The 254,406-nt window shown below is 42.5% G+C and overlaps 5 protein-coding genes and 1 long non-coding RNA gene across 8 annotated transcripts; 2 read left to right on the plus strand and 4 right to left on the minus strand.

Moving 5' to 3' along the window:
* Window positions 1-32,008: 32,008 nt before the first annotated feature.
* SPP1 (secreted phosphoprotein 1) lies at window positions 32,009-39,471 on the plus strand. The gene is made up of 7 exons (XM_074949971.1): window positions 32,009-32,159; window positions 33,521-33,587; window positions 33,693-33,743; window positions 36,309-36,413; window positions 36,822-36,866; window positions 37,564-37,833; window positions 38,738-39,471. Exons 2-7 carry the CDS (start codon window positions 33,534-33,536, stop codon window positions 39,155-39,157), a joined length of 945 nt encoding a protein of 314 aa, XP_074806072.1. The 5' UTR covers window positions 32,009-32,159; window positions 33,521-33,533; the 3' UTR covers window positions 39,158-39,471.
* A 4,416-nt stretch (window positions 39,472-43,887) lies between these two features.
* Window positions 43,888-86,453, plus strand: PKD2 (polycystin 2, transient receptor potential cation channel). Of its 2 annotated transcripts, XM_074950569.1 has the most exons (15): window positions 43,888-44,350; window positions 53,138-53,248; window positions 60,644-60,777; window positions 62,800-63,050; window positions 63,791-64,015; window positions 65,301-65,529; window positions 67,420-67,590; window positions 70,169-70,350; window positions 71,167-71,287; window positions 74,627-74,725; window positions 78,181-78,302; window positions 79,677-79,794; window positions 80,035-80,198; window positions 82,307-82,454; window positions 82,956-86,453. In XM_074950569.1, exons 1-15 carry the CDS (start codon window positions 43,888-43,890, stop codon window positions 83,193-83,195), a joined length of 2,778 nt encoding a protein of 925 aa, XP_074806670.1. In that variant the 3' UTR covers window positions 83,196-86,453. The 2 variants fall into 2 exon arrangements, with proteins under 2 accessions (XP_074806670.1, XP_074806671.1); XM_074950570.1 differs by lacking the exons at window positions 43,888-44,350; window positions 60,644-60,777 and having other exon boundaries at window positions 53,153-53,248.
* A 720-nt stretch (window positions 86,454-87,173) lies between these two features.
* LOC141985777 (broad substrate specificity ATP-binding cassette transporter ABCG2-like) lies at window positions 87,174-121,357 on the minus strand. Its single transcript, XM_074949972.1, has 15 exons — window positions 121,149-121,357; window positions 120,008-120,067; window positions 119,304-119,418; window positions 114,318-114,470; window positions 113,093-113,250; window positions 109,146-109,297; window positions 106,581-106,697; window positions 105,091-105,335; window positions 96,977-97,059; window positions 96,318-96,407; window positions 92,764-92,888; window positions 91,440-91,594; window positions 89,905-89,994; window positions 88,206-88,303; window positions 87,174-87,321 (listed from the first exon to the last, which is right to left on the minus strand). Exons 1-15 carry the CDS (start codon window positions 121,355-121,357, stop codon window positions 87,174-87,176), a joined length of 1,998 nt encoding a protein of 665 aa, XP_074806073.1.
* Window positions 121,358-133,455: 12,098 nt separating this feature from the next.
* On the minus strand, window positions 133,456-169,646 carry LOC141986258 (broad substrate specificity ATP-binding cassette transporter ABCG2-like). The gene is made up of 16 exons (XM_074950571.1): window positions 169,453-169,646; window positions 161,742-161,959; window positions 157,337-157,396; window positions 156,637-156,751; window positions 152,718-152,870; window positions 152,063-152,220; window positions 151,643-151,794; window positions 150,722-150,826; window positions 148,249-148,496; window positions 145,487-145,569; window positions 143,725-143,814; window positions 142,912-143,036; window positions 141,053-141,207; window positions 139,904-139,993; window positions 137,221-137,315; window positions 133,456-135,822 (listed from the first exon to the last, which is right to left on the minus strand). Exons 2-16 carry the CDS (start codon window positions 161,939-161,941, stop codon window positions 135,672-135,674), a joined length of 1,980 nt encoding a protein of 659 aa, XP_074806672.1. The 5' UTR covers window positions 161,942-161,959; window positions 169,453-169,646; the 3' UTR covers window positions 133,456-135,671.
* A 1,242-nt stretch (window positions 169,647-170,888) lies between these two features.
* On the minus strand, window positions 170,889-175,280 carry LOC141985778 (uncharacterized). The gene is made up of 3 exons (XR_012639013.1): window positions 175,145-175,280; window positions 174,911-174,998; window positions 170,889-171,206 (listed from the first exon to the last, which is right to left on the minus strand). It is a non-coding gene; the product is annotated as an uncharacterized LOC141985778 (long non-coding RNA).
* A 17,779-nt stretch (window positions 175,281-193,059) lies between these two features.
* Window positions 193,060-221,010, minus strand: PPM1K (protein phosphatase, Mg2+/Mn2+ dependent 1K). Of its 2 annotated transcripts, none has more exons than XM_074950573.1 (7): window positions 220,858-221,010; window positions 211,987-212,505; window positions 210,904-211,004; window positions 202,338-202,503; window positions 201,653-201,797; window positions 200,376-200,510; window positions 193,060-199,755 (listed from the first exon to the last, which is right to left on the minus strand). In XM_074950573.1, the coding sequence occupies exons 2-7, from the start codon at window positions 212,424-212,426 to the stop codon at window positions 199,624-199,626; spliced, it is 1,119 nt and encodes a 372-aa protein (XP_074806674.1). In that variant the 5' UTR covers window positions 212,427-212,505; window positions 220,858-221,010; the 3' UTR covers window positions 193,060-199,623. The 2 variants fall into 2 exon arrangements, with proteins under 2 accessions (XP_074806674.1, XP_074806675.1); XM_074950574.1 differs by lacking the exon at window positions 220,858-221,010 and adding an exon at window positions 219,523-219,540.
* Between the last annotated feature and the right edge of the window lie 33,396 nt (window positions 221,011-254,406).

A 254,406-nucleotide genomic window follows, 5' to 3' on the forward strand; every position in this document is an offset into this window, starting at 1 on the left:
CTTAGTGCACTAAGTAAGAGACTTTGTGCTATCACTTTTAATTAGCCATACATCACCCTACAGTATTTTTAATTCAAAGGGCAAATCCTGTTAATCAGCATAGTTCCACTAAAATCAATGGTAGAATATAATCTACACCAGACAAGGAGCAAGGTCAAAGTGCCCCAGAGTGAGTTTCCCAGGGGACTGGCCAGAGTTAAACTGTAAACAATTGCAGCAAAATATTTTTAAAAGATCAACCTAACAAAAAGATCTGAACAATGACTCTGTTCTTTCAGTATACAAAGAATGAAATTCCACAGCTAAGGAGCAGAGAAATGTATTCCCTTCAGCCACTCGATCACCTTCTCCAGGGATATGGGTGGCAAACTCAGCTCCCACCCACTCACGAGATGGGCCCAACCTACAAAAGTCAGACCTGGATCTGGAATTTGAGAGCAGTTTGATTCAGAGTTTAACTTTGGTCCATTACAGAAATACAGGCCATTTGTGAAATTCAGAATCCAAACTGGATCTGAACTTTCACCCAGAACAGTTGGGAATGTTCCAATATGGAATTTTTGTTCAGACCCATCCCTAGGAAATGATACGATGGGCCACGACTATTGACATATGAAAGGTCTTAACATGAACGTTTTGGGGAAAGGAGGAATATGGCTATGCCTGAAGCCTTCACTGAAGTGTACTAAGGATGATGGACCATTTGGTATATACATGGAGTGTATGGAGAGGTGAGCTGGAGAGGTGATCCATATTTAGATTAGATTTAGACTTATTCCAGGCTTTCACTTTGAATTAAGTCTGGCGCTGGGATTCAAGGTTCACTGTACCTGAAGGTGCTGAAATCTCACGAAGTTGCTCTGCTGTGTCTGTTGCCAAAGAAGGGACTCAGCTCTCCATCGTACTAAGGCTTCACAGAATATGGTTTTCATTTTTTATAATTTTGATGGATTCTACCAATGTTTATTTGTAATCATTGTTTTAGATTTTTATCTATTTAAATTTTCACCGTTGCAGGAAATTATGGGAGGTGTCACACAATAATTAATATCAGTAGCCCAGAGATTCAAAAAGTTAACGCTTTTGTTAAAACACAAATTGTCAACATCACATGTAAAATATACAAAGCAAATATCCTTAAATCAAACTCTCATAAGTTCTCAAGCAGCATTTTTCTTACTTTGCCTACCTGTAAATTTCTACGGTTATCAATTGGAAAGATTTTTTTCTGTTTGTGTTTGGACAGTGAAATCAACGTTTACTTTCATTTAATCAATAAAAACGGAATCCTTCCAAGCCTAACTGCAGCAAAGGCAACCTCATTTAAGCATCCCTAAACTGAAAGTCTGGCGAGAGCAGCTGTTTTTGCAAGATTTTGGCCACATTTGTACAGGAACTGGGAAAAAGCCCCAGTTCATCTTTACATCTGACCTAGAACCAAAACCAGTGTCAGATCCAGGGATTCAAATCCAAAAAAAAGGCTCCCCTAAACTGGAATTCTAAGCATTCAGGTGTGAGATATTGGTTCTTGTCCATGCTGAGTTTCTGTACATAGGGGATGCCACTTGTGCATTGTCTAGCAGCGCAAGAGGGACAGAAGGCTGCCAAATCTGTCCAGCTAAGAACTTGCCTGACCTGGAGGTGTGGCACTGACATCCCCTGCTCTGGCCACCTCCATCACCACCCTAGGTATGGGGAGTGCCAAGGAAGTTGGTGCTAGGGACACGGCTGGACCGTGCCATGCTCCAGCTGAGGTACACCCCCTTGGGCACTATTGCCAGCAGAAGTAGGTTACAGCAGTCTGGAAGCTGCTCTGACTTACGTTGGGGCCAGTGCAGATGTACCCTGAAAATCATGGAGCTGTAAACAGCATTCTGACAGCTCCCCCCAGCCCAACTTACACTCTGCCCAGCAGAAACTCAGTGGCAACGCTGCTGGGAATCTGGGCTACAGTTCTTAGAACAAGCAAAAGCCATCTAACTAGTATGTGAAGAGAGATAATGAACAAAGAATAAAATGATCTCACAAATCCAATAGAGCCAAATCATACAGTGACTTCCTAGGCCTTCATAGCTCCCTAATTGTTTACTAGAAGTTGATAAAACTTGTTTCAGGTAGAATTAGGGATTAATCACACCCTGTAGACGTCTAGCTGGAGAATGTGGTACCAGCTGCAATAGCTGGAGGGTAATGTCTGGAACGCTCTCAAACAAACAAAGAACTGCAGTGTGCAGAGAGTGGTATTGCGACAGGCTGAAAGAGAATGAGGCTCCCAAATTCAGTCTTTGAGGTCTTTAAGCTTAAGGCAGTTTATTTACAAAGTATGCAGAAGTGTAAGATGCAAACACCGGTGAGCAATATTTTATGGTGACACACACACAGCAGTAATATACAGACTATTTTATCGCTATTTATATGTGGTTAGTCTGGACCTTGCAGGACTGGAGATACTCTAGCAGGCCACCCAGGGATCTGACCAATTCAGGGCTTCTGTTACCCTGCTGGCTGCTTTCCCATTCCCTCCTGTCCAGCTAATTTCTTACCTCACTCAGTCTCAAGGACTAGCATGGGTTTAATAGCCCACAGCACCATTCATAAACAGTTTTCTCTCTCTAACGTAGACTTCTGGCCTGCTTTCAGAAGTCATTATACATTTACAGTGGACGGTTTAAAAACACAGACAGCATCAGGTACCGTTCTGGCAGCAAGTAATTTAATAAAATTCAGGCAACCAATAGCTACTTATAAACCACCCTAGGCCAGTCCTAGACTCTGGTTACATTCATAAAACAAAATTGTGTGTGTGTGTATACGTGCACTCACAAACACACACAAAGTTCTCTTAAATTTTACGTCAGCAAGATGCACCATTAATATGACTCAACAGCAATTACATCTGACAACAGGACAACTCAACAATATATTCTGATGGGGCTAGACTCTATCAAACTGCTAATGACAGAGAAAAGAAAGTTCCCAGGGCCCAATTCTCCCCTCTCAGGATAGGAGCAATAACATACCAGATCCCAAGGACCTTATTCTGGGCCATATTCTGTTTGGCCTTTTAGTGGGCGTGCAATGAGGAAAAGTGCAAGAAGATCCCTCTCCCTTGAGCGGCTTATGTAGGGACCAGGCAGAATTGCCACTCTGGCACTTCACACCAGCCAATTGAACTGGCCATCTGTGCAACAGGGAATATGCTGAATCTCTGAATGGTGTGCAGTAGTAAATATACACCTTCTGTGTGCCTAGGAGCTCCAGTAGCTATTTTGCCTCCCCGTAGGGCAATGTGGCTCTGCCCCAGCCCTTACTGGGGGCTATGCCTAAATGGGGCAATTCTAGCTCTCATGTTACCACGGCAACCTTCCCCTGATCTGCCTCAGTCAATGACAAACAGAGCAAGCCCTCCAGGATGCTGTCTAGAACTCAGCCTCTAAGGTCCATGGTTTTAGGAAGGAAGTGACTTATGTGCTTGTGATTTGATTTTCCTTCTATGTTTCCTGTTAGGAAGACAGCAGGCAAGCATGGTAACAGTCATGAAATCTGCCTGCCACACCAGGCTCAGCCCAGCACTGCCTAGGATTTGTTTTACAGTGGGATGATCAAGTTTTTCACAGGCAGAAGGCCAGTTCTGAGGGCATTTAGTGCTCACACAGTGACTGTGTTCAGAAATGCAAGTGTATATCTGTTCATAAAAGGAGCAGTCTTATCCCTTACTACCCATCACGGCAGAAGAAGACTAGACACATATTCTAGTTCCTTCAAACTGTGTTACAGAGACTAATACTGCCCTAAATTTTACACATAATGATCAGATCTCCATGAAAACACATATCTTATCAAGCTGCACCTTGTAAAAGCACTGTATTCATCCTGATATCAGTTCACTAATATAATAAGGATCACCTAATTAGGGGACAAACACTTAGAAGTCATGGGGAGGAGAAAGATTTTTAGAAATGATTATGAGATTCAGGAGCATATTGACTTTCAGTGTTTGACTTTCAATGGAACTTGTGCTCCTAAATCCCTCAGACTTTTGAAAATCTCCCCCTTAAGCCAGTCCAACTTGCATAATGCATTATAAGCCAAAGTATTCTTGTTCATCTTTGTTCTTTTCTCTTTTCTGCAATAATCTTGCTTTTGTATTTTGTAGGTACCTGTGGATTTGCTATTTGATGAAGGCCACTGATGAGCTATCTGAGTAAGTCTTTTCTCCACAAAAAAGGGGAAAGATTACTACTGGGTTTTTATTTTAACATTACTAGAGTGTATAGTATCATTATGCTTACTAGTGGGGTATTGTCCTTTTCATTGTTTTCATCTGTACAGAGGTTTTTCTGTGATGGTATGAGCTCACCACACTAGCCCTGGAAGAGCTGAATTAGGCCTGCTGAATTAGGGCCTAATCAGCTAATTAGGCTACAAACTGGGAGCTTTAGGCTGGAGGTAGTTAATTACAGAGAAGCTCACCTGTGAGGGACAGGCAGGGCTTCTACAAAAGCCAGGAGGCTGGGAACAGGAGGAGTAGTAGGGAGAAGTATGCAGATACTTCCTGGGAGAAGGGAGGTGTGTCTGAGGGGCTGCAGAGACAAGCTGCCAAAAGTTTCCTCTTTTGGGAGGAGGGAGTGAAGAGACTGGAAAACCCAGAGGAGTGGGGAAGGCCAGGAGGTATGGAAGTGGCTTAGGAAATAGACCTTGACTACTGTGTAGAGGGTCCCTGAGCTGGAAACCGGAGTAGAGCGTGGGCCTGGCTTCCCCTGCTAGCCACTGTGGGAGTGGCACCTGAGGCAGTGAGTGGAAAGACTGCCTAGGACTGTTGAAGGAAAAGGGGGAAGGATCACTGAGTGACCTGGAGAGCTGAGTCATGAAGAGGCTGCTGTGGTTTCTGGAGTGAGAGAGAGGCTGCAGATCAGAGAGAGAGATGGAGTGATGGCATGCAACTGCAGAAATGGGTGTTGACCTGATGAGTTAATTTATTCTGGAGTGGCCAGGAGGAGGTGCTAGACTGGTGGTGAGTGAATTCCCCCATCACATTTCCCCACATGCTATAATGTGCATTGTATTGCTGAAAGAAGTTGTTTGCTAATGGTAGCGCTCATGATGCATGAGGCACTTTCCAGACCTTCAGGTAAGGGTGGCCAATGCATCAAGGGTATCAGTGTCTGTCCAGGGATGGACAGAGAGGCAGGTTAGTACACAGAGGTCATGGAAGAGAAAACTCAAAGGGATTTTTTTTAATGGAACTCAAGAATCTTGATAGGTAGCACTACAAAAGTAGGTTTTAAGAGGGGCTTAAAAGATCGAGAGGGTAGGACCCTTTCAGATGAGTTCAGGGAGATTGAAACATGCATGAAAGAAGGCACCAAGTGCTGGTTTGAGGGATTGAAAAAATGGGCATCCAAAGGTGAGATTGTTGGCTTAAAAAGGGGAAAGAGGTTTACAGCCTTGCATTCCATGTTGAAGATATAGAAGCTAATACATAAAAAGAAATGTGAATCTCTGGAAATGGTATCTCTGAAGATCAGAGGTCTAAGATCTATATACATGGCTCTGAATGGTAAAAGCTTTCCATTTCCCAATGACCACACAGATCTCTTTGCATAACCCTCAAACAGAATTGGCTGACAGGTGCCCCCAGTATTCTGGGTAGCCCAGTGGGAAGTTATTATTGCCATATTCCTTTTTCTTCCTTGTTTCTGTGCGTTTCACTTGAGTACTCATGAAAGGTGAAACATTCTAGCATTGTTTCATGCCCTCATAAAAGAGGGGACATCCTCCTGTTAAGCCAATATCATCACATAGACTGTAAGCTCTTTGGAGCAGAAACGGTCTGTTTGTGTGTACAGTGCCTAGCACAACAAAGCTTCTAGGTGCTACCACAATATAAACAATGTACGAATTTCAACTATGCCTGTCCCTGGAAAGTGAATTCCTAGATATGGTCTGATCTTGGGGGGGCTAACCTTCACTCTCTCTGGGGTATTTACATATCGCCAGTCACTGTAGGAGCCCAGCTTACGTGATTTTAAAGGTGTTAAACTATATCCCGCACAAGGGGCCAAGCGTTATGTGAGCTAACTTGCTTTGAAAAGGCTTCTTTTTACCTAACAGACTCTTCTTCACCACTTCTGGGGGGAACAACCCCTTGATGAACTTCAGGCCTGACAACCCTCTCCCTGCAACCTCTAACATGCCTGTGACCTCTTGCTGTCTCTTACCCTTTCTCTCCACAGTCTCATGAATCTGCCTCCCTGCCCTCTGCATTTATTACTACTATTCTTACTATTTATTACTATTTGTATTGCTGTAGCACCTAGGAACTCTGTCATAGGTCATGCCCCCATTGTGTCAGGCACTGTACAAATATAGAAAAAGACAGTCCCTGCTCCAAAGAGCTTATCCTGCATACACACACCCTGCTGTTGATGCATTATGATGATAAGAGGAGTTCTATTCGGTGTTCATGTTTTCTGGGGTTTCCGTGTCAGAGACCAGCCAGTGTGTTCTACACACCTCTGAGAAGAGAGCTAATGAGCAAGAAAGATCTGAAAGGATAAGCCAGCCCCAGAGCGCAACACAGATGATAGAAATTTGCAAGACCCTGGGAGGGGATTTTTTTTTTTTTTAAATAGAGGGGAAGACAGGTGGGGAAGACTAAATTCATGGAGAAGGAAGGGATATTCCAACATTTGTGGGGAGCTCTCGAGGTGGGCAGAAGGTGTAGAGAAAGGAGGGCTCTGGGGGAGAAACCAAGAAAAGGATGCTTAGCCAAACAACACTTGAGGGGGGAAAAAGTGGAGCTCAGTTTGAGGACGAGTCTGAGGTTCGGGCCTGTTGTTCCAAACTGTTTCACTCACCCGCAGTCTAGCACAATTGAAAAGAGCGATTATATATCTTCCTGCTGTTACTTAAAGAATGCTTTGTAGGTAGACAGGCAGGGAGAGGTTGGCTGACAGGAAGTCATGTACATCTCCTGTCCCTACTGGAGCCTACACAGGTTTAAAAGATGTCTTGCTATCTGTCTGCTGCTACTGGCCTGCATTCAACACACTTCCTGCTCAAGTTTGAAAGGTTGCCCAGCCACACTTGGGTCTGACATAAAAACATACGACACAAACACAGGAAGAGTTGGGCAGGCTTCCATGGTGAGAGGAGAGAGTGCATAACAACAACAGAAAATGTCTTCCCATGGTGCTACAAATTCCCTGGGAAAACTAGGCTCCCAGCTGAGGAGTGTCTCAGAGGGACTCTCTGTGAATCCACCTATCACAGAGTCCCCACGTGATGCTCTGGAACTGTTCCCTATGAAGCCAGTCAGGACTCTGGTGAAGTCTCCTCTCTGTGAGCAGACTGTCTTCAGGACAAGAAGCTCACACAGCTTCCTGGAACTGACCTTGGAGCGTTCAGCATCCTCTGCCCCCTCCGTGTGCTTCCCACAGCGAGTCCGCCCGGGGGGGTCCTGGGGAGTCAGAGGGTCCTGCACTCCAACTTTGCAGTCAGATGTGACTCTTAACCAGCCAGTAAAAAAGGGGTTTATTAGATGACAGGAACACGGTCTAAAACAGAGCTTGTAGGTACAGAGAACATGACCCCTCAGCTGGGTCCCTTTTGGGCGGCAGTGAGCCAGACAACCACATCTGCACTTCACTCCACATCCCCAGCCAGCTCCCAACTGGCTTTGTCCCTTTCCTGGGCCAGGAGGTCACCTGATTCCTTTGTTCTCCAACACCTTTAGCTACCCCCTTGCAGGGGGGAAGGGCCCAGGCCATCAGTTGCCAGGAGACCGTGTTGGCCATTTATGTACACAGGCCCTTTGCTCTGCAACAATTACACCCCCTTATCCCACCACCTAGAGTCCTAAGAAATGCATAGGGGAAACTGAGACACCCCTACAGTATTCAGTGGAAACATTAAGAACAGTCCCACTTCTTCACACCAACATGTATAGATTGAGTAGAACAAAACCAAACATGGGGACTCCCATAAGCAAATTCCTCTCAGCTTTATGACAGGGCTACTTATGCAGCCACCCGGTGTATGTGATGTTAGGGACGTACTGCCGTCTCTGCTGAATGAAAGCCAAAGAAAGTGAAATAAAACCCAGCTATCCTGACCTAAAGAAATAAACAATATCAGTAGTGTCCTTCCTTAAAACTGCAGCTGCTTAGAAAGATTTGTAACCAAAATGAGATTGGACATATGATTTGTTGGCACACTGAAGTCAATGGAGCCATGAATATTAACTCTAGCTGAGTATCTGCCCTATAGTATCATTCTTGTCCCATTATTGGCATATTTGAAGAACGCTGAGAAATAATTCAGATATTAAAATAACCAGATAAGCCATTTTCTATCTGCCTTGATTAGCTCTGGCTCCATTATATGCAAGACTATAATGGAACTACACCTCTCACTAAAATGACTCGTGCAGTAATTTGTTTTTGTTTTTTTCAGGATCAGATTCTTAGGTCCCAATCTTGCAAACACACATTTACTTCCATGTGAATAGCCCATTGGCTTTAATGGGAAAATGCAGTGGCTTAAGTTATGCATCTGCTTACACGCTTTGTTCGTGTGGGGGCTAAGTGTGAAAACTTCTTGGGAAAATAGGATCAATTTCAAATATGTAAGGGAATGGGAAAATGTTCCCATTTTGAGTCCTTCAAATTTCATTGCAAATATCTTGGCCACCTACCTTTTAGTTTTCGCAAACTCTTACTGTGATGATTTTTCCTAAAATCTGATTCATTTCTATGTTTGCCCAACACTAATACTTTGGGGATTTGTCTATCTCTGCATAAGAAACCTCATATTTCTCAGTGGGTAATGTTTTTGTCCAACTTTTTGCAATTACTCAAGATCAAAGTTTGGGTTACCCAGTTCATGTCGACTCAAGGATCACAGCACAATATGTGCCTGTGGTGGTGTCTGTTTAATCTTCCTGAAACTACGTTTATAGACGGAGGGGAAACAAGTTTCTTCCAGTGAGCAAACTGTCATTATAGGTTACGGCGGCCCTTCCCAGACTGTTGACTTAAACAGGAAGTAAAAGAGACGTTTACTTTTTTTCTTAACAAATCTAACTTTACAACTTATGTTGAAATGCATAAACCATAACCCAAAATAACTTCATTCTTATGCTTCAATTTACTTTCACAATTATACCTCATAACAGGAAGAAAACTGTTAATTACATTTTACTAAAGAAACACGCGTCTTATTGTGCTTTCCTAAACATTGTGTAAAGGGAAAAAAAATAAAGATTCCTACCGCTGTTTAAAAGATCATAGGATATCCATTTTCATCGGGGAGCCCAATCTTGCCATCTGTACTCCAAGGAAGAGTCCTTGCACGCTTGGGTAGACCCAATATTTAGTAGCAATCTAAATGCATGAGTAAAGGCTCAAAGGTTTGGGGTGTCAGGTACCACCCCTGTATACAGTTACTCACATGAGCAACGTTAGGCCCAGGTATAAAAAGTGTTTCCAGGACTGATGCCTCAGATACCAATGCTGTGAGTTACTCCCTGAAAGCAGGTTTCAGAGTAGCAGCCGTGTTAGTCTGTATTCGCAAAAGAAAAGGAGTACTTGTGGCACCTTAGAGACTAACCAATTTATTTGAGCATAAGCTTTTGTGAGCTACAGCTCACTTCATCGGATGCATACTGTGGAAAGTGTAGAAGATCTTTTATACACACAAAACATGAAAAAATACGTCCCCCCCCCCCCACTCTCCTGCTGGTAATAGCCCATCTAAAGTGACCACTCTCCTTACAATGTGTATGATAATCAAGGTGGGCCATTTCCAGCACAAATCCAGGGTTTAACAAGAACGTTGGGGGGGGGGGGGGGTAAGGAAAAAACAAGGGGAAATAGGTTACCTTGCATAATGACTTAGCCACTCCCAGTCTCTATTCAAGCCTAAGTTAATTGTATCCAATTTGCAAATGAATTCCAATTCAACAGTTTCTCGCTGGAGTCTGGATTTGAAGTTTTTTTTGTTGAAGAATTGCAACTTTCATGTCTGTAATCGCGTGACCAGAGAGATTGAAGTGTTCTCCGACTGGTTTATGAATGTTATAATTCTTGACGTCTGATTTGTGTCCATTTATTCTTTATTCTCCTGAAAGCAGACTCCTATAATTGTGCAAAGCCCCATTGACTTCAGCAGGGCTCTGCATGATGATGGGGTCCACCCATGTGGAGTTACTTTTGCAACTGGACTCTTAATTTGTGTGTATATATGGTGCTATGTGAATTACATTCATGGCTGACCAACACACAGAGGGTCTTTTCTTTTAATTCTAATTCTTTTTTTACTAGAGGGATTCTAGACATTTATCCTCTCGATTCATGGAAAGAAAGAAAAATCTGAAGAGAATAACACTGCATTCAAATTTCTAGCGTATAATCCTGTTGCATCAGCACAGATACAGACTTGATGATTTAACAGGTCTTTTCCAGCTCTAATTTTTATTCTGGTTTTTAAAAAAGAGGCAAAGAAAAAAGTTCTTCGTGGATCTCAGAATTCAGCCAGGGCAGTGGGGGATGGAGGAGAGAGCCATTGGCGGCAGCAGCAATAAGCCAAATATTGCTAAAGATCTATGGCTCAAGTGTGCTGATAGCATGTAAGAAGGGGCAGAGCACAGCTGCACCACACTAGAGGGAATGCTAGAGGCATTGTGCTTCTGAATCCAGATGTTTCCTGCAACATCTCAGTAGAGCTGATTGGAATTGAAATAGCCCTTGGGAATGTGTTTCCAGTCAGACCAGGCACCTCTGGCTCCCCAAACATATATCCCTGGGCTGCCTGCTCCCTGGAGAGCTGGGCTGCATGCGGGGGAGGCAGCTCCTTGAGAAGCCAGTTCCTCAGTGCCCTGGGTTGCTGGATTTCCCCAAGCAGACTGGTCTCTGGGGAATGAGGTAGCATGGAGAGACAGCTGCTAGTTCCCTGAGACCCTCAGGGTCTCATGGCTTGGAACAAGCCACAAATTCCACTTTAGGAGATCCAAAATGGAATATTTCAGAACCTTTCCTCTCCCAAAAAAACCACCAAGATTTTTCATAATACTTGAAATTGCATTTTTCAGCCTGTTCTACTCCTCAGTGAGTGAGGCAATGGACAAACTGCTATACTCCTTTAAGGGGTGAAGCCAGTTTCCTGGAGGAATGACCTGTTAGCTCCACAGGCCAGAAGAAGGGAGGGAGTCATAGAGTGGCGTACTGTCTGACACGCACCCCACCCTTTGTGAGCAGGAGTCAGAGTAAAAGGAGACCATGGAAGCAGGGGAACTGTTCTCCTTCCTTTCCCTCTCCTGGCTTCTGGGAGCTCGCCTCCTCCTGCCTCTTTCACTGCCTAGAGAATTGAGGACTTAAATTCTCCAGCCTGCTGAAGTGGGAGCGACAGGAAAAGCTGGTACCTGGCTGGGGAATTTATTGGGGGTCCTAGCCTTCCTAGCTGCAGGTGAAGTAGCACTGGGACTGATGGGAAAAGAATTGTCCAAGCTGGAAGTCCTCTATCTGTCCCCTTTGCCTTCCTGTGGAAGAATGTTGCACCCTCTGATAGCAGTTGTGAATTTTGTCCTGTGTGCCACATGGTGGGGGTTTTTTTTTTGTTTTGTTTTTGATCACCCTGGGAGGTAAGGAATATCTCCCTCCTGGAATAGTGAAGGTCCAGAGGGAGAAACAAACACCATAATCTGCTACCTCTTACTCACTTTGAATAGGACATTTCTCCATGGGTTGTCCCCATTAGGCCAGATTCTGAATTCAATGGACTTATTCCAGCTTTACACCACTGAGATAACTGAGATCAAAATCTGACCAATTGATTTCAATGAGCCAGAATATGCCACCCTTACTCATGCTGAATAGGAACTTACTCCATAATTGTCTCCGCTATTGGCAAAATAATGGAAAAGCTTATACAGAATTTGATTATTAAAGGATGGGAATATAATTAATGTGAATCAACATGGTTTTATTGAAAATAGCTCTTGTCAAACTCAGCTGATTTCATTTTTGATGAGATTGTGTGATAGTTGTAATATGCTTATACTTTTGTAAGGAGTTTGACTTAGTACCAAACAACATTAAAAAAAATTAACACCATATTGTATCAATAAAGCGTATCTTAAATTAAGAACTAGCTAAGTGACGGATCTCAAGAAGCAGTTATCAATGGGGAATCCTCAGCAAATGGCTGTGTGTGTTGTGGCACTCCACAGAGGCAGTATTACAGCCCAGGCTAGTCAATATTTTTATCAATAATGTGAACAAAGAATGCAGGCCACACCTGCTGAATGGGGCACGGTATCTGGAAGGAAGCCACCCTGAAAAAGATTTAGAGGTCACAGTGGACAAACAACTTCACTTGAACTGCTAGTGTTGCTGTCGGCAGGGAGGGTAATAACGTGATCTTTGGACGTATAAACAGGGGAGTAGTGAGTAAGAAGAGGGAGGTGATCTTACCTCTGTGTGTGGCATTGGTGAGATCCATACTGGAGTACTGCATTTGATTCTGGTGTCAACATTTTAAAAAGGATGTTGAGAGGATGCGGAAGAGTCACCAAAATATTTGATGGGTTGGAAAATATCTTCTAGTAAAAGATTTAAGAAGCTGATTTAGCTCCTCAAAAAGATCAAGAGGTGATTTGATTACAGTGTATAATTTACCTTCACAGGAAGAAAATACCAGGTATTATAGGTCACCTTTAAGTAATGGAGAAAGGCATAACAAGAACCAATGGCTGGAAGCCAGACCACTTCCAGTTAGAGATAAAGCACTCCTTTTTTAGAAAGGAGACTGATTAGCCATGGACACGGACTACCAAGGGAAGTGGTAGATTCTGTCTCTTTAAATCTTCAAATCAATACTCGGTGCCTTTGTGGAAGATGTGTTTTGGCCAAATACAAGTAATTGGGCTTAATATAAGGAGTAATGGCATGAAATTCTATGCCCTGTGATAGACAGCATGTCAGATTAGATGATCTCTTATGGCCTTTAAAATTGACGACTATATGAAAGCACTATTTAAAAAGCAGCATATATTTTATATGTGTGTGTGTGTGTGATTTACTAGTTCAGTCCTCCAGCACTGCTAATTCAGCCCGAGAACAACGCTCTTGAAAAGATTGTCACATGTGTAGCCCTCTGCCTTTTGTATAGCAGCTAGTCCAGTGTGCAGCAACTCAGTGCACAGTCATTCTCTTCCTTTTTTCCTGTTGTTACTGTGGGTGGATGAGTTAGGGATGGGAGGCAAACCAGCACAAAGCAAAGTGGACAGACAATTGTCAGGAAGGTGATGTATTGGTGAAACCAACATAACCCTAGGACAATTGCTATCCTAAGCCTCAATTAGTAATGTCTGCATAGTCACATTATAAACAGCTCTTGGTTCCCATATCTCCAGTGTGCAATCTGCATGGATGTGTGCATCTCATTTTCCCACTTACGTCGACAGGACTTCCAGTAGAAGGGAAGATAACTAAATAAAAAAATTTGGGGTGGGATTCATTTACACAGCCAGGTTACTTGTATTTATCTTGTCCCTGTGTGTGTGCTTTACTTTCACTATCCATGAGGATGGTAAGTTAGTGTAACAGGAGGGGGGGATGTTAAAATATAATGCTATGCTGCATTTGAGGTTGGCTTGTCCCAAGTAGATATTTATGCCTTGTCTGTTTTGCAGACTATCCTTAGTCAGAATCTGGTTAGCCTTTGTATCAAGGAATGGTCAAATGGTTATTCCATGGACATTCACGATGAGCTCTTAGTGGACTTTCTTATATTAAGTCACCACCTAGGGCCAAACGTTTGACTGCTTACATAGGCAAAACTCTCACTGACTCAGGGACACTCCCTGAGTAATAATTGTAATACAGAACTATGATAAATGTCAGTTTGGCTTTAGCTGATTTGAATGACCTGCTGGTACGCAACGGGTCTTGTTACCCCATGTAACAGGACTGGTTGGGAGGGAAAACTTCCCACAATTTTCATAATTTTTTATTTTTCAGAACAATTAGGTGGGGTCTTAATTTTGGTTTGATAGTGCGGAGGGGGGTGTCTTTTGTCTACAGACAAAATGACCAGCTCAAGGACATTGTGGGGGGGGGGGAATGCACCTACCATAGAACACAGGGTAACCCACTAATCCCATTGCTTAAATACCATGGTGATTGAGGCTTTAGGATTATCTAAAATAGATCAGCTTGATCAGCCCATAGGGAACATTATTTATTATTTATTTCTATTAATATAGAAGCCTGTCATGATCAGAACCTCATTGCACTAGGCCCTGCACAAATACGTCCCAGCCCCGAGCAGTCAAGAAGTTTAGATTTCGGAGGGAGCTGTCTTTGTTGGGAGAGAGAGGAATTACAATCATAGTCTTTGTTATTACCTGGAGTAATTGCACAAGCAGCTGCAAAATGTGCACGTCGCAAGTATACCATCACTTTTAGAATGCAGTGGTGGGTATGTGTCAAGGTTCCTTCCCCACTCTGAACTCTAGGGTACAGATGTGGGGACCTGCATGAAAACCCCGTAAGCTTATTTTTACCAGCTTAAGTTAAAACTTCCCCAAGGTACAAACTATTTTACCGTTTGCCCTTGGACTTTATTGCTGCCGCCACCAAGCATCAACAAATATATATAATAGGGAAAGAGAACGCTTGGAAACGTCTTTCCCGACCAAAATCCTCTCCAAGCCCTACACCCCCTTTCCTGGGGAAGGCTTGATAAAAAATCCTCACCAATTTGCATAGGTGAACACTGACCCAAACCCTTGGATCTTAAGAACAATGAAAAAGCAATCAGCTTCTTAGAAGAAGAATTTTAATAGAATTAAAAGTAAAAGAATCACCTCTGTAAAATTAGGATGGTAAATACCTTACAGGGTAACTGGATTCAAAACATAGAGAATCCCTCTAGGCAAAACCTTAAGTTACAAAAAGACACAAAAACAGGAATATCCATTCCTTTCAGCACAACTTATTTTCTCAGCCATTTAAACAAAACAGAATCTAATGCATATCTAGCTAGATTACTTACTATCATTGGTCATTGTGGTCAGATGTCAGCGAGGTTATCCTAGCTTCTTAACCCTTTACAGGTGAAAGAGTTTTTCCTCTGGCCAGGAGGGATTTTAAAGGTGTTTACCCTTCCCTTTATATTTATGACAGTATGTCTACCTTGCAGCTGGGAGCATGCCTCTCAGTTCAGGTAGACTCATGCTAGCTCAGCATGAGCTAATGCACTAAAAATAGCAGTGTGGACATTGGCAGAACAGACTACCCGCCCGTGCTCAGGCCCAGGAGTCAGGTGGGCTTGTACTTGGAAGGCTAGCCTGAGCTGCTGCCTGTGCCACACTATCCCCATTGCTATTTTTAGTGAGCTAGCTTGAGCAGAATTAGCGTGTGTCTGTCCAGGCTGGGAGGCACCATTCCCACCTGCAGTTTAGACAAACCCTGTGCTTCAGCATCTACAGACAGTACTACCAGTTTCTCTCTGACCCAAAATATCGCTCTTTGTGTTGTTTCCAAGATACTTGGCCTAATTTTCCTCCTACTTGCATCAGTGTAAATTGGGAATAACTCCACTGAGGTCAATAGTTAGTGTGATATAAAACTAGTGTTCCTGGGAGCAGGGGCACAACCAGAATTTTTATAAGGGGGAAAGGGCCCAAGTTACCTGCCAAGTAGCAGGGGTTTCCATTTGATGGGAGCCTGCTTTATGCATGCATTGTGTTCCAAAGGCGCACACCTGCATGGGGTTCCCTACCTATTGCATTGTCATGCAGCACAAGTATGTCCTCACTAGACAGCCTGGAATGGACCCAGAAGGAGGAGGAGGAGGCAGCTTGAGAAGTTGCTGGCCCAGGGTTCTGCAAAGTATGGAGTTTGGGTGCAGTGTATGGCCAAAGGATGGGCCTGTCCCCCCTTGGCCACCACCTTGCTATGCCCCTGCAGCAGAGGAGAATCCGAAACTGCTGTCTCTCAGCCCCACTGCAAACAAATTAAAAGTACTGGCCTTCATGCCAAAAAAATCCCTGCATGCTAATCACAGGGTCTGAGAAAGTAACAAAATCAATTCGGGGGAGGTGAATCCACTGAGGCTTGTTAGATGACAAATACTGAGTGACTTCAATTGCTCTGTATAGCTGTGAACATACATGCCTAAGCATTGCTTTTACATCTAAGGACATCTCAAGTAGGCTGTAAGTATTTTATCTATTAAGTTAACTTCTAAATAGAATACACACAAACACACACACACATACATATATATATAAATTCAGACATATCTATCACTGTTTGTACTGAGATCGATTTGACCTCCATTTTATAAAACCAACACTGCTTTGTTTTATATCTAATTTATATTTATGATCAAGCAATAAATTTATTCTACCCAAAAAAAAAAAATGCTTGCAGTTTAAGTTTGACTTGCAGCTGTTTTACATGAAAAATATTGGCCCCCCCAAAATGACTCAGCTGCACAGAGTTAGAGCATGTGAAGAACAAAAGTCCCGACCCACCAGCGGCTTACCCTGATGGGCCAGGAGCCAAAGTTTGCCAACCCCTGAAATATATCATCAGCTTATGAAAGCGTCATACAGTTTTTACTATTTTTACCTATCCATCTTGGAGTCGGCTTATAAACAAACAGGCTAGTAAACGAGTATATATGGTAATTCATTTGGAATAATTCATCCAACCCTTTCCGCTTATGACATGAGTACTATTGCCACTAATGCACTCTTCTGTCTCATTCCTGTATCCGCCTAGGAATAGGTAAGGTGACCAGATGTCCCGATTTTATAGGGACAATCCCAATTTTGGGGTGGTCTTCTTATATAGGCTCCTATTATCCCCCCTCCCCATCTGGATTTTTCACATTTGCTGCCTGGTCACCCTAGGAACAGGCCATTGGTAAGGCACTGCAATAATATCTCCACCTCAAAAGGTTTTGGACAACATGGATAAAATATGCAATCAGAAAACTTCAATCAACTTGTGACGTAAAAAAAAGAAGAGTGTGAATTATGAGACCGCTGGGTCATGAGTGATCCCTCAAACTGTTATCCTCTGTGTAATTTTACAGTATCGTCTCACTGTTTCCAACACCTCTGTAATTTTTGCAGTAGGTTCTACATAGCTGGTTACATTATATTATGTTCCAACCTTTCATGTACAGTAGGGCACACACGTATTGTCACTAGGGCTGAGTGAATCAGTTTGGATGAAAGAAGAAACAGCCTGAAACTTCACCAAAAACTCTCTAGGAGGCTATATGCTCAGCTGCTATAAGTCAGCATAGCTTCATTTTCTTCAATGGAGCTAAACCAATGTATGCTAAGACCCTCTTCTGAAGTTTGGAAAAAGTATGGTGAACTTTAGACTGGATGCTGCTCCTATTAGAGTCAGTGGGACCTGTCATTTCCACAGGGCTCTGCACTCCCACTTCTGGTCCCAGTTGGAGCTGGAAGTGCTAAAATACTACAAGAAAGGACTATTTGACTTGGCCAAAACCTGGGGGTGCTTGTAAGAAAGGCCCTTCTAAGGAGATTCCCAGTCCATGACGCAGTCCGGGCCCCCAACTTTTTGACCAAGGAATTTCCAGCAGTCTTTGCGTATGTGAGCAAATGGCAGGGTGCTTTGTTTCACTTGCAGGTACTACACAAGCAACTGGTCTCTCTGCAGGTGAACAAACTACCCCACAACAGAGCTGCAATGCAGACACTCCCCCAGCCCACCATCAGTGCCCCTTCCATACCTGCCTATAGGAGGCCAGGGCCGAGACCATCACCCCCACGGTGTGAAAGGGGAGGACAGACCCTACCTGCAAAGCTAGTGTGGCCAGAGAGCAAATACACGGTGTAGGGTTCGCACTTGGGAGCATGTCAGAGTTTGAATGCTGCCCTTCTTCAGCTCCGTCATATAGGAGGAACAGTCTTCTGACCTGAAGAAGAGCGCTGTGAGGCTCAAAAGCTTGTCTCACCAATAGAAGTTGGTCCAATAAAAGATACGACTGGGCCTTATGCCTCTACTATTCAGCAAGGTATCGGGGGTGGGATGCTGAGTTGATGATCCATCTTTTTCCCTTTTATAACCTGTTTATTACGGTGGTATTTTAAGACTAGCTCCCCCCTCTCTGGATTCTCATTGTTCTGCTGGCTGACATAGGACCAACACAGCTCTAACAACAAAAACACTTACTGCTCTGCATTGTCTAACCAATTGTTTAGATGCCAATTAGGTCATCTTTGTTTTTGGTTCAACAGAACAAGTTTCTCCCTTTTTGGGAAGTGACCTCTTTCCTAAACTGCCTGTCACCATCCCTAGTCACATTTTTCCAGGGGTGAAGAGAAGTCAGTTGACTTCAGTGTGCTAAATAAGATTCTATGAACAGCCAGCAGCACTGACTTCATGCCTCCCAGTGATCTGTTCCCAGATACTGAATGCTTCCCAATACATGGCTGCCTCTCTCATGGTTTGCTTCAGAGCCTGGTGACTCGAGATGTTCCTTTCCTCTCCTTAATGTCTGTCGTCTAATCGTTTTCCTTCTGTGTACATGTGCCAACCACAGTTTGCCATTTGCTCTGCCAAATTTATATTTACATGCTCAACCGATAATCTTTCTGTAGAGCTAGCATGAAATTACATGCAAAATGTTCTCCTTAAATCTGGATGCTATTATCTTAGAATTTTACATCCCAAAACAAACTCTCCTCTAAGATTTCCCCTGTGAAGAGTAGTTGCGAGGAAGGTGGGGCCTCCATAGCAATGTATTGTACACAGGTAGAGCTGGCTGAAATATTTCCAGCTGAATAGTTTTGTGGGGGAAGTGCTGATTTGATGGAATTAATGCATTTTTGTGGAAATGCATTGATTGTCTAAACTTTCAGCAGAAACTAAGCAGGCTGTGGGAGACAGGTTTCCTACCAGTCCACCCAGCTCCCCAAGAACCCAGGCTCCCTGCTTGGTGGGTTGCCCAGCTCCCTGAAGGACCCTAAGAACGGCCATACTGGGTCACACCAATGGTCCACCTAGCCCAGTATCCTGCCTGCTGATGGGGGCCAGTGTGGTGCCAGATGCTTCGGGGAAATGAACTGAACAGGGCAATGATTGATTGACAGGCTGTCTGGTTCCAACCCCTGCTCCCCAGCTGCCTGCCTGGTAGACTGGGCTCCTGGCTACCTGGGCTTCCCATCTTACCTGCTGCCTAGTTCCCAATGCCTTTTTCAGTGCTTCCAAAATGAAATATTTCAGCATTCTAGTCCTGTGAAAAATTTTCACTCTTCATCCCAGTTTGAGGCACTTTTTTTAACTTCAGGATTTGTCATGGAACAAAAAATCCATTTCCTGGCCAGCTCTGCTGCAAATCTCATTTTGGCTTAACGTACATTGGTTTCAGTTAACACCTAGTTCCTGGGACGTGTGTACTGGGCAAAATATTACCAATAAAATACCTTCAGGCCATGTCTGTATTTCTACTTCCAGCTCTGTCCTAAAAAAAGACATGCATGCAAATTTTAAAAAATGTAAAAAGTTAACTAAAATCTTTCCCTAAATCTCAGTACAAAACATAGTCAGATATGAGTTTGGGACAGTTCTCACTGTATCTAATCTGGTTACCCTACCTGACTTAAAATCTACAGAACCAAAATATGGTCATGCACACTTCCACCAATACATCAACTTAAGCTTAATCCTGCAGTACCTCTCACTGGGTCTTTTTCAATCCAAAATAATCCCTTTACCGTTAAGCTTTAAAAAAAAAAAATTAGAGAATCTGCTTGTGAGTCAGGGGGATGGGATGGGGTGAAATCAAGGACTCATTCAATGAGTTCTGGTTCCACCACAAAATCAGACCAGTTCCCTGGCCAAGATACTCCCTCCCAATTCTGGCCTAGCTCTTGAATCTTCCTCCCCCAATCCTACAATTGGCTTTTTTTTTTTCCTCTCTGCCCCCTCACCATGAACCTCCTTCCCCCACACATGCACGCACACATCCCGTAATGGATTATTGGTGTTTTTCTGACTCACTGCTACATCAGTTCACCTCAGACAACACTAGGCTGGGATCTGGAGCTGGGCAAAACCTGAAACCACACAACAGTCACTTGGTTACTGGGTTTGTAACCAGACTTGGAACTTAGACTGGGCTAATTGGAAAGACCACAAACCATGCAAGCAAGCCTGAACCTATCACAATGCCCCTACCTTAATCCACCCCAGGAGCTTGTAGAGATAGTGGAAAGGTCAGAAAGGATGGCAGACAAAGGGTCTCCTGTACAGATAACCACAGATATGTGGCCTAGGGTTCAAGGGATTAATTACATAACACTGGGCAATTTTCCAGATTCCCAGCTCCAACTGTTACCAGGGAAGTGGACATTTAAAAAGATTTGAAAAAGTCTGCCTCGGGGGATTTGTGGCACCATCTTGCAGACTAGGTCTTCCCCACACTCAGTGTGTGCTCACTCCCCAATCCAGGGGACTAACTGCAGCACGTGTAGATGTGTCCGAGCTACTTTATCATAGCTAGTTTGGGTACTGATGAAGTGAAGCTGCACCACGGCGGACTTCAGTGTGGACTAGCTAGATTGAACAATCTCGAGTTTGTCACTGAGCTCTGAAGTTGCCATATAGCACAAGGGTATCAACATAGGGTATGTCTACACTTACAGTGGTGTGGAGAGTACAGATGTTGCCTGTCCAGCTAACCTGGGTATAAATAGCAGTGAAGCACAGCTCCCAAGGGTGTATAGCCTACGTGGGCTCCCTACATGCCCAAGCAGCACTTCCGACTGCAGTGTCCTGGTGCCTCCCCCTGCTGGAACCGTTCCCGGCAGCAAGCAGCTACACATGTAGTACCTGTACTCTACACCCTGCCTAAGTGTAGGCCTGCAGGTTAGACTAGATGACCCTTGTGGTCTATGCTTCTACAGCCTTATGCAATGTGCTAAAGGAGGGTGGATACAAATGTATCTCACCCTCTGCCTTGAAAAGGGTCAAATGCACACGTGTACCTAGCACACTGTGTAGACTTGCTCACCCTTGACTTCTTGTATCATAGCTCTGGAATTTAAAAATAAACACAGAGCAGCACCCTGCTTTCAGCTACTCTAGTTGTAGTTGATTGAAAAGGATCATTTCATTAATCAACAGCTTCAGAACGTGGGCCATCATCTATGTGCTCTCAGTGGCTTTACATCAGTGTAACCGAGAACAGAAGTTGGCCCCTAGTCCTTTGCTTACACCTGCTCTTTGCCATGCTCTCCTGTTTGTTTTCCTGGCTGTGTGAGGGCTGGAGGTTTCCTTCATGCTGTGGCAGCAGTGATGAGTACAGATGAGGTGGGCACACTGTAGCCCCAGATAGTCATTTCCATCGTGCTCTGCTAACAAGTTTCCCGCAGTCAGTGAAACAGACATCTTGTGACTTTCCAGTTTCACAAGACCAAGAAAAAACCCCTTTCCTCCCTTCCACTTCTGCGGCTGCAAAAAATTCCATCATTCCCCATTTTGTGCTTGGTGGAAAGAGAAAATGTCATTATAAGGACCGAAAAGAGGAAAATAAATGAATTCAAGAAACTGTGGGGGGGGAAACCATTTTTATGTCACCAGCATTTTCTCCCCACCCCGAAAAAAACAACTCAAAGTAAAGTCCCAGCACTTTCAACCAGCTTCAGTTTTCTTTGGAATTGGGGCCACTTCTGGCAAGATGCTAAGTGTCCTCAAATCCCACTGACTTCATTTAACGGGAGATTCTCCAAAGCACCTAAAGGATTGAGGAGCACAGGTCCCATTGCCTTTCCTTAATTCTGGAGAATTAGATCTGCAGTGGTGCTGAGGCTTTGGGATTAATCAGAAGGGTAGTTTTGAAGCTCACTTCAGTGGGCGCTGGTGGCACTCAGCACCTTGCTGGAACTGCTCAGTATGCTGCAGGATTACACCCTTTATTTGGCTCTCAAACACTTGACCCGAATGATATCCAATACCGAGAGAGTCCCTAACAGCATACTCAATTGCCCCACTGGGAACGTGGAATTTCCTGTAGGTAACAGGGACATGTTTTCTATTCTAGTTCATATATAATACTAGTGCAAACTAGAACCAGATTCCAAATTCATGTATAAAGTCAACATGTTTAAACTTGGCACCCAAGCTGGACGCCTAAATGAAAACTGCCTGATTTTCAGACTAACTTCAGTCATCCAGGTTTGAACATTTTTGCCTATTTTTGTTTTTGATGGGAACAAAAAACTGCACCCAGGGCAAACAAATATATGTAGATGTTTTTCAGTTATTTTAAAGCTTATATTAGATACTGAAATATATGGTGACTCACTTTTCACACCAGTGATTGAAGTGACTTGAAAATAACCTGACATTTCTGAGTCAAATTCATCTCTGAGCTGTTACTCCATAGATGGCAGTATTAAATATGTCAACGGGGAATAAGAATTGGAGAAATCTCTTGCATGGACTTTTGTAGCTGGCATTAAATGTCAAAGGACAATAGTTTAGCAGGATTAAATTTCAGTAAACCACAGACATCTTGATTCTATATCTGCCAGTGTCAGAGCCAGACTTTGGGCCCTACAAAACCCAGGACCTACTTTTAGTTCACAGCACCTCCGGTTTGTGGAGCTAGAAATGTACAAGAGAAAATCTCAGCTCTCAAATTCTGAAAAGTTTCCAAACCTTTTCTCTTAAAAAGAAGTTTGAAAATGTAAACTGATCTTCAGGCTTGGAAGGAGCAAGCAGCTTGGCTCAGTTTCTGTAGTCGGGGCAGGGATGTGCAGACACTTCTAATGCAAAACAACTCAGTTAAATTTGGAAAAAGAAAAGGGGAACTTGTGGCACCTTAGAGACTAACCAATTTATTTGAGCATAAGCTTTCGTGAGCTACAGCTCAGTTCATCGGATGCATTCAGTGGAAAATACAGTGGGGAGACTTGTATACACAGAGAACATGAAACAATGGGTGTTACCATACATACTGTAATGAGAGTGATCAGGTAAGGTGAGCTATTACCAGCAAGGGGGGCGGGGAACCTTTTGTAGTGATAATTAAGCTGGGCCATTTCCAGTACTTGACAAGAACGTCTGAGGAACAGAGGAGGGGGGAGAATAAACATGGAGAAATAGTTTTACTTTGTGTAATGACCCATCCACTCCCAGTCTCTATTCAAGCCTAAGTTAATTGTATCCAGTTTGCAAATTAATTCCAATTCAGCAGTCTCTCGTTGGAGTCTGTTTTTGAAGTTTTTTTTGTTGAAGAATTGCCACTTTTAGGTCTGTAATCGAATGACCAAAGAGATTGAAGTGTTCTCCAACTGGTTTTTGAATGTTATAATTCTTGACGTCTGATTTGTTTCCATTTATTCTTTTACGTAGAGACTGTCCGGTTTGGCCAATGTACATGGCAGAGGGGCATTGCTAGCACATCATGGCACATATCACATTGGTAGATGTGCAGGTGAATGAGCCTCTGGTAGTGTGGCTGATGTGATTAGGCCCTATGATGGTGTCCCCTGAATAGATATGTGGACACACTTGGCAACGGGTTTTGTCTCTGTCTGAGGGGTTGGAGCAAATGCGGTTGTATCGTAGAGCTTGGCTGTAGACAATGGATCGTGTGGTGTGGTCTGGAGGCATGTAGGTAGGCATAGCGGTCAGTAGGTTTCCGGTATAGGGTGGTGTTTATGTGACAACAAACACCTAAAAGATCTCTATCAAGCGTTCTTACAACTACAATACCCACCTGCTGAAGTGAAGAAACAGATTGACAGAGCCAGAAGAGTACCCAGAAGTCACCTACTACAGGACAGGCCCAACAAAGAAGTAACAGGATGCCACTAGCCATCACCTTCAGCCCCCAACTAAAACCTCTCCAACGCATCATCAAGGATCTACAACCTATCCTGAAGGATGACCCATCACTCTCACAGATCTTGGGAGACAGGCCAGTCCTTGCTTACAGACAGCCCCCCAACCTAAAGCACATACTCACCTGCAACCACACAACAGAACCACTGACCCAGGAACCTATCCTTGCAACAAAGCCTGTTGCCAACTGCCCCCGCACTGTTCCTCATACATTCTTGTCAACTGCTGGAAATGGCCCACCTTGATTATCACTACAAAAGGCTTTTTCGCCCCGCTTTCCTGCTGGTAATAGCTCACCTTACCTGGTCACTCTCATTACAGTGTGTATGGTAACACCCATTGTTTCATGATCTCTGTGTGTGTATAAGTCTCCCCACTGTATTTTCCACTGCATGCATCCAATGAACTGAGCTGTAGCTCACGAAAGCTTACGCTCAAATAAATTTGTTAGTCTCTAAGGTGCCACAAGTCCTCCTTTTTCTTTTTGCGGATACAGACTAACACGGCTGCTACTCTGAAACCAGTTAAATTTGGGTTGTCTCCCAAATAATCATCTCCTAAGATCTTTGGGCAGCGTCTGTGCATAGTGCTGTAACCAGCAGACCTTCCCAAAAATGCAAAGGCAGGCTCTGGAAAATGTATTGCAATCAGTCTCATTCACTGAATAAGTGTGAAACAAAACCTGCCGTGTGCACAGGTTGTTTAGCCTGACGCACAGTCATGCTTGGAATGGTGGAGGGAGTGACTGGGAAACTAACAGACACCCATATTGTTATGGAACTGCCTCTAAATCCACACAATATTTTCCTTTTGAGGAAATCAGCTTCTTCCTGATCTTTTTTTTTTTTTTCTCTCTTTATTTAATGCTTTTAAGGTTACTCAGGAAACAAATATTTAGAGTTTGTGCAAAGCATTTGCATGGAACCTTGAACACCCCTTTGATCTTAGCCTGAGTTAGGGATTCAGGAAGTACAGTGAATGGGGATGGAGGATGTTCACACAGCTACAAAATTTGAGAACCCTTTCCCTTAATTTTTGGCTGCTTCTCTGAACTGAACCCTTGGAACCTTTTGAGGATTGCTTCTTACTAGTAAGAATAGAGCTGCATGATGGATCATGCACGTGAGAGAGTCCATGATCCTAGGTCGCTTGTAAATAAAAACAGGATATTAACAACACCACAAATGACTCCAAAGACAGTATAAAGTCCACTTGAATTGAACATTTAGGATTAGCCATAACTTGGTGGTGGTTATTTTGCATTAATAAAGGTCATTCTGATGCCTGAGAGTGAGACAGCCTTGTAACCAGGGCCAGCCCTAGATCAAACGGCACCCCAGGAGAGGAGCATCTTCGGTGCCCTCCCTCTATTTGTTAAACTTTTGAATACCTTAATTTTTATTGCATGTGTAGCCAATTTCATGACTTTGATGCATGGTTTGCAGGTGTGATTTATCCCTGTTATATAAGATGATAAATTTTCACGATAGGATCTGTAGTTATTCATGCTAACAACAAAAACACCCCCTTTCCCCCAAGCTCAGCACCCCAGATGCTTGCCTGGCTTGCTGGCCCCTAAATCTGGCCCTGCTTGTAACATCATTATGAGCTCTTGAGACATTTGGGAGACCATTGTATTAATTCAGCCTGCAGGTAACCAGGTACATACAGAGCAAGTACCAAGCAGTCTGAAGGAAAAGAAAGAAGAATGATCTAGGTATAAATTAGGTGAAATAATCATTTTCTTGTCCATAGTATCCCTTCATCTATTTGTTTCTATGCTAGAAGGGGTAGCTTTGATTGAGCTAGTGCCAGGGCAGCGGGAGGGGCTAGCTGCCCCGAGTGTGTACCTAGGGCCCTGCCACCACCTGTGCAGCTGCAGCTATGCTTCTATTCTTAGTGTATGAGCTCGATCAAAACCAGCATGGGTATGAGTACCCTAGCTGGAGAGTACACCTCCAGCTCCAGTGCAGGCATGCCCATAGGCTACAAACGCTTTCGGACAAGGATTGGTTTTTGCTTTATGTTTGTGCAGCACCCAGCATTATAGGGCCCAATCCTGACGGAGGCCTTTGGGTGCTATCCAGGGTTGCCAACCCTCCAGTATTGTCCTGGAGTCTCCAGGAATTAAACACTAGTCTTGAATTGAAGATTAATGTCATAAAAGGAAACCTCCAGGAATACATCCAACCAAAACTGGCAACCCTGGTGCTACCATCATATAAATATTGACTTCTAATAGTCTATTGCACAGATAGTAAAGGGTCTTTGTAATGCTAGCAATATGGGCCTTAGTTCTCATTTACACTAAGGCCCCTACTGCTCTGGCAGTATAGAAGGACCTTAAAGAAGATGTAAATTATATGGTGTAAAGGGACTTTAGTGTAAATGTGCATCAGGTTCATGCTTCTACCATGGCAGTCACCATGAGAGTCAAAATAACACCCAAATTCTGGATCATGAGACTTATTGACATGTTGCATATAAAGAAAGAAGAACTTCTGGGGCCAACATTAGGTACCTAAAGTTAGGCACCCTATTTAGGTGCCCGCATATGAGGTTGTGCGTTTAACTTTGTGTTTTCAGACACAAGGCTCACTGGTGCAGTTTCTTTTCCAAAGTGTTCTGCAGACAATTTTTCCCTCTCCACCATGGATGTAATTAAACTAAGTAGAAAGAGTGCCCTTCAGGAAATGGAAGCAGATGTTACAGTATAGCGAGACATATGTTGTCGGTGCAAAGGTAAAAATGTGAACTGTAACTATGAACATGTCTCCTGCTCTGGGGCTTTTGTTAGCTAGGAAATTCGGGGGTATTTGGGCTAAATTAAATTAAGGCTAAAAAGTCCATTTTATGAGGCACTTTTCAGCAACATTTCGTGCCAAGAAGCAGTGCAAAAATGTTTTGGCTTTTGGTTGTTTTTCATATAAACCGCTATTTACTACTAAGCCTGCTTTTATTTGGGAAGTTCTGACCGCAAAGATGTTATTTACAGGAGCACTGCCAAGTGGTTTGGTTTTTTTTTAATAGTTTTTCATTTGTGTTCTTAGAAACTTGGAGATAACATGTCTGCCCTTCCCAGTTTTGTCCTTTTTCCACCTGGAAGACATTGATCCCTATCCCTCCCACCTCCTCTTTATTATGGGGCACAAGCCAACAGGGCTTCACATTGTTTTTGTTCTGTTGTTATCTTGTCTACCAGCAAGTGAAGATGTCACCAATGAAGTCAGTGCGGTGTCTGGCACGTGGCTTTGCTAGTTAAATTTAGCACCCTCTGGTGGCTGGGTGATTTCCCCCAGGCAGTAGCACAACCAGGATCATGAAGTAACAATGGCTGTAGTTTTACTTTTTGGTTAACAGAGCTTTAATTTTAAAATTATTAGATGGCATCGTAGAAATTAAAGGGTATGCCATATACAATCAGACTGCTGGTCCATCTGATGTGGTGTCTTGTCTCTTTCAGTTGCCAGTAGCTGATGCTTCAGAGGAAAACAAACCACATGGCACTTACAAACGAATGCGATACTTTACAAAGGACAGAAGAATCACTCCTGAGTCTCCTGGGGGATGAACTTGCACCTGGAAGCAAGAAGAACTGATTTCTATTATCTTTATCTCAGATGGCTAGTTTATAATAGTTTATAGTGTGGAAAATTTGGAGCTGTCCCCCTAAACTAACAACCAGAAACTTTCACTACAAGTGATACCTTTTACTGACATCATAAGAACATTAGGGGTGTGATCTTATAGTCCTCATACAAGCAAACTCCCACTGAGTTAATGGGAGTTGGCCCGTGTGGGGACTATCGGATAGTAAAGGTGTCCAGACTGAGTCTGGAGATGTGCTGCGTGTTTATGTGATGGAAGTACAGTGAAACCTACACCAAAAAATCATCATGAGGCAACCTCCTACCTTCAGAGACCACTGCAAAGTGACCCCAAACCTAGTGAATAAGTTCTGCTCCAGCTTTATTAGGAGATGACTTCCACTAAACAACCACATGTGGTCGCTTCTAGGAATAGTCATTTCAGAGAGGCTTCAATGTACATAAAAACCACCCCAAGGAGAGATGGGCTCAAGATGAAATGTTCAGCTCAAGATCTAGATCTAAACCTACCCAGAGTCTGGGTGTATTTGGCTCTCAGGTTTTGGTTCAGGCTCATGTCTAGTTTAATGGTATATAAAAAAGAATGACATTGATGCTAACACCGCTTACTACTCCAAGCCATAGTCAGAGCATCTGCACAATACAGTATCAGACAAGCCACCTACAACAGCTAAGACAAAGTTCTGATGGGAAATACTCCATCGAAAGAAGGAAGTCATGCTACAGCAGGAGAGAGGAAGATGCGGGGGGGGGGGGGAAGAGGGGAGGTGGAAGGGAAGACGGATAATGGCCACATGTATAGGCAGATTGGAATTTCCTACAGAGGTCAGAGGAACTATTGTCAGCTCCTGTCGCTATACTGAAGACCTAGCCCATGATTTTAGAAAAAGATAGCAGGTTGCATTTTGAAGCATTGGTAGTGGATTTCTACAATGAAAAATAACCATGTTTTAACAGTCTAACACCACATTCCTGATGTTATCCAAAATGGAACTAAGTGTTGTTAAAAGATCATGTGTCAAGACAAGTGAATAGCAGATCTTGCCTGCATGCAATGAATTACATCCCTACACAACTGCATTTTGCATAGTCCCTGTTTCTTTGTGGAAAGTCCACCCTATGCAGATTCCAGAGAGCTATTTATGTTGCCCCGTGTATACCCTCTCATGCTCTCCAGATTTAAGCATTTTAAAATGGTAAATAAAAATAGCACACTGATCCTTCCGTTCCATTCTATCAGCCAGTTTGCTTCGGCTTTCGGTAAGCACCCACCTACTACACAGCACCATCCGTAGGAGGGAGACCTTTACTATTACTGTACGATGTTTCTTGCTGGTGGGTAACCACAGCTGACAGACATGAGACAAGTGCTAAATTTACATCAGCTGATGTTGCATGAAAATATATAGCAGTTTACTGACAGTCACTTTACGTCCTGTCCCTGAATTATAGCAAAACATCACTGTCAATCCTTAGCTCTTCTATAACCCCGAGCACTGCATAAACAACAGAAACAGGCAGCCTGGTCAGCCGTCACAGCCGTGTTCAGAAGCACTGCCCTCTGGTGGTAGTTTGGAAATATAACCTGCTTACTATGAGTACCCTACCAGGGGGTCATAGGGTTAACCCTTGGGAGATAGGGTTCTAACAAATACCCCAGAAATCATTACCTATAAGTAACCAAATCATCATTTATGCAAACGGGTGGTTACTGAATAAACTGTAGTGTGAATAAAGTTGTAAAGTGTCTGAGCTTCACCAAACAATTTATGCTGTTGTGCTTGTGAAATTCAAAGGTTCCAAGGCCAGAAGGGACACTGTGATGATCTGTTCTGACCTCCCATATAGCACAGGCCAGAGAACTTCCCCAGAATCATTCCTAGAGCAGATCTTTCAGAGAAATAAATAAAATCATTCATAATCACCGAAATAACAATGCGTTTAGCAGGTTTAAAAGTTAGTTCGTGCACTTAGAGATATTGAAGCAATTTGCATAATAAGGTGGTACCCCTTAGGTCAAAGATTGGCTCTCACAAAGGGGAAAATGTATGTTTTGAAGGACAAAACATCATGATTTATTTTTTCTATGCAATGTAGTATTCATTTCTCCAGTGCTTGATTAATGGATGAGCTAGAAAATGTGGGTTTGACTGAGCTCAGTATGGAAGGCAGCGTACTAGTGGTTAAAACAGGATTACACGTTGATTTGCTCTGCATTATGTGTAAGTCACTTAATCTCTCTGTGCCTCAGTTTCTCGCTCTGTTCAAATAGAGGTAATACTTGCCTAGAGAGTTTTGATATTCTTGGACTAAAGGTGCTATGCTATTTAAGGGCCTGACACACTAAAGGTCCAATGAAGTCAATGGGAGTATTTCTATTGACCACAGTGGTCTTTGGATCAGTCCCTAAGTGCAAAGAAATATTAATTATTATTTATAAATACTTAGTTTTTCCAGCATCACTATAATTAATATTCAGGCCAAAACTTTCAAAAATTAGTATCTAAAGTTCGACTCCTAAATCCACATTTAAGTACCTAAATAACTGGGCTGGTTTTCAAAAGTCCTAAATCACCGGGAGACACAAAGTGATCAGCATTTTTGAAAACCAGGCCCCTCAGAGCCTAACTTTAGGCTCCTATTTTTGAAAATCTCGGACTAAACAATATAGTTCCCTTTACTTCTTTTTTACGTGTAATCCATCATTTATATTTTTAGGTACTTATACTAAAGACTTCATGAATGCACAGAATTGAAAACATTAGTAATAAACTACAGCAACTTGACTTCAAAAGTGGAGATTCTTACAAAGCGTTTAAATGATTCATTCTAGACATATAGGTTCAGAGTTTGATTATACACTTTTAGAACTATTACTCAGGTAACACTTAGGTCATATGCTTATAATGCATCTTTCCTCCATGGATATCAAAGCACTTTACAAACAAGAATTAATTTTCACAACATCCTTGTGAATTAGGAATCTACAGCAATATTTCAAAGGTCCATATATTGCTATCAGCAGCAGCCATATGCATAAATTCGGTGTGGGATTTTCAAAAGCTCTCTGCATTGATCTAACGTTTTTCCTACTAAGGTTAGTGATTAGAGTTAGGCTAGTGCTGAGTATTTTTGAAAATCCCTCCCTGATGTTCAAACTGTGCTTTGCACAGTATTTCTAATCATCCGACAGAAGAGTTCATTATCTCCAGTCTACTGTACATGGGCTAACTAGATTAGAATAATGGGTGCCTGTTAAATTCCTATTAACTAGAAGTGCTGGGTAACAGACAAAAGATGATACCTTGTCACAACTGATGTTCTAGTATGCACCTATGTTTAATTAAGCAATCTGGCTTTGTCTGAGATCAGAGAGAAAGAGAAAGATGCCCTTTTCCCAACAGGTTAGAAGTTAGAATGCTGTTTTGCTTTCTAAAATACTACTTGGACTTTTCTTTCTGTGTCAAATTAAAGTTAGTTATTGTGTTGAGGAAATCAAGGTGGGTGCTTAGCGATTCTTCAACACCCAACAAACTAAGCCTGGTCTGTCTAGGGCAATACATTTAAGGAAGGCTTTGCTGGAATAGTATTGAGACCATCAACTGGCTTGTACCACTTCACTCTTTTACAACTATGGAGTTTCAATCCACGCTGTCCCTCACTTCCAAAGGCCACCACTACTATAGTTCACTCTTGAGCAGTGGGTGCCTTTAGTCCTAAACATGTCCAAGAATCTGACTGCACCTGCTTTAAAACTTAACTACATCAAAGTACTCTGGGGTGTATTTGGCACCAAAGGTACCGAATGTAAATGATTGAATTGACATCAGGAAACATCCCTGAAGGCAGAAATGAAACTGGGAAGGAGCCAGAGGAGTGGCTAGAAGAGAACAGGGAGAAATATGGGAGATAGGGCAAAATCTTGTTTTTACCTAGGGCTCCAGTGACTCTATGGCCAACCCTGCTTTCTGGAAGCAGAACACCGACTGGGAGATTTGCATAAAAATCAACATCCTAATCATTTATATGCAAAAGCTAGTGGGCCTGTTCTGCTCCCAGTGCCCAATGTGCAATCCCATTGAAACCAACAGGGTAACACACACACATCACTGAGAGCAGAAGTTGACCCATTCTTTTTTAAGGGCAGTTTTTTATCCTCCGTGACACATTAACTAAGAGCTTTTCTCTCCCAAGCTTGGAAGGAGGAATGAAAGACTTCTGGACAGCTGTTGATTCTACCTTAAACAAAAGTAGAACACGTATGTGCTCTGAAGTCCTCCTACGTGATACTGAATGCTGTGTATTCTAACTGTACTGAACTAAATGATATTGAACATAAGTAACATTTTAATCATGGAGTAGCTTTTGTTTGCTTTGAAAGCCACAAAACCAAAGAGGAAGTGTAGGAGAATGTGGGCAGGACAGTGGCAAGAAACCTCATGACCTCATCCTTTCCACCTCCAGGGGATTGGCTGGCTGATGTCTGGAACAGCATTTAAATTCCAGAAGGCTGCAGATGTCAAGCAGTAGAAGAGGAGAGAAAGGGAAGTCTGAATCCTTTCAGAGCAAATTGGCTTGAGCTGCTGCACACTGAAAGCTAACAACAACCCTGTTAGATTCTACCCTTCTGATCCAGACACCACGAAAGGTAAATGCACATTTCATTACCTACCATTTGGTGCTGCATTACGTTTTTATTCACATGAACCTCAGGCAGTAGAGTTTTGAATAGTCTAGTTTTTAGTTCAACTTTAAAAACATTCTAGTTCCTCTGCTGAAGGGTGAACCGTCAGAGCCGTAAAGTTGTCTTAAAGAGGGCTGCAGCACACTTCGTTAAATTACGATTTTAGATCTGTTCGTACATTTAGGGATGGAGGAAAGAGGTGGTTTAAATTCCTGCCACTGAGTCAAGTGCTGGAAATTTGAAGCTGCCATTTGAAAACAAAAGAGTGTACTGCCAAAATGTAATCATTGTCGTGTCACATGCCACTCTCTTCTGGCAGACTTGCAGGGCTTTGAATGAGCATCCTGGATGGGATATTTTACTTTTCTTTTATAACAATTGAAATTTCATTACTTCTATACAGTATCTGTTTAATGCATTGTTTAGAACATAAGAACAGTCATAAGTGGTTCAGACCAATGGTCCATCTAGCTCAGTATAGTGGCAGGTACCAGATGCTTCAGAGGGATGAACAAAACAGGACATTTATTGAGTGATCCACCCGCCGTTGTCCAGTCCCACCTTCTCGCAGTGAGAGATTTAGGGACACCTAATGTATTCTTTACTTAAAAGCAAATATCTCTGCCTCAAACTTCCGATTCTCATAGACTCTGCATGGGCTTTTTTGTTTTTTGTTTTGGTTTCGTGTTCTGTTTTGTTTTTTTAATTTGTCCTTCAATACCTAATCAGATACATGGCCTCTTGGCTTCAAGTTTCTGGAAAGACTTGATCCACCAAAAAGCAGCTTTTGTTCATATGAATTGATTTTTGTATTCATTTTATTGCAACTTTAATTCAAATTCTGTTCTGAAAACTAGATCTATACTAACTGTAAGGGGAACAAAAAATAATTTGTCTTGCTTTCTCTGTTTGTATGAAACTAAATCTGTCCTTTATCAGCATTTTTCTTTTATTCCTAATGCTTTTCCCTCATTAGCTCAAATCACCAGATTGCAGGACTACATTTTGTGAGGAACTGAACATCATCAGCTCCTAGCTTAGCACTTTGAAGTGTCAGGTTTTAAATTCTTTACACCTCTTCTGGTGTGGGATTATTGAGATTCTGCTCCCCTCCTCTGATTAGCTGCAGAACGGGGCAGAGGGTGTAGAGACTGAGAGTGAGAGAGAGAGAGAGAGAGAGAGAGAGAGAGGTTGGCATGGAGAGTTTAAATCCTCAGTGGAAATTTCAGCTGAGCACAGTGAAACACAAAGAGAGAATCAAAAAGCCTATAGAATGTTTGCAATTTTTTCATATTGTCAGCTCACAGTGACAATATCTTTTCCAGGTATAATATCACAATGAAGATTGCAGTGCTTTGTTTGTGCCTCATCAGCATTGCCTTTGCATTACCAGTAAGTATATCAGACATGTAACAACAAGAAAAAAGTTGTATATTTCCTTCAAATATTAATAGTGAATGTATACTGAAAATTTCTTTCCTCTCTTCTCCCCGCAAGGTGAGTAAATCAAGGCGTCATGTCATCTCAGAGAGCTCTGAAGAAAACCATGTAAGCTTTTTTTTACAATTCATCTTCTCTATCATTCACTTACTACTTATTTAATCATCACCACGTCAGCTATGTTAAATTGCACTTTCTGATTCATTGTAACTATAGCTGTTCACAAAACTTTACCTAACTTGAATTTTATGGCCAGATTCTCATCTAGTGTAAATCAGTGTAGCTTCATTGACTTCTGTGGAACTGTGCCAATTTACACCATCTGGGTATCTGGCCTAATACCTTTAAAAGACGTGCCCTTGCGTATCTTTATAGATCCATTTGTTTAATCACAAACTTTTAAACTCAAGCTTTTTTTTTTTTGCTTTTTTTTTTTTTAAAGGAGTTACAGTATGGCATAGTCTTGATGATTCACACCAATCACTGTGAGCCAGATTCTGATACTTTTATTCATCTTGAGTAGCACATTACTCCATGAATGGACCCATTAATTTCAATGGGACTGTTCTCCGGGTATGGTACTACTCAAGGTCAATAAGGGTATCAGAATCCGGTGCTGTAAGCTCACCCCCAAATCTCACAAGTTACCATAGAAGTGGAACTAATGAGATTTAAAAATCAAGGACACCTCATTATAACACAAACTTGTTTTGATACGTTTCACTTGTATATTTATATGCACTGCTCCACAGGATGCTATTAAATGTATTGCAGAATATTTTGCAAAAGTCACAATATATTTAAGGAGGAGTTTCATATTCAAAAATAGATAGATCCGCATTAAATGCATGGACAGAACACTCTGATAAATGTATAGAACAGCCCACTATCCGAAGGCCTGATCCTGTGAAGTACTCCACCTCCTCAGCTTGAATGGATTTGAAGGTGCTCAGCACCTGACAGGAGGTGCTCTGCACAACGTAGGATAGTGTCAAAGGAAAGGTTAATTTATGGTGTATTTGGATGTGTGTGCCTGCATGTATTTGTCAAATAGTTCTAAATCACATACTGCTGATTTAACGAGCACACACCACACTTTGCCCTTATACTCTGTGCCGCCCCAGTGAAGTCACTGAGACGCTACCAGATATGTTAGTCAAGAGAGAGTTGGGCTCCGACAGGCCAGAAAATGACTAGCCACAGCAGAGGTGTTCAAAGAGGGGAAGAAGCCAGGGCAATCACGGTCCTTGCATAGTAAGGGCTCCCTCCTACTGCATCTGAAGCATTGGCCACCCCAAATGAGCACAGAGTGGTAATGAGGAAGTGGGGACATAATTTCTCTCCCTCCATGCAGCTCCGCAGGTGCCCAATGGGGAGTATGTGGCACCCCTTATGAGCAGAAAGCATGCTCACCCTGGATCCCTGCGCTCCAGCCTGAGCCCAAACGCAGTGAAACAGCCCTTCAGCTCATTCCCTGTGAGCCCTGGCACAGGCCAGCTGTAGGTTTTTCTTTGCTGTGTAGACATACCCTGAAGGAGATTGTGCCTCCTAATGATCACACTGGGACATTGCCACTCCACACAGCTCCTTTCTTAGAGCTATATCAGTCAGTGACATTCTCGTTTCTTACCTTGAGAGAGAAACCCTGTTTGGGCAAGGGACTCTTCTGTTTTTTTCTTTAGAAAATAAATGACATAATTGGTCCAGGTGCCAGTTAATGCTTAACCCTTGTGCCTCACATACAATGATTGCATAGTAACCACAGGTAATCAGGTCACACACCAATACAGGCTCAGACCAATGACTGCAATAGTGATAGCATGCCTGCAGGGTTGCAATGAGTAAGCTAATAAAGGCACTGGATCTGATTCTCCTCTCATTTACATTGGTTTTACACTGCTGTAACTACATTGACTTCAATGGAGTTACTTTGATTTATAAAAAGAAAAGAAGTACTTGTGGGTACCTTAGAGACTAACCAATTTATTTGAGCATAAGCTTTCGTGAGCTACAGCTCACTTCATCAGATGCATAAAGTGGAAAGTATGCATCCGATGAAGTGAACTGTAGCTCACGAAAGCTTATGCTCAAATAAATTGGTTAGTCTCTAAGGTGCCACAAGTACTCCTTTTTGCGAATACAGACTAACACGGCTGCTACTCTGAAACTTTGATTTATGTCAGTGTAAATGAGAGGAGAATTAAGCCCCTTATTTGATTATATGTATTTTATGTAGAGAGTGGTGCAACCCACAACATTTGGATCCAAATCCAAACTTCCCCAAAACTAGGAGGTGTTTGGTTCTGCAGGTGGAGGAGGAGAGAGTGTTCTGACTATTACTGACACAGGAACCAGCTGCAAAATTCTGATCTGAACCTTCACAAGGTTCAGGAATGTTTACCTCCAGGAGTTTGGTACAGGCACACCTCTAATATTATGTCCTTTCACATCTAAATGTATATTTGGATTGTTGACTTCTTCTGCACTTTATTCCCATCTTAGTAAATGATTAAAAACAAATGAGCTCCAAAGGGAGCAGGTATTTCACATGCCATATCTGTGTGAAAATGAGTTCCTCTGATTAAAGCAGATTCACCATTTGCGTTCTCCTCAAGTCATATGCTCCTATATGTTTCATCTTGAATTGTGACCTTGGTTCTTATTATTTTCCAGGATTCCAGGAGCCATCATTCTCACAGACATCACCACCAGCAGGTGCATACAAAATCACATGTGAGACCAGCACAAACACAAGAACTTCTGGTGCCACCTCAGCAGGTATCTAAAGCCACACTATACAGCTACCTGCAGAAATGGTTAAAAGAGAAATTTATAGAAACCCTGCTTTGGTAGGAAAATTTTGTACAGTAAGAAAGGTAGCATATAAGACCCTTACTGATAGCCACAATGGTAACTAATGCAAGCATGGAGCTTCTATCATCTCCCAGAATAACAGACCTAGAAGAAGGTTAAAATTAGAGCAGGTGGAATTTTTCTAATTTCCTACAAAAATGCGTCACAATTCTTGTTGTTGCCATTTTTAGACCAGCTGGTCAAAATTTCTCAAAGTCGAAAAAATTTGAATTGTTTCCACAATTTTTGTGGGAAACTTGTCATAATTTTTTTTACCAGCTGTATTAGGTATGTTTCTCCACATTTACATGTACTTTTCATATTCTTTTTCAGAGCCATTTTTCTTCAGAAGAAAGTGTTGAGGACAGAGAGCAGCGGGTAAGTTTTCATTGACACATCAAGCCTTATTGTGTACAGCACAGCAGCAACCCTATCACAATATCTATTTTTTCTAACAACAGTCTCCTCCAAACTAGTTCCTCAGACATCTGTTTCTAAGTAAAACAGAACTCCTGGCAGGATCAATGAAACGTAAAGCAACCAGGTTTCTAAAATTTGCAAAGCAGCTTACAGAACCTGTGGCTCTATTCTCCTGCTGCAAAATGTAATTAGCTCCCACTGAAGGGTTGGGAGAATGAGATCTGAATAACAATTATATTGAAGAAATCAGCATAGTAGATCCCCAAACAATCTACATAGTGTTAAACTAGAGGGATCCACAAGTGCGTATTTGATGGACGTCAGCCTCTAAACAAATTCTGCATCTGTAGTGAAACCATTTATGACAAAACCTCAATTAATGAACAAACCTACTCAAACATACATAAACCTGAAGGACAAACCTTAGGATAAATCATAGTCTCTTTGCTCAAGGAATGTGTCTCATCATGGGAGTAGCATGGAGCTGCTACCACATTTACCATGCCATGGTAGGATCTTATCTGCCTGCCTCAGCTTTAGAATGTACAACAGTGTCATACACTTTGAGGGAGCCACAAAGAGACACTGTAATAACCTCACATCTATAACAACACAATTGCATGCTGCACTATTAAATTGTTTCTATGCTTTTCAGAGCCTTCCCAAACCAGCAAGTGTAAGTAACGAAGATGATGGTGATCATGATGATAATGATTCCAATGACACGGATGAATCAGATGAGGATATTGTCACCTACTTTCCCACTGAAGCCCCAGTAACTACGCCTTTAACTCCTGCCATCCCCACAAGAGGAGATAATTCAGGCAGAGGAGACAGTGTGGCTTATAGAATGAGGGCAAAAGCAAAGTTGGTAGACATATACCATAAGGAGAAGTCTAGCAAGCTCTACAAAGCTTTGGGAAAGGTAAATACCATTTGGCAATGGTTCCTGGGTTACCATAAATGGAGGATGATGTTCAAAACGGAAATTTCTTTGTGGGCATTAGCTGTGGAGGGGATTGACAAGTCACAGGCAAAATTAGAGGGGTGTATTTCCACTTGTTATGGATACATAACTCATTAAAGTTAATAAGTATTATATTCCTATATGCACTGCGACAGGAAAATAGTCCCACTGTTCCAGGTGGCCAGCAGCCACATCGTATAATCATGTGTGAGACCTGAGGCCAGTACTGAACTGATGTTTCGTATAGTACTATAAAACATTTGTTATAGCTCTGTAAATGTACACGGTGCTTTGAAGAGCATGTATAACCTCGGGGGCGGTGGAACCAGGAGGGCAAGTGCCCTCGCAATGGAAATATTGTGGGAGCTTGACCACTGCCTAAACTTATGCACATCTTGTGAGTGGGTGTGTGTGTGTGGGGGTGCAGTGGTGAAAGCAAGAGGAAGAGGGGCTGGAATCAGGATGGGGAGCAGGAAATGGGAGGGGTGGAATGTGCCCAAGAGCAGGTAGGAACCCCCAGGACCCTCCTTCCCAGCCTGGAGCAGGCTGCCCTCAGCCAAGTCTCAGTACCTCCCCTTGCTCCCTCAGGAAAGCTTATGCTCAAATAAATTGGTTAGTCTCTAAGGTGCCACAAGTACTCCTTTTCTTTTTGCGAATACAGACTAACACGGCTGTTACTCTGAAACCTATAGGTTTTGAAGATCAGCTGTTAGTCTCTAAGGTGCCACAAGTACTCCTTTTCCTTTTTTTAATTCAAAAGGCATGCCCTGTTTCAGTGAAGTATTGCAGTGTTCAGTGATTCATTGGCTCCTCATAATCTAGGATGCCTGTTAATTATGCTTTACCTTTATGTTTGGCACAGTTCATCGTACATGATGTCACAGAAGAGGATGACAGCACACCAGAAAGCCAGCAGGTGGATTCCTCCAAAGCCCCGTGTGCTGCATGCCCCTTTCCAGGGAAATTTGACATGAGCATGGAACTGGATGACAGAAGTAACATTCAGGACAGCAGTGAAGTCAACAGGAGGTCACATGATAAGAGCATGGAAAATGGCAGCCAACAGCAGCTTGACAGCGTGGAGGCAGACAGCGACAACAGCAAACCTGATGTCACAGAAGACAGTCACATGAGCAATGAAAGCACAGAACAGCAGCAGGCCCAAACTGAGGACCTGCAGCAGGTTGATGTCCCTGAAGTCAATGACAGCAGTCAAACTGCTGAGAGCACTGAAGACACTCAAGACCATAGCAGCATTGAAGACAATGAAGTCATTCTTTAAAACAGAAAAAAAAAAATCTTTTTTTTTTAGTTAAGGGGAAACATTCATTTCAAGAATTGTTTGCAAATGTAAACACATTGTGATTTTGATCTCTAGCTGTAGCAGTGGTTAGTGGCAACTTTATTAACCAGGCAAACTCAAGTATGTTGTATTAGCTCTCCTTTCCATTACAGAAATGTAAGCCCTTCTACTGCGTATTTTACTGTGCTTCTCTTATGTGATTCTGTTATGTGTTTGTGATTCTGTTACGAAGAGAAATATAGAGAAGCAAGACAAATATAGTTTTACACACAGAGCAAATGTTACCTGTTATGATACTGTACTTTAATGGTTTTAGAATTCCAGTGTATATTTTGTTGTATTTTGTGAGTTCAATAAAACTACAAAACCCTGTACTTAGTGTCAATGTAATCAATGGAGACTACACATCATACTGATCTCACCAATTCTTGCTCAGAAAAAATGAGCTATTTGTTTTGATGAACATTACCACTTTAATTTCCTAAAATATGAACGATATTTAGTCACAAAAGTTTTAGGAGTATACAAATGCATTCAAAATTAACAGGGACTTCTTCCATTATCACAAAGAGTTATCCTTACTTTAACAACAAATTGTTCTTTTAAAAAAATGGAATCTTATCATCACTATTTATTTACACTCACATTGGCTGCTATTGTCACGACTTCAGATTTATCCCGTCCCCACAATACACACACAAATTGACTGCAAAATAATTGAACTGTACCCTCAAAATATTATTTAACATATCGTTAAAATTAAATACCATGCTGCCCACTATGGGCCCAGTTCTGCTCCCAAAGAATGCACTATCAAAAACTTTCATCTGCTTCAGTGGGAGCACAATCAAGCTCTTTCCTTCTGTCTATCCCTTCTATATTTAAACTACCATTTCTACTTTTTTGGTCTTGCATGCTAAACTGCGGCATTTCAGTTGCCAAAGTAGTGAGTTACTCTGGTTTTAATCCCACCCAAGACAGTGATTGGTGATTTATGTGGCAGTCTCCACCTCCCGATAGAAATCCAAAAAGGAGTTTGTCATGTGTAATGTTACCTAGTAACGCAAACAAACAAACGTGTTCCCCCAAAGATTTTCTCAAACTGTCCCTATTTATACAAGGACTTTGTAAAATTCACATTTTGGATCCACATACTAGTATTCTCCTTTTGTATTCAGCAGCCATTAAACAACAATCCGACATATTTTTGCTTTGTAACAATGGCTAAACCAGGACAGAATATGAAAAACAGAAGAGATTTTTGGATCTAAAAACTCTCCATGAAGCTGCAATAAATTTTCACTTTAGTGATTTCAAAAGGGGCCTTGTTTTTGTTTTGTATTTCACATTTTAAACTTAAAAGTCTGACAAGTATTTGAATTTTTTAACTAAATCAGTAGCTTGCAAGTATTACCTCTAGTGGCATGATTCTAAAGCTAAAAAATGTTAATTTCTCTTATGTGCATGTCTTGCCAATAGCAATACAGTGAAAATTACTTCAGTGTTGAATCTCAGTTTTGAAAAAAGTACAGAATGAGTAAATTTAATCCAATTATGGAGTACATTTAATCAACTGCTAAAAGAATTTGTGTCCATATGGAATATTTACTCTGTGACAAGAAAATGACATTCTCTACATGTTCTAAAACCTTTAAATCATAGTCTAGAGCAGAGGTCATCAACTGGTTGATCACGATTGACTGGTCGATCCTGGAGCCTCTGCCAGTTGATCGTGATCTCCGGCTGCTAAAAGTCCAGCGGTGCAATGGGGCTAAGGCAGGCTCCCTGCCTGCCCTGGCCACATGCTGCTCCCAGAAGCCCTTCTGCCCCAGCCCGGAGCTCCCTCCTGCACCCAAACTCCCTCCCAGAGCCCACACCCTACACCCCAACACTCTGCCCCAGCCCGGAGCCCCCACCTGCCCTCAAACTCCCTCTCACAGCTTGACCCCCTCCTGCACCTCTGCCCCAGACTCAGCCTCAAGCCCCCTCCCACACTCTGAACGCTTAGGCCCCAGCCCAGAGCCCTCATCCCCACCCCCCGCCCCCAGCCTGGTGAAAGTGAGTGAGGGTAGGGGACAGTGAGTGATGGAGGGAGGAGGGGAATGGAATGAGCAGGGCAGGGCCTTGGAGAAGGGGTGGGGCCTCAGGGAAGGGACAGGGTAGATCCTGGCTTCCACTTAAATTCAAAAAGTGATCCTGTGCGTAAAAAGGTTGGAGACCACTGGTCTAGAGAAACAAAGTCTAAAATGAAAACAACAAATGAAGAATGGGGGAAAAGGGAAAAAAACCTTATAATAAAAGGCAAAAGCATAGGAACTATGCTCACAAAAATGTTTGTTTTTACTATAAAGACCTGTAATTAAATAAACGTGCTGGCTCATTCCTATATTTCCCCACCCCCTTGCTCTCTGCTGAGCTGGGGGGAAAGCAGTGGAGACTGTAGAACACTGTGTTGCCCTGTCCAGTCGCCAGTCTGCAGAAAAAAGGAAATAATATTCTCAGATCAAAGGGGATTATTATGCTTGGGACAAAGCCACAGGCTTCCTGAGAGCCAGAACAGCAGCCTGACTGGGCTGCGGGAGAGACAGCTGGGCAACAAGTGGCAAAGAGGCAGGTAGAGCTCTTGCTCTTGGCAGGTAGCTAATAGCAGCCAGCAGTAGGCAGGAGCACAGCAGTATTGCTACCCCCACAGGTCAGACCCAAAAATATCATGAGATTTTTTTTTTCTAAGAAAATAGTAGGCTGTGTTTTTAGTCAGTCTTTTGATTTTTTAATGCCCCCTCCCCAGCCGCAGTGTGTGTAACAGTTAACGTTGCCCAATATAATTGAATAAGGTGACTTTGGCATTTGCTGCAGGAGGCCAAGGCAATACTGGGAAGTTGCACAGGGTTTACAACGACACTCTGCTATCTTCATGATCTTGACCTGGATGGCCTTCGTAACCCTAAGGGCTGGGTGGGTTCGGGAGTCGTTTACTAGTGTGGCCTAGGATATTTGCACCTTTTGACTCCAGCAGCCCAACTAAAAGAGTCCTCAGTTACACAAAGTATGATAGTGTTTATGGGAACTCATTGAGAGGAAGATCCCATAGAATTTAGGGCTCAGCATGCTTACAGCACTTGCCTCCACACAGGTGGTACACGTAGCATGAGGCCGCTATGTAACACCACTCACAGCAACAATGGTGTCAGTTACAGATTAACTATTCCCTAACTTGGCTCATTTCTTGTAGGCATCACCATAGAAATTAGTTGTGAAGAGAGATTTGTTTAGCAAGGGTGTTCCATGCAGAGGGCCTTGCCAAATTCCCGGTCCATTTTGGTCAATTTCATGGTCATAGGATTTTAAAAATTGTAAATTTCATAATTTCAGCTATTTAAATCTGAAATTTCACAGTACTGTAATTGTAGGGGTCCTGACCCAAAAAAGTAGGGGTGGCATGGTATGGTGCTGCCTTCAGAAGTGGTTGCCTGGCCCACAGCCGCTGCCCTCCGGCCACCCAACTCTGAAGTCAGCACAGAAGTATGGGTGGCAATACCATGACCCCCTGCAACTCCCTTTTGAGTCAAGACCCACAATTTGAGAAACGCTAGTCTCCCCTATGAAATCTATACAAGCACAGAAAAGACCAGATTTCATGGGTGGAGACCAGATTTCACAGTCCATGATGCATTTTTCTTGGTTGTGAATTTGGTAGGGCCCTGTCCATGCCTAAGGGCAGGATGGAAAAAAAATGCAAAGACAGTTGTGGGAGAAGAGGGGACAGGCACACACATGCACAGACTAAAGCTTTGGTGGGGTGGAGGAAGTGAGTGAAAGAGCCAGTTCAATTTGGGGTATATGCCACTGAATAAGCACACTAACCTTTCCCCAAACCCTCAGGCTGGCCCTGTGTATGTGATCATAATGACCAGGAGTCCGTCTGCACCTTTGAACTGCGATAAAGAATTGTATTGTCGGCTCACCCCAAATGCTAAGAGTGGCTTTGGGTGGAGCTCTCACAGAAATACTGGCAGACAAAGCAAATCATCATCTTGATTTATTATTAGCGACTGACAGAAGATCTACAGTACAGGGTCACTGAAATGGCAGGGACCCTGCGCTGGCCAGGGATGATTTTTTGGTGTGTGTAGGTTTCTTGTATGTGTGTGTTTGGGATCGATGAATGTGTCTGTGTGCGTGTGCATTGCACAGGGGTGCACACAGGGGCTGGATGGATGCGGGTGCAGGGGGGGCTAGGAGGATGCGAGGGTAAAAAGGTAGGGGGGGGGCACGTGGCTGTGGAGGGAGGATGTGGGTGTGTAAAGGGGTGTATGGGGAGGGAATGGGTCAGGGTTGGCCGGGGGAAGGGAGGAGGCGGTGGATGGCCAGCAGTGGGTGTGTGTGGCTGCGCGCTGGCTCCGCAGCCGCGGTTCCGCCTGGGTTTGAGGCGGGAGGGACGTTTCTCTCTCCCCCCTGCGCCCACCCGGGGCCGCGAAGAATGGTGGGCGGGAGGCTCTGGGGGCCGGTCGGGGCGGGGCTCGCGGGTGGGGGCGGGGGGCTGTCCGGGCCCGGGGCGGGTTCTGGGGGCGGGGGGCTGTCCGGGCCCGGGGCGGGGCTCGCGGGTGGGGGCGGGTTCTGGGGGGGGCCGGGGCGGCAGCTCTGCGCGCGGTCCCGCCCCGCCCCGCCCCGCCCCGCGGCTGCGGCGTCTGGGCGGCTGCAGCGGGCTGATGGCTGGGACCGGGGGCGCCAGGGCCGCGCTCTCCTCCCCGGGCGGCGGGCGACCGCTGGGGCTGGAGCTGGAGCTGGGGCGGATTCAGGGACCCGCGGGCGGGCCCTACTCGCCGCCGCCCTCCTCCTGCTCGCGGCAGGCCTGGAGTCGGGACAACCCGGGCTTCGAGCCGGAGGAGGCGGCGACGGCGGCGGGGCCGGTGCTGCGGATGGAGATGGACGTGGAGTGGGGCAGCCGCGGGGCCGCCTCCTCCCCCACCCCCGGCGCCAGCAGCGCCCGGGGCCCGGCCGGGGAGCCTGACAGCGGCCGGCGGCGGCGCCGGCGGGGGGAACGCAGCGTGGGGGCGGCTCCGTGCCCCAGCCCCACCGGGGGGGACCCGCTGGCCCCGCACCTGCCCCCGGATGGGGTCCCTCCGCCCCATCGAACCGCCTGGGCCAAGCGGCTGGCTCGCCGCCTGCGAGGTAGGAGCCAGCCCCGCTCTAAAGCTGCCCCATGGGCTGGGACGCCCCGGGTCCTGCCCCCTCCCGTGGTGTGCCCCCCTTTTCCTGCCCCATGGGCTGCTCCCCGTGTTCTGCCCCCCCCGCCCCATAGGCTGAGACGCCCCTCCCCAGCTTCCCTCACATTCAGTCCCTGGAGCCCTCTCACCTATTCCCCCTCTCCCCCCCGCTTTCAGCCCTTGCCCCTTGTGTTCGCCATTTGGACCTAGTACTCCATTCCCGCAAGCGCTGTAGCTCTTGCCTCTTTTAGATCCTTTCACCCCCACGTTGGCCCCCCCCCCACACACACATCTGTTCACAACCTCGGCCCCTTGTTTTAGACTGCCCCAAGCTCTTTGCCTTTCTTGCTTGTGCTGCTTCTCCCAGGGTGTCAGTTGCAGGGGATGCTTTGTAGGGAAGAGAGCACACTGAGAAAAGGTAGGTCAGGCTGCATCCAGAATGTGCAACCCTGTTTGTGACCTTTTCTGGAGGCACAGGGCCCTCGAGCCTGACACCAAATCTCTGAGTGACCTTGGGCCAAGTCTTTTCATCTTTCTGCCGCAGGCTCCCTCTCTATGTAATCAGATTGATGGGTACTTCCCACACAGAGGTGGTGATGGGATTAATTACCTTTTTGTACAGTGCTTTGAAGTGCTGCCTAGCTTCCAAGTGTTGTCATTAGCTGCCAAAGTGAAAAGCTTACATACATCATCTATTTGTTGCAGTAGTCTCGGTGGCCCACTGTAGTCCTATTGCTAAGCAAAATTGACATTGCAGATTTCAGAGTAGCAGCCGATGAAGTGAGGTGTAGCTCACGAAAGCTTATGCTCAAATAAATTGGTTAGTCTCTAAGGTGCCACGTTTCAGAGTAGCAGCCGTGTTAGTCTGTATTCGCAAAAAGAAAAGGAGGACTTGTGGCACCTTAGAGACTAACCAATTTAAATAGTCTGTGTGGTATGTAGATTGTAATGGATTTTTTACCACGAGTACTCCTTTTTTTTTTTTTTTTGACATTGCAGAGTAGCTCACTGCGGGGGGTAGGAAGTCAGCTGGGGTCCCGTTTTGTGGGGGAGAAGTCATGGGCAAAAGCACGACAGTGTTTTTCTGTTTTGTTTTTTATGGTTGCATAACATCAATATTCATAAAAATTAAAAGGCTTCTGTATTTTAGACTCAGGATTTTTCTTCATTTCAAACAAAATCTTTGTAACTGTAAAAGTGAATGGTGAATGGAGTGAACCACTTTTTCCATAAAGTTTGCAACTAGATAGATAATCTGAACTGGTGCAAGCTGGCAAATATTAGGTGACACAAACTGCATTCAGTTTCAGGCCTGAGGTTTGCAAATCGGACAGTTGCTTGTCCATTTATTAATGACATCCCCCAAAAATTTTTGATATAAAAATATTCTGTGAATTGAGCCATCTCATGTCAAAACAAAATGCCCTGTATTTATTTATTTATTTGGATGTGAAAGTCAAAAGTGCACTGTTTCAGGTATGCAGCATGCATGCTGTGCATCAATTTTTGTGAAAGATTGCACAATGAAATAAGTTCCTGTTTTGTGGTGTGAGATTGAAAAGTGGACAGTAGTGATTGATTATAGTATATAAAAATAAGTATTGTTGTTTGATGGATTTATGGCCTTTAGCATTGTTCCTTGAATGTTATCTGTGTATATAGCTAGTGCTTGGAAAAGGAGCTGGCTTGACAGATGTGGAAAGTGAAGTCTTTTTTTTTTTTTTAACCAAGAAACAGGTACAGTCTAGGCAACTGTAATAAGTTTCCCATATTTCCCTTCCGATATACTTTGCCATGTTTGTCTACATTTAAAAAATAGTCTGAACATGACTGCAAGTACTTGAATTAGATGGCACAATACTGACCATGACTTTGTGATGATCGCAGTGTTATCTAATTTAATGCTATTGGATCAATTGTGGTTTGTGAAACAGTATTGAAAACAATCATGACTACACTAATGTGATCAGTGCTAGCATTAGAACAGTTTTCAATACTGGTTTGTGGAACCTGTTGATAAAGATGATTGACTGTACAAAACACCACTTTCAGCAGCAGTTAATCTTTTAGTGTAGATCCAGCTTTTGTCCCGAACTACCTGAAAAATACATTTTATTCCTCTGCTAGTCCTCTGAACTATCCAGTTACCTTAATATAATTTTTTAATGATTGGCCACTCCACGCTGGGGTAGGAAGACATTGCCTGCTGTACAGTTCAAACTTTGTCAGTGTATGCCCTCAGGAAATCTGTTTTTTTAAAATACGCAATGATCCTACTGTACTACAGTTGAACTGGTTTTAGAACAAGTGGGAATATTTTTTTGGACAAGTCCTTCCACTGACTTGTAGCACAGGGAGCTGAGCCTGAAGTGGAATTAGCATCTGAGAGGAAGACGTTGCCAGGAGAATAAATTGCAAGGTATGGTTCTGTCAGTCAGGGAGATCAGTCTAACACAAATTTCTCAGGCAAAATAAGCAATTTGGAAGGTGGTGCACATCGGTCATTGAAAATTTACCTTTTTTTGTGGTGCGGGCCCATGTTGAATCACCAGATCCTCTTGGTATGATGTTCCAGCATGCAGTCTATTGGTGACTGATTTAGTTCTCTTTATGCTATTGGCTGGGATGTCACTAGTAAAGTGCATGCTTTGTGGAAACTGGTGGGCTTACATTTTATGGTTTTGCAAGATAAGAAAATAAAATTTTAAATTACTAATGTCCTCTAGTTGCTTGGGGCATTCTGCATATTCAGATATATTTTACTTAAATGTATGGGTCCCTTTTGGAAGAAAAATAGCTTGGTTTCCTTTGACTAATATTGGGCTTGTATATGCTAGATGCTTAGCGCACTCAACTCCCACTGACTTCAGCCCAATATTTAAATGGTGTGAATCACATGTAAGTATAGCTAAAGTTCCTACAGAAGCCTCTCTTCAGTTTCTGAGTGAAGAAAAGATGTTATTACTATACACTATAAATTCTCAGAGTTTAGAGATAGCACTTATTTTTGCAAGCAGTTATGGACAGACTAGTGTCCTTTCCTAGCACATCTATAACAACAATCTTCTCTAAAGAGGATAGTGGATATAGGGTAAGTAATGAAAGAGAGAGGTTCCAAGTCTGAAATGTTAAGGTACAGATTGAAGGATGCTTACTACAGATAAACTGAACACCTTTATATCAAGGCCTAGTGAAATTCACTGTAGCATAACTTAAGGAACTATTCAATCTAGAATTGGAAACACTCTCACTTATTTTTGATGTTTAATGGAGAACAGGGATGTCACTGAAGAATGGAAAATATGGTACTTACAAAATCTTTTAACACAAGATATGTTTAAATATGAAGTCAGTTATGCAGCAAAAGCCTTAACAGTATGTTTTAAATGTTGGAACAGGCAAACCAGAGAATTAGATTGAGAAGATTCTCTGCAGTAACTGGTGCATTGTTAGAGTAAATAAACTGGTAACTGGAAGCACAGAAGGTGATAAATAGGGCCCTACCAAATTCACGGCCATGAAAAACGCATCATGGGCTGTAAAATCTGGTGGCCCACCCTCACCCTATGAAATCTGGTCTTTTGTGTTCTTTTATCCAATACTATACAAATTTCATGGGGAAGACCAGCGTATCTCAAATTGGGGGTCCTGACCCAAAAGGAAGTTGCAGGAGGGTCACAAGGTTATTTTAGGGGGCCATGGAATTGCCACCCTTACTTCTGTGTTGACTTCAGAGCTGGGTGGTTGAAGAGCGGAGGCTGTTGGCTAGGCGCCCAGCTCTGAAGGCAGTGCCCTGCCAGCAGCAGTACAGAAGTAAGGGTGGCAATACCTTGTACCCCCCTCCCCAACTCCTTTATGGGTCAGGACCCCTACAATTACAACACCATGAAAATTCAGATTTAAAAAGCTGAAATCATGAAATTGACCAAAGTGGACCATGAATTTGGTAGGGCCCTAATGATAAGTAGTAGTCATAATGGGTTAAGAACATAATGGCCATGCTGGCTCAAACCAATGATTTGTCTAGGCCAGGGGTTCTCAAACTTCATTGCACCCCGACCCCCTTCTGACCAAAAAAAAAAAATTACTACATGACCCTGGGTAGGGTGGCAGAAACCCGAGCCTGGGGCAAGGGAGGATGTAGGGGGGAAAAGCTGAAGCCCAAAGGCTTCAGTCCCAAGCGGGAGGCCTGTAGCCTGAGCCCCACCACCCAGGGCTGAAGCTGAAGCCTGAGCCATGCTGCCCAGCGCTGAACTTGAGTCAAAACAAAGTATTTTGAATTTATCCTGATCTTTGTATTACAAACCACCACATGATCTTTGCATGATGGCAATTGTCTGTTACAGAGAGGGCCAATATTGAGTAAGGAGATATTTTGCTGGTTAGGACTGAGGTATATTTGTGATCTTCCCAACCTGGCTCTACATTCTTCCTCTTCTGCGCTAGACCTTGCTTCAGTCATTGCTGTTTTTCTGTTGCTTTCATGAATACTAAATGCATCTACCTAGCATTTTCCTTTAATGTTTTTCTTATTTGAATTTCACATTCTTAATCTTTTTTTTTTTTTTTTTTTTTTTTTTAAACAAGGAGCCTGCTACATTTGACACTTATTGGGTCACAGTAGTCATGAAGTTGATGCTTCACTAAGCAATGTGAACTTCAGGACATGTATAAGGTTCCTCTTTTATGTTTGTTTTGGGAGGAGGTGATGCTTGAGGATGGCAAATTTAGGGAGGGTGAGGTTTTATGTTTCTGATTTGCTGTATAGCTTAACTGTTTGCTGCTATATATTATAAGCTTGCTTTTGGCTTGTTTTGTTTTTTTAATTGTTTTAAAACATCTTAAGGGCACTTACAGCTTTGGAGGTACCTTTTTGTTTATAAATCCAAATATATACAAGCTATTTAAAAATGAAAGGAAATGTAGCAAAACCTGTGTGGCTCAAACAAATTAAATGTATTCTGTGGACAGATTTTTACTATGAGATGAAGTTTCCTTTGTTTGAAGTTCCCTTTAATCACTACAGTGTGACACCTCATCTGAATTCGTGTAATCTAAGGATATGCCTTTCAGGCAATAAAAGAGAGAAGGAAAGAGAAATGTTAGTTTATGGATTTGATAAACATTTGATAAAGCGAATGGTAGGTCACTTCAGTATGGATCAAAAGTTCATGAATAACTTTATATGTCAGTAATGGGATGCTGAAAATGGTAAATTATAGCTAGAATTGAGATAATTTTGATGGTTCAGAGATGATTCCAATCAAATCTTTACATTAAAATGACTCCTTGAACCTGCAGTATTCTTGATTATCTAGAATAATGTTTCTCAACCTGGGGGTGGTTGAGGGACAAGTTTAGGGGGGGGTCGCAAGCAGGGCCAGCGTTAGGAGGTAGGAAGCAGGCCAATTGCCTGCGGCCCTGCAAAATTAACTTACATGTTTCAGCCCTGAGCTTAAGGTAGGGACGGGAGTTGCAATTTTTTCTAGTGCGAGGGGGTCACAATTTTTTTTGTAAGTCCAAAGTGGGTCGCCAGCACAAAAAGTTTGAGAAACACTGATTTAAAATAATATACTAGTAAAATGGTAAAGTGGCTACATCATTCCTAACATTTCAGGCCGGAAAAGAAATATAATGGCCAATAGAATCTGGATTTACTTTATTGGTAAGCCTACTCCGTGAACTTCTGAGCTGGATTTTTCAAAGCTGTAATTTTCCGCTCCATGCTGATTTACAATAATTCTCTAATATGACAGAATTTCAGTTAGCAAATATTTTGCTTGCTACATTTCTTATTGGTGACTAATGTACTGACAACTAGTACTTAGCATTCTTGGGCGTTTTATATGGTAAACTGCAACAGCACTTATCTGTAAATTTTTCAGCCTTGGCTTTGAAGAACAAAGTAAAAAACAAAACCAAAAACCTAGTTTCCTCATGGTAGAACTAATTCCACCCTTTTATTAATGTATATTAATGAAGGGTTGTTAAAGACTGAAAACTGAGAGGAAAGCTTATGCTAAAGTTATTACTCCCTGTGCTGGCTTTGTGGCTAAGTAATGTCTTGAATTGGTGTGCTTTAATGGTTTCTAAAAATATTTGCTCTGTTAATGCTTTTGGAATGAACCTTAGCATTGCGTGCAGATGGAAGATTGTAGCTTTTATCGTCTTTCTCTTCGTTGGGTGAAGCTCCCATTCAACAGCTGGCTCTTTCAGACTTTATTCTTTGCAACAGCTGGGATTACATTTTTGCTTCATGGTCCAGTTTACATTTGTTTTAATTTTCCATTGTTGCTGTTAAATTTGACTCCAAATTACTGTGATATCTCGAACATTTTTTTTTTTTCCTCAGGGATTTTCAGATAATTTTATTTACATCCACTAGTGATCTAAAGGGAATTTTTAAGGCTGGTTACTTAAAATACCTGAAAACTGAGAGTGATGACAGTTTGGCTTTGCAGGAATAAATTGGGTTGTTTTTTTCCCCCATCTTTTTCTCTCTGTCCTCCTTTACACTTAGGTCATATTGGCTTGCTTTTAGGTTAAACAACAGTTGGCTGGAGGTAACAATTCTGAATTGAACATCAACAGCTGGTCCAAGCTTCTCTCTGTTCCTTATTGCATTCCTGTTATTAATATGATTGCTAATGCATTCTATCCTGATAACGTTCAACAATTGACCTTTTGGTGACACTTTTTTTTTAAAATTTCCTTTATTTTCTGATCCCCTTTGGGACAGTATAGCAAGGCTGAGGGCTTGTCTACACTGGCAATTTACAGCACTGCAACTTTCTCACTCAGAGGTGTGAAAAAACACCCCCCTGAGCGCAGCAAGTTTCAGCGCTGTAAAGCGCCAGTGTAGACAGTGCACCAGCGCTGGGAGCCGCGCCCCTTGTGGAGGTGGGTTTTTTAGAGTGCTGGGGGAGCTCTCTAAAAAAGCGACCACCCAAGCCATGTTAAAGCGCTGCCGAGTTGCCAGTGTAGACTAGCCCTCAGTTAGGGGCTCTTGCATGGAATGCTGAAGCTTCTCAAGCAAACTAGTGTCATAAACCCAATATTGGATCTCGATTCTTCAGCTAGTAAAATGCCCAGATTCCCACGGAAACTGTAGATATGGAGAAGATTTTTGGCTCTGGAAAAGTGGAACGACAGGGTGTAAAACATTAATGGATGTCCTAACTACAGTTCCTTCTTGCACTGAAAAATAAGAAATATAGAAAGCCTTATTAAAGCCTCTACTGCAGTGTTCCCCAAACTTTTTTCTTCACATGCCCCCTTACACCGGCTTTCCAGTTTCTCTACATCCTTTCTATATAGCGGTAACCAAAATTGGACACAGTACAGTAACTCCCCACTTAACGTTGTTTTGATCTTGTGTCCCTGCTCCATTACAGAACATGCTCGTTTAAAGTTGTGCAATGCTTCGCTAGAACGTCTTTTGGCAGCCTGCTTTGTCCAAGGCTGGCAGCCCCCCTATCAGCTCCCCTACGCCTCCCCTCCCCAAGTGTCTCCTGCCCGCTGGCAGACCCTGCAGATCAGTGCCTTCCCCCTGCTCCCCTGCCTCCAGCTGGTTTGCGGCGTTCAGGAGGCTGGGAGAAGTGGGGAGGAGCAAGGACGCGGCACACAGGCTCCCCCTCCATCCCCTGCCTCCTAAAGGCCGCAAACCAGCTGTTTGCTGCGCGCAGGAGGCAGGGGAAGGAGCGGGGAGGCACTGATCCACAGGGTCCGCTGGTGGGGGGGGCAGGCAGGGGAGCTGATGGGGGGCTGCCAGCCTGTTTAATACCTGTATTAAATTGCTTGTTTAACATTTTTTCAAAGTTATACCTGAATTAAATTGCTTGTTTAACATTGTTTAAAATGTATATGATGCCTTTTGTCTGGCAAAAAAAAAATTTCCCTGGAACCTAACCCCCCCTATTTACATTAATTCTGATGGGGAAATTGGATTCGCTTCACATCGTGTCGCTTAAAGTCGCATTTTTCAGGAACATAACAACAACGTTAAGTGAGGAGTTACTGTACTCCAGCTGAGGCCTCATCAGTGCCGAGTAGAGCGGTACTATCGCCTCCCATGACTTGCATGCTATATTTCTGTTAATGCAGCCCAAAACTGCATTTGGTTTTTTTTTTTTTTTTTGCAACAACATTGCATTGTTGACTCATGTTGAGTTTGTGATCCACCACAACTCCCAGATTCTTCTCAGCAGTGCTGCTGCCAAGCCAGTTATCCCCCATTTTCTATTTGTGCATTTGACTTTTCTTCCCAAAGTGTAGCACGTTACATTTGTCTTTGCATTTTGTTGTCTATGGTCCAGTTCTCCAATTTGTCAAGATCCCTTTGAATTTTAGTTCAATCCTTCAAAAGTGTTTGCAACCCCCCTAGCTTTGTGTTATCTGCACATTTGATCAGTATGCTCTCTATTCCAATATCCAGGTCATTAATAAAGATGTTAAATTACACTGGATCCAGAACAGATCCCAGTGGAACCCCACTTGACACCTCCTTCCAATCTGACATCATTCCATTAATAGTTACTCTTTGTTTGCCCTTGTTTAACCAATTATGTATCCACTTATGTACCTACTGAACCCACATTTCTCCAGTTTAAAATCTTATAGAAGAATATGCAGCAAAAATTGTGTCATGGTTTGTGTCACGACAAAACTGATGCACACTCTGCCTCAGTTATATCAGTAATGTGGCTAATATGTGATGCCTTATGTGCATTTATGTAAATATTTCTCTTTAAAGGTCTGTGGGGTACAAGATTGATGGAAGAAAACACTAGCAGAGAGAGATACCTGAAAAGTGTTTTACGAGAACTAATCACATATGTGATTTTCCTTGTGGTCTTGTGTGTCTGTAAGTACCATTTTCCATTAATTTTCAGATTTCTATACTAATTGTCTGTGCTGTGTGACCCAAGAGTGAACAGTGAGGGTTTTTACCCCAGGATGGTAGGACTGTTGTCTCGTGATTAGGCCATGAGGCTGGTATTTAGGATACTTGGGTTCTGTTTCTAATTCTGCCATTGGCTTCTTGTGTGAGCTTGGAAAAAATCATTTAAACTGTTTGCTTCAATTTTCCCACCTTCAAAATAGAATAATACCTTCCTTTTAAAAAGTGGGGACTTTGGTAATAGTTATGATTCCTGTGTGTGCCTCAGTTTCCCCCTGTTTTGTATTGCTACATGGAATGTAAAGGGTTAAAAAGCTGCTCTTGAGACAGAGCAGGAGACATGGGGCGTTGGGTCATGTAACTGGGCTGTCATGAATGCGTCCTTAAAGGACTGACTGAAACTGACCGATGTCAATGGAGGATCCAGAAAGACAATGGGAACCCCAAGGACTGAACAGTTGTTACTTATCCACAGGAAACTCTGTTGGGCAGAACATGTGAACTCAGCCTGTATCTGCAGAAGGACAACTATGCACCAAAAGGTGACAGGAGGTTAGGGTAGGGGCAGGCCTTTGGGAGAGAAATAGCAGCTCTCATCTGGGACTGAGACAGGGATAGAAGCAGACAGCAGCATGGTTCACAGGAACCCTGGTTTGGCCAGTATGGATTATGTCTTAACCATTGCTTCTCTGTGCTAACGAAGGACTTCTCACTGCTATATTTCAGTTGACTAATAAACCCTACCCTGTTTTGAAAAGGCTGGCTGATGTCACTGCAAATACTTGCTGAGGTGTATTGATCCCTGAAGAGGGCAAAAAGTCTCTGAACGGGAGTCTGTCTCATGGTGTGAAATAGGAGTTCTGGAGGCTCAGGGCAGGTCTACACTATAGAATTACTTTGGTATAACTACATTGCTCAGGGATGTGAAAAATCGACACCCTTGAGTGGTGTCGTTATACCAACCTGAGCGCCAGTGTCAGCGGGAGAGCTGCTTCCACCGACATAACTACCACATCTTGTGGAGGTGGATTAACTGTGCTGATGGGTGACCGCTCTCCTCCTTCCTACAGTGTCTTCATTAAAGCGCTACAGTGGCGCAGCTGCATCAGTACAGCTGTGCCAATGTTCTGCCGAGGCAGCATTTTAAATGTTGACCTTCCCTCAGTCCTAAAGGCGTTGAGGCCATGTGGCCTACCCTCTTGGAAGAATTGGTACCCCTTTCAGGTTGTGGTATGCTGAAAGGGTTCCTCCAAGCGACTGTTTAAAAGCTGGTGCATGGCACAAATTTTGTGTATCTGATGCCATCGAATAGTGAAAGGCGTGAGCTATTGATCACAGTCAAAAATTAAGGTTCAGAAAGTGTCTGAAAAGGTATGATTTTTATCAACTAAGTCAAAACCAGGTATCCTTAAGCAAAAAAGTTTCTGTAGTGGTTGAAAGACTAGCGGTGGTAGCCTCTTAAACATTTTTTGACTCTCTACATGTGCACATAACATTGAGGGTCCTAAACAGGCTTGCAGCCTCATGTATGCTAATACACAGAAGTAAATCTTGGGTAAAGTGTGTGGTACTAAGCATTGGCATGAGATAGTGAGTAGATGCTTGAACCACGGAAATGGCTTTAATTTTGTTACTATTTATTATTTGTGGTCGCATCCAAAGAGCCCAGTCAGGATTGGCGGCCCCATTGTGCATACAAATGCATAAAACAACGTGGTCCCTGAGGAGAAGAATTTACAGTCTTGCCTACCAACTCCCAACTACCGGAGAGTGAGGTTTGCAAACTCCAACCCCTTCTCCTTTAAGGGGGGCTTATTAGGGGGCTGAGATATCCCCTGTTGGTAGGACCAATTACTTTGAGTTGTAATGCTGTTTGTAAAATAATTGAAGATGTGACTATAATTGCTTGGTAAGGTCCTACCTACCAAACATGTCTGGCACACTCAATAAAATTATTGGTTTCAGAGTAGCATCCGTGTTAGTCTGTATTCACAAAAAGAAAAGGAGTACTTGTGGCACCTTAGAGACTAGCAAATTTATTTGAGCATAAGCTTTTGTGAGCTACAGAATGCATCCGATGAAGTGAGCTGTAGCTCGCGAAAGCTTATGCTCAAATAAATTTGTTAGTCTCTAAGGTGCCAGAAGTACTCCTTTTCTTTTTAATAAAATTATTGTGCATTTTACCTATAACCAAAGCAGCCAGAACCATGCAGACACAATCAAAAATATTGCTACTACAATAGTCTTGAATTAAGCCTTTGGGTAACTTAGATGTAGTGTGAAGATGTTTGAAGCTCCCCAGCTGACTGTGTGTCAGGTTGCTGAATGGTGTTGGAGCACTGACTCTATGGGAAGCTTGGCAAAGGTCCTACACAGCAGCATACAAATTTCTGGCCTGCTTTTCTCAACCTGAGGTATAATGGACCTCATTAACAGCCTCAGCCTCAATCTGATTTCCTTTCTTTGGAGCTTGAGGCCCTTGGCCATTTTTATTTTAGCTTTTTTTTTTTTTAATTCAATAATTGTCAAAGCAACATGCTGTTATATACTGTATAAGAATGAATAAGCTTGTGTAGAATAAAATTTGACTTCACAATAGGTCATTGTAAAGTGATTTCAACACAAACATTAGGAATTACTATATCTTTGTGGCTGTCTTTTATCTTTACTTTTACATAAAAAGGTAAAGAAATCCAAAGAGGCAGATACTGGAATTTCTAATACATGATGGACAAGGTGGGTGAGATAATGTTTTTTTATTGGGGCAACTTCCGTTGGTGAGAGAGGTAAGCTTTTGAACTTACAAAAAGCTGTTCTTCAGGTCCTCTTCAGCTCTGTGAAAACTTCTTTCTCACCAATAGAAGTTGGTGCAGTAAACGATATTACTCCACCCAGCTTGTCTCTCTTTTTTGGAACCAACATGGTGTCACAGTTACCACAGGTCTGGTGCTTTCACACAGCTCTGTAACAGTCCCTGGGAGGAACCTTTTAGAGTGTTAACCCTCCTTTGATTTACACTAACTGGGTAAGCCCCTTGGCTTCAGTGCCTCCTAGGACCTCCCTTCTGAGCGTTCAGTATGTCTGCCTCGCTCTTTGAGCTCCCCTCAGTGAATCCACTTGAACTGGACCCTTGGGCAGACTTGCACAACCAAAGGGAGACATGCAACCCCGACCTCTTTAGTCTAGAGTGACTCTCAGACAGCACTGTAAAATGGAAGGATTTGTTAAATTTCTGGCACACAGCGTAGGCAGTTCTTCAGTTAGCACAGAGAGTGGAAAAGTTGCAGCCAAGTCCAACTGGGTCTGACTAGAGCCCAGGGCCCTCTTCCAGGCCCCAGTCCACAAGTACCCCTACTTCCAGCAGATCACACCTAACTAATCCAACCTGCTCCTCCTCAGTCCTTTGTTCTTCCTCCCAGGCAGACATCGTCACCTGACCATCCACCTTAGCTCTTTGTTCTCCAGCTGGTCTGAACTGTCTGGCTTCCTGCAGAGGGAGTGGACAGCAGTCTATGTTCATTATTTGCTAGACACCCAGATGTCCACGTCCGTATCTTCTGGGTTCTCTGTGGGCATGGGGTCCAGGCAGCTAGGCGACAGTCACAGCGGGATCGCTGCAAATAGTAATCACTCTTTCCCCACCACCTGGTTAAACATGCAGCATCCAAAGTACTATGAGAAATTCCCTCTTCATCACACATGGCTATAACAACACTGCACATAATCTCTCTCTCTCTCTCTCATATATATGTCCTTGTAGTGGTATCCCTTGGGGGAAGACTGAGTACCTTTTTTTTGTGTGTGCGCAATGTAGGATATTTTAGAACCCTAGAACCATATACATAATATATACTGGGAGGTCTTCTACATTAGAGTTTGTGCTGTTAGTATATTGTGCTTTTACAATGGAAGCATCAGAAGTAAAGACATTCCTTTATCTAAACACTGAAAGAGTTAAAGATTTTTCTTTTTAACTTTTAACAAAAGTATTCTAGGTTTTTATTAATACACCATGATCTAGTTTGTAGAATAAACTTAAGTACAGATTCCTCTTATTGAGGCAAAATAACTTTTTAAAGGATTTTCACACTTTCCTGCCACATACTTAGGCAGCTGACCAAGATTGTGGGAAATAAAATAAGTATGGTATTACATAGTGCTTGGAATTATTAGAGGTCTGAATATACTTTTTTTTTAAATAAAACCTCTCCAAAATAATCTTTTTAGAGTTTCATTTGTAATACTATAACACACAAAGTAGCTCAATCAAATATAGCATGTGCAATGGCTAAAACAGATACTTAAGTTTTCATATGGTCTAGTGGTTCAAACATAATGTAGGGAAACGGGGGGGGGGGGGGGTCTTTATTCTGCTCCAGACTTCAGCCTTGCAAAACAATCATGAAAATTTACCAACCTAAACATAAAATCTATTCACCGACTTTCCTCGTGGTGGTGGTGATAAAACAAATCTTTTACTTGCCTAGTAAAACAATTACTTGCTGCTGGTTAATATAATTCTGGAAAGCTGTCTTATTTTTTTATGCTCTTTATTTTTAGCACTGGCAATAAATCCACAATTTAATATTTTCAGTGCCTCAAAATGCCAATGAATTTTAAACTAAAATATAAAGTTGTAGCTTTGAGAGCAAGTATGATTTCTTTATCTACTCTGATATTTTCCTTAAATTTTTAGTACCATTAGTACCATACCATTAGTATGTCAGGTGAAATAGCGTAACCGTGATACCAGCATTTGTGGTGTTGTGTCATCTAACCCTACTCAGAACTAGCCTAGATGGTACAGTGATAAAAAGCCCAGTGGACTGTCAATACTAGCACCAGTGGAAATGCAACAGTAAGAGATTATTAAGGAGAAGAAAGGAAGGAAAAAAAAAAAGCAGCAGCTAGGGTATACAAGAAGGCCTTGATATAGATCTACAGTTTATTCCCGTGCAGAGTTTTAGCACTGCTAGAAGATACAAATGTTAACACCCGTCAGCTGAATAACTTGATGCAAATTCACATTAAATGGTCTGCAAGCAAAAACATTTTACTAGAAATGTTTCATGCACAATTTTCCTTTCAAATTATTTTTTTTAATGAGGGAGAGAGGAACTACAGTATTCTGAAAATTAGTATAACCCTTTGTTTCAGTTAAAAAGGCATTTTAAACATATTTGTCTTTTATTTTTCAAGCAGTTTGCTCTTGAGTTTTCACAGTTCAGTATGTCCTGCGGTGGTTATTTGGCATAATTTGGATAGTCATTTTTCAGTACAAGAAAAGACAGAATTTCGTATGTACTAGTATTTTTAAATTAATAAATTGACTGAAGGTCAGTGTACTGCATTAGCAATTCATACACTCACCATACAACATTGAAGAAAAGCTTGAAGACATAGTTCTTGTTCTTTAGACTGATATTTATTTTCTTTCGATAATTTATAGGGGAGTTTAACTTTCCTTAACTCTGTTTATACTATATAATAGTCATAGGACTCTGTCACCACAACAAGATTAAAAATTGGTATATAGCCTGGACCTAATTCCATCCCTCAAAAGTGGGCTGTGGTATTGGACTTTTCAGGGTTTTAACAGTGTCCCTGGAACCAGTTTAGGTACTGTCCACCCAGCGACTTTAACTGTGCTATAACTGGATCTCCCAATGTTGTTATGCTTACAGTTGTAGTGTAGATGCAGTCTTTAAGTTGGGGGCCTAATTCTCCGTTGTGTCAGTCTTTTCTGGTGGCTGTGCCTGTTCACTCCAACTGGAAAGATGCTATTATTCTATAAGCGAGGGGCCAAATCCTACCTTTCCTGATACGCCCTGCTATTAGATATTCTGTCCCTTTCCTCTGCCTTCTCCTCATTTGAGCTTTTCTGGGTTTTTTTGGCCTTCCTTGCCTCACCCTTCCACCTGCCTCATCCCTCCAGAATGGCATCTATGCTGCTTCTTGTGCACATGGCCCAGTTTTAAAGGAGTGAGGAGAAGCAACTGATAGTCTTAGGCCCTGATGCAGCAGTGCATTTAAGTGTGCTTAATTTTGTGTATGAGTAATCGTGTCCCTATGCAGCAAAGCACATAATTGCATGAGTAAGCATGTGCTCAAGTGCTTTGCTGAATAGGGATGGGATTACTTAAATGCTGAAATACATGGTTGAATCAGGAATTTGGTCATTTTCAATGTCCGTTCCTAATGGTGCACAGGGGAAGCAGTATGTCTACGAACAGCCAGTGCTATCCTCCGTGAATAGTCTCCAGTGTTAGAGAACGCTGCATCTCCTGCTATGCGTAGCATCTCCAGTATGCTTGTAGAAGTAGAGGGTAAAACTGACTCAGGTCACATTGGTATCACTTGGCTAGTGGAGAAATGCGATGGGCGGGAGCCACAGCACAGGCACAGCCTTACTACTGGGAAACTTCAGATGTTTGAAGGTGGTGGAACACCGCTCCTGCCGTCGCTTAAGACGTTGGGCGGTCTTTTTCAGCTGCTCTGTGCTAGACTAGTAGCAGAATCTGACTGAGCTACCATATCCAGCATTGGAAGGATTAGTCTGGTTCAAAGGGTATTATTCTAGGTCTGATTTAGAGAATCCTGTGCCACTTCTATCTCTGCTGTGGGCTGCTCTAACTTCTGACTGGGGATTGGCACTGCACTCAGTGACCCCATGATCAAAGAAACCAAAGTCATCTTTCCATCCCTCTATAACTTGTGCTGTCTGGTTCTCAGCCAAGGACTTGGCCCAATAGGAGCAAAACGTAAATCGTATTCAGGGTTTTCTAATTAAAAGATCTTTTAAAGTTACTGCACATATCCTGTTTCTTACTAATTATTATTTTAAAAGTTTAATAATAAATACCTGTAATTATAAATAATAAGCTAACTAAAGAAAGTGGAATTGGAACATTGAATATTTGAAAGCTGATTGACACTTCTATTCTGTATTCCTTTTACACTAAGGGTAGGTCTACACTGCAGTTAGCCACCAGCTGGCTTGGGTTGCAGACAGCTCTGGGACCCTCCCACCTCTCAGGGTCCTAAAGTCCGGGCTCCAACCTGAGCCCCAATGTCTACATCTCAGATAAACAGCCCCTTAGCCCAAGCCCCATGAGCCCAATTCAGCTGGCACGGCCAGCCACGGGTTTTTAATTGCTGCGTAAACATAGCATAAAATCACCTCAGAGTGATTAATGGTGATTATTGGGGGCTTGGTGATAGGGAAAAGCTTGCCTTGCATTTTATCCTATTTAAAAATGTTAACATTTCTGTGTAAAATACAATCAGATGTTTTTGAAATAAGCTTTTAAAACTTGGTTCCCTCTTTCTCTCCTCCCTACCAAAAAATGTCTCCTGCAGTGACTTATGGGATGGTGAGTTCCAGTATGTACTATTACACTAGGGTAATGTCACAGCTCTTCCTGGAAACACCTTTATCGAAAATGGAGAAAACCAATTTCAAAACCTTATCCACCATGGAGGACTTCTGGAAGGTGAAGGGAAAAAAATGTATCTTATTGTCACTGTAAATTTGTTATTTTTCCCCCTCTGGACTCACAACCATCTGTAAATATCTTTTAAATTCTCCATCATAATCAACAAATGCTCTTAGGTCTGGTCTACACTTTTGCCGATACAGTAATGTTGCCTGGGAATGTAAAATTTTTTTTTTGTAACTACATTTTTATTCTGGCAAAAGCTCTAGTGTAGACACAGTTATACTGGCAATTAAGTGCTTTGCCGCTGTAGGTTATTTTGTTCAGCAAACTGGAATAAGCTATATAAGCAAAAACATTCTTTTGTCACTATAAGCTGCATTTTGCCCTAGGAGGGTTTGCCGGTATACTAAACCGGCAAATCTTTGTAGTGTAGACAAGGCCAGAGTTACTAAATGCAATTCATTACAAGTGTTGAATTTAGGAATCTAGATGTCACAACGGATTAACACTTGTTAGATACACTTTTAAAACCTGGATTTAAATCTTAGTTCAGGTCACAGGAGAGAATATATTTGGTTCTGATATACTAATACAGTTACTTATCAGGCCTGGACATTACTGACCTAATAGATGACACACCTGTCGAGTTGCTGAGGTGTGTTACATCAAGCGTTGTTGTTAGGAGTCCTGTTGATTTCATTGGTACTGTAGAACCTCAAGAGTTATGAACTGACCGGTCAACCACACACCTCATTTGGAGCCAGAAGTACACAATCAGGCAGCAGCAGAGACAAAAAAGAAAAAAAGCAAATACAGTACAGTACTATTAGATGTAAGTGCTAAAAAGAGTTTTTAAAAAAAGATTTGACAAGATAAGGAAATTGTTTCTGTGCTTATTTCATTTAAATTAAGATGTTAAAAGCATTTTTCTTCTGCATAGTAAAGTTCCAAAGCTGTATTAAGTCAATGTTCAGTTGTAAACTTTTGAAAGAACGACCAGAACGTTTTGTTCAGAATTACAAACAGCGTCCGTTCCCACGATGTTTGTAACTCTGAGGTTCTCCTGTACGACTTGCGTTTCAAGCTAACTACATGCATCATTGTTTGCGGCATTTGGGCCTTTGTTTGCTGATCATTGACCTTTCACTCCTTATGAGCCATTATCAGTCCTGGTCCTGCGATGTGCCGTTTGCAGTATTCTTCCATTGTGCAGGGTGTTGCTGTAGCAGTCTGCCCAAGCACGACACAGTGCAAGAATGAGTACATGGTGTTGCTATGACTATTCAGGAGCAGTTAATGTACTAAAAATAATTAGAATGTTTTGAGTATACCAAAATTATTTTTTATTCCTCCCATCTCCCAGAAAACACACTAGTCTATAGACTGAGTACAAAATTTTAAGATGACTTTTGCATTTCAGCTCCAAGTCCCATTGACTTTTAAAGACACTTAGGGTCCTAAGTGCCAAAGTCAATTTTGAAAAAAGACCAGCGCCTATGTCATTTCGGCACTTCTGAAATTTTTACCTATTTTAGCCTACTAATAATTTTTCATAAGTCAATTTGATATATTTTAAGGTTCATATTTCTTATTTTTGTAACTCAAGCAGCCACATAGATTTTTGTATCAATCATACAAAACAGGGCTTTAATAACTTTCAACTGCAAAGAGCATAAATGCGAGCAGAGAAGAGAGCTGCATGTAGCTGAATTCATGGTAGCTTTACTGAGAATGTTTTCCCTAATGCAGACATGGCCATGGAGGATCTCTCCATTTCTAAAAACTCAGAATCCGTCATTCTTTCTCTCTCTAATCCTTTGCCCAGTGGACGTAGCATAGTTATCATACTTCTGATCATGGTGGGTTGGAGAAATTCCCTTGGAATCCATCAACACTTAGTTGTCCAGAGGAATTTTTGCTAAGTAACTTTATGTAGCAAGAACTTTTTCTGTTGATAGACAAAAACTAACGATTACAATATTGAACACATCCTTGGCAGGAGTGGAAGTGTATAAAAATACGCAGTGTTGGCTCTGAATGAATTTAGCATCCCTAAAATTCTTTCTTCCTCCGCAGTTCACAGAAGGCCCTTTGCTGGATGGGCTGTACTGGGAGATGTGGTACAACAATAAAACCATGGCAGAAAACAAAAGTTTCATTTATTATGAGAATCTACTTTTGGGGGTGCCTCGTGTTCGGCAGCTGAAAGTGAGAAATGGGACATGCTCGATACCTGAGGACTTAAAAGATGAAATTAAAGAGTGCTATGACGTTTATTCTGTTGCTAATGAAGATACTGCTCCTTTTGGGCTCCGAAATGGAACAGCGTATGTATTTCTCTCTCATCCACATAGCCAAGTGTGCGTTCTGCAATTCTGTGGGCGTTTTTAGCTGATTCTCCATTGATATCTGGTACCTGCCAAAAGCAACATCTTAATTATTGCGTGTTCTGCATGTAAACTCTTCCTTTACAGTTAAATCTAAAACAGTTGTCAACTCTAAATTAGTTTCTTCCACCTGTATGAAATCAGTCTATTAGTTCTGTTCTTGGCCTTACTGGTTTAGATACATCCAAGTCTGCCACCAACGGGTATGTCCATTGCCTAGAAATGCAATGGGATCTAAGCATCACAGTTGAAGCCAGAAGTCTCAACTTCTAATTCTGGATTTTACTGCTTACTCACTGAGTGTCTTTGGTTAAATTGTCTTCCCCATGCACAAAGTGGAAATACTACTTGTCTCCCTCACAGTGGTGTTGTAAAGTATTATATGCTGCTTTTTGTTTCACTAAGAGAATACAACACTCTGTGCCAATTGAGAGTATTCTGTTGTCAAGACATAATTAATTTACTGTGACTTGTCATTATCTATCTTTACTATTAATTTTGTCTGTTAATATCAAGAGACCCTCTAGTGCATCTTTCCAGGTTACAGATACCACATCTTATTAATATCTCTTGTAAATTATTGCAATTGGGGTTTTTTTGTGTGTGATCAAGCTAGTGTATATGCTGTTACACATGAAAAGAATGAGTAATGTATTCTTTCTCTTGCTGTCTTAAACCAGTTGGACTTACACCAATGAACAAGATTTGAATGGGAGCAGCCACTGGGGGTTGATTGCCTCATACAGTGGGGCTGGTTATTATCAAGATCTGTCACGAAGCAGAGAGGAGACAGCCACACAGATTGCTAACCTTAAGAAATACTTGTGGCTGGATAGAGGGACAAGAGCAGCCTTTATTGATTTCTCTGTGTACAATGCGAACATCAATCTATTCTGTATTGTCAGGTATTTATAAAACTTTGGATAGTATTTGTGTTCTCTCAGATGACATTGCACAAACAGTAGATATGGGATTTGCTTTATTTTGTATCATGGGAATTGATCAATATGCACTGAATCTTACTATGTAGTGAAGTGAGAGCCTCTTGGAACTTTTCAGCAAGAGGAAGAGTTATTTGTATTGCTAATGATTTCCACCCCAAATGCTTACATTTGGATAGCCCTTGGAGTTAGTTGGTTAGCATCTACGGCCCCCGAGGAGTCACTAGAGAAGACACCTGAGTATCCTGTCCAGCATGTCCACAGAGCTTAGCCACCTTTCTCTTGTGTACTGCTGCCTTCTAATTGACAATTTTGAAATGAGTTCAATTTTTTAAGGTGTTTTTTCCCCCAGGTAACTCCTGTTTGAGAAGAAAGTATGAATTTCTCATTGTGTTCAGAATTTCTGTCCGCTATCACTACCAAATATAGGAAAACTTGGTACATTTGAAAGAGATTAGCTGAAGGCAGTTGAGCCTGGGTCAGATTATGAGAGCATCTTTTTGATGTTGAGGATGATTTATCCTAAATGAGTGAAGGAACCATGTAGCTACATGGAATGGGAAGTTTATATTCTGAAAGATGCACTACATAACTATGCTTTGTAAAAATCAGGATTCTTCTGTGACTTTAAAAAATTCCAATATTTGTTTTAAATTATATTTCTAAATGCAGTTACCGAAACGATCTGAAATCAGTGACTCTGTTCCAAAGGACAGTGCTGAGTCTTAAAATAATCACACACACAAAAAATCCTTACATATATTATTAACAGCACCTACAATTATGAAAAGGCCAACATTTTTTTTAAATTGCTGGTTGACGTTTTTTTAGTCTGAAAAGTGAAACTAGACAGACAAACTTCAAATCCCGGTACTCAGGTTGCAGACAGTAGGGACCAAAGTTTAAAGTGTGAGTGCAACAGAAGATGTCTATGTGCAGATTAGGGATTTGTATACATACAGTCTTGCTTTATACGATGTCTTGTGTGTGTGTGTCACCTGAGTGCAAAATTGTGCACATACTTTAAAATTTTGTCCATACAGGAATTTCTAAGTCAAACAACTCCCATCCTTGTTAAAAATTTTAGAGCTAAAATTTTTAATAATTAAAACTCATGAAAATGTTTTTCTACTACTCTTAGATTTTTGTAAAATTTCCTGCTGACAAACTTTAAAAGTCTAGGCTTATGTTGAAGTAATTTTCAGAGTCTGTGTCTAAAACATAATATTTTTTTCTTTTTAAAATGCAGGTTATTAGTGGAGTTTCCAGCAACAGGTGGCCTCATTACATCTTGGCAGTTTCAGCCAGTGAAGCTTATCCATTACATTTCTAGTTTTGATTTCTTCCTGGCAGCCTGTGAAATGGCCTTTTGTCTCTTCACCCTTTATTATATTGTAGAAGAGATCTTGGAAATTCGCATCCATAAACTGCATTACTTCAGGAGTCTCTGGAATTGTCTTGATATCCTTATCATTGTGGTGGGTAATGGCTTATGGATATGAATCTTTATGATATTCTAGTATTGCTTTCTTTGAAGAGTTTTCCTGGAAGTGTTCAGTGCACTCAGCACTAGTGGCATGGGTATAGGGCACAAATGTGTGCTGAAGGAGACAGTAACCACATTCTAATTACATGACTTCAGTGAGATTACTGATGGCAGAAGGTACTATTCAGTGTGAGAAAGGGTATCACGATTTAGATTATGTATATTTTGCTGAATTTCCTTGATTCTCCTATTCAGTGGCATCTTTAGGAGAGGATCTGAAAGGATTCTACTGTGTACACAGGGATTTTTAGCATTTCTCAGGTTTTTAACCTCCTTCCCTCTGTACAAAGCTATTTTGAAATAATTTTCTTCCAATGATTCTTGAAGCTGCGGGGACAGCCATGAGGAGAGGAAACTATAACAATTTCTGCTTTATCGTGGCTCTCCCATACTTCCACATCTCAAATACCAGCAAATGCAATGATTTTTTGAGTGGCATTCCAGTGACAACGTTCTCTGCTTTAAAGCCAACGCTTTTGGGAATTTTGAGAGCGTGGGTGGGTATTTGCAAAGTAATACTAACAAATCTTAGTGTTTTTATTCAGATATTTAGCCAGCTAATAAGTTTTGAATGACATTGCTTATGACTCGCCAACCAGACCCAAGTGCCAGAGAGTGTAGTTGATTGCACTGCACCGCCTGCACCAGCATGTTTTCCATATAGTACAAGTCAAGTTTGGCTTCCTGATAAAGTAGACCGAATGTTCTCTTTGTTCGGAGTGCAAAATTTACCTTTGAACTTCAGGCTCCTGTGTAATCCATGATGTAGACCCCTGTGGTGGGGTTTTGCCAACTTTGCTTTATACAAATACATTTACCAATAATGTAACGATTGAAATATGCATGGTACCAGGAGCCAGCAGCTTCTACATTTTTATTCTAGACTCTGATTAGTGTTCTCTAGCCTTGGGCAAGTCACTTTAACATCTCTGCTTTAATATTCCTATCGGGAATTTGTGACTGAAGAGTTTGAATTATCACTTGAACTACATGCCTCTACAGCATTAAGTGGGGAAAAATGAGAAATTTCATTGCTATAGTCAGAATGTACCATATATTTAAATCGGGTTGTCAAACTAATTCAGAGGAGAGGGCTGAGTTCTGTGTGTACTTATGGTCCATGGGCCAGGGTACAAATTCAGGACTATATACTCCCCACAATGCACAGTGCCATGTTCACTGATGTCATTAAAAGGTTTTGGTGATGATCAAGGGTGGAAGTTGACCATTGTGGTAGTAGCCAAACATGCAGTTACTGTTTGTTCTGTGCATTATTGGCCCTTCATCACTCAGTGAGAAAAGTTGCTCCCTCTTTAGGCCATCATTATTCCTGCCCTTAATTTCTCTTCCTCTTCTTTCTCTCCCCGGTCTTTGTGAATCTCCTCTCTTTTTTTCTTCTCTTTTCTCTTCTCTGCATTTCCTTCCCTTCAGCAACTCCCATTTTCCAGACCCCAGGGGGTTCACTCCTGAAACCGTTGTCCAGTCCATCCACTAAAATGATCAATACAGGGAGAGGGTAGTTGATCTGAGTCGTTGTTTCAGGCTGTCTGCAGCTTCAGGCAGACATTAGTGCATCGATTTAAATTATGCTCGTGTTTAGAAAGTATTCAGCACACATGAGGGCTAGAAACTTTATTGTGGTCTGCATGACATTCAGAATCAAAGCTTTCATTTAAGATAAACATCTTGTGGGCTAGATCTAGTCTGTAGGCACTGATTGCCACACCAGCCTTTTTCTTTTTTTTTTTAAATCTATTTATGTAGTGGCGTTTAAAACCTATTCAGTCAAGTGTTTCTTATTGTTTATTTCTTTTCTACTCAGCTATCCGTAGCAGCTATAGGAATTAACATATATAGAAGGTCAACAGTGGACATGTTACTGAAGAAGCAGCTGGAAGATCAAAATGCTTTCCCCAATTTTGAACCTTTGGCATATTGGCAAATACAATTCAACAACATTGCTGCCGTCACTGTGTTTTTTGTCTGGATTAAGGTAAATCATAATACTTCAGATTGGAATGAAGCTCTTTAACACACATGCTAATGTAACTGTAAGAAATATCTTTGATTTGTTTCTGCACCTTGGAAACAACCAACTACATTCCAAGCTTGCTCACATTTCTGCTGAGGCTAACCATGGAAAATTTCAGACCAAAAACGTGTAAGTGAAACTATGTGCGAGTGAAAACAGGGTTATAATCTTGAAACCTAATTTTAGAAAAAAAGAATCAGTAATAGTGCTAATGCTAATAGTGCACATAGTAAATTGTGTGAAAAAATCAGTCTAGTCTTGTCGTTCCTTGACCCAGTGGCAAGTCACTAGCCCTAATTAGTTCCTGTTCTCTCCCAGCCTGATGCAGCTGTTGACATTTCATCAATTGACTCGTATACAAAAGTCCTATAATGTTAAGACGTGGATAGTTTCTAAAACACATGGATTCCATGACTGCTGTGTTGAAGCTACATACTCATTAGTGTTTAATATGATAATACTTTTGCTTTTCTGGAGTCTTCCTTGCTGTCTTTCACTTTTTTTGTGTTCTTCCCTTTATATGGCTTTTTATGGTTTAGTCAAAACTGACATTATACCAGCAGCAAAGACTTTAAACTAGGGCAGCTGGTTTAAAACTGTGTTTTCTGTCAGACCATTTCTATGGCCTGTCCATTCAGATGAAGGGAATATTAGGATAAGAAGACTAGCTTCATTGAACCAGTAGTTATTATGGATGTGCTTAAAGGTGTAGCCATTTAATAACTAAGCTTTAAAATGGAGCAAGTTCATACCTTGGCCTGTGCTGTTTTAATTTCTCTAGATAAAGGCTAGATAATATTGGCAGTTTTTTAATGCTGAAACTATTTTCACAACTGACAGGCCTAGAAACTTTTTTTAAAAATGGGGATAGACTGTAGTAATGACACCATGGGGTTCCATGTGTTTCAGTGATTTCCACATCATGTGTGCTTGGTTTACAAGAAAAAAGATAAGGAGTACTTGTGGCACCTTAGAGACTAACCAATTCATTTGAGCATAAGCTTTCGTGAGCTACAGCTCACTTCATCGGATGCATACTGTGGAAAGTACAGAAGATCTTTTTATACACACAAAACATAAAAAATACCTCCCCGCACCCCACTCTCCTGCTGGTAATAGCTTATCTAAAGTGATCACTCTCCTTACAATGTGTATGATGATCAAGGTGGGCCATTTCCAGCACAAATCCAGGGTTTAACAAGACCGTCTGGAGGGGGTGGGGGGTAGGAAAAAACAAGGGGAAATAGGTTACCTTGCATAATACTACTAATAATAATAATAGGTTACCTTGTGCTGGAAATGGCCCACCTTGATTAACATACACATTGTAAGGAGAGTGATCACTTTAGATAAGCTATTACCAGCAGGAGAGTGGGGTGCGGGGAGGTATTTTTTATGCTTTGTGTGTATAAAAAGATCTTCTACACTTTCCACAGTATGCATCCGATGAAGTGAGCTGTAGCTCACGAAAGCTTATGCTCAAATAAATTGGTTAGTCTCTAAGGTGCCACAAGTACTCCTTTTCTGTTTTGAGGAAGTCTAGCAAATGTGAAGGAAGACCCTATTTCGACAGATTTCCATTGCCCCTCGCTGTAGGATACTTCTCGTACAGCTTCTCCACCTTGCAAGAAGTAGGTTCTAATGTATATTTAAAATTTCCTCTGGCTCTCCTATGATCTCATTTTATGCATCCAAAATTTTTTAGTGATCTATTAATTTCTGGAAATGAAGTTGATAGTAACTCAGTGTATCTTGATGTGGAGAAGGGAACCTTGAAATATGAATGCATATATTACATGGGACTATTTAAAGTGCTCTGGCAAATCCAAATCTTGGCATTCGAATAGCTCCCCCATGATAGTTTTCTGTCCATGTCCGTCTTTGTTTTCCGTCCTCTAGATGTAATGAGTTCTAGAAGGAAACTTTTTTGTTAATGAACTGCTGAAGCTATCTAATGCATGGGCATCTTAGCATTAGATCAATGGAGAGAGAATTCCCTCTGTACGCTTTAGGAAGTAACACAAATTCATTCTTAATCTACCAAGTGACTTGTGTATTCTACCACTATGATATAAAGTATAAAACAAAGCATAACTATGTGCCGTTTTTACACTTAAAGAGATGGTGAATGTTAACAAATATAAATTGAAAATTCCTGACTGTCTTCTGCTTCATGTTTAAATAAAAAACAAAAAACCCAACAAGCCTGTAGGGAGGTTTCTTAAAAAGGCATGCTTCAATATTTTCCCCCCTTCAAAATAGTTCTAATATTGGTAGTCCAACACTGGAATAACTCTGCAATAAAACCAGCGTGCGCGAATAATGGAGCAGGATTGGAAATTTGGTTCTCCCTCTATGAATTTTCCTCTCATTTCTAGTATGAGTGTTTTGATAGAAGGGATATTTCTAAAAATAAAAGTAGATTGATTTTCTGTATCTTCAGTATTAAGTGCTGTGAGATTTGTGAGGGGTTGGAACGTTGCTCATTCATTAGTAGTTGTCTGTCTTGTTTTTACATCTATTTCTCTTTTTTTAACAGCTCTTCAAATTTGTCAGCTTCAACAGAACAATGAGCCAGTTATCCACCACCATGTCTCGCTGTGCCAAAGATGTCATTGGCTTTGCTATTATGTTTTTCATTATTTTCTTAGCATATGCTCAGCTGGCTTACCTTGTGTTTGGCACTCAAGTTGATGACTTCAGTACTTTCCAGGAGTGTGTGTGAGTATAATAATAAAAAATAGTTCTTCAGTACATCAGCAAATGACCTCCGCTACCTCACTGAAGACAGAAGGTTTTATTATAGCTCCCAGATAAATATAAAAGTTCTAGAGAGCTGACTGTTTTTGTAGGTATATGGGATTTCTGTTACACTTTTTAGAAACTGTTTCAGTATACTTTGTTGAGAAAAAAAAATAGTCACTCTACAATACTAAATATGACAGTTACACATAATAAACTAAATCATTTTTCTAAAAACTTCAAGTGTCCTGACAAAAATTATATTAAACATAAAGACTTCTACTTCTTTCTTAACATTTGAAGAGATGGGCAACTCTTTCAAATAGATGGAAGTCATAGGGTTTTGAGAATGTATCACTGACTGTTACGTTACTTTACATTGCAGTAGTGATCTACATTTAGTTACTGAGTGATTGCATAGTACCCTAAAAACTGCAGAACATCCCGTTAACTACGTGTGACTAATTGCTTACTAGATGGTAACTATTCCAAGTTGTACAGCATAATGGTGATTTTAAAAAGTCTTATAATGTGTAAAGAGAGGTTGGATTTAGTTCAGTTAGGTTCTACTCCACTGTGACTGTGAGGACATTAGTGATGGGCATGAAAATTTAATTAGCACAGCAACTGACTAACATTCAAAAAAATATAGTTCTCCCTATCACACTTCCTCTCCCCTCCATCCCACTCCATAATGAAAATGCTTAGCTCAAAATAGAATGAAATGTCACAAATTTGCTGTCAGAATTCAAAAATGTTTTAACAGCTGGACATGTTTTTGTTTTGTTTTTAAAGCTTTACTCAGTTCCGCATCATTTTGGGAGACTTTAACTTTACAGAGGTTGAAGAAGCTAACAGAGTTTTGGGACCAATTTATTTCACTACATTTGTGTTCTTTATGTTCTTCATTCTTTTGGTATGTAAGCCTTTGTTTATGGAGGGGGACAGGTGTTTTCAGTTACTTTCATCTTTACATCTGACTCCTATTATTTTTGGGTGACAGGAAGCTTATAACACAACTGGAAATTTACCCTTTAACAGATGCCCGTCTCTACACTCTTATTTGTCTTTTTCAAGATAAAGTTGCATTGCATTTCCCTGCCCCCCCCCCCCGCCACAGCCCTTCAAATGTTTTCCTGATACAAGAATATTTTTTCTTCTGAAATATAACCAGTGACTTGCTATATAAGCTCTTCACAAGTAGATCAACAGCATTATGGTGAGGAACTGTAGTACTCCACTGTACATGCTGCATCTTTATTTATAAACAGTGCTCATGTTTGGGGCTGGATGTTGCTGTAATCTGACAAAGGAATTGAAATGTTAGACTACCATTAAGCGAGTCTGTTCACTACCAGTTATCACTGGTACTGAATACGTATCATGTTATTTTAATGAATTAAGGGGTTGGGAGCGTAAGAAAGACACTCTTACGCCCCCACAAAACATTTTTCATTGTTAGATGCAATATTCTTGAGATTAGAACCATTCACAACCTCTTGAAAGTTGCTTTGACTTTGTGGTGCAATTGCTGGTGGTCTGACAGTCAAATTTTTGCAAGATTGGAGCAATTTGCAGAGTCATTGAAGGCATTCATTTTGATGGTGGTATGTCCACCTTGAAAATAAGCTTGTCCAAAAGTCAGTGTCTTTCTAATCTCCTCTTCCAACTGCTGGATGTGTCCAACAACACTATATTTGTTAAAATATTTTAAAACATTTATGCAGCAGTGGTACACTTTCTTGAATAAGATGTAGAGAAAAGATGGTACCTAACTTGTTTTGACCGGGGTGTTAATGATTTTAGAGCAAATTGGGGCTCTTGTGTAGCAACCTAGCCCCTAGAAGGAAAATCTACAAGGCTAGTGTGGAGAGAGAGCAGAGGTAAAAATTTTCAAAGGGACTTAAGAGCCAAAGTCACCTTAATCTTTTGTCTTTCAGTGAAAATTAAGCTGCTAAATGCCAGTCACTTTTGAAAATGGGACTTAAGTGATTTAGGGACTTCAGTGCTTTGGAAAATTCTATTCCAGCTTTTTAAAAAAAAACAAACTGTCTTTTAATAGGAGTAGTAACTTTCCCTTGGCATGCTTCATGCACAGACCAATCACATTGGGTGATGAGAGCAATTTCCAAGACCACTCCCACTACCTTTATATACTTTTCCATTAATTACTACTGCTTTCAAATATCATCACTAAAGCTGCGATTTAGTCACGGATTCTGTGACTTCCAAAGACCTCTGTGACTTCAGCCAGCCTTTGCTGGGAGCTGCAGGGTCCCCTGCCACCCGTGACTTTTACTAAAACTATCCGTGACAAAATCTTAGCCTTAACCATCACCCTAATGATACCACCAATATGGAGTGGAAATCTCAAAGTTATTCCCAAATCTGGAGCTCCCACATGGTGATTTGGTATACTGCTGATAACCTATTAGGACACCATTTTTCTGACATTGATTCTGTGGTTAATTAAAGTACTATTGTCTGAAACAACCTTCTACATTATTTCATGCTGTCTCTTATCTAATATAGTGTTAGGATGTTACGTTGTTTGTGTGTGATAAGTGTTGAGTGCATCTATTCTGTTATAATTATGAGATTAAGAAGTTTGTTAAAAATTTAACTGGTCCGAGGAAGAGTGAGCTAGCAAACGCAACATGGCACACTTGAACTTAGGAGGGACGTTAAGCAGGTTTGAAATCCGTTGTGAAACATCTCAGAAAGTTAAACAAATGGAGGATGGTATTTTACAGGAGGAAAAAACCCTTTTAATTAGAGTAAGTCACAGCATCACTGATGGATGTGGCCTACTTCTTTTGTTATGTTAAGTAGTAGAGTGAGCCTCTTACTTCGTGGCTGCTATCTTGTTATAATGTTACAGCCTGTCAGGGAACTTGCAGTACTACACCATATTTTGTGTGTTCATTCCCATTTTCGGGTATTGTCAGAAGGATTGAATGGAATTGTGTTGACAGCTCCTGTAGAGCATTGTGATACAAAGCTAGGAAAGATGCATCAAAAACAGCAGCATTCTTAAATCTTGCTGTTGTGAATTGAAGGCAAAATGAGCATAAGTCAAGGATGGGGCTCTTTTTAATTTCTTTTTAATTGTCCTGGCCTTTCTTTTTAATTGTCCTGGCCTTTGGCTGTGGTGCACAGTGATATGTGGATGTACATTTTTAAAATTTCCTTCCAGAGAAAATGTACTGAAAACATAGATGCTTTTTGCATGGGAATGCAACGCTTATTTCAGAATAGTCCTAGGAATGCCTATCATGTAGACTTGTGCAAAGACACTTATTGGGCATAAATGTGCCTTATTGGTATTTTGATACATATATTTACTCTTTGGTATGGCTTCTTTCAAGTAGTTAGTGTATGTCTGGCAAATTAAATATTTGACACATGTAGCAGTTTGAAATGGTTGACTTTTAATTCCTGATATCATTTATATAGCAATTAAATTCTTATCAAATTTCATATTCAGGAAATATATATGTGCACAGTAGTGGATAGTTTTTTAGACCTGCTCTATACTAAAAATACAACTGTGTTTGTAATCAGGTAGTTACACTGTCATCTGACCTGGTTAAAACAGAACAGTTGTGTCCACACACAAGCTTTTAGCATAATACAGCTATGTTTGTAGTGCATATGTCATGCAGTCTAAAGTCATGTATAATGGCCTGCTGGGAAAATCTGGGCAGCTGTTTGAAACCATCTCAGCAGGGGATAGTTGGGACAGGAGGGCATGTAACGCAGAAGAGAACTAGCATCTCGTGGGACATTACCCTCTGAGATGTCATACCACAGCAAAGAATGGTCAAGCAAGTGACATGGGCAGGATTGGGGTCCCATTAACAGTACAACAAAAGTGTGACAAACTGTAACAGGAAGAGATGAGTGCCTAGATAGTGTTCTACCTTGCCAGCAGCCTATTAACTGCCACAACTATTGGAATAATAATTAGTAATCAATTAACCATGTTGTTCATTGGTTACATTCAGTTAAATATTGTTGTGGGTGCAGAACCTTACCTTTCAATATCTTGGCTGTTTACTATTACTTTCTAACTGAGGTCACCCCTCCCTTTAAAAAAAAAAAAAAAAAAAAAAAGTAAATCCATAGACTGGACTTCGTAGGGTATTTGTGAGATTGCTACAACAATGGTGGTGTAGTAGTAATGGTCAGGTATACTGTCAAACTCTAGAATTGTATTTTTTAAGCTGAATTTTTAATTTGACTTTTTAAACAGAACATGTTTTTGGCCATTATCAATGATACTTATTCAGAGGTCAAATCCGATATGGCCCAGCAGAAGGCGGAAATGGAACTGTCCGATCTTATCAAAAAGGTAAAACAGTTTTGTTACAAATACTGACTTCGTATTGGCCAGATTCCAGACTCATTTCTGCCTGGTTTACTGTATAAAATACTAAACTGCTGTATGGGCAACACTGAGTCAAACCAATCTACTGCTGAATAAAGCAAAAAACCAATGGGCAGTAAAGGCAAGTCAGTCAGAATGAAGTAGAAATTTAAAATGAATTATGTAACTTCATGTTGGTTTCTAGTAACCTGGGACTTGGAACACTGAATCCAATCTCCTTGAATGTGATATACTGGAGTAGCTGAATCGGCATTGATAAAGATTTCTGATGTGGAATTGGATTAGACTAAACCTCTAAATCTGCCAGGGTTTAATTTGCTTACTTTATTCTATTTCTAATTATTTTGAATTCTGACTTGCAGTACCTTTTACTGCACAACCATACATGCAGGGTATCACACATTCATATGTACAGTAAAAGCTGTTTTATCCTGCACTTCACCAACCGGAAAGCTCTATAAACCAGCATTTCTGATCTTCATTGAAATTCCAGTTTATAGTCCGGTTGGCATGGGGCTGGCAGGGGGTTAGGGCGTGGCAGGGGTTGAGCCGCTCCTAGACCACGGCATGGTAGGTGGCTCAGCCAATGGGAGCTGTGGAGCTAACCCTCAGAGCCAGGCGGGGGCAGCGTGCTCGGAGCCACCGGCTGCGCCTCCGCCTAAGAGCACCCAGGACAGGTCACTGCTTGTGGGGAGCTGCCTTAGGTGACCCCTTCCCCACCCCCACCCCGGATCCAGCACCCCACACACTCTCCTGTGCCCCAACCTGCTGCCGTGAGCCCCTTCCTACACCCAAGCTCCCTCCCAGAGCCTGCGCCCCAACCTCCAGCCCCGCTCCCACACCCAAACTCCCTCCCTCTTAATTAACCGGAATTTTTCACTTACCGGCACCCCTCATTTCCCCAACATGCTGGATAAAACAGCTTTTACTCTGTATTGGGAGTTGCTGATTGCAGCCACTGTTTAGGCTCCTAAAGTTAGGTACCTACGTGTGTGTGTGTGTGCGCGCGCGCGTGCGTGAATACGTAGAGAGAGATTTATATCTAGACCAAGGTTTGTTTATTTGTGTCCTATATAGAAAATGGCTAAATTTGTAGCCAACATACTTCAAAGTTTTGAATGTGGTTATTAAAGTAGAGGAGAAAACTAAAAGTGTTGTGTTGTGTTGTTGGAATGAAGTGGTACAAAATTGCATCCCCAGAATTTATTTCAAAATTAGATAGTGATTTACAAAATGAATAAACTAAATATGTTGTTTTGCACCCAGAACTACTGGCAGGAATTTTCAAAGGTGCCTAACATAATTAAAAGCTCAACTCCCATTGACTTCAGTGGGAATTGGGCATCTGAATCCCTTAGGTCCTTTGGAATCCTAGCCACTGGTGCAAGTATGCCTACCATAATTCATAGAAACAGGGAAATGAGATGAAAAAGATGTACTGGGTTATCTTGTCCATTCAGGGCCATGAGGGCCTGATGAAATACATCCTGAAATACTCAAGGAGTTGACTGAGCTGATACCTGAGCCATTAGCTATTTATCTTCTAAAAGTCATGGAAGACAGGAGAGATTCCGCAGGTGCCCATCTATAAAAAGTGAAATAAAGACAATCCAGGGAATTACAGACCAGTCAGCTTAACTTCAGTACCCGGAAAGATAATGGAACAAATAATTAAGCAATCAATTTGCAAACACCTAGAGGATAATAAGTAAACAGTCAGCATGGATTTGTCAAGAACAAATCATGTCAAACCAACCTAATAGCTTTCTTTGACAGTGTAACAAGCTGTGAATGGGGAGAAGCGGTAGATGTGATATATCTTGCCTTTAGTAAGCCTTTTGATACTGTCTTGCGTGACAAACTAGGGAAATGCAACCTAAATGGAGCTACTATAAGGTGGGTGCATAACTGGTTGGGAAACCATTCCTAGAGAATAGTTATCAGTGATTCACAGTCAAGCTGGAAGGGCACATCGAGTGAGGCCCTCCAGGGATCAGTTCTGGGTCCGGTTCTGTTCAATATCTTTATCAATGATTTTAGATAATGGCAGAGAGAGAACACTCATAAAGTTTGTGGATGATACAAGCTGGGAGGGGTTGCAAGTGCTTTGGAGGATAGGATTAAAATTCAAAATGATCTGGAGAAATGGTCTGAAGTAAATAGGATGAAATTCAATAATGGCAAATGCAAAATACTCCATTTAGGAAGGAACAATCAGTTGCACACATACAAAATGGGAAATGACTGCCTAGGAAGGAGTACTGCAGAAAAGGATCTGGGGGGTCATACTGGATCACAAGCTAAGTATGAGTCAACAGTGTAACGCTATTGCAAAAAAAAAAAAAAAAAAAAGCAAACATTCTGGGATGTATTAGCAGGAGCGCTGTAAGCAAGACACAAGTAATTCTTCTGCTCTACTCCGCACTGATTAGACCTCAGCTGGAGTATTGTGTCTCGTTCGGGGCATCACATTTCAGGAAAGATGTGGACAAATTGGAGAGAGTCCAGAGAAGAGGAACAAAAATGATTAAAAGTCTAGAAAATATGACCTATGAGGGAAGATTGAAAAAATTGGGTTTGTTTAGTCTAGAGAAGAGAAGGCTGAGAGGGACATGATCGTTTTCAAGTACATCAAAGATTGTTAAAAGGAGAGAGGGAGGATGATTGTTCTCGTTAACCTCTGATGATAGGACAAGAAGCAATGGGCTTAAATTGCAGCAAGGGAGGTTTAGGTTGAAAAACTTCCTGTCAGGGAAGTTAAGCACTGAGCTAAATAGCCTAGGGAGGTTGTGGAATCTCTGTCATTGGAGATTTTTAAGAGTGGGTTAGACAAACACCTGTCAGGGATGGTCTAGAACAGCAGTTCTCAAACTGTGGGTCACAACCCCAAAGAGGGTTGCCACCGCATTTTAATGGGGTTGCCTGGGCTGGCTTAGACTTGCCGAAGCCCAAGCCCCACCACCTGGGGCTGAAACTGAAGCCCAAGGGCTTTAGCCCTGGGCGTCAGGGCTCAAGTTACAGGCCCCCTTCTTGGGGCTGAAGCCCTTGGGCTTCGGCTTTGCCCTCCGCCCAGGGCGGTAAGACTTGGGCAGGTTCAGGCCTCGGTTCCCCTTCCTGGGGTCGTATAATTTTGTTATCGGGATTGCGGTGCAATGAAGTTTGAGAAGCCCTGGTCTAGAAGATTATACTTAATCCTGCCATGAGTGCAGGGGACTGGACTAGATGATGTCTCGAGGTCCCTTCCACTCCTATGATTATATGATTCCTCCAGTGCTTGTCAGAAGATATTAAATGAGGTTTGGCTTCATTCAGGAATGCAGGCAGTCTTCTTTACATGAAATAACAAGCAAAACAAAATTAAGTATGCCATTAGAAGTAAAGTTTTTTTTTATTTTCTCTCATTTTATTTTCTCTGATAGGGATACAATAAAGCCATGATTAAACTTAAATTGAAAAAAACTACTGTTGATGACATTTCAGAGAACTTGCAACAAGGTGGGGGCAAGTTAAACTTTGATGAACTACGACAGGATCTCAAGGGGTAAGGAAACCAGTATTTTGTATCTTAAACAATATTCCCAAGGGACTTGTGATGCAAAGCATCTGTCTGATTTCCTCAAGGCCTGTAGGGTGTGAGGCGGAGGGAAGTCCTTGTTAAGGTACATTAATGCAAATAAAAACAATATGTAGGAATGCTTTCATGTCTGGTGGGTTGCTAATAAAGCTTATACTTCCTTTTGTAGCGAACAGAAGGGTTTTTATGTAAATAATAGGGTGCTGGAAAATCTGCAGAGTTTCAGGAAAGTCCAAGGGCATTGCAGAAACAAACCTCCCAAAAAATGAGGGGTGCAGGAAGAGAGAAATAATGGCTAATGGTGTGAGCTGGAGTGAGGTAACTAACTTTTCTTGGCTAGTTGCATCATACTACCTATAGGTTGGACCCTTCCGCTTCATGGTGTGTGAGGATCAGCGGAGAAGTTTTGGCACCATTACTGAAGAGGATTGGTAACAATTCATGGAGAGAAAGATGGTGGTTGCATTTAAGTAGGACCCTGCTCAAAAGGCTTACCAACTATTGCCCTCTTTCTAGCCTCCTCTTATTTTTGGAAGGCTTAGAAGTTGGCATTTGAGCAACTCAGTTGCATTTTTGATTCAATATGTGTTCTCCATTCTGACCAGGGGTTTTAGGCATATGTGTGTATGAAGGTGGTATTAAAATCCATAGAGAACAATCTTTTCAGGGATGGATGCAAGCTGATTTTTTTTTTCAGATGTCTCAATAACCTTTGAGTGTGACTTGCCTGCAGGATTTCATGAGGATGGAAGGGGGTTGTCTTATAGTAGATGTGTTCCTCTCTCATTGACACCAAAGACAGGCAAATGAAGAACCTTTCCTCCATCAAGTGCTCTTCTAAATGGGGTCCTGTAAAGTTTCATTATGTCACCTGTCCTGTTAAGCAGAATCTGGGGAAGTTCATGAAATGTTTTGGTCTGCAGAGTCACCTTTATACAGATGATAGTTAGGACTAGAGCTCCTGTTGATCATACAGAGATACTGCATTCTCTTTGTTTTCTCAGTGCTAGTCACAATTAGGGATGTGGGTAAGAGGAAACTGTCTTAAATGCAATCCAGTGAAGAGAGAGTGATGCTGTTAGGCAGGGAAAAAACCTCTAAAGCAATGGGCTGGGGCCAAGACTGTTGGTGATATGTACCCAAGCTTTGTCAGCATGATTAGTGGACTTGGATTTGTGATGGGCAAGCTTGTAGGCAACACTGAATTAAGCATGTTCTTTGGCTTTTAGAGAATTTGCTGTAGTTAAGACTTTTTTGTTTCTTCTCCGCAACATTTTTGGCAAAACATCCAAAAAAAAAAAAAAAAAAAAAGGCGGGGGGTCCATTTTATCTTCTTTTCAGGAAGGGTCACACAGATGCAGAGATTGAAGCAATATTTACGAAGTATGACCAGGATGGGGACCAGGAATTGACAGAACACGAACATCAGCAAATGAGAGATGATCTAGAGAAAGAGAGGGTAAGTCGTGTTTTAGGGCAATTGGAAGACGCTGAACACCATCAGTGGGGTCCTTGGAGTTCCTAAGCACCAATTCTCATTTGCATTAGATTTAGACTTACTAATCTGTTATGTTGTCTAACGTTCACTCCCAACAAAACTATAAAAGGGTGAGAGATAGCTCAGTGAATGAGGTCATGCAGACTTGACCTTCAGCACACAGGTGAGAGTCTATGGATAACATGTTTGTTTTTCATGAAGGAGGATCTGGATCTGGACAGGAGCTCTCTACCACGTCCAATGAGTGGTCGAAGCTTTCCTCGCAGTCTGGATGACTCTGAAGAAGACGATGATGAGGACAGTGGACACAGCTCTAGAAGAAGAGGTAGCAGCTCTAGTGGGGTTTCATATGAAGAGTTCCAAGTGTAAGTGCAAGCAGTGCTGCAGTGTGTGGGTTGTTTTTTTTTTTTAAATATATATTTCTGGATATAAACCAAATGAAATCTAAGAAATGTGTTACAAAGCTAACTGTAAATAGCTGTTTATCACTTGAAATCTGTTCTCTGCATTTTAAGTTGTTGTTAGAGGATCCTGGATGAAAATGGAAACAAAAGAAATAGTAGCTCCCAGATTTAAATAAATAAGCAACTAAAAAAAAAAAAAAATGGTTCACAATGAAGGTCACTTACCTGTAACTGAGGATCTTCAGGATGGACTCTGCATATTCAGTGCAGCACTGATTGGCACAGCCCAAAAGTAGGAATATGCAAAGGACACTCAAAGAAATATGGATTTTTCCTACTTTAATTTGGTTGGTGTCTAATGAGGACATGTCTGTATGGCAATTTAGTGTGCAGCAAGCCCTGCCATGATTCTACAGTGCATTAACTGGCATCCAGTTAATGTACAGGACGCTGTGCATTGTAGATTCACATCCTGGCTTGCCACACACTAAATCGTTGTGTAGATAAGCCCTGAGTCTCTTTGGTGTAATTACAGTAAGAATGAGCCATATCACACCAGAGTCCAAGTTAACACCTCTGCTCTCAGGTGTTTGTGGAAGAATTTCATCCATGCCCATACAATGGCTGACAACCTGAAAGAAACATTGTCAATGTTAGAGTAATTCTAAAAGTCTGCTCTGCTGTTCTTTCATCAGACAAAAATCGAGGTTATTGTACATTCAAATAGAATGAAAGGATTGGCAGGAATTGGTATTACTTATGTTTGTATATTTGGCTGAAATGGTCTCTCTCTGTAGGCCCCAGTCACAGCAAGGATGAATGAAGTGGATATGACTTAGGGTAGCTAGAACCTGATTGACCATCTTCCTTGTTCAGTAGTAACTGTGTGTAATGATCCCAAACTGTACAACCAGTTAAAATGTCTGCAATCAAATGCCTGTGTGTCAGATGTATTTTCTTTATCCCCATATAGGATGTAGAACATATCAGTTATTTTGTTTGGGATGGGATTAACTCCACTAGACATATTACAGCAAAATTAACACTTCCTTTCTAAATCCCCTTCACTTGAAAACATTCTTGCATCCGATGAAGTGAGCTGTAGCTCACGAAAGCTTATGCTCAAATAAATTTGTTAGTCTCGAAGGTGCCACAAGTCCTCCTTTTTTTAAAACATTCCGTTAACTTTAAGGTTGTCTGCTATGTTCACTAGTTTTTATATGAAACTTGTTTGACAGGAAGGGTGGGTGGGTAGTTAGGTAACTAGGTCTAGGGATAAATAAATAAACCTAGATGCTGTATTTCTGTAGACCACATGGGCTTCATAATCAGTAGCTCTCAAATCATCATCAAAGATGAAAATTATTATCTTAGAAAATGATTGTATTTCTTTTTTTTACACACACACACACACACACAGAGATATATATATATATATATATATATATATATATATATATATATATATATATATATATATATAAAAATAAAATAAAACGTTATGCAAGCCTGTAAACACCTAGCTCAGTTAGAGTACATACAGACCAGAATATGGAACCCTTCATTCGCCATGGGAATGCATGTCTCTCTTAAGAAGTAGCAACGGTTCTACTTATTTTTTTCTTCTCTCTGTGTTGCAGAACTGAGTGTGTTCTAGTGACAGTTTGCTGGGATTCATTTCTGGGCCAAAAATCTTCCACCCAGGATGCTATGGAAGTAGCAGAGTGCCTCTTGTACAATCTGTAGCAAACCCCACAAGTGGTACTGACCAGCTCTTGAGTGAGCCCCACCCGGCCTGCCATTCCTGTACAGTTCATATGACAGGATATCCCCCAAAGAGAAGGAAATCAGAGGAAATAATTTAGGAGTTTTACACTTGCTATTGCCCTTCTCCCTTGCTGAGAAAATTACAAATTATTCCATTGTCATTTTGGTTTGCAGGGTTAATAAAAACAGTACAAATGTCATCTGATGAACTTTCCACTTCCTACACATCGATTAGCTAAAATCAAATTAATAACTTGAAAATGTCAGTAACATAAAAATTAGCAAATATCTGTTGCCTTCAGGTTGGTGAGACGAGTGGATCGCATGGAACATTCCATAGGCAGTATTGTTTCCAAAATTGATGCTGTTATTGTAAAGCTTGAGGCAATGGAGCGGGCCAAACTGAAAAGGAGAGATGTGTTGGGAAGACTGCTGGATGGAGTTACAGAGGTAGGAAACCCCCAGTCTGACTTGAGCAGTCAGTTGACTGATCATCAACTAAAGAGCTGTTTTCCATGTAAGATGATGAGCTCATTTGTTTCTACTTTGCTTTTCTACTACTTCACACATAGGATTGTGATAACCGAGTAGACACTTAGCAGTGTTAAGCTGGTGACTATCAGACTCCATTTTGGGTTTATTTACAAGCACTTGATCAAAGTCCAGCCAGTGACTAGTTATCATAGTGAATTAACACATCCCTGTGTGAAAGCTCTGTCATACCATGGTAATGGCCACAGTATAAAAACTTCTTGTTGCTATTCTGCAGCTGCTACAACAGTACCTTTACCTCTTGTTCAGAAGATACAGTGCTGGGTTTAGTCCAAAGCCATACTATGGTATGAATTCATCTGAGATGTCTTTTAGAATATTTTATACCTTCTTCCAGATTTTGTTCACAATCAAATTTGGAAGATTATACTGTGAGTTTGTGTTTTTCTTTGTATTTAGGATGAAAGACTGGGACGTGACAATGAAATCCACAGGGAACAAATGGAGAGGTTAGTACGAGAGGAACTGGAGCGTTGGGAATCAGATGACACAGCTTCCCAAATGAGCCACCGCCTGGGAACACCACTTGGACTGAATAGCCAGCCTCGTTCTAGGAGTTCCCGTCCATCCTCCTCTCAGTCAATAGAAGGCATTGATGGAAGTGGAGGAGGGAATGGCGGGAGCAACATCCATGTGTAATATTATTTGTCAATGGGTTGTTTTAAAATTTCAGTCCTGTATTATAACAGCAAATACGCTATTTACTATTTGTTTTCCAAAAACAGTGATGAATGTTAAAGCTACCAGTGTCCCCACGTGGGGATTGATCAGTAGGCCATAGGGACATCTAATCTACAACCACTGTGTCAGCAGCTGACAGATGTAGAGTTGGCATTACCTACCTACCCCATTAAATAAGGTGATATTCCCATTGCCACCTACACTGGCTTTAGGACCATAATCCACCAGTAGCATTGCTTAAAGTGGCTGCACTTAGAGGATCTGTGCCCAGAGGATTTTACAGTTTCCCTGTCTTCATTCAGTAAATGCAGCTGTTTGTTTTTTTTTTCTAAGTACTCCCACCTTAAAGCTTAATGCTTGCTATGCAGCAGGAGCTCATTTTGGTTATGTAAAATAGGACTGTAAGAATCTACTTTCCCATTATGTAATGTTGGAAATTAGTTTCAAAGTTGTTGAAGTAAGTCTCTTCTAAAAGTTTGGATTAATAGTTAGCCAAAAATGCATTTAACTTCTCAACTCAAATGCTTAGATTTCCAGTGCTTTATAATGGGAAATATTATTCTTAAATTCCTATTCTAAAATATATTAATAAGGTGACTTCCTATATAGTTATTCCCGTTAGTTATATTTGACACCACTTACAAACAAGTAACACAATCTTTCTTCTTCTGGAGTTTTCCTTTAGTGTGCTAAGATTTTTTTAAATTAATTTTAAAGTAACATTCCCTATGTATCATGCACTATTGCCTTTTTTCTCTGACAGAAGGTCGTGTTTAGTTCATTTTTATTATGAAGTAGAAGCATATGCAAGTGACATCGTACTTTTAGTGTTTTAAAAGTAGTTCTTTGGGAACTTCTTTACACATGAGCAACAAGGTGGGTATGGTAATATCTTTTATTGGATCAATTTCTGTTTACACTTAACTAATGTGATCATTGTTGTCTTTGTGTCTGTCCATAGCTGGCTTTTAGGGTCAAATTTCCAAATAGGAAGTTCTCTGAGCTCCGTGTCCAAAACTGAACCTACCCTTTCTACAATTACATGCAGAAATTAGGTAAACATTAGATAAGTTGTGAAAAACATCAATGAATCTTGGGGGAAGCAGGGGTAGAGAGAAACTGACATTCTGAACATTTCTGACTAGCTCTAGCAAGTATTCATTCCAATTCAAAGGCAGGGGCCTAATTAGCTTCTTATGTATGCACTTACCTGACCTGCATGAGCAATTGGAGGTATATTTCTGCATGTACACTTTTTTCTGTAGGGAACTTCACTGCAACTTGAAATTGTAGTCTTTACGATAACCAGCACTTTTTAGTACAAGACTTGTTGGATTTGAGACTGCGGTAGAGCTTTGAAGCAGCAACAGCACTGACAGTGATTTGAGTTTGCTATACAGAAAATTAGAGGCAAATATGTACAATTTTTGATAGTAGTATATATTTAGATATAGTGAAATATGGGAGTCTTCACTTAAGCTGACAGTTGCCTTAAGACTTATTGTAGGTTTAAAGGGGAATGGAAAACTTAATATTCAGATGACGTACACAGTATTCTAAGTGCATAGGTTTGTAGGATGTAAGAAGGAAAATGTCCATGCCAAAGGATAAGAAGCCTTTTTATTGATGCTGGTGGCTTTCATGTTGTGCTTATTATAGGAATTGCTTCCTGTAATTAACCTTAAGAACCTTATATTCTTGTGTTAGTATTTTTTGTTTGGTAGTGGATCAAATACACCTCCAAATATTGCAGTTTCCCCATATCTATATATACCAGCACTTGCTGTCCTGTTACGGTGTCATCCAAGACACATTCCATATGATCAAAGCACTTGTCCTTGATAAAAAACAAAATTTTTCATATGTTAAAGTTACAAGAAAGTGCATGTTCAGTCTTAGATGAAGGGACTTCTCCCCTACTGAGAGCTGAAATTTCCCAATAGACTATGGGTCAAGCTCCACCACTGCCAAGTGGACAAGAAATTAATCCAAATGAATTTACATCATAATAGTTAAGACTAAGATTTTATCACAGTTATTTTTAGCAAAAGGCAGGGACAGGTCACTGGCAATAAACAAAAATTCACTGAAGCCTGTGACTTGTCCCTGACGTTTACTAAAAATAACTGACAAAATGGGGCTGATGGGGGGATGAAAGCCTGAGCCCTGCTGTAGCAGGGGTCTAGCACCTGCTGCCATTGTGGCTCACAGCTCTGGGGTCCCCCTGCTGCCTGCGGAAGCTGGAAGCTGTGGGGGGCGGGGGCCCTATGCCCACAGTGGCTCAAAGCACCAGCTTCCCTGACAGCTTCAGCCCTGCCCCCATGGGGCTGAAACAGAAAGTGTCATGGATGTCTCTGAAAGTCATGGACTCCTGGACTTCTGTGACATAATCTAAGCCTTAATAGTATACAAAGCCTTCCGTTACATTACTGCGTAGGAGGTATATTTCAAGGGGTCAGTTGGCTAATGGTTTGACAGATTGTTTTTGCAAGCTCTAAAAAATTAGCATTTGGTCTGTTGGGGTGTAGGAATACCAAAATGCCAGATACAGTATTATATGTCATGTAGTTAAAGTTTAAACCCAATCATCTGACCAAACGATTTGGCTTCACAGGAAAGAGGTTGCTAGCGCTCAGTTAAAGTGATCTTTTGTTATAAAGACAAGACATGTTGGATGTTGCTGCAATATCATGCTGCAGAAGTAAGGAAATTTGCATTTGTGAAGCTGTGCCTTTTCAAGACACTACAGCTATCACTGTGGCTTTAAATGTGTCCTAAAATTGTACCTTTTCTAAACTAATATCGAACAAAGCTTTTCTTTTATTAGTATGTTAATTATGAAAACCAAAATGTTTGCATTCATAGCTATATTTGTTCATCTGTATATTTGTAACGTGTCATTACTGAATAACAAACTTCATTTTGAAGTGCAGTAAGCTTTCATGGGCTACCCATGTGTGTTGACAATTTGCCATGCAATAAGTACATGGCAACTAGACAAATGTGTTATACATTTTTTATTATGGTTTCATTTTAAGTTTAGATTCTCCTGCAACTGTTACATAGAAGAAACCCTTTACCCTCGATACAAAGTAAATGTAAAGTCTTTGCATTAACATTTGGTCTTATTAGGAAGCTGTTAATTATGCAAGTCTTCCACAGTTATCAAAGATTTATTGGTCTATAATACTGAGCACTTTACTTCCTAATAAAGATTTTACATATGAAAACCACCACTGTGTATGAGAATTATGGACAAAAATGGGCTGCATTTAAATCTGTCTCCGTATGGTGAGTGTCCTGTATTTGACATGTTGCTTCTCCCTTCCCGCTTCTTCCCATCCCCCTGTACTGTTTTAAAAATTAAAAAAAAAAAAAAAACAGCTGCAGGACCACACTGATGCTCCTGTTTGGTGGAACCCAAAGGAAACTGAAGGCCTAGTCAGTTTCACTTACTGCCCTGCCCTGCTGCAGGAAGGAGAAGCCTCTGCTAATTAGATAAGAAAACTAAATTCTCATCCAACTTCACTTTATATAGTTTTTTAAACTATATATTTACATTTCTAGGTAGACATGTTCAGATATTTTTTTCAAGTGCTTTCTTCAGCTAGCTGTCTGCACACTAAGCCTTTGTCACCTTAGGATGTCAAAGATGCTTCTCTGTTTACATCTCCCTTACTGCTGATCTGGGGCTTCTACAGTATTCTGTGGTCCCTGGAAATCCCATGCCTAAATTATAAGCTCTCAACAATTCTCTGCTGTCTTCATGCACATGAGACCTTTGTAAAAGATATAGCTCAGTAGCAAGCAGTATTAGTAAAAACTGAACACAGTTATCAAAATCTTTAATCTTTGAAAATGTTAAACATTTTTAGTCCATTCACTATCAAACACTATTGCATTGTGTTATATTAGATGCTTGTTAACTCATCTGAATTAAGAGAACTTCTTCAGGAAGCGCAGTTTCAAATATGCAATTGTAAGGAAGATGAGTGTCATGCATAGAAGAGCCACATAATTCCTCCACATGCCCCAAGCAGACACTTCAATGCCTTGCATTTTCAAATATTCTTCTCCAGTGCAGCTAGTCAATACAAATTAAAGTTTAAAAAGTTAACCCTTTGTAAAGATCTGTAACTGAATATTTAATTTCCCCGTTTTCATAATTTTGCTGAAAAATGCTTTGGTCCAATGCAAACAAACAGAATGGTGACTGAGGATAGATTAACCTGTGTTAGGGGGGAAAAAAAAGATTCAAACCTCAACTCTAATACTAAATTTGAACCTTTGCTATTCAGTGCGCATCAGCCTGTGTAAATACTTACTCTACTCTGAAGAGGCCTTGGACCTGTAATACCTTTTAGGGCCTCAAGCTAGCAAATTTTGCAAGTTACCATGTTGCATATTGTGGAGAAGAAAAATCTGAATTTAAAAGTCTTTGTAAAAAATTTGAAGAGAATAACTGAGCAGAACCTAGCAGAGTACCAGGGCCAAGGAAAATTCTCTTCCCTTCAATATTCTTTGGTAATAAACTATGAGAACTTCTTCAAAGTGCAATTTTAGATATGCAATAAGAAATTAATATTACAAATATAAGGCACACATTAAAAATAGTCTGTTGGGTCCTTTTCTACACAGGAAAACTTGTCATGTCCTGAAATGCTTTTCAAAAACAGATCTTAAACTGCTCCAGGATCACTACCTGTTCTCTCAAACGCTTTCTTTAAAAATTGTCCCCTCTACCTTCTCTAGCACTTTCAATCGTTTAAAATGTCTAAAATGACTTATCTGAAATGAACAGCAAATATTTGAAAACCAGAGACTGCTCCAGAGGCTAAGTATTCAGTTATAAAGCATAGACCCTCTAGCAGCTGAGGCACCAGGAAAACAAACAAATCTCATTCAGATTTGTAGTTTAGTGAACTTGGGCTCCCTGCAAGAACTTGTTTATAACAACTGCATACTTACATTGTAAAAGGACTAGAAGTGATGCAACTTACATTGACCCCAGTCACATTGGCATTCTGGCAAAAGTTTAGACCTGTAAATTCATTAATTTGCAAAGCCTTTAAAGATAAAAACAAAAATAGGTAGTCAAGGGGGAGCCACTAAGCAGGTTTAATGAATTACTACATACTAAACAAACCAACAAAAGTTTCCTTTAAAATGTATATCAAAATTGTAAGCCAAGATCTGAAAAACTGTCTGGAATCAAAGCTTTTTTTCCTAGAGTGTTGAAGAAATCCTTCCAGTGAAAATTTTCAGATAATCACATTTAAAGTATTGGTAAAATACTGTGAAAATATCCCCCTTTGTGACATAAGTGCACATGTTGTCTTTGCCATAGGCACAGGGCCTGCTGCTGCACAGATTCCTGTTGGGAGACCTGCATGATGGAAACTCATTGAAACAGAGCAAAAATGACTCTTTGAACTAAAATAATACTACTGGCTCATTTCTCTTATGCTATAAGCCACAATATCTATTCCTTTCAGCTTTTTCGATTATTTTATTTTATATGACAGGCCTCTGAGGCATGCCACTTTTTTTTTCTCTCTACCAGCCCCAAAACACTGATCAGATTGACTGTGTATTCTCTATTATATTTCATAATTATAATGCCAGAAGGAACCATTGTGATCATCTAGTCTGACCACCTATAATACGCTGGTCACAGAAGTTCCCTAAATTAATTCTTGTTTGAACTAGAGAATATCTTTTAGATACTGTGTTCAGGATTGCAAATCATTTTAAGACACGTGACTGGTCACAAAAATCAGAAAATAAGGTCTGAATTATGGTTATAATCGGTCAAAAGATCAGCAACGGGGATACAGCTTTCAGATTAGCACTACTGGGCTCACTGTAGCAATCTTGTATAAACATTTGAAAGGATTGCACTTATTTGTGTTAGTTGTGGCTGATGCCCTTATTGAAATTGGGACTCACTCTGTGTTTGTATATAACTGGCACAGTAAAGATAGTCACTCATCTGAAAAGTTTACAATCTAAATAGGAAAGGTGGAAGAGGTGAGGAAAAACAGGATTTTTTTTTTTTTTGGTTTGGTTGTGGAGCCAACTCTTTTCCCTTCTTGGCAGCTATTGCTAAAATTGACATAATCCAGTTTTTAAATACCCCACCTCAGCCTTACCTATATCTCACTGGTATCCAGGCCTGCTGTTGTTAAAATGTTATGGCAATACAGTAAGGGAATTATCCAGTTTCACATGAAATAAGCAATGGCCAAAACATAAGAAATGAAAAATGCAGAGGAGTTAGGAAGTTCTTCATACTTCTAAGAGGAATTGAGAACCACCATTATAGCAGATACTTAAGTTACATTAGTATTAATTATGTATTGTGGAGAGCAGTTCTGCAACCTGCAAAGAATCAGGATGACTCAATCTTTTTCTGGCCCTACTGCTATTTATGATTATCTATTGACCACATTTTCTTGTGCTATGCTAATTTGTTAAATACATATCTGAAACAGTGAGACCTATTGCACTGTACTGAGAATGTAGGGACAGGGAGAACTTATCTGTGTAAGTTGTAATTTACCAGTTATAACTGGAATAATATTGTTTGACATTATTTCTTATAAGATAATGGTGATCTCTTTCAAAAGGTGTTTCCAGCATAATGCACAGAAAATGTAGCACTCACTGTCAGGCCGTAGCGAGGGATGCTGAAATAGTTCAACCAGACAAGCCAAGATTCAATGCTTGTGAGATTTACCAGCAAGCCAGAGAAAATCTACAAACAGTAAAGAAACAGTCAAAAGTATGTCATGGGAATTTTGCAGTCCTGAGTCACTTTAGATTTTGACACACTTAAGGGCTTGTGTGCACTTGAAACGTCCTTCCCTCCCTTGCACCCCCCCCAAGGCAGCAGCTAGGTCAACGGAAGAATTCTTCTGTTGGTACTGTCTACGAAGGGACTTAAAGCATGTTAACTACATGGCTCTGGGGTTTGGATTTTTCATAGCCTGCATGCAACAACCTAAGTTTCTAGTGTAGACCAGGTCTTATTCAGTGTACAGAATAATTCCCATTAATGTTAAATGTACACATGCACGATGAGTATAAAATCCTAAATCAGAGCCTGATTCCGTAGGCCTTACCTGCTCTCTGTCAATAGGAATAGGATTAGGCCCTTTGTTACCCGAGATGTTTAGTCGTTCCATGGTCTCAGACAGCAAGGGACGAAATGCAATGGAGTTGTATTTGAGGCAGAAGTTTACTTAGAATCTTTACAGGACAGTTTCTTTCTACCTGGAGCAATAGTGGCCTGTTGGGCCATCACTAGTTTCTTGGCAGGATTTTCACTCAGAAGCACAGGTCTTAAGCCTCCTCCTAAAGCATATGAGTCCTAAGGAACATGAGCCTTTCTCTGGTCTCCAGCAGTAGGAAAGCCTGGAATCTCCCTCAAATCATAGTTGGAGTGTCCCTTTTCTAACCTTTGGCATCCTCAGATAGGAAGAACTCAAAAGAGGGGAAATACAGCAGTTCCTCAGCAACAATCCTCTGACATGACTTAATTATAGAACTAAAAGGCCTAAATCCTGGTCAAGAGAGGCAAGGCGTAAAAAATATAAACAAAGCTGTCAGAAATCACCACCACCCTGGAAAAGAAAAGCTCTGGAAGAGCAGTCCAATAGATGATTCTCTTTATAGGTAAGAATAATCCATATCGGAGGGGGACAAAAACAATCACTGAGTTCAAGGACTTTGATTGGCTCTGGTGTATTCCACAGAATCTTCCAAAAGCTTTCCTCCCTCCTGCAACACTACCGGCAGTTACACCCATACTTGCCAAGGCTATGCAAAATAGTCCCATTTAAGTCATGTAATTCTGCAGAGGTAATAACACTTAAGGAGTCCGAGACCAATCTTACCCAGATTATCAAATGCTAGTCACTTGCAAAGCAATGGGGAACCCACTGCTCTGGGCCGTTTAGCTTTTTTTACATCTGTTTACTTGAGCTGTCTCACTTTACAGAAGACGTGTTCATAATGTGATCTTATATCAAGAGGAAGGATTAGACAGTATTCTTAAAATTCCAAAGGGCTCTGCTGATGTGCTTCAAAGCACATATAAATAGATTTTTGAAAACAAATTAATTACACATGGCATTTCATTGTCATTTGTTTTGTACAACAAAAATTTAAGGGGAAAAAACAGAAAAATGTATCACTCACAATCATAAAAACAAAGCAAATATTTATGAGGAGATTAGCGACAGTCACAATATCTTGTCCCGTTGCTATAGCCAGAGCCATAGAACTGGCTGTGTGGGCGACTAGTATAAGGGTAACCATCATGATAAAGAAGGCCCCAGTTGTTGGCTTGAAACCTAAGAAATGGGGGGGAAAAAAGTCTCAGTCTATCTTTTCCTAGATTAGGGTTTTTGTGTATACTATGCACATACCTCTTTTTAGTACCACAGAACATAGTTTGCTTTTATTTGCAGAAAGGGAGTATCATCAACCATAAAGTGTTCTGTCCTACTGCATGAACACCACTTTAAAGAAAATGAGTATCTTGGATTATAACAGGAATTCAGAATGGAAACCTATATACATTGCACCTATAGCTGAGTCACTTAAAAGGCCAAATAAAGAAGTAGTCCAGCTGCAGGGAAGGAGTAGTAGGGTCATCTCCCTTCCTGTGCGCTCAACAACCTCTTTCAAATGCATCCTCAAAAACCATTTCCTTTGTCCTTTATTTTTTACTCTCATGCTATCTGCTCCTCTATATACTCTACTGGTCTATACTTTAAAATATCAGAATCTATAAACAACTGTATAATATTTTCATTTGTATGTGGTTTACTCTCTAATACCCTTCTGATCTACGCTTGCCTAATTTAGAGCAAGATTTTTAATTTTTTTTTTTACTTTCACTCATGGTGAGCAGTCCTACTGATTTGATCGTATTAGACTATAACCTCGTCAAGACAGGGATGATGTCTTTTTAATCTCTGTTAGGCTCCGTACAATGGTACTATATTGTTTATCATCATGAATAGTAATAACTGGACAGATCCTCAGCTGGTGTAAATTGGTGTAGCTCCATTAATGTCAGTGAAGCTATGCCAATTTACCTCAGCAGCAGATCTGGTCCAATAAATTTGTTAGCATAGTTAACTTGTAGAAAAGTCAAGTTCATTAATACCCTTGGGTCTCTTGCTCCATGAGCAGTAGATTAGACAAATCATAAAAAGGCACACACAGAATTTGGGAGGAACGCATAAATCAGTGTACAAGCTTACCAAAGCTAACTTCAGATTTGTATTAACAGTAAGTAGCTTCAACACATTCTATTTACCAACCTACCCCCAGAATAAAGGTTTTCTATGAGCTTATGCTTAAGGGGGGGGGAAATAAAAAATGGGACAAGGACCGGAGCCCTATAAGGAAGACGTGCAAACAGACCACCCATGGATACCTGAATTATTTGCCAAAGGAAAGAGTGAATGACCACAGTTCATTTTGATGCAGCTTTCTTTTATAGGATACTTGCCTATTAAGAAATAATTTATAGAGGTGAAGATGATGCTTGGTAAAGTCCTCATGGGTATTAGATCAGCCATTATCTTTGAGAAAAAATATGCAGATACTCTGTAGTAACCACTGATATATTCATGTCTAGAACACAGAAAAATATATGTATATTATAGATTATATTTCAATAATGAAGCCATATAGACTGGGATTTTCAAAGCAGCCTAAGGGAGTTAGACACCCAACCGCCATTAATTTTAATGGGATCTAGGCACCTAAATCGCTGCCATCATCTATAGTGACCAACTTTAAAGAGCTCCAGAAACCTTATAATACAGGGTACACTGGAGTACTGATTAAGCTTCTCTTGTTGTTCATTATTTTGTATAGTTTAATTAAGCACTATATTATTCATCTCACCTCTAATCTAAACAATCCCAGTTTCTTCAATCTATTTTCATATGAAACTCTGTCTGTGCCTCAAATCGTTATCACCTTCTCTGAATCCACTCAATTTCTGCTGTACCCTTTTTGAGATTGGGTGACCTGGACTGAACACCATATTCCATCCTTTGTGGTGAAGACATGCAAAGAAATCATTTAACTTCTCTGCAGTGTTTATATTCCTTAATTGTTCCCTTTACTTCCCCGACAGTCTAGTTGATTTATTGATTCTGAGGATATACTTACATATTTCCTTTTTTGATTTTGTGTCTTTAGCTATTTGCTCATCATAACCCTTCTTAGTCTTCCTTATTTATATCTTACATTTTTATCTTCCATAGTGTATGCTCCTCTTTACTCGCTTCACTTTTCATTTTTTTGATTCATACCTTACTTAGCCTGAAAAACCTCTTGAACTTTGCCATTTGACCATACTGCTTTTTTCTTGCCCTCCTGGTACTACTTTTGGTTAAAGGGAGATGCATCACTTCTGTGAATTATAAACTGCTTAAGCAGGCTCCATGCTGATTCTAGTGTTTTCTATCCCTTAATTTTGACTTTAGAGTCTTTTTGATTATCTTCTTCATTTTTCAAAAAAACCCCACCTCCTTGCTCAAGTTTAGTGCCACAGTGCTAGTTTTTGGTATGATTTCTCTCCTACAAATGTTCGGTTTAATTATTTTGGTGGTCACTATGACTTAGTAGTGGTTTGGTTATAGTTACTTCTTGGACCAGCTCTTGTGAGTTTCATTTAGGACTAAATGGAGAAAAGCCGGTTTAGGCTTATCTTTGCTGCAGAGTTAATTTGGTCTGTTACTCGGGCGTTGCTCCTGTCCACAAACAGAAACATCTTACGCGAGTTGGTAGCGCTTTACACCGGAGCTCGTTGGCCCATCCTGGGCTATAGGCTAAAGCCCAGAAATGTTAATACTGAGGGTGGTAGCCCACCGACTGTACTGTGGACACAGACTTTCTTACATGTGCCCTAGAACAGTGGTTCTTAACCAGGGGTACACAGAGGTCTTGCAGTGATACATCCACTCAACTAGATATTTGCCTAGTTTTACAACAGGCTACATAAAAAGCACAAGCAAAGTCAGTACACACTAAAATTTCATACGGTGACTTGTTTATATAGGCTATATACTATACACTGAAATGTAAGTATAATATTTATATTCTATTTATTTTATAATTATATGGTAAAAATGAGAAAATAAGCAATTTTTCAGTAATAGTGCGCAGGGCCGGATTAAAGCAGGGGCTTTAGGGGCTGCAGCCCAGGGCCTTGGGCTAAGGGGGCCCCGGCGCAGCAGGACTCCAGCAGGCTGCCTGCTTGCTGTGGCTCCACACCGCTCCTGGAAGCGGCCAGCTGCTGGAACATCTTTACAGCCCCTGGCGGGCGGGAGGCGGCTACATGTGCTACCCCCACCCCCAGCACCATCCCTGCAGCTCCCAATGGCCAGGAACTGGCCAATGGGAGTTGAGGGGGTGGCACTTGCAAACGCGGGCAGCGCACGGAGACACATTGTCCCCCTCCCCCCAGGGGCACGCAGAGACGTGCCCAGCAGCCGGCCGCTTCCAGGAACAGCGTGGGACTATGGCAGGCAGGCAGGCAGCCTGCCTGAGCCCTGCTGCATCGCTGGCCAGGAGCCACCTGTGGTAAGTGCCTCCTGGCCAGAGCCTGCACCCCAATCCTCTGCCCCGGTCAGAATCCCCACCTGCACCAAACTTGCTCCCAGAGCCCGCGCCCTTCACCCTCTCCGGCACCCCAGCCCAGGGCCCCCTCCTTCACCCAAACTCCCTCCCAGAAAGAAAGTAATATAACAGCTGTTCTAAGGTAAGAAGGAGGCCATTTTGAATTAACTTAACTATATTCTACATGTTTTAACACTGAAATGTAATCACAGAACAGCTTTATGTTTATTAAAAGGCAAGTTTAGTATAGCGTTAATAGCCTCGATGCCATAATTGTGATAATTTTGTTTTAAATTAGGAAAAAGACTTGTATACAGGGGCCCCACAAAATCACAGGAGAGTTAATCCGGCCCTGAGAGTACGCTGTAACACTTTTTTATTTTTATGTCTGATTTTATAAGCAAGTAGTTTTTAAATGAGGTGAAACTTGTGGGAGTACTCAAGACAAATCAGACTCTTGAAAGGGGTACAGTAGTCTGGAAAGATTGAGAATCACTGCCCCAGAATAAGCATTTCTAAGAAACACCTATTTAAAATATCAAGCAATAGTTTCTCTAAACTTTGTAACATTTGCTTATTTTACATGTGAGCTGCTGATTGTGGCAAGAGAAAGTTATATTTAAATTCTGCATCCAGCCAATAAATCTTATAGTAGCCTCACTCTTCTCAAATGGTATCTGTGACAGGGCCTGAATGGCCAAGTGAAAAAAAATTAATATTTCCAAAAACTCCCTTAATCCTGTTTATATTCTGCTTCTCCTTAAACTGCTACTTCTCCAGGAAAGATTTATAGCCCCAGTGACTTTCTTCAATCCCTCTTCCTGAAGATAGGTGTTTTGCCTATTCAATCAAGAAACAGGAACACCACCACAGCTTTAAAAGTTGTTCTATGTTTCTCACACTTTAACAATGCCATATTCCTCAACTGTGAAAATCAATTACCTGACATCACAGATGTGAAAACTGACTTTTTATGCTAGCTGGCAGGAGAGTTTTTGACCGTATCTATTAAACGTATAACAATGACAACCAGTTTCTGGTTTGGGGGCTATACTTCTATTGAGAGAGACTAATAATCAGGGTAACACTGAGTAGGACAAAGTGGTAGTAATCTATTCAAGCTCTGCCTCCAGCTTCAGAATAGTTGGGTTTTTCTATTAAAATGATCATCAGTCAGTTATCAATGCTCATATTCTCATTATCATTAAACTTTTGAGTTAATACCACAGAGAAAGAGCTGGGATAGTTCACATCTATCTTAGGACCAAATGCTAAGCTGTGCCTTCAGTAACAAATTCATCACTAGACCCTCACTATGACGGATAGATAAGGGGTTATCTACATGGGGAAGTTAGTGTATAAGTTAAAGGTAAACTGATACAGCAACAAATAAAACATGCAAAGCTTTCTATTACACAGAGATTTACCTACATAAATATCTTTTTTTCTGTGACAAAGAGTTCAATAGTTGTAACACTGCTCAAACACTGATTGGTGGTCAAAAAGAATAAAGCACCAACTCTGTGGAAAGAACGAACAAAAGCAAGACAATTAGCTACGCAAATAGCTTTTTTAGCTAATGAGGAAGGAAGAAAATTTATCAGAGGGAGATGGGTATGCTATTACTACATGAAAATGGAATACAGATGCAGGAAGCAAATAAATTGTTTAGTGGAAATAGTTCCCTTTTGATCGTACGTTAGAAAATAGTCAAACTTCTGGCTGAGGACAGATGGAAGCTGCTTCCCATGTAGTCCATCAACTACCTTTACTGTATATACCCTAGGTACTGCTCCATGTAACATAATCTTATGGAGCCTATAAACTCCTCAGGGTAGGGACTGTCTTTTTGTTTGTGTCTGTGCAGTGCCAAGCACAGTGGGGTCCTCAACTGTCTCTTGATGCTACCATGATACGAACAAGCACTGTTTTTCCTCTCTCACAGATACTTCTTAAAAATGTAATTTATTTTCTACAGTGCGTAGCTGTCTCCTTACTTCAGCACAAGAACAGAGGCTAAGTAAAAATCTAAACAAAATGAACTACAGTGTATGCCCTACTAAAATTGTTCAGTTCCCATGTTTACTAACCTGTTCTGAATGCCACTGGAATCATTTTTTATTCCAGAGAAAATGGCTCCTACAACTACTCCCAGACCGGTTGTAATACACAGCTGAAAGAAAAATCAAGTAAGATTTTGCATTTTATTACAGATAATTATAATTGAAAATTATAATAACTACCGTAATAACCTAATTAAACAGCAACAGCAGTTACTCATTAGTGAAGTGACAAAAATGTTTTTACAAAATACTCTACAGTATTTTATTGTATTCTATTTTCATTCTAAGTTCTGACAAGAGTAATGTGATTTTATAACCAACAAGAATTATACATTAACACAGAATTTGTGTCACTGTTCAAACAAATTTCAATAAACTCTTAGACTTTATTTGTTCAATTTCTATAAACAATTTAATGGTAGAAGATGTATGGCTAACTACTGTACAGCTCAAAGGTGGTAGGATTGCTTCAAACAGATATTAAAACTGACTTAATGAGAGAGATCCAGAGATATACTTCCTACTGGAAAATAAACATCTGGTTCATTCACTGTTGCCTCAAAAATCAGTTACAAGATCAATACAGAAAATCTGTAGAGTAGCCAAAGCAGGTCTGCAATGAAAACTATGACAGCAATGAGAGAAAATAGTTGGCATTCTGGAATCTTGCAGATGAAGCAACATGAATAGCATCTACAAAAAACTGACATGCATCTGTGGACCAGGAAAAAAAAAAGTGTGACATTCAGCACAGAAGATGACGTAGGAAAATAATTTCAAATTTGTCAATTTATGTCTTCCTGGAGAGCTCTCTTGGATGACATCAGAAGCTTGCCATCAACCATTTTAAGAGGTCAACTGATCATATAAGCAAGATAGAACAAAACCAGCTTTAACATTTTTTGAGAAAAATCAGTAAGTCTATATATCAGCTCAAAAGTCACTCCTTTCTAGGGTTTCTGGATGTCTTCATCAAGAAAATAAAGAATTTAACATAGTCTTTGACGGTTATTTGTATCTATTTGGGAATTTGCAGTCAGGACAAGTGTCTATGTTGTGATTCTTTCCTCTATATCAGAAAGAGAGCAGAATATAGTACGGAAATTACAAGGAGACTTGCTTTCTATATATCTGTGGTTAACGGTTTCATAGTTTTATAAATTTAAGACCAAAAGGGACCATCATGATCTTTTAGTTTGACCCCTTGCATAGCTATATAATATCACCCAGCAAATCCTGCATCAAACCCAGTAACTTTTTTAAAGGCATCCGATCTTGATTTAAAGATTACAAGTAATGAATAATTCATTGTGACGTATGATTAAAATATGATCACGTATATCATTCTCACTGTTATACAAATGTAACAAATCTTATATCAGGTATGCCATGTAAAGTAACAATGGAAAAGTTACAATCTATCAAATATGATTATCCTGTTTGTATGCATGTATCTTTTTACCTCAAGTTATGAATATTGACTGTATACCTGTATTACAAATGTGTTTGCTCCTGGAGTAACACCTGCAAGATAGTTGGCATTCAGTCTAGCCAACACATTGTGAATGAACCATTCAAGTTGATGGCCCATTAATTAATATAATGAGCCACAGGAAAAAAAAAACTTATCCCCACTCAATGTGCCTTCCTGATGACATTTTAACCAGAATATGGGGTAATGACTGCACCTATGACTCATCAAAGCATGAAAGGGCATGTGAGTAACTCATGTGACCCTGGACTCCATCTTGTGCCTGTACTTTTCCACAAATTAAGACTGAGAGCTTTCCCTCCACATGGGAGAAGGCATAAAAGGCCCTGGAAGCATCTCCATTATGACTCCTTCCTGCTCTGATCTCTGGACTTACACTAAAAGGAGCATTCCAAACAATGGGCTGAGGACCTTCCAATCTTTTGGGAAGTTACCAGAGATTTTACAAGCCAGCAGTTTATTCCATCACTGCTACAAACCTGCTCCAAGAACTTTGCAATGAGTTTATGTATTTGTTTTCCTTGACTATTTTAACTCTCCCCTCTTTCTTTTCTCTTAGAAATAAACCTTTAGATATTAGATACTAAAGTATTGGCAACAGCATGATTATTTGATAAGATCTGAGTTATATATTGACCTGGCTATAAGGGATTAGAAGAACCCTGTGATGAAAATGGTTTTAAATAACCACTCATCATATAGTCTGGTGTCTGGGTGGTGACAGAAGGGCTGGAATGCCTAAGGAGACTGCATTTCTGACTTCTTGTTAACCAGTGTGGTGACACAGAAGTTTACTTTTGTTACTGGCTTGGTATATTTTATGGAAGAATAACCACCAGTCTGGGGGTGACTCTGTCCTATTTCTCAGCCGTTTGTCCTGAATCTGGTATTCTCAGCTGTGAACCATTGAGGCACGGTGACATCTACCACTCTCCTTGGATATCTGTTCCAATCACAAGTAGTAGATACCTTCTCCCTGAGTAGGTACTTACAGTCTGTGCTCAAGTCACCTCTTAACCTTCTTTTCAATAACTAAGCATGTTGAACACTTTAAACTCTTAGCTATAAGGTATCTTCACACTTTGAATCATTCTTGTGGCTCTTCTCTAAACATTCTGCATGTTTAACACCAGAAGTGGAGATAGCATTCCAGCGATGGACTCACCAATGCCATTTCCAGAGGTAATATCTTCTCCTTTCTTCTACTCCATATTGCCCTGTTTATAAATTTAAGGTTCTTGTTAACTCTTTTAACTATAAAAGAAAAGGAGTATTTGTGGCACCTTAGAGACTAACAAATTTATTTGAGCATAAGCTTTCGTGAGCTACAGCTCACTTCATCGGATGCATTCAGTGGAAAACACAGTGGGGAGATTTATATACATACAGAACATGAAACAATGGGTGTTACCATATACACTGTAACGAGAATGATCACTTAAGGTGAGATATTACCAGCAGAAGAGCGGAGGGGCGGGGAGAGGACAACCTTTTGTAGTGATAATCAAGGTGGGCCATTTCCAGCAGTTGACAAGAACATGTGAGGAACAGTGTGTGTGGGGGGGGGGAATAGTTTTACTTTGTGTAATGACACATCCACTCCCAATCTTTATTCAAGCCTAAGTTAATTGTATCCAGTTTGCAAATTAATTCCAATTCAGCAGTCTCTTGTTGCAGTCTGTTTCTGAAGTTTTTTTTTTTTTTGAAGAATTGCAACTTTTAGGTCTGTAATCGAGTGACCAAAGAGATTGAAATGTTCTCCGACTGGTTTTTGATTGTTATAATTCTTGACGTCTGATTTGTGTCCATTTATTCTTTTACGTAGAGACTGTCCAGTTTGACCAATGTACATGGCAGAGGGGCATTGCTGGCACATGATGGCATATATCACATTGGTAGATGTGCAGGTGAACGAGCCTCTGATAGCGTGGCTGATGTGATTAGGCCCTATGATGGTGTCCCCTAAATAGATATGTGGACACAGTTGGCAACGGGCTTTGTTGCAAGGATAGGTTCCTGGGTTAGTGTTTTTGTAGTGTGATGTGTGGTTGCCGGTGAGTATTTGCTTCAGGTTGGGGGGCTGTCTGTAAGCAAGGACTGGCCTGTCTCCCAAGATCTGTGAGAGTGATGGGTCGTCCTTCAAGATAGATTGTAGATCCTTGATGATGTGTTGGAGAGGTTTTAGTTGGGGGCTGAAGGTGATGGCTAGTGGTGTTCTGTTATTTTCTTTGTTGGGCCTGTACTGTAGTAGGTGACTTCTCGGTACTCTTCTGGCTCTGTCAATCTGTTTCTTCACTTCAGCAGGTGGGTATTGTAGTTGTAAGAACGCTTGATAGAGGTCTTGTAGGTGTTTGTCTCTGTCTGAGGGGTTGGAGCAAATGCGGTTGTATCGTAGAGCTTGGCTGTAGACAATGGATCGTGTGGTGTGGTCTGGGTGAAAGCTGGAGGCATGTAGGTAGGAATAGCAGTCAGTAGGTTTCCAGTATAGGGTGGTGTTTATGTGACCATCGCTTATTAGCACCGTAGTGTCCAGGAAGTGTATCTCTTGTGGTACTGGTCCAGGCTGAGGTTGATGGTAGGATAGAAATTGTTGAAATCATGGTGGAATTCCTCAAGGGCTTCTTTTCCATGGGTCCAGATAATGAAGATGTCATCAATGTAGCGCAAGTAGAGTAGGGGCATTTGGGGATGAGAGCTGAGGAAGCGTTGTTCTAAGTCAGCCATAAAAAAGTTGGCATACTGTGGGGCCATGCGGGTACCCATAGCAGTGCCGCTGATTTGAAGGTATACATTGTCCCCAAATGTGAAATAGTTATGGTTGAGGACTATAGCACTGCACTGTGAGGTTCCATTCATGACCCGTATGTCCTTTTAAGGGGCCTTTCCTGGACACAGCTCTCCATCCTATACGTATAGACTACATTCTTTGTTCCTAGATCCTGCAGTTGTCTCTGTTAAAATGCATGTTGCTTGACTTTGCCCAGCTTACCAAGTGATCCACATTGTTCTGTATAAGTGACCTGTTCTCATTATCATTTAGCACTCGACCAATCTTTTTGTCATCTGCAAACTTCATGATGAATAATTAAGGCCATTAATAACATTTTTGCACAGTGTTGAACCAAGAATTGATGTCAGGAGAATCCCAGTAAAAACACCCCACAAAATAACTGGGGAGGATGTGGTCAAGTTGAGGGAAGAGATTAAAAGAAAGAGTACAGGGCAGTCAGAGGAAAAAGGCCCAGAAGAGAGCATAGGTAGAAGTCCTCTTCCAGAAGGGATGGGACTTTAAAAGAATCTGGCCAGAGGGTTGGGTCCTGAACATAGGAAACTGTTGGAAAAAGCCACAAAAAAGCTGATCCATAATGGTTGTGCAGCAGCCTAATCAAACTCAAAAGTGTCTAAAAGCGTGATATCACATTCCTCTACAAGACCTACTTTTGATAAAAGCATATTGATTGGCATTATTTATATTTCCATCTTTTAATCCTTTATTGCTCTGGCAATAGGACTTTTCAGTCAGTTCCCCCAAAGCATGTCAAATGTATTTCTTCACAAAAGTCATTAGCTTCCAAAGAAGCATGAGGGCAGCTCCTCTAGAAATATACCTATAAAAACAAGTTGCCCCTTGCCTGTTCAATGTCTTATTTATTGATATTATTTTAAAAGAGCCTCAAATGTTTGTTTAAATACACAGTTGGCACTTGGGAAATTCTAGGCGCTACCAGACTGATTGAAGGGTGATAATTCAGCCACTAAACCATGAGAATTTTCATATTCGAGGAGCCCAGAACTGAGAACTCAAGATTGACAAAGGCTTTCTTGTACTAGATAAAAACTAGCATCCCTGCTCTGCTGATGAGGAACAATGGTAACAAAACCAAAAACTCCTAACATAATACAAACCAAAGTGAGAATAAACCTCATCTTTTATACAACAAATATATCTTCAGAGTTTGCTTTACAAAATGTGTATTTCTAATATTTCCAGCTCAAACAAATATATTCAAAAATAGAACTAGTTTAATAACTATAGCAAAAGGATCTTTAGTAAACTAAGTGCGGAGGAGGATACAGAGACATTGCTGAAGTAAAGAGAAACCTCCTTCCCTTTTGTACTGAAATAATAAAGCAGAAAAGAAATCACTTCTAAACTATTATTTCTTTCAAATGCTAGGTTCAAACTTAATATTTTTTTAAAGTAGCAACCTTTTGCTTGTAACAAGGGTTGTATTTTTAAGTCTATTCAATAATGGATCTAGGGGGCGTGGGGGAATTGAACCATATTAATAATTTATTTCACAGTAAAGCCCAATAGAAAGGTTTTTAAAGCCTAGTTGATTCCAGAACAATCCAATTATTGTTAGTTTTAAGCCAACAGAAACATGAATTTTTTCCAACAGATAAAAAAGTATGAATGACTTTAATGACATAATCAGAATGATGAAAATTTGTACATGATTATTTCTTAATATGTAGAAGCAAAAAAAAATCTCAGCAAAAATGATGGTGTCAGGCAGTTCAGACATGGTTAAGCATGAGGGATGCATGAGTCTTAACACTATAAAGCATTTCATACGTGGTACTGTATCACTAAGAACCTGCTGAAAGGACCAAATGTCAGGGATAATTCAGCCACTAAGCTAATTGTAGTGGAAAACAAGGATCATATCAAGACCAATTTGGAGAGGATTAGCAAAGACGGCTTAGTGAACTGTGTACCATTTATAGAATTTATTTGAAATCCATTCCTAATGAGGTTTGGGAGATAGAAAAGATTGTGAGAAAGAAAGTCAGGACCATTAACCCTGGAGTATTATAAAGCTTGAGAGTATAATTCTTGTCACAAGGTCAAGCTTTTACAAACCAATTATTAGGGATATCCATAATATCAACATACAGATACACACCCAGAAACCTTTTAATTTGAGAGATACTGAACAGCTCTCCTGTATGCTGGTGACCATAGTTTTTTGGAAAAGTTTTGCATCATTGTTGGAAAAACGCTCACAAAGGTTTGATTGTGTCATTTATGTATAGTTCAGTGCAGAGCAATGCAGACAGGCATTTAAGTACAGTTCAGAGATGCACTGAGCCAATGAGAGCACAAAAAGGCATTCAGATAGAATGTGTGCTGGAGCTCCTGGGCATGCGGACTCTGCATATGCAGTACTTCAGTGCTTTGTAGGGCGAAGCCTACTCCCCTGCATGGCTGTCCAACATTGGTCAGTGCATAAAAAAGGCAGAGTCATGGCCTCACTTCCTATCTGCCCCTCCTCACCCTTTTGGGAATGGGAGTAATATGGGAGCAGTCCCTGCAATCCCCACTTTACGGGGCAGCAATTCTGCCTGATCCTTACATGGATTATCCAAGCGAGGGAGGGAAGGCTTCTTGTGCTCCCGTCTTTTCACTGGACACCATTGTAGGGGTGGGGCATATCCGTGCGTACCATTTATATTATTTGTTGCTATTAATCTATCAATTCTAAATAGTTTATCAATCCTTCCATTTGCTGCTCCAGAAGTGTACATGTGAAGCAAAGGTAAGAAAAGGGAACAATATGATCTATCCTAGTTCGAACCCACAATATGATAGTCAATACATCAAGAAAACGTAAAATAATATTGCTTTATCATCACTGCAATTCAAAGACAATTATACTATAAATCTACAGAGGCTCTACAAAGAGTGACAATTTAGTGGCCAGACTGTGCCACCTTTACTCATACTGAGTAGTACATTGCGCCGTGAGTTGTCCCATTTAAATCAATGGGACCAAATGCAGAATATAAGATATTCCACGTAAATAATGGTGGCATGATCTGGCACAAAGGGTCTGATCCTATTTTCACGAAAGTCAAAAGGAATTTTGTCTGTGTTAGGATTACAAGATCTCATTTATTTCTGAAAACACAATCCTCTGTTTTGGATATGAATGTTATCAAACAGACAGCGTTCTGACATTACTGAATGATGAAATATAAAGAGATGTTGGACTGTGTAGCAGAAAACCTTTGTTTACCACATACAGTAGACCTCCATGGTTACTAACACCTTGGGACTGGAGGTTGCTCATAACTCTGAAACGTTCATAACTCTGAACAAAACGTTCTGGTTGTTCTTTTAAAAGTTTACAATTGAACATTGACTTAATACAGCTTTGAAAAGTAAAAGAAAAATATTGCTTTCCCTTTATTATTTTTAGTAGTTTACATTTAACACAGTAGTCTACTGAACTTGGTGGTTGTTGTTTTTTCTTTTTAGTTTCTGCTGCTCATGATTCGTGTACTTCTGGTTCCAAATGAGTTCTGTGGTTGACTGGTCAGTTCATAACTCTGGTGCTCGTAACTTTGAGGTTCTACTGTATTTGATAATTAGCAAAAATGCCAAGGGCAGCACGGACAAGAATGAAGGTCTATGGATTTCTCTGTTAATATGATCTATGACTATGTAAAGATTTCCACTTGAAATCTCCACAGTGATTTCCACAGTGAAAGACTGTTTAAAGTCATATTGTTAGCTAATCAACTGGAAGTTTTTTCACTCATTTCTTAATTATCAGAAGCCAACATTTTATATTTCAACCCAGTTCATCTTCAGAAAGAAACAGACTATAACTGTTCATGTGTAAAAATTCACTACAATTACCTGGGCCATGGAGCTTTGTGGGTTATAGATCAAGTTTTTAAATGTGCGTCTGGATACCCACTTTAGCTGGTGAAAGAAGGAAGTGCTGTATGTGATTTGTTGGAAATCTGCACTCATCTTCCTTTTATTTTCCAAAGACAGCTTCTCTAATTCTGCTTTTGTTTCTTTGTAGTAAGGGGAACTGGAAAACAGCTCCGCTAATTTCTCAGCAATAGTCTTATCACCACCGACCTCTTCAATGGTTTCTTCAGATTAAAAAGAAAAATATTGTTGTAGGAGCAATAGCAGTAGAAAGCTAAAGACACAAATTAGTTCATGGCAGTTTAGGTATACTGAAGTCATCCCCATCCCCCGCCGAAAGGGCTACATTTTATCCTCAAAATCTCTTACCATAAATAAATAGAGATCAGACTGAACCAGAATCGCACATCCAAACCTACAGAATGTTACAGCAATTCAGATCAGGATTCAAGCTTCAAAGCTCAAGTTTATTTCCATATCGGGCACAAAGGAGAATCCCAGCAACGGGATAGCTAGGACCAATTTGTGGACCATGTGGAAATGTTTGTGGAAATGATAACATGCACTGTACAATTTGTTGCTGGGTACAATTTATTGCTGGGTATTTTAAGTGAATACAGTTGTGGCCTAGTTCAACCACATCTATTGCCTCCTACCTTTTTTTCCAGGGTGGCCAGAATATCTAATGGCAAACCAAACATGTCCCAGAATAAACTGTGTGGTTCAGATGCCAAGACTGTAACACAATTTTCTTTCCATGTTCTCAGGGAGCTTGTATTTTCTGAATGCAACTCCCCAAGAAGTTCCCTGAGAATGTAAAGCAGAAAACTACGTTAAAATCTTGGAGGCTGAATCACACAATCTAGTCATAATCTTACCCACAAGTAACTGCGGGCACAAAATTAGAAACAAAAGAGTTTTCCGCTTTTAGACAAGAAGCGTCATATGGAGCAATGCTCCAGTATGTACTCCTCTCCCAGGCAGATGAGACATCTGGAGTGCCTGTTGTTAATAGGCATGGTACAACTGCACAACTGGCAGGTCTTGAAGCCCAGAGACTTGGAATCTGGCATGAGGTGGGAATACCCTTGTGTACAGGAGGGGTGTTGGAAAGCTCTTATTTAAGTCCCCCTCCCAACAGGCAAAGCAAAGAAAGTAAAGTTAAAAATTAATAAATTAAATCTTAAAAAGCTAAACGAGCTCACATAGTGAGTTAAGAGAAGCTATGTTGCATGAGGCTCATGCTGCAGGTGCTCCGGCTCGCACCACAGTTAGTAAGAAGGAACAGAGTAATGGTTGCAGCCACTCCACCTCTTATCCTTCACCTATAATAGCCAAGAGGTCATTAGGGGTTCAGGTGTGGCCATAACAGATACTATTCAAAAAGAATCCAATCTCGCACACATGGGGTGCATGTGCATCATGAGCGGGATCAGCGTGGACAATCACTTGACCTCTAGCTCCCATACCTGATAAATTGCATTGACTGACAGGTTCTGATTTGCTGAGTGTCACAGCAGTTGAGTCTCCATTAATGATATCCAGAAAAAAATCAGCAGGATTGTTGTATGGCTCGCATTCATAACCTGCAAAGAAATAATATCAGATCTCTAAAATAAGTCATTCAATAGATGGGAGAAATATGTTGCAATATTAAGGGTAATATTCTTAAATCTGTCTTAAAGGGAAAGCAATTAGATAGCCCACCATCAAAAGGTACCGTCTAATGTAACAAGTCAGCTTCACCAAAGACAAAAATAGAATGGGCCAAAACTACAAAGTTCACATGTGTTTGGTTCCAGAATTTTATTGGTTCATTCCATTATGGAAATTGGATTAATGGCACAGTTCAGATTTGGATGATCATCGTGCTTTCAAAATAGGGGCCTGAATGAGAAACTGAGCTGTCTGAAGTCTATCCAGACAAAACAGTGATAAATTTAGGGTGGCATAAAGCATCTAAAGGATTTGGAGGGGATGGTCCCTATTTTCACAACATCGGTGTACTGCTGGATCCCTGACTCCTTCTGGATTCCCAGGAAGCATTAGTAGCCTCAAGTGTCTTTTTTCCATTTGATTGTGAACATTTCTCTCTTTCACGAATCTCATAACAATTATCCATGCCTTGTGATTTCCTTATGGAATTATTAAAATATGCTTCCCATGGGGCTACCCATAAAGACCATTCAGAAATTATACTCTGTTCAGAATGCAGCTGCTCACTTATTTAGCAGGGTAGGCTGTACAGAGAACATTAGATCAGTTCTCCAAGGTCTGCAGAGGCTTCCTCCTGTTCATTTCTGGATGCAATTAAGGTATTGATAGTAATTGTTAGGATATAGATATTCAGGCCTGTCGGTAAAGGCCTGTACTCTAAGAATTTAGGTGTATTCTTATCACTTGGCTAGTTATAGAGGTATAAAAGAAAGAATCAAAATCACTGTCTGCCAGTGTAAGATCCTTCTCTTACTGTGACAGTCTGAGGCCCTGTTCTCAGGCTAAGGCCTTTGGCTAAGCAACAGAGGCAGCCATAAGCTGGGAAGCGACTGGTCACATCCTCACATTCCAAACTAGTCACATTGAAAGAAGGTGCTATTGGGCTGTTAGGAATACAATTCTGTCCTGATAGTGCCTATCACCTCCAGAGAAAGGGAAGTGCCTAGAAAATGTAAAAGGAAACTTAGTTTGATAGCATCCTGTCTGGCAAGAACTCACTTATCAATAGCTGGGATGTGAAATCCTCACTTCTGTATTGTTTTGTCATTATAGTTCCCACTTTGCTATTGTTTGTCTGTATAATCTCTGTCTGGTTCTGTGATTGTTTCTGTCTGCTGTATAATTAATTTTGCTGGGTGTAACCTAATTAAGGTGGTGGGATATAATTGGTTACATAATCATGTTACAATATGTTAGGATTGGTTAGTTAAATTTCAGGAAAATGATTGGTTAAGGTATAGCTAAGCGGAACTCAAGTTTTACTGTATAGTCTGCAGTCACTCAGGAAGTGAGAGGGTGTAGGGGGGGGAATGGTAACAGGGAATGGGGCTGGGGAAATTGGAATCATGTTTGGCTAAGGGCAGGAATGGGAACAGGGACACAGGTGTAAGGCTCTGTGGTGTCAGTGCTGGGAAGGGGGACACTAAGGAAGGAAACTGGAATCATGCTTGCTGGAAGTTCACCCCAATAAACATTGAATTGTTTGCACCTTTGGACTTCGGGTATTGTTGCTCTCTGTTCATGCAAGAAGGACCAGGGAAGTAAGTGGGTGAAGGAATAAGCCCTCTAACAGTAATGTATCAAATTCTCAAAGATTTGGGACTTGGCTACCTAATGAACAAAGTCTCTCTCTATGTGCATTCTTAACAGCTGCAATTGGCTAAGATGCTCTTGCTCAAAAGTCCTTATACTCAAACATCCAGGATTTGCAGGCAGGATGTTATTAGCAGTTTGCCACTGACTCTGGAACATGCTTGCCCCATTGCTCTGACAGAGTCTATTAGAATATTCAGATAAACATTTTAAGCACATTATTTCGCAACACTGCTAAGACTTCTGAATTAGGATATGTGGTTAGAAAACATTTGGTGGTTTAAAATATTAAAAATTGCTGTATCTTAATAGTGTTTATATCTCACAGTCCACTTTTGATGCAAGCGCTACAGGAAGATAATGAGCCTTGATGATTACATATGCCCACTTTGGTCTTGGGATATAAAGCTTTTATCATAGTCCATCATCTCAGAGGCCACAGTGACAGGGACTCATGTCTTAAATAAACAATATTTGCTACATTGTTTTAATACTGAATGCATTTTTAAACAAGATTTCATTCCTTACTTATACAGTAGGGCCCAGATCCTCAAAAGTATTTAGGTGCCCAACTTCCACTGAGATCAATGGGAGTTAGGTGCCTAATTACCTTTGAGAATCTGGGTCAAAATCAGTATAATATGCTGGGAGGCTAGAGGCCAACATCAATACAATGTGCTGGAAGACCACCTTTGTGACTTTGAAAGCTCCCTTTGAAAGCTCACCAATAGATTTGAAGTACTGCAGAGCATTCCGAGCAGGGCCGTGGTACAACAGGCTTCCTGCAGCCAGTAACGTCAGGCTATCAAACAATCTGAATATGGAGTACCGGGGCTGATGGAGTGAAAAGATAATTGTTTTCCCCTGACTTGACATCCTGAATGCAAAAAAAAAAACCCACACCACAAAATAGGAGAGGCATTAAACATCTGCAACTATTCCTTTTCTCTTATATTTTCTTTCTGCTATGAATGGCTAATGCCACTCAATCTGAAGTAATGACAAGCATATCCAGTCAAATCCTGGAGTCCTCTCTCAATTTTTACTCAAGCCTTACTGACGCAAGTGCCCATTAACTTCAGTAGTAGCTTAAGTAAAAACTGAGTAAAAGAAGAATACGGACCTCAGAATTTGGCCCACTATCCATAAATTATTCCCTTATAATGAATTATTCTCATGATGTGTACCTAAGCATTCATTATTCTCTTGATGATTTGATATGTGAAATGAGGTGAAAGGCCACATATTTTCCAACGAACGATTTATAGAAAATAAATTCTTGTGCAAATATTTGTAACTTCTTGGGATAAGTGGCATATTGTTTTACAAGATATAATGGAGCAAACAAAGCAGAAGAAAGTTTAAAAGGGCCAAATCCTAAGGCCCTTAGGAAGTGGGATAAAGAGAAAGTAGGGAACATCAAGTCTTGGCCAGATTCTAAACTCCCATACCTACAGGACAAAGTAATGTAAGTTAATGCAGAAGCTTTTAAGTGTAAAGTAACTAGCAATGCTCTTCCTTCCATGAGGTGTGGCATTCCCTCACCCACTCCAAACACATGACACACTATTCAGAGAGCTGTCCCAGGGATATTGAGACCTGGCAGGGTAGGTAACTGTGGATGCATGAGATTTCTATATCAAAGTTTCTTTCCCTGGGCAGATCCTCCAAAAGGATTTGTTTGTTGGTCCAAATTCCCTGCCCCTTTTGGCACAGTGTGGGTTGTGGGACAGGAGACAAGAGTCTGACCCATTGTAGTGAGGCAGAATGGCCTCCCACTGAGTCAGAGGGAGAGGAGCCACTCTGTGATCCCTAGTGGGTGGAGCCAGACTAGGCTCGCCCCCTCCTGCAGAAAGCTAAGGGGTGGGGCAGGAAGTATAAAAGGAAGAGCTTGTAACCCAGTTGAGTCTGAGCCAGAGAAGGGAGCAAATGTCTCCTGGCTGCTGCAGCTCCCTGGAGCAAAACCTGCACTGTGCCTTGCCATGTCCTGCCACTGGAGGGGACTGACCCAGGCAAAGAACTGCCAGGACTGCCACTCACCACATATGCCGAAGAGGCCAGGGACAATCCTGAGCTGCAGGTACATGATAATGGGCAAGCAGAAAGTAGCCCAGGGATGGCCAGCTATGGTCCGGTTGTATTGTTGCCTGAATCCAGGTCAGTGTGTTGTGACTGGATTCCCCCCTGACTCGGTGGAACCATTTGCCACTGTTAGGGCCCTGGGCTAGGACCTGGTGCAGTAGGGTGGACAGCTTCCCCACCTTAGGCCAAGGTGCCTGCATTTGTCTGCTGTCTGCCTGCATGAGGATGACAGACTGTTTGGTGTTCCACGCTGCCTGAAGGCCTGAAAACTCTAAGACTATTTGATTCCTCTGTCCTGGCTGAGGGCTGGAGCCCCGAGACTGTTTGTTTGCCCTACACTCTCCTGCCAGATGGGCCTGGACCCCACCGCTTGAATCACAACTTCCCTGGAATGGGGCAGTGCCCCTGTGATGTGGTGAGGCGGAGTGGCCTCCCACTGAGCCAGAGAGGGAGGGATGACCGCTAACGCACTACAAAAAGAAAAGGAGGACTTGTGGCACCTTAGAGACTAACCAATTTATTTGAGCATGAGCTTTCATGAGCTACAGCTCACTTCATCGGATGCATACTGTGGAAATTGCAGAAGGCGCTATACTGATGACATCTTCATCATCTGGACCCATGGAAAAGAAGCCCTTGAGGAATTCCACCATGATTTCAACAATTTCCATCCCACCATCAACCTCAGCCTGGTCCAGTCCACACAAGAGATCCACTTCCTGGACACTACAGTGCTAATAAACAATGGTCACATAAACACCACCCTATACCGGAAACCTACTGACCGCTATTCCTACCTACATGCCTCCAGCTTTCACCCTGACCACACCACACGATCCATCGTCTACAGCCAAGCTCTGCGATACAACCGCATTTGCTCCAATCCCTCAGACAGAGACAAACACCTACAAGATCTCTATCAAGCATTCTTACAACTACAATACCCACCTGCGGAAGTGAAGAAACAGATTGATAGAGCCAGAAGAGTTCCCAGAAGTCACCTACTACAGGACAGGCCTAACAAAGAAAATAACAGTACGCCACTAGCCGTCACCTTCAGCCCCCAACTAAAACCCCTCCAACGCATTATTAAGGATCTACAACCTATCCTGAAGGATGACCCAACACTCTCACAAATCTTGGGAGACAGGCCAGTCCTTGCCTACAGACAACCCCCCAACCTGAAGCGAATACTCACCAGCAACCACATACCACACAACAGAACCACTAACCCAGGAACCTATCCTTGCAACAAAGCCCGTTGCCAACTGTGCCCACATATCTATTCAGGAGACACCATCACAGGGCCTAATAACATCAGCCACACTATCAGAGGCTCGTTCACCTGCACATCCACCAATGTGATATATGCCATCATGTGCCAGCAATGCCCCTCTGCCATGTACATTGGTCAAACTGGACAGTCTCTACGTAAAAGAATAAATGGACACAAATCAGATGTCAAGAATTATAACATTCATAAACCAGTCAGAGAACACTTCAATCTCTCTGGTCACGCAATCAGAGACATGAAGGTCGCTATCTTACAACAAAAAAACTTCAAATCCAGAGTCCAGCGGGAAACTGCTGAATTGGAATTCATTTGCAAATTGGATACTATTAATTTGGGCTTAAATAGAGACTGGGAGTGGCTAAGTCATTATGCAAGGTAGCCTATTTCCCCTTGTTTTTTCCTTCCCCCCCCCCCCCCCAGACGTTCTGGTTAAACTTGGATTTATGCTGGAAGTGGCCCACCTTGATTGTCATGCACAGTGTGGGGAAAGTGGTCAGTTTGGATGAGCTATTGCCAGCTGGAGAGTGAGTTTGTGTGTGTATGGGGGTGGGGGAGTGAGAAAACCTGGATTTGTGCTGGAAATGGCCCACTTTGATTTTCATGCAGGTTGTAAGGAGAGTGGTCACTTTGGATAGGCTATTACCAGCAGGAGAGTGAGTTTGTGTGTGTGGTTTTTGGAGGGGGGTGAGGGGGTGAGAGAACCTGGATTTCTGCAGGAAATGGCCCACCTTGATTATCATACACATTGTGAAGACAGTGGTCACCTTTGATGGGCTATTACCAGCAAGAGAGTGAGTTTGTCTGTGGGGGGGCGGAGGGTGAGAAAACCTGGATTTGTGCTGGAAATGGCCCAACTTGATGATCACTTTAGATAAGCTATTACCAGCAGGAGAGTGGGGTGGGAGGAGGTATTGTTTCATGGTGTCTGTGTATATAATGTCTTCTGCAATTTCCACAGTATGCATCCGATGAAGTGAGCTGTAGCTCACGAAAGCTCATGCTCAAATAAATTGGTTAGTCTCTAAGGTGCCACAAGTCCTCCTTTTCTTTTTGCGAATACAGACTAACACGGCTGTTACTCTGTAACGCACTACAGTAGCTGAATGCAGAATTAGAAGGAAATTCCATTTGTGGAAGCCTGCAGTTTCCCTTTCCTTACATGGGAATAACCCAATCATAAACCAATACATCAGGCTGTGACTATTTATATACTGTATCTTCAATTAAGATATGTTTAGAGAGTACACTTCTATCAAAGACCAGATAGTTCTTTCCCAGTGATTCCCTTGCAGTCACCTTTTCAGGAGCAGCAAGACAGCATTGGCAGTGCTGGCATCTAATCCAGTAGTTGGTTCATCTAAGAACAAGACTGCAGGGTCAGTAATGAGTTCCATTCCAATATTGGTCCTTTTTCTCTCTCCCCCAGATACACCACGAATAAACAGGGTGCCAACCTAGTGCAAAAGAAGCATCAGACCTTTAAAAGGAGATTTCTTTATTTATTTATTAATTTTTTATTAACATTCTCAAAATCCAGGAAAATATTAGGGCTAACTTCAGGTGTTAGATCAGAAATATTTACATGAAACAAAAACATTCACATGATTAAGAGATGAAATTATAGCAATGCTTCAAAAATGAACCAGTTTTCTAACAATAAAATCCATTAAGATCAAGTTAAGATTGTAAATTTAGGTAGCTTTTTAAAAAGCGCCTTATTAGAAGGCTGTAAATTTAAAACAAGAAAAATCTGTCTCTATGCTGTTAATCCCCAGGACTTCTAAGCACCTCAGGATTAAAAAAATACATATAGACCCATATTTAGTGTGTGAATGGTGCCACAAATGGTGGGATGTCGGGGAGCAAAGTGCAGTTCTATTGTGAAAAGTGAGTAGGTAAAAATGCACCTTCTAAGTCAAAAGATCTGCTCCCTGCATGTATGCAAAGTCATATCTGGTTACTTTCAGGACAAAAATAATTTGCACTGCTTTTTACTCCAATGAAAGAGACTGAGATGTCATCTGTTCTTTTAACAGAATTATTTACTAACTTCCATTTGCTCAACCAATCAGTGACATCTGTACATCCCCCATTCACTGAATGAGATTACAGAAGTATCAAAAGGCACCATTTGATATGCAGTATCTTTATTATTGGTGATAATGTGCTTGAAAGAAAGAACTCAGCCTCATTTACAGAACCCAGGGTTTAACTACAGAGATGGAAGTTAGAAAAACCACTTTTTAAATTGAACACATTTGATATAGAAATCACTGAGATACTATGTATAGAACATCACAATGCCATTTTTCAAGTTTCTTTTCAGAGTAGATGTATACGTAAAGGTAGTCTTAACTCTGAATTTCCCGCTTTTCAAATGTTTGTTGATTGTAACTACAACATTCTAATGAGGTTTGTTTGTTTGTTAAATGTTATGTAATTACAATGTTAACTTTCTCATACCTCAGCTTTTTGTTTGGTAATATTAAATACCATGTCATGCTATGCCATGTGTAGATACCTTGGAATCTGCCACTTTGGCCAAATCCAGTTCCCTGATGATTTGGTTCACTCGTTCCTTCTTTTCCTGTTCAGCCACAGTACTTGGCAAACGGAGTGCAGCTGAGAACTCAAAATTTTCTCTCACTGTCAGGGTCCCCATAACCACATCACTCTTACAAGACACAAAAATATTAGCAAGTTTCAGAATCATAGAATATGAATTTGGAAGGGACCTCAGGAGGTCATAAGTCCAACCCCCTGCTCAAAGCAGGACCAATCCCCAACTAAATCATCCCAGCCAGGGCTTTGTCAAGCCTGACCTTAAAAACTTCTAAGGAAGGAGATTCCACCACCTCCCTAGGTAACGCATTCTGGTGTTTCACCACTCTCCTAGTGCTAAGGGGATTTCCACTAACTACTTACGTGAGTAAAATTACTTTTGTTTGAAAGTTAGGGCCCTAATTATCTATGGATCAAATGTGCAGTCCTTATCTCATCAAAACTTAAATAGGAATTTTGCCTGAGTGAGGACTGCAGGATTCAACCCTCTATCTATTAAATTACTGGCATAACTGTACTGGTCAAACATAGGTGCTGGAACTAGGGGTGTGGGAGCACCCCCTGGCTTGAAGCAGTTTCCATCATAAACAGGCTTTACAGTTTGGTTCAATGGCTCTCAGCCCCCCGCTATACAAACTGTTCCAGTACCCCTGTAGTCACGATGTCCCTCTGCATGTTTTCCTATGTACTTTCTTGCATGCTTCAGTACATGCCAACCACTGTCTCTACAGCAGGGGTTCTCAAACTAGGGGTCAGGACCCCTCAGAGCGTCGTGAGGTTATTACATGGGGGGTCGCGAGCTGCCAGCCTCCACCCCAAACCCCGCTTTGCCTCCAGCATTTATAATGGTGTTAAATATATAAAAAAGTGTTTTTAATTTATAAGGGGGGGTCACACTCAGAGACTTGCTATGTGAAAGAGTTTTTCCTAATATCCAACCTAACCTCCCCCACTGCAACTTGAGACCATTACTCCTTGTTCTGTCATCTGCTACCACTGAGAACAGTCTAGATCCATCCTCTTTGGAACCCCCTTTCAGGTAGTTGAAAGCAGCTATCAAATCCCCCCTCATTCTTCTCTTCCGCAGACTAAACAATCCCAGTTCCCTCAGCCTCTCCTCATAAGTCATGTGTTCCAGTCCCCTCATCATTTTTGTTGCCCTCCGCTGGACTCTTTCCAATTTTTCCACATCCTTCTTGTAGTGTGAGGCCCAAAACTGGACACAGTACTCCAGATGAGGCCTCACCAATGTCGAATAGAGAGGAACGATCACGTCCCTCGATCTGCTGGCAATGCCCCTACTTATACATCCCAAAATGCCATTGGCCTTCTTGGCAACAATGGCACACTGTTGACTCGTATCCAGCTTCTCGTCCACTGTAACCCCAGGTTCTTTTCTGCAGAACTGCTGCCTAGCCATTCGGTCCCTAGTCTGTAGCGGTGCATGGGATTCTTCAGTCTTAAGTGCAGGACTCTGCACTTGTCCTTGTTGAACCTCATCAGATTTCTTTTGGCCCAATCCTCTAATTTGTTTAGGTCCCTCTGTATCCTATCCCAACCATCCAGCGTATCTACCTCTCCTCCCAGTTTAGTGTCATCTGCAAACTTGCTGAGGGTGCAATCCACACCATCCTCCAGATCATTTATGAAGATATTGAACAAAACCGGCCAGAGGACCAACCCTTGGGGCACTCCACTTGATACCGGCTGCCAACTAGGCATGGAGCCATTGATCGCTACCCTTTGAGCCCGACAATCTAGCCAACTTTCTGTCCACCTTATAGTCCATTCATCCAGCCCATACTTCTTTAACTTGCTGGCAAGAATACTGTGGGAGACCATGTCAAAAGCTTTGCTAAAGTCAAGGAAAAACACATCCACCACTTTCCCCTCATCCACAGAGCCAGTTATCTCATCATAGAAGGCAATTAGATTAGTCAGGCATGACTTGCCCTTGGTGAATCCATGCTGACTGTTCCTGATCACTTTCCTCTCCGCTAAGTGCTTCAGAATTGATTCCTTGAGGACCTGCTCCATGATTTTTCCAGGGACTGAGGTGAGGCTTAAATTTTCCTTTATTTATACCATGCTACACTATTGTAACGAATAAGGATTAACATCTGCAGGAAAGGAAAACTACACAAGACCAAAGTTCACAAATATGATACCTGTGATGCAAGAGTCCAACAGAGCTTTTCCATCAACAAGCAACGTCTTTTCAGATTTATGCCTCATCCTTTACAATTAAATGCTCTCTACTTTTCAAATCTTATTAACATTGTTTAACTCCTCACGGTGTTATCTGTGCTGAGGGATTTCATGCCCATGAACTCGGGAGATTCCCCAGCACAGAGAAGTCCCAACATCTAGTGGTCTGTTTCCTTGTGCTGGAGAATGCCTGTCTGTGGGAATCTCTCAGGAAATAGAAGCCCAAACCCTTAGTGGATTGGATTCCCAGTGCTAGATAATCTAAAACCACGTTTGGGGTGGGGGGGATATGATAGCAGTCTGTAAAATCATGACTGGTGTGGAGAACATAAATAAGGAAGTGTTATTTACTCCTTCTCATAACACAAGAACTAGGGCCAGCAAATGAAACTAATAGGCAGCAGGTTTAAAACAAACAAAAGGAAGTATTTTTTTCACACAACGCACCATCAACCTGTGGAACTCCTTGCCGGAGGATGTTGTGAAGGCCAAGACTATAAGAGGGTTCAGAAAAGAACTACATAAATTCATGGAGGATAGGTCTATCAATGGCTATTAGCCAAGATGGGCAGGGATGGTGTCCCTAGCTTGTTTTCCAGAAGCTGAGAATGGGCAACAGGGGATGGATCACTTGATGATTACTTGTTCTGTTCATTCCCTTTGAAGCACCTAGCATTGGCCACTGTCAGAAGACCGGATACGGGGCTAGAGGGACCTTTGGTCTGATCCAGTATGGCCGTTCTTATGTGGGAAACCCCAGGACAGGGAAAGTCCATCCTCTGAATGAATGGAGTTTCACCACGTTAGGGAATCCAAGACCATGTCTGGCAGGTATTCTCCAGGATAGGAAGCGCTGCCCCCAAGAGTGGGAATGCATTGTGCTGATGAATCAAAGGCTATACATGGTATGGATTCACCAGGGAAGGGAAATGATGTCCACTGGATATGGAGTTTTCCTGCGCTCTGCCTATAAAGTCAGAGCCCAGCTGACTCAGTTTGCCAGCTGGACCTAATCTCTGCAAAGTGAGGGGAGGGCAGTAGTCTTTCCCTAAAAGATTATGGTACCTAGTTTGGAATTGCGGGAGAGAGTGGTCCTCTGTGGCAGCTCCCCAAAGATGGAAAAGGCCAGCTGGCTAGCGCCAAATGATATCAGCTGAAAAGATGGAGGAATGTCCATGGAACAAGCCCCACGTGGAGAAGCATAGGAAAGATGGGGTACAAAACATTGGTTTTGTGCTGATCCCACATTAATGTTGACTCTGGGAGGAGTAATTTCTCAGAAAAGGTAAAGTATGTTTTCTGATCGCTGTAGCATTGGTCAAAATAACTTCATGGATTTTAATGGAGTTACTCTGGTTTACACCTTTATATCTGGGCCCACAATCTGGCACATTGTATCCAGATGGTATTTTAGCTAGATAGGATAATGTTCATATTTAAGATAGCAAACAGTTGGAGCCTGAACTATATGACAAAGTCTTTTTAAATGGTGGTCTCTCAAATAAGACTCCAGGAGTTTGCTGAATTTTAAGTCTCTTTAAGATCAATAATTTTTTTAAATAAGAAAATTCAGATAACTTACAAGCTTCCAAAGCTAGTTTTTTGGTCATAAATGGCTGATCCATAATCTGCTGCTACTCTTCCACAAGCCAGCCCGTCAGCCTTCCACACCCCCCTTCCCCCCCAAATTTACTGGGAATAATTAGTCAACTATAACTCCAATATGGTCCCTACTCTGGACAGTCCCTACAACAAGTCACACTCCCTCTCCTCATAACTAGACCTGAAAAGCTATGTCTACACTGCAGCTGGAAGTGAGCTTCCCAGTCAGGGTAGACAGACAGAGCTAACTCTGCTCAAACTACTGTGCTAAAAATAGTAGTGTGGACATTGCAGCTCAGGCTTTCAAGATCACCTGACCCCCTCAGTCTGAACTGAAGTGACTAGTCTGAATCTTGTCCAGAGCTGCAACATCCACACTGCTATTTTAGCACACTAACTTGAGTGAAGCTAGCTAGGAGGCTTGTTCCCAGTAGCAATGTGGACATACCCTAAGCTCTCTCTAGGATATTGCACTTGGAGGCAAAAAGAGCAAAGCAGAAATCTGAATACAAAAGTAATAACAGGACAAATGAAAAAACTGTATAATGTAGATAACTTTGTACAAAGTTAACACAGTTGGACCCTTACCCTGACTGACACCTCAAGACAATACTGTAATAAAAATAATATTGAAATAAATGTAAAGGAGACACATCTGAAACAATCAGCAGCTGCAGGTCATTTTCCTGCAAATTTTCAGCAACAATTAAAAACATAACAATTGGGTTGAAAATAAGAGAAGGATTTCATTGTTTTTAACATCTTCTTGTAGTCTTTGAGGCCAATGAAAATAAATTCAAATTCAGGTGAAATTCAGTCAGGGTGATCCAATATAATAACCAAAGTGTAGTAGAAAATGGAAAAACTACCGAACATCACATGAGGTGTTCGTTTACAATAGGAAAAAAATCATCAAAAATTGGGACACTAGAAAAGGAGTAAGAAACACTACACTGGCTTCTACATTTTTGTATCAGGTTCTTTTGTCAGTAAATTTTATACCATAATTCTCATCACGGGTCTGTATGAATCAATTAATGGTTATTTTTAATCCAGATTGTGTCTGTCTGTCTCTCTCTCTCTCTGGAGGGAGGTTAAAACAGTAAAGGCAGGTAGTAACTGCAGGCTCATTTACCTGTACCACATATCCAGAGATGCATTTAAAATTGGCAGGCCGAGGAGCTCCATTTATCAAAATCTCTCCAGAGAGTCCGTGAGGATCTTTCCTTGCAGCTAAGATATCCAATAGCCTAGAAAAAGAAAAATCAGGCTCCCAAAAGGGTTCTGAAGAATAAATCTTTGAACAGTGGAGTAGGTGGAAGATAAATTTGGCATACAAATCCAGTTAACAAAATGTGTTGCACACGCAATTTTGATGCTGAAATGCAAGCTCAGTTTGTCTCCTGTGACAAGATCTGCTCACCCAATAAGCAGAGGTGGAACTGTCAGGGTTAGGGCTCCGTGATTTTTATGGAGCCTTTTTGCTGGCCCTGGCAAAGGTTTGAGCAGCCTATGAGCTGTTGTAATTTATGCCAGCTGGAAAAGTTTCCAAAACTTAGATTTACATGACAGATTTTGTTTGTACACCTAAATCAAGTAGCTGAACTCCAGGTACCTTATTTTTGAGCATGGAAATCTGAGTTATCTTTTGGGTGATAAAGATACAGTTTGGGGCACACTAATTAAGAGTTTGGGTTGAAGTCACTTTGAACACTTGGCTCTTGTGTTCCTAATCATCCGTACTATAAGTATGCAGGCACATTTTCTGTCTGGCATGGTTTCTCAACATGAGGAATACAGATAACCTAAAATAAGTCCTTTCATTGCTTCAACACTTACGAAGATTTGCCACTGCCAGTGGGTCCCAAAATTGCATTAAGGCCAGGTCTCATAATCCCACTGCAAACAAAAGCAACATTTCCTGAAGTCACTGTTTTATTTGTAGACTAATTCATTTAATTTGAAAGCCTTGTTTGTCTGTTGTTGTAAAAACAAAATCCTTTGGGAACTGGTGAAGTTCCTCAGCTATGTGAAATAAAATTACTTGCTAGAAAAAATTTTTTTTATAATTTTTTAGTTTTCAAATATACAAAATTATATTTCAATTTTAGAGGCTTTTTTTTTTTAAGCCACATTAAGCTCCTCTTTTTCTCCCGAAGTTCAGGTCCAATTGCATACCTACTTTAGTATGGACATTTACACATTTTTCCTACGAACTTACAGTTGTGCCTACAAACTGGTGACTTGCACACAAACCTGACTAGGCAGCTATTTGCCATCAGAACTAAGATGGGCCTTGAGTTAAGCACCTGCAAACTGGTTTTCAAACTCTCAAATACATCAGGTTTCAGAGTAGCAGCCGTGTTAGTCTGTATCTGTAAAAAGAAAAGGAGTACTTGTGGCACCTTAGAGACTAACAAATTTATTAGAGCATAAGGTTTTCCACTGTATGGATCCGATGAAGTGAGCTGTAGCTCACGAAAGTTTATGCTCTAATAAATTTGTTAGTCTTTAAGGTGCCACAAGTACTACTATTTTTTTTTTAAATACATCAGAGTTTCAATATGAATCACAAATTCTAACTGAACTGAGGTTTTTCTTTGCTGTGCTGCAAACAATGCTTCTGTATAAGGGTTCTAAACTACCAGCTCAGATAATTAACTTTTTTTTTCAAATTATCATACAACATTTATAAAAGTAATAATGCATCCAACTAGTAATATATTTGTACAGAATTAAGTTTAAATTAAATAACACACAACTGATGTTGTAACCCTCTTATGTATTAATGTATCAATATCACATTATGTTTTATAAAATACAAAAGTTAACATCCAAAGTGTGAATTCAAAAACTGTATTTCTTACAGTAATTTCTTCAGTCATTCCTGAATCTATCTGATGGACGTTGACATGAGGTTGTTGACTAAGTTGTATGAAAAAGAAAATTAACGTACACTAGATATTTTTTAAATACGTACTTGATATCTTTCAAAATTTCTTTAGTAACAGCTTTTTGACAACATAAAAAGCCACTCTTCACTTTCACTCTGTAGCAGATGTTGTGAAAGGTCACAGTGGCTTCTGCAGGAAACTTTCGCTTTTCTATAGAGGACAGTTTTTTCCAAGGAAAGCCATTGGTACTTGGTTCTGATATCTGAATACTGCTGTGTGGCTGGTTCTCTGTCATTCTGGAAGGATGCTTCTGTGGTTTATAACAAAAATACTTATAGTAAAAGTTACCATAAGCGCATTCACATAAAATCAATAGAAACAAGTAGCTGAAATATAATAATGTTTTGTTGTGGGATAAACCTACATGTATGGTAACATTCATGACACTCTCATATCCTACTGATTCTTCTTTTTTAAAAAAAAATCAACTATACAGTAACAGCAAGATTTCAGTCAATCACAGCATACTAAGACTGAATGCACCGTTGGCAGGGACTAGCAGCTATAAGCCCTCAGCATTGGGGCTTCCAAGAGCACGGGGCAGACAGGACTCACCTCCACCTGCAGGAACCTCCTCCAGCTGAAGGAAGCGCTTGCATGTGGAGGCTATAGATTTATATAAATCAATGTAAAGAAATGGTAATGAGACTAAAAAGAAATCAACCAAACCAAGAGTTATAAAGACTCAATTGTTTTACAGTGATTTATTTAATTTGAATATATATTTATATTTGTAATGTTGTATTGACTGAAGTGCTTTTCATACAGACCATTTTTTGCACAGTATTTACTACTGCTTAACTTTACTTTAAATGAGAACTAAAAACATTTCTATAAAGGGACTGAGAGTTATCTACTTTCTCTACAGCTTCTCTGAAAGGATATTTGTATGTGGTTGGGGTGTAGATGGGGGGGTTGTATGGGTGGGGTGTAGGTGTAAATTGGGGTGCCTTTGTGTATGGGTCATGTGATGTATGTATTTGTGGGGTATAGATTGGGTTAGATGTGCATGGGGTAGATATAGGTGTATGGGTGGGATGTAGGTGTAGATGGTGAGTTTAGGTGTGTATGGGTGGGGTGAGGTATGTGGTTTGGGTGAGGTGTAGATGGGAGGATGTATATGGTTGGGGTGTAGGTGTATAGATGGTTGTGGTGCAGACCGGGTGTAGGTGTGTCTGAGTGGGGGGTGGGGGGGTTGTATGTGGTTGGGGTGTACGTGTGTCTGAGTGGGGTGTAGATTGCGGGGTTGCATATGGTTGGGGTGTAGGTGTGAGGTTGAACCCCTCTCCCCGCAGCACAGTTACCGTCACCCTTACAGTGCACGGCTCAAGGGGTAGGTGCTCCTTGGATTTTCAGCTGCTGCTGGATCCCGGCCCCGCTCCGCTCCCGGTCTCAAGTCCGCCCCTCCCTGCGGCAGCGGAGCGTCTCCTACCCCCCCCCCCCCCGCACTGGCCTGCGCGGCAAATGAGCAGGCGAGGAGGATGCGCGGGCAGGCACGTGGCAAAGTAGGCTGGCGGGGGCTCGGTTCGCGCTGATGGGGTCGGACGCGACTCCTGGCTTGGGAGGCTCGCGCCTGCCCATTCCCCCCGTTCTTACTTCTCGGGCAGCCCCGCGCGCAGCTGTGCAGCGCCCCCCTCGCCGCCCCCAACCCGTGCAGCGAGTAACGGCTTTAACGGAAGCCACGGGCGACTGCCACTGGGAGCGCGCGCATGTTTCAACGGCCCGGCCAGGGACGCAGGCGCCTAGCTGTTTGCTCTCTGCCTGTGCACTGCGGGGGGGGGGGGGGGTGCTTGCTCTACGCGCCAAGCCGCGCTTCTGCGCGCACTGCCCCCCTCCCCGCTCAATAAAAGCGTCTGAGAAAGAGAGCACGAGTGTGGCTAGTGCGGGCACTTCTGTGCAACTGACCAAATGGAAATAGACAATCCCCTCCAATGTTTAAAAATAAACATCGGTCTTATGCACTGAACTTGTATTTTTATATAGAGAAATACATTCTGCCAAGGGTAGCTATGTGGTTATCCTGGAAAGCTGTGCAATAAAGGGCAATATTAAAGGGAGAATATTGGATATTTGTAGATGTGTGAGGCCAATTTCAAGAACCGCATGTAAGTAGTTGGCTCTAACAACAAAGGAGGGACTAGGAAAATAATTCACTGAAATCAAGAGCACAGTCAGAGAAAAGCTCTATTTATGAGCATGGTACAAACCTATAGTCATTTGCTAAGGAACCTGCTGATTTTAAGGCCACAGCATTGGTGAGCTATTGGCTACTTTGATGGTAATTTACCTTGACTATGATAGATGATTTTTAGAAGCTTTGCATAATAAATATCAATGTTACATACAAGTTTGCTTCTGTTATAGAGGAATATATCATTTGCATAAACTGTACAGTTCAGATATCTGAATGGAGATTCTCACAAAACAGCTTATTTTGTGAAAGGTCTGAAGGAAACACATAATTAAATAGTACACAGTATTATTGAAATCAGTTCTGTTGCCGGCACTCAGTGCCGAGAGGCTGAACAACAGCTTGAGTTGGTTCGTTACCCGGTGTGCTACACCCAATAATCACAACGATGTGGAGAAGCAGAAAAGTTTATTTGAAGCTTCAAATAGGTACAGGGAGATTTGAATCTCAAATCCTGTACCCAGAGCAGGAAGTTACACAGGCTTTTATATATCCTTTTTCCCAGCATACTTATCCAATAGCAAGCTGCCCCAAGTATCCATATAGCCAGCCAATCCAATTCCCAGCTAGTTCCCTGGTTCTCTGTATCATTTATTAAGCTATACATAAAGCTGCTTTATTCAGCATTGTTCTTCCATATCTCCCCTGTGTGGCCTTGCTTAGTTTCAGGCAGTCTGACTCTGCAACATATTGTTGCAGATTCTCAGCATAACTGCTGTGTGTGCCTCCAGGCGGGGGGGCCAAGGACACCTGGGCCTAGTACGCAGAGCTGCTGCGAGTGCCTCCAGGTGGGAGGGGGGGCCAAGGACACCTGGGCCTAGTACGCAGAGCTGCTGCGAGTGCCTCCAGGTGGGAGGGGGGGCCAAGGACACCTGGGCCTAGTACGCAGAGCTGCTGTGAGTGCCTCCAGGCGGGAGGGGGTCCAAGGACACCTGGGCCTAGTGTGAGGGGGCTTCATCGACACTCGTGGTCTTCCATCCCCTCGAGTTACCTAGTGGCCATGCCCCAGTGTCCCCAACAACTCCCCCCTTTGAGAACACTCAACAACCTTGGCTCTGAGTTTTCTCACTTGGGCTACTTATTTCTTTACAATAGGACTTTGCATAAGCACTTTGTGATAGCCCTGAAGAGAATGACGTATTAACTTTTGCAAAAGGGCCCTAACACATGATACTGCACAGCATAATACCAGTAATACAAGCAATACAGGAAAGAGAAGTTTCAATAGCAGGCTAAATAAACCACCAAGCCAAGACGACAAACTCCAGCCTGAAAACAAGGTTTGCAACCAATCGCTCTCGGAGCAGTATAGGCAACCTGTGCTCCGGCTCAGGCATGGGCCTCAGCCTGTACCACCTTTTCACAGATCTCATAACTGCTATCATTTACATATACACAACATCGGGGCCCGATGAGGGCACAAACCCTCCTTGGGATGCCAAGAGATAGTCCAAAGCCAGCCTGTTTTGGAGGGAAAACTCCTGAGCTGCTGTACCTCTTTATTTAATGTTTTTACTGCCGACCCTAAATCACTAACCGAGTCCTCTAACTCTAAGGCCACCTTCTCAAGTACCATCTGCAGCCTTATAGTATAGCGGCCTATGCATGCCATGGCTGGTCCGGTAAACAGTGGCGCTATTCCCAGTACAGAACACCCTACAAGCTTCTCGGTTGTGAGGGGATTCTTTATATTGCCCTCCAATGCCTTAGTCAGTCGCCGCAGGGTCTTTTCTCGTGACTCAACAGAGGTGTCTCGGGCATTTTTAATCTTTCCTTTGGGCAGTGTGGCAGTTATTGACAGATGAGGAACTCCATGAGCTATATAACAGCTACCTGTCCAGTTGGCTGGCAGTACCTTGTAAGCCTTTTGGCCATATACAAAATAGTGACCCTGTAGGTCCCAGTAAGGACTGTTTCTTAAGGGGATTTCTAGGATATTTAAGGCTGCTTTTCCAAATAGTTCATATGCCCCTAAGGGGGCATCCCATCCTCCTGACTGGGTACAAGTGGGGGCGTTTCTAATTGTGCCGTTCAAATTACACTCGCCATAGTGACCACTACAAACCCACCATTGGCTTGCTACATTGGAGATGTTAACTGGACGGCAAGTTACATTTCCAAACCCCTTTTTTGTGGTAAGATTATTTGTAAGAGTTTTCCTAAAAAGGGAGGAACCATTATACCCACACTGTTGGCCTCCCCTGTTGGTCTTTATCCAATACCCATCAGCCCACCGTGTAATAACACAGGAGCTTTTTCCCACAGGACGCCCATAGTGATCAGATTGGTTTCAGGTAAAACATAACACTCCCTCAGTGAGTACTGCAACTGAATACTCCTGGTCCTGATAGGTGGCTTGCTGTAAAGAGGTCTTATTCCAGAACGGCGAGTCCGTTCTTTCCTGCTCTTTGGTGGCGGCTAATTCTGCTAGGGTCAAGGGCAGCATGTCAAGGGGCATTCCCGTTTTGGGGGGACAGTGGAGTCGGAGCACATACCCAGCAATCAGTCTGGTTTGTTAAAGTAGCAACATGGTGCGCAAGCGAAACAAAGGAGTTATGCTCCCGATATGCACAGTTTGGAAATACCAATACAGAGAATAACAATGTTACCCAATTAATTATCACCAGAGTCTTCCCAACCCAGGGCCTTCAGTACCTGGGTGGGCCCATTTTAGCATTAAGGTGCCCGCTATTTGTGTCTTTTAAACAGTAGCTTTAGCCCGAGATCGTCACTAGACGAGGAGTCAGCAGGTTGGACGGTCCACTGTTCTGCTGACGAGGGGGCGGGTACTGCCTTCAGACGAGAATGAAAGATCCAGTTCTTGTGTCCCTCGATCTTTGCTGCTGTATGGGAGATCAGCAGGACGGTATAGGGTCCTTTCCACTTTTCCTGGAGAGGCTCGTCTTTCCAGGTGCGAACAAGCACAGAGTCACCGGGCTGTAAGGAGTGGACGGGAGAGTCCAAGGGGAGAGGCTGGGAATCCTTGGTATACCTGTGAAGAGACAAGAGAACAGCAGACAGGGAACACATATACTGTGACAAAAAACCATTACCCAACTCCCATTCCCCTGACAGAACCGGGGTGCCATTCATAGGCCATGCCCTTCCAAACATAATTTCAAAGGGACTGAGCCCTAATCTACCCTTTGGGAGAACGCCGATACGGAGTAGGACGAGGGGCAAAGCATCAGGCCATCGCAGTGAGGCTTCTTGGCACACTTTTGAGAGATGCCATTTAAGGGTCTGATTGGTACGCTCCACTACACCACTGGCTTGCGGTCTCCAGGGCGTATGGAGTTTCCAGGGGATCTGTAAGGCATGTGAGATGCTTTGAATGATTTTTGACGTGAAGTGTGTCCCGTTGTCAGATTCCATCCACAGGGGGAGTCCAAAGCGAGGAATGATCTCCTTAACAAACTTGAGGGCCACTGTTCTGGCAGTGCAATTACGGCATGGGAAGGCTTCTGGCCATCCGCTGAACCGATCCACTATAACAAGGAGATATTTGAACCCTTGGGTCCGGGGAAACTCAGTAAAGTCTATTTGCCACACTTGTCCAGGGCCCGGAGTGGGTTCCAGGGCAGCTGGTGGCACAGGATGTCCCGGTCGGGGGTTATTCTTTTGGCAGACTAACCAGTCTGCTTGTACCTGGGCAGCCAGGGGTCGGAGTCCGGAAGTGATAAAGTATTTTCCCATTAGTTGGATAAGTGCTTCCCTGCCAGCATGAGTGGTTTGATGTAGTTTCTGCAGCACTGGCCGGATTAGGCCCTTTGGTAAGAGGACCTTCCCTTCGGAGGAATGGAGCCATCCCTCCTTTTCCCGGAGACCGAGTTTGTCAGTTAGCTGTCTCTCCTCCCCAGAGTACTGAGGGGTTGGAAGCTCCCCTAGTGATGGGATAAAGGCATGCATATGGGCGTTCTAAGTCTGAGGGGATGGCAGGGTGGCAGCATGCTTGGCCTCTCTATCTGCCCGGGCATTACCTCTGGCCACATCTTGATCCTCCCTTTGATGGGCTTTACAGTGTACCACCGCCACTTCCGAGGGAAGTTGTACGGCTTCTAGGAGCCGGAGGATTTGGGGCCCGTACTTGACTGGGGAGCCTTGGGCTGTCAGCATTCCCCTTTGCTTCCATAGGCCAGCATGAGCATGCAGCACACCAAAAGCATACTTTGAATCAGTAAAAATGTTGACCCGCTTTCCTTTTGACAGTTCAAGTGCACGGGTCAGGGCTATTAGTTCGGCAAGCTGGTCAGAGGTCCCAGCAGGCAAACCTTCAGCTTCCACAGTGTCATGGAGGGTCACAACAGCATAACCCGCCCTCCTTTGTCCATCTATTACAGTACTGCTACCATCAGTGTACCACTCATAATCTGCATTTGGGAGGGGTACATCCTTTAAATCCGGACGGCTGGAGTACTGAGCATCTATGATCTTTAAACAGTCATGTTTCTGTTCCTCTGTTTCTGGCAAGAGAGTGGCTGGGTTAAGGGAGGGGCAAGGCTTTAAGGTGACTTCAGAGTTCTCTAACAGCTTAGCCTCATACCGAGCAATCCGAGCCTGGGTGAACCAAAGCCCTCCCTTTGCATCCAATAAGTCTCCGACCATATGGGGTGTATAGATTTGCATAACCCCTCCCAATGTTAGCTTCTCCGCTTCCTCAAGCACTAGGGCAGTAGCTGCAACCGCCCGTAAACATGCCGGCCAACCCTTTCCAACCTGATCCAATTGCTTAGAAAAATAAGCCACGGGACGTCTCCATGCTCCTAACAGCTGTGTGAGTACTCCTAGGGCCACCCCCTTTCGTTCATGTACATACAACTGAAAGGCTTAGAGAGATCCGGCAGGCCCAGAGCCGGGGCTTCCATCAATTTCCTTTTCAGGATTTTAAATGCCCTGTCAGCCTCTGGGGTCCAATAGAAGGGGTCATGATCTGCTCCTTTTACACAGTCGTACAGGGGTTTAGCCCACAGTCCAAACTCTGGGATCCATATCCTGCAAAAGCCTGCCATACCCAGTAATGCCCTGAGCCACTTACAATTACTTGGAGAGGAACTTGACAGATAGCTTCCTTTCTTTTGCTTGAAAGCTGACGCTCCCCTTGCCTTAGCTGTAACCTGATTCCTTTACCTCAGACAACAGAGTTCTTAGGAGGATATTACAGTCGTCTCAATCCGGCTTGTGACTACTGAGGCACCCCTCAAAGACTGATATAAACCTGCTTGGGTTTGTTGAGAATTCCCCAGCCTGTGTTTTAAAAGCTGCTAAGTCTATTGGATTGAATGGCACATGGGTGTAAACTTGCATAGTGGTAGCCTGACGTCCGTCTGCCCCTGGGCAAGCCACAACAGTCTCGGTAAGCAAAGGATAGAGTCCCACCGAGGGGGCAATCTCTGTAACCCGAGGCATCCTACCCTTATAAGGTGGGGGTGTGGGGGCCAAAGGGGACACCGGCTCTGCCATTACAGTGGGGGTGGGGGTCTGGGGACTAACATTAGCTACTACCGAACCAGTCGGAGTCAAATTACAACTCTGCAGAATTACAGCTCTATTCTATTTTTTTAAAGCCATAAACACTTGTGCATACAAATGTTCATTTCATTTACCCATTTACTGATAAAACAAAACTAATTGGAGGATCGTGTTGTAATTAATTGACCCCCCTGGTGGCCACCACTCCTGGTCCTCCAGTTGATATTGAGGCCAGTCAACTGTACAGAATCGTTTTAATTGGCTCTTAGTCACCGGATCCGCACCAAATACCTTCCAGTTTGCTAGAATGCACTCTAGGGGCGTACACCATGCCCTAACCCCTGAGCTCTGTCCCTGTCCCATACCTACAGGGTAACTCTGGGCGTCCCCAGGTTCCAACAGAGCATACAATCCGGATTGCAAAAGGTTCCTACCTTATCCAAGGGACCGGTTCTTCACCGTGGCCTGCGGCTGCTCCTCCCCCATGTCTAAGGGACCGGTTCTTCACCGCCGTCCACAACTGCTTCTCCACTATATGAGTGCGTTGCACCGTTGTGCCCTCCGGGGTTGATCAAATCGCGTCTCCTCCGAGGCCCCCTATGAACTCACCGGTGCGCGCTGGGCGTCGGTTCTTGCCGCAATCCTCGACCTCCAGGAGGGGTCCGGGCAAGGCTAAATTGCAGCCTCGTCGCCCACCCAGGGACGCCAAAAGCTGTTGCCGGCACCCAGTGCCGAGAGGCTGAACAACAGCTTGAGTTGGTTCGTTACCCGGTGTGCTACACCCAATAATCACAACGGGGTGGAGAAGCAGAAAAGTTTATTTGAAGCTTCAAATAGGTTCAGGGAGATTTGAATCTCAAATCCTGTACCCAGAGCAGGAAGTTACACAGGCTTTTATACATCCTTTTTCCCAGCATACTTATCCAATAGCTAGCTGCCCCAAGTATCCATATAGCCAGCCAATCCAATTCCCAGCTAGTTCCCTGGTTCTCTGTATCATTTATTAAGCTATACATAAAGCTGCTTTATTCAGCATTGTTCTTCCATATCTCCCCTGTGTGGCCTTGCTTAGTTTCAGGCAGTCTGACTCTGCAACATATTGTTGCAGATTCTCAGCATAACTGCTGTGTGTGCCTCCAGGCAGGGGGGCCAAGGACACTTGGGCCTAGTACGCAGAGCTGCTGCGAGTGCCTCCTGGCGGGAGGGGGGGCCAAGGACACCTGGGCCTAGTACGCAGAGCTGCTGCGAGTGCCTCCTGGCGGGAGGGGGGGCCAAGGACACCTGGGCCTAGTATGCAGAGCTGCTGTGAGTGCCTCCAGGCGGGAGGGGGTCCAAGGACACCTGGGCCTAGTGCGAGGGGGCTTCATCGACACTCGTGGTCTTCCATCCCCTCGAGTTACCTAGTGGCCATGCCCCAGTGTCCCCAACAGTTCAATGAACGTTAAAAGGTACATTTAATATTTTAATTAATGGAACAAACACACATAATATGAATAAGTAACAATCAGCTATACCACCCGAAAATTGTGTCAGTCTTACATTGCTGTGTGACTGACCATTAAGTCCCAAAAAGGTTAAAAATAAAATTTCAACCATTCAGAAACCAGCTTATTCATAGATGCACAATATGTTTTTAAAAAACTGTACTTTCCAGAGATGACTTGTTGTGACTGAACTAAGTAAACAGGTGTGATCTCTATGCTAGTCAGAATGTCCGTATATTGGATAGTGCAACAGTGAGCAACCATCATTGTACCAGCATCCATCAGACACTGTTATGAAACAGTGTTATGAAACATATGAAACTGTTATGTTATAAAATCAGGTTTCAGAGCAGCAGCCACGTTAGTCTGTATCCGCAAAAAGAAAGAGTACTTGTGGCACCTTAGATTAACAAATTTATTTGAGCATAAGCTTTAGTGAGCTACAGCTCACTTCATTGGATGGATGCAGTGGAAAATACAGTGGGGAGATTTTATATACACAGAAAACATGAAACAATGTGTGTTACCATACACACTGTAACGAGAGTGATCACTTAAGGTGAGCTATTACCAGCAGGAGAGCGGGGGTGGGGGGGGGGAAGCTTTTTGTAGTGATAATCAAGGTGGGCCATTTCCAGCAGTTGACAAGGACATCTGAGGAAGAGTGTGGGGGGGGGGGGGGAAATAGTTTTACTTTGTGTAATAACCCATTCACTCCCAGTCTTTATTCAAGCCTAAGTTAATTGTATCCAGTTTGCAAATTAATTCCAATTCAGCAGTCTCTCGTTGGAGTCTGTTTCTGAAGTTTTTTTTTTGTTGAAGAATTGCCATTTTTAGGTCTGTAATCGAGTGACCAAAGAGATTGAAGTGTTTTCCGACTGGTTTTTGAATGTTATAATTCTTGACGTCTGATTTGTGTCCATTTATTCTTTTACATAGAGACTGTCCAGTTTGGCCAATGTACATGGCAGAGGGCATTGCTAGCACATGATGACATATATCACATTGGTAGATGTGCAGGTGATCGAGCCTCTGATAGTGTGGCTGATGTGATTAGGCCCTATGATGGTGTCCCCTGAATAGATATGTGGACACAGTTGGCAACGGGCTTTGTTGCAAGGATAGGTTCCTGGGTTAGTGTTTTTGTAGGTGATGTGTGGTTGCTGGGGGGCTGTCTGTAAGCAAGGACTGGCCTGTCTCCCAAGATCTGTGAGAATGATGGATCGTCCTTCAGGATAGGTTGTAGATCCTTGATGATGTGTTGGAGAGGTTTTAGTTGGGGGCTGAAGGTGATGGCTAGTGGTGTTCTGTTATTTTCTTTGTTGGGCCTGTCCTGTAGTAGGTGACTTCTGGGTACTCTTCTGGCTCCGTCAATCTGTTTCTTCACTTCAGCAGGTGAGCTTTGTAGTTGTAAGAGTGCTTGATAGAGGCCTTGTAGGTGTTTGTCTCTGTCTGAGGAGTTGGAGCAAAGACGGTTGTATCGCAGAGCTTGGCTGTAGGCAATGGATCGTGTGGTGTGGTCTGGTCTGGATGAAAGCTGGAGGCATGTAGGTAAGCATAGTGGTCAGTAGATTTCCATCATAGAGTGGTGTTTATGTGACCATCGCTTATTAGCACCATAGTGTCCAGGAAGTGGATCTCTTGCATGGACTGGTCCAGGCTGAGGTTGATGGTGGGATGGAAATTGTTGAAATCATGGTGGAATTCCTCAAGGGCTTCTTTTCCATGGGTCCAGATGATGAAGATGTCATCAGTGTAGCGCAAATAGAGTAGGGGCATTAGGGGACAAGAGCTGAGGAAGCGTTGTTCTAAGTCAGCCATAAAAATGTTGGCATACTGTGGGGCCATGCGGGTACCCATAGCAGTGCCGCTGATTTGAAGGTATACATTGTCCCCAAATGTGAAATAGTTATGGGTGAGGACAAAGTCACACAGGTCAGCCACCAGGTTTGCCATGACATTATTGGGGATACTGTTCCTGATGGCTTGTAGTCCATCTTTGTGTGGAATGTTGGTGAAGAGGGCTTCTACATCCATAGTGGCCAGGATGGTGTTTTCAGGAAGATCACCGATGGATTGTAGTTTCCTCAGGAAGTCAGTGGTGTCTCGAAGATAGCTGAGAGTGCTGGTAGCGTAGGGCCTGAGGAGGGAGTCTACATAGCCAGACAATCCTGCTGTCAGGGTGCCAATGCCTGAGATGATGGGGCATCCAGGATATTCAGGTTTATGGATCTTGGGTAGCAGATAGAATACCCCTGGTCGGGATTCCAGGGGTGTGTCTGTGCGGATTTGTTCTTGTGCTTTTTCAGGGAGTTGCTTGAGCAGATGGTGTAGTTTCTTTTGGTAACCCTCAGTGGGGTCAGAGGGTAATGGCTTGTAGAAAGCGGTGTTGGAGAGCTGCCTAGCAGCCTCTTGTTCATATTCCGACCTATTCATGATGACGACAGCACCTCCTTTGTCAGCCTTTTTGATTATGATGTCAGAGTTGTTTCTGAGGCTGTGGATGGCATTGTGTTCTGCACGGCTGAGGTTGTGGGGCAAGTGATGCTGCTTTTCCACAATTTCAGCCCGTGCACGTCGGCGGAAGCACTCTATGTAGAAGTCCAGTCTGTTGTTTCGACCTTCAGGAGGAGTCCACCCAGAATCCTTCTTTTTGTAGTGTTGGTAGGAAGATCTCTGTGGGTTAGTATGTTGTTCAGAGATGTGTTGGAAATATTCCTTGAGTCAGAGACCTCGCAAATAGGATTCTAGGTCACCACAAAACTGTATCCTGTTTGTGGGGGTGAAGGGGCAGAAGAAGAGGCCCCGAGATAGGACAGATTCTTCAGCTGGGCTAAGAAAATCAGTTATGAAACATGGCTTCATACTTTTGATAAATGCCTTGGTAGAAAATACACTGTAATTATGTTATCTGTTATATCACTATGGTTTGAACTCACACATGGTAGCTGGGTTTCTCCCCATGACTTTAGGAAACAGCAGTAGCTAAAATTTAAATAGAATTAATGTCAACAACAAAGGTCTGAGACATTTGGAAATTTTAAAACTGCAGCTGACCTGATTTATTTTGCTAGTAACCTAAAATAAAGAGGAGGGAGGATTTCCGTAAAGAAAATTAAAAATGGTGGGATACCAGCTTTTAGGACTTCAGGGGAAACCATGCTGCAGTGTATTACAATCCATGGGCATGTAAAAGGGGTCTTCAGTTTTTTCAAAAAGTGTTTTACTGATGCTTCACTAATGACAATGTGTATGTTCTCAAGCCCCAGACACAACCTTTTCTGTCCACCATTGAGAAAGACATGAACACATCAGTGATAATGAAAACCAAACTAACACTATTCCCAGGTACATTTGGGCACAATCCTGCAGCCCTACTGACCTCAATTGAACACTAAGGGCTGCAGAATTGGGTTCTTTTTACATGCTTTTATAACTTATTAACACATTTTATTTCATATTACAAATTTCACAGAGAGAAAATGAGTCAGTAGCAGGACTGGTGGTGATCAGTTTATTTATGGATGATCTAGAAGAGCGTAAATGTTGAGACAGTAAAATTTGTGGCTGACAGAAAATTATTTAAGCTAGTCAAGACTAGAGAGGATTGTGTGCAATTTCAAAAGGACCTAACACACTTAAATAATTGGGCCACACAATGTTAAATAGAATTCAGCATGGACGAGGGCAGTAATGCATACTGGAGGGAACTTCACATACATAGTGATGGAGTTTAAATTGTTACCATGTGAAAAATATGAAGGCAGCTCACTGAAGAGGTACAACAATGGAAAAAATGTTAAGATGTTAAGCTCTGCTAAGATGGATAGTGGAATACAGAAAGCATTGTAATACCATCATAACCAGATAGTACGTCCTTTGAATAACACATTTATTTTTGGTCACCACATTAAAAAGACACACTATAGCTGCAACAGAAAAAAATTGCAACTGAAAAAATCCTAAGGACAACAAAGATAATTTCTTGCACAGGAACTGAGAAGCCTTCCATTCAAGGAGAATAAATACAACAGAGTTATATAAATTAATTAACAGAATGTAGACTATCTTTAGGGTACACCATCTACCCCTTCAGATAACACAAAAACAGGAGGTACTTGACATAAGGAAATTTAAAATGCAACATAAAGTGAGAATTAATTTACCTGTAGAAACTACATATTAATATATTACAGCTATAGTATGTTATTAAGACAGTGTTGCCAGCTCTCACTATCTGATCATGAGTCTGGTGATGCTTGGTGTTTTCCTTAAACCCTCAACAGCTGGAATCAAGAGATTACATGAGAATTTCAGCTCTCACTTCAAAGAAGTTTCTAGCCCATATGGTTACAGAATAAAGCTTGAAAACATGAAGCAAATTCACCCAAAGAGCTCAGAAACCAGAAGACAAATAAAAATAACCAAAAAAATATTACTTTAAAAAAATCTCACAATGGAAATAGGATATCAAAGTAGATTATTGATCTGTTGCTGTATGGTAATTTCTGTGTTCCTAGCTGAAATACTGTGCAAACAAAAAATACATTATATTTGGCATGTATATTTTAATGAACATTTTCCCATGCATGATGGTTAAGGTTTGTATTCAGCAATACATATTTCCACATTACTGAAGCCATGCAAACCGATTTTACATCTGTCCAGTGAACAGATGCGAGAGGTGGGGCAGAGCCATAACCTCATCCTCTGCCTGCTCCTCCAAGTCCTTTTGTGGCACTGTGCACCCCAAGGAATAAGACCGCCCCAGCATGCCACAACTAACCGCAGGGGCTACAATTCTTCCTAGTTCTTATACAGAGTACACAAAGGTTAGGCAGCTTCTTAGCCTTCCCCTCACCACCACCAACTATGCATCCATGTAAGGGCCAGGCAAAATCTGGCGCATGGCAAACATGACTACGATGTGGTGGAATGTATGTGGAGGAGGGAAATAGGAGAGATAAAATTAGTGTTCCAAGATCTTAAAAATAGATTTTCTTTTTTGTCAGAGTATCACTCTGGATGTGCAAAATTAAGAAAATTTGTCCAACCATGGAACCTTTTTGTTGTGGATAGAGCCATTAATTATTACCATTTCATAATTGTTCTGTATTTTAACAAATAGCATATAGTAAAGAATTGACTTTACAATTGGTCTGATGATGAGATGAATACTCTTATGTACATTTCATGACAATAAAGAAAATTCAGACATACTGTAAATTTCAAGAAAGTGCATTTCAATGAATATTTAGTATTGCTGAAGATTTTTGTTAACTTTGTTACATTTTGAGGCAAGAGGTAAAAGATACAAAAGAGTACTATTAACAAAAATCAAGTCAGTTTTCTAACTTATAAAACTATTCAAACAATGTGAATTACAGTATATTTACACTTTTGTTTTAAGATAACTTTTTCATGAAGTGCAGTTTCAGATAAGAAATTGTAAGGAAAATTATTGTCATGCATGCAAGAGCCACATGATTCTGCCACAGGCCCCAGGAAGTTGCCTCAATTCCTTGGCTTTTCAAATATTCTTCTCCAGTACAATACCTAAAAATATATGTAGAGATTTTTAAAAGTGAATCCTTTGTTAGGCATCTGTTATGTTATGTTCATTTAAACTGGAATTCCACATGACGACAAAGGCATTTTTGCAGCAGTCAAGTCTTAAGAAAAATGCATGGAGACATTTCACGTCAGGAGCTCCTGACCCCAGAACCCAAGCATTTAAATTCCATTTTTTCCTCTTGATTGACTTGAGATAAGATTACAACACTTTACACACATTTAAACTACACAGAAAGGGTGGTCCAATGGTTAAGATGCTAGCCTGGGACTGAGGAGCCCAAATTCAATTTCCAGTTCTGCCACAGACTTTTTTGTGTGTGACTTTGGGTAAGTCACTTAGGGTGCATCTATACTTAAAATGCTGCAGTGACGCAGCTGCACCACAAAGCACTTCAGTTAAGACACTAACTACCCCAACAGGAGAGGTTCTCATTGGCATAGGTACTCCACTTCCCCAAGGGGGCAGTAGCTAGGTTGACAGGAGATTTCTCCCATCAACCTAGCACTGTCTACACCGGGGGTTAAGTTGGTTTAACTGCTTCGCTCAAGGTGGTTTTTTCACATCCCTGAGCAACATAGTTATACCGATCTAATTTCCCAGTGTAGACCAGGCCTTAGTCTCACTGGATATGTCTACACTCCATCTGGGAATGAGCCCTCCAGTCTGGGTCCACAGACTTGCGCAAGCCCAGCTAACGCTAATCCGCTAAAACTAGCTGTGTGGATGTTCCTTTGACACTCTTGTTCAGGCTCTCAAGCCTCCCATCCCATGCTTGGGAGACCCAGGTGCAATGTCTACACAGCTAATTTTAGCATGCTAGCATGAGTCCCACTAGCACAAGTCTATAGATGCAGGCTGGGAGGCTTGTTCCCAGATGCAGTGTAGACATACCCACTGTGCCTCCCCAGTCTGTAAAATGGGGGATAATAGTATTTCCTTTCCCCACAGTGGTGTTGTGAGGATAACTACATTAAAGCCTGTGAGGTGGTCAGATACTATGGTCGGGGGATCATATAAGTACCCAAGATAAGAGATCATTTTCTTTTCAATTTTATTTTTCATGTCGTATGATGCTGTTTTGTGGGGTTTTTGTTTTAACAGACATAATGAATGCAAAATGGCAAAGGCATATCGATATTGCTATGAATATCTTTACTGATTCTTTTGCTCATGGCCTCTGTAGCATGTTATCTTAGCACATACAATGCAAAAAAAAAACCAAACCAAAATGCTGTTTTCTTAATACTAAATAAATATTACTTTAAAGAATCCTACTGTAGGTGGTGAATGCACATCAAATTCTCTAGCACTCAAAAAAACCTTGCAATCTTGTAGATGTGTTGTAGTGGAATTCATTTTAATGCAAAACATATACTTACGGTTGGCTAACCTCTGTGCAGTTCATATCAGTCTGACTTGTATTAGTGATACCAGTGCATAATTTCAGATCAGTAAATTCATTAATTTGCAAAGCCTTTTAAGATAAAAGAAAAAAACAACTGAATTACTATTAAAGCGATGACAAACCAACTGGATCAGATACTTACTAAAAATCAAATTTATCTTCAAAAATTGTATGGCATCATAGCTTCTGATCTCAGACAAATCCATCTTTTCTAACATAGTGTCATAGCTGATTTTGTTGTAAGAGTATAGTTGTATACATGATGTAAGAATATAGTTTATTCAGCACCCCATATGACAGTGGTCATCTATACAGCAGCTATCTAACCCAGCACTTTCAAAAGACTCCATATTTTCCACCATAACTGCATTACTGACTCAGCTTCCTAAAAATAAGATCATAGTAGTTAGAGATGGAAAAGATCCAACTCTTATGAAGTCCACCTCCTGCAATTGCTTATATGATTCCACCTATTCACTTCCAGGTTTTTTTAAAAAGCTAAATATTCTGTGTGATTGAAGCAAATATTTAAAAGATGAAAAAATTCTTTTGTTTTTAAGTAATACAATACTGTTTCATTTTATATAGTGTTTTTATGCAAACTGTATCCTAATATAGTTGTAACCGAGATATATATATATATATATATATATATATATATAGTTATTTAAATACCTGCACATCTCTTAACACTTGCAGATAGGAGACACTTGTCTCTTACAGGTTTCAGACTGGTAGCCGTGTTATTATGTGTCAGCAAAAACAACGAGGAGTCCTTGTGGCACCTTAGAGACTAACACATTTATTTGGGCATAAGCTTACGGTTCATCTGATGAAGTAGGTTCTAGCCCACAAAAACTTATGCCCAAATAAATGTGTTAGTCTCTAAGGTGTCACAAGGACTCCTCGTTGTTTTTACCTCTTACAACCACCTTCAGCTGCTGTATCCATAAACTCCTCATGCCACCTGACTATGGTGACCAGATGTCCTGATTTTATAGGGACAGTCCTGATATTCAAGGCTTTTTCTTATACAGGTGCCTATTACCCCCATTCCCTGTCCCGATTTTTTCACATTTGCTATCTGGTCACCCTATACCTGACTAAAGTATGCCATGTCAAGTTTTAATTTCAGTATTCAGAGTAACAGCCGTGTTAGTCTGTATTCGTAAAAAGAAAAAGAAAAAAGAAAAGGAGTACTTGTGGCACCTTAGAGACTAACCAGTTTATTTGAGCATGAGCTTTCGTGAGCTACAGCTCACTTCATCGGATGCATAGCATATCGTGGAAACTGCAGAAGACATTATATACACACAGGGACCATGAAACAAAACTTCCTCCCACCCCACTCTCCTGCTGGTAACAGCTTATCTAAAGTGATCATCAAGGAGGGCCATTTCCAGCACAAATCCAGGTTTTCTCACCCTTCCCCCCCCACAGACACACATACAAACTCACTCTCCTGCTGGTAATAGCCCATCCCTCTTTGAAACCTCTCTTTATAATGCGCATGATAATCAAGGTGGGTCATTTCCAGCACTAATCCAGGTGTTCTCACCCCCCACACACACACACACACCCCTCCAAAAACCACACACACAAACTCACTCTCCTGCTGGCAATAGCTCATCTTACAATGTGCACAGCAATAATCCAAGTTTAACCAGAACGTCTTGGGGGGGGGTTTGTAGGAAAAAAACAAGGGGAGATAGGCTACCTTGCATAATGACTTAGCCACTCCCAGTCTCTATTCAAGCCCAAATTAATAGTATCCAATTTGCAAATGAATTCCAATTCAGCAGTTTCTCGCTGGAGTCTGGATTTGAAGTTTTTTTGCTTTAAGATAACGACCCTCATGTCTGTGATTGCGTGACCAGAGAGATTGAAGTGTTCTCTGACTGGTTTATGAATGTTATAATTCTTAACATCTGATTTGTGTCCATTTATTCTTTTACGTAGAGACTGTCCAGTTTGACCAATGTACATGGCAGAGGGGCATTGCTGGCACATGATGGCATATATCACATTGGTGGATGTGCAGGTGAACGAGCCTCTGATAGTGTGGCTGATGTTGTTAGGCCCTGTGATGGTGTCCCCTGAATAGATATGTGGGCACAGTTGGCAACGGGCTTTGTTGCAAGGATAGGTTCCTGGGTTAGTGGTTCTGTTGTGTGGTATGTGGTTGTTGGTGAGTATTCGCTTCAGGTTGGGGGGCTGTCTGTAGGCAAGGACTGGCCTTTCTCCCAAGATTTGTGAGAGTGTTGGGTCATCCTTCAGGATAGGTTGTAGATCCTTAATAATGCGTTGGAGGGGTTTTAGTTGGGGGCTGAAGGTGACGGCTAGTGGCGTTCTGTTATTTTCTTTGTTAGGCCTGTCCTGTAGTAGGTGACTTCTGGGAACTCTTCTGGCTCTATCAATCTGTTTCTTCACTTCCGCAGGTGGGTATTGTAGTTGTAAGAATGCTTGATAGAGATCTTGTAGGTGTTTGTCTCTGTCTGAGGGGTTGGAGCAAATGCGGTTGTAATTTCAGTTTGTTTCAAAAACTTGCCCGTTGGTCACTAATCTATGAAACCTGGATTCATTTCTCCCATCAGATTCAGATGGTCCCTTTTGACAAATGTTTCTAAACACAATGCACCGGAAAACATAGCACTTACTGTCATGCCATATCGAGGGATGCTCAAATACTGCAGCCAGGAAAGCCAAGACAAGATGCTTGTGAGATTTACCAACAACCCGGAGAAAATCTGTAGACAGTAAAGACACAATAAAAAATCTAAGTCCCATTTCACAGGAAAGTGTTTCAGTCCAGAGTCACCATTACTAATCAAATGTGCACAAGTAACTCCCATTAAATCTATATGCTATACAGAAGTCTGAGTTGTATTACACTGGGGGATAATAAGGGGTTTATATCCTCCAGTCAGAGCACACAAGTAAACTTCAGTAGAGGTTGGTTGCTGGTGTACTATGCTTTTAGTTGTTAGGGGAGAACCCCAAATAAGGTTTTTGCTAAGTTATGGTTTTTAAAATATGAAGTTGTATTTTCTATTCTCCAACCTCTGCCTTTGCTTCTTTATGGCAACTGGACCAAAAACAAGGCAGACAGGCACTTTTGAAGAGCCACACCGAGCGTGTTCAGGGAAAACTTTCCCCAAGTAGCCCTGAGATCACTGTCCAATGTGGTGTTTCCCCGGGTGGAAAACTGGACATGCTTCTATCCACGCTGCTTGCAGCCAACTCACATCTCTTTCGTATGTGGCCTATTAATAGATAGTTGGGTTCCTTGTTGATGGTTAGTAAGTTAGTGGTCTCATAATTTAAGGGACTGTGGGCTTTACCTGTGGCTGAGCTGAGGAGAGCAGGGGAAATGTGACTGTAAGCCACTTCTCTGCTCCCTCAGCCCTGGGTCAGCTAAGGTCCTCTCTAAATCATGCTGGCTGCAACAGTCCTACAGGGAACTATGCACTAGTTGCAGAGCAGACGGAGCATCATGTACCACACCACATCCACTCTTACCACTGGCATGATCCCTCCCCTCTTCTTCCCCATTATTTTTATCACTAAAACTTGGCCCTAACTAGAACATCAGATCCAAAACCCACCTTAACCCCAAATTTCTGGAGAAGTTCAGAAACAAGTCTGAACTTTGATTTCTTGTTAATGTATTGGGACAAAGTGGAACATGAAAGCCTCAGATTCTTGATCTTTTTGCAGAATTCAAATTGAGATCTCCATCTGGCTCTGAACTTCACAGCTGCTTGGGTTTACATCTAAATAAATAAAAGCATAATAACGCTACTCACAATCATAAAAACAAACGTGATGGTCATGAGTAGATTAGCTACAGCTACCACATCCTGTCCTGTTGCAATTGCTAGCGCCATAGCAGTGGCCGTGTAGGATACCATCATAATAGTAAACATCATTATAAAGAAGGCATCTGCTCTTGGCTTCAAACCTTAGGGAGCAGAACAAGAAGGCTGTCAGTATAATTTTGTCAGCGCTTGTACCATAGTCAATGTGTACTATCTTAAAATATGTAGTTGGCCCCACTTATGAGAACAAATTTTGTGGGAGGACTGATTCAAGGAAATCTGCCCTCCTTTCACCACCACACCATACATTTTGGATCACTGGCTGCAAGGACCAAGGATCAGTGTCCCAAATTCCTATGCCTTGCTGATTGTGGGAAGGAGTTCAGACTCCCATGGGCACAAAGACTAGGGATTTTGTCTAGAATAGAACTGATGTGTGTATTTGTGGAAGGAGTTTGGGGATTGTAATTGACTTTTTCAATGAAATGGAAGGAGGAAAAAGCTGTAATGTGTCTCAGCCAAAACAAGATAAAGGAGGAGATTTCCTGATTCGCTAAGGGCTCAAGTTATCACCACAGAAAAACTGAACAAGAAGCAGCTCATGCCTCACCCCATACAGCAGTAGCTAACATGCGATAAACATCCAATAGTATTTCACTTGTTTCCAGTGGGGTCAGGTCTCCCATGAGTCAGGGGTTGTTGGCGGTTGTAGATTAGGCATTAGTTTCTGAACCACCCCTGTTTCACAGCCATGTAAATGTGCTCTCTGTATATCCTAATAGTGCCATAATGTCTCGTTTGTTTAAGGGAAAAAGTCAGACTAGAGCAAGTGATGATTTTTGTTCTGTACTTGCATTCTGCTAACAATGGTGCTGGGACAATTTGTATAGTGGGGGTGCTGAGAGCCATTGAACTAAGCTGTAAACCTGTATATAATGGAAACCACTTGAAGCCAGGGGGTGTGGCAGTACCCCCAGCACCCCTAGTTCCAGCACCTCGGTCTGCTAACATCTTATTATTAAGTTTTGAAACATCCTGAAAGTTTGTCTGAATTTCTTGCTCCATGAAATATTTCAATCTGACCTTCCTGAAATGTGTAGTGAGCATGGTGTTTGAAACTGCATTAATGGTCTAAAATGGATGTCTGCAATTTTAAAATTGTCCTTACTACCCGGGGAAACGACTGAAAAGAGCAGGCTAATATCAGTTTCCAGGAGCTTGAGGTTTTTATAATCACATTTTTCTTTGACGGGGGGTTTTATCAGCATGGCCAACTGTAATGAAAAGTATTTCGTGATAGAATGATTAAAAGTCTCTAAAAGAAAAGATAACAGCATGGAAAGCAGTGAGACAGAGCCATCTATAAATGATGCTTAAACCTAGGGTGACCAGATAGCAAGTGTGAAAAATCAGAACGGGGGTGAGGGGTAATAGGTGCCTATATAAGAAAAAGACCCAAATCTCAGGACTGTCCCTATAAAATCAGAACATCTAGTCACCCTACTTAAACCCCTGTTTCCAAGGAAAGTGCAGATGGGATATATCACAGACTGTGACAAGTGTGCTTGAAATTTTGCAAGTGTGCCCAGTCCAGCAAATTGCATAACAGCACCAATGGCAATCTCATGACATTGCACTCACCAAGCAAGAGAAATAATGCCATATTGGTACATGGAGTTTAAACAGAGAAAATGATTTTTTTTTTTTAAAGTGGAAGAAGGAAGATTTGACCCAACCTACTCCTGGATACCTGAAATGATTGACAGAGGCATAAAATGAGTGTGCATTGTTGGTACTGAAGCAATTTTCTTTTTAGTTTTAATGCAGCTTGTGAATAGGGCACTTGCCTAACATGAAATAAACTATACAGATGAAGATGATGCTTGGTAAAGTCCTCATGGGTATTAAATCAGCCATTAGCTTTGAGATGAAGTATGCAGACACTCTGTAGTACCCACTGATATATTCATGTCTAGAACACAGAAATATATACAGCATATTACAGATTACATCAATTATAAAGCAATCAAATCATTTTCACATATGGACAGGTTTTGATAAGTCATGCATGCAATTCCAAATGGAAAAATAAGAATGCATTTGTGCACATACTATAATTACACATGCCAATGACCAATAAGATGTCATTATAATTTTGATAATTACATATGCAAATATACATGCCTATTGCTGAACACAATTGTGTCCACAGACCTCTCCGAGTATGGCCCACAGTCTTTAGTGTACATCTTACATCATCAAAACACACTTAACGTATAGAAATATGTAATTCTCTCATTTTGTGACTCATAAAGCCTGTAAAGTTCCAAGTACCCAATTAATATCAACTCCATATGATTCTGGTAACAGAAGTGAACAGTTCACAAACAACTCACAATGTAAATAGTATTTATCCAAACTATTAGCATTTATGGACAAAACCATACACAGAAATGATTATTGGTTTGCAAACAACTCATAAACAGGATTTAAAAAATACGTTTGCAATGAATATTACTTTCAGTGAATAATCTGACCAGTATGAATAACTAAATTGTCATATTTAGATGACAATTTAGTAGGGCAACAAAAAAGATTAGCAGTTGAATAAGCTTTGCTAACAATAGGCAATGTTACCCGTTACATCAAGCTTTACTTACATAAATATCTTTTTTTCCACAATGAAAAGTTCAATAGATGAAATACTGCTGAAACACTGGTTGGTGGTCACGAAGAACATTGCTCCAATTCTATGGTAAAACAAATATTTACACTTATAAAATCAGCTACATTAGTGCTTTATTCAATTATTTTGAATATATTTTCAGTAGTTTTTACAATAGACCATGTCTAAACTCTTCCAAAGAACTAGTGGCATTCACTAATATGTGCTTTGCTACTTCACATACTCCATAATTCATGCACAAATTGTCTGTCTCTTCTTATTTCTCAGTAGAGATTTAAAGGTGTAATCTGTCGGAGGGATTTATATAACTAAGATTTCTTTACAAAATAGAAATGGACAAAGTATATTTTATTATTCTTTTTTTGTCTTGTTGACTTACTCAACTAATTTACAACATTTAATAACCTATCGCCAGAGAAGCAAGGTGTCATTAAGTGGGATGTCATGAGCACATGAATCCTGAATAAATGTGTCCTTAAAATAGGCTTGGGAAAACAGGTAGAAAAGTTTTAAACCATCTTCATTCAAATTGCTAAATCAATTTTCTTCATAATTGTATTATTTTTTAAGTTTCCATGAGATCTACTGAACAAGTTAAGGGACTCATCCCACTCCTGGTTAAGTTAATGGTAAAATTCCATTAACTTCAATAGAAGCAGGTTTGGCCCTAAGACTGGAGCTTTAGCAAATCTTGAGCTAGCTGAGTTCAATGTTTATTACTGGAATATATGGCTAACATCTGTTGCTTGTCAGAATCAAATAATGAAAAATGATTTGACTGACTTTACTCAATATTTTGTTTAAATCACCTTCAGACTGAGCACAAATATGAGACCAAAAATTTCAGTCTACATGGAATATGAGAAAATGATGAGCAATTGGAGATGGGTTTACCTGCTAAAATGAAAGGCCAAAATTGTCAAATGTGGATGCCAAATTTAAGCCCTTGGCATACACCAATTCTGAGGCACTTTAATAAAAATGGCCAGATTTTAAGAGGTGCTGACTACAACAGCTCCCACAGTTGCAGATGTTCAATCCCTCTGGTAATCAGGCCACTTTTATTTAGGTACCAAATATAAATTTAGGCCCCAGTCATACACACACTCAGGTAACTTCATTCACATGAGCAGACCCTTTATGTTCATCTCTGTAAAGTTAAGCATGTGTATAAGTGCTTGCAGAATCAGGGCTTTAGTTGCCGAACTTCAGGCAACTAAAGTCTGAAAAATTTGGCCATTGAATTTTATCTTAGGGAAGTCTTTCCAGATGCTGTTTGTTTAATTGTTGAAGTGGTTAATGAACAGTTGTGCATTTTTAATATTTTGTATAATTTTCTGGAATCTTTCACTGCAAACTTAGGATCCAGTGCTGCTACCCTTACTTGCAATGACGAGTACCTTACTACGCAAGTAGCCCCAATGTTTTCACCAGGACTACTTGCACAAGGTAGTAGACAACATGAGCAAGGGTTGCAGAAATGGGACCTTAGGCCTCGAGTCTGCAGTGAGCTCCATGCAGGTGGAGGGATCTAGCCACAGAGAGCTCATGGCTGGACCAGTGCTTATTTTGTAATTTATGATTTACAGGTATGCATTTGCTCTAAAGTGGTTGCTATGGTATCTCACAAAAGACAAGAAAAGTTCATTTTCAGCCACAACAATTTTCATTATCTTATGATGGTAACAGCATGGTTTTGTCAGCCCCATTGATATTCAATCCCTGAGTTGACTCACCTGTTTTGCACACCGGTAAAATCATCTTTTATCCCAAAGAAAATGGCACCTACAACTAGTCCCAGGAAAAGTGTAACACACAGCTGAAATAAAATAAAATAAATAATTAAAAAAGAGAGAACAACTACAATCTAAATTTGTATTGTAATGAACCTTTTTTTTAAAAAAAAGTTCAAAATTGCAAAAACTACATAAAATATTTAGGTGGTGAATACAGATGGAAAAGAAATGTATTCATGGTACCTAGATAGAGAGTGATAAGAGATGGGAAGACGGAGAAGGTCTAGAGCATACAAAAACTCTGCGTGGGATCCACAAATGCACTTAGATGCCTAAATCCCAGACTACGACTATTTAAGTATTTATGCACAGTGGAGCAATCATTAGGCCAGAAAAGGGGTGCGGCAAATGACTCGGTAGCCCAGTGATTAGGGAACCTACCTGGGTCCAGTTCCCCTGCCCTAATCACACTTTCATTTTTTAATCCACAGTGGAACAGCTTCAGCAGGAGAGACTGAGGGATTCCAGCTCAGAATATTCCATAGTTCAGTGGTTAGAGCACTGTTCTGAGAAGTAGGATACTGCTGTTCAAATCCTTTCTCGCCCTCTGGCAGAGAAGGGGGATTTGAACGTGGGTCTCCCACATCCCAAGTGAGTGCTCTAATCAGTGGACTGAAAGTTATAAAGTGGAAAGTGGGTCTCCCACCATCTCCACTTCCTCCAGTGGCTGTTTTTGGGTGGTGTGAAGCAGGTACCTAATTTATTCTCACGACAAATGCCTTAGGTAGCTAAGCTGACTGACTCCAGGTAGTGGGTGCCTATTTGTGGATTGCTAAATGGAGCTAGGCACCTCCCTGCCTCCTGGATTTAGGTGCCTATCTCCCAGAGAGGGGAGGACTTCCCCCTCTGGTCAGTATCTCCCATTGGCTAGCTTAGGCAGCTCCTCACCTAGCATGCTGGCTTTTGTGGATTGTCCTTTTTGCTGTAAAGAAGGGCAGGATTTAACCCTAAGGGCCAGATTCTTACAGCTTTGCATTAAATAGCACTCTATTCGTGGAGTAAATGCTATTCAAATATAAGTAAGGGTATCAGAATCTGGCTCTGTGTAGATAGAAACGTGCAACTTGGATTTTTGTTAAATAGCAAAATTACCAGTGGATTCAGTGATATAATCTGAATGATTAAATCTGTATGTCACAATTTCTTAAGACTAAGAAGAAGCGAAGAAAATCTCAGCAAAAATGATGGTATCAGGCAGTTCAGTCATGGTTAAGCATGAGGGATGCATGAGTCTTAACACTGTAAAGCATTTGATACGTGGTACCATATCACTAAGAACCTGCCCAAAGGACCAAATGTCAGGGATAATTCAGCCACTAAGCCAATAGTAGTGGGGGGAAAAAGGATCATATCAAGACCAATTTGGAGAGGATTAGCCAACACAGCTTAATGAACTGTGTACAATTTATAGACTGTGTTTGAAATCCATTCCTAATGAGGTTTGGGAGATACAAAAGATTGTGAGAAAAAAGTCACAACCATTAACCCTGGAGTATTAGAAAGCTCTTGAGATCATAATTCTTGTCACAAGGTCAAGCTTTTGCAATGCAATTATTTGAGATATCCATACTATCAACATACAGATATATACACACACAAAGCCTTTTAACTTGAGGGATTCTGAACAGATTTCCCCTTTGCTATTGATTTTATTTTACTCAAGATGTTTTTTCTTAATCCAGATAATTTATAACAGTGATAAGGTACAACTTTTATTATGGGTTGGAGCCCCTCTTGTATTACTCAGATAAAATTCAAATGGCAGTGTTGCTGGAATAAGGACCTCAGGATCAGACCAATAAATGTTATTTCCTAATTTCTTATTCCCCAGAAGAAATCAATAACAAATTCTTTATTTAAAGGCAACTTGTAGATTTTAAAAATCCATGAACGTCATAATACTGTGCTGAATTTCCAAACATTCAATGTGAAGTAGGTCATGTAGGTCATATTCATACTATTGTTGAATTATTACAGTAATCATACTAATATAGTATGAATAGTATTCTATTGTCTAGAATATGCTTCCCCCTCCTTTAAGATATGCTACAGCCAATTTATGTTTTGCATTACACATTTTACATAACATATCATGGTCCTCAGATGCAGCCATTTCAACTTTATGTGAAGTTGCATATATATTAGGAGACCATGAGACCATCTCTGTCTTTGACTCAGCTACTAGGACATAATTATGTGTTGAGAGCTAATTAACTGTATAAGACTGGCTAATTTACTTTCCCTTGGGGAAAAAAACAGAACGCAGTGGGCCAGATCCTGGCGTACAGATGACTTGCAAGGTGCACAGATCAGAGGTGAAGACGAGATTCTGAGAATCAGCTTCTCAGAGTAGCATGGCAGGATTGCAGGGGACTACTTGCAGGGTAAGGTACTACTTATTGTGAGTCAGTTTGGGAGAATTGTGTCGTTAATGACATAAGTGTGAGGAGAATCAAACCCCACACACCTAAAATAATGGTAAATGTAAGTTAATAAATTGTTGCATATCCCTGTCATGCTCATTATTTGGGATCATTTAGCCCAGCATTTTATGGCACAGATTTTCAGATACTGACCTCTATTTTAGGTGCAAATTTTAGGCCCAATAATTTGCAGGTGCAAAATTGTGCCTAACCCATCTTCAGATAGAAATGGTCTCAAAATCAAATCAGACTTACAACTGTTATATTAACTATGATTACCTGAGCTATGGAGGCTTGAGGGTTGCCTATCAAGTTTTTAAATGTGCGTTTCGACACCCACTTGAGCTGATGAAAGAAGGAAGTGGTATATGTAACTTGTCTGAAAATTGTCTTCACTTTCTTTTTATTCTCCAAAGAAATGTTCTGTAATGTTGCTTTCGTTTCTCTGTAGTAGGTGGAACTGGAATAGTGCTCTGCTATCTTCTCTGCCAAAGTCTTATCACGGTTGATGTGTTCTTCAATGTTATCTTCAGGTTAAAGAGAAAAAATATTTAGTTACCTTTTATTGAATTAATAGAAAAAAGTAATTCTCAGGCAATCAAGCCCACAGAGTTATGCTAGAGTTTTGGTTACTAATCTATGAGATAGCAATTATAATGGCCTATTTAGTTATATTAATCCAGTCCACTCAGTCTAGAAGTATGAGATACAAAATACTCTGCACCCTTGTAAAGGCCAGAGAGAATCTGTCCCTGTGTTGTTGACCAGACAATACAATTAACAACTATATCTGCCTGTTCACCCTAATCAGTTGATCGATGTCCATTTGAAAGCATTGCATTAATTTTGGTTTCTCAAATCTACCAAGTATGAAAGACTCAAATAAATAAATCTAAACAATTCATGAGTAGAATGATAACGTACAAGAATTGCATGGGCGGGGGAGATTTCTCTAGAGCTTATAGGCCAAAGTTAGCCCTTAAAGATTTATATTTTATCTATATTGTGCAGCAGAATTGGTACCTTAATAATGGTTTAAAGAAACCTGTTATTAAATCAGTTATACCTGGCCAATGGTGAATTCATTTTTATAATATAGTTCGGAAATGTCACTAATGTGCCATCACTCAGATTTATGGGTATTGAAAACACCGCAGCTTTTATTATCTTTTCATTTTGATTTGTCTTTTGTTTTTGTGATTACTGTAACAATCCAGAATTGAATTATAGGCCTTTGATGCCAGAGGACTCACCCTCCTCATCTGGGGCTTGATCCTGCACTCATTGGAATCAATGGTGAAGCTTCAATTGAATTCAATGGAGCAGGATCAGGCACTTGTTTGTTATAGTCTCTGAAAACGACAGTATTCATTTTTTAGTTGAGGGCAAAAAATACCAGCAATTACTTTAATTCAACAGAAATCAAAGGAGAGTCCCTGAGGAACTCTTCCGATACTGTGTAGGGATCATTCTGCAACCTTGATTGAGTCCGTTCATTCTTAAGGGGTATGTTTTACTCCTACAGCATGTGTGCATATAGGGCCTGATCCAAAACCTATTGAACTCCATGGGAGTCTTTCTCTTGATGTCACTTTTGGATCAGGCTGTCAAAGGGGAAAATAGACTCCCCGCAAATGAGAAATTTTACTTTCAGTAGCAAAGATTTACCACATGGAAGGAAGGGTCTCACAGCCAATCAGTCCTTAAATAACCTTTTTCCTCACAAAAGTTGGGGGTTGTCTGCACACAAAAGCTGTACTGCTATAACCACAGAATAGTGGAATAGTTAAAAGTGGTACAGTGCCCCGGAGCGTGGATGCAGTTATATCGGTATAAAAGTGCTTATACCCGTGTCTAGATTCATCCCATATGTGAAGATGAACAAATTATACTAATATAAGTAATCTTTATACTTACTTAGTGTAACTGCATCCACACTGTACCAATAAAGCTATTTCATTTTTAAAAATCACATCCCTAACTAAAATAGTCATAGCTGTACATAGTCTGTGTGTAGAGCAGGCCTTGCACTGTATAATTTTGTTGAGATTAAAAAGAATCAATCCCTACATGGGGTTGTAGTAGAACAATCCATAGCAGTGCTCGTGTGATTACAATAACCAGGTATGGTCCACTTACTGAAGAAAGTGACACTAATGATTGATTACCTCAGGTGAATTTATGAGCAACAAGCTACCATTGCAGAGATGGAAAAACAAAATCAGTCCAATAACATGATAAATATTGTATGCATTAGCAATATCATGCAAAGCTAATATCAAGATTTACTGCATATAGTTACAAAGAGTTTTACTATTTTGTTTTTTGACACTACTGTATCACAACAGGGCACTGGATCTGGTTTCCATGAAAAAGACAATAGGAGTTTTGCTATTGAATTCATTGGCAGAACAGTCCTTACGGTTGAGGAAAAAGAACCACATGTAATAACTGCTATTCACGGAACACCAATGGATATTAAATATTACACACAAGTCATTTCATACTGTACATGGCGAGATGGCTTTATAAAAGGAAATTTCATGGTGGAGAGATAGACACAAGAGGAACAGTATCATCTACAGTATGTGGGTGTCCAAGTAACTCTTGAGTTTACGTATGGAAGAAGCTATTACTGTTAACTTGATGCACCTGAAAATGATTTTTTTCATGCCAGAGTTGATAAATCCAAAATATATTTTGTCACTCTGCAAATCAGCTTCTTACTGTATGAAGAACTTCAGTTTTATACCTAGATCAACATCATCAGCCTTGCTTGCTGCCACAGCAGTTGAGTCTCCATTAATGACATCCAGAAAAAAATCAGCAGGATTGTTGTATGGCTCGCATTCATAACCTGCAGAGAAACAGTATTCGATCTCTCAGGCAAGTCATTCTACAGATGGTAACGTGTTGAAAAGCACTTGAGGTAATATGCCATCGGCCAGACTATGATACCCTTACTTATGTTGAGTAGTAACTTACACCACAATGTGGTCCAACTGGCCCAAACTGCTAATCAACATGAGGAAGGAGATTGCAAACTGGCCCTATCAAAGCTGCCATAAAAGGAAAGCTGTAAGAATTCAAAATATCCAAAGGTGACAACTAACAAATGAGCCCTTCCAAATTCTAACTGCATGTCTGTTGTTGCTAATTCTATTCTGACCTATCAGCTGGTACTAATAGACTTAATGATAAGTCATTTTTCTGCTTCTCCTTATGGCAGGTTTAATCGTTTGGATTTATTGAACCCACAAATCTATGGGTAAAGTGCTTAAGTGTTTTACTGAATCAGGGCCTAGTGCACAATTCATATAAAAAAACCAAAACTAAATACTGTGATATAACATGCATTACTTTTTACTTTTAAAGTAATTTCTAATAAGCACAAAGGGTAACAGTTAAGGTTCAGCCTTCATCCTCAACTCTGCATTTCTCAATTTCTGAGTGCTTGGTTTTTCAACTTTAATTTTGCATTAATGTTACTGTTATATTAAAAAAAACAATTCTTTAGTATGTTTTGGTATGGGAAACAATGAGGCACATTAACCATTGAATCCCATGATTCAAGAGCCATTTTCACTGAGTCACTTTTCAAAACAGAGCTGCATTTTAAGTATGTTCCTTTTAGTGTCCACTGTTGTGACTAAAGCTCCAGAAGAAAACTCACCAATAGATTTGAAGTATTCAATGGCATTCTGAGCAGGACCATGGTACAGCATTCTTCCTGCAGCCAATAATGTCAGGTTGTCAAACAATCTGAATATGGAGTACCGGGGCTGATGGATGGAAAAGATTATTGTTTTCCCCTGCTTTGACATCCTGAATGTAAAGTGGAAAATAATAGAGGTATCAAATATCTGCACTCTTTGAGGAGTTTTCTTCTTTCAAATTCCTTGCAATACAAATCAGTAAATTAACACAGTTCAACCTGTTGTTGGAGAATCCAATGCAAGGTACAAAAAGGAATAAAACAAGCCCAGCAATATAGTAACTACACATTAACCATTCTAACCACATTTTAACTGCAGATTTATGGAGTACATCTCTGTCAAAGCTGGTTCTTTCCCAGTGATTCCATTGCAGTCACCTTTTCAGGAGCAGCAAGACTGCATTGGCAGTGCTGGCATCTAATCCAGTAGTTGGTTCATCTAAGAACAAGACTGCAGGGTCAGTAATGAGTTCCATTCCAATATTGGTCCGTTTTCTCTCTCCCCCGGACACCCCACGAATGAACTGGGTGCCAACCTAGTGCAAAACAAGCAGCTTGTGTCATTTTGTCTGACTTCAGAGTATTCAAGCAAAGAACATCCAACACATTTAACAGCACATTAACTTCTGAGATAGTTCTGGGTGATTACATTGTAATTATGGATTCAAATATGGATTCAAGGATTGACATTGTTTAAGGGAATGGTGCAACTCTGAACGTTGCAGAAAAAAGGGCCCCCCTTTAAAAGTTTTCACCCTGAAATCTAAGTTTCTTCATGACACTCAGGTCACCTGCTTTCCTCCTACTTGTAATTACTGTCCTGCGTCTGATAGTTTAAGAATAGGCGCATAAGTAACAAGCCTTTATCTTCATTGATACTATGGGAACAGGCAGCTGTGCTGGGGTTTATCAGCCTTTCTGCTATTAGAATAAACCACTAAATCAAAAACACCCCTGCTAAAGTGGAGCCATTTTATCATCTAAAATTATTTAATATTTGCTATTAATTGGGCATCATAATATGACAGCTTACCTTGGAATCTGCCACTTTGGTCAAACCCAGTTCCTTGATGATCTGGTCGATTCGTTCCTCCTTTTCCCGTTCCTTCACAGACATGGGGAGCCGGAGTGCTGCTGAGAACTGGAAATTTTCTCTCACTGTCAGAGTTCCCATCACCACATCATCCTAAGTAACAAAGTTACATATTTAATGTTCATTCCAGGCTTAATTTTTCCTCTTCTGGGACTTGTGTACGTGTGTACTGTACATGCAGAGTGCATTTGTGTGGCAGTGACAGCTGCTAGAATCAAATAGGCTGGATCTTCAAAACCTGAACATCCCATCAGATATTTGCTTTCAATACTAGTCTCTGCATGTTTGTGCAATTTATGGCAACAAGGGACTATCGTACATGTATCAAATAGCAGAAATATCAATACATGTGTATATACACTGTCCAGATATTTCCCTGCCCAGCGTGTTTTTCAGAGCAGCTAAACATTGGCAACGCAGCGAAAAATTCAGACATAGATTTTCCTTCATACAGTTGAAAATTATCAACAAAATGTTTCTGGATTTGGTCCTGCCCAGGTGCTGAGCACCACCTGTGGGAAACAGAGTGCCCTCAACTCCTCTTGTCTTTAATGGAGGTTAAGAGTGCTCAGCACCTTGCAGAATCAGTATCTGGAAAGAGTTCTTTCTACAGATGTGAATAAAATCTTTCTTCAAATATCTGAGGTTATGGTTTGGAAATGTGGTAACTGCAGATCACAGCTAAGCAAAAACTAATAAGTGCAGAAAGGTTGTGAGAACACCTCCATGGAGTGCTGTGAAACTGCTGATTTAAACTGAATCCTCTCTTGAGGTTACCAGAGCAGGGGGTAGGCAGCATGGTCAAGAGGAATGAGCCCAGTGTGGAGAGTGAGGAACCACTGAGTTTGAATGCACCAGGGGCTAGATTATGCCCCATGCTGAGCACTGTGGCCCCAGTGCAATTAGCCCATGTTTACTTTAAGTACATGAGAAGTTTCATCAGAATGAACACTCACATGCTTAAAAAATAAAGTGTATGTTTAAGTGTTTTGCTGGATCAGGGTCATAGTGCTCAGCACTTTGTGGGATTTAGCAACTCTTGTTGACTAAATGGTCTCAGGCAAGCTCCCTGACCTTCCTGTCTTAGTTTACCTCTCTGTGAAATGGGTATAATAATATTTATTATTAGGTATTGTATGGGCAGCACTTTGAACATGCAGGGGCTAAGGGTTATTGACAAAGCAACTGCAGACTGGAGCTCTGTGTGAGTACATTCAGTCCTACTACCTCCCTTGGATCAGTACTTGTTTAACTAAATACATGCATTGTGGGACCCCATTACATGATGCATCATTGTTCCTTGATACTCTATTCTGGCTTCAGGTGGCCCTGACAACTGCGTTCTCAGGTGGCCCTACCTGCATTCTCTCTCTTAGATCTGAATCAGCAGCTTAAAGGAAAACACCATGCAGGCAGCCGGAAACCAAGAAAGTGCTAAGTCAGTACTGATGGAATAGAGAAACCTGGTGCCAAATACATTTTGAATTTGAAAGAGAAAAGGAAATGGTGGGAAGGAAAAACAATGTTACATGTGAAGGGAACACATGTGTGTGTGTGTGTGAGAGAGAGAGGCAGAGAGAGACATGGTGGATAGAGAAAGCAATAGACAGAATATAGAGCTTCTCACTTTATAAGATCAGAACAACTTAAAACTGATCAAGTGAAGAATCATGTCAGTCAATTATGTGACATCTTTGAAAACCAAAATGTCATCCTTAGGACAGGATACAGAAAATTAAAAAGGATAAAAGGGACTGATTCACTGTGATCCACAATCAAGCCTTCAGTTCCACACCTGTCAGGAGACCACTGCTTTTAGGAAGCATTATCCGCTGTGATGAGATACATTGTCCAGCAAGGTCTCTGGACATTTGAGCTGGTGTTGCCCGGGTACACCGAAGACCCAAGCCACTGTCTTCCCTGTCAGTGTTGTGAAGATTTGGAATAAGACTGTGAAGGGGTAAAGGGAACTGAGGCGCATATGCAGCTGAGCTCGTTAGTCTATCAGCCTCAGCTGCTGTGTATAAAAGGAGGAAGAAGAAGGTGATATGGGAAATTAGATTGGGAGAGTGGGTTGTCTTGATGTGTTCTGAGAAAAGTAAGGGGGAAAATTTTATCTGGGCTTTGTTTATAGCTTATAAAGGGAATGACTTTTTATCTGATGATTGATCATACAACAGTTTAGACATCTCTCTATTAACTTTGTTTTGAGAGAGTACTGGTCAGTGATGGGCTGACCATATTTTAATTTCTCTCCCTTTGCCTCTAATAAACCATATGTATTGCACCGAAGATAGGCAAGAGATAGTGGGAAATCTATTCATTTGTTTTTCCCACTGAAGCAATAACACTTTCCCATATCTAAGGAAGGAGGCATCCTGTCTGGCCAAACAAGCTTATGAGCTGAACATCTGTGGAAAACTTTATACTTTGAAAAATGTATTGACTATATTGGTAGTGTAGAGCTGTGTCCAAGCTTTTGAGCATGAAGTGGAGGTATGGAGTGATTGTAGAGGAGGCTGAGGGAACAATTTTTGAAAATACCAATCCATCTGGAGCAATCTGGTCTGTTGTAAAGGGGGGGAAATGGCCCTGCTGACTTTTTTTATGAACCCCAGTGGTAAAATCAACTCTGGCCAGGATCCAGAAAGGGATTGATTCCCAAACTTCCTTTCCATTTGGTGGCAGAATTTTAATATAAGGCTCCCAGGAGTGGCCTCAAAGAATCTCTCCAGCATACTGGTGGGCTGTCATGCCCTCTTTTTTTCTTGTGGAAGAGCAGCCAGATAGCAGAGGACTACAGTGATAACAATTGCTAAACTGAATATTCCTTTACAAGGCATAACATTTCCTGTGGCGTTTCTCAAGAACCATCCTCCCCCAATTGATAGGGAAGGGATGTGCCTGTAATTTTAGGATGTGTTTTTTCTGATACCTTCTCAGATCTCTACATGAGTTTGAATTCTTATCTGTTTCGAAGAGCAGTGCTAAAGAAAGGTCAATTCAGAATATAGACATACCTGTCAAACCTTCAAAATGTGAGGTGTAGTTGCATGTTATGATAGGAAATAAATTATAACATAGGGCCAGATCACCCACTCCCACAGCTACACCCACAGGACAAGATGGTGTGGGGGGGGGGGAGAAAACTCAGTGAGGTTCACATTGCAGAGTTTTCCTGGAGACAGGCCCCTATAGTAGTAGGGGGTTAAGGAGGGCTGTGGATTTGACAGGCTGTGCCCCCTTCCACCTCTGTAGATCCAAGGGATCCATAGGGAATGGAGCCTCCTTCCATATGGAAACAGATGATATTCTACAGGGATGATAGCTGTTCCAATGGCTTTGCTCGCCCTTGCGAACTGTACACCAATAGGAACTGTGCTACTATTGGCTCAGTTTCCTTGCAGATGCCCAGTAGCAGTCAGCGGGACATACTACAGTTCCAAGCTGTTTAAACTTCTCCCTGGATTTCTAGGTACTCTGCAGAGAAAGGTGCTGTGGAGGGGTCAGCTCCACTGCTCCAGCCCCTCTTGATCTCTAAACTCAGTGGAGCTCTATGGGCAGAGCAATGGTGCTGTGGAAGCAACATTCTGTACGGGTTTCTTCTATATGGGCGGGGGAAGAGCCACATGTGGAAGGTCCCCACAGCATGCAGAAGCTCAGGGAATAATCCTGGAAATGGAAATCCACTTATCCCATTTACATTTTAAATTATAATGCGTGACTTCTGAATTATATCCTGTGTCAGTTTTGACAAGTCAGCTGCTGCAGTTATCTCATATTGGACAATTCCGGTGCATTTTGGCTCAGAGGATGCCAAAACGACAAAGGCAGATGCAGTCACTGCAGACTGACTTACCTGTACCACATATCCAGAGATACATTTAAAGTTGGCAGGCTGAGGAGTTCCATTTATCAAAACATCTCCAGATAGACCATGAGGATCTTTCCTTGCAGCTAAGATATCCAATAGCCTAGAAGAAGAAAAGTCCATCTTAAAGAGCTCCGAAGTGTATATTTTCACCAAGCTGTAGGAGTCGTGGCCAGTGAAAGGCAAATCTGGCAAACAAATACAGTTAACAGTATATAGCCAGCTGTGCACAAGCTTTCCCATATTGAAAATTTGCCACTTACTATAGTTCATATATTTTTAAAATCCCCTCAAAGAACAGAATTGTCTTTTTTTCAGTAAAATAAGCCTCCTGCTGTACTGTAGATTGATGCATAAGGGGAGAATGTCAGGAAACTATTTACTAAAAAGAAATAAATTAGTAAATAAATATAAATAAATTAGTAAAATTGGCTCTTTTTCTTTTTTTTTCCCCTTTTTTGTTGCTTTTAAATAAAATTTCCACTTGAGGTCAAATTCTGCTCTGATATCCATATAATTATTCTCCATTTATCCATTTACTCTGGTGGAATTAAGATTGAAATCTTTCCCTGGGAGTGTTGTTCACAAATATTTTATATATATAGGTGCATTTTCTTGTTGGCATGATTCCTCTTGGTGAGGAACATGGATAAAGTAAAACAGGTCCTTTCACTGCTTCAACACTTACGAAGATTTCCCACTGCCAGTGGGTCCCAGAATTGCATTCAGTCCTGGTCTCATAACCCCACTGTAAGACAAAACCAACAGGTTTCTCATTCATTGTTTCATTTACAGGTTAGTTCTGTTAATCTGCAGAAACGTATTTTGCATCAAATCCTTTTGGGGCTAGTGAAGTTAGTTGGTTATATCAAATAATGACTTTACTCCTGCTTAGTTTACATTGCTAACTTAAAATAAAAAGATATATCCCATATTGTTAACTAAAAAGTAACACAGAAACTATAATTATCAAACAATAGCAAGACATATGTTGATGTAGCCATACTAAGCACAAACTCACTCGAGAATACATGCAGTCTTAGCAAGCATGGTTCTCTGGCCATCCCTCTGTAAGAGAGGCATTTATCATGTAGGAAGGGCATCTATATTTAAAGAAATACTTGGAAACCTGACTTAATGACTCTACATCAGATGCAAAGAACTATCTCAAGCTCAGCAGCCAGAAGAAAATGGTATTAAGTATGTATTTGGTTACCAGTCATTTTGTCTGGAAAAACTCTTTCAATAAAATACAATAGGCAGCTATTTACACTGTGTAGTTTCCTAGATGACAATCAACACTTCCCTTCTTTTGGTCATTGTTACAGATGAAAGATTTAGTGGTAAGGGCCAAATTCTCATAGCTAGCCCCCATATTGCACATGCAGACAAGCATTTGTGCACTTCAGTACAGTTTGCATGTGCAAATGCGTGTCTGTGTGTGTAAATGCAGGCTTTGTTCACTGAAGTAGGAGTTTGACCATGGAAATGGACAATGAGCTACACAAACAACCATTTATATATACAATATAGGTAGCTACTTTTGAATGGCAGCACTGAACTCACAGATACGAGTACAAAGAAAGCAAAACTAGCTAATTGAGTGATAAGTAATGGAAACTTGGTAACTCACTTGTAGTCAGAGAAGCAGCACCAATCTGCATTAGAGCAGAGGACTGGCAGAGAAGATCTAAAAGTATCTATCTGAGGATCTCTCTGATTTGGAATGGGCAAAAAATATCCTTGTAACTAAGAAGTCATGTCCGAACGACTACTACTCAGTAACTTTAACTATATTGTAGTCCATTCCTTTCCCACACTACTTCATCTATGTTTTGTCTAATTTAGATTGTCATATCTTCAGACAGAGAACTGGTTTTTTACATGTCTGCAAAGTGCCTAGCATATGAAGGTTGCTACAATAACAAATAAAAGTTAATAATAAACAATTTATCAGAGATTTAGTTTCAAATCAGAGGGTACTGGAATCTTATGAGCTCTTCACATAAAATTTTGGGTGCATAGAAACTGGAGAGAGAAAATAAGCCCCTTCCAGTGTTGGATATGACCTGAAAGCAGAACTGCAGGGATGGCTTTGGATAAAGGAAATTTGAGAAAATTTAGCCTCTCTCAGTCTCAGCACAAGGATTTAAAAATAAGTAAATAAATAAATTAAATAACCAGAGCATGGGAGTAGAGTGTTCTTATTGATGAGGGTGAATCTTTTGATGTCTGCAAGTCACCTGGAATAAAACTTCCCTTGGGTAGGCTTCTCACACATCGCTCTGTGTGATTACATAACTAAACAGATTTTTGACCAGGCAAGAAAGTCCACTCTGGAATGTATACGACTGACATATATGAACATTATTAGTTAATAATGTCTGAAGTAGCACCAGGCAGGTAGAGGGCTCCCTCACAATCGGTATTTCCCTTTGCAATGATTAATTAATGGTGAGTCAACATTTTCCACACATGGCAATGCCTGATTGCTATTTCTTGCCTGGTGTCATTGGATTCTAGTTACTTCCTTCTTTCTGCGATCCATTATCCTTGTTATTTTTCATAAGGCAGCGCTTTCCCCTTTCCCCTATCAAAAATGTCCGGGTGTTCTGCTTTAACAGTTAAAACACAGTAATTAGATAATGAAGTTACATTATAACACTCAACAAAAATAGTTAAAGACCAAATAAAGTGTGCGGCTGGGAGTTCTACACAGGGACCAGCGGGAATTAAAATAGAAAGCAATGTTTTCAATTATGCTTATAATTGGGCAGAGGTGGGCTGAGGGGATTGTCCAATGGAAGCATGTTCCCCACTTTAAAAGCCACCCAGGAAACAGATCATGTCCAATCAAATTTCTTCTGTAACAACCGAAAACTTAAATGGAAAAGCAAGCTGTTACCTTCATCCCAGGGACAGTAATACCTGTTAATAATTAATAAAGATTTCTATAAACTTTTTACCTGTGCCTCATTCACTCATCACTTTTATTATTTTATTATTCAATTTTATGATTAAAAAAACCTGCAAACTTCCAAAACACAACACGCAATCTTACAATGTAAGAAATCATCATCACCTGATTCTTCTTAAATACCCATGTTTGGCAAACCTTCCAAAGTCTTTAGAATGCACCATGGGAATCACATTAAAGTAATTGTGGTCTAACTGTGAATAATTAATACAAAGACCCACCAATCATGTGAGGAAATCTGTATGAGCTGACTCTATCTGCCCTGGGAAATGTCAAAGATATTTAATATTGTCTTTCCAGCTAACTGTTGGATAAAACGTTAATTCCAAGAACCATAGAGCAATGTTAGGTTATAATTAAAATGGGTATAAAGTTAAAAGACAAGAAAATTTTTGAGTCATTACTAAAGGTGTCCATTATAAATAAGAGCCTATTGACTATGTTTGCTACTGAACATGAGAAGGATCTTGCGGTCTTTATTCAGGCAAGTCTGTCATTGATGTCAAGAGGAGTTTTGACTGAGAAAGGACAACAGGGGCTGGACCAATTGTGTTAAGTGTAAGGGTCCCTGCACCTATTAAATTTATCATTAATAGGAACGATATTAAAATTGATATTTTAGAGAAACTAACACATATGAGGGTGGCTACCCTTTCAGCAATCTGGTTATAAACATCTCACTCTTTAGCATTGCTCCCAAAGATGTCCAAATCTGGGGGGTTTGGTGCAGCCCATTAGAGACACAGAAACCAGTTACCATGTTTGGCTATGGATCTAAACTTCCCCAAAGCTTAGGGGTGTTTGAATCTAAAGTTTTCCTGTAGGCCCAACTCTAATTTACAGCACTCTATATTATAAATAATAAAGGGTAGTTTATACTTTGTGTGAAACGTCTTTTATTTCTTTTATCAATCTTTTCTCTGCGCATGGTTGTTACAATAATGAGATATCACATCTACATAGTAAAGACATGAGTACATCATGATAGTTCTGGGTAGTTGTGAGGGATTTGTTTATTTGATTTTCTATCTCATTTCTTGTAGGCAACAAGGCAGAAGTTGTTCTTTAGGAGAGGGGGATTTTTGTGTGTGTTTCAATTTAGATATAAAATATCAGATTGAATCTCTCTGTGCTATCCCTCACCCCTTTCCCAGACACATTATATTTGTTTTTTTTTCTTTGCTGTTTTAGTCAATCAGAAGTGTGATTTATTTATTTATTCATTCATTTGCGTTTTGTTTATGGGGAAACAACATACACTAGGTCTAGAGTCTAAAGGACAGATGCTCTTCTCACACCACTGCAAATATGGAGTAACTCTGTTTAAATCTAATGAATTACACTGGAGTAAGACTCTTGTCAGAGAATAAAGATTTAAAATCTCACATTTGGTGGATATAGTCACTCTATGCAGCATGGAAGGCTTGGTGTATTAAGAAATGCTGTATGGGCAAAGAGCAGTACATATAAAGGTCCAACCTTTCATGCATTCTGAGAGCTGAAATTAGAGAACTGACCTACAATTACATCATGGAATGGCAGGTTATACAACTAACTTTCGTGACACACAATTCAGACTTATCTAACTGGAAACTGGCCAACATTGTACAAGGGATCCTTGACAACAAGAACAATATCATGCAATTACTAAGCAATAACTAATAGAAAGCAGTGCAATAAAATTGTGGGCACCCAAACTCTCACATGCATTGTTCTAGTTACAGATTAATACTCTTCGCTACTTTTAAAGACTTGAGTCTTAACTCAAAGCTAGAGCCAGGGTTATTAAAAATACCTTAAGTTCTGGTCCTACATTCACATCTAGGCAGCTGAGTAAATGACCTAATTTTCAAAAGAGCTGAACACACTGCAGCTTCTATTGACATCAATGGAATTCAAAGATGCAAGCACTTTTGGAAATCAGGTTAACTTTTTATGTGCCTAAATATGGACTTGGGGAGCCTACTCTGAGTGCCTGTTTTTTTGAAATCTTGACCAATTTCTGTACACTATTATTACACAGGTATTCATGGCTCAGTGACTTATCTGAACCTAACTGTCAAGAAAGGAAATCAAATGAACATGTACACTATGACAGAGAAGTTTAAATACATACTTGATATCTTTCAAAATTTCTTTATCTGTCGTTTTTCGACAACATATGAAGCCACTCTTCACCTCCACTCTGTAGCAGATGTTGTGAAAGGTCACAATGGTTCCTCTGCTGACTGATGGGTCTTGAGAGGACTGTTTTCTGCTCGGGAGGCCGTTTGTACTTGACATTTGAATACTGATGTCTGACTGGTTGTCTGTCATTTTGGAAGGATTCCACTTCTGTAAACATAAACATTAACAAAGGTATCCTAGATAGAGAAGAGACGAAAGACCACGCTAGATGCAATGCAGCCAACTTAGTTTATACTGTATGTACCCTCCAAGAAATGTGGATGTTACACTCAGAGTGAACCCCACTCAACACTTTTCCTTCTTCCATAATCCTTCCTAATTTTTTTCCGTGTGCTGGACTATAAAATGGGAAAGCCCATATACAGATAACATCTAAAACACTACCTTAAAAGAACATTAGCACTGCCAAGCCACACATTCAGCAGTAAGGAAATGTAAGGATTAAGGTTGCTGTGTAACTTTAATTCTGTCCCTTTTAATTACATGATGGCATACTATTCTTTCCCACTGAGCCCTTGCCTTATTCCATCCACGCGATGAATGGGGTTCACTGAACGAGTAGCTATTCTATTTTACTTTTTATACTCCTTGTTAAAGGCATTACTTTCAACCCCTCCTCTGAATATAGGACTATTAATGATCATTTCCTCATGAGCTGTTCTATGGTACTCTCATCATCGCATCTTAGTGCTTACCAGTCATCAATGATTTTTTTCTTCACCACACCCTTGTGAGAAGTGGTGGTATTAGCTCCCTTTTACACATTGGGAACTAGGGCACAGAGATTAAAGGCAACATTGTCAAAAGCGTTAGCTAAGTGTGGGTGCCCACGTTGAGAAGCCGAGGACCTGAGTTTTCAGCGTAGTGACCATTCTACAGCACTTTATATATTCAGAGCACTGCTCCCATTGACTTCAGTTGCAGCTGTGAGTACTCAGCAGTTCTGCAAATCAGACCCCAAGAACTTCAGATCGGGTATGTAGAAAATGAGGGATACACAGTGACCTCCTGTGAAAAATCCGGTTTATAAGACTTGTCCAGCTTTACATAAGGAACATTATGGCAGAGGCAGGGATAAAATCCAGTTCTGCAGGCCGGGGTGCTGGAACAATTTTTATAGTGGGGGTGCTGATCATGGAAACAAGGGAAATCATGTATTTGGTGTTTGTTATTACTACTTCAAGCCAGAGGGTGCGGTAGCACCCTTAGTTCCAGCACCACTGTCTCCAGGGCCACACTCAGTTGCCTTAAGCATGAGACCACCCTTTCTCTTCCTGCAATCCCCTGCCTTGTTCAGCAGACACCTTCCAGCTTCTGCAACAAAAGAGACAGGGGTCCTGGAGAGAGCAGTCTCCTTCACTGCACAGCCCTGATTCATTATTTTTATTAGTTGCTAACCATTCGAACATGTTAACTAGCAACTAAATATAGCCTAGACACTAAAATTTGATGTTTCTTTTCTGCTAACCAGGAGGATACACTGTATCTATACACATTTATTTAAGCAATTATATAGCTTAATTTACATTTATTCAGATTCTTAATTTTTACATTTTTTTTATTTTGTTAGAAAATGGTGAATGATGCATTTCCCATTTATTAAATAATGATTGATGTTTTTCTTGTGATTTGTGTCAAGGACGGATGGAAATTCAAATTCAATTAAAAATGCACACAACCAGCTGTTAATTTTTTTTTATTAAATAAATCTACCTTAAGAGTGAATGTTACATAAGAAAAAATGTTTATCAAAAGTTTATGAAAGCATGTTTTGCAGTTCAAACTAACCAATTTATAAAGCAAAGGAAATATTATAGAATGTGCAGTTAATGAACTCAAACAATTGTTCCCCATTATCATGTCCTTCAAGATTTTAGAAACAGTAGAACTCACCCTCTCACATCTAGTTTTTACTTGTAGATTGGAAGAAGAAAACAAGCTTTCCTGCTTTTTCAGCTCCCAGTCAGTCTCTTAACTTTGAATGAACTAGTCATTGTAGTGAAATTGAATAAACAGAACTAAAGAAAATATTTTCTCTGCACCTGCAGAAGAGGCCACAGCTATCAAAAGCTGGTTTAGTACTTCAACAAACTCTGGTTCCCGGTGCTTTGTCAGTGACTTCCACCAATTCAGTAGTTTGACTTCCTTTAAACCTTGGCAGCAAACAGTACTACTTAATATTATTTTTGTATTTAATTTAACTGATTTTAATAGATCGTAATAAGTTCAGGCCTTAACATAGGTTGTCGATTTCAAATTTAATTTTAAAAAGTTTTTTTAAAATAAACCCGTATTTCATTTCCATTCAAAATCCAATTTAAATTAAAATAATCTAATTTTAAATTTAAAAATGCAATTTTTTATTTTAAAAAAATCATCTATTTTTATCTGCCCTGCAATCTATTATATTCACAAAGAGTAGGTCTGTGATCCAGACTTCTGCACTGAGAAATAGGACACCTGGAAGGGAATGATCATCCCCATCAGGAGCCAGATTCTCCATTCCTCTCCAGCTGTACGCGTAGCAGGAATTGGGGTAGGGAGAAGGTACAAAGTGCTTAGCCTGGCATCTGATGCAAGCTGGAACTACTACAGCCCCCAGGAGACCATTCCACAACCATGACTAGCTGGAGTCCAGCATGCTCCAGCCATGCCTCCTTCCTCTTCCCACATGCTCTGATATGCCCCAGTGCGCCCCCACACCAAGGGTGGCAAAGGGGTAGCATAGAGTCTTTCTGACATCTCTCTGTCTGCAGGATCTGTTCTGCCCAGTGTCTAGCTGCTTTATGCCACCAAAACAGCATAAAGAGGCCACAGTGCAACACAGAAGCTGACCCTAGATTTATTCTGTTCTGGTTTTACTACAGAGTGATGTGGGATCCTACAGAATTGAAATTACGTAACACCTGCTTCCTATAATCTTTCCACTATTAAAGAGACATTTTCAAGGCAGTAGACCTAAAATAAGACACACCATGCTTTGTTTTGATTCATGTTTGCTCTCAGGGTTATAGGACTCTTTCTCCACCCTATCTATCAGCTCTTTTCTTGTAAGCAGGTAGGCTGGTGCCTTTTGGGATAGGTTAATATGATATCTGATTAAATTGTCTTGATCTGGAATTCCTCAAAGCAGCTTAATTTTTGGGCCTTAACCAATCCATGGTGGGCACAGAACCTTTCGATATTCTACAAGAATAGATGGGGAGGACTCTGAGTTACTAGTGAGAATTCTTTCCCAGGTGTCTGGCTGAGGGTTTTGCCCACATGATCAGGATCTAACTAATTGCCATATTTGGGGCTGGGAAGGAATTTTCCCCCGGGTCAGATTGGCAGAGACTCTGAGGGGTTTTTTCCTTCCTCTGCAGCATGGGGCACGGGTCTCTTGTACGTTTAAACTAGTGTAATATGGTGGATTCTCTGTAACTTGAAGTTTTTAAACCATGATCTGAGGACTTCAGTAACTCAGCCAGAGGTTAGGGGTCTATTATAGGAGTGAGTGGGTGAGGTTCTGTGGCCTGCAATGTGCAGGATGTTAGACTAGATTGTCACGATGGTTCCTTCTAACCTTAAAGTCTATGAGTCTAAGAAAGTATTTGATATTGTTGCTGTTTGTCAAGAAACCAGTGGAGCCATTAACACAGGGAACAGTGACCTCCCTGTCAGTGATAATATACCCAAAGGGCTGCTTTTGAGAGATAAGCCACATAGTTGTGTTCCTGAAGCTTTGACAGCACATTGGCTGCCTTGTAATCTTTACTGAAACCAGAGACATAAAGTGCAGCTTGCTTGTTAAAGTTGCTGCTGCCGGTGGCTGAAACAGATGTCTTTCTGAATGACACCCAAAGAGGCCTGGCACGATTGAGGTCTAGGGTTCTTCATAGTTGGGAATACATTTATACTCTGTCTCTTGGGTGACCTTTTTAAAAGTGATGTTATGAAGATGAGGACACTCTCCCCATCTCTCCAGTGCACTAGGACAACAAGAAGATCTTAAAAGTATTTTGTGATATGAAAGTTCCTGTTGTTACAAAGCAACGGAAATAAAAATACCACAAAAAAATTAGAAAATCGTTTTAGGAGCAGAAGTGCAGTTCACTAAGGAGACTCCTCCTCCTGGCCTCAGCCGTGCCAACTGAGAGCAACCCCTTAGCCACCAGGTGCCATATAGCAAGTTAAACCAACTTCCTGAGTTTCAGGAATTCCCCTACATCAAATGAATTCCCAGATGCCCTGGTTAGGATAGATCTCGGCCTCCTTAGCATGGCCAGAATGGCACAAAGTGACTAAAGCACAAGTTAGAATTTAGCCTGCCCTTAAATTTAAAATTGACTTTCCTGAGCTTGTATTGCTTTATCATGCAACATTACACCACTCTCAAAAATATAGGAAAACAAAATATGGAACATTTGGTGACATGTTGAATAAACCCCCTGTAAACCAGGGACACTACAAATGATCCTCTCCAATAAGGTAAGCAGAGAAAAGCACTCTTTAAGCTAACTGAAGGCCACCTTTTTGAAAACAAGACGTGACCTTGCACAGCTACATTTGTGCATACTTTTACTGCAGTTGACACACAATTGTTAAGTCTTAATTAATTCTAAAAAATAATTATTTTGCTGTTCTAGGTGATGTATCAGTCACAAATTAAAATCTGCACTACCCGCCTCTCTCCTCATCTGAGTCTTGTTATAACAAATCTTCCATTGTAGCAATTCCCTATGGGAGAAATTGGTGTGTCTCTAATCTTGTTCCAAAAGGCAATGAGCCACTAGCAGCAGTAATATAATATCTGTGCATGGTGGGCGGACTTTTCATTTGTTTTTGTTTTTTAATATTTTTTCTATTAATAATGCAAACATTCACTGAGAGATTATATAGTTAATACTTTACTCAGCAATAGGAAGATTTTTATAAATCAGTAAGCCTCACCATGGAAAGATATGGGCAAATTCCTTTTGATGTTTGCTTTGAGATAAGAGCAAAGGTTGTTAACATGCTTTACTATTACTTGTTTTCTCAGAGGGGAAGGTTTGTGTCATGTTATTTTGTGTCTGATTTGGCAGTCCTTTTGCAAGTAAAACTCCCAGAGAACAAAGAAATAGCAAAGAAAATCTAAATCAAATTAATGTATGTATGTGTAATGAAATTTCATTTCCAGTTCACAAAAAACTCTACAAACATATGCTCATCTACTTTAGGTTTTAATGGACAGATAAATATCCTATAAAACAATGTGTCACATCATCACGTATAGGCATCAACATACTATAAGTAAATAATCAGAATAAATTAGTTTGTGTTCAGAAGTATTTTTCCAGTATGATGAACAAAGGGGACCATATCATCATTATATCAACTTTGGTTAAAGTAAGTTATTTTCTCTGTATCTGTAACTGAAATGTCACCCACGTTGGTGAGCTATTCATGAATGGTACATGCTGTACTTGTTCTCTTTCAAAAAAATCTTCCTCGAACACTCATCCTTGCCATCAAGAAGTGAGTCATCAACAGCATTAATTCTTACCCCAGCACCTAATTTAGAAAAACCCAGTAGGAAACTCTTTGGATCAAGCAGCAGCGTAGTCTCAGCAATATCGTCTATGGATTACTAATATTTCATACTTGATGGATGATCCCAGAATAAATCTAAAAATCCTAGCTGAACACATTTACACTAGCAAGCTGATGACTTGTATTCATATGATGTAATGCTATAAATGGACTAATATAAGGGCAGCCCTTACAGATGTTTAAATCCCATTAGAATCAATGGGAGTTTTGTGTGAGTAATTGCTGAAGTACTGACCACACAATAGATAAATCACCATATTTTCTACCACAACACATTATTGGACCTTTAGTGCTCCACTTATTTCATTACTCCATTTTTCTGTGTAACCAGGTTGTCCCCATTAAACCTATCCTCAAGAAAGATTCTCGCTTTCAGACCTTCCACTGCATCCTTTCAAGGCAGAAGTTCAGTATCCATAATCTCTCTCAAACTATTAATCATATTACCAAGTCAGGAGACAAAATAATTTATCTGGAAACATTTAAAATATTGAATCTTGATATTTAATCTTTCTTCTAACTGAACAGTAAAAATGCCCTCTTTAAAGAAATCAGCATAGCTTTCTGTCCATAGACGCCATAACTTAAGGTGTTTTCCTCTTTGGGGTTTGAAAATGTTATTTAAGCATGTAAATTCCGGTGCATACAGGCAGTTTTCCCATGCATTGTACGTTGACTTGTATAGTCCAGAGGCCTGATTCCCCTCTCACATACTCCAGGGTAAATCAGGAGTCATTGATCTGAAATCAATGAAGTTATATGGCTATCAAACCCACATGAGCCATGGCAGAACCAGGCCTGAGATTTTTAAAGCAACTTTACTAAAAACATTTGCCACCCTATGATATTTTATATTAACAAAGAGATTATGTGAACTCTTGTCTTAGCAATTTCCTACAGTAACCGACCGGCACTGGACAAGTTTTCTAAATCATAAAGGAAGAGCGCTTGTAGCTCAGAAATGCAATTGCAAATCGCAAAACCCAACAACACATATTTTAACTGGTTTTCGAAAGACCAACCAGTTTATTCTAGGTATTTTACCTCTTCAAACAAACACATCAAGAGCTAAAATTAACTAAGAATATATCGTTTTAGAGCCAAAATCAGCTCTCGTTAGTGTTAATGAGTTTTCCAAAGGAAGCATGATCAAGCCTTTTTTAAAAGATCCTAATTTTCAACATCCCATAAACCTGCCAGCCATTCATTAGTTAAGCTGTTACTTCTCTTATTTATAATGGGTGCAAAGTTTAACTAGTTCAAACTGTCAGGTGAAACCCTCCATAAAAGCATATTGTAGCTGTACTTTTTAGTTCTCTATATAAATACAAATACATGAAACGTATATATAAATCTTGTACTTTGTGCAGTACTTTGTGCAGTACATATGTACACAGAGCACAGACAGGTATATGTATGTACATATGCATATATTTATACAGGAAACCGGTGTGGTATATGTGGATTTATACACAGCACAATCCCCATTTTCATTAATGTTTTGGGGAAATTAAAACCATTTGTGTAAAAGGGGATTCAAGGATTCAGAAAATCAGGTATGTTAACGGGTAACTGATATACCTGGGGATGTGTAACCTAGATTTAGAGAAAAGGCTATTGTGTACTAAACAGGTTTGGATAAATGAGCTCTTGTGTATGTATGTGTATTATATAATGTACATACACATACATCCAAACTTCTAAGCAAAATGAACTTGTTTCCCTCTCCATATTCTAGCTCTTGAGCTCTTTAACTATTCAGCCATCAGTCTTACATGAGTTTTCTCCCTAACTTAATAAAATAGATTATTATTTTGGACATCTAATTTTGTTGGTAACTTAAATGCAGTGGGGAACTCCAGGCAAATCACAAAACATTTTCTTTCTCACTGTCGATCAAACCAGCTTCAGAATCTAATTCATTAGTTGGTGGCAGAACAGCACTTCCACTATTGTTTTTCTCACCTCTCCTCTCCCTGGCACAGGAAAGGAAACCGGTCACTAAATTAGACAGTTTAAAAAAATACAATTCCATCAATAAAGTTGAAATGTCCCAGTTGACTTACCCAGTGGATCTCGGTCCGTGCAGAAGGCAGCGGCAGTGAAGAAGTTTACGGGTGATACAGACAGGTACTGAGAGCGCAGCTGGAATCAGGGGAAGAGCAGTGAGTGGCAAGTGTAGCAGTGATCCCAGCCTTTTATGCAGCTCAAAGGAAGGTGAAGTCTCACCAGTGGCTCATCGGGCTTTCTGTAATATCAAGGGCTAATCCACAGGAAACCCCTCCTTTCTCTCCCCCACAGAGCCTTGCAAAGGACAGTCACCTCCCCTCCTCTTTGCTGCTGAAATGAGAGAGGCTCTCAGTCCAGGGACAGGGACAGAGGCACACATGCAGCTCCTAATCTTAACTGTTCTAGCTCAGGGTGCCAAAATGAACTAAAGTGCATCGGAGCAGGAGTTCTGCAACACCTCATCCCCCCACAGTTTTGAGCCCAAGTTCAGTCGCTGCCAGTGGCAGTGTGCCTGAGGACACACCACCAAACAAAAGACACTGCCAGTGTTGACTTTCTGACATACTACAGCAGTGTCACCAACCGTGGACTCACAAAGATTCCACCAAACGGGCTAATTATTAGTATGTATTATGTGCCCACAATGCACATGGTACTGACTGCAACTCGTTGTGGGGTGTTTTCTCTACTCTGTCTACCAGCCCTTCTTCCCCAGTGCTGCACATATTGTACCTGTAAGTGTAGACAAGGCCAAACCATGTTCAATAGCATTTCAGTAACCATGGTTAAAACTAGATTGGAGCAAACCTGGTCACTCTTCCTGGTTAACCATCTCCAGGACCGGTGCAGTAGTACCTGTAAATGACACCTGTTGTCAATTCCTTGGTCTGGTGAAATGTGTGGGTCAAATGGTGCAAACTTCTTTCGGAGACTGTATGCAGTCCTCCAGATCTAGGACTGGATCCTCAGGTGTACTGGAGCGCCATGTTATTTCATCTCTGTGTCCTCAGAACCTGGGGGCTACAGGGCTGCTCTAACATAAGCTGGCAGGAACAGTCCCCCAAGGGCCATTACACTGAAAGGGATAACCGGAACACAGCATGCTCAGGCCATACCTCCTCAAGCTGCCACATCTGTCTCACTCTAGAAGACCCCATTCGTTGGCTTTGCACCACCAGGGGATTCTCCTGTGACAGAGAAATACCCAACTGCCCCTTCAGTCGAGTCCCCTTTATGCCACCACAGCAGTACAGAGAGGACTTAGCCTGTTGGGTATGAAATGTTATATTGTTCATGGTTTATTAAGTTACATGTGTGTATTAGACCCAATAATCAGTTTCTAAGGATATTGCAGCAATCCAAGATGGACTCTTGTGACTCCATTTTGTGACCCCACTATGCACTGTCAGCTTGGCCTGGAAGTAACTGGATTAAACTGGTTTTTCCTGCCTCTGGGCAATCTCAAGGCCAAACCACCTCAGACTGTTTCCCGTCTTTCCCAGGAGCATACCATGTTTTCCTGCCACAAACTGTATAAAAGGACTGTAATCACAGACTGGTGGTGCAGTCCATCTTGGGTCTTCCTGGCAGCAGCACACCATCAAAGAATACCATTCATCCCTGAGGTGAGAAGAAAGAGGAAGACGCATTCCACTTTACTTGCTCCTGTTCCTGGGAACGTCAGCAACCAAAGGGTTCTCGGTCTATTTCTTCCATCCCAACGGTCATTGAGGGACTCTCCAGTGCTCCTCCTCTACGGGTTCCCGTTACCCACGGAGTGGAGGTCCTGGACTTCGCCGCCACGGAAGTGCTGGGAATATAGTGAGACATAATAATTAGGTTTTTCTTAGTTGGGGTTACATTTTCAGTTGCCAGGGTGGGTTCTGTATTTTTGGGCCTGAGCTTTATGCTCATGGGAAGAGCTGCTGTGTCACTGGCTTTGTGTTTGTTTATATAGTTATTGCTCATTTACATTTATCCCTTCCCTTATCTGTAATTTATCCCTTAATACACTTACCTGTTGTTTTACCCTTCTTTCTGGTCAGTCTTTATTATTTGTGCACATAGGGAAGAGGGAAGGAGATCTACACCAGTCCACCGGTGACAGATACAGCAGAGGGCGGGTCTGCTCTTCTGAGAAAAAGGAGCTTGTTTATACTCTGTTACCTACACCCATTACTCAATAAGAGTTATCTTGGCTCCCCTTTGAGATAACAAGCCTGGGCTAGGGAGCTGGACCCTGGTGATCAGATTTGCCCTATAGATGACTGCAAAACTAAGCTTGAGTGCCCAAAGCTGGCTCTTCAGAGTATTAAAACACCATCTCCTTTTTACCATTGTGGGTGTGTCATCCAAGAAATACAGCCATGTCCTTAAGTTAGTTCTTCAATATTCTGCTTCAAAGTCAAGTCCCTAAGAGAAGGAGTCTCATAAGTGATTAGGCTGGGCCTACAGATACAGGAGGTATCTTTTCCCTGTGAAGTGTGTCTTGGTGCCTGAAATCAGTCATACCTGTCCTCTGAAGTTAGCAGCATCCAACGTTTGAAAGACGCTTGGACAAAATAGCTGGTTTACTTGCCCATATTTTCAAAGCATTCAAGGAGATCCACTACTCTGAGATTATTCATCTGAATTTTATTATCAAGCTCTTTGACAAGATTAACAGCCCCTTAATTAGTTTATTGATCAAAATCATTCCTGTTGAAAGTATGACACACACAAATATAAACTAGGGACTTTTTCAGTAAGAATGCTTTTTTTGCTTTCTAAAATAGAAACAAAACCAGGGACTTTTGTCAGCCCTTGAGATGTTAGATAAGATTTATACATTTTCTAAAGAGACATTTTCACTTTTAAGTAAATATAAAGTATTTCTACAAGAAGAACAACCCAGTCGAGAAAATGCAGATTGGTGATATGTCCAGCTTTCTTGGATATATATATACACCTTGGGCACATGCGTATATCATCATGTATGCAATACCTTTTTCACCTGTTCTACTCTTTATTTTATTAATTAATTTTGATGTAAATAGTTTTGTATAAAGATAGCTATACAAGGCTCTGGGCCCTCCAACACTCAGTTAATATTAGGTATAGACCCAGCAGCATTAAACAATCAGACAAGGACTCAGCCAGCCAGCCACCTATGAAAAAGTTCCTATTCACCCCTTCATCATTCTGGGAACATACCTGCAGCAGCCCTCTCCAAACCCCAATCAACCTGATGTCTTTTTCAACATGCCAGGAAGGTCACCAAATCTGGGCTTTCTCAGACTAAGAGGGGGAACAATCTCCAGAGTCCTGACTCCCCCATCTCCCCCAGACAGTTACTGCTCTTATTATCATTTAGTGAAGACTATTCTGCGAAGACATTTGATTATAAGTCATTTAATCATAGACAGCCAGAATAGAGTATACACATTTTTCAAGATGCTCTGTCACAAGGCCCTACTGAAATCCATGTCAAAACTCCCATTGACTTGAATTTTGCAGGATCAGGCCCATAGTGCTGTTCTGCTCAAAACAGCGACTGCAAAAATGGCATTGTCGGGTTAAATTACTCGTCTCTCTATAATGTCCCTTTATATTTGCTCAGTTTACAAATGAAAGGATGTTTTTTCTAACTGCCGGTCCTGCAGACAGAGCCTGGGCTCATCCTTGAGCATCAGCATTCTTAACAAAGGTTCTGCCTGCCATGTGTTATCCTCAGATACACTTGTCGTGACTCCAACATCTTCAAATTATGCCCTCAGTGAAAACTCTCTGTATATCGCTAGAAAGCCGAACTGCTCTGCTGTTCTCCCAGCTGAGAATGCATGACAGACACTCATAAAACAATAAAAATATACTCCTAAGAGTATAAGCATATCATAAAAACAGATGGCGAACTTGAGTAACAAGTTAGATGAAGGGTTTGACCTTTCAGACCAGCACTTTATGATCGTCTGCCAACTCCATTACACAGCAAACTCATTTCCTCCTGCAGCACAACACAGTCATGTAACAGACCCTGGGCCCACTCATGTTCCCTTCACATAAAACTCCTGCAGAAGTTTTGCATGAGTCAGATGAGTAGGGCATGGCCCCTTGCAATGGCATTCATAGACCTTATGCTGCAATGGCCACTAAGGAGTTAATGGCCAGAACTGCTACTCCCCGACCTGTGGCTCATTATTTGACTATCAAAAGCTGTGATAAAAAACTGCAGCTCAGGGAGAAGTGGGCTGCTGCCAGAGAGGCAAGGGAGCACCCCAGCAGAGAGCTGGCAAGGAGCTGCTTTAGGAACAGACCCAGAAACCACTGGGGAGAGGTTGCTGGGAAACAGTTAAAAGGGACTGGATTTTCTGCACCCTGTCAGGCCCCTGGAAGGATTACAAAACAGGGATTGAAGAGTAGCTGGCATAGGCAGGCATGCTGGAACAATTTTTATAGTGGGGGTGCTGATGATGGAAATCATGTATTTGGTGTTTGTTATTACTGCTTCAAGCCAGGGAGTGTGGCAGCATCCCCAACATCCCTAGTTCCAGCACCACTGGGTACAGGCCAGATGACCCGCAGAATGGGGTCTTAAAGGACCAATGAACCTTAAATAGTCCCTTAGGGGGAGGGAACAAGCCCTCTCTCATCTCTGTATCAGATGCTGTCATTCTAGACAACGTTTCGTAACAGTTTTTCAGCAGCCTCCATGTCTCATTTAACACTAACTGTTATAAAAGGGCATTGGCTTAAGTATCCACAATATTGTTTGGCAAGAGTCCATGCACACATGCCCTGACACTCTACTATGAACCTTCTCAGGTCATCCTAGATGTTGTATGCACTGTTACTGCATTCACTATTCCTGAATCTTTGTCTGGTTAAAGATACAAAGAGCTCCAGTTTGTCTTTATTTATGCCCTGCATTTTGGAGGTTAGTAAAAAAAACAAAACCAAAAATTGGCAGAGGGAGGCGAGTGGCTCACTCGGGTGGTGGGACTGGTAATAAGCAGGACTGGAAGTATGTTGTTGTGAACCGTGGAAGAAGCCAGGGGGCTTGGTTCACTTACACTGATATGAATCAGGAGTAACTCCACTGAAGTCCAGGGAGTCAGTGATCAAACTGGGAAGGGGAGACTGGCCAATCAGTTCTGACCTGTGCACTTACATTGGATATACTTGTAAGGACAAAAATAAGTGGTGCTGAGTTCCCTCAACTCCCACTGATTTCAGTGGGAATGGAGGCCACTGAGTGGCTTGCAGGATTGTGCCCACAATCAGACTCTTCATCACCCACTCAGAAGCAAGATTTCCTACTGTTCATTTGGGGTGCACATTTTCCTCACCCCTCAAAATCACTCCCCCAAATAGTTGCTTAGTGCAATCAGTACTAAAGGGGAAACATGCAGTCACAGTGGTGTTTCTAAGCCCCATTTCATACATAGCATGAAAATAACGATACAGATAAAAACTGCAGCAGGAAAAGTGACCCTGAAAGTCCCATCCTTCAGTTGTGTTGTGAAAGATATTGCTTACCAAACACTGAGGCCTCCTGTCACATGTCATTTGCAACACCCCTCTCCATGTTGCCTATCTTATCTTTACTCCCAGCTGGCTGGCTTCCCTAGAAAGAAAGCCACAGAAAGGTAGTTACACTCCACTGTCCAACTAACACCGTATTCACTGGGAGACTTCACTAACGGAAAAGGTGAAAGGGACAGTACAAATTTTATTTTTAATCATTTCTATTCCGGTCATTTTCTAACATACCTGCCCTTTAGGACCATGACTCATGCATTTTTTTCCTTTGCATCTTTAAGTTGTTTTAAAGACTCTTCTCTCCCCTGCTGTTGTTTGTGTGGGTCACACATCAGGGAGTGCCTGGGGGTGGAGGGCCTAACACCAGCAGCAGCAGATTTCCATCAAATTTCTGGATGTTCATCTGTTAGAAGAGAAACAGCTGCAGCTTCTTCCTCGTCCTCCTTCCCTGCAGCCCTTAGCTGCTTGCAGCCTGCTTCCCAGACTCGGTGATTCTGAATCTGAGCTTGCCTGAAATTTGGGATTGTTCAGATTGGGATTCCAGTCCATTCTCCTCGTAGATATAGGATCAAGTCATGAGGTTCAGATCCAGTTCCAAATATCCCCAATATTCAGGGGGTTGGATCCAGGGGTTTGGATCCAGAGGATTCTAGTTTAGGTCCATATATAAATGGATGTATTATAACCTCAGGCAGGATTCCTTCAAATACAGAGCCACTGATTTACATATCTTTAAAGACAGGTCTGAGTATTACACGTAAAAAAGGGTTAGGAGATATAAGAGGACAGGACATCGGGGGAGAGCTGGGGAACAATTTTGGAAACGAATATATGCCAGATTTCTGTGCATATTTATATTAGCTGCATTTTTACAGTCATCACACATTTTAATTAGCACAGCACTGTGCTCTTTAATAAAGAAGTTTAGAGCAGGTCTGAGAGCTGCTGATAAATTAATGCTGACACCGTGGTGCTGCTAAGGGTACTTACTCTCCTGTTTCTTTCCATTTTGGAGCCAGGATTCTCTTTTAATTGAATCGTGTGTCCTCTTGTGGTCAAATATAAGTATTAAGTTAACACATCTGACCATGTCTTTGTGGGGAAAATACAGACAAGCACAAACACTTCATCATGCATTTTATTTCAGAGATTAAAAAGGTTTAAATTCAGAATTCATGTTTTCAGCATTATTGGTGCAATTAACAGTCATGCTTTTTCCTGTATCTATATTTATTTATAGAGATGTTAAAGAAACACAGTTAATCTGCATAGGCCACAACATTGACCTGACATTAGACAGGTAAATAGCATGCAACAGTCCTGAATAATGGATGTACCTGGGCTCTATAGATAGTAATCCCTGAGTCTGATCAGATAAAGCTTCAGCACTCTTAAATTGGAAGCCAGCTCAAAGTTTGACATTGATACTGCAGTGACTTGGGATCAGGGAAATGAAGAGACCTAACAGATGGAGACCTTGACAGACAGTGCATGGTTGCTAAGACTGAAATCAAAGAACTGTTTCCTTCACTCTCTATGTTCCCTCCAGAGAGAGAAAAACTTCCCCTTCATTCTCTGAAACTGTACTCTATGGTGAGCTAAGTTTTGAGTGGGTGTTAGGAGAAATTACTAACGCCAGAGCTTTGTTAGCACAGAGGTAGGTTCATTATGGAGCTAACTCCAGCACTGACACTACTTAGAGCAAAAGATATCTTTATATTTTTTAGCCAGAGCCTAACCTGTTAAAGCCTTTTTAAAATCTACATGGCCAGTCCATCACCTTAAAGGCATGGACATATTTATTATAGAAAAATGGCTATTGTAGAATAAAATGGCTCCATTCCATTTAAATGGCAAAAGTCTTTAAGAGGGAAAGTGTTGTACAGATCTCTGAGCTCTTAGTATCTCCTAATTATGGATATAGATGTTCTATATCACTCTGGGAATTCTCTCGGGTCTATTTCTTTAGTCCTCTGCTGGCTTTTTCTCTGCATTTTAAATACTTGTGATTTTCTCTTTTTCCAAACTTCTTTTACTCAATTTGTTCATGAATAGTCATTTACCACGTCAGAACATTGCATTATTAATTATTTATATTATCTGAATTATTGTAGTCCCTAGGAACCCCAGTCATGGACCAGGACCCCATTGTGCTGGGTGCTGTACAAACACGGAACAAACAGACAATCCCTGCCCCAAAGAGCTTACAACCTAAGTATGAGACAAGAGACAACAAATGGAGACAGACAGATGGGGGAGTACAAGGAAACAATGAGACAATATTGGTCCATATGTTAGGCAGTGGTCTCAGCACACCACCAGCCTAGCTGTTATGAAGTTTTTTGTAGGCATTATAGCAAAGGAGAGTTGTAAGTAGGGTTTTGTAGGAGGATAATGAGTTAGTTTTGCAGATGGTTATGGGGTGCTTCTCCCAGGCATGAGGGGTAGCATGGGAGAAAGCACAAAAGTGCTACTTATCATAGAATCATTGAAGTGTAGGACTGGAAGGGATCTCGAGAGGTCATCTAGTCCAGTCCCCTGCACTCAAGGCAGGAGTAAGTATTGTATAGATCATTCGTGACAGGTGTTTGTCTAACCTGCTCTTAAAAAATCTCCAATGACAGAGATTCCACAACCTCCCTAGGCAATTTATTCCAATGCTTAACTACCCTGGCAGTTGTGAAGTTTTTCCTAATATCCAATCTAAACCTCCCTTGCTGTAATTTTAGCCCATTGCTTCTTGTCTTATCCTCAGAGGTTAAGGAGAACAATTTTTCTTCCTCCTCCTTATAAGAACCTTTGATGTACTTGAAAACTGTTGTCATGTCCTCCTCTCAGTCTTCTCTTGTCCAGACTAAACAAACCCAATTCTTTCAATCTTCCCTCATAGGTCATGTTTTCTAGACCTTTAATCATTTGTGTTGCTCTCCTCTAGACTTTCTCCAATTTGTCCACATCTTTTCTGAAATGTGGACACAATGCTCCAATTCAGGCCTAATCAGCGCGGAGTAGAGCGGAAGAATTACTTCTTGTGTCTTGCTTACAACACTTCTGCTAATACATCCCAGAATGATGTTTGCTTTTTTTGCAACAGTGTTACACTGTTAACTCATATGTAGCTTGTGATCCACTATGATCTCCAGGTCCCTTTCTGCAGTACTCCTTCCTAGGCAGTCATTTCCCATTTTGTATGTGTGGAACTGATTGTTCCTTCCTAAATGGAGTACTTTGCATTTGCCATTATTGAATTTCATTCTATTTACTTCAGTTACTTCATTTCTCCAGTTTGTCCAGATCATTTTGAATTTTAATCCTATCCTCCAAAACGCTTGCAACCTCTCTCAGCTTGGTATCATCCACAAACTTTATAAGTGCACTCTCTATGCCATTATCTAAATCATTGATGAAGATATTGAACAGAACCAGTCCCAGGACCAATCCCCGTGGGACCCCACTTGTTTTGCCCTTCCAGCTGGAGTGTGAACCACTGATAACTACTCTCTGGGAATGGTTTTCCAACCATGTATTTCCCTAGTTTGTTTATGAGAAGGTCATGTGAGACAGCATCAAAAGCCTTACTAGAGTCAAAATATACCACATCTACTGCTTCCCCCCTATCAACACGGCTTGTTACCCTGTCAAAGAAAGCGATTAGGTTGGTTTGACACAATTCGTTATTGACAAATCCATGCTGACTGTTATTTATCATCTTATTATCTTCTAGGTGTTTGCAAATTGATTGCTTAATTACATGGTAGCCCAGAGACTGGGAAGTATAGTGTAGCATGAAAAGCGGGTCTGTGCTTCTGTAGAAATTGGCAGTTTGCCTGACGAGCAAGGGATTGGAACTAGGCTGTTTCCAATTCTCTGTTTCCAGCTGTGAGCTCTACAAAGCAAAACTCCAGTTTCTCATGACAAGCAGCAGATGGGGCTATTTCTTTCTTTACATAGGTTTCAGAGTAGCAGCCACGTTAGTTTGTATTCGCAAAAAGAAAAGGAGTACTTGTGGCACCTTACAGACTAACCAATTTATTTGAGCATAAGCTTTTGTGAGCTACAGAAGTGAGCAGTAGCTCACGAAAGCTTATGCTCAAATAAATTGGTTAGTCTCTAAGGTGCCACAAGTCCTCCTTTTTTTTCTTTTCATAGGTTTCAGAGTAGCAGCCCTGTTAGTCTGTATCCGCAAAAAGAACAGGAGTAAAACTTACACAAAGTAAAACCATTTCCCCATGTTTATTTTTCCCCCTTACTGTTCCTCACATGTTCTTGTCAACTGCTGGAAATGGCCCATCTTGATTATCACTACAAAAGGTTTTTTTTTCTCTCCTGCTGGTAATAGCTCACCTTGATTGATCACTCTTGTTATACTGTGTATGATAACACGCATTGTTTCATGTTCTGTGTCTATATATATATATATATATATATATATATATATATATATCTTCCCATTGTATTTTCCACTGCATGCATCCGATGAAGTGGGTTTTAGCCCACAATGAAGTGAGCTGTAGCTCACAAAAGCTTATGCTCAAATAAATTTGTTAGTCTCTAAGGTGCCACAAGTACTCCTTTTCTTTTTTCAAATAAATTTGTTAGTCTTTAAGGTGCCACAAGTCCTCCTGTTCTTTTCATAGTTTCTTTTCAGGGACACGCTGCCACACTATGTTTTATCTACCATGTGTGCACTGCGCTCTACCATGTGTGCACTGAGCTCCTGCATTTTTGATTTCTTTGGCAAATGAAATGAGACACAAACTGCTTCTGTAACATAGGTTTTTTTTATTTGATTTTGTAAACAGATTCTCAATTCCCCAGTTGCAAAAGACCCTGCTCCTTTCCCCACTCTCCAGCTAACCAAGACTCCTGATTTTCAGAGGTGCTGATCACCTCCAACTCCAATTGAAGCACTCTGGGGTCTTTGTGCCTTGACAGTGGCATCAACCAGCCCTAAAACTCACAGATTCAGTCACTAGAGGATGTCCCTCATTTAGGGGAATCCATGAGTAGTAGAGCACCATTATGGTAGCCCTGCCTAGTCCCCAGTACTGAAGGTATTGCCAGGGAAAAGTGATGTTACTGGTCACCCTGTGTTTAGCTGATCCAGGTTGCCAGTTCATTACCAGCCAGCACATGATTGAGCAGCCTTCAGCTGCCCCTGGCCATGCCAGTGTCTGATTTTACCATGATGGGGATACACAAAGATGTCTTAAAGGTCCCGCCCCCAGATGTGCGGCAAACATTCCCTGGCAGAGACAGAGTACCCAGCTCTATGTCCTCATTTCTTTCCCCAGAATAATTTGTTTTCTCACTGGAAATGTCTTTCTTACTTTGCAACTTCTCCCTTACTTTTAAACTCTGTGAATTCACAGCAAATATTTCCCCTCGAGTCACCTAGCAGGCAGAAGGCTGATGCTCTGACACAGGAAGTCATCAAAATGTCTTAACCTCATTGACTGTTATACAAAGCACAAAGTATTGGACAACTCGGCTTGAAAAAGTAATACAAAATTTGAATGAAAATCTGACTGAATCAAAGGAAATAATGTTACTTGGCTGCATCTTATGTCTTCTGTTTGTCCATTTACGCTTGTGGTGCAGATCGCTGTAAGTGTATTCATGCTATTGCTTTTGTCTCTGACTCTCAACTCATTATTACAGTGTAACAAAATATCATCATAATTTAAAAAAAGAAATCTGGACACTATTCTTAAAATATTGTTTCCTGTGTTTTAAGAGAGAATACTCTATATATCCTCTTCTCATTCAGACCTTAGTTCAGCCAGGTACTTAAGCAAGTTCCTGGTCTTAAGCAAGTTCCTGGTCTTAAGCATGTGAGCAGTCCCATTGACGTCAGCTGGATTACTTGTATGCTTAAACTTAGGCATGTGCATAAGAGCTAGATATTATTAAGTACCCCCACTGAATTGGGATCCCTGGGCATAATTCAACTCCCACTCAAGTCAATTGCAGACTTTCCATTGACTTGAGTGGGAGTTGGATTGGATCCTCAAATTCCTTCTAACATTACACTCTCTCCGAGAATGTCCATCAAAAGGGAGTTGATAACATTTATCTAATACAAATATTATGAGCTAATTATTATTTATCGCCTCTTCTGGATTTCCAAGGGTTTCCTGTCTTCTCTGTGTCTGTCCTCCAGACAGTCAGCTCTTTGAGGCAATCACTATCTCTATTTTTGTGTATGCCTCAGAGCAAAACACACTGATGATGCTAAAGAAATGTATCTTTGTGCCTCAGTTCCTCATCTGTAAAGGGGAATATTAGTACTTCCTACCTCTCAGGGGTGTTGTGAGGTTAAATGCATTAAAGATGGCAAGGTGCTCAGATAGTACATTAATGAGCATCATATAAGTACCTTTGATAGATAATCCCTTCTCCTAGCTCTTAGACATTTGATGGCCCAAAGATACGGTACCTTCAGGACCTAATTCACAACTCTAATATACCAGATCCGTACAGGTGCATCTCCAGTTGTAATGCATTGTTGAATCTGGCCTTCTGTCTCTTCATGTGATGGCAGTGTGCTTTGCTCTTTGGGGAAGGCTAGGGGAGCAGGGAAGGCATTCACTGAGACCTAACAGGAGTTTACTTTCATAGATGGAGGATTGTCTTGCTGGTACCTACACCACACAAAAATGGTAGTCAGATAAAAGGGCAGGAATAAGACCTTCCTGAGGGCACAGCCCCATGCTCCCAACTGCCCAGCACCCAGATTTCTGGCCTGACCATTTTACCCAGGCGTGAAGTATGAGAGTAGAAATTCATATTCTGTACAGGACTTCTATTTATTTAGTTAGTATCTTTCTGGACCAGTGAAGGCTGGTGATGCTGGAAAATGGGGAGGTGAAACTGACACAGAAATGTACCCTCAGCTCATGTACAGCAGCCAGCTAATCTAAAACAGAGTAAGCAGTATCTGCTATGTCCACCCTGAGGAGCCTGCTCAGCTCTAAGAAGAGTCTTACTGTGAAGAATCACTTTATACCATGTGCTGTGTAGGGTTTATCCATTTGCATGCACCTCTGTACATCAACTACCATGGCAAGGAGCACAGTGTAAGACCCGGAACAGGATAGAGTAGAACTGATCACCCACCTTTATAAAGTGCTTTGGGGCATCCAGCTGACAAATGCTATGTAAGACTTAGGTATTATTGTTAATGCAATATAGATTTTAATGGACCCTGGCAGGGCTGATAGTTCCAAGTTTGATTCTTTCCCATAAATAAAAAAACTGAGAAGAGACTCTAGCAAAGCAATTTGTAATGTTAGGAAGGGCTATCTGAAGTGACAATCTGCTCCCTGCTCCTGGTGAGTTACAATATTGTTAACATCCTAGGCAATAAGCCAGCTGCCTTCATGGGCATACATTTGTCAAGAGTGCAGAGGTCTAAAGCTGTTTCCACTCGCTGTGCTCCCTCCAGTGTGTGAGCCACCCCAAATAAATAAGGACTCCACTTTACTCTTCCATGGTACCACAGCCGTCACTTATCTCCTACCGCCCCCCCCACACACAAACACCCGTGGGCCTAGAATGCCACTTTGGAAGTCACTGCCATATTGGGGCAGCGGAAAAAGGGAACTGGCTCAGAGTGAGCTCACCCAACCAGGGCACCGTTTTTGCCTCACCCCAATGAAGACAATTCCCTATGTAAGCAGAGTCAGGATGAGCTCCACCCTGACATCTGGTGGTGAGGTGTGGCAAGTTGTGGAAAAGAACTTCAGGGGCTGATCTCATTTGCATAGGCACACCCACCCCACCTAGAATGAGGCCATAACTGCCCAAATGGTCACTTTGGCTGTTGTGGGATCCCCAGTGTCTCTGTTATTGGGGTGGAAAGAATAAATTGTTATTACCCTGATTATGGGAACTGTGCTTAGAACTGTACTTGGCCTTTTGTTATGATGGAGGGACTCACCATCAACTAAGTAGCACTCACTAGGCAAGGGACATGGGTTCCAAAACTCTGTGACTTGAGAGAGGCTTGAGATAGGTATTAGTACCTGGTGGTGTGGGCCCCTTTGTGAGGGCCTGAAACACCAACTGCACCTCTGTCTCTCTCCACTGTGGAATGTCAGAGCTAATTTTGGGTCTATTAAGAGTCTTGCTACAGGTACTGTGCTGAATTCACTTTGGCCTTATGGTGCACCAGCACTAAGGCTCCCACTACTATAAGCTGAAATCACTGAGCACTGTGTCAAGTAGTGGGGAGCCGGAAGATCTAGAGTGCTGTGGTGCTGTTTGTGGATAGGCTGGCGGAGTGTTCGTGAGATGGCGAGGCGAGCTGTGCAGAGCGGAGCTGGTCGTGAGACGGTGGAGTGGAGTGGAGCAGAGCCCTGTGGGGCAGTCAGCTTCAGGACACGTAAGGTGCCCCTTACCTCTTTCCCCCACACACAGGCACATTTTAGCCAGACTGGGGAGTAACACTATGCAGATGAACTTTTGAACTCTGGGGCTGGACTTTTTGGACTTTGGGTGATTTGTGGATTGCTGGACTCAAGAGACATTTGGGTTCTGGGACTCAAGAACCCGAGGGAAAGGATGTGGCCCAATTTGCTGGGCTGGGTCTTTGCTCATGGTTTGGTTAATGAACACTAGTTATGGTATTTCCCCAATTTAACGCTGATGTCGTTTACCTCATGTTATTAAAGATTCTCTGCTACGCCGAGACTCTGTGCTTGCAAGAGGGGAAGTATTGCCTCTTTGAGGCCCCCAGGGGGTGTGTAAGATTTTCCCAGGTCACTGGGTGGGGGCTCGAGCCAGTTTTGCATTTGCTTTGATGAGAGGGAACCCCTGTGTACTGAACCTGGCCCTTGCTGCTATCAACTTGGCCTGGCAGAAGGGTTACACCTAGATTGTAGGCCACGAGAGAAAAGAAAACCATTTGACCATCTTATAAACAGAGCTTCAGGCTGCAGCCCCTGCTGAGGTAGGAGTGCATAAAAGGCTTGCATCTATAATAGTTCCTTAGCTCCTGGAGTACTGCCACCCAGACCCTACAGTGCTTGTATTTAGACCCAAGCTCCAGGTCTGCAGCCTCCCGGCCATCCTCCATCACTGTGACCATCTGTGATTGGGTCTATCAGGCATCCTCTGCCCCTTGCTGGAGGTATTGGCACCCTGGTGCCACTTGTGCAAAGAAAATCCACTCAAACTGGGTTACCAACAAGACAGTCCTCCAGAGGCCTAGATGGGCCAGGAAAAATACTGACCAATCAAGAGTGAGCAGGCCAGTTAAGAAGGCTTGCCTACTGCTTCTCAGGGCAATGCCGAGTGAGACTGGGACTGAGGGGGAGTTGCATTGTGATAACCCAGAACCTCAGGGCCTTGCCTTCAGATGTTACAGGTAGGTGTTTGCCTTGGAGTTATGTGTGTTTATTTAAGTTTCAGACTGCCAAAGACTGAGTTTGCTACTGAGCTGGGTGTAGACCAGGGGTAGGCAAACTTTTTGGCCTGAGGGCCACATCGGGGTGCAAAACTGTAAGGAAGGCTGGGTAAGGAAGGCTGTGTCTACCCAAACAGCCTGGCCCCTGCCCCCTATCAGCCCCCTCCCATTTCCTGCCTCCCCCCCCCCCCCAGAACCCCCCCATCCAACCCTTCCTGCTCCTTATCCCCTGACTGCCCCCCCCAAAACCTCTGCCCTGTACAATTGTTTACTGACTGCCCCCCCAGACTCCCTGCCCCTTATCCAACCCCTTGGCCCCCTTACCATGCCGCTCAGAGCAGCCTGTCTGGCTGCCCGGCCAGAGCCAGACACGCTGCCCTACTTGAGCACACAGCCCTGCCGCCCAGAACGCTGCCTGTGTGGTGGTGTGGCTGTGGGGGAGGGGGAACAGCAGGGATGGGGCTGGGGGCTAGCCTCCCAGGCCAGGAGCTGGGCAGGATGGTCCTGTGGGCCGGATGTGGCCCCCGGGCCATAGTTTGCCCACCTCTGGTATAGACTCATGCCAAGCTTATGGACACAACCTGTGGATTGAGGCAGGGGGCTCCTGCAGTACCACATTTGGCTCCTGCAGTACCACATTTGGCTCCTGCAGGAGGTGCTAAGGAGCAGCCCCATCTGCCACACTATCGGATACCATGGGAGGGCGTAGCCCCTTTGAATGCCTGCCTGGCATGCACAGAACGAGTCACTAGGATAAACCACGGGGACTAATGCAGCACCTGCTGCCAGTTATAAAGGCACCAGTTCCCACAGCAGATTCCCATGTGCTGTTGCAATACACAGCCTCACAATGAGCAATTGCTAAACACAGTGCCCTACTTGGGCTGCATGTTCACTGACATGCCCCCAAAACATTCTGTGTTGATGCAGCTGACTCTAGAAGTGTTTCTAATGCTCCTCCTTTTTTACTTCCTCTCCCCAGTTCAGAGACGCAACCAGATACAGCACTACTGCTTATTCCTGGCTCCCTGCCCACCTAATCACCAATTCTAAATCCCTGTCTGTGCTTTCCTGACTAAACAAGCCTCCAAATCCTGCCTAATTCCACTCTTTCCTCTCTCGGTGGCTGCCTCTCAGCTGCCCTGACAGACCCTGTGGCCATTCAAAGACTGCTTAGAGATCTTCTAACCTCCACCTGCACCACCAAGGCTTATGCCTCATGTCGCCCATTCCCACTGACTCCTCCCTATGCAGCTCTGAACATGAGAGTTTATTGATTTCACAGGCACATGCCTTTCCTTCAGCCTTCGCATGCTCTGTGGATGCCTGGTCACGGCCATCCCCTTTGAAAAAACTGTAGCCCTGCTTGAGACTGAGTTGAACACAACAGCTGAAAGTTGAGCTCAGTTGAAACCCAGATAGAGGGAGGACAAAGATGACTGTGCACCATCTGGATTCTGGAGTCACAGGGGGACCAGAGGCCAGGGGCTGCTCTAACTTACACTGTGCCGCAAAGGCTCCCCAGGAGCTATCCAGCAGGACAGCATAGCTGGAATCTGGTGTGCTCCAGCCACACCTCTTCCCTTCCCTAAATTTCCCAAGCCACTCTGGGAGATGTGTGTGTGAAGGACCAGTCTAGAAGGAAGACCGGGGTAAGACAGTATACTGGCTTTGCAGCTCTTGTATGCCCACAGGGCCGCAGTGCATACCAGAATGCGTCCCTGTATATGTACACCTCCTGCAGGCACTCCTGGCTCTTCTTAGAGTGCTTGCTCATATCGATTCCAGTTAGGTGTGTGCACGATTGTCGGAAGATTTTTACCCCAGCAACACTTGATGGTTCTGCTGAAGCGCCCCCTGGAGTGGCGCCTTCATGGCACCAGTTATATGCCCCAGCCGACCCAGCACCCCCTCAGTTCCTTCTTACTGCCCATGATGGTCGTTGGAACTGTGGAGCGCAGCATAGCTGATCTCCACTCTCCCTAGCTTTCTCTCTTAGTAGTTAGTGTAGTTAGATTAGTGTACTTAGTAGGGTGGAGCAGGGTCTTCTCCCCTCTCCCCCGTCCCAGTACCGGGGCCCATGCCGGGGTGTCCGGGCTTCAAACCCTGCTCGGCTTGCCTGAAGCCGATGCCAACGGGAGACCCCCACGACTCTTGCCTAAGGTGTCTGGGGGAATCTCACCAAGCAGACAAGTGCCACATTTGCAAAGCCTTCAAGCCGAGAACCAAAAAGGAGTGGGACTTTAGACTCAAGCAGCTCCTTATGGAGGCGGCACTTAGCCTGGTCCCTTCCTGTGTGCACCGGGACTCTGCGCCATCTTCGGTGCAGAGTGCCCCTGCTGCACCAACTGGTCTGGCACCACGTTCAGACTCTGCTAAAGACTCACGGCGTCAGGCCCTCCCGGCACCTCCACCACTGCGGCGCCGGTCCCTGTCTCCGGGCCAGAAGAAGAAGAAGCAGCCCAAGCAGGTGCCAACTGCTTCTTCTTTGTTGGTTTGACAGACACCGACACTTCCACCACCTCAGCTGGAGCCGCGTCCATTGCTGGAGTGCACAGGACAAGTAACGGCTCCTCCACCGTCGACTCTGGCGCCGCAAGGGCTGTTGAGTCCGGTGCATGTCAGCTTCCCCAGTGCACACCGTGGTCGAGCTAAGGCTGCCCTCCACGCCGGAGACCTTCTCTACAACTCCCCTGCAGCCAGCAGCACCTCCAGTGCAGGTGGTGCCGTCGAAGGGAAAACCATCCCTGATACGACTGCCGTCACCAAGTGAAGCAGGGCAGCACTGTTCCCGGTCCCGATCTTGGTCGCGGCACCTTTCATGGCGTCGCTCGCAGTCCCGGCACCAATCCTGTTCTCGGCGCCGGTCATACTCGCGACACTGCTCCGGCTCGCGAAGATCCAAATCGCAGTACGGCCGGTACCGATCGGACTCTCAGCACCGCTGCCGGTACTGATCAGAGTGGCACTCGACTGGGAGCCAATCCCGGCGCCGGTCTGGTTGAAGGTCACCGTTGAGAACCAGATCAGGCTCCCGGTACCGATACGACCGCAGGCACCAATCAACATCTCGGTACCATTCTATATCTCGCCACTGGTCCACGGCACCGTACAGCACCGGGGGACTCTGCTCCGACACGTTTGGCACCACCTTGGCCGTCTTGCTCCGGCTCCACCTCGTCACGCTCACAAGGTGGCCACCATGCCCAGGACCAGGGTGAGGACAGTGGCTGGACAAAGGCCAGGACCCGGGCCAAGGACCTCCACAATGGTCTTTTTGGACCTCCTGGGCATACCATCGGTCCCAAGGGGTTCCTTCGGGGGCTTCCCGTTCTGGTACTCGGGGCTCCGAAGGGGCAGAGGCCACTGTGTCTAGTGCCCCCCCCCCCCCACCAGGAGGTTCTGAGGGGACTGCTGAAGTGCCAACGCAGGTCCACACCCCTAGCGTGGTGGACCTTGGGCAACAAGTTCCTCCACATGAGACCCCCACGCAGGAGCCCTTAGTCCAGGGGGTATCTTCCTCGTCCTCGCCTGATGAAGCAGTGGCAGGGACTACGGTTTCGGGCCCTCCTCCTATGGACCTCCACGCCTACCAGGAGCTGCTCGGCAGGGTGGCACGCAATATGAACCTCCAGGTAGAGGAGGTGGTGGAAGTAATGGACCCTGTGGCCGACATGCTGTCTGCGGGGGCACCGTCCAGGGTGGCCCTCCCAGTCATACGGACTATACAGGCCAATGCCAAAACAATCTGGCAATCGCCAGCCTCTATTCCACCTACAGCCAAGGGGGTGGAAAGGAAGTACTTTGTCCCCTCAAAGGAGTATGAGTACCTCTACACGCACCCCCAACCATGTTCCTTGTCGTGGCTTTGGTCAACGAGAAGGAACAGCACGGTCAGCAGGCCCCGGCGCCCAAATCAAAGGACGCTAGACGCCTAGACTTGTTTGGGCGAAAGGTGTACTCGGCCGGAGGCTTGCAGCTCAGGGTGGCCAACCAGCAGGCACTCCTGAGCAGATATGATTATAATTTGTGGCATTCTGTGGAGAAGTTCAAAGAGTTGTTTCCACAGGAGTCCAGAGAGGAATTTGGGGCTCTAGTGGAGGAGGGCAAGAAGGTGGCCAGAACCTCCCTGCAAGCCTCTCTGGACGTAGTGGACTTGGCGGCTAGGACCCTGGCCTCAGGCATAGCCGTGCGCCGCATCTCATGGCTGCAGGTCTCAAAAGCCTTGTTTCATTAAAATGTAAAATCACCCTGGGGTTTTTAAAACTCACTTTAGAGTCAAGGGTCAAATGGCTTAGCTGCAGACTAGTAAACAGATCAGTAGCAAACTCCTTCTCAAAATAAAAACACACACTTCCTTGTGGATGTGCTGCTTTATGCACAGGTTCCAGAGAAGACTCAGAGTAGCTGCCACAAACACCTTGCAGAAGGCAAGGGGGTAGGGCTCGCAGCAAGTCTTTTGGTTGGAAAGGAGCAGCCTCACCCCAAGTGGTGTTGACATTCAGATAATTATAGTTAGAGTCCCTGTGCCAAATCAGCTGTTGGCCTGTGTTAGTCTGACACCCTTCTGGCTGTGCTGTGGAGGTGTCCAATAAAGAGGCAATTATGAAAAACAAACGCTTTGGCTGATTTTCCCCATAACATTTTTGGATGGGGAAAGAAATAAGAACAGTGAGCTCCAAATTCAACACAGCTCCTATGTCAACATCTGAGCCCACACAAGCAAACCAGCTGCTTCGCTAGAGATCCGGGACCAGGCCTGGAATGTAACAATGCATTTTTGCAAGTGCACCAGTTTTACGTCTGGTTTTTCCATAGCCTGCTCCATCCCAGAAGGAGACTCCTGCAGTTTTTCTCCCAGATCAATGGCTAGATTTTTAGAAAGAGCTCAGCTTCCATTTAGGGAACAGAATAAGTGGCCAACTCTTCAGCATACGTCACCCTTGCATGCTGGGTGCACATTGGGGACTAATCACTCTTGGAAAATTTTGTCCCTACCTAAAACAAAACAAGCTGCATGTTGACAGGCTGCAAGTAAGTCTATACGAGCTGCAGTACAGACGGACCCTTAGTCTTTATCTCAGGAGCAGACAGATAATCTCTTTGGGGCTTTTTAATTTCCTTTTTCCATTTAGTATTATGATTGATTATTTGTACTCATTCAGTTCAATATTTAAGCTAAACAGATTTTCTGAATTTCCCGAGAGTGTCTTGGTAGCTGCTTTATGAGAGTGCCGGAAAACATTGTCCCTTACAAAGGTGGTCAATGTTTGGCTTTGAGTGTTCACAAGGGTGAAAATTGCAGAGTTTTTATAGGATTAAAATATTTTGCATTATATGCAAAGTATTACTAACAAAGGGATGATGCATTATCCAATGTCCTTGCAGACTGCCAAGTCATTCTGGGTGCTAGTGAGTCACCGGAGCAAAAACCAGCTAGTCCCCACTTAGACCCTACACTGTGTGTAGGAAGCATGTCTGTGCTGCCACCACAGGGTGTGACTGCAGCTCGTATAGACATACCTGAGCTAGTCTGTTAGCTTGGGTCCCAGAGCAGTGAAGCTGCAGCAGTACAGACAGCAGCGTGGCTCTATAAGCCCACCCAGAACCCTGGGTAATTACTTGGGTGACTAGCCTGCATTGAAGCCCTTTTTTGTGGCTTCACTACTCTGGTACCCAAGCTAACTTAAAGCTAGCTGGCGTGTATCTACATAGCTGTAGTCACCCCTTGTGGTTACAGTATAGACAAACCCTTGGGATTTTCCTCAGGAGCAGACAAATGACTGAACTGTTTTGGTTTTGTTTGTTTGTTTTGTTTTTTTCATTTTTCTGTTTAGCCTTATGATGATTTGTATTACTGTAGCACCTAGAGACCCCAACTGAGATCTGGGACCCATTGTGCCAGGCACTGTACAGAGTATGAGACAGTTCCTGCCCTGGAGAGCTTCCAATCTAAATAGACAAGACAAAGGCTGGGAAGAAAGAAGTATTATTTACAGATGTGAATCTAAAGAACTGAGGCCCAGATCCTCAAAGGTATTTAGGCTTCTAACTTCCATTTGAGATCGTTTGAGGAGCTGGGCCAGAGAGATCAAGTGACTTGCCTAGGGTCACACCGAGTCTGTGGCAGAGCAAGGAACTGAAGCCAAATCTCCTGAGTCCCTGTCCAGTGCCTTAGTTTTTACACAGTGTCCCAGGTTTTCCTTCGAGTCTGACTTGAGTTTGGGCTGTCGGGCTAAAGATAGCTGTTCAGGCTCTGATTCCATCCTACCAGGCCAGATTTCAGAGCCCAGGCTCTCGCCTGAGCCTGAACTTGTACAGTGCTATTTGTAGCCCAGCAGCCTGAGCCCCACAAACCCAAGTCAATTGTTCTGGGCTCCGAGACTCGGTGTCACAGGTTTTTCTTTGCAATATAGACCTACCCTGGGCCACAGAAATGTCCTTCACCCCAACCTGTCTTTCACCAACAGCTAATTCGGGGAATTAAAAATACCAAGTGAACAGGAAAGTAGCAAAGATTTGGCTAACTGGTGTTTTTGGATACAATTGGAGAACGTCTGGTTTTTATATATACTCCTCTTCCTCTCCATCCACCCAAACCGCATCACAGGGCCGAATCCTGCTCTCCATGAAGTCAAGAGAGACGGGGGTTGGCCTTTATTTTGCACACCTGGTGACATGGGCAGGCAGCCCCATCAGACAACATGGGGATTTGTTTGGTTTTCAACCAGTAAATATAGGGCTCTAGAGTTGTTAACTGCTCATGTTGAAAACTCCATGGAATGTTAAAGCAAAATGTCTGCTTTGGTAAAGTTTTGAGCCAGGCTAATGCTCTTGGCATGAGAACTAATTTACAGACTGAGGAGCTTTGGAGTAATGCTCTATATCTGATAAGCCCTTTGCCTTTTAATTTAGCAGAAAGAATCTCTGGCCCCTGTTGAAAAGATTAGAAGACTTGAAGCTTAACTACATTGTGTAACAAAGGCAGGGGGGGGAAGAACATCCTCCCTTTTGCAAAGCTTCAGCGAAGCAACCCCAAACAAAACCCCCAGCGTGCAGAGAATCCCCCTCCCCAGTGGTGGAGGCAAGTGGAAACACACAAAGTGCTGCTGGCCCCCTAGACCAAGTTTTCAAGACCAAGAGCCAGTCTGATCCTGCATTCCATGTGGCAGCACTGCAGAATCATGAAGGCTGCTGGTCAGATGAAGGGCCATGCTCAGGTAGAAGCCATGTCCAGCTTCCTCAGCCAGCAATAGTTACTCTGAAGCAGGGCCTCTGAAAGAAGGTGGGAGAAAAGGGATCCCTGAGAGCACCTTTCCCTTCTGTAGTAAAGAGAGAATGAAACAGATGGGAGAAATAGCTTGACAAAATTAAATCGTATAAAGAGGGAGGGGCAGGGAAGGACCTAGAAATCCACTCCAAGTAAAACCGAGGGAATGAGGGAGCTCCCACAATCAGAAAGGCAGATAGCGGCCGCTCTGCAAGAAATAAAGGCCTCACAAGCCATTCTGAGTGCAGAAACATGATTGCTACATTAAAAGCCAAATGACTTACCCAGGGCAAGCCCCATGGCATTACAGTGCAGATGCATGGAGTGTAAGTCTGGCAGAATTTTGGTCCAAAGCATATAGTAGTCAGAAGGAAGGAGGACTAATAACCCTGAGTTTTAAAGCAAACCCTGTTCAAGGTGTACATTCTGGGCTGGCCACAGCCTCGTGGGACAGTGCTGGTGGTGAGGCTCACAGACTTAGGAGTGAAGCAGCCCAGAGAAGAGTAAGGACACGACTCAGCACTGGCTGGTCTGACAGAACATAACACAAAAGCCATGTAATCATTGCCCTCATGGGGAGGGACCCAAGTTACTAGGAAGAGCCAGGTAATAGTAATGGGGGATTTGATTATTAGAAATATAGAACTTCATGGTAAATTGGCTGCCAGATGCAAAGGTTGCAGATCTCCCAAGACTGTGTGCTGGATGGACCATTGGTCTGACCCAGTGTGGCCAATCTTATGAGCACCTGAGCCTAATAAAGGCTTATGAGGGCTCAGTCAGGAAGCCCCATACCAGAGGAAGCTCCTGAGGACAGAGACGCCTCAGGGGAACTGGTTAGGAAGCTACTCCCATTGGTGTTTACCTGGAGAGCAGAGGCTCATGGAGACAGAGGCGAAGATTACTGACAATGTCCTGGGCAAACCTTATGGAATTAAGATAAACTTTATTGAATTAAGTTAAACCTTATTGAGTTAGGGTTAATACACTGTATTAAAAATGCAATTATGTATCCCCAAAGGTATGTGTGATTGTGGCATTGTATGTACTTTGGGGGATGCTAACGTAATTCCTCTGGTTATCGGCCTTTTTGAAGCCACCTCAAGAGGTGCGCTTATACTCATTCAAACTGGATTCTCCAGGGACCACCACACACAGAGAGGATTTGTGGATAAATAGCCTGAGTTTAAACTGGCCCTGGGCCACCTTTCTGATCCAGCAAACAGACAGGACTTCTGGTCCAAGGTGGACCCAATCCTTGCCTTCCACTCAAGAGCACAACCTCAAATATAACAATGAGATAGCAAGCCAGACTGTTTCACGCTGTACATACTATCAGCTATGACAAAATTAAACCCAAGCTTTCTTGTTGTCACCAACACAGCTGATGGAGAGAAGTCCAGGAAAGACGAGGGAGAATAGTAAAAATGTGAATAATACCCCCATGATCACAAAATGTTGTGAGAAGAAAAAATAGAGAGCTCTTGACGCAAAAACTTTATTAAAAGATCCTTCAAGCATTCACATTTAGCCTGTTCACACTGTACAGCTGCTTCGTTAAAAACATGTTAAAAAACAGAACATTAATTTCAACTTAAGTAGTAGATGAATTATAGATTTTGATTACACCAACTATGTACATTGAACCATGGTGAATTTAAGTAGTCCCAAGGCAAACTAGGTAACAAGTTAACACAATTGCACTTTTGCATTTATAGAGTTATGACACGAAAAGTTGCCAAGCACTCAGAACAAAAGGTAAAGAGGAAACCTTGTAGCTGCCTCTGTGTGGAGGCATAGCAGCAAGGAACACACCTGTACAGTGGATATACAGTACATGGATAAATGACCTACATATTTATCTAACAAATGGTGACAAACAGTTTGTCAAAGATGAAGAACAAAGCTTATTCTGTTTTATTGATATAAATTGTTTGCTAGTTCTGTCTTAACTGGAAAAGTCAAAAGCCTTTAATTATAGCATTTCCATCTACCAAAAGACAGAAGGTGGAATCCTGACCCTACTGAAGTGAGTGGGAGTTTTCCCCATTGACTTCACTAGGGCTAGGATTTCACCCAGACTTCATTTTCCCCAAACACATAATAAGCAGCAATTTCAATGCCACCACCATTACTTTGACCACAAATTTTACTCCATGATTAGTCACAGATTCATACATTTTAAGGTCAGACAGGATAGTTATGATCAACTAGTCTGACCTGTATTTCACAGACCATGGAACTTCACCCAATTTCTGCATCAAGGTCTTAACTTCTGTGTGAGCCAGAGCATTATCTTTTATAAAGATCTCCAGACATGATTTAAACACTGAAAGTGAGGGAGAATTCACCACATCTCTATCTAAGAATCAGCATTTCATTCTCCACTTAGTTGGAGGAGAAAGAACTGTAGCTAGGATTACTCTTGTGACTTCAGTACTCAGCTGCTCCAAAGATCTTGCCAAGGTCCTCCAGCAAAGAGAGAAGAGTGAGGCAAATGGAACCCTCCTAATCTTCGTAGTAAAAATAAATTGCTAGGTGTATAATTTTTAAAATACTGAAACAGTCTTTCCGAATCCTAACGGCTACATTGTGATACACTTAGGCACAATGAGGAGCACCTTACTCGACTGAAGTTGCTTTCAGCCCTGTTGAACATGCATACGTGCATCAAAATTGGGCCCAGAAAACCAGTGAAGAGCAAAACAATCCTTTGCTTTGCAGTTCACCGCTAAGATACAGTTTAGTTTGTAATACAAAAGCAACCTCCTGTCCATTGATATAATAGATGCATATGGGGTAAAAAAGCAAAGATTGCATTTAATTCAGTTCACAAAATGTTCAGGTATATAGAGTTAGTGCAGCACTAAAAGCCTCTTACAATAGGCAACTGCTGTCATAAAAGGCCACTGTAACTAGAGCAGCACAGATTTTCAGATCAATTTTGTTGCTACATTTTAAAAGATCCTTTCTATTAGGCCACAGATTTTTGCTGGTCCCTTGGGGCTTAAGACCGGTTTCTCTTGTACGTGTTAGGAGCTGCCAGAGACAGCAGGAGGCTGACAGACAAGAATGTATTGTTTTAAAATGATTCTTTGACGTAGAGAAACACCTGAGTCCGACTTGGACACCTTGATATTCCACATAAGCAGAGAGCTGGCTAAAAGCTAGAAGGAGACTGTTAATTTGATCCCTGTACACAATCAGAATGCACCTCTTCCTTCCCTCTGACAGGCTCTAAGCCACCAAATTCACCTTCAATGCCTGAACAATGATATTCAACTCATTAACTAGTTCTCAAAGTCCAAATTCTGAACGGTACATAAATAGCCACAACACTGACAGGCAAAGGAGTGGTTTTATTCTACTCTTTCCTCACTCAGTGTCTAACGCCAAAACGCAAACTCAAGACCCCAGCAACATCTGTAGTGCCTGACTCATTGGAGAAAAACAGGCCCTGTCACAAATGCCTTTAATTCCACTGATTGGACTGTGGTGGGGGAAAAGTGTGATTGTGGTTCTGAAGAGGGGCAAGTAGCTATGATTGTGTAAGGAAGAAGAGCCCTGAGAAGCAGGATGTCTTCTACAAACAATGCAACATAATGTATTTTTCTAGCATGTGATCAATGTGGTAGTGAGTACACTACTCACATTAGAACCACATGAAAGGCTACAATCTTACATGGAAATGCCACAGCTCTGCTCTTTACTAGGGAGCTAGGCATTGCCATACCAGATCAGATCAATGGGACAGTCAGCCAGTATCTTGACTCCTATAGTAGCTGTACACTTCAGGGGAAGAAGCAAAAAACTCCACAGTGAACAGTTATGGAATAAGAAAAGCTTTTCCTAACCCCCTCTGCTGCTCACTCATAGGAGGTGGTATATGCTGTAAATCCCGTAACCCCCAAGGGCTCAATGATATCTAGTGGCAAGGTGTTCCACAGGTTGTACATGGTGTTAAAAAGTATTTCCTTCTATCAGTTTTAAATGGGGTGCCTCTGAATGTCCCTTTGAGACATGGTGAGAAAGGTTAATGGGAGCCCCTCTACACCACACATTTTGTAGAGCTTTATCATGTCCCTTTCTTGGCTATCTCCGTCCTAACATGATAGGAAATTATTAATGAATTCTTTCTCAATGAGGACAGCCAGCCAATAGACTGAAAAATCTCCAATTTACTATAAAACTAGGTGATAGGCTATAGGACAATGATGCAGCAAAACCCTAAGGAACCTAAACTCACATTCCAGTTCAAATATTGTTATGGGTCATACTTAAACCCCATCTTCAAGCCACTCTTTGAGTTACTCAGCCTATTAAATGGTGCAAAGATGCTCTACGTACAGTATTATTCATTACCCACCAGCCACTCGATAGAGGGGTGCAGCTCAGAAAGTGGCAAACACTACCCCAATTTGAGCACATTGAAAAACTAACAAAAACCAGAACTAAATAAATTGGAACATGTGCTGCTAAAAGCCTATGTCTCTGAGGTGCCTTCAGACCGGATACGTGGCTAATGGACCACAGGAAAGGGAGCACCAGTTGGAGCGAGGCAAAATGTTGATGGACCTTCTGCAAAACTGTTCCCATACAATTCTGCTAATGCACATCTATCATTTGTTGCCTACGCCACCACCCCAGCTGCTCCACTCCCAGGCCTCATCTGAAAACAAACTGCTACTTGTACCAAGGCAAGGATGGTTTTGTCTTGTGGTCAAACATTCACTTGGGATTAAGTGGAAATCATTGGATTTGTATCGTTACCAAGGCTACAGTTGTCACAGGAGAAAGACTCATAGTACTGCACACTGCAGCACTTTGTTCTCTTCTCACCACTTTATTATTAGTGGCACGCATTCACAAAGCAGCCCTCAGAACATACACTATGAGTTGAGGCTATTGTAGTACCCATAGAACGATGGGGCCTATCTGTGTTTTATGGATCTATGATACGCATCAAACAACTTCAGCAGGAGTCCTGTGGTTAGTTTCTCTATACATGCAATAGCCACTTTGAAAGTCTTGCTCTCAGGCCTACACGTTTAAAGGTAGGAAATAAACCGCTGAGTCCCAGAAGTGCACAAAGACGCAGAGTGGAAAAATGGCCCCACTGAAGGCAATGACAAAACTCCCACTCACTTCAGCGGGGCCAGTTCACCCAAAATGCTCAAGGGAAGAAGTGTTTTGTCAACACCAAATACAGACCCAAACCAAGTTTATTGGGGAACCAATTTGTTCCAGACTGAGAACCTGTTCTGACTCCCATTAATGGCAACTCAGGGGAAGCAAGGCTGGGCCCAGGACTTCGGACACAAACCCTTAACCCAAAGCAAAAATCTTACTCCAAACCCTCAGAAATGGGAGCTGAGGGGAAGGGAAGGATTATAATTGTAAAACACGAATATACACCCATTCCAGTGAGCTATGCAATAGCATTGGATATATATAATATATATTTACAAATATTGTTTCATAAACTCTACTCATAAAAGCAATATAAATATTGTTTACACCATATAATACACTGAGTAATGAGACAAGCAGGACACTTTCTGTATGCAAAGCACTTCAGGACAATATTAAGCATAGCTGCCTAAAGGGTGCCCATGCATCTTTAAATATATGCAAAGAGAAACATCTGGAATGGCTGTACGAGGTGTGAGCCTGGGCACAGGAAGGATTAAAATAACAGAGGTTAAGATTCACAGTGTAATAAGTGTTTGACAAGGCAGCTCAGCAGAATTTTCCCTCTGGTGATTTATTTCATTTTAAAATCTTTCTTGCCAGGAGCAGGTCCAATGTGAAAAATAGGATGGCAAAACTAATGAGAACTCGATTCCAATTTCTCTCTTCCTGACTTTACCTACACTGGTGTCTAGCGAGTGTAACTCTGTTGAGGTCAGGAGAGTTGTGCAGCTGATTTACAACGGAGTAAGTGAGCACAGAATTGAGTGCTCTCGGATGGATCTTTAGCTGGCCTGAACAGGGGCCGTTCACAGAAGTCAACAGAATCTGGCCCTTTGTGCCTAATTTGACACCGACTCCCATATTCCCCCTTCCACATTAAAAAAAATGGAAGAGGAAAAAAGAAAGAGATGCTGTCAACTTGAAAAAAATAAATCATATTTCTGTCTGAAAATCTGGCAGGTATTGTTGTTACAAGCAATGCCCAAAGCTAAAAAAAATCAGTTAAAAACAAAAAAAGGATATTTCTTCCTGTGGTGGGGTATCTATCCCACACTGGCATGAAAGGCGTTAACCCCAGGAGGGAGCAGTGGAGGGGAGTCCTCCGAGCAGCCTAGAGTGGCTGCGTGGACTGCAACCAATCTGAGAGGGGTTGCAGGGAGCAACCAATCCGGGCTCAGCAGGCTCATGTAAAAGAAGCTGCGGGGCCCAGATTTGGGCAGTCATGGCCTGGAGCTCCAGGGGTAAGGACTGGGTTCCTAGCAGCTAAAAGAGGCGTTAGTACCATTGACAGGGCAGCTGCTGGCAGGGACCGGAGTGAGGGAGCTCCTAGCTGGCTGTTGGGACTGAGTAGCAGGGGCCCCGAAGTAAAGGTGAAGAAGGTGCTGGGGCTGCGGGGCAGTGGCTCAGGGAAATGTACTGAACAGTCAGAGGGGATGCAGCATATGGCTGTCAACTACAGAGTCCCTGGGTTGGGACCTGGAGTAGTAGATGGGCCTGGGTCCCCCACATTTGCCACTGATGGAAATGGGGGGATGAATGGACTGTGAGGTACTGGCTTCCGGAAGGGGGAAACACAGGCAGTGACATGGCCGGAGGGCCAAGTCATGAAGAGGACATGGCAGTTCCTGGAGAGACCGCCAGCAGAAACGGGACAGAGTGGTGGGGTGCAAACCGCAGACAGGGGATGTCATCCTCGAGCTAATCCCCAGAGTGACCAGGAGGATGCGCCAGTTCAGCGGTGAGTGTTGCGCCCCATGACACTCCCCTTTTTCCAGTTTACTTTGTGCACTTGATGGCATCCTGTGCACAGTCAACTAGCAACTGGCTTTTCTGGAGAGCACAAAAGCCCTGATTCATTTTTTTTAACGAATTAAAACATTCCTGTTGCATTGTTTCCAGGGAGCTCTACTAGAAAATGGAATAGTTAGAAATTTAAATAATTAAAAAATGGAATTCAAGTTCATAGTGCCTCTTAATTTGAAAAATATGCAGCTTTTTGAACCCCTGTAGACCAGCTTCATGTTTTTCTCAGTGAAATTGTGCCAGGGGTCTGCACAGAGGACTGCAACGTGGCCTCCAAATAACAAATTGGTCAGAGATGTAGGACAGCAGAGACCTCACAGACTCCAGGCCATTGTAGGGAATCACCCTGCCACTGGGGGCAGAGGGATCTGCCTTGGCTGCCACGCATCTTTGGCTCCTGACCTGCACACATACTTCGACTTGCAGAGTGTGGAGGTCAAGGTATTGTTCTGCTTAGCAGCATTAATTTACACAGGACTTTTGGGCTAAACTTACACTATTGTGTCACAGGGACTTGCTGTATAGACTAGCCTCTTCCTGAATCCTCTCTAGCCATGCCACTATTTTTCACATGCTTCTCCTGAAGCACCGAGGGACTTCTTGGTGGCTGTGACACAGTGGAAGACAAAACAGGCACCTTTCGTCTCCTCATGATTACGTGTTTGCTCCCCGCCCCTGTGTGTTGTGCACAGAGGGGAGCACAGGACTCAGTCTATCCAGCGTATCAATCTTTCACAGAGGACTAGATAAATCAGTCAGAACAAAACATGTATTGAATACTGCCCTGCACCTAGTCCATCTGCACAGGACTACCCATCATCTTCTGGGATTCAAAACAAAAAAAAGTCCAGCAAAATGAACACCTATCTGAAATCAATTAAAATGGGACATGTACGTGATGAGGGTTTGTAACCCAGAAAGTAGGAAACTTACTATTTTGTACAATATTGGGAGAAAAATAAATGGGCAAGATGTGTTCTCCTGTAGCATGCGGCATACAGGTTATTGCACAGAAAATCTGATTCCAGCAGGTCCTCACGCCCACCTTCCACTCGAGGCAAAGCTGCGGCTGAATGAGAAGTTGACCTCAGAGTTTTTGTATTTTCCCCATGCGCCAAATGGTACTATAACAGCAGTGCTGTTATCTTCAGTACCATACTGTATAGCCTGAGAAGAGAAATAAATCATTAGAAGAGATAAGTATTATTATGATAAAGTACTATTTATCTGTGAGATTGAAATGCTTTACAAAGGAAGGGGAGTATCCAGCCCCATAGATCCAAGAGACCCTCGGTCTCCAGCACCTGTCTCCTCCCAGCTCCTGGCAGATTCATTGAAGCAATTCTGCCAGGGGCTCTCATCCCCCAGGTGCGGTGATGCCCGGAACCCCAAGTGTTGCCTCCAACCTATGTTCCCTCTAATTTTTGACAGGCTGTGTGCGCAAAAAATTTCTTCTGTGCAAATTGTTGTGCTTCTGTGCAAGTTTTTGTGCACGTGGTGTTTTGCCGTGTGCGTGGGGTTTAGGATCTGTGCATGCACGCACACAGTTTAGAGGGAACAGTGCCCTCAACTTTAGCCTGTGTTTGGAAAAAACAAAATCAAACCTCATTTCTTGAATACTGAATCCCACTTCAATTGGTGCCAATTTGCTGCCATAATATCATCTATGCACTGCAACAGATCTGTCAGTCTGAGCATATTCGGCATTACACAGTCTATTCCCTGCTAACCTGCATTATCCCTGCATCATCAACAGAGCACTAGTTCAGCACAAAGCCAAACATTACCTGCTCAGTCACAACATGGGCTGCTTCAGGGGGATCATGGCACTGGTTAATAAAGTCACATATCTCTTGACTGTTCACCATGAAGTTAATGCCATCTGTAGTAAGGACCAGGAAGCTATCACTTGCATGATGCAACTGTAATCAGACAGCACAATATAAATCGTCTTATAAATAAATCATTGCAGGGCAGAACAGCTCTACTTTTTTTCTTTGTTACAACAGACTTTTCCTGTTGTTGCTGCGTGTTCCTCCATTTTCTACATGGGTGATACCAACAGCACCAAAGCTCTTAACTATTTCACCACATTGCTTTAAAGCACTGGCATACGAGAGAGTCAAGATAGCTGTATTCCAAACATCACGAGTAAATCACTTGAGGGTGCTTCCAATTCTTGGTAAGAACCCTGTCCTGGGCTCAGTAAACTGAGGCCAAAAGCCTGGCAGATCGGTGTATTACCCAGTTACCAATGAACAATCTCAAGTTATTACAGATTTTAAGGCAAGAAAGGACCATTATGATCATCTAGTCTGGCCTCCTGCCTAATAGGGAAGTGTGCTCTGTCCTCCCTCTGGCAACTGCCCTGAGAACACTATCTATATTGGTTCACCTCAAATAGGACCCCCTCAGCTTCTGACTCTTTTCCCACCTGGAGGTGAGGGAGGAGATACTGAGAAGATGAAGTTTAGGTGAGGGTGGGAAGTGGTGGCTGGGGGAGAGGGGGCAGAAACTGAGAGCCATGTTTAATTGATTTTGAGACGCTAACTCATTTTTCCTCATTTGTTGAACTGTGGAGCCCCAATAAAATGTCACTTACACATCTCCTGTATTTCCCCCTCACAGGTGTGCAAAATACATAATTTGCTATTCTTAAAAATTATTTAAATTCTGGACCAAGCTGTGCAAATCATGTCAACCCCACTGCTGAGGTGACATTTTCCTTTCAGCAAATAACTAGTTTCAACAAAACACAACAAAAACTCATTACAGTTAACAGATGGCTGTCATGTTTTATTCCCTCTCCTCCCACCCCCCCGACACACACTAAACCATGCTATTTAAGATCAACATTTATCCATGTCAACATTTATTACTGGGGCCAGATGCTGTTCAGTGTCAATCTGGAATGACCCCACTGACTACAGCATAAATGAGATCAGACCTTGGCCCACAGTCAGACTCAAGGTCCCAAAGGCATTCTGACTGCTAGACACGCACGCTGTGCACACCACAGGATCCAAACGCTCAGGTTCAATGTCCCCTATTAATCCCCTCTTACCTGAACCCTTTTAGTTTCTGGCTCTGCTGTCACTCCACTGCTTTTAAGATCCAAATCGCCTATACTCCGCGTCATTGCAAGTCTACCATTCACATGGGGCTGCCCCAGACTGTTCCAGGCTATAAAGCCACCACATTTCTTTATCCTGTCCAAAACACAAAATAGAAGAAGGAAAATATGAAATAAAGGGTCAGACCAACAATAAAAGGTGTAAAATTCCTGCCAGTGCCTTTATCTTGGATTATACCATGCAGAGGGATGGGGAGGGTATGGAGTCCCAACCCAGAGACATTCAGAGTCAGATTTCTGTTCTGAGGGACTTCCAGGAGGGGATATGGTTTAGGAGGCTGAGTACTGGATGGGGAACATGAGCACATGAGTTCTAATCTTGGCTCTACCTCTGTGGCCTTGGACAAGTCACTTAACCTTCCAGCCTCAGTTTTGTACCCATCTCTAGATAGAGAGGAATGTTGTGAGGATGAGTTTCAAGATGTAAAAGCGCTATGGGCCAGATCATCAGACCCAGTAAATCTACTTAGTGCCACTAACCTCAAAGGAGCTCCGCTGATTTACACTAGCTGGCCCTATTTATTTAGTTTGGTTCCCTTTTACTCAGAACAAAATTAACCAAGAGAGTTTGAACAAGGCTGTCCCAAGTGATGTTATTAGCATAACTGAGCTGTACCTTTCCTTCTCGTCCTTCCTTTCTGGAGTATGATCAATGGTGAGTTTTATGGCCTTTCCCTTTCGACACAACAGTGCACGACTGTCCCCAACACTGGCCACAACCAGTTCAATACCATCTCGCAGCAGGGCCACTGTTGCAGTGGTCCCAGCGTTCAGCAGGGTCGCTACAAACATCACGTAAAGAGAGAGAAGATTTAAGACTGTCCAGCAGTGTTACTGCATTTATAACAGAACAATGGTTTTAACTGTCAAACGTGTGCTCTAAATTACTCAGTAACTAGATTTAAGTTTCAACTAAAGCTATGAAAATAATGGACAGTGGGGGGGAAAAACATGCATGGGAGGGGGGAGATAAAGGTGTTCTGTGCAACAACATGGCTTCATGCAAAGAGTGCAAATGTGATAAACAGGTGTCAGGGTGTGGGGGAATGGCTGCTCTTTGGATCTGTGGCAAATATATTTTCTATTCCAGTACCTCAGCTTTAGCTATGGGACGTTATCACCTAGCTACAATGTAAATGGGCAACAGTGAGGATAAATCCCACGGCAGAGCTTTCCTCCTGTAGATGCACGTGGGTAATTCAGTAATGCTAATGAGAGTTGGGTGTATGCTTTGAAAGAAGAGACATTTTATATCTCCTTCCTAGTCCCAGGTCCTTGTCAGAGTCCTTATGATCCGACCATTTCCCTCCTCCTGCCAATAGGCCAATGTTGCATCCAGTATTTTTCTAGCTGTGTAGGACAAGACTCCCTTCTGAGCTCTTCAGTGCCACTCTATTTGTTGAAAGCGCCTCTGACAAGAGAGCAGATATGCTCCAGACCTGATTCTGCCCTGCCTGGCGCTCTGTGTAGTAATCCATACTGGTGCAAAGCAGCTGGGAACGCTAGTAAATCACAATCCACCAATTGCCTTGGTGGTGGCATTTTACACAGATATAAATTAACTACACAAAGTGCAGTGGAGTGCAAGACAGGTCCTCCTCTGCCTTCCCCCCTTCCTCTATCCCTTGTGAGATTGAACAGCATGCTCGGAGCTGGGTTTTTTGGTTTTTATTAGAATGGATTAACTAATGCAATTATATTTAGCGATTCTGGTTTCTAATACTCATTTGCTTTAAAATCCTTGGGAAAAGTCATTTTGGTAGATTAATACGAATTGTGACTGCACCAATTTGAGCAGAGACCAGTTGTTTCATTAGCAATGAAATAAATCCCCAAAGCTAAAAGAATTACTTTCTTTTTTTAAAAAGAACAGCTCCCCCTTTATTGCTAGCACACACACTGTATGCAACTATGACAAAGAGAGAGCTGCTTAACATGCTTCTGCAATGAGCTACTGCAGAGGAAAGCATGGACAGGAAGAGGTACAGCTAAGAATTTACAGCAGACGTGAAATCGGTTGAAAGCCCTGCTTGGGACTGAGCCATATTCTGGGTTTTTCTTTTCAATAGTTAATTTTTAAAAATAGATTTTTAAAATTACAGCCGGTATTTTTTTGGTTTAAGCAAAAAAATCAGAATCCCCATTTATATTCCTCTACTTCCAAATGAGAAAGTAGTAATTAAAGATCTTCCTGCAACCACTCCTTTTCCTTGAAGGATATGGACTTCAGTCTTGCCCACACCTATTCACACTTTAAGTGTGCATCTGAGGATTGACTGGGGGGGCGTCACAAGGAGCTGGCATAGATCTGGCTAATCCAGCTTTGTGAGACTCAGGGATTCCACCCTGCCAGGGCGATCCCCAGTGGCCTCATTAGGGCACAAGATCTGAACAAGGGTCCTAAACCGGTTTCTTTAATTAACGCATTATGGGTCTGGTTCTGAGGGATGCTAAGCACCTACTAACTCTGACTGTGGCCAGTGAGAGTTGCAGATTTCAGCACATCCCATAGTCAGCCCCTGTCATATTTACAGAGCATGATTTTCAGACACGTTGACCACTGGCAGCTCCAGTCAACATCCATTGGAACTGTGGGCGCTCAGCACCTCTGAAATAGTTAGGCTTGTAACATGCTTGGGAGGAATTTTTCATGTGGGCAAGGTGTTTAAAGATGCATTGAGCCATGTTGTAGAGCGAAAACAGTGTGAGTTGACAAATGAAAAAAAGCAAATCCATAAAACAAACAGTCTAAATTAGACCTTCAGTACTATTAAAACAGGTATTATCACTGCACTGAAGTCTTCTGGTTCAATAAATCTCTATCAGCTCTGTCCTCAAACAAAGTATCAATCATTATATGTCTCAACCAACTCCACTGTAATTTGTATCAGATCTTTGATTATTTTGGGACTCAGATACAGTAGGCAAAACCAGATTTTTCCAGGCACTAAGTTGGCTGTAGCTTTTAAGTATTTTAGTGAAGTGTTTGCATTTTATTTCCAATTTTAGAAGACCACACAAGAATTAGTGTGCTGCAGGCCCACTTTGAAACATGATTAAAAATATGCCACTAAAATTTAGCCGTGAAATCAGATATTTTAGCAAAGCCAGTAAAATACCTGTTTTAACCAGACAGTTAAACGAAAGTGAAATGAAAAGCCTAAATAAAACTACCTTTAATTCATGCTAAATATATTTTGTTTAGAAATTAAGAACTAATAAGGAGTTGTCCCTAGCCTCTGATATCATTCCTTGCTTTTGGAACTGTAATGCCAAGTATCAAATGTATTCTAAAAGGCATAAAAGAGAATTATTGCATAGTTATCAAATTCTCTTGCAACGCTTCAAATATTTTGGGATGTGCCTCAACTCTAAGGCACAGCAAACATACACATCCCAAATACTCTTGAGTACTTTAAAAAAAAAAATCAAATCAACCTTCAGTACCAATTATAGGGAGATTACTGAAGAGCCGGACATATGTATGGTAAAGCTGCAGTACGTACCATAGTGATAGGCACCTTACAAATCCCTGTAGACCAAATAAAAGCTTATCATAGTTTGGAAATATAAGTGCCACTCATGCTCCCTTCACTGGGCCTAATTCTGCTCTCAGCAAGACCACTCATGAAGGTAATACTCAGTGTGAGTAAGGGAGGAAGAATCAGGCCCTTATTAAATTAAAGGAGGCTTCAGACTCATTTGGGTCACTAACACAGTTCCAAAATCTAGGAATTATGAATGTATCAAATTTCTAGTGCTTTACTATTACTTCAAACTTATTTCTTAGCACTTTAAAGATATGCTGCATCAGCACATACATTGGTTTTAATGTTTAAAAAAGGTAAAAACAAGTTTTTACTTTTTCCTAATAACATCACTATAAAACTAAGATCTTTCAATAGGTTCTTAACACTCACTGGACAATTTTTACTGCATGTCATCTCAACTAATGTGACAAAGAGGATGTGGGAACCTTCCAGTAGTCCAGGCTAGGAACCGCCGGACTCCTTCACCTGAGACAAAATTAAGCAGATCTCTTTTTCCACTGAAGCCCAGCATATAGTGTCCAGGGCCTCCAGTTCTAGAGCTGCTGACCAGGTACAGTCTCTGCCACAAATAACACGTACACAGAGGCAAATAGGAAATTCACCCAGGGATTTTGTTCAGACAAAACAAACCTGCAACACTGGGGATGACAGAATAAGAGCTGCAAAGCAAGGGGAAATGTTCACTTTGGGTTTGCCTGCTCTTCTTTTCATGAGTGGTGTAACAGAATTGATAAGTCTTATGACAATGCATGAAGTCCAATTTGACCATGGCTCAATCTTGTCTAAAGACATACATGGTCTCAAATATGTTCACTTTTCTCAATGATTTTCCCCCTTACACTTTCACCACAGCTGTGTGTCACCTCTGTTGTAGCTTCAGCCTAAACAAAAGCCACAAAGTATTTCGGTAACAGTACTGGGGTGACCAAGCAAATCAATGGAAAATGCCCAGCCATCTCATAGTTGGCAAAGACAGACATTCTAAAGAGCATTTCAAGTACAGTATATGGATCAACCTGTTTACAATCTTCATTTCTAAACAAAAAGGTTCCAAGAAACTGACTGCTAAAAATAAACAGCTTTATAGCCATTGGAGATAGATTCATGGCTCCTCATCACCCATTGAACACTGAATGTGGATAAAAACTTAAGGAAATATTTAGAGTAAGCGTCTTCTAACTTGATTAGATAATAACCAAGTACCATTACCAAGACTGAACCTTTTTAGGCTGATGGCTATATTAGATATATATTTCAGCAGCTCTCTCTTTTCCTCAGTGTTGCAGGTTAACATATTAAAAGAATAGTCATGTTTTTGAATGGTAACTTTAAAAAAAAATTAGTATTCTCTTTATAGAAAAAGACCTTCAGTATTTGCGCAGCATAAGATTTCAAGAGTGCCCCAAACATACACAAATACATCAACTAGTAACCAACCTTGTTCAATAAAATGGCTATTCCAGATATGAATGGCCAGTGTGATTAGGGTCTGATACAATGAGCACTGAAGTCAATGGAAAAATTCCTATGGTCTTCAATATGTATTGGATTAGGCTTTCAATAAACTGAAGCCGTAGCGGCACCTTACATGGCTGTCCTAGGCCAGATCAGGAGAGCTGGTGGCAGTGTTTTCATCAAGAAACTTGGGACGTACAGCACTAGTCCTCTATAAGGTTGAGAATGTGCAAAAATGATCGATCTTCCCTCACATGCTAAATCAGGGTCTCTCAGCTGGGGGCTGGGAGAGCATCCCTGCAGGGCCAGCAGAGTAGTCCAGGTGGGAGGATGTAAGGCAGAGAGAGGAGCTGTGGGGATAGGGAAAGCTGCAGGACCCTGGATTTATCCTCAAAGCAACAAAGCCAAAAGGAAAAAAAGAAAAAGGAAAAACCCCATCATTAGGAAGGTAACTAGTACTGCTTCAGTTCTTCAAAAAGTTTGTATTTATTCAGCTCTGGACCACTGATATGGGGAGAAAAATGCAGCTTTTTAACATTTTAAGAAATATACTGTCGAGATATCTAAATCAGAAATGTAACAAACTTTGAAGTTGTACATGCTTGTAGGGAACATGGTCCTTGATCCAAATTAGTGGGAGAAGGAGCTTGTTGCATTAATTGCACCTTGCTCTGAACTGAAATTTAAAAAGGACAAAATCTTTGCAAGATTCAAAAGGGGATTGGATGTGTATATGGACAGTAAGAACCTCCAGTTATAACAGTTAATGCTGGTATACATTTTTGGAAGAGATATTAAACCTTCAGGGTTTAAATCAAACTCTGTTAGGGATTAGAAGGAGACCTAAGGTGGAGGGCAGATTATCCTACATGTGCCGACTGAGGTTTCTGGAACTCTGAAAAATCTGGTACTGCCCCAGTCAGAGACAGGATACTGTACTAGATGGACCACAGTCCAGTGTGGCAAATCCTGTGTTTCCTAAAGAGCCCATAAAACCCATCTGTTTAGGTGCTGCACAGAAGACACAGCACTGTAGTGTTGAATGTGTAGCTTTTTTTACACTGGAAACTTGATGCAAGCGTTACTTTATATCTTTTTTAAGTATTTTAGCACCGGAAGGAGTGATTAAAAATAAGGACCACAGTTCCTAGAAGAATGCACAAATGGTAAGACCTGTTCAATTTCTGCCATAATTAAGTTGATCGTCTTTAAACAGCAACTTAAAAAACTCCATTTTTCCCATATTATCTACTGTTTTAGTGACAGATTTGGCCAGTGAGGCCACGATCCTGCAAACTTTCATACATACATTTTAAGTATGTGAAATTCCATTGACCAGTTTGCAGGTGTTAGCAGTATCAAGGCCTCAGTCATCCTAAAAATCCACTGTACTTTAAAAAAAAAAAAAAAAAAAAAAAAATTAGAAGTACAGACCACCAGCCCAAGGAATCAACAGATGGAGTCACCTATCAGAAACATTTAACTGAACCCTTGTTTTCCAATACGCAGGATGAGGCAGGATTTAAACAGGAAGACCAGGCTTGGGTGCCATCATGTATGTCTTGAGCAGCTAGTATTCCAGGTCTATCATTTCCAAGAAGCTTTGGTGACACTCTTGCCTCTATCACATCTAGAATAGCCAAAAATAATCTGTAGCTTTGCTAACCAACTGTCCCGACAGTGCAAAGTTTCTGATGAGGATACATGCAAAACAGTTCAATTGTATTTAACGTTGCAAACACAAACAATCTCAAAAATATTTACAGTTTCTAACACCACACATGCAAGGAGTTAATTATATTAATAAACTGGTATCGGTCTACGTCTTTACATCCCATTACTCCACTCCTTTATGGCCTGATTTCAGGGACTGCTCAGCACCTGGCAAAGAGTGCTGAGGGCCTTCAGCTCCTACTAGCTTCTACAACAACTTGAGGGCAGTCAATATCTCAAAGGAGGAACTCAGCACCCTGCAGAATGAGGCCCTTTCACATCTGGATACCACTTCCTGATGACTGTCTTTACAGAGGGGTTCCATGTCCACTGAGAGTAGGACAAGAAGCAATAGACTTAATCTGCAGCAAAGGAGATTTAGGTTAGATATTAGGAAAAACCTTCTAACTATAAGGGTAGTTAAAGCTCTGGAATCGGTTTCCAAGAGAGGTTGTGGAATCCCCGTCATTGGAGGTTTTCAAGAACAGGTTGGACAAACAACCTGTCAGAGATGGTCTAGATTAACTTGGTTCTGCCTCAGCACAGGGGGCTGGACTTGATAACCTGTTCAACCTCCAGCCCTGCATTTTAATGATTCTATGAAATTACTCATGAAAACTAACATACCTCTGCTTAATTTTCATATTTTCTTGAGCTGTATTAGTGAAAAGGTTTTACCCAGTGTCTTGGAACTGCATTTGTTTAGCTGTTCTCAAAGTTTACCAGCATTAGCATCAGGTTCCTAATAAGTTAATGGGGGCATTTTCAGAGAAGTGCATAGTGGTCTAGCCATGTTGCTCCTGTTAAAGATGGTGAAAATTGCAAGGTAAAATCCCAGACAGCATTTTGAAAGCTCACCCTTACTGCACAGCTTGTCAATTTAGAGAGTCTCTTTAGCTAATTCAATAAGACCCAAGTACTAAATGTTGTAACTATCTTCAGCATAACAAAATGATATTTTAAGTATCAATATTTTCTCTCATTACACTTTCTCCTCATGGAGCTGCTGTGAACACAATAAACTTGCACTGAAATGGGTCACTCTAAAAAAGCTCTTTTATGAGCAGAGTTTGACAAATAAAACAAGTGGCCTTCAAGATAAGCCATTCCTGCGGAAGCACTTTAGATCATTCAGGTGGGTGTGAGGCAGACTCATTCTTACTGCTGCATTTCAGACCTCCTCAGTAAAAACTAACTTCACAATTCAAATATGCAACTTAATTCTTCATCTCACTCCCCAAAGTCAGTTTCTAATAATCAGAGGTTACTAAAAAGGTAATGCCAATTATTTTGTATTGCTTCTTCAGTCAGGTTAAAAATCACTTTTAAATAAGTAAATACCACCTTAGCTTATTAACATTGTTTTTTAAATGGGTCTCTATTTATCCATTTATGCTGTACTTTTTATACTTCAGTTTGAACAAAAACTGGGTCAGTCAGTTTCACTTTCTGGTTTTAGACAACACAGCAATGTTTGGCTTGCAAACAGCAAAGGGGAATATTTAAATCCAGACCAAAAGCGTGTGCTGGCATTTTTTTAATGCCAGAAAACATTTCTGTCAATGATATCAGCAGCACAACATGGCTGTAAAATGGGCTTAGCCAGCCAGAGGAGTAACACCCCACTATCAGAGCCCTTTGGTGATACCCACTTCTCAGGGCCAATTTCCCTGTGCTCCTGCAAGCTCCAGATGTTCTAACAGCCCCTTGGGCCGGCGGCAATCAGCATAGACATATGCTAGTGGAATAACTCACCACACAGCCAGCCCAGGATTAAGGGAATACCAAAATTGCTTAATGCCACCTTTTATACACAAGTCGTCCTGAGGCATGCAGCAGGCTCCTCGACCATAGCAGAGGATCTGGGGCATACTTTTTCCTACTGACTATGTTCCTTTCTCTTTGCAAGCATAGCTACATTTTATTTATTTATTTGTATAGCAGTAGTATCTATCATATTAATCTCTCTGAGCCTAGTTTGTTACTTAACTGCGGCAGCAGAGCCAAGAGGGAACATTTAGACACTGTTTCTTCTAAAACCTACAGAATTAACAGCATTTTTTTTTTAAAATTGGTGACTGAGTGAATTTCTCTTCATATAGTGTTTAAATATATACCAAATTTGAACCAGTGTAGCATCTATTACATTTGGTAACTAATCTACTTGACAGTATCCCTTTAGCATCATAACTCAGTGGAATGTGTGGCAAAAATTCAGCCTCATATCAGCTCCCCAGATAAATTTCAGAGAGGATTTTCATATTTCATTTTGAAGTGCTCAAGCGTGACTGATGCCGGTTGTTTCATTTGCAAGTAATGCTCAAAGCAAATCCTTGTGTTAAATAAAACTGCTTTCAATATCAAACATATTTCATTAATACAAAACACTTGTATTCTAAGAGCAGCTATTTCTAAAACCATTTCCCCCACCGCTGCAAAGTCGAATACAGTCGTTCTACCTACCATCAACAGATAAGTGAGCATGCCTCGCAAATGCTTTGTCTATTTCTAGAAAAGCTTTGGTCAACACGGTTTCCAAATTCTTCTCCTGAGAAAGGAATTCTCTGAAAACAAAATAAAGACAGGCTCAACTTCTTCCACAAAGATACCACTCCATTGACAGCAGTTTCCACAGGCTTGTCTTCCCACTACTAAAGTTGAATCACACTATATCATCCTTTTGGGGTAACAGGAAGCCATTAGCATTCTCCCCTGTCCTTCTGATAGAAGGGATAGAAGGTGATTTTTAATCGTTGCATAATTCTGGTTTATATAGAAAGCATACAGCCTTCGTTTAAGCCACCTTAATTATGCAAAAACGGAGTGGTGCAACTGGTATGCCTTGCACCTGTATTGCAGGCATTGCAACCTGTAACTCCCACATGCTCTTGGCAGGCTCAATCCTGGAGGATGCTGAGTACCTTCAATTCCCAGTGAATTCAATGGGTTTGAATAGACTGCGGCTGGTGGGTAAAATCCCACCCTCCCCAGTGCAGAGGATCCATGTAAGGACTACGACCACTTAAGCCGTGTGCTGTTCCATTGTACAGGGGAAGTTTCATCTTAGGCGAATAGAGGAGGGAAGCACTACCTACCCTGTGTTAATTGCTAGGAGTGCCCACAGGACCTGATTTTTCTATACTTCAGAAAGGTAAAAAAACAAATTGCTCATCACGGCAGCATCCAGTCTCTGACACTGTTCCAGCACCAGGGAATCCTGCCCGACTCCAGAAACAAGAGGCTAACAGTGAGACAGAAGTGCCAGCAAGTTTTATATTTCAATGATCAAAATTACCCTGTGTGATGGTGGACAACTCACTTAGTCTCTCTGTGGTGCAGTCCCCTAGCTCTAAACTAGGGATAATCATATTTACCTTCTCCTGCTCTCTGTCTTGTCCATTTGAACTGTAAGCTCTTCAGGGCAGGGAACTGTGTCTTACTATGTGTTCGTACAGTACCTTGGACAAGGGGGCCCCAACCTACTAGGCACTAGTAGTAATGCAAATAATAAAACAAATGCCAGGCATCAAACCCTAGCTTACGTACTGAATGTACTCTTCCATGTATTTAGCACAGAAATCAGCTGCAGCAGCCCCACCGTGCCCATCGTACACTGCAAAATACAGGACATCATCTGTCAGCTGAGCATAATCAAACCGGTCCTCATTTTCCTTCCGCTTTCCAATCTGGCTTGCGCAGCCCACCTTGGCCAGACTGATTTGGGGAATCAGTTTCCCATACTTTATGCTGGGTGGGAGAAGTATGGGCTCATCAATGCGATTGTCCCAGATCCCAAAGGTGTCCCATGTGGCTGGACGCCCACTGCCGTCTGGATCAAAGCGGGAAGCCCTGCGTTCTGTGGTGGAGCTCTGGCACACGGCAGTCAAGCATTTGTCGTCTTGCAAGAGGCGGGATGTCAGCAGCGCTCTCCTTCTCACTTGATACCCTCCATTTCTAACCAAATTAATTAAAGCAGCTGTTGACATAACTTGATTCCACAGAGCTTTGCAGTGAATGAAAGATCAATATGCAGCTTCTGGAATGTCTTCAAGGTCAATGAGAGAACTGGTCAGGAAACAAGAAATACAGAAAGGGAAAATTCAAGTTGTACCACCCAAGAAACATTTTCACCATCAGAGATCATTAATTGTGGGCTGCATTGCCTAGAAGCACCTAGAAAGATCCATCTGCAGGATTCACTGAGAAATCACCTTTTACTCAGATTAGCCCATAGATGGGGTTTAAATATATAGTGTTGAAACAGACCGAAACAAGGCATTGGATGATACATTTTAGCTGATCATTTGGCTGTTGACCACCAACTGTAATAAAATGAACATTAGTGGCAATGACTTTATTGCTTGGTTGCTCAGAGAAAACCACCATAACTCACAAGGTAATGTAATGAGAGTGAGCGTATTATAAATTACCTTAATCATGCAACTGCTGAAAAGCTTGCATTGTTGCTCTATAGGGAAGTAAAGAATGTCAGACTAAAATGACAAAGTAAAAATATACAGAATTCCACTTTATCTAGTTGTCAGCACATAAAAGTACAGGATGTCCAGTTCTGGCAAATATCTGATCAATATTTTCCAGAACAGATCAGTAAACTGAATCATAACTCTCCCTCTTCTTCTGGGAGCTACAGTTGTTTTGTTTTGTATTAATTCATTTAACAATCCTCTTTAAAGTGTTTCCATGAACTCTCACACACACTCTTTTCACAGATAACTTTGCCCAAGTGCACTCTTTATAATTTGTCCCCTCTGGAGTTCTGTGCTACTTGATGTTTAAATTAGATTTCTCGAATAACACCAAGTTCCCACCTGTTTTCATATATCTTTTGGTGCCCAGACCACTTCCCAAATCAAACAGGACAGTCATTATCTCAGAATAAAAAAAAAAAAAAAAAACCCCATGGATGATTCTGAGAGATAATAAAAGGAAAAACTGGAGAGCTAAAGTATATCTCAGTTACCCATAACATTTTATTTAATGTACATGTCAGGGGTTGGCAACCTATGGCACGTGTGCCAAAGACGGCACGTGAGCTGATTTTTAATGGCATGCTGCTGCCTGCTGAGTCCCAGCTGCCGGCCCTGCTCAGCCCACTGCTGAACCCAGGCCGGCAGCGGGCTGAGCGGGGCCAGGGCCGGGAACCCGGCAGGCAGCAGCGTGCCATTAAAAATCCTGCCCACCCCGGCCCGCTCTTCTCCGCCCCCTCCCCCCACCCAGGGCGCAGGGTGAAGAAGCTTGGTCCTGCTGGCTGCTGCTGCAGGGCAGGCAAGTTCCCCCTCCCCTGCCTCTTCCCCCAGCATGCTGGGTTCCTGCCCCTCTTCCTCTCCCTCCCTGCCACCATCAGCTGATGGCCCTTGCCAGGGAGAGGGAGAAGCAGAGCCGTAGCGCGCTTGCTGCTCCGGGGAGGAGGCAGAGACAAGGTGGGGACAGGGCCTTGGGGAAGTGGGGTGGAATCAGGGCATATCCCCTCCAGCCCCCTGCCGTGAGCCACTCTAGGAGCACCCCCACAACCCTAGCCCACACCCCCAGCCCTCTGCCCTGACCCCTGCACCCCCCACAACGCCAGCCCTGACTCCAGCCCCCCCACATGCCCTGACTCCTGCACCCTCCTCACATACACCCTGCCCTGACTCCTGCACCCTCCTCACATACCCAGCCCTGCCATCCCATGCCCTGACTCTTGTGCCCCCCACATTCCCACCCCCACCCTGAGCACCACACAGGAGCTCCTGCACCCCTCGCACCAAATGGGAGCTGCCCAGGTAAGCACTCCACATCCAACCTGAGCCACCTCCCTCATTCTAGCTCCTGGCCAGACCTTGTGCCCCAACCCCCAGCCCTGTGCTCAGTGCACCCCCACCCTCAGCTCAGTGCAGAGAGAGGAAGAGAATGGGCTAGAACCAGGGAGAAGGTAGGTACCCACTCTATGTGGACAGGGCCGGGATCCCAGACCGGCAGTGGGCTGAGCGGGGCCGGCAGCCAGAACCCTGGCTGGCAGGAGTCGGCGGACAGAACCCCAGAGCTGCTCAGTCCACTGCCGGTCTGGGGTCCCGGCCGCCGGCCCCACTCAGCCTGCTGCTGGTCTGGGGTTCTGGCTGCCAGCCCCTTCCCAGTCTGGGTCCCGGCTGCAGGCCCCGCTCAGCCTGCCGCCGGCCTTGGTGAATGGAACCCCAGGCTGGCAGCAGGCTGAGCGGGCCGGTGGCATAAGATCAGCATTTTAATTTAATTTTAAATGAAGCTTCTTAAATATTTTGAAAACCTTGTTTATTTTACATACAACAATAGTTTAGTTTTATAACGGAGAGACTTACAGAGGGAGACCTTCTAAAAAACGTTAACGTATTACTGGTACGCGAAACCTTAAATTAAAAAGTGAATAAATGAAGACTCGGCACGCCACTTCTGAAAGGTTGCCGACCTCTGGTATATGTTAACGTGGAGGGATTAAAAACAGACAGGCTCAAGGCGGATTCTATTGAATAATACAAGAAACTGCCTTAACATAATCAAGGAACGAAGGACAACAGTTACATCAGAGATACTGTATATTTTGCCTGTTGCCAACAGTGTGCTGTAATGTCACTAATTATAGGTATATTCTGATCACACTTATCTTCAGCATTTGAAATACTTCCGTATAAGGAGATGTGCAAGGTTATTTAACAAAACACCCTAGACAAAACTCTGTGCTTGCCAAACTGACAATCATAGGAAATTCTGTAAGCAGTCATTTTGCTGGAAATAGCTGTACGGTGTGCTTTCTGGTGGTGCTCGTTACACTTGTTCACAGCTCAGAGAAATGAAGGCTGGACAGGAAACCTCCCTTGCTGTCCTTAGCTTATCTTGAATACAATTCTTGGCTGGTAAAAGGAATGTTTACTCTTACCATTTGTATAGGTAAGTGATGAAAGTCAAATCATGCTGTGAAGTAATTTGTAATAAGCCAATTTAGAGTTACATCATGAATAATTTTGGCCTAAAGTGTAAAAATGGCTAAAACGGTCATTTCAACAGGTAGCTAGATTACAAATTGTAAAGAAGACAGATGTCCAAATAGCTGAAGTTTATTATTCCTCTCCATATCACCCTATACCATCCCATCCTTTCAGTAATATCCTGGGTCACAGAGATGGACTATTATTTTCCATTTGTCACCTTCACTTACCTTTTCAGTACGTTAACATCCTTTTGTACAGCATGACAAAACTGAAATACAGGGAGTTGCTTTGGGATTCACTTCCAAGTGTGGATTTGATGCAAGAGGAACACGAGCGTTCGCTATGCTTAGATCTCATAATACTGCAGCATGAATAAGAGCACTATTCTAAAGCTCAAGTAACCATTTAAGATTCATTTTCCATCAAATTCATCTCTCAAAAGCTAATCCGTCTCCAGACTTGTATACAAAACTGACAACTGGGGGGATAAACAAAAGATACTGGAACTCAACCTTTATTCTGCCACAGCATATGACTGCAGTGTCACTGTTCACAAGACACATTTGTTTGTATTTAAAAATACAGCAAGGTGGTTTGGCAACACATCACTGCTGGGGGAAAAGAAGGTGGTGGGACAATAAGGTATTCTTCATGTATCTAAAGTGAAAGCCCACCTCAGATTGCTGTAGATGATAGCCACTCTTTTTAAGTGGAACTCTACATTAATCAGGTAAATTATACACATTTGCGTTTATGAAAGTAGCTACCGAATGTAATCTTACGATCAAATGAAAATTCCACAGTAGGTCAAGCTGTTACATGATGACTTTTATTCTTAGACTAGTGGAATTTTCCAGGCTGCTACCCAAAAAAATATGCTGGAGAGAGAGAGAGAGAGAGAGAGAGAGAGAGAGAGTGTGTGTGTGTGTGTGTGTGTATGTAAGTATATATATATATATATATATATAGCGTGTGTGTGTATGTCTGCAGTCTGCAAAGGGTTAAGACACTGCACAAATATATATGTGCAAAGAAGATAAGTGACCTTGCTTTGAGTGTTTGCCAACAGCCACAAAAGTGATTAAAAACTAACTAGCAACCAAAAGGAACTTGTTGTGTATTTAATAGTTATAAGGGGGGAACAACATCTTGTGTAGAAAAAATCTGCGTTTTCCTAGACCAAGAAAAAGAGCATAAACTATTACCTTCCTATCCTCTTGCGTACGCAATAAATAACAGGCGCAGATTAATTTAAAGAGGCTTTACATTTTTACAAAGAAAGAAATAATTGACCAACTTAAATATACGTTTCTAGCCTATATGTACAAATAATCTGTAATTATTTTAGGTTTTGAGCGTTTCAACGAAGCTATTGATTACACCCGAACAACTATTTTTAAGCACTCCATACGGCCTTGGTCTTCCAAGTGAGAATGCACGTGCTTAACGTTAACCACACGAATAGTCCAATTAAAGTCAAAGGAACTACTCACATACATAAAGTTAAGCAGATGCACAGGTGTTTGCAGGATCAGAGCCTTAGTTTTGAGCGGTATCTTCCCCATGGAACAACCAAACTGAGAACTAGGTCATGCCCTAAGGACCCTTCACATGCAACTCTCTCTTATCCTATGGAGAAAGGGGAAGGGTAGCTGTCAGTGCAGCAGTCTTCCCCCTCCCCCATGTCCCCACAAGTCCCCGTGGAGCGCTCTCTGCATTGGTAAATGGAGAGAAGATGGGGAATGAGCAGAAGTGGGAGCAGACACAACTGTGCTCCCACCATCTCTGTGGACTTCCAGAGGTAGTTAGTAGAGCCACTGGGGTTGCCTTACCTTTTCCACTGAGCCCCCAGAGCAGTGAGGGAACCAACCTTCCCCGCTTTAAGGAGAGCCCTGGGGGCAGCCGACGTGTTCCTGACAAGAAAGCGCCATTGGAGACTCAATGTGAGTGAGGAGCGGTGGCTAGGAGGCCAGAGCTGGTGTGGAAGCGTGCAAATGGCTCCAACTCCTCTGGATCATGGTCTGTTCATAGAGAGGACTGCCCACATGTCCCCAGTGAAACAAGGTAGGGGAAACTCTGCCAGGTTCTCTTCCTCCCCCTTACTCTCCCTCAGGTTTTACAGTGGGATGGGGTTATTTGGACCTGATTTATTCTGGCAGGGAAGGATGGTGCAGCCCAACACTGAGGGTAGAGAGAGCAGCTCTTGCCTCTCTGGTAAGGTCTAGGACAAAGGTTCCTCAAAGAGCTTCTTGCTTGAGCTCCCAACATAGACTCATAGATTCCAAGGCCAATCTGCCCTCCTGAACATCACAGGCCATAGAACTTCCCCAAAATAATTCCTAGAACAAATTGTGTAGAAAAACCTCTGATCTTGATTTAAACATTGCCATGATGAAGAATCCACCATGACCTCCAGTAAATTTGGGGGAAGGAGGTTCTCAGTGCAATACCTCTCTGGGGAACTGCAGCATGCTCCCCTTACACAGCCCTGCCTTTCTTGTCTTTTGGGTGTGTGGGGCTCTCGTCATCCCATAGAACAGCAGGGTGTCAGCTGGGCCCACGGAAAGAGGAAGGGAGAAAACTAAGGTCTGGTCTACACTACAGGGGAAATTCAATTTAAGCTACGCAATTTGAGTTGCATGAATAGCATAACACAAATCAACATAGCTTAGATCTACTTTCCATAGGGTCCATACTATGCGATGTCGACGGGACACGCCCTCCCATTGACTCCCCTTACTCTTCTCGTGGAGTACAGGAGTCGATGGGAGAGCAATCTGCAGTCAATTTAGCGGGTCTTCACTAGACCCACTAAATTGACCACCAACGCATCAATCGCCGGTAAGTGTAGAGAAGCCCTAAGAGACAGCAAAGAGGTGGGAAGAGAAGCAAGACAGAAGGATGGAGAAGGGGAGAGGGAATGGATAGGAAGGAACAAAAGAGATAATGCAAAACAAGAATGCTGCTGTGGCCTGTAACACTAATAAGAGCCAGTCTGTGTGGTGACAATAAACGTTAGGCTTAATAAAGAGAGAACAAAACAGAATAGACTAGGATAGAAAATAGAAGGGAGAGAATTAAAAGGAAACAAAAATGGGCAAGAAAACAATAGAGAAGAGGTCCACTATAGCATATAGGTTAGTAAGAGTGTTCTCTTCAGCTGTATTTCTGGGGAATTAATCTAGAGGATAAAAGGTTACTGGCAGACTGCTGCCACTGCTGAGACTGGAATCAAGTAGCTGCTTTTCCTGAAGGCATTTAAACAGGTTAACAGGGCACATAGCAAGCAGGTATTTTTAGAAGTTGCTTGCTACAGTGCCAGGCAGACTGTGTTCCAGCATTTCAAGTGCTGATTTATGTTATCGGAACCTAAATTCCTAACTTTGATTCTCAGATGCTTGTGCTTCTAAACCTGATGTTTCTCAGGGCAGCTTAAACGAAACAACTTCTTTAACCAATGCCTTTTATTAACTCAAATCTATATTTTTCTACCCTTTGGACTGAACAATTGTGGGTTTTTTTTTTTAATTTAAATGCAACAGTGGAAATTCATGTCCTGAGTCTAAATCCTTTTACAGTTCTGAGAAATGGATCCTGGGTTACCAACTGAGCTGCTCCTGAAAAAAAGAGATGCTGTGTCGCATAAGTCAACAGTGAGGCTATGCCACACTCCAAGAGAACAGTGATTACCCAGGGAGGCAGCATAAATCATTATATAAAGTTGGAGAGCTATGAGAATTACAGCAATAAAAATAACTGTTCTTCCTACAATGCAGCATGCTTATTTGCAAGGAAGGAGACAAATGAGAGAAAAGCAGGTTTCATTTCCCTTTCCCTGACTAATACAAACCCAGAAAAGCCCAAAACTAACTTTTTTTAAAAAAATGTTCAAATTTCTCCCCTTTTCTGGTGCCCTGACTGAGTCCTTTTTGCACGATGTGGTATCTGGTCTTTTCTATAGTAGTACTGCCAATAAACACTTTTTGCCAAGGGTCTAATCTAGGGGCAGATACCCAGGGCAGCAGCCAGGTTCTGCTGGCACACAAACTATGTAGGTTAGGAACCAGCATTTACAATCTACTTTCACTGACTCAATCGCGCATCCTCCTTAAACCACAATTACCTCTTTGCTGGGGGCTAAACCGAATATTATTCTTAGATTTCAGCATCCACGCCAAGGACTGGTGAGTTGATTTTATGCTAGGGCTGCTCCGTTATCAGGACCGTTTTCCAAATCTTCAATTGCACTGACTGAAGGATGGGACTGCCAGGGGGGACACCCAGACAGTTGTGAGTGATCGTGCAAACCATAAATAAACAGGGCGGGTGGGAATGCGATCCTGGGGGCTGGACAGTGGATTGACTTTTTTTTAGAGCTGGGGGCTGTGAGTAGAGGAGGCTACTTTGGTTACCGCTGCACACTGGAAGACGGCAAAAGCGCAAGCCCCAAGGACAAGACTCTAAAAGGAAGGGCTGGCAGCTGCACGGCCTGTGCTCGCTGCACGCAGCGGACCCACCCCCAGCCCAGCTGCCTTGCTGTAAAGGAGGCGGGAACGCGCCCCCATCCTGCTATTTCTCTCCCCTCCCCATCGACAGGGGTCAGCACGGGAGCGGCCAGATGTCAGGGAACCCCCCCCCCTCCGAATTTGGAACTCCCCGGGCCGAGTTCTAGAACCCACCGGGCTCTGGAACTCCCCGGGCCGAGTTCTAGAACCCACCGTGTTCTACCCTGCACCGCCGCCTCTCTGCTTGTGCTGCAGGGGAAGCGCCATTTGTCTCCGCAGCCAGCGAGGTAATGAATAGACCCGGCCTCCCCCTCGCACCCCGCAGCGATCGGCTCCCCCCGAACAGCACCCCTCCGCGGCAAGGTGCCGCAAGGCCCCGCCCGGGGCAGGCCCAGCGGCGAGAGCGTCGCCCGAGAAAACGAGGCAGGGCCGCCCATTCCGCACGGAGGCGTGCGCCGGGAGCACGGCGTGCGCGATGCCGACTCCGTGCCGCCGCGACACGATGCTCTTGAGTATTTCCCCACTCAACAGCGCATGGCGCTGGGGGGGAAGTCCCCGATTTATTTTTAAGCAAACCAGAAAGCAGCTGAAGAGCCACAGCGACCGGCCTGCCTCACAGTGGTCTCAGCCTATGGCGCTCACTGATTGGGGGGGGGGGGTGCAGATAAGTGCATTTAGTGCCCGCAATCCACGCAGTGTGAACAGGCAGGGATCGTGTTACCGCCCGCATTTCGCGCTGCAAATCTCATGCAATCACCGGGCAATGGCAGTGGGAGGCGGGTTTCCTTTCGCCGAAGCAAACGGAAATGTAGCTTGAACACGCAGAGCGAGACCACCCCAAACCACTGCAGATTTGGCTGGCTAGGTGGGGCAGGGCGAAGAAGAAGAAGAGACCGAGAGAAACGGGGAGGTTCGGGGCCAGGATTGAGGGATAATTTCAGCACTTCTCTTACCTGGCTGAGACCACGTCAAAGGGAAAGCGTGCAAAGGCTGTGTCGCCCTCTCTTTTCAGTGCTCCGAACGAAGCTGGGGTTTTCCCAGTGAGCCACCCGGACCGAGCGATCCTCCTTCCGCAGCCGTCTCGGAGAAATTTCCGAAAGGTTTTGCTGTAATTGCCTATGTAAAGGAGGAAATCTGACTCCCCGTCACGCTGGCAGCTCCTTTACCCAATAGATCCACAGATGGGGCCGGGCATGCAACCGCCCTTCTCTCTGCAAGGGCCAATGGCACCTGCGAAATCGAACGAGCCTCCTACTGCCCCCTTCCCTCTCCCTGTTCCGGGGCCCCATTCTGCTATCAACGCAATGAGATTCCTTCCTGCTCCTGCCTTATTTAAGTAGAGTTACTCCTGATTTACACCAGCGTGAAGGAAGGGGGTGGGGGAAATCAGGCATGGTCCCTAACCTGCATGGCAATGAAGTGAGTGACAGCAATCCTACCCCTGGGGAGAGCAGATTTCCTCCCCACGCCCTGTTGGCCCGAATGGGAGTGGGAAGGGTTAGGTATAAGGCTGTGGGGAGTGCCTGGATCTGTACGAGACTGGAGAAGAGACTAGTGGAAGATTAAATTCTCCTTTGCTTCGTGGCTAAAAGTCAGCAATCTGACTAGGCAAACTGCATCCAGCATACTCTGAGCTGCAGAGACCCCAAGAAGAGTGCAAAGAGCAGTTCAGGATGTTTTGGACTATTTTGCATCTTGGATATTTATTGTTGTGGAGAATAAATAATTCACTCTGTTTGCAAAATCAAATTATTTGTTTGTCTCTGGGCTCCCATGGAAAAAAGATTTGTTTTCAGAGTCATCTCTGACCTTGGATCACATCACCCAAATGATTGGTTTGAATCTCATCTGTAGTCTGACAGAATCAGGTACACAAAGTTTCCCTGATAAAAGATGGCAACAACACCAGGTCCCCACATGTGACGTGTGCCGGGGAAAAAAACAAATGTTTCCCTGCCAAAAGTTGCGTAATGGGATACTGGAAGGCTGCATTTTTCGCTGATCCTTTCAGGACCTGCTATTAGCCAGGATGGGCAGGGATGGTGTCCCTAGCTTCTGTTTGCCAGAATCTGGGAATGGGCAACAGGGGATGGATCATTTGTTCGGTTCATTCCCTCTGGGGCACCTGGAATTGGCCCACTGTTGGAACACAGGATACTGGGCTAGATAGACCTTTCGTCTGACCCAGTTCTTATGAAGGGACGCAATGCTTGTTACAAGCTCCCAAATTCTTTAGCTGGTCCTTGGCTCCCCTTGAATTCTGCATGCTTCTGTAAGGGAGTTTGGTTTGTATGGCACTTAGACCAATCTCAGGGCTTCCAGGGCCAGGGGTTTTGTTTAAAAGCTCTCTGTATCAGCAGCCACTGGTAAATACTGAATGAGTAACTTCACGAAAGTTACGCCTGTCCTATCTTCCCATCTCTGCGTCCTTGGCCCGTGTTGGGTGGCTATCATTGGACTGATCAGGTGTGTAGCTCGACCACACAGCCCAGTATGGCGCGCTGCGGCCACGGTGCCTCCGCCCCCTACCCCGTGTCGACGAAGCAGGTGCCCTGGAAAGTGACTTCACGCCCAAGGAAGTGTTGGCCAGACTCTCAAAAACAAAAAACACAGCTCCCGGGAAAGACAGCATCCGCTACAGCCTCCTGAAAAAGCTAGATCCCGGCTGCCTGGTCCTCGCCATGCTCTTCAACCAGTGCAAGCGATTCTGCCGGACTCCCAGCTCCTGGAAGAAGGCCATGACGGTTCTGGTGTACAAGAAGGGTGAGCGGGATGACCCCAGCAACTGGAGGCCCATCTCCCTCTGCTCCACAATGTACAAGCTCTATGCCAGCTGCCAGGCGTCAAGGATCACGGAATGGTCGGTGTGCGGGGGGGCCATCAGCTCCACCCAGAAAGGCTTCATGTCCTGCGAGGGCTGCTATGAACACAACTTTGTCCTCCAAACCATCATCGAAATGGCCAGAAGGGCGCGGAGGCAGTGTACGGTAGCATGGCTCGACCTGGCCAACGCCATTGCGTCCATGCCCCACCACCACATCTTTGCCACGCTCCAGGAGTTTGGGATGCCAGAGAACTTCCTCCGTGTGATCCAAGAGATGTACGAGGGATGCAGCACCACCATTCGCTTGGTCGAAGGGGAGACCGCCGAGATCCCGATCCAGAGCGGAGTTAAGCAGGGCTGTTCCCTCAGCCCCATCATCTTTAACCTCGCCATGGAGCCGTTGCTGCGAGCGATCTCCAAGGGCGTAGATGGCTTCAACCTCCACGGTGAGAGGGTGAGCGTCCTGGCTTACGCGGATGACCTGGTCCTGACCGCAGACGACCCAGAGAACCTCCAGCGTATGCTAGATGCCACCAGTCGAGCTGCCGATTGGAGGGGGCTCCGCTTCAATGCAAAGAAGTGCGCATCCCTCCACATAGATGGCAGCAAAAGGGACTTGGTGCAGGCGACAGAATTCCAGATCCAGGGCGAGCCCGTCATCCCCTTGGCAGAGGGGCAGACCTACCGACACCTCGGCACACCGACGGATTTCCGTGTCCGACAGACACCCGAGGACACCATCCAAGAGATCTTACAGGATGCCGCCAAGATCGACACCTCACTGCTAGCACCGTGGCAAAAGATAAACGCCCTGAACACCTTCCTGATCCCCCGCACCTCCTTCTTCCTAAGGGGATCCGCCGTGGCAAAGGTACCCTTCAACAAGGCAGACAAGATCATCCGGCAGCTGGTGAAGAAGTGGTTATTCCTTCCCCAGAAAGCCAGCAACGAGCTGGTCTATATCACCCACAGGCATGGCGGTGCCAATGTCCCCCGCATGGGTGACCTGTGTGACATCGCGATGATCACCCACACCTTCCGCCTGCTGACATGTCCCGATGCCATGGTAAGGAGCATCGCAGCAAAAACTCTCCATGACGCAACACAAAAGCGGATCGGTAGAGCCCCCTCCAACCAAGACACCACCAGCTTCCTGAGCGGCTCCCTGGATGGCGAATTTGGCCGAGATGGGGGTGACATCACTTCACTGTGGTCCCGCGCCCGCAATGCCACGCACCGCCTGGGGAAGCGCAGCGGCTGCTGCTGGGAGTGGTGCGAGGAGCGCCAGGAGCTGGGAGTCCTGGTGCCACAGATCAGATCTGAGGACAACAACATCGTCACCCCGAGTGCCAGGGGCCTGCTGGAGAGGACCCTGAAGGCAGCCATCCATTCGCTGTACATAGAAGCCCTGAAGCATAAGCCGGACCAGGGAAAAGCCTTCGAACTGACCAGCAAGTGGGACGCCAGCAACCACTTCCTCGCCGGGGGCGGCTTCACCCGCTTCACCGACTGACGGTTCATCCACTGCGCCCGGCTCAACTGCGTCCCGCTCAACGGAGCCGTCCGCCACAGGAACCGAGACAAGTGTTGCAGGACGTGCGGCTACTCCAACGAGACCCTGCCCCACGTCCTGTGCAGCTGCAAGTCCCACTCCAGAGCCTGGCAGCTGCGCCACAACGCCATCCAGAACCACCTGGTGAAAGCCATCGCACCGCGCCTGGGGGAGGTCGCTGTGAACTGCGCCATCCCCGGGTACCGACAGCCCGCTGCGACCCGACGTGGTTGTCACCGACGAAAAAAAGGCCCAGAAAAAGATCATCCTCGTCAACATCACGGTCCCCTTCGAGAACAGGACCCCGGCCTTCTGCGAAGCCCGAGCTCGGAAACTGGAAAAATACGCCCCTCTGGCCGACACCCTGAGAGCGAAGGGCTACGAGGTGCAGCTGGACGCCCTGATCGTCGGAGCCCTGGGCGCTTGGGACCCCTGCAACGAGAGTGTGCTGCGGACCTGCGGGATCGGTAGACGCTACGCACGACTCATGCGGCGCCTCGTGGTCCCGGCCACCATCCGATGGTCCAGGGACATCTACATCGAGCACATCACCGGCCACCGACAGTACCAGGAGGAGTGAGCCGGTACGTCATTGTGCACCCACTGTGGGAAAGAGACTGAGAGGCTTTCCCCATTGGACCGTATGAACTGGAACCATAAACCCACTGAACATTAAATCCCACCAAATGAGGGTAGACCCATCCCCACCATCGTATCCACTCACTATACTCCGCACCTGAACATAGCTATTATGTGGATAACTTACCCCCATATCTCAATGTCTGTACTCTGACCGGTTAAACTTTTACCCCCAGTCGGGGAGATTGCAGATTATTATGTAATCCTTACTCCACCAGCTCCTAAATCGAATTTCGCATCCCTTGATACTCTGTACATTATCCCCTGACAACCAGAAACTTCTATCCTTGAACTCTGTACCGTTTCTTATTTCAACATTATCTTAATAAAATTATTAGATATGGGGAGAGGGATGCTTGAAATTCAGTCACTACTGGGCAATGACTCATTATTTCATTTCCTCCTCCATGTGACCCCAGCATGCCCCGGTTCTCCCCTAACCCCCAGGTTCCCACCCAAGTTCCACTGCTTTGATTCTGGATTCTGCCGCAGGAACCTTGTCTTTCTATGTGTTCATGTCATGTCACCCTGATCATTTACCTACAGGCAGGGTACACAAAGCTTATGTCTTCTGTGGGGGGCTTAGCTTGTCACTGGGGCTTCATCATACCACAATGGGAATCTCTTCTGGGAGGAGCCTATCAGCAGGTTCCTCCTTTCCACCAGGAAATTTGGGAATCCAACACCACATCCTTTTTCTCCTCCAATGGGGAAACAGACAGCTGCTCTTCTTCCCGCCTTCCGGGGAATCAGTCGTGGCAATCCTAGCGGATAGCTCTCTGTCCTCTAACCAAGCAACGTCCCTTGCTATTTTCCCCCACAGAACGGCAGCAACATCCACACATCTTAATTATTATAACACATGGACAGCACTCTTCCCAGCAGCCATTTACTCTTCCCACGTGTCTCTGTGCTCCTGGTGTGTGCAATGTGAACCTGAGTAGGAGAAGAGGAGCACCTGAAGGGAGCAAGCACTTCAGGATGGGCTGGCAGAAGGATTCATTGTCATCATCAAAAGCAGGGCCACCTCATGTGCCTCCCTAGAACGTGACAGCTGCCAAGTCAGACTGTGCCGAAAGCTGTCCCTGGCTAGATGTGTTGTCCCATGAGGTACATATTCTGCAATGAACTGAAACAAGAAGTCAGTGGGTCAGACCATATTTTTTATTGGGTGCAGCTCCATTGCCTTCAACAGAGTTTTGTGCATTTTACACCAGCAGAGAATTTGGCCCAAAGCCTGCTTATTAAACCAGTTAATAGTATACATATTTAACTGTATCTAAGGGTAGAATCACATTAATCACTGGTGTAACTCCACCAAAGAGAATATAGGTGCACTAGTTGAATCTGGCCCATTTTGTGTTCATTTTCTAGAGAAGAGTAATAAAAAAAATCATAAGTCATATGTGGCAATAGATTAATAAATCCCTCAAGAAAGAGGGCCTCATCTAGTAAAAAAAGACCAGTTATTGTTTTCTCAGATGTTCCCCTTCAGGGTTATTTGAAGGAAAGAGAGGTGGATTTTCTGCAGTGCACACTTCTCTTCCAAAGCCGTTGGTTGTAGGGAAAGAGCTGACTCATCCTCAGGTAATGCATCCCACAAGGTCACTCTCGTGTTGTGTCATATGGTGCCACCAAAACGCAATCTTTGACTAGGCACAGAACGCGAGATTAATTGCAAAAGCTTTTGAAATAAATCCTCCCATTAACCTTACCCTGTCTACTCAGAGCAGAGAGCCTTCACAGTAGGAATTGAGGAAAAGGAAATCTGGCATCATTTATGAAGATGAAGAAAGGGCAGCATCAGCTTTATTCAGTGTTCATAACACATAGGATTTTTCTTTATTTGGTTAAGATTCCTACAGTATTACTCCTTCATAAAGTGTAACCCCTGCCATTGTTTTCCTTGTGTCTTGCTTTGACATCCAAATCCAATCACTCTGGCAGATTCATTACAGCAGGTGGTGTTACATCTATAGGAACTAGATTTTCAGAAGAGACTAATCATTTGGGGTACCCAATTTGAGCATCCGATGAAGTGAGCTGTAGCTCACAAAAGCTTATGCTCAAATAAATTGGTTAGTCTTTAAGGTGCCACAAGTACTCCTTTTCTTTTTGCTTAAAGACACCTAATTTTCAGAGGACTTAGCATTTAAGCCCAATTAAGGTGTCTCAGATTGAGCACCCAAAAACTGAAGCAGCCAAAATCACTAGGAAGATTCTTGGCCATGTATGTGTATATGCAAAGTCATCACAAGGCAACTGTTTTACTCTTTTAGAGCTACCCACAGGTATCATCATCTTCTGCAGTGCCAGCTTTCCTCTCTGCTCTGAATCAGACTTGAATGTCGGTTGTCCCTGTTCCAAATCCTCTAATGTCTAGCTAAATAGGCCTAGCGTCAGCCACAGAATCAGCACTTCCATCATAACAATATGTCTTTGCTACTAAATGTATTCACTTCTGGTTTCCAAGTGGTAGAAATGCAGCCAAAGAGCCTTCTAAAAGAATCCATCCCTGTGGTCTGCATGTAAAACAAGAGTTAGCTAGCCATAGCAGCAGCCAAGACCCATCAGAACGTTATGTGGTTTCCAGAAGACATACATCCTTGTCAGCCTTCAGAATTAAATCCACCCTGGTAAATCTTATTACTGTGCACGAGTGTTCACTGAATCTCTGTTTAAGCAACACAAAGAAAATAAACCCTCTCTGGAAACTACTAATTATGGAGTCCGAAAAAGAGTTGGAATTCTTTCTGAAGGGAGGGGTTCCTTTCTGAACTGGATCCAAGTGGTGCAGGGCCCTGTCAGTGATGAAAAACAAGGGGTTAACATTTAAGAGCAAAGGCTATTATTGGTATTATAGTAGCCGCTAGGGCCCCAACCGACGCTGGTGCACTTTTGTACAAGGCACTGTACAAACAAATAGTGAGTGAGAGACAATCCCTGCCCTTACCTGTTCACAGTCTAAGTCTCTGATCCAGCAAAGCTCTTGATAATATGCTTAACCCTAAGCTTGTCAGTAGTCCCACTGACTTAAACAGGGGCCTAAGACAAAAGGTGTGAGGGAAAATGCAGGCACACTAACTTATTACAGTCACACAGACACAGCAGGTCACTGGCAGAGCTGGAAAGAAAACTCTGCTCTCATGACTCCCATTCCAGGGCCTTATCCTCCAGACCACACTTACTGTCAGCAATGCTGAGCTGATTTGGACCTTCCTCCCACTGCTGTTTCTTCATGACATGGGAATTTGCTTTTCTGGAAGCAGCCCCTCTTCACCATGATTCCCTGTTCCTGCAAGATTTCCTCTCGTTTTTTCCACCTTACTTTCTGTTTTCTGCTTCCTCTTCTGTGTTTTGCTCCCTGCATTATTGTCTCTGCCCTCTTCTCCCCAGCTGGGCTTTTTCCCCCCTTTCTTCCCATCCTTCATTAGTACACTCTACTCAAGTTCTTCTGCAATTGTCCCTCTCATTCTTTTTATTTCTCTCCTCATTCACATTTCCTTCTGCTCTAAGTGCTTCTAGCTTTGGAGTCTAGAAGCATAATAGTGTTGTCTCATTCAGTTGGGGAATAAGCCAAACTGCCCAGGTGGGGTTTGAATGGTGCCATGTCAGTTCAGTAGTAAGTGCCCAGAGCCATGGCTCACATCCACAGGCTGCACTGAAACTTGGAGAAATGTATTTTAATCTCCATGGACAGTTTGTATTAGGTCTGCAATCAGAGCAGAGACTCAGAGGCAATGTAATCTGAATGTAATCATAGGGATTACACTGTTAGGCCATCTCATCTATACCCCTGCCGGTGCAAGATTGTTTGCCCTCTCTAGGATTGGTAATGGAGATGTTACCTGGCTCCACGCTCTATGTCGTCACTTCAGAACCAGCCCAGGTCAACAGTGACCAAAAATCATCTGATGGCCTACGTGAATTGAGATGGTCACTGTGATGGGACTGTCACCTGATGTGCTGAGACTACCTCTAACTTGTTTTCTCTGCCAGCTTGGGCCTCCAGAACCCTGCCTTGTTGAGCCAGACACTCTAGTCTGCTCCAACACAGACCCAGGGTCTGAACCACACACCTGAAAGCTGCAGACTTAAATGAAAACAGCTTAAGAAGTGCTCCTGTCTCTAGTACCAAGACACCTAGCTCCCAATAGGATCCAAACCCCAAATAAATAAGTTTTACTCTGTATAAATCTTATACAGGGTAAGCTCATAAATTGTCTGCCCTCTATAACACTGATAGAGAGATATGCACAGCTGTTTGCTCCCCCAGGTATTAATTACTTACTCTAGGTTAATTTATAAACAAAGTATAATTTAAGTGTTGTTATACCAATAAAATAAAAACCATCAGGATCTTATTTAAGGGAAAAAGGCAAAATGCCACATTTATTGTGAATACAGAAAGAATCATAGAAAGCAGTTAGTTATAGCTATAACATTCCATTCAATTTCATATTTCTTCACACATTCATTCATTCATACACACACACACACAGGTTCTGCAAGGTTGTTATCATAGTTACCAGCCTTAGAGTTGCTTATGCCAAGCCACTGGCTAGGTGGCCTGGACACAAGGAGGGAGCAGGGACTCGTCAGATACACATCTGACGCTCCTGGAAGTTGGTTTGCAGAATCAGATCCCAAAGTTCTCACTTTCTAGAATCCATTTTTATAGGAATTTCTTCTTATGCCAGTCTATGGGAATTGCTTCATCGTGCTGTTGCTGAATCAATCAGCAGATGGCACATTCCTGACGGCTCCATGCTGCCAGAGGTTATCTTGTTCTTCGGTTCTCCCATCCTTGAGGCTGTTGGGTGGAGTCCAGTCTGCCCTCCGGGGGTCCTCTGGTTCTTTCCACTTGACGCCTTCTTCGGCCAATGGACACTGGATTCTTAGGCTGGCACCTCCCTGATCATTCATTTATTATCCACACCAAGCATCCATCCACATACATCCTCTATCTCTATTTTAATCACGGTTGTTAACAAAGAGAGATAAATACAACAAAAGGGCCGGGGGTGGTGTCTCTGTGTGCTGTTTCTGTTGTTACAAAGTATCGCTTTGAGTCTCTCTGTGTGAGTAGTTGTTGTTACAAAGTATTGCTTTGAGAACAGACTCTGTCTTAGGATGTTCTAACACAATTAACAGCCAAAAACCAAGAGACCTCCCTCTTAATTAGTAATACCCTGGAATTTAAACTATGGGGAATCAAACTCATTTGTTATTTTAATACAGAACTTCTTTAATATGATCCAACATGGTTCCAAGTAACAACAGACAGAACAAAGTAAGTTACCAAGCAAAATAAAACAAAATACACAAGTCTAAAACATTAAGAAACTGATTACAGATGAAATCTCACCCCCAGAGATGTTCCAATAAGCTTCTTTCATAGACTGGACTCCTTCCGAATCTGGGTCCAGCAATCACTCACATCCCCATAATTACTGTCCTTTGTTCCAGTTTCTTTCAAGCATCTCTTGGGGCTGGAGAGGCCATCTCTTGAGCCAGCTGAAGACAAAATGGAGGGGTTTGCAGGGCCTTTTATATTCTTTCTCTTGTGGGCGGAAACCCCTTTGTTCTCCTGTGCAAAATCACAGCAACAAGATGGAGTTTGTAGCCACCTGGACAAGTCACATGTCTATGAATGATTCAGCTTTTTGCAGGCCGATGCCGTTGTTTACATGTTAGTTTGAATGTTCCCAGGAAAGCTCAGATGTGGATCGGCAAAGTCCCAAAGTCCATTGTCAGTTAAGTATTTCTTGATTGGGCACTTACTGAGAATAGTTCTTTCTCAAGAAGCTGACCAAATGCTTCACTGAGGCTACTTAGAATCAAACACATTGAGATATAAGTACATAGCCAATATTCATAACTTCAAATACAAAAATGATACACACATACAGACTGCATAATCAAAATCAGCAAACTACAACCTTTCCATAGACACCCCACTTGACCTCCTCTGTACAAGACCTGGTGCAACCATAGGACCCTGGCGGCAACAATGATCTGTACGGTCACAGATCATGTCAATAAGATCACAGTCATACTCCAGCACTCACCATCAAACAACCGTTTCTCTTCTTGGTAGTCCCAAGAGCATTCAACAAAGTGAAACTAATGAAATGGAGACTGATTTGCCCTCTTGACCCTAGAGTAGGCCTCTCCACCTCAGGTATAAGTCACCGTGGCAGGTTAGTGTGGGCAAAGCATGTATAGCTGCCACCCATACTGTATCTGGTTTGGTGGATACAGGAGATCTCTTTCTTCAGGGCTGTCACTCTGATACATTTCACAAGCATTGCATGTGCTCAAAAATAAAATTAAAATTAACCTAAGGCCGTCATAGGATACCAATGAGACAATCTAAGCCATGTGTTCTGATAGACACTGGCACTTCTCAGGTGAGTTACAGCATTTAGCCTTTGGCCTGATACTTAGCAAAAATACCCTTATGGTGAGATCATGTATTTGTGATAAGACTTTATTGTGTTGCAAGCCCCTATCCCTAACATACCTTATGTGCTTGCTCTGCCTCTGACTTTGGGCTCACTAGGTAGATAAGGGATCATGTTTTGAAATTTAATTATGTAACCCAGCTGAACCGTGTAAAACAAACACATTCACAGAGTTGGGTCTTAGATCCAAACACTCCTGATTGGGAAGATCAGAACTGGTTACACATCTGTGAGCTATATAATCATCTGGATCCAAACTTCATGGCTGGCTTCTATCTCTACAAAGGTTCAAACCAGATCCAAAGTTCAGATCAAGAGTGATAATTAGGGCCCATCTCTAATCACTAAAACAAAAATCTATTGTCTTTAATCAGAGAGTCCACGCTTTCTGAAAAGTGCACTCAGAAAAGGTTATTTTGATTACACTCCAACTTGAAAAGATTGTAGAATTTGTATGTTGTTTTACTATTTAAAAAATTGACACATAGATGTTTGTTAAGATATTAGTGCCACAGTGTCATGAAAAATCCACTATTTAAAATATATATTTTTTAAAAATCCATGGTAGAATTGCCCTTGGCACTCTCCCTGAATAGCGTTTCAACTGTCTGAGTTGAAATTGTCCCGGAAAGTTGGTCATTGCTGTAAAGCAGCACAAATTAGGCTTGTGCTGAATCAAAGCATCAGTTAAGCATTATGTACTTGAAATACAATAGCCCAGATTCTGATCTCAGTGATGCCTTTGTAAATCTGGAGTAACCTAACTGACTTCAACGGAGTTACTCCAGATTTACACAGGCAAAACTGAGTTCAAAATCTGGCCCTAAGTCTGCTGAGAGAAATCATAAACACTGTTACAGTAAAATGGTAAATGAACTTTTTTTTTTAAGAGTTGTATTTTATTTGTGCCTCTAAAACCTTCAGACAATTGTAATTCAATGACAGGGAATTATTCTTTCAGTACTAAGTGATGAATATTTTAAAACAGACTCTTAAAAAGTATCTATAGCAGCTATTCTTCATCAGTTTTGTTAGAGAGCGTTGTTTGGTACTAAGCAAGAAGCAATGTTTGGGACAGTCTGTGTTATAGATCAGATATATGGGATCATACACGCCTTTAATATAGTCCCATTCCCCCACAGATCGTGCCTTTATTGCCATCTGCGAAGCTGCTCCCTCCGCTTCCAGCTCCAGACTTGATGCTAAAGTACTGAGAGTAGGGATGACTGTCTGTAAGGCATTTGATTATGGAATGAAAGATCACTGCCTGCCTGATATCTTTCCATGCAACAAGCACACACCTCCCGGCTGTGAAACGGTATGCAGATGGGCGTAGGGGCTGGTTTGGATTGCTATTGGTCAACTTCTCATCCAATGACTGCAAAGAAAATAACATTTTTTTCCCCTTCTCATTCATATTCCCTGGGAAAGAGCACGCTTGTGACTTGCAATTCTCCTTTAAAGATGTATCATCTACAGGTGCAAACTCAGCGTAATTCACAATATTTGCTGAATAGTTATTTTATTGTTGTCCTTTGCGTGCTCTGCTCTTTATGTTTATTGTATTTCCTCATCTATTCGCCTCTTGTTTAACATGTAGGTGAGGCTGCGAGGAGGTTTAATGAGGAAGCATGGGTTGTGGTGTCTTCGGTATGTTTATGCCACACACACCTGTCTCATCCAGCTAGGATGTTTCAGCTGAGTGCTGCCCTAGGGTCTGGGGCATGGATGAAAGCAAGCTGTCTGAGGCTCAGCTCAAACAGAGGGGATGTTGGTGGCTTGTGGAAAGGAACTGAAAAACATGGGAGGATTGTATCTGTTTTTGTGATTTGCCTGCTATTTGTTACTCACTTGGGGAGTCTGGTTCAATCCCCAACTGTTGTTGGGTGATTGTGGGGCAGGCTTTTCATCTACATCTAGCTAGAAGGTTGCGGCTTTTTCTTTCTGATGTGAAATTTGACACTGTGCTTCATGCCTTTGTCACCTCAAGATTAGACTTGCAATGTGCTCTATTTGGCGTATATGATGCATGTTTGTGGAAAACAAAAAGCACATGGCATCAGTGTTACATGGTTTGCAAAATGAAATTTTACAGCCTAAAATAAATGCACGCAGAGTAGTAAAAGCAGAACACTTGAGTTCTTCATGCTACACAGAACATGTGATATTCAGTGTTTTCAAGACAAAAGAATATGTATAGAATATGAGAAGGGGTGAGGTATTGCAGCAGTTGTTCTCTCTATAGAGATATCCCCTGCTCTCGTCCTTAGTGTTGATTTGTGACTAGTTATTGCATTTTTCCAGTGTTCCAGAAATGGTTTCCATACAAAGTCAATGTCTTGGGCTTTCCTGTCAGAGTTATTCAAAAACTTGTGTTTGGAATTGTCAAAGCTTACTGCTTTTAGCATAAGGAAGTACACAGAGATAAGGCATGGCAATATACAGAGATTTAAACTAACTCTTCAGTCTTCAAAATATAATCTTTGCTGGCTATCACAGGCCTGACCCAGAGCCCACTTAAGTTAACAAGAGTCTTTCCATTGACTTAAATGAGGTTTGTATCAGGTCCAGTGAGCCTGCTCCTGCAGCCCATAGGATGACAAAATTTTCCATTGACTTAAATACATGAGTTTTCCCAGCATAGGGATTGTGAGAGAGCCTAAATCCCTAATTGTTGAAATCTTAGATCATCAGATTTGAGTGATTATGTTTCTCTCACCCATGAAACCACTGGATATTGGGAACAGCACAGAGCTAGCATTTACTGGAAGTCTCTTGGCTGATATATCAAGTCCTTGAAAGAAGTAACACAGAGATGTGGAATTTTTTTCCAGCAGCCATCACCCTGTGACTGCCCCAAACTAGCTTGTTACATTTCAGTTAGGGGGAAAGTCTTAACCCTTTAAGGTGTGTTTTTTGCTGCATTAGGTAAAATGAAAAGCCTCTGTCTGAATGTCCTGTTTGAACTGCCATGATGAAAACATGCAGCTGTAGTGTCATTTGTGATTTTGAGAGGAAGAATGATCCAACGGTTAGGGATCTAGCCAGGGAGAGGCCTTGGTTCAATTCCCTCCTTTGCCACAGACTTCTGGGAAAGTCACTTAGCCTCTCTCTGCCTCAGTTCCCCATCTTTGACCTGGGGATAATAACAACTGCCCTGTCACACACAGGGGTGTTATGAGGATAAGTACATTAAAGATTCTGAAGTGCTCAAACCATATAAGTACCAGGGTTCTTAGGATCTGCAGGTTGCTTGGCAGTGTGAGGTCGGACAGCCATGTATCTAGGACTAGCACGGTACACAGAATGGAATGGAATGGAATGCTCCAGCCAGTTGCTTGCATTGCTTGCACATAATGTGGCTGATGTGAGGCCCTGATGAAACATTAAGGAAGAACTTGCATCATCTGTCAACTATCCTTAGGGCCTGCCCGCTTGCTGGTCAGATTCACTGCCCACTTTGCTCTCCTGGTCCTGGGGGTGTGTAAAATTCAACAGACAGTCATATCAGTGTGGTTCTTCTTTCTTCTACAAAAGGGAACATGATGTCAGGAGTCCCTGTGGTGCCCAGGCACTGTATGGATCTGTTTATCTAAGTGTTGAGATGGACCTTGGGGTTATCTGCCCTTGGAAAACTAAGATATTCAGCCTGTCAGTTAATTGACACTGCAGATGCACATTCTAGCCCATGACTCACTGCTCCTTTGGAAGCTTAAAAGGAAACTGCAGTGTTAAGTTATAATACATTTGATAGCTCAGTGTGCGTGTGTGTATGTTTATAACATGGAATGGATCGAATTGATTTGTTATGACAATCAATGAAAAAATGGCAGTTTCAAGAAATATCTAATACATTATTTTGACGCTACTAAGGTTTTTAGATTTGTGTTGTTAAATACGTGAAGTCAGCAGTCTCTCTTGTCATATTCACAAATTAGTTACTGCATCTCTATCAGATTCATGAATTAAAAAAAAGATTCCAGAAAGATCTGAACCAGGACAGTGGATAGCTGGAAAAGAAACAGAGGAATAGAATCTAAACTAACATTTTCTGTTCTGTAGCTGTATTTAGTATTGTAACTGATTTACACTTTAATATCGGTTTCAGTAGCCTGACACAATGACAAATGGTTTGAAGTAGTATATTGTTATGATTGGATTGACGGGGATGTTGTTGCAATTTCAGGTAAGAAATAATATTAAATATGGGAGATAAGGGCCTTGATTCTCTGGTGCACTATAGCTGTGCTCAAAGCAGCCCTAAAGCCAGCAGGTCTGACCAGGGAAGGATTTCCCAGCAGTTCTTATATTGTATTCCCTTCCAGCTGCTGGGGTAGGAGGCATGGCCAGCGAAAGGGGTTATGGCTGGGTTGTGGCTGCATCCTGCTGATCCCCAGGTGCCTACAGGTTGCTTTGACTTATACCAGAGAACCAGATGTACTCGGGAGACACAAAGCCATCTTTTCATGCCACCCACCTCCATATGTTTACCTTGTTCTCCTGGGCCTGTCTGGGGAATTTGCGCCACACAGTAGACTCTTTGTCCAAGTGACATTGCTACAATTATCTATAAGATCAGAGCAAACCAGCCTTAAAGTCAGAGCCACTTCCAGCTGTTAAATGGACTGAGATGTGCTGCTATCAAAACAGGTTGAGCAGGTGTTTACGGGAAAATTTTCCTTTTGGTTAACTCAGAGGGAAGTGTGTGACTGACTCACAATTTCCTGCAGCACTTGGCATTCTTGTGACCAGAGGGATGTCAACCCTGGGCAAATTCCAATGTGAATAATTGCATTCTTCCCTCCTGAAACGCCTCCTGCACTTTGATACGCAGGAGTTACTTTTCCGCTTCACTCCTTTTTAAAAAAAAAAAAAAAAGAGCTGGTTATGTAGTCAAATGTTTCTAGGACCAAATGAGGAAGCTACATTTCACTGCTCCTTTGTCATAACACACCACTCAGCATGGTGGACAACCAAATGGATAAGTGCATAGGGTTTAATACTGTAAGCAGGGCCAGGAGTCCTATTCTGCCCTGAACCCATTTAGAAAGGGGATGGGGTTGCCCAGGCGTAAATTGAGTTGTTGATGGCAGAATAGTTCCAGAAGGAACTTTTGATATCTGGAGATCACCTGCAACTCAGCTTCACACGTCACTCAGCAGGTAGTATTCCCCATAGATACTCCTTCTCCTGCCCTTGGCCATCACACATCCCAGATGATGTTTTAGCTGACATGGCCGATCATAGCTAACCTAATGATCTCTGATGCTTGGTGCGGCTAAAGAAAAAATCCAGGGCTTTTTACAGGTATCTAGTGTATGTACAGATATGTGAGACTGAAGGTATATATTATCATTTGTATCCTATACACAGGTCTACCTGATAGACAGAACCAGCAGTTAGCCAGGATATAAACACACTTAGTGACTGTTTTGCAGTTTGCCAGGGTAACAGAAACCCTAGAATGAGTATTGGTATATGTGTTGTTATTACTGTATGAATGTAAGTATGTTTGAGTCATTCTGTGTGTAAGTGGATGTTTGCATGGATAAATGGGTGCATATACCTGGACCAAACCAGAGCTGATATTTGTAGCTGTGTACTTGTGTAATTGGGTAATATGGTGGCGCTTTGCATGAAGGTTAAATTGTCTTCATTTCAGATATTTGGACAAACATCCTGGATCTGAATATTAGCCTTCTGCAAATTTTTCTCTTCCTTATACAGTGTTTAAACCCCCACAATTTAAAAAACAACCTTATGGGGGCCCTTACCCTCATCTCCTCCCCCCGGCCTAGAAGAATTCTGAACTGCTGGTAGAAATCTGCCTGGATGGTTCATAGTTCTTTTAATTTAGAAAGGCCAATATGAATGGGATGTCTGGGTTCCAAAAGTTCAGAGGGGAAACCCCATTTTGGGTATGCCTGTATTCACTCCAACACACAACATGATCCTAATAAGTAGGGTAGGCACATGCATGTTTGCTTTGAACAAATAGGCATGGAGATGTCTGTAGAGATAGGTGGGCTCGCAGCAAATCACCAGGGGGAAGATTGTTTTGATATAGTATCTGTACAGTGCTCAGCACAGCTGCATCCAGACCCTGACTGGGGCCTCTGAATGCTACTGTAACACAAACAAAAGTAAACTAATAATGGACATACTAGAGCAGGAGACTGGAAGTCAGGGGCTCTGGGTTCAGTTCCTGGCTCTGCCACTGGCTCTCCTGGACAAGTAACTTTTAAAAAGAAAACTCTTTGACTCAGTTTCCCCATCTGTAAAATAGGGATAATAGTACTTAGCGACATCAACACAACTAAAGTGCTTTGAGATAATCAGTGAACTGCATTTATTTTGTTTAAAGCTTCATTTCCCCAAGGTCTCATTTTCTAAATCCAGTATTACTGTAGTTATACTGCACCTTATCTCCATTTAACCACAAGAAATTTGTGGTGGTGGTGTTGTCGTCATTGGAAAAATGAAAATTAAAACAGCGGAGGCATTGGTAGAAATACTCAAGTTGTTTAAGTGATTTGTCACTTTACAATATTTACATTAAAAAGCTGGGAGGAAATACAGCATTGCTGAACAAACACAGTAATCTAAAATGTGCTAACGATTGGCCTATTATTTTAAATCATATGCAATTGGCTATGTGATTTCTTATCATACTGGTAATATGGATTGCTGCAGTTTCTTTCTCTCTGTTATTTTGATAATACCAAGCAAATCTTCTTGAAAATGAAATGAAAATATCTTCTTGAAAAGTCCTATTCAATTTAGTAGAAAAGGATAACCTTTCTGTAGGTTGTTTGAACCATCCTATAGACTTTAAGAGAAAATTCTCTCTCTACACCAGAATTCTATTTAAATGGTTAAACAGACATAATTCTCTATTAAAGTCTATACATTTTAGAGTAATTTCTACAGAGCCTATTGTATTTCTATACAATCCTTCTGTTTTCACTCCCACTAAATTCCACAAGGGAATGGCTGATGCTATATACCAAATGATGCCAAAAGATGGCATATTGGACACACGCTTTTCAGTGCAAAGAGAGAACCAACATTGAAATATTGTGGGTGAACTCCTGGCCTCCTAAATTCCAACTACTTCGTCCTTGGATGCCAATCCTAGGGGCTAGGATTTCATCCTATGAGTGGAAATTCATAGAAACCGATTTTTATTTTCATATTTGAAGCTGGTTTCTGAAAGTTGGCAGGTCTTTTCCAAAGGCAAGCAATGAGCTCTGATGATCTAGCAGAAAATAACTATATCTTTTTCAGTTGTACAGTCCCAGAAATCTAGGAACCCTAGCAAAAGATCATGCCAACCCTTGAGAGCTACTCTGTAACAGGAAGAGCTAAAGTATGTAAGGAATTTAAAAAGTGAGAAAGAAAAAGTGAGAATAACCCTGAGAGAAGTTAAAGCAATAGCCTCACTCTGTGGCATTCTGGCAGTGAATTAGAAGGGAGCTGTTATGCTATCCCTGTGAAATGTTTCCTAGCTAGATGATTATAGTGCATGTAATTTATGTAACGTTTGGCAATATCCTGTCATGCCAATAAAGTTTATTGAGCTGCAGCAAAAGCTGTTTGAACAGTTACATGTTGCTACTCAAGTCTCTCAAGTCAATGAAAACCACAGATGTGTAGATTTCAAAGCCACTCCAGAGGGCTGAGTTTTATTTAACTAAGCTATAATAGGTGTCACAATGAACACATGTACGAGTATCAAATGGACAGAGATATAATACAGTAGTACTTCCCTGAGTTACAGTAGTCACTGCAACAAACATTAGGAGTGAGGAAAAGAAATGGTCTCAAGTGAATTTCAGGGAAACAGTAAATAGGTAATAAGGATACTTTTCCAATGGACTCCTCCACTGGTCCCTTAACATCTTGATCATCAGCAGGCCGGGAATTTCTGTTAGGGAATTTTGCTGATTATGTTAAAGTTGGTAGCATCCCGTTACTTTTTACTCAAGGTCCCATCGTGTTAATGGAAGTCAGAGGCAGGTGTAGAATTTAACATATCCGCATTGTTACCATACACTAAAGGAGATTCACAAGCCATGCAAACAGCCTAAAAAGAAGTAGGGTGAAATCCTGACCCCACAGAAGCCAGTGGGATTATGCCATTGACTTCAGTGGAGCCTGGATTTTACCCATAGCCTTCAGTGCAATTGTACTCCAGCATTTATTGCTGCAAATGGGCAAGAAGAATAAAGACAGGAGACTGGTTTCAGACAATAACCACCTCCAGCTCCTTGTTTTCAGGGTCTGTAAAACATGCAATCCTTCAGGCAGAATGGAAGATTTAACTCCAAGAAAATGGCTAGGAGGACTCTACTCCACGCTCCTGCTGGAAGATCCCTGTATCACATACAAAGGCCATGTCTACACTACGGGCTAAATCAACACCACTGTGATCGATGCAGCAGTGTCGATTTAGTGGGTCTGGTGAAGACACGCTAAGTCAATGGGAGAGCACTCTCCCGTCGACGTCTGTACTCCACCTCCCCCAGAGGTGGAAGCTATGTCGATGGGAGACGTCTGCCGTCGACATAGCATGGTGTAGACACCATTGTAAGTCGACCTAAGTTACTTTGATTTCAGTTATGTAACTTAAATAATGGAACTAGTGTAACTTAGATCAACTTACCTCATTAGTAAAAAGAAAAGGAGTACTTGTGGCACCTTAGAGACTAACAAATTTATTTGAGCATAAGCTTTCGTGAGCTACAGCTCACTTCATGGGATCACGATGTAGCTCACGAAAGCTTATGCTCCAATACATTTGTTAGTCTCTAAGGTGCCACAAGTACTCCTTTTCTTTTTGCGAATACAGACTAACACGGCTGCTACTCTGTTACCTCATTAGTGTAGACCAGCCCAAAGAAAATTGGATCGTTAATGTTGGACAGAGTTTGGAATGTGTGGGAGCTCTGTCACTGGCTAGGGCTCAGGACCATCCTGGGAACTGTGCTGGCCTGTAACTCTGGCTGGAGAGAAAGAACATCAAATCTGGGGCAGAGACAGCACAACCTCACATCAACCACTGCCAGACACTCAAGATAATGTTGTTAGTGTCTAGATCTTGTGGTTATAAAATGTTAGGGTCGGATTCTGCAAACGCTAACTGACTTGAGTAACCCTTACTCATGCAAGTAGCCCAGTAAGGGTTCATGGGAAATGTTAGTTAAGGTTTCATGACATATTCCCTTTCCATTCCAAAAACACATGGACACATTATTCCCACCTATCTATGCCCTGGCCCCACAATGCATATATTGCCATCCTTTTGGGGTTGCCTCTAGTTCTGGTTTCCCTCTCATCACATGATAGATGAGACAGGACAGACAGACTGACAGAGAAGGTAGAACGGATTCGGCTTTGCAGTGTTTGGGGTAATGTTGATAAGCCAAACTCTGAGCTTTTTTAGGTTTGCCTGTCACAACTCTTAATGCATTGTAAATTCAAAGTCATCCCAATGTGCATTTGTGCACCTGTGATATATTCACCTCTTCTGTTTTATTAGCCACTTCAGAGAGAGATATAATTACACCTTAATTTGAGGTGTAGCTGTAGCCTATGTTCTAGCACCTCACAGCCTCTGGCTAACTGTTTGAGCTGTAGCTCACGAAAGCTCATGCTCAAATAAATTGGTTAGTCTCTAAGGTGCCGCAAGTCCTCCTTTTCTTTTTGTTTCCCTTTCTGTAGTCTTTTAAATATAGATCCTCACATGCTCAAGCATCTCCAAAGCTTCGAATAAAACAGAATAGCTGAATATATCCAACGTGCACATTGGCGTGACTTGGTATTTGCAATGGATTAAGAGTCGTGACTAACTGCACTATAACTACCCCTTTAATTTGCAGGAGATGTACCACAGCGTGAAAATAAACGGCATTGTGATCCTGAGAGCTGCTGGGGCAGGCTGAGACTCTGCGTGAGGTATAGTAGATTAATGATTGTGAAGATTATTTGAAAGGCCTTTTCTCTGAATCACCACATTGGTAGCATTCCTCCCCCATCCACCGTACCAGGACTGACCACTGCAGCTTGCCTTATTCTGCCCTGATCAAAGAGGGGCCTTTTGTAAATGGCTCCCTTTACTTATTAACGTTCATTTTTGCATTGCCTGGCCAGTATCTGGATTAGCTCAGGAGCCTGTAATTCCTCCTTGACCATTTTCTACATTCTTCTCCCTCTTTCATTAATATCTTGGTGAGAATCCAGAAAGCATTTGATTTTACATTAAATAGGGTGTGTAAAAAGCAACCACGGACTCTTATGCAGATAAGAAAAGGAGGACTTGTGGCACCTCAGAGACTAACCAATTTATTTGAGCATAAGCTTTCGTGAGCTACAGCTCACTTCACATGCATCCGATGAAGTGAGCTGTAGCTCACGAAAGCTTGTGCTCAAATAAATTGATTAGTCGCTAAGGTGCCACAAGTACTCCTTTTCTTTTTGCGAATACAGACTAACACGGCTGTTACTCTGAAACCTGTCATTATGCAGGTAACCTGTTTAGAGGTGCAGTTTGCATTACAATTGACAAAGGCTCATTTTACATTTGAAATGGACTTTTCATTAATGCTATGGACTATTTTAAAAATACGGGGTGACTTTCAGTCCTGTACAGAAAGCCAGTGCACAGCCTATGCACCACTCGAGTCCCATCGAGGGTTTAAGTGGGATTTAAAACCTTAAGCCTTGTGCTGAAATGAATTTCACCCTCTGGTTTTGAGTACACCAGATTGTGGTTTTGTGATTGCCTACAAGGTGCTGCATGGTCTGGTGGTTAGGGCAATAATTTGGGAGAGCCAGGTTCAATTCCCTGCTCTATCACAGGATTCCTGTATGACCTTGGGCAAGTCATGTTGGCTCTCTGTGTCTCAGTTCCCCAGCTGTAAAATGGAGATTTTAGCACTTCCCTACCTCAGAGGCATGTTGAGGATAAATAGGTTAGTGTGGAAGGCACTGAGGTACTGCAGTGACGAGGTACCTAAAGTAGATAGGGAGACATGCAGCTACACGCTCTGAACCATCTAGGACCAGCTCTGCCAGGGCTTCATGTGAACAGTCACCCAGGTAAGCAACCCAACAGGTAACTTACCATTCATTGAATGGTGCTGGATCAACTGAATTGGAATGGGAGTCATGACAACAGGTCACTGGGGGAGGGGGCAGGAATGACGTGCAATAGCCTTCCTGTGCAAGACTTCAGTTTCAGATAATAGGAAACATTTTGCTCCATAAAGTTGGTCAAACGTTTCTTCTACCCTCTTGGAGAGCAGACAGTTCTCTTACAGATGGAGGGGATGCAGCCTTCAGGGCTCTGCCTATAGCCAATGGCACCATCTGACTTCTTTACTAGGACAGGGTGAGACCCATCCACTTCCATGTCTTTGAATATCAGTGTCACAAGTTCCTGGAGAGTTAGTACTCTGCATTGAACTGCTTGTCTCCACTGGGACCCCTGGACATTAATGCTTTACTCATCAGAGCGCCCTTACATGCATTGCCTTCTACAAAGAAGCCTGGAAACTGAGAGCAGACACTGACGCTGGCTGTAATATAACCTGACACAGAGCCACAATAGACACCATCCCAGGCTTGACATGATTCTGCTCCATCTGTTATACCAATAAAATAAAAACCAGCAGGATCTTATTAAAGGGGAAAAGGCAAAATGCCACATTTATTGTGAATACAGAAAGAATCCTAGTAAGCAGTTAGTTATAGCTATAACATTCCATTCAATTTCATATTTCTTCACACATTCATTCATACACACACACAGGTTCTGCAAGGTTGTTATCATAGTTACCAGCCTTAGAGTTGCTCGTGCCAAGCCACTGGCCAGGTGGCCTGGACATGAGGAGGGAGCAGGGCCTTGTCAGATGCACATCTGATGCTCCTGGAAGTTGGTTTGCAGAATCAGACCCCAAAGTTCTCACTTTCTAGAGGCCATTTTTATAGGAATTTATTCCTATGCCAGTCTATGGGAATTGCTTCATCGTGCTGTTGCTGAATCAATCAGCAGATGGCATATTCCTGACGGCTCCGTGTTGTTCTTTGGTTCTCCCATCCTTGAGGCTGTTGGATGGATTCCAGTCTGCCCTCTGGAGGTCCTCTGGTTATTTCCACTTGACGCCTTCTTCGGCCGATGGACACTGGATTCTTAGGCTGGCACCTCCCTGATCATTCATTTATTATCCACACCAAGCATCCATCCACATACATCCTCTATCTCTATTTTAAATCACGGTTGTTAACAAAGAGAGATGAATACAACAAAAGGGTGGGGAGTCTCTGTGTGCTGTTTCTGTTGTTACAGAGTATTGCTTTGAGTCACTCTCTCAGTGTGAGTAGTTGTTGTTACAAAGAATTGCTTTGAGAACAGACTCTGTCTTAGAATGTACTAACACAATTAGCAGCTTGGAAGTTTCACACATAGAGGGAGAGAAACAGTACCAAAAACCGAGAGACCTCTTAATTAATAATACCCTGGAATTTAAACTATGAAGAATCAAACTCATTTGTGGTTTTAATACGGAACTACTTTAATATGATCCAGCACATCTCTTGCAGTGGAAGCTACAGTGCTCATAAAAGGGCATGACCCAGGCCAAGTGATCTGTCACATGGCCTGCAGTTTTCTCTCATTCCAACAACCAAGGGTACTCTCACACCACATACGACCAAGTGGTTGTCTTTGATGACTCACATTTTTATGTGGTGTGCATGCAGAAAACCTTTTCCTGGCAGGTTTCAGAGTAACAGCCGTGTTAGTCTGTATTCGCAAAAAGAAAAGGAGTGGCACCTTAGAGACTAACCAATTTATTTGAGCATAAGCTTTCGTGAGCTACAGCTCACTTCATCAGATGCATACTGTGGAAAGTGTAGAAGATCTTTTTATACACACAAAGCATGAAAAAATACCTCCCCCCACCCCACTCTCCTGCTGGTAATAGCTTATCTAAAGTGATCACTCTCCTTACAATGTGTATGATAATCAAGTTGGGCCATTTCCAGCACAAATCCAGGTTTTCTCTCCCCCCCTCCCCTCCCCCACAAACCCACTCTCCTGCTGGTAATAGCTTATCTAAAGTGACCACTCTCCTTACAATGTGTATGATAATCAAGGTGGGCCATTTCCAGCACAAATCCAGGGTTTAACAAGAACGTCGGGGGGGGGGGGTAGGAAAAAACAAGGGGAAATAGGTTACCTTGCATAATGACTTAGTCACTCCCAGTCTCTATTCAAGCCTAAGTTAAGTCATTATGCAAGGTAACCTATTTCCCCTTGTTTTTTCCTACTCCCCCCCCCCCCCAGACGTTCTTGTTAAACCCTGGATTTGTGCTGGAAATGGCCCACCTTGATTATCATACACATTGTAAGGAGAGTGGTCACTTTAGATAAGCTATTACCAACAGGAGAGTGGGTTTGTGGGGGAGGGAAGGGGGGGAGAGAAAACCTGGATTTGTGCTGGAAATGGCCCACCTTGATTATCATACACATTGTAAGGAGAGTGATCACTTTAGATAAGCTATTACCAGCAGGAGAGTGGGGTGGGGGGAGGTATTTTTTCATGCTTTGTGTGTATAAAAAGATCTTCTACACTTTCCACAGTATGCATCCGATGAAGTGAGCTGTAGCTCATGAAAGCTTATGCTCAAATAAATTGGTTAGTCTCTAAGGTGCCACAAGTACTCCTCCTTTTCTCTTTTCCTGACACAATCTCTGCTGAAATGCCTAGGCTAAAACTCCCACTGTAGGGCAAAACTCTCATTGACTTCAGTGGGGCCAGGTTTTTACCCTCAGAATGTTGCCCTCTAAAGGTATGTCTATGCTGATAGGATCTATACTGCTGTTTTTTGGAGTGTAATGGCCCACTGCCTCCCTGCTGCAAGAGCCTTTCCCTGCTGTGTGTAGCTACATGCCAGTAACAAGTGTGGACACAGCCTGCCTTTTACTGTGGCATGTAGCTACACATGGAGTGCCTGTACTCTACCTGCCACTGCAATAATAGGCATTGTCTATGTTGCAGCAACATCTGTGTTTCTCCCAGATCTCAGCACTTCCACAGCTCCCTGGTTGATTAGAAATGGCTAAACTGTTAACAATAATCAATCTATTGTTCTGCAAAACAAGATCATTGACTTGGATCCCTGACACTGAATCATGAAGCACTTGCAATCTGATAATTTACAGACCCCAGGCTAAGTAACTGGCCTGGATTCTTCTGTTGAACCTGTCTAATTCCTCCACATGTGGTGAGGTTTCTTCCTCCTCCAAAGCAAAGAAAAGCACCCGCAACAGGGAATTGCACGGGGCCAGACTTCAGCAGCCCTACAAGTGCTGTTGATAAGCGCTCTCTCTCAGCCTCCCAGCCAGCCCAAGGTTTAACTTGGCAGCACTCACAGTTCTCAGGGAAATCAGTTCTGCTGTTTACCAGCACATCCCTCCATCCTCCCACAAAAATCCCTTAGTATCAAAAGATACATTTTAAAAACCACAAAAAGCCACAGAACCCCTAACCAAAATGAAGCACTAATAATACAGTAAAAAATTTTTTTGGGGGGAAATCTGGCTCTATAGCAATAAAATCACCCATATGAGTGCATTCTTAGCAGCATATTCTGCTCATGTGATCAGATGTTGTTTGCTGACTTAGGGCCAGATTTTCAAGAAGCAGATAGGTACCTAGGGTGGAATTCACAAGGGAGATCTAAGCACCACTGGCATTCACCAACCCCCGCACTCAGCTGCTGTCCAACCCTGTAGGCACCTAAGGGCATGGCTAGGCTTGCAGATGTAGAGCGCTGGGAGTTAAACCAGCCTTCAGAGACCGCAGCAGGGAAAACGTTGCCGTGTGTTTACACTGTCAGATTCAAGCACACTGGCGTGGCCACATTAGCAGCTCGTGCAATGCCACAGAGAGCAGTGCATCCCAGCGTTCAAGTGGCTGCAAAGTGCTTTTCAAATGAGGGGTGGGTGGGGTGGAGTGTGACAGGGAGTGTGTTGTGTGTATGTGGGGGGAGTGAGAGTTGGTTTTTGGGATGCTGAGAGAGTGTCAGCATTCTGTCCTGTACGTTCAGACAGCAGCAGACCTCCCCCGCCCCCCCGGCCTTTCGCTCTCTCTCTTTCACACGCACCCAGCATTCCACACTAATGGCTGCTTTGTCCCGGAGCAGAGAAGCAGCCGGCTGTCAGAAACGGCGCTTTGAAAGGGGATATCTGCAGTCCTCCAGTGAGTTCAAAACAATGACAAGAGTGGCCACTTGACTTCAAGGGATTATGGGACGTTTCCGGAGGCCGATCGCAGCGCAGTAATGCAACACCTCATTCACGCTGATGCCCGGGCGTTTCAGCCGGAGCACAGCAAGCGTTAATCTTCTTGCCGAGGTGGAGTACCGGGAGCGCTCCAGCTGCAGAGTTCAGGTGCTCTACGTGCCTTGCCAGTGTGGATGGGTCGGGAGTTAGGGCGCCTGGAGCTGCTTTAATGCGCTCTAACTTGCAAGTGTAGCCAAGCTCTAAGTTTCCACAATTAAAGGCCCCAAGGTGGCTACATTTGAGCAGCTGGACACACGTATAGCTGCCTAAGCCCTGTCCCTAGCCAGTGCCTAACTCACAGCAGGGCTTACAAACGGGGAGCTTCTCCTGCCTATCTTGCTTTTGGGACCAGAGCCCATGGAGGGGCGAGCGGCAAGGCCACCCCCGTGCAGGGGGGGAGGCAGGGCTCAAGGGGTGGGGGCGGACAGGCAGAGCAGCATTGCCAGCCCTGTGAGTGGGGGGCTTCAGGTGAGCAGGCCAACCCTGGAGGCAGGGCCTCAGGCTAGCCCCACGTGGTGTCCTGTTTTCCCTTTGGGAAATATGGTCACCCTATGGAAACACCACTAACCTCACTCCAGAAGAGGCATTCATGGCTGTGAATCCCTAGAAGGAGGCACCTTCCTTCAGCCTAATTCCCTTTGAGGAACAGGACTTAGGCTACACCGCGCTCCTTGGCATTTCCTACTGGCTCGGTGGTGGCCCCTCACTCAGCTTTCTGGCTTTGTGACTTCCTTTTTTTAGGGGCCCAACTCTCCCCAGGCTTTGTACCTGGGCACCTAACTCAACAGAGTGAATTCTATTCAGGGGCAGGGCAGCACTGTAAGTCCCCCTTATCAATCTGGCCCCGAGTGAGATTCCCAAAAGCACTTAAGTGAGTTAGGTGCCTAGTTCCCATTGACTTAATGGGACTTAAGTGCCTTGCCCGCGTTTCTAGTGGCTGTAAGAGGGTGGTTGACCCACTAAATGAAACTGGGCTCAGCTCGCCTGTTCCAGTCCACAGACTCCCAGTGGGGCCACTTAAGAGGGCAAGACGGCACCTGGGGAGCTATAGAAGCTCATTCAGCCGTCAGAGCAGACTGAGTTAGTCAGGAGTCAGACAGGAGAAGGGCAGCAGATGAGACCTGCCAGAGACAAGATTGTTCCTGGGAGAGGGCTGATGGCAGGAGAGCAACAAGAGGGGTTTGCTAGCTGACCTTCCCCAACCCAGAGGGCCAGGGCTGCAGAGGGCCAGAGGCGGGAGCAGCAGCAGCAGCGAGATGGCCAGAGAGGTCTGAATGAAGGGGGAGCAGTGGACAGACCTTGCTGGAGTATTAGACCCTGAGGAGCAGTGAGACGGCTGGGGGAGTGGGAGGCATGTTCCCAGCAGAGAGTGGGAGTTCCTGCTGAGAGGAGCAGGGTTCCACCCCAGAAGGAATGTCTGGGTGGCTGTCCTGACGTAGGGAGAAAAGCCGCTGGATAAGGGCCTACCTGTGATGGAAGACACTGTGGGGGTACAGTGAGAACAAGGACTATGTGCCCTGGGGTGATATGAACTATGCTTTGGGACTTTAGTTATAGCCTATCTGCACAATGTCCTTGTAATAAACTGGCCCCCAGGAGAAGAATTGTTTAAGTAAGATCCTGAAGTGGAGTCCTTTGGGTTGTCCAAGAGGGAAACTGAGGCAAGGAGCTATTAGTAAGGCTGCCATGAGGAGGTGCCCAAGAGGAGGCCACTCTTTTACAGTGGCTAAATACCTTCAAAAATCTGGTCCTTGGGTGCCCAATCCTGCAGCAACATCTGCTTCAGTGGGATTCTATATAGCCTCAATCCTGCATCCGGATATGCCATCTACAGTAAACAAAACACAAACAGTAATACTAAGATGTTTTTCAACTTTCACTCTGTTTCATCTCTTTTTCCCACTGTTTGTCTTTTTTTATTTAGTTTGAAAGTTCTGCAGGACAGCATCTGTTTCTTACTGTGTGTTTATACAATACTCACCCATCACCAAAATGCAGCAGTCATAACAGCAACACTGAACAATCCCCTTGGGAAAGCAAGTGAAAAGCAATTCTATCACCAGTTAAAAGTGACAGGGGAATTTGGGTAAATAGTATGTTCCCTTAACTGGCTTCTTCCTTTAGATCCACCAATGACTCTTAGCCAATATGGCAAAGCCTCCGACTGCCAGATGTGGGGACTGGATGACAGGGGATGGATCAGTTGATGATTGCTATGTTCTGTGCATTTCCTCTGAAGCACCTGGCATTGGCCACTATCAGAAGACAGGATACTGGGCTAGATGGACCACTAGTCTGATCCAGTGTGGCTGTTCTTACGTATCTTACATTTCCATTCCTAATAGCCAAATCCTTTTCATAAAGCTCTTGAAATCAAGTTGGTGTACTGTTAACAGACCCCTTTGTCAGCCACTATGATGCTAAGGAGAAGTAGGACCCTTCCTTTCCTGTGTGTAACTAACATTATCATTATACCCCAGTTAGCTACAAAGCAGTCTTATTTTTTTTCCAGCTGTATTTGTTTTCAAAGTGCTGCTGAGGCCTTGTTGTTCCCCTTGGCTTGCTGTCACTTTAAACACAGGCCTGGCTCCTGGTTCGGAAGGATGATGCAAGCAGCTTCTCACTTTGCAATGATGTCTGGCTTTCTCACTGTGAAAACTGACCAGTATGCTACTTAACAAAGTCACATTAGAAAGCTGTCGCTGTCATGACTAAAAATACCTCCCTACCTCATCAACAGCCCTTTCCTCTGAAATGTACGGCTCTTCTGGCTGCCCTATTTTGAGGACTTAAGAAGGACTTGACTCCAGTGGTGAGTAGGCCTTTTACAGGTCTTCTACATAAGAGTGAATTTCAGCCTGAGAGAGCAACTGCAGAGCCAGTAATTAATTAAACCATAGTCTCCTGCTAAGCCGTTTGTAGTTCTAACCATTAGGCCTTCCCATTGGGGTAATGTTTCTTCAGGAGAATCTCTGATTTATTTTTATGGATGCTGTGCTATGATCAGTACACAAAGGGTTACCAGATAGCAACTGTGAAAAAACGGGATGGGGGTGGGGGGTAATAGGCGCCTATATAAGAAAAAGTGCCAAAAAATGGGACTGTCCCTTTAAAAACGGGACATCTGGTCACCCTAAGCACACACAGCCAGGAATACTAAGAGCAGCTGTCCATAAACTGGATGTCAGTGAAGGATGCAGGATCAGGCTCAATGTGATGATGGAACAAAAGAAATATGGGTCAGAATTTATTATTAGACACCTAAAGAAAGGAAAAAGAATTGGTTACAATTTGTAATATAGAGGCTGAAATTACATCGTGGTATCACTGCCATTAGAGTGTGGGTCTGGGGTTTAATACCTGTAATAACACTAATTGAAATCAATGGGAGTCTTCCATTGACATGAATAGGAGTATGAGTAAGCCCACATGACTGAGAGAAACTATAGCATAAAGCCAATGTAGATAATGCACCAGGATTATGAAAAAATGTGTATTTAGTAATTCAGTCATGTCACTAACCCTCCATTAATATGAATTTGGGGCAATTAGTTACCGAAAGAGCATAACCCCTGCAATTACACTGTAATTCCATGTAACTACCATATAATTAGACACAGTATGATAAAGTGTAACCAAAATATGTGAGAATTATCCCTCCACTACTTATTATAGTCAATGCATCTATTTTATTTGTTTTCTTTTTCTAAAAGAAACTCCACACTAAAACTCCATCCAAAGCTCTGGGTACCTATAACATGCATTAAAAACACAAGCATAGGAAGTATAAAATACAAATAGTCCAAAATGGTAGCATGCCTCTTACCACCTTAGCACACATCAACTAATTACCAGCCATGAGACCAACACAACTTAACCACCCTATCTCCCACCCCCAGACAAACTTTTAATGTGTGTTAACTGAAAATGATTATGAAAGCCAGGAGTTCTGACATCCTTAGGACCGAAAAGCCCCAATGTCCGCTCTCATTTACACTTTCAGCTGCAGCTTTATAGGAATGTAGAAGTGGCCACATTGAGACTCAGTCTATACCTAAAACTTAGGTTGACCTAGCTATGTCTCTTGGGATGTGGAAAATTCACACCCCTGAGAGAGATAGTCAAGCCAACCTAAGTCCCACTGTAGACAGTGGTAGGTCAAAGGAACAATTCTTTCCAGGGCCGGTGCAACCACTAGGCAAACTAGGCGGTTGCCTAGTGTGCCAAGTGGTTGGGGGCAGCCAAAAGCGTGCTCTGGGGAGGTGGTGGAGCGGAGGTGAGCTGGGGCCGGGAGTTGCCACACATGGCTCCCCGGGCTGAGGGAGGGGGCAGCGGGGAGCTGCCGCATGGCTCCCTGGGCCGAGGGGAGGGAGAGAGGGAGGGGGCGGCGGGGAGCTGCCGCACGGCTCCCCGGGCCAAGGGAGGGGGCGGCAGGGAGCTGCCACAGGTGGGGCGCCTCAGGGCGGGGGGGAGGCACGGAGCTGCCACGGGGGGGGGCCCTCAGGGCGAGGGGGGGCGGGGAGCTGCTGCAGGGCTTGGGGGCCTAGGGCATGAAACATCCTTGCACCGGCCCTGATTCTTTCCTCAACCTAGCTACCACCTCTAGAGGGGATGGATTAATTACAGTGAGGGGAAAAACCCTTCCCTCACTGTAGCAAGTGTCTACACTACAGCCACAGCACCGCAGGTGAGCTGGTGTATTGTTTGTAGTGTAAATGTACTCTAAAATAGACAACTGCTCTGCTCAATCTGGTATCTTGCCTCTGGCAGTGGCCTATACATCTTCCCTTAAGGGAAACCAAACACCCTGTTACTGTGTCTAGCCAATTTTGCAATGCTACTGCATGAAGAAACTTTCCTTGACACCGCTCTGCGAGAGATCAACTTGTATCCTGAAATCTGATAGCCAATTTTCCTTGTGATACATTTTCACCCAGCATCTGAGCTTAGTGTAACTGCCCTGGTTACATTTACTGTAGCTGCCTAGATCAGACTAGATCAGCGTTTCTCAATGTTTTTTCAGGCAGATGACCCCTTATTTGAAGTCAGAAATATTCACAACTCTCCCATTATGTGCACTATAAAAATAAGAATACAAAAAGATGTAGCAGTGTTAACATTGATAGGCCTGTGTATGAGAGAGAGTGAGAGTGTGGAGAGGCTGAGAGAGAATACTTATCTTGAAGGGTAAGAGTGTGTGAATAATTGGGAAATGAGATTTTCTTTGCTTTGGATTGTAATAAAATGTTAACATCTTTGTGACCCCCCAGTTGTCACAAGCACCAGTTAAGAAACACTAGACTAGCTGATCATAATGGTCTCTTCTGGCCCTAAAATCTATTAATAATATACTTATTAATATTCCAGACCCCTTAACTACAGCACTCAACTGTTTGCCCCAGTGATTTTTTACGGTAGTAAATTCCACAAACTGATTAAAAAATACATCCAGAAGTATCTCTCCTCAGCCTACACTGTGGTGTCCAATGTCTCTGTATAGCTGCCACCACCAACTCAAAGAAAACAGGATAACTTAACAAAAATAACCCCAAAATATATTCAAATAGCTGTAAAGGATCATAAAGCGGTGTGCAGGTGCGTGCATGCCTTTTAAACTACCTTTTTGTCTGTTGAGTTGCTGAAAGCAGCTGGACCTTGAGTATCAGTTATCTCAAAGACAACAACTGCCACAGAAAAGTAGAAAGCTGAAATGGAAAGCGTCAGTTTCAACAGATAACACACATCAGACGCTAAGGAATGAGTTTGAATGTATAACACAAAGATGGGCCTGAGTCACAAGGTTGAGGTCTGAAGAGCCCCAAAGTTCTGGGATGTTTGAACATAGGGGTTTGGGTCAGACGCCACCATGAGATAAAAATAGCTTTAAAAAATTTAAACATTTACAGTTTTAAAAATGGAGTATTTTAAACTTTATTAAATAGTACTTGGGGACTGTCTAAAAGACAGCTAACGTTTTACTAATCAATTGAATATGAACTAAAAATTCTTCATAATCTAAGTAGAACAACATACTCCTGGAATTATGAGTATCTAGTCTGTCTATATTTCCAGGCCAGCCATAGAGTAAGGACATGGGAGGACTTGTGTTTAAAAATATTCCAGTTCAAGGAATCATCACAGCTCTACTCAAAATGAAGTCCATTTCTTCCTTAGGGAAGATAAAACTTATGTCAACTATCAATTGCATGTCTCAGAGCTTCAGTGTTGCAAAGGCTGATGCAATATTGCAGTGATCCAGTCTGTGGATGCGTAGATTCTGATGGACAATGCCATCTAGCGAAACCATATGAAACTACAACTAGCATACAGACCTGCTGAAGTCTAGCCTTGCAGCAGTGCAGAAGCTAGGCATACATATCAATCGACTTGGATAATAACAGAAGTTAACTAAAGTAACCTTGAGATTCAAGCCTTGCAGCACTGGTTTTGTGCACAGGTGACTTTTCAAGACACTGAAGGCCTTGAAATCATCTTATCCTCTTCAACATGGGAACGCAACAACAATCGGGGTTTTCTGTTATAAACTCCTTGGTTATTTCAGAATAGCAGCCGTGTTAGTCTGTATTCGCAAAAAGAAAAGGAGTACTAGTGGCACCTTAGAGACTAACCAATTTATTTGAGCATAAGCTTTCGTGAGCTATAGCTCACTGCATCGGATGCATTCAGTGGAAAATACAGTGGGGAGATTTATATACATAGAGAACATGAAACAATGGGTGTGGTGACTATGGGTATCTATGTATATAAATCTCCCCACTGTATTTTCCACTGAATGCATCCGATGAAGTGAGCTGTAGCTCACGAAAGCTTATGCTCAAATAAATTTGTTAGTCTCTAAGGTGCCACAAGTACTCCTTTTCTCCTTGGTTATTGTATTTCTGATTCAAATGGTCACACAGATATACACTTGGGGCACTGTAGAGTTACAGACAGTTGATTTGATTACTCAACTCTTTAAGCCCTTTCAAAATTGTTTGGAAAGTTAATTTCCCTCACTTTTGAAAGCCAACTCCCTCTTTCAGGAAAATAACTGTTTGTTCTGCCCTCCACCTCAGAATGCTGCCATGTACTAGTAAAGACCAACCTATCTACATGTATTGATCTCCAGCTAGGCCTCTGTGCAACCTCCACCCGGGGAAACACTGGTGTAGCTCCTCATAAAATGACACTTCCTTTCCTGAGAGAGACAAGGTGAGCGAGATATCTTTTAGTGGACCAACTTCTGTTCGTGAAAGGGACAGGCTTTCAAGCTTCACAGAGCTCTCTTCCTTTGCTGTCTTACATGCTTTGACAAGCTCCACAAACATTTACAATGTTGACATTTAAAGTATCAGCACTGGCATCTGAGTTAGCAGGCAGCATTGAAATGAATGGGACAGGTCACACCTCAGAGTTATTGTTTCAGCCTCTCTGCAAATTCAGGCAGACATCACTTACACCCAGGCCATATTTTTCATGCTCTTTTTCACAACTAGAATAACTAGAGACTTACTTTTTAAAACAGCTGAAAGCTGAGGTTCTGGAAAACAGTTGAAAGCTCTATCCCAACTCTTCCCCTCCTCCCCAGCTAGTCTGCCATGCCCCTCCAGGAGGGTGCATCCCACACTCTTGGGAAACAATGCTGTAAGGGCAGTAACCTTACTACATAAA

The sequence above is a fragment of the Natator depressus genome, chromosome 4 (genome assembly GCF_965152275.1).
Source record: "Natator depressus isolate rNatDep1 chromosome 4, rNatDep2.hap1, whole genome shotgun sequence".
Classification (NCBI taxonomy): Eukaryota; Metazoa; Chordata; order Testudines; family Cheloniidae; genus Natator; species Natator depressus.

What these genes read in the sequence shown, in the direction of transcription:
- PPM1K (XM_074950573.1), bottom strand. Translation starts at nt 212,426, where the DNA reads ATGTCAACAGCTGCTTTAATTAATTTGGTTAGAAATGGAGGGTATCAA. An exon ending in TGCTCACTTATCTGTTGATG is followed by an intron (nt 202,504 to 210,903) that starts GTAGGTAGAACG and finishes TGATGTTTGTAG; the next exon opens with CGACCCTGCTGAACGCTGGG. An exon ending in CCCATGTTGTGACTGAGCAG is followed by an intron (nt 199,756 to 200,375) that starts GTAATGTTTGGC and finishes TTCTCTTCTCAG; the next exon opens with GCTATACAGTATGGTACTGA.
- SPP1 (XM_074949971.1), top strand. Translation starts at nt 33,534, where the DNA reads ATGAAGATTGCAGTGCTTTGTTTGTGCCTCATCAGCATTGCCTTTGCA. An exon ending in AGAGCTCTGAAGAAAACCAT is followed by an intron (nt 33,744 to 36,308) that starts GTAAGCTTTTTT and finishes ATTATTTTCCAG; the next exon opens with GATTCCAGGAGCCATCATTC. An exon ending in TCTACAAAGCTTTGGGAAAG is followed by an intron (nt 37,834 to 38,737) that starts GTAAATACCATT and finishes TGTTTGGCACAG; the next exon opens with TTCATCGTACATGATGTCAC.
- LOC141986258 (XM_074950571.1), bottom strand. Translation starts at nt 161,941, where the DNA reads ATGACAGACAACCAGTCAGACATCAGTATTCAAATGTCAAGTACAAAC. An exon ending in TCTCTGGATATGTGGTACAG is followed by an intron (nt 152,871 to 156,636) that starts GTAAGTCAGTCT and finishes TTTGTTACTTAG; the next exon opens with GATGATGTGGTGATGGGAAC. An exon ending in GGCTGATGATGTTGATCTAG is followed by an intron (nt 148,497 to 150,721) that starts GTATAAAACTGA and finishes TTTAACCTGAAG; the next exon opens with ATAACATTGAAGAACACATC.
- PKD2 (XM_074950569.1), top strand. Translation starts at nt 43,888, where the DNA reads ATGGCTGGGACCGGGGGCGCCAGGGCCGCGCTCTCCTCCCCGGGCGGC. An exon ending in GCTGGCTCGCCGCCTGCGAG is followed by an intron (nt 44,351 to 53,137) that starts GTAGGAGCCAGC and finishes TTCTCTTTAAAG; the next exon opens with GTCTGTGGGGTACAAGATTG. An exon ending in GGGCTCCGAAATGGAACAGC is followed by an intron (nt 63,051 to 63,790) that starts GTATGTATTTCT and finishes GTCTTAAACCAG; the next exon opens with TTGGACTTACACCAATGAAC.
- LOC141985777 (XM_074949972.1), bottom strand. Translation starts at nt 121,357, where the DNA reads ATGACAGAGAACCAGCCACACAGCAGTATTCAGATATCAGAACCAAGT. An exon ending in ACTGGCAGTGGCAAATCTTC is followed by an intron (nt 119,419 to 120,007) that starts GTAAGTGTTGAA and finishes TTCTTTTTCTAG; the next exon opens with GCTATTGGATATCTTAGCTG. An exon ending in GTCTTGCTGCTCCTGAAAAG is followed by an intron (nt 109,298 to 113,092) that starts GTGACTGCAAGG and finishes TTTTGCATTCAG; the next exon opens with GATGTCAAGTCAGGGGAAAA.